The 286,096-nt window shown below is 47.3% G+C and overlaps 6 protein-coding genes across 8 annotated transcripts in view; 3 read left to right on the top strand and 3 right to left on the bottom strand.

Moving 5' to 3' along the window:
- Positions 1-18,490, bottom strand: part of SOCS4 (suppressor of cytokine signaling 4) — a 19,276-nt gene extending 786 nt beyond the window's left edge. The window contains exons 1-2 of the mRNA XM_033166535.1: positions 18,463-18,490; positions 1-896 (exon numbers count right to left, since the gene is read on the bottom strand). The exon at positions 1-896 is cut by the window's left edge and continues 786 nt beyond it. Of these exons, the coding sequence (XP_033022426.1) occupies positions 1-786 (786 nt within the window). The 5' untranslated portion in view covers positions 787-896; positions 18,463-18,490. The remainder of the gene's footprint in view (positions 897-18,462) is intronic.
- Positions 18,491-22,477: 3,987 nt separating this feature from the next.
- WDHD1 (WD repeat and HMG-box DNA binding protein 1) lies at positions 22,478-48,807 on the top strand. Its single transcript, XM_033166413.1, has 24 exons — positions 22,478-22,563; positions 23,855-23,966; positions 25,716-25,867; positions 26,601-26,712; positions 27,587-27,637; positions 28,514-28,609; positions 29,590-29,682; positions 30,580-30,686; positions 31,495-31,636; positions 31,794-31,998; positions 32,196-32,383; positions 33,778-33,962; positions 34,406-34,647; positions 35,774-35,911; positions 37,681-37,837; positions 39,672-39,786; positions 40,736-40,867; positions 42,239-42,468; positions 43,778-43,911; positions 45,382-45,434; positions 45,546-45,704; positions 47,204-47,337; positions 47,478-47,613; positions 48,495-48,807. Exons 1-24 carry the CDS (start codon positions 22,487-22,489, stop codon positions 48,696-48,698), a joined length of 3,354 nt encoding a protein of 1,117 aa, XP_033022304.1. The 5' UTR covers positions 22,478-22,486; the 3' UTR covers positions 48,699-48,807.
- Positions 48,808-59,969: 11,162 nt separating this feature from the next.
- Positions 59,970-97,430, top strand: GCH1 (GTP cyclohydrolase 1). Its single transcript, XM_033166313.1, has 6 exons — positions 59,970-60,430; positions 78,279-78,388; positions 82,636-82,691; positions 93,030-93,061; positions 95,405-95,489; positions 97,132-97,430. The coding sequence occupies exons 1-6, from the start codon at positions 60,085-60,087 to the stop codon at positions 97,256-97,258; spliced, it is 756 nt and encodes a 251-aa protein (XP_033022204.1). The 5' UTR covers positions 59,970-60,084; the 3' UTR covers positions 97,259-97,430.
- A 23,985-nt stretch (positions 97,431-121,415) lies between these two features.
- On the bottom strand, positions 121,416-234,342 carry SAMD4A (sterile alpha motif domain containing 4A). Of its 2 annotated transcripts, XM_033164868.1 has the most exons (12): positions 234,033-234,325; positions 171,646-172,167; positions 152,961-153,224; positions 146,602-146,711; positions 145,409-145,495; positions 141,086-141,380; positions 138,323-138,408; positions 135,901-136,019; positions 133,876-134,077; positions 130,200-130,326; positions 129,174-129,257; positions 121,416-122,032 (listed from the first exon to the last, which is right to left on the bottom strand). In XM_033164868.1, exons 1-12 carry the CDS (start codon positions 234,226-234,228, stop codon positions 122,004-122,006), a joined length of 2,121 nt encoding a protein of 706 aa, XP_033020759.1. In that variant the 5' UTR covers positions 234,229-234,325; the 3' UTR covers positions 121,416-122,003. The 2 variants fall into 2 exon arrangements, with proteins under 2 accessions (XP_033020759.1, XP_033020843.1); XM_033164952.1 differs by lacking the exon at positions 152,961-153,224 and having other exon boundaries at positions 234,033-234,342.
- Positions 234,343-248,178: 13,836 nt separating this feature from the next.
- Positions 248,179-258,960, bottom strand: CGRRF1 (cell growth regulator with ring finger domain 1). Its single transcript, XM_033165328.1, has 6 exons — positions 258,823-258,960; positions 256,488-256,627; positions 254,262-254,439; positions 250,501-250,648; positions 248,954-249,061; positions 248,179-248,486 (listed from the first exon to the last, which is right to left on the bottom strand). Exons 1-6 carry the CDS (start codon positions 258,924-258,926, stop codon positions 248,193-248,195), a joined length of 972 nt encoding a protein of 323 aa, XP_033021219.1. The 5' UTR covers positions 258,927-258,960; the 3' UTR covers positions 248,179-248,192.
- Positions 258,961-261,904: 2,944 nt separating this feature from the next.
- On the top strand, positions 261,905-280,663 carry GMFB (glia maturation factor beta). 2 transcript variants are annotated; one of them, XM_033165964.1, is made up of 7 exons: positions 261,905-262,006; positions 268,106-268,202; positions 272,347-272,396; positions 274,082-274,131; positions 274,858-274,940; positions 276,641-276,714; positions 280,275-280,663. In XM_033165964.1, the coding sequence occupies exons 1-7, from the start codon at positions 262,004-262,006 to the stop codon at positions 280,344-280,346; spliced, it is 429 nt and encodes a 142-aa protein (XP_033021855.1). In that variant the 5' UTR covers positions 261,905-262,003; the 3' UTR covers positions 280,347-280,663. The 2 variants fall into 2 exon arrangements, with proteins under 2 accessions (XP_033021855.1, XP_033021943.1); XM_033166052.1 differs by lacking the exon at positions 261,905-262,006 and adding an exon at positions 262,026-262,093.
- The last annotated feature ends 5,433 nt before the right edge of the window (positions 280,664-286,096 follow it).

The raw sequence follows: 286,096 nt of genomic DNA, 5'->3' as shown, positions 1-286,096 counted from the left end.
GGTGTGGTATTTAGGAGGCGTTTCCAGCTGCAGCAGCTCGTCATCTGTTTCCCACCGTGGCTTGTTTCTCTTCCTAGAGCTAGTGCATAGTGTCACCACTTCATCGTCGGAGTCCATGTCACTTTCCTCTCTGCTGTTCCTTAGCTGCTTGCCTGCGGCAGAGTCACCTTGAGGGTCGCACCTGCAGGCTGCAACGTCAGGAATGCTGCATGCCTGCAAAACCGCTGACTCTCCTCCTTCTGCACTCTCAACGCCCCTGAGCTCCCCGGTCCTCCCTTCACCTTGTGATGACTCCATACTTAACCAACTTTCGGATGCCTGTTTTACAGGGGCAGTGTGCCGTTTGATTAAATGCCACCGGAAGGCTAGTTCGGATCGTGGCGGGAAAGGACACTTGTCCAGCATGAGCTCACTGATATGTATCTTTCTCTTGGATGGAAGCACTGAAGAATGTCGACTGCTGCAGTTCTTTATGGGAAAGCACTGGCCCACAGCATCCTGCAGTTTCTGCTTAAGGGAGCGGCCTAGGAGTCTGTGGCCGCAGGAACGCTCCAAGTCCAGCTCAGTAGAGGAACAGCTGTGTTTCCCTTCCTGGTTCCTTAAACTAAACATGGATTTCCCTGAGGTGCTGGCCGTTTCAGCGTCAGAACTGCCTTCACTCCTTTTTGACCAGGAAAGCTTCTTTCCGCTCCACACATAGCCGTCCTTTCTGTCTGCACTTCTACTCCGGCTGGTTTTAGGTCTCACATCTGGATTTTTAGAACTCCTTTCTTTATTTTCTGCCATTTCCCCACAAACGCAACCAGACTCACAAACGTTCCAAGGCTACCGTTGCCAAATCCTCTGGTCCCAGTTTCTACCTCAGAAAGCTTCCATCAGGTGCTTTTCGGGTGTACCTACGAAAACAAAAGAGACAGTCCTCAGCTTACGTTATGAGTACATGTGTAATAAACCCAAGCATACACTCAGGTTTCCTTTGCCCAGGCCTTTCTGCACCTTCCCTAGGAATATCTGGTGGCTTGTCCTTCCCCAGGCTTTGAACTACTTCCAGGAAAAGCAGCAGGGCTGTAAACAAGGAGCAAGGATAGTGCACACTGCTGTATGTTCCTAGGGGAGGTTTTGAAGAGCATCTTGAAATAAAGGGCCCGGCCACAGTGCTTGTGTGCCCAGCAGCAGAACAGAAGCTGTAGTCAAAACAAAATCGAAAATTCTTTCTAGTAGCACCTTAGAGACCAACTGAGTTTGTTCCTGGTATGAGCTTTCGTGTGCATGCACACTTCTTCAGATACACTGAAACAGAAGTCACCAGATCCTTAAATATAGTGGGGGAGTGGGGAGGGGTATTACTCAGAAGGGTGGTGGGAATGGGTGATAGGCTGATAAGAAGCTGTAGTGGAAAGGAAAGGACTATACTGGTTTCTGTGGGGTGATTAGAATTGCACTTGATCCGTTAAGTTCATACTGAGACAAGCACTCAATATATTCTTCCTCTTTTGTTATCCCACACTTCCTTCAGGAGCTCAATGTGGCAGACATTGCGTGGAGACATTCTACTGCTTTAAAAACCCTGTATGTGGTGTGGTTTGGGAATTAAGGGGTTAACTTGTTTCCAAGTATCAAGCCTTGGCTGGCAGATATCCACTTAGGAAAGCGTTACTAATTAATTGGAGGGAGAGGTTGAATCAGATAATCTATATCTGCCACAGGATCAGGACAATTGTATTTTATTTGATACAGTATTTTGAAACGTTTGTGGGTGGAAATGCAAACCAAAGCTAAACTCCAAGTTATATCTTGCTAACTTATTCCATTGATACTGAGATCAAGGCGATTAGCTCACATTGACACCATATTCATGCAAGATCCTTTTCACCTGTGGAGCTATAAATATTAGCATTTGTGCCCGCTAACACTGGAATACCCATAGCTACTTGCTTAATGTTGTTCTTTTTATTAAAAACAAAAACAGGCTACCAGAGTTCCAAATCCTTTATTATTTTATATCTGTGTTTCTCAAACTTGGGTCCCTAGCTGTTGCTGGACTACAACTCTCATCATCCCTGATCGCTGGTCCTGCTAGCTAGGGATGATGGGAGTTGTAGTCTAACAACAGCCGGGGAAACAATTACAAATAATAGAGTAACAAAGGGTCCTAAAAATGTACAACTCAAGTGCAAAAGGCCATGGTAAATAGGTGTGACTTCCAGTGCTTCCAGGCAAATGGAACTGTGGCTGGTGGACCTCTGTATCACCTGAAGCACAATCCTAACTTAATTAGCTTTCAAGGACTTCCTCCGTGATCATGTTATGAGAGATAAACTGCAGAGAGGGCTTAACGTCATTGCTGCAAGTGGGCATTCTTCCAGCACCACCACCACTCTGTTGGGACAAGTGCTGTACAGTAAACCTGCAACTTACACGGGCCAAAATCACACAAAGTCAAAACACATTGGGTTCAATGGCTGGTGGGATTGCCAAAGTCTTTCCCCCCAGATGTCCGCCCCCTTCATAGTGGCTGGTGGTAATGGGAATTGTGGTCAAAAACATCTGGAGGGCATCAGGTAGCTGAAAGTTGTTGCAGAGGATTTTGCTTTGCCCGTCCTTTTTAGACAAATGCTATATATATTCATGCCAGTGAGTCATTCAAGAGCAAAAACCCCCGAAGAGAGGCAAAGTAGGCCAAGAAATCTTACATGCTCAAAAGATTCACGTTATGCTTGTTCAATATTAGTTCACATAAGTGTGATGTTAAGAGATGTTATTCTATACTGACACTTTCAGGTCACAGTCAAGACAGAAATTAATTAAAAATACATAAGTTACATACTGGGAATCTCTTGGTACTCTTGTCACTTGCTTTTCAAGATGAAGGGTTTTCTCTTTTTCTTTTTAAAGGACACCCCCAAGGCACTTGAAGTATCTAGGGCTTTACATATTGAAGAGGATTATATAAAACCCGGTTCCTTTCATGAAAGCAATTTTGAAAGACCATGATGGTGATGGATGGCTTTTTTTTTTTACGGGATTGCAAGGGGGGGGGGAAATGACACTACCAAAATTAAGCCTTCTTCAAGATTCAACTCATGCACAACACATGCCTTTGTCTGCCTCTCCTACAGTTTAATGTTTATCTAAACACATTGCTGGTCGCAGGGAATAAGAAATGTGCAAGTGGAACATAGTATATTTATAATGTGGAGCAAGGGCACTTGAACCTCTGAGGCATTTTTAAACGAGTATTTTAATATTATTTATTATTAAGCCACATACAAGCTACCTTTAAGGCAAATATTTTAACTCAATGTGGGTTACACACAAATAAAACAAAGTACTCTATCAAAACTACAAGATGTTTTAACCTCTCTTAAAAGATGGTAGCACTTAGCTTAGGGGAGTGGGTGGCTCTGTGGTCTAAACCACAAAGCCTATTGGACTTGCCGATTGGAAAGTCGGTGGTTCGAATCCGCGTGACAGTGTGAGCTCCCATTGCTCTGTCCCAGCTTCTGCCAACCTAGCAGTTCGAAAGCACACCAGTGCTAGTAAATAAATGGGTACCATTGTGGCGGGAAGAACCCGGAAAGCTGTCTGTGGACAAACGCTGACTCCCTCGGCCTGAAAAGCAAGATGGGCACCGCAACCCCATAGTCGCCTTTGATTGGACTTAACTAATATCCAGGGGTCCTTTACCTTCTACCTTTTTACAATGCTTAGATTCCCTAGAGGGGCTGCAATTGAAAAGGCCACAGCCCTGTGCTACAGATTAAGAGGACAGTCTCTTCCACAGGTCTCAAGAGGAAAACACGCTCCAAGGGGTTTTAAGAGTCAAAACCAGCTCTTTGCGTGAGGTCTGGAAACCAACAAGAAGCCAGTGTAGTTTAGAACAGGCGCAGTGTCACACGATTTTGGTGACTAGCCTTCACAAAAAGCCAGGCTCCTGCATTGCAAACCAACTAATGTTTCCAAATACTTTTTGGGGTGTGGGGTGGGGTGGGGCTTCTCTGTGCCTCTCAGAGTGCATCAGAGAGTCTAGCCTGGAAGTTACTAAAGAAGAATGTATGGCACGATAAAGTGAGACTGCCGTCCAAATGACCAGTTGGTGGAACCTGCCCTTAGCCACCGCTCTGCTTCAGCTCTGCTTCTAATGGCAGACCAGAAGTGGGGAACCTTTGGCCCTCCAGCTGTTGCTGAAATACAGTTCACATCAGCACTAGCAAACCTGGCCAATGGCCAGAGATGATGGGAGTTGTAGTTCAACTACATCTACAGGGCCCAAAGGTTTCTCCACACCTGCAGTAGATGCTGGAGCACAGCAAGACCATGAACTTGGTTCACCAAAAGAGAAATATTATTATTCATCAAGTGGAAACTGACCTCTGGAGAAAAGGGACTACTAGCTGGCATTGGTAGCATTTTGTAAATCCATCTAATTATGGTCTCCACAAGCTTGTTTACAGCTGAAGCTGCTGCCTTTGAGTCTGTTCTAAAGGAAAAATGGAGTCAGACATCATCCGCACACCAAATGATTTCAGTCGGTGATTTTATACAGATATTATACAGACAGAAAGAGAGCTATGAAACTTTACAGAACAGCTCACAGGTGTCCATAAAGGAGTAAACCCTCAACTGCCTGGAGAGCATCAGAACCAGCATAAAGCTGCCCTGCTTATTCCTATTGACTCCAGCAGGAGGTCCAAAAGAAGTCACAATTAACATAATGTGTTCTACACCAAGCTTCTTCTGAAATGTCTTCAGAAATTTCAAGTGATTTCTATGCATGTTTACTCAAAAGTTGTGCTCCCCTATTTCATGTCTTGCCAAAGGTCTAGTTTTGATAATACATAGCCGCATATTTACATGGCCTGGGAACAAGGTACCGGTACTTTCTTTCTCCTGGACAGATGAGATAGTGACTGGAGGCCTTCTTCAGGCAACCCCATAGTCTGACGTTAAGCAGCTGGCCCCTGAAAATGGAAATGCCACCACTGGAGATAGAAAGCTTTGATTACAGAATTCCCTCTAGATGGATGTTCACCTGGAGCTGTCATTATCTTTTAGGCATCAGGCAAAGCCTGTCTTTGTTTATGTGACAGGTGGGTAGCCGTGTTGGTCTGCCATAGTCGAAACAAAATAGAAAATTCTTTTCAGTAGCCCCTTAGAGACCAACTGTGTTTGTTCTTGGTATGAGCTTTCGTGTGCATGCACACTTCTTCAGATACCACTTTGTTTGTTTATGTGAGCCTTTGGTGACTGGTAACACTGTGCTCACTAGAAGGACAGATCCTGAAGTTGAGGCTCCAGTACTTTGGCCACCTCATGAGAAGAGAAGACTCCCTAGAAAAGACCCTGATGTTGGGAAAGATGGAGGGCACGAGGAGAAGGGGACAACAGAGGATGAGATGGTTGGACAGTGTTCTTGAAGCTACTAGCATGAGTTTGGCCAAACTGCAAGAGGCAGTGAAGGATAGGGGTGCCTGGCGTGCTCTGGTCTATGGGGTCACGAAGAGTCAGACACGACTGAACGACTGAACAACAACAACAACACTGTTCTAATGGTGACCAGTGGGTTTTTTTCTGCTAGCTTGAGTGCTTTTGTTTGTTAACTGTTTGAGGTTATGTCTTTGGGACTTCAATCTCTTGCTTTTAAACTGCTTGAATCTGCTGTTAATTAAAATACAGTATTTTATGTTATGATGCTTACGGTTGTTTCAAGACTTGAATGCCATTTTTGGAAGAAAGTCAGGGCACTTAAAAAAAACACACCCATTAAGCTTTTTTATGTCATCTCAAAAGCCACTGAGAGGTCAAGAGTAGAAAAACCTCAACAGAGAAATGTTTTCTCTGATGATAGACTAAGCCAGGCATCCCCAACCTGCGGCCCTCCAGATGTTTTGGCCTACAACTCCCATGATCCCTAGCTAACAGAACCAGTGGTCAGGGATGACAGGAATTGTAGTCCAAAACATCTGGCGGGCCGAAGGTTGGGGATGCCTGGACTAAGCAATCCTATGCAGGCTTACTCTGAGGTAAGTCCCACTGTGCTCAGTGGGGCTTACTCCCTAGTGGTCACATTGCAGCCCGAGACACAAATCTGGTGCCTCATCTGTAAATGGTATGAACAACAGTGTCCCTTCCACTGCTGATAAAGATTTATTTAAACAAACATAATGTTTATCACCTTGAGCAGTTGGGATATGTTGGACTTTCTAAATCAAAAGCAATAAACCCTCTTTCTCAACAATAAACATTATTCTGCAGAGAAATATTATCTTACACATGCCATAACCTTTGGAGAAATCTAAGCGCACACACATACATTCTTCTCAATGTTTATAACTCAAAGCATATTTCCCCTGCCCAGCTGAAGATAAACGAGGAAGGAGATCATCTGTACACAATGAGGTGAGGCACAGAAACAGGGCTTTCCATTGGACCTTTGGAGCAACCACTTTACATCATGCTTATATTTCTACTTTTTCCAGCTCAGCCTGTCCACCTCTTCTTGTTAAATTGACTGAGATGACTGAAAAAAGCAGCTCTCGGGTCTTCTCTCCATTTAATTAATCTATTCCCTTCATTATATTTACCCTCACAATGTTGCTACTGAGAGACACCCAGTGTCTGTGTCCTATTCCCCGAGGGTAGATACCACTGATTTCTCAGACATTATCTCCTCCTTTTCAGTCAGCAGATGAGCAAGAGAAAGGGGCTATTTATTAAATGTTATGTTTAGCCAGCATCATTCTGAAGGCTAGAGGAACCTAATTGTACATTAACACGGAAAGCAGGTCCAAAAAACCAGAACAAGGTCTTATGCAAACACAAAATTCTAAATGTGCACGATCGCCAGAGTAACCTCAGTAACTTAACATTTTAACAACACAGCAAGACAACAGAAAATTCCCGATCATCCGTGGTTTAGAGGAACACTCACACAAATTGGATTCATGCCAGCTGCACAGACTTGCTTAATATCATGCCTTAACTTGTTCTCCTTCCCCTAAGTCTCCATCCCAACCCCCCACAAATCAGGCTCTAATGACATCTTCATAACCCAAGGATATTTGAACCAAATAAATGCATATAGCTTTATGTTCACTAATGCCAGCAACACAGATAAGAACAAAAGACCAGATACCGTAGATATTAAGTATATTTTCACCCAGAGGGCAACATTGATGGAATGGGCCATTTGATAAGCCACGTTACGAGCATCTGCTTTGTAGGCTTTATTTTCACTAAGAAACAGAGCGGATGTGACAGAGGTCTCAGCAGAAAGGATGCTCACGTCTTCCATGTACAATTTGCTTGTTAGTGGGCACACACAGAAAGCCTTTTAAAAGCATTCTGCCTTTGACAAAACACTTAAGCACGCAGCTAGCTCCCACACACACACACACAGAGACAATAAAATAAAGGCTTCCTTTTGGACCATATGATTCCGCCACAGGGAAGTAATCAGAGCATGAAAAATACTGTGGAGGAGTTTGATTCATTGTTCTTTGACACAGGACTGTCTCTTTTGTTGGTTACAATCTCAATGGACTCTTATCTCAGGGAGAGCATGGAAGCCAACATTGTTCCTTTTCACTTCTCTCATACAGCTACTGGCTGTCCGTTATGGGGGTATAATCCAGCCCGATGGTCGGTCTAATCCAGCCCTCACAGGCAGTTCCCCCGTGGTTCTAAAAAAAGGTCAACAACTTTGGTCGGCCCTCATGCATGTTCACTTCATCAAATCTATTTTTGAGCACCTAGGAGAAATTTGACTGATCTTCACAACAGGAAGGACAGCAGAAGATTGGAGAAGTCTGAAACCAGTTACTTTGGACCCTGCATCATGTGTGGACAGATATAAGAGGCCCAGAATAACACTCTTCTTCCGAGACTAAGGGCATATCCAGACTTGCCCTTGCCCCACTGCTTTCCCCTGGGAAAATCCAATATTTACTGCTGAATCAGAGCAAATGTCAATTGGGTTCTCTCCAGATTGACGTTTGCTCTGATTTATTGCCAAAGAGCGGGTTTTCCATGGGAAAGTAGCAGGGCAAGGGCAAAACCACTAAGATTCCTGTACTCCAGGGGGTTGGACTAGATGAACCTTAGGGGTCCCTTCCAACTCTACAATTCTGTGATTTTATGACCCTTGCCTAAAAAGAATGGGACATGCGGAAAACTGCCCGGACCCATGCTTACTAGGCACAGCGCAAGTGGAAGTATGGATAACCTCCAAGTGGCTGATAGTTAAAGACCAGGGAATCCATAAGCCTGCATTTCCCTAAAGAGAGAAATTCTATCTCCAGTAATAAATCCATAGGAGCAATGAATATGTTATAACCGCATACATGCAGGCTGCAAACAAATAGTATTTGCTATCCCAGTGTAATTTAAACTGCAATCTTAGTTCCATTTGTTCAAGGTTGACTTCAACTGCTAGGTTGGCAGAAGCTAGGACAGAGCAATGGTCGGCAAACTCAAGAGGCTCAGTGGTCAGGGGTCAGCAAACTTTTTCAGCAGAGGGCCAGTCCACTGTCCCTCAGATCTTGTGGGGGGCCAGACTATATTTTGATTTTTTTTTTAAAAAAATGAACGAATTCCTATGCCCCACAAATAACCCAGAGATACGTTTTAAATAAAAGCACACATTCTACTCATGTAAAAACACCAGGCAGGCCCCACAAATAACCCAGAGATGCATTTTCAATAAAAGGACACATTCTACTCATGTAAAAACACGCTGATTCCCAGACCGTCCGCGGGCCTGATTTAGAAGGCCATTGAGCCAGATCCCGCCCCCGGGCCTTAGTTTGCCTACCCATGGTTTTGACCACAGCACCACTGCATCCCTTCACTTCAACAGGATTTACATTTGAGTAGACATGGTTAAGGTTGAGCTGTTGGTAAGAAGCCAGACAGATACCAAAAGCTGCTGCCCCTTCAGCACTCTTCTGTTCTTAAGGGCAATTCGTTCCTCCCTCCCACCACTCAAGGGACGGCTCTCTCAGATTAACTCAAAATAGGCATCAGAAGGAAACCTACTAGAGCGCCATTTAGTCTATAAAGCCTATCAAGGACATACATTCTATGAAAGTTACCATACACTATAAGCAAATACGTTGTGAAAACTGCTTGCAAGTTTGTTTTGTTTTTAAAAAGATTTCTGCCTGGGAGTGATTACTGTTGTTGGTTGTTTTGGATAGTGTTGATATTGGGTCATAAAAACTTTGACCCAAGTAGTGCTGCTGGCCGGCACTGCAATCAATCACCTTTACGATCGTCTCCGACATCAATGGCGCCCAGGCACACTTCTGCTTCGCCCTTAGCGTTCTCCAGTTGCAGAGTTAAGCACAGCGTCACGATGGCTTTTTAGGTCTGCTTCTCCGTGGCGTCGTGAAATAACTTGACAGACGCCAGTGCTACTAAACTAAACTAGACTTTATTTAGTAGCACACACACACAAGTCCTCCAGACTTGAGCTGCATGCTTGCAGCAAACTAACATTCAGCAGTAACACAAAGCAATAAGGCAGAATGAATGCAGAGAAGGGGAAAGTGAAACCAAACCTCCCCTTTTCTAGACAAAGGAAAAGTGCCCGTATTACAGTGGGCAAGGCTAAACTCCCAGGATCAGAACGCCTCTTGCATCATTAACTCTAAGATGCCCAGAAAACCTGACACCCCCTCTCGTTCGCAATCCTGGGTAAACATATATGCATTTCATTCAACATTTAACCCATCACAGAAACCTTCGTGTTTCTGGAAACTCAAGGGCTTTGTGAATCCATCGGCAAGATTCATTTCGCTAGGACAGTATTTCAGCTTGACCACATTTGTTCTAACGCTCTCATGCACATTTTTGAACCGAATATCCAGGTGTTTGGTTCGAGCGTTGAATTGGCCGGATTCAGCCAGCTTCAGGCATGGCTGGTTATCCTCCCATATGGTGATGGGTAGGTAACACTTCTCACACACTTCTTGCACTAGGCACCTGTAGAATTCAAGCTCTCGACACATTTCTGAAAGAGCACTGAACTCTGCCTCAGTGGATGACAGAGCAATTAAACTCTGCTTTTTTGACCTCCAGCCAATTACCGAACCTCCAAATTTTACCACCATTCCAGAAATTGACTTCCTGTCTGAGCCGCAAGCCCAATCAGCATCCACCCAACATTGGAGCTGTTCATCACACTGGGCTTTGCTGCCTCTCGGCTCAGCAGATTTACCAGACCTGACCTGTCGCCCTCAAAACCCGGAGGAGGTAGCATATAGATTTCCTCCTGCAGCGGTGCGCTTAAGTAGGCGACATCAATGTCAAAATGAGCAGCTTCTGCGCCTCTCTGCGCTGCTACAGCAAGAAGCAATCTCATTGTTTCACTACGGGACGTGGGTGCATAGACTTGTGAGTAATGCACTCCTGGCCTCTGGCTGAAACCTCTTGCCACCAATCTAGCCTTATATTGTGGCTCTCCACTTGCAGTGGGTTTCAATCTATAGACCCAGCGACAGCTCACAGCTTGCTGTCCAGCTGGCAGAGTTGTCAGCGTGAAAACTCCAAGAGATTTCATGGCACTAAGTTCTTTCTCCATTGCTTGTTGCCACTTGCTGGATTCTGCCTGAGGTAATCTCTGCACCTCAGCGAAACTTTCCGGTTCGCAGTGAGCAAAACCAGCCCAAACATTAGTGGCTTGGAACCTGTCAGGAGGTTTCCCCTTTGTAGTGCGCTTGGAACGCCGTGGCACCACCGGTGACTCGCCCCCTGACCCAGACGTGCTAGACTCAGCCTGGGAGTCCCTGGCGTCTGGTGAACCACCAAGCGACCTACTGCGCTTGCTATGTCCCCCTGGACTGGGTTTCCCTGTTGGGGACCTTGGAGACCTACCTCGCTTGCCTCTCCTAGCTGCTTCTGGAGATGTGGGTGCACTCCTTGTTTCTGTCTTCATCTGTCTCTTTGGGATTGCCCCCTCTGACACTACACCCTGGTCGTGTTCGGGAATGCGGCCCGAAACACCAGCAGGTTGACCACCTTCTGCACGACTAGCTGATGTAACTGGCTGATCTTCATAGTCAAGATCGCTGAACGGATCTGTGAGCACCTCAGGATTTCCGTGAATCCTTTTCCAGCCTTGCTGCTCACAAAACTCAGCGCTCCTGCTGATTATGACTCGTGAACGATCGCCATCTGGGAAAGCAAATCTCCAGGCTTTCGAACCTGTCTCGTAGCCACAGAAAATCAACTTTTGCGATCTTGGACTGCCCTTTCTACGTAAATGTCTGGGGATAAGAACCCAAGCTTCTGCCCCGAAAGTCCGAAAATAGTGGACCTTGGGCTTCTTTCCATAAAGTAGAAAGTAGGGCGTGGTCCCTATCACGGAACTGTATGTCCTGTTAAGAGTGTGGCAGACAGTTCTCCAGGCTTCAGCCCAATAGCATCTTGGCAAGCCTGAATCAAACAAGAGAGCATCTACTGCCTCCTGCATTGTTCTATTCCTCCTCTCAGAAACACCATTCTCTTGAGGAGAATAAGGAGCAGTTTTTCTATGCTTGATACCTTTGGCACGAAAGAAATCCTGCAGCTTAGATGCAGTAAATTCTGTGCCTCGGTTTGTCTGAAACGCTTTCACGCGGGTTCCAAATTCCACCTCTACTGCTTTCACCCATTCTATAATCTCCTTCGCTGTTTGCCCCTTGTCTTTGAGCGTGAAAATCCAACCTGCTCGACTAAAATCATCAGTGAGACAAAGAACATAACGAGAATTACCCATGCTTGGCACCCCCATCGGACCACAGAGATCCGCATGCACAAGCTCGAAAGCTTGCTTGGTCACCCTATCAGACGATGGGTAGCTGCAAGAATGCACTTTGGCTCTTTTACAAGCTCTACAGTCTAGAAACTTGGAGCATTCCTTCATTTTACAACCATCAGTGCACTCTACCTGCTTGCGCACGTATTTCCAATTCACGTGCGAGAATCTGCGATGCCATAAATGCAAACACTGATCATGCGTGGGTAAGTTGGCATACTGAGCTTGAGTCTCCTCAGAGATGCCATTACTTGTTTCAGCACCCTGCGCCCTCTCTGTGGCGCTGTTGTCAGTTTCCAGCATATACACCCCATCATGGCCTTTCACCTGGACCAATTGTTTCCCATCTTTGGAGATGGTGCATACCTGGTTCCCAAAGCTGACCAGATAACCTGCATTGTCTAAAGCTGAAACAGAAAGTAAACCAAATTTCATACCATCTAAAACATACACATCAATATCATCATTAAGACAAGGCATGAACATAACACCAGTTTTGGTAACAGGTCTTGTGGTTGAATCAGCCAGAGTGACTGCAGTTGCATCTTGGATCGGCCTGCAGTTCCGCAACTGGCTGCTAGGTGGCGCTAGATGTCTCCCCGCACCACTGTCTATTAACCAACGCAGCTTGGGGGTAGCAACTGTCTTTCCAACCAAAGCATATGCAGCTGCTTTGCAGTGGGCTCCAGCCCCTCCTCTGCTTGCTCTGGAAGGTCCTCTTCTCCCACGACGTGGTCTTCCTTTCATCTCCCGGTTGCCATGGAAACCATCTTTGAAGTCAGCCTGATCGCAGTCTGCCTGAAGATGGTTATCAGAATTGCACAGATAACAACGCTTAGCTGCAAAAGCTTTAACAGAGCTCTCAGCGTTTTCTCCACTCCTGGGCTTAGGCAAAAAGCAACCCCCCTTAACAGCTTTCCCTTTCTCTCTCTGCCTCCGGTCCTGTTCGTCCTGCAGCCTCCCAGTAACATAGTCCAGATTCAACTGGCTTGCAGGCATGGACTCCAGCGTTAGGGAAAGAGTCTCATAACTGGGGTCTAGTGAGCTCAAAAGGATATAGACCTTTTGTTCCTCTGAGAAAGGAACATTCAGCTGTCTCAACTTGTTGAAGAGTGCCAGCATTTTGGCCACATGTTGACGCACACAGCCTCCTTCTTGCAAACGTAACTCAAACAGCTGTCTAGTTGTATGAAGTTTGGCACCAGCTGACGTTCTTTGAAACACACGCTTAAGACACTCCCAAATTTGGTGGGCGTTAGTGGCAGCGTCTATGTGCACCATCAGCTCTTCCTCTATGCCCATGACTATGTGAGCAGTAGCCCTCTGGTCTTTCTTAAGTGCTGCAGCAGCTTCAGCAGCAGGGGCTTGAACTGGTGGGCTCTGAGTACAAGTCCAAAGATCTTTAGCAATCAGAAATATCTCCATTTTCTTGGCCCAATCTTGCCAATTCCTCCCATCCAACCTTGGAAAGGGTGGCACGAAACTCTCATGGGACTGCGCCATCTCCCCCCTGGGGCTTGAGGTAACTCACGTGGCTGCAAACTCAGCACTCGCCTCTCAGCTCCCAGCTCCGGAAAACGGCTTCTCTTCACCAGCGAGGTTTCCCTGCTTTGTGCCTCAAAAGCATGGCACAAAACAGTCCTCCAGCTGGGCTATCGGCTGCCGGCCCCACAGACATGCAGACCTCCCGTCCTGGCAATCAATCTCCTCAGGACGCCTCGCCATCAAAGCGTAGCTTCTTGGCAATAAAGCAATTAAGCCATTAAGCCATAACCTGTTTTGGATAGTGTTGATATTGGGTCATAAAAACTTTGACCCAAGTAGTGCTGCTGGCCGGCACTGCAATCAATCACCTTTACGATCGTCTCCGACATCAATGGCGCCCAGGCACACTTCTGCTTCGCCCTTAGCGTTCTCCAGTTGCAGAGTTAAGCACAGCGTCACGATGGCTTTTTAGGTCTGCTTCTCCGTGGCGTCGTGAAATAACTTGACAGACGCCAGTGCTACTAAACTAAACTAGACTTTATTTAGTAGCACACACACACAAGTCCTCCAGACTTGAGCTGCATGCTTGCAGCAAACTAACATTCAGCAGTAACACAAAGCAATAAGGCAGAATGAATGCAGAGAAGGGGAAAGTGAAACCAAACCTCCCCTTTTCTAGACAAAGGAAAAGTGCCCGTATTACAGTGGGCAAGGCTAAACTCCCAGGATCAGAACGCCTCTTGCATCATTAACTCTAAGATGCCCAGAAAACCTGACATTGGTCTAGTAGTGAAATTAAAAGCTAGCTTCAGCTGCAGAAATGTTAAGAGGAAATTCTGTTTTCAGTTCAGGTATTTTGTAACCTGTGTGCCAAAGACATTTTCTCTTTAAAAACATTATGTATAAAATATTGTTTCAAAGATTGGTTGTATTTTTAAAGCAGGTACTCATTGAATCACAACTGACTACAATTGTACTTATAGTAGCCCCAATTCTGCAGGTGTTAACATGTACTAAAAATGTAGTACTGTAAATATATTGGGCCTGAACTACAAAGTGCTGAGAAAACAGGCTGTCAGCTCGTCAGCAGACTTAAGATGGGACTGTGTATTTTTTGACATTTGGAGACTCACAGTGCAATCCTATATATGTGTACTCAAAGGAAGCCCTATTTGAGTACTCCCAGAATGCAAGACCAGCAAAATCCAACCCATTGTTTCAATAAAGAGGTATTAGGTACCATTATTTGTGTGCCTGGTCACATGGGCAGATGAGTTGTGAGAATCATAGAATCTTAAGAGTTGGAAGGGACCTCGAGGGTCATCTAGTCCAATGTCCTGCAATTCAAGAATCTCAGCTAAAGCATCCATGACAGCTGCTTAGAAATCTCCAAGGAAGGAGAGTCCACCACCTCCTGTGGGAGTATCTTCCACTGCTGAACAGCTCTTACTGTCAGAAAGTTTTTTTTGAATGTTTAGTCAGAATCTCCTTTCTTGCAACATGAAGCCATTGGTTCAAGTCCATTGGTTCAAGTCCTGCCCTCCAGAGCAGGAAAAAACAAGCGTGCTCCCTCCTCCACGTGACAGCCCTTAAGATATTTGAAGATGGCTCTCCTATCTCCTCTCAGTCTCCTCTTTTCCAGGCTAAACATACCCAGCTCCTTCAAGAGCTCCTCATAAGGCTTCGTTTCCAGACCTTTGATCATCTTGGTTGCCCTCCTCTGCACACCTTCCTGTTTGTCAACATCCTTCTTAAAATTGTGGTGCCCAGAATTGGACACAGTATTCCAAGTGTGGTATGACTATGGCAGAATAGAGTGGGAATCTTACTTCCCTTGATCCAGACACTATACTTCTGTTGATGCAGCCTAGAATAACATTAGGGTTTTTTTTTTTTTTGCTGCTGCATCGCACTGTGATAGTGAGATAGTGCCATGGGGTGGGGAAATCACTTCATGCAAAAACTTGGTTTTATCAGTGCTGTTTTTGGCAAATGTTTCTCAGTCATCAGCATGTAAGGTACGGTATAAGAAGTGTGGAGAGTACTAAACTGTGCAAGACCTTTGTTTTGGTGCCAGAGGCAGAAAATTCAAATTGCATCCTTCCATATCCATACGTTAATCAATATTACTTAATTATATATGGCATTCCTCTGGGTGGTGAACTGAAGAACCTCATTTTTAGGTGTAATACATAAATATTGCTAAAATTCAGCAATACAAAGTACAAATCTCTTTATTTTTTTATCCCCCCTTTCTTTCTTAGTACAAATCCCTTAAAAAACACATAGTGCCAGAGAAAAATCAATAAAATTGGTACCTTAAAAGCCAAAACCTCCCTCAGAGTCCTGGAAGGATAAAAATGTATTCATCTGGCACCAGGGAAAAAAAAACATAACAGGGGTCAGGTGAGGCTCTCTGGGGAGGGCATTACACAACCAGGGTGATATTACTGAGAAGGCCTTATCACTACTAGTTGGATCACACCTGGTGGTAGTACTCAGAGATCATGGACTCAAGGTCTGGGTATATGTGGGAGGAGGAAATCCTTCAGGTAACCTGGCCCAAAACTGTCTGGAAATCAACAAGAAGCCAGAATAGCTGATAACGTACTAGCATAATATGTTTCAGTTGCCTAGTCCTGGTCAACAACCTTACTGCCCCATTTTGGACTAACAAGGTAATGGTTTTCAAAGGCAGCTACATACATAACACAATCTAAGGGGAGGCTATCAGAGCATGGATGACCGTACCATAGCCAAGCTATCTTTGTCCAAGACTCCAAGTAAGATTGTAGCCGATTTCTCTTCAGAAGACGCTAAAAGGCAGGACATTTTCAGCCCCTGAGGACACCTGTGCCTCTAGTCTAGTGACAATATTTGATCGCTGAGTACCTCTAAACTGCAAACGGGTTCACTTAGGGGGAGTGCAACCCCATCCAGAATAGGCTGTTGTTGTTGTTGTTGTTGTTGTTGTTGTTATTTTAAATTTTGTATACCGCCTATACCCGCAGATCTCAGGGCAGTTCACAAGTTAAAATCACAATATAAAACCACAAAATACATAATCAAAACAAAAACAAAAAACCACCCACTCAACTTGGCAGACAAACCACCAACTAACTGCCTTTCTGTCTTATCTGGATTAAGCCTCAGTTTATTCAATCCATTGCCATCTCCAGGCATGAATGGGGACAGAATGCCTTGGGTTCTCCTGTGCACAGCTCATTCAAATGAATGGAAACTGAAGAAAAATATTACCGGTACTCTTGTGCAGCTCCCATTTAAATATCCACAATTTGTTTCTCCCCCGACACAGAAATATATTTACCGGTAGCTTAATTACTGTTCTGCAATTCAACCAGAATTGAGATCCTCAATAGGTATTTATCATAATTCCATTTTTAAAAATAAGTCCTATTAACACTCCAAAAAATAAAAGAGTAAAATGAAAACACCAATTCTATTTAAAATGTTCCCTTAAATACAACAAAGTGGATATTTAGTTTTTTCTTTTTAATTGTAATCTCGTAAAAACTATATTGCCATATCCTGAAACATCTAGTGAGGCAGAGGGCCTTCTCGGTAGTCGCACCCTCCCGTCAGATGTCAAGGAAATAAACAACTATCTAACTTTTAGAAGACATCTGAAGGCAGTCCTGTTCGGGTAAGTTTTTAATGTTTGATGTGGTATTGTGTTTTAATTTGCTGGAACCCAGTCAGACGGGCAGCATATACATTAATAATAGTACACACACGCGTGTCAATATGAGACCAGAAATATTCATACATGTAAACAGGGCCAAACAAACAATCCAGAGCTATTTCATGTATGTTGTCAGCCTAGATCTCAATAGCTACCAAGCCACCATTAAAAGGCAATAACAAGCATTTTTGTTCCTTGTGGTTTCTCCGTAAGACACACACAACTAGTGTTACTGCTATATTTGTATAACCATCATTATCTATTATTATAATTATTATTATAATAAAGGACACACACCTTAAGACCTAGGTTTGGCTTTGAACAAATGGCTTCTGGAATATTTCCAGAATAGAAGGTGGCAGTGAATCAGACCTGAATTTTAGTCATTCTTAAGTGGTATTTCCATGCATGTTTCAAGACATGAGATGTAAAATGTGTGCCATGTATTAAGTAGAGCTAGAAGCAGCTACACTTGGAAATGTCATTTGAAAGAGAAGAAAGCAACACTTTTTAACTTTTGAAAAGTGTGATGGGCATATCAAAGTTTTTTTTAAAATAAGTGCAGTGCTTGGTTTTAGATGGTAATACTCCAGAATAAAGGGAAATCCTTTGAAATAAGGATGGCCTGTCAGCTGAGTATCACTTTCTGCCGTGGGTGGATATAAGATACTGAAGTGACCCGTAACACAGTCAAAATGCTTGGTTAGTCACTAGTAGATGCTGTCCACAAAAGCCTTCAGCAAAGTACCGGTAGTCAAGGATCCTAAATATTTATTTGCCTATCCATTTTTTAATACACATCCCTAGAGCGGGTTAAAACTGGGAACTTCTTGAATCAAGATTCATTACTGAGCACTAATTCCAACCTTAAAGGTAAAGGTAAAGGGACCCCTGACCATTAGGTCCAGTCGCTGGACAACTCTGGGGTTGTGGCGCTCATCTCCTTAAAGGTACAGAGTCATTAAAAAGTTTTGCCTTCAGCTGTTTTCTAAAAAAAAAAAAAGTTACATTTCTGCGACAGCAGTTATGAAACCAACAGCGAGCCAGATTTTGTCAGAATACAGTCTACTCCTCTTCCCACCAAAAAGATACCCGGCCAATGCAAATAACAGACCCCCAACTCCAGTTCCAATAACCCTCCAGATACAATTTCCCCCATAATGTTAAGCAGTACTTTTCCCCCTTAAAAAATGTTTAGGGGTACGCTCATTTTCCTACTCATATTGAAATACTGCTTCTCAATGAGGCCAAACTTAAGATTCACAAAATGTTTAGGGGCATGCGCAACCCTGCGTCCCCCCAGAAAAACAGCACTGATGTTAAGGAAGAATATTACGGTTCATTAAATTTCCCAGAATGTTAAGAAACACGCCACGAGGATGTGAACTGATGGCAATCGGAAAGCCTTTAGCAGTAAAAAAGAAGCAATTTCCATAAAGAAGGGGATGCTGCCCCCACCCCTAGTGAGCATGCTTACCTGCTGCTTACCAGAAGAGACATGTTGGTGGGGGGGCGGCGGCGGAGGTCTCGCACCCAAAATAAGGGGCCCAAGAGGGGTTTCACAAGGACAGGCACATCCGCTCCCCATCAGACACAAAGCCAGACTGGATTAACTGCACAGCTGTAACTGGGGGGGTGGGGATGGGGTGGGCTGAAGCGGCAGGAGATGGCCAGGAAGGAAGGAAGGAAGGAAGGAAGGAAAGAAAGAAAGAAAGAAAGAAAGAAAGAAAGTGGGGGGCGAAGGAAGGAGAGTTTAAAAGGAAAGAGGAGGAAGGAAAAGGGAATGGGGAAGGTTGAGAGAGGAAAAGCATCGGGAAAGGGGGAAGGATGGAGGCAGCAGCAGGAAAGGGAAGGTGGGCAGAATTGAGCGCAGGGGAAATTTAATTGCCGTATTTTTCCATGTACAAGACGCCCCCATGTATAAGACGACCCCTATTTTTGGAGCCCCAAATTAAGAAATAATTAATCGAAACATTCAGTGTATACGGCGACCCCCAGTTTTAAACTTTAAAAAAAATGGGGGGGGGGAATATAGTAGTCTTATACACCGAAAGTAAATAGGGAGATACTTTGGGGGGGGGTGTGCCGTCCTAAAATTTACTCCCTAAGAAGAAAAGAAGGAAGGAAGCTCCCCTCCCCAATGGGGAAAGGGTTATTTGACAAAAAAGCCAATGGGGAAGGGGTTATTTGAGGAAGGGAAGGCGGGAAGAAATGAGAAATAAACGCAGGGTTAAAAAAAAAAGAATAGAAGAGGGGGGGTGGGAGCTCCGAAATAAAGAGATTATTGGGGAGGGGGCGGGGAGAGAGGAAACAACCGTGAGGCAGAAAGTGCTGAAAAAGAGGAAAGCGTAGTATATCCTCTAAACCTCCACAGAGAGATGTCCTTTTAACACCACAGTGTGGAGAGAAGAAGAAGGGAAGAGGAGCAGCCGAGAGGCCCGGCCAGCTGCCCGCCGCCCTCCTCGTCCGTCTCCCGGCCGGGCAGAGGCGCTTCTCCTCCCGCTCCGCCGCCTCTTCTTCTTCTTCGTCTTCTCCTGCTTCTCCTCCTCCTCCTCCTCCTCCTCCCTCGCTCGGTGCCAGGCGGCCCGGTCACCTCAGGCGCCTCCTCCTCCTCCTCCTCAGCCCCCCCATCATGGTCTCGGGCGGCAGGAGGCAGGATCCGGCCGGCCCGGGAAGGAGGAGGAGGAGGAGGAGGAGGAGGGAGGGACGGACTCTGGCGCCGCCTGCCCGCCTGCCCGCCCGCCCTCCGCCACACGCCGGCTCCGCCTCAGGCCCAGAGCGCGGGAAGAAGGAGAGGAAGGACGGCGAGGAGGAGGAGGAGGAGGAGGAGGAGAGGCCGGGGGGCCTCAGTGTCGCGGTGAGGAGGGGGGGGGGTTGTTGGGAGCCGCGCTGTGTTTGTGGGGGGGGGGGCGCCTGCCTCGGCCCTCTTTCTCTCCTCAGCCCCCCCCCAAAAGAGAAGCCGAGGAGGAGGAGGAGGAGGAGGAAGGAAAGGGGGGGGGAAGAAGCGCCCCCTCGCCCTTCGCAAAACGGGGGAGGGCGATTTTTTACCTCAGGCTGCCCCCATAGGCGGCGCCACGAGGGGGTCGGGGGTGAGGGGCAAGAGACCCCTCCCTACTACTACTACTAGTAGTAGTATTACTATTTGTGGAGAGGGGCAAGCGACCCCCCCAAACCAGGACCTGATATTAATTATTATTATTATTATTACTATTTTATTATTTTGCAGAGAGGGGCAATCAACCCCCCCCCAAAACAAGTACTTGCTATTATTATTATTATTATTATTATTATTTGGTGAGGGGCAAGCAACACCCCAAACAAGGACTAGCTATTATTATTATTATTATTATTATTATTATTATTATTTTGCAGAGAGGGGCAAGCAACCCACCCAAACAAGGACCTGCTATTATTATTATTATTATTTGGTGAGGGGCAAGCAACCCCCCCAAACAAGGACTTGCTATTATTATTATTATTATTATTATTATTATTATTATTTTGTGGTGAGGGGCAAGCAACCCCCCCCAAAAAACAAGGACCTGCTGTTATTATTAAAGTCCTCCCTCTTGTTACATCCGCTGCAGACTTTTCAGGGTGCAAACAGCACCCCGGAATGGATCGTGTCTGCAACCCGAGGTACCACTGTATTATTATTATTATTATTATTATTATTTTATTTGGTTGTTACCCCAGACAGGGACTCAAGACGGCTTACAGATAAAGAGAAGAGCAGCTACCCCCACATGCCCCTCTCCCCCCTCTATTTCTGAACTCCTGGCATTGACATATCATAGAATCGTAGAGTTGGAAGAGACCCCAAGGGCCATCCAGTCCAACCCCTTGCCAAGCAGGAAACACCATCAAAGCATTCCTGTCAGATGGCTGTCAAGCCTCTGCTTAAAGATCTCCAAAGAGGGAGACTCCACCACACTCCTTGGTAGCAAATTCCATTGTCAAACAGCTCTCACTGTCAGGAAGTTCTTCCTGATGTTTAGGTGGAATCTTCTTTCTTGTAAAAGTGTGCTGCTATTTTCCTTTCTTGCCTGCCTAGAAGTGGGCTGCCACCCCACCCCTATTTCTTGGTGTCTACACTGCCTCCCCGTTGCTCCTTTTCCCTTTTTTGTGCTTTTGTTGTTCAGTCGTTCAGTCGTGTCCGACTCTTCGTGACCCCAAGGACCATCCATCTTTCCCAACATCAGGGTCTTTTCCAGGGAGTCTTCCCTTCTCATGAGGTGGCCAAAGTACTGGAGCCTCAACTTCAGGATCTGGCCTTCCAGGGAGCACTCAGGGCTGATTTCTTTAAGGATGGATAGGTTTGATCTTTTTGCAGTCCATGGGACTCTCAAGAGTCTCCTCCAGCACCAGAATTCAAAAGCATCAATTCTTCGGCGATCAGCCTTCTTGATGGTCCAGCTCTCACTTCCGTACATTACTACTGGGAAAACCATAGCTTTAACTATACGGACCTTTGTCGGCAAGGTGATGTCCCTTCTTTTTAAGATGCTGTCTAGGTTTGTCATTGCTTTTTGTGCTACAGCAAAAAAAAGGGGGGGGGAGATGAGATGACTGCTCTCTCTCTCTCTGACTTCCTTTCTCTCTCTCCATTCTTCACCTCTCCAAATAGTGGCAGCCAAGCTGGGATCCCAGGAATTTGGTGCCCTCCTAAGAGAGAGTAAGCAGGAGTCTGGCAGCTCCTTGAGTGAAGAGTCACCTGTATGGCTGATACCTTTTGCAAAAGGTGTGCTTCTAAACGGTGTAATCCAAAGTATTTGCACTACCCAAGTCACTGCTTCTTATCTTCGTTGTGAAATAATGTTCTGTTTGATGATGATTTATCACATGTACGTCCCACTGTGGTTTTTGCATTTACAGAACTATACGTTTTCACTGCAGGTCACTGAATCTGGAATTGCACTGCTTTTACCTCTACCTCAAATCACTGGTGCAGATTAGAAAACCACCTGTTTGGGGATTTCATCGAGGGGCTGCAGACGGAAGAAAACGCAAGCATAACAAGACAAAGGAAGGAAAGGAGTTGGTGAAACAGCCAGTCTAATAATAGCCAAGGCTTCTTAACATACGAAGTAAGGTATTTACTGTGTCTGTGGCAAAATGATGAAAAAGGACTAATACAGTTGTCCATAGTATAGTAACTGAAATTCTTTATAATGACATTGCAGTCTGTACTCTCTTTCTGGACATAAAATGGCATTTTTGATTACCGGTATATATTACCTACTACTATTGCCTCTCCACTTCCCCATGCCCCCCCGCCCCCCGGCCTAAAATTAGGTAGTGAGCTTCTACAGGCAATGTTTTGGCTGTGTTACACTGTAAAATTTCATGCAGGTTAATGACGTTATATTAAAAAATAAATAAAAATAGTTTGAACGTAATTGTAGATTTGGTGATTTTTGAACTCAAAAACAAGACCTGTCAAATCACTTGTAATTGTTTTGCTTGAAGCCCTTTTTAACTTTGTAATCTAGATAAAGAATATGCCTTTGTCACAAAACCCAATGAGATACGGCCACACAGAAGGTCACACAGATGTGTGCTTTGATGACATTGGGAGGTAAGTGACTGAGGGCCTTGGGTGTGGGTTAAAAGTTGCACTAATTTTGCAACCCAGTTGCATGTGATTAATGTATATATATACACACACACACACATACACAATGTGTATGTTGGCGATGGGTAACCTGTGGCCCCCCGGATGACTCACAACATCACTAGCCATATAAAAATAAAATAAAATAAATTGTATAGTAGCACCTTAGAGACCAACTAAGTTTGTTCTTGGTATGAGCTTTCGTGTGCATGCAAAACAGATGCACGTAGCCAGGGTGCTGTCCTTTTTCAGAGTGATGCAGTTTGAACTCCGCAAAAATGGATTTCATTGGTGCCAAATGTAAAAGAACTGCCCCCCTGGATCAGGCTCATGGCTCATTTAGTTCAGCATCCTGTTCTCAGAGTGACTGACCAGGTGACTAGGAAATCCGCAAGCAGGACCCGAGCACAACAGCTTCCCCTTTGTAGTTTCCAGCAGCTATTATTTGGAAGCATACTGACTCAGACTATGGAGGCAGCACATACCCATTGTGGCTAGTAACCACTGATAGTTAAATTCATGAGGGAGGAAGCAATTTGCCTACTATGCACCATTCATTTAAACCACATGACTTCAGCTAAAGAATCCTGGGGACTGTGGTTTGTTGGGAATTGTAGTTCTGTGAGGGTTTCCCAGGATCCTTTGGGGGGAAGTCATGTGGTTTAATTGTATGGCCTTGCTGCCCAAGGTTGGGTTTTTTGCGTGTATTCAAGAGATTGTTTCTTTCCTTATGCCTTGTTTTATCACCGTAAACTATAAGGTTGAGATGTGAAGTAGTCACCTGAAATTTAGTAGGACACCTCATCTTTTTACGGTGTCATCCATAGTCACTGTTGACAACAAAGCTAGCACCTTCTGCTTGTGATCAATTTACAGTCGTACTTTGGATCCCGAACGCCTTGCGTGTCAAATGTTTTGGCTCCCAAACAACGCAAACCTGGAAGTGAGTGCTCTGGTTTGTGAGTGTTCTTTGGAACCCGAACGTCCCAACGCGGCTTCTGCAGCTTCCCGTTGGCTGCAGGAGCTTCCCTGCAGCCAATCAGAAGCCGTGCCTTGGTTTCCGAACATTTTGGAAGTCAAACGGACTTCCAGAACGGATTCCGTTCGACTTCCGAGGTACCACTGTATATTGTTTCTGAGGAATGGAAGCATTTGCAAAGAGACTTCCACCACTGTTTTACTTTAGTGAAAACTGAAGAATATTGATACAGTTTCGTACATGTTTGTGTAAGATTGATCTTGTTTCTTTGAATAGCTGCATTGTAACTTGCGGCAGTGATGGAGATGTCAGGATTTGGGAAGGTCTGGATGACAATGACCCCAAGTCAATTAACGTGGGAGAAAAGGCCTACTCGTTTGCTCTCAAGGTACTGCAGTTATGAACTATACGGCGGGGACTTGGAGATACTCTGGTTCTTCCAGTATGTGAGCCTTTGTAAAAGTAGTGTCATCAAATAGGCCTTGTGCATTAGGCAAATACCTACAGTGAGGTTGTCATTTTCACAGCTGTGCTTTTTGCTGATTGGAAGTCAGCAACATTTGAACAACCTGTTGCTTCTGCTATACAGTCTTATTATGTCAGGATTGAATATAGTCACTGACTTGATTACCTGTGACAAGTAAGAATTATGACTAGGCACAAAAGCTTTTGTAAATTGGAACAACTGGTTCTCTTCATTCACCTAGACTGTCTGTGCTACAAATTGTTTCCGTGAACTCGTTAGACAAGTAAAAACTTCTGGTGTAGCAACTTTCTTTTCAGCGTTGTGCAAGGTGTTCAAAACTGCTAACTTAATTGAAAGAGGTATCACTTATCATTTGTATCGCCTTCTGTTTTAACGCCAGCAGATAGTAGATGTATTTAGAGTTGGGTGGAATGTTTCTTTAAACAAAGTAATTATTTTATGTTTCCTGTTTTGATGGAAAAATAGAAAAAGATGAGTAAAACATTAGCAATACAAATCCACATGTTCGGCATCAGCAACTCCTTTCTGAAACAATATTTGAACTACATTTTATTTTGCTAATTTAAGTTGGGCTCTTGTTTCAGAGTTTAACAAGACTTTCTTCATTGCAATATTATCACTTTGTTAAATTTGATACTCGGACTGCAGTTTTTAATAACAGTATTTTATTTGTGAAACCTTGCCCAAGTCTGCCCTCTTGTGAATACAGCAAGTTAAAGCAACTCAATTGATACTTATAATTGAGATTATTATTATTATAAGCCTGAAACAAGACTGCTATTATAAGAAAATCACCCCCTAAATATTTCAAATCTTTATCTTTTATTAAAGGTTGGTTATGCCGTGCTTGCGAATTTACCTGGCTACTTGTAACGCCGTCAGCATTAAAGTTATTGTGCTGTTGTTTGTTTGCTGTGACCATTTTACCATTTCCCTCTTACCATTTTGGCCCTGGGACTCATGTTTGCTGCCCCCACCCCATGTCGTTACTGAATCTGTGCTTCAGTGGCTAATTTGCTACAGCATCCAATTATAGTACGTACTAGACCAGGCATAGACAAACTCCAGGTGTTTTTGGACTACAATTCCCATCATCCCTGACTACTGGTTTGTTAGCTAGGGATGATGGGAGTTGTAGTCCCAAAATATCTGGAGGGCCGAGTTTGGGGTGAATGTACTAGACTGTTCCTTGCTATTGTTATGTGGAAAGTATTTTGAAGATGTAATTTTACAATGGTTGTTAATTTTACAATTGTGCGTGTGTGTGTGTGTGTGTGTGTGTATATATATATATATATATATATATATATATATATATATGGATTTCCCCAGAAATATATTTATTTGTAATTTGTAATCCATGCAAGGACGTTCCCAAGCCCATATTTGCCAAGGGAACATAAATGGGGGAGGAGGCATGGCCCCTCCCCAGTCTCTACCCTGGCCAGTCTTTGAGCCCAGCTGAGTAATATGTATATTCGGCCTGAAGTGTATTGACAACTTTATTAGTACTGAAAAGGCAGTTTTCCCAATCCTTTTTTGGATTTCAGTCTAACATTTTAAAATTACAAAGAAGAGTGGAATGAACTGCTCCTGGTGTCAGTGGATGTTTATTTAAATCACCTGACCCTTCCATTGCTTTATTTGTAGAATGGAAAATTGATTACGGCAGTCTCTAACAATACTGTCCAGATCCATACATTCCCAGAGGGTGCTCCAGATGGTATCCTGACACGCTTCACAATGAATGCAAACCATGTAGTTTTCAGTGCTGATGGGACCAAAGTAGCTGCTGGATCCAGGTAATTTGACTCTGAAGTAGAAGGGAAAGACACACAAACTGCTTTCCCTATGAATTTTGAATACCAGCAACCTTGGATAGAAGACATTTTAATATTCTGTTTATGCGGATGGCACAGGGATGCTGGTGGCGCTGTGGTCTAAATCACAGAGCCTAGGGCTTACCGATCACAAGGTTGGCGGTTCGAATCCCTGCGACGGGGTGAGCTCCCGTTGCTCGGTCCCTGCTCCTGCCAACCTAGCCAACCAGCCAACTTTTACTGCCATTTTTCTACCTCTTGCTCTTGTTACAAGCATTTGTAGGTGATATTTGTGGAGGTGGTTCTCAGAGTCCCTAATTGTCATTTTAAATTAGATCAATTTGTTGTAATTGCCTTGAAGGGCTCATGGCAGGAAGGCAATTTGGCAGAGTTAGTAATTCATTATAATCAACAGTTTAATTATGCATTATGAAAATGGTTTTTATGTCTATAATGTTTGATAACACAAATGAATCTCTGAATTGCAGAGATTCAACAGAGGTTAACTTTTTCTGTGGTAGAGTAATTGTGTTAAGTGTGCCCACACTTGCGTAGAAACATGCAGTGCCTTTTAAAAAGTATATCTGAACTGTAATTGTAATTGAATCATTTTTAAATGGAACAAATACTGGTTCATTTATTCCAATAAAAGTTAGATTTTCAGTTTTTCATTATATAGCACAACTCCTAATAGTAGTATTATGATTATCCCTAGTGACTTCCTGGTGAAGATTGTGGAAGTAACTGACAGCAGCCAGCAAAAGACATTTCGAGGACATGACGCGCCTGTTTTAAGTGTGTCATTCGACCCAAAGAACACTTTTCTGGTAACAACTTTTCCAGTGGACTTTCTCTAATCTTGTCTCTTAAAAGTGGAGCACACATTTTAATTAAGGTGGTTTATGTAAAACATGCTTCATGAAATAAATTAATAATTTAAAAATTCAAAACTAAAATTACTTCGTGACATATATAGAGCACAGAATAACCTGCAAAGCTATATAACTATGACTCTCAGGATTCTTTGGGGGAGAGACACGACAGTCAGATGCTAATATAAAGTTTATAGTGTTCATTATCACTTTTTAAAAATGAGATTTTGTCTTGACTTTGTAAATACACAACCATTTCTTTTAAGAGTGCCTTCAAACAAAATATTTCTCATACAGTGTGTGTGTGTGTGTGTGTTTGATATGGCACTGGCGAAGTGACTCCATGAAAAAGTAACTATGCCAAAATGAAAATCAAATTCAGGCTTGATTTGTTCAACTATTTATTCCAACACTTGATAGGAAAACATCAAGGGCACCTTAAAGGCTAATACAGTGTTTTTCAACCACTGTTCCGCGGCACACTTGTGTGCCGCGAGATGTTGCCTGGTGTGCCATGGGAGAAATGGAAAAATTCAAGAGAATTACTTTATATATAGTCAATATAGGCACAGAGTTAAATTTTTTAACATTTTCTAATGGTGGTGTGCCTCGTGATTTTTTTCATGAAACAAGTGTGCCTTTGCCCAAAAAAGGTTGAAAAACACTGGGCTAATACATTTGAAGACCAGTATGTCCATGAACGTTTGATTGCATAATATGCTTATGAAACTGTTTGCTGTGCTGCTGTTTTAAATGTAAACCTTAATGCAGTAGTACTTTGCTGGTTGGTCAGAGGCTAATGACTCTCTAAAAATGTTTCCTTGCACAGGCATCAGCAAGCTGTGACGGGTCGGTCAGAGTGTGGAAAATTTCAGAGCAGGTAAAATGCCACTTCTTGGAGTTAAACCAGGAATTTTACCACAAGAGATGCTTAAGTAGGTTTTTAAATTTTATTTCTCTCATGTCTGCATTGACCTCATACCAACTCCCATTGTCTGTGTTCAGATATTTACGTTTTCGTGCTCTTAGAAAAACCACCCCCTTCTTTGTTTAGTGCAAGGGGGCCATGCCTTCTGGAAGAGAGTGTTTCTTTGCAGGAAAAATGGTCACAGGCTACTCAGGCAACCAGGAACATATACTGTGAAGGCAGCAGGTTCATAAGAGTACATATTTACCAAACCATTCAAATTTATGGCTTGTCCTACATATCATTTTCCACACCAACCCTGTTCAGACATTTTAAAGAAACATTCCAGTTAAGGGATGCAGTTAAGGGATGCATTTCATTTCTCGAAGTTCCTAATGATCTCAAAGTTTGGGTAGCACTATGTAGCAGGAGGTGGCTGAATCTCAGCAGAAGACATTCTGCAGAGATACTTAACTGGCATAGTTGAAGAACTTTTTCCCCGATTCCCCCAGGCTGTGGATCCACAGTGGCTATCTGTCCTTCCTTGGGTGGGGACTTGATGGCACCCCGCTTCATCTAAAACTCATCATATTTAAATAATAATTTAAAAAAAATGTCCAGTAGCACCTTAGAGACCAACTAAGTATCTGAAGAAGTGTGCATGCACATGAGAGCTTATACCCAGAACAAACTTAGTTGGTCTCTAAGGTGCTACTGGACATTTTTTTTATTTTAATTTTATTTATTTAGACTGTGTCAGACCAACACGGCTACCTACCTGAATCTCATCATATTTAGGAAGAGTTCATCTCAAGATGGATAACCACTATTAACTTACTTTGTTTACAGAGTTGTGAGACAAACTGGCCATTGCTGCAGAAGTGTAATGATGTGGTGAATGCAAAAACAATATGTAGACACGCATGGCAACCCAAAACAGGAAAGGTAACAAGTTGTCTTTATGTGTTTTAATCCGTGTGTGTGCGCGCGCAAATTTGGAAAAGCAATGGGTAGGAAAATGTTTTAGAATCTCTTCAAATTGTTGTTCCTCTGAAAATCAACCTGCCCTGATGCCACTGTGCAGTGGAGATGTATCAGCTGAGTGTTTAGAAATCCAACATGTGCAACAATGGCACAGCCCTGCTCGGGATTAAGAATGGAGAGTGTTGGTGAAGGTGCTGCTGTCGTTATCATCAATGCTGTGTCTTCTAAGTAATGCAGATGCAGAAAGTGGGCAACTTAGGAAATGGCACAAGAACCTCTTCCCATACAATAGATGATCACGATTAATTACATTTATTGGTTGCTCTTTACACAAAGCAAAAAGGGCAACCAAAAGTAACTTATATTCTTGCTAATCTTTTGCTCAGAAGAATCTCTGGCCACCTCCAAAGCTTCAAATTTGGAAGGAAGGGTAGCCACTTGTCATGTTTGCCAGAGGGCAGTGCCACGCTTCTCATGGCAAGCAGCATTGTGGAAGACTGGTACTCGGTATATCTGCTGTAGCATGCATGTGCTTGGCTGATATCAGACATTTGTTGGATCAATCTCCATTGCTCCTGCTTTTTCTGACTCAGATTGTTGCCACAGGCTAGCCTCTCAGCTTTGTTGGAATAGGACGGAACCCATACAATATATTCTGTGTTCTGTGTACAACGCTCTGTGTCTTGTGAGTCCCTTCCAAAATGAATGAAGCATCAGTGCTTGCTTATCAAACACTGTATTATTTTTAATTTGTTCTTTTATTGTTTTACACTGCCTTGATATTTTATGATACCGTGGCATAAAAATATTTTTATAACTAAAGCAACAAAACCAGAACTCGTTTTGCAATTGAGATTTGCAAGGAAACCTAGTCAGATGGGCGGGGTATAAAAAATAAAACTATTATTATTAAAAACAAAACATTTCCCCCCTCTGAATAGTTGCTTGCTGTTCCAGTAGAGAAAGTGGTTAAACTATACAGACGAGAAACCTGGGATCATCAACTAGATCTGTTGGATGAGTCCGTCACACAGGTTGGTATCCTCCAGGTGCTTGCTATTCAATCTCTACATATTGTAAGAAGAAGGCTTTCCTGACACATGAAGGAAGTGCTGGCTATCCATCGCTAAACTGATCGCTCACTGGTGGCTATGATATGTTTTTTCTAAATGAACAGTCTACCTGCAGGGAATCCTGTATCTCCTTACCTGGCAGATTAGGCCTCATTGAATTCAGTGAAACTTACTTCTGTGCAGACCTGTATAATATTGTGCTGCAAACATCCTTGGGATCTAGCAGCTCCTCTTTGGAAATCTGATACAGTATTAGTGGTTGTACCGCTTGCTGAAAAGAGTCTACTTGCTCTCAGTATCCTACGCATATGTATAAACAGTTCATTGCAAAGGTACTGTTCAGTTTCAAGTGCACTCAGGCATTGACTCTTAACCAAAGGAAACTAGGCCCAATAGTCCTTCCTATAGATAGATGCATCATTGCTCAGGTAAGCACAGAGTGCATAGCAGAACAATGGAATGTGTTACCTGTGGGATATTAATTTTCCTTCCAAATGTTAGAATTGTAAAAATTGAACCTGAAATTTCATAGTACTGGGCAATGGTTGTGGCAACTGGAAATAGTTTCTCAACTTTCATATTTATATAAGATACAGGGTTCCCCCCACTTAAATACAAGGCTCCTCATCCCTCACAAGGATGATAAATAAAAAGTTAAAATGAGTGCCCAGTATCTTCATACATCTGTTTTGTCTTTCAGTTTGCTCAGAAAATCCCAATATAGATGCTTTCTTTTCCCACAAAGAATTAATAATCGGCACGGTTGCTTGGTGCCCAAAATGAAAGCGAGATTGTTCAACGTGTTCTGCAGTTAATGACGCATCCTTTTTTTCTTCCTCTTCCCCCACTCCCCACCAGCCCTTCAATGTTGTAGCCTGGTCTCCGTGTGGACAGTATCTGGCAGCAGGAAGTGTTGGTGGCTGGATAGTCATTTGGAATGTGGACACCCAGGAGTGCTTGGAGAGGTGCCTGTAGTTTTCATAATGTGCCTTGTAAAGATGAGCTTCCACAAAGTAGAACAATTCTTAAGAGAGCAATTGGGAGCCACAGGTCTATGAAATGATCTTAATGGCTTTTGCTTACCTTGAGTTTAATCTAGAGATGAAGCAGCTTATGACAGGACAGACGCCTTGCCTTGTTTTCTTGGTCCATCTCTGTCCATTCCATGCAGTCATAACTGTCAGCCTCTTTGTGCTGCAGTGCTGAGTGGTGTGGATTTTCTGGAAAATTTTGAATTGGGAGAGTTTCTGGGAGAAAAAAAATCCTATGTAAATTATGGCGACTTGCATTGGGTGAAAAATCCCGATGCCCTAGAGCAGGGGTGTGGAATTTCAGGCCCATGGACCTAAGACATTCCTCTGTGTATACCAGCTGTGCAAACTGCAAACAGCCCACATTAATTTTTAGCTGGGTGTTGGGCCTGCCTGGGCATAGTGGTGTGGGTTGCACAGACCACATGTGATTTATCTGTCTTAGTAAGAACCAATTAGAATTGTTCTTAACTACATATGATTCAGAAAGATGTAGCACATTGAGAAGGTTTGATGAGCTCAGGAGGACTAGCGTGTTTGTTTCTCACTTCATTGATTAAAATTACAGTATTAGGACTGGTACATGGCACAGGGTTTCTTCACAGGGTTCTTGTGTTCTGCTGTAGTGATCTTTGCTAAGCCAAGAATGATTTGTCCAAATCCTGTGAGCTAAACAATTTTTTTTCTTAACAGATCGTGATTTTAAACCTGCACAGAACACTGGTTTTTCATTCTTTTTTAGGGTGAAGCATGACAAAGGTTATACCATCTGTGGTCTGGCTTGGCACCCAAAAGACAGGCAGGTTGCTTATACGGACATGGAAGGCAATCTGGGACTACTTGAGAATGTCTGTGATGTAGATGGAAAGAAATCAAACTGCAAGGTAATACAAACCAGAAGCTTTCTTGGCTTTTTCGGTATCCTTTCCCCTTATCCACTCATGTAAATCTGTAGTTTGGCAGGCTTGAGGATAAAACGTGATGTTTTCTTCATGGCGCTATGTGGATTTTATGACAGTAACTTTTAAACCATGGCTTTAGGCATCTGCTCCTGGTGTCAAAGATTACGACGAACTTTTTGATGAGGATGGCACCGAGGACTTCCTGAACGGAGACTTGGTTGGGGACGACTGGGGTTCCAAAGCAGCGAGGAACGATGAAGATGACGACGATGACGACCCCATGATGGCATCGGGCCGTCCCAGGAACCGAGGGGCAATAATAGAGGATGATGAGAACTCCCTAGGTTTGAATTTCCCAAAGCATGGTGTGTGGAGCATGGGTGGGGGGACAAACAATGCAGGAACTGCAGACACATTGGGGATACTGCCAACTTGGCTCACAATATCCTTTGGTTGCGGGGTGGGTGTTGCAAGATTATTATTTTTTTAAAAAGCCCTTGCTTTCCTAAGCCACTGATACAAAGCCGTCTATCTTGCATAGATACTGGATTGCTGAAAGCTAACTCTGCCCTTGATAAGGAGGAACAAGAGGATGACCAGGAAAGCCTTGCCCCGCTGCTGCCACTGTCATCAACCCAGAGGCCTTTCTACGATGGGCCAGTGCCAACTCCTCGGCAAAAGCCCTTCCAGACTGGCTCCACTCCGGTTCATCTCACTCACCGCTTCATGGCGAGTTTCGTTTCTTTGGCTGATTAATAATAAATAAATAAATAAAGTTGGGGAAAGGCACTCTTGACCTTCCGTCCCACCGTCCAAGAGTGATACTGAACCGAGAAGTACCCCCAGGCTATGCAACTGATCCTTCAAGGGAGTATGATGCCACCCAAAACAGTACCAGTTCCCAGATCAATTGGTCCCTTCATCAATCGTCTCCTTTTTTGGGGGTGGGGGAGCAGGCTGAGTTCTTTTTTCTCTTCTTTTTTACAGCAGTGCATATCTACATAGGCTGCTGTTGCACAAAAAAAAAAACCAAATCGAAAATTCTTTCTAGTAGCACCTTAGAGACCAACTGAGTTTGTTCCTGGTATGAGCTTTCGTGTGCATGCACACTTCTTCAGATTGGTATCTGAAGAAGTGTGCATGCACACGAAAGCTCATACCAGGAACAAACTCAGTTGGTCTCTAAGGTGCTACTAGAAAGAATTTTTGATTTGGTTTTGACTATGGCAGACCAACACGGCTACCCACCTGTAAAAAAAACCAAACACCTTCCTTCCATAAAGGGTATGTGTACGTACCTCACAATGCCTGAATGGAGGTGAAAACTAGGTTAAGATTTCTATGTGAGTAGGAGTGACACTTCCCTGCAAATTTCAATAAATAAAGTGCCATCTTTACAAGTAGAGAAACAAAAGGAGAAATGTCACAGGAGCAAGCAACTTGCCTAGTCTCTCAAACATTGCCCCTGTCTTTTGCTGTTTGGAGTAATAAACCACAGTAGAATATAAGTCTGCACTGCAGCCTAAACTCTCCTCTGTGGTCTAATATTGGCCAGCATTTATCAGATCATTTCACAGCAGACATTGGAGTCCTCTCTTGGGCATGTGGTATTGTCACCCCCCTTTGCTTTTTGAAATTTCTTCTGCCCTCAGCCCATTAAACCAAACATGTCAACATAATCAGCCAGTTGTCCCCATCAAATTAAGGGGGAAATGGAGAGTTAATAATTTTCATTTAAGTTGTTGTATCTTGCTTTTCAAGAAAAGGATTGGAAAGTGGTTTCCAGAAATCCCGCAATAATGTTTAACAATAATAACAGGAATATTTTATTATTTATACCCTGCCTGTCTGATATTTGTGTAAACATGTATCAGTATAAAAACATTATAAGTCTGCTTTACTTACAACATGTCCATCCACAGAGTGCATCTCTTCAGGACTTTGTGAAAGGGGTGGATCCTACCGTGCAGCCCTTGTGCTTTTCCACTTAATGCAGATACAGATCCCACGGGGGCCTCTACTAGACCAGGTGACCTGGGATCCATCCAGAGTAGAAAGCAGGCATTTGAAGGCTATATGTTGCTTTTCTGAAAGTAGTGTTACTATTGACGTTCCTCCCATAGGTGTGGAACTCTATTGGTATTATTCGCTGCTATAATGATGAGCAGGACAATGCCATTGATGTGGAATTCCATGACACGGCCATCCATCACGCAATTCACTTGCCAAATTCTTTGAATCACACAATGGCAGACCTTTCCAGTGAAGCTATTTTGCTAGCCTGCGAGAGCACAGAGGAGCTAGCGAGGTAACACTTATTTTAATGTTTCTGTGAAGAACACAACTTGTTAAAAACAACAACTACCAAACCTATTTTTGGCATGCCATGGGTTTACCTGTAGTGGTTACGATCAGGATGAATGGATCTCAGAGCTGTTGTTAGTGCAACATACCTTTGAGATACTGTTACCATTTGTTTCGTGCAAAACCTCAAGGGGGCATCTGAGGAATGAAGAAAAGGTGGAGCTGATAAATGAAAGAACACTTACTAATTAATAAATTGGTGATCAGTTTTCCTAGCGTGTTTTCAACTTGTAACAGTACAAACCAGCAATTTAGTCTCCAACAAAACTGCTACTTTTGGGTGAAGATCCCCCCACCCCAAGAAATATGTTCAGCAGAAAGACTGTAGTTTGAACATTCCTAATCACTTGTTTTTTGTTCCCTCTTGGCCCCCCCCCCCATTTTTAGCAAGCTTCACTGCATACATTTTAACTCTTGGGATTCCAACAAGGAGTGGACAGTTGACATGCTGCGGAATGAAGAGATTGAAGCGGTTTGTTTGGGTCAGGGCTGGGCCGCGTGTGCCACAAGCACCCTTCTCCTCCGCCTTTTCACGAATGGGGGAGTTCAGAAAGACATCTTCAGCCTCCCTGGCCCTGTGGTGTCCATGGCGGGACACGGAGAGCAGTTGTTGGTGGCTTTTCACAAAGGTGATTTCCCTGGCAGGCTTCTTTCCCCTGTTTAAATATGTTTCAGGGTTAGTTATGTTTCCTCCTAAACCTCCTTTTCCGCTGCAACTTCTGTTTCAAAAAATGTTGTAGAAGCATCATGCTTTGATTTTGAATGGGAAAATGTTGAGTATGTTAATTTAGTTGCATTTCTAAAGTGAGCCGTCATCACATACCCAACAACTTCCATTTGTTTTTAATTTTACCACTGGCTTTCCGCCACCCGTCTCTCTGACACCCCTGTCTTGCCACAATGAAGTTTAGGCTTCATTGGAATTGTTTTAGGATAATTGAGGGTGAAAGCTGACAGTATCCACCTGCTAGCAGAACAGACACGGTTGACAGGATGGATTCTCTTCTCCCTCACAGACCCCCACACTTCAGGTTCGGGAACCTTCCTTAGCAGACTTGGGGGAGGATGGGGTGGGAGGATGGAAGGCTGTGGTGTTGAGGGGAAGAGAAGAGAGGAAGGAGATACTGCATAACAAAACAATACATAAGAATAATAAAAGAAAGACAAAAGAAATTAGAAAAGAAATAAGAAAGAAATAAAAAGTAAAAGAATAAAGAAGCAAAGAAGATCCATCAATTTCATTAATATCTGTTTTACATAGATGACTGACTTCCACCAATCTCACAACACTTCCTTTTTTACTTAACCTACCTATCTGTATTTCAATATTCTCGTCTTAATATGCAAGTTTCTTCACGAGATTATTCTAGACACAGCCAAATTTTAACCCTTGAGCCTTGTCTTTCAAAGCATTTGTTGAAACAGTCCCATTCCTTCTTAACTATATTTATTGGTTTTTGTCTTATTATGCCTGTCAACTTAGCAAGTTCCAGATATTCACAAAGTTTGCACAACCATTCTTCCTTGGTGGGTATTTGATTGCCCTTCCAATACTTAGCCACCAGAGAGCCAGCATGGTGTGGTGGTTAAGAGCAGTGGACTAGGGGATAGAAATTCAGCCAGCTCCTTCAGGTGCCCAGAAAACGGCACACTGACAGAGCAACTTCCAGCTATCTTCACCCACCATAAGCAGCTCCTATTCTGCAACTTCCTTCGGTCTAGAATTAATCGCCCCCACCCCTTTTGCATTTATAGGTACTGGCTTTGAAGGAGATCAGTGTCTTGGGGTGCAGCTGCTAGAGCTGGGAAGGAAGAAGAGGCAGCTTTTGCATGGTGACCCACTTCCTCTTTCCAGGAAATCCTATCTCACATGGCTAGGATTCTCAGCAGAAGGTAAGATGGTTCGTTTCTCTCCTTTATTCTGAGATGTGTCAATATCATTTTCCCGGGGAGAAATGTGCAGCATTGTGTGACAGACTTCCCATTCCTCTACTCCAGGGGTCAGCAGACTTTTCCAGCAGGGGGCCAGTCCACTGCCCCTCAGACCTTGCAGGGGGCTGGACTATATTTGGGGGGAAATGAGCGAATTCCTATGCCCCACAAATAACCCGGAGATGCATTTTAAATAAAACGACACATTCTACTCATGTAAAAACACACTGATTCCCAGACTGTCCACAGGCCAGATTTAGAAAGCGATTGGGCTGAATCCGGGCCCCGGGCCTTAGTTTGCCTACCCATGCTCTACTCTCCCCTGCAGCCCTCTCATGCCCCATCAATTCTATTCTAGAAGTTCCCATGATCCTTTATATTGAGGGGTGGGTGGGTACAAGGGGGTCTACAAGCAGAAGAGCAAGTCCCATTGCACAAGTGAAAGTTTGTTCTGTTAGTGGATGGACACAATTGGATATTGCTCACCAGCTTGGATCCTAAGTTTCTCTTCATGAAAGTGAGGGGAGCCAGTTTCCACCACCTCCCCTGCAGCCATCTGCACTATATTCCAAATAATTCCCAAAGGCTCCCCAGCCCCCAGGACAAGTGGGAAGGGCGTGGGGGACGGGGAGGGAAAGCCCTGGTCCATGAATGTGAACTCCTTAGGTTCAGACCCTATTTCTGCAACTGTAATTTGTTATAGCAGTTTTTAATACTCAGTTTTGAATGATTGCAGCCCTTGGACCTGATGGTGAAGGGCAGCTAAAAATCTGAATACAGTGGTACCTCAGGTTACAGACGCTTCAGGTTACAGACTCCGCTAACCCAGAAATAACGCTTCAGGTTAAGAACTTTGCTTCAGGATAAGAACAGAAACCGTGCTCTGGCGGCGCAGCGGCAGCGGGAGGCCCCATTAGCTAATGTGGTGCTTCAGGTTAAGAACGGTTTCAGGTTAAGAACAGACCTCCGGGACGAATTAAGTACGTGACCTGAGGTACCACTGTAAAATAATGATGAGTGGAAGGGAAGTTAGGGTGCAAGCCGTTATCCCTAAGGGCTGGTTGACAAGCTAAATTGGCCGCTGGTGTTGTTGAAGATGCCCGCAGCCTCCTAAGAGGTAGAGATGCCTGCAACGTCCTAAGCTGGGAAGTTCAGCATTATTAGTGAACACCCAGATCTGTGGTAGATGGATCAGGGCAAGGAGCTTTTCAAGAGCAAAACTTAGCATCTCTAAGCTTGAGGAAGATACCAGGGTGGTTGGGGGGGAGAGCACTGCTCCTTTGTGAATGACAGGTGGCTATCCTGCAAGAGTAACATTGTCGCTGTCGAAACAATATAAAAAAAAAATTCCTTCCAGTAGCACCTTAGAGACCAACTAAGTTTGTTATTGGTATGAGCTTTCGTGTGCATGCACACATCTTCAGATTGTTGCTGTCGTCTACCAGCTTAAGAGAGTCACTGATGCTTACTTGTACTCTTGCTTGCTCTTGGAGATTACAAGACATGGCTGTTAAAACCGAATTTCAACAACTTAGTTACTACAGACTACCAGAAGGTGGTGCCATTTCCAAAGTTAACAGACCCTGATTCTCTTCCAAATATGCCACACTTTTTTTTATTCAGTAAGGCAGAGAGGAGTGCTGCACTTAACATCCTACCTGTAGCTCATGCGTCTGTGTCAGAGAGAACCCTCAAAACAACACTGTGTGTGTGTGTTCCTGATTTTGTAGGTACCCCTTGTTACGCGGATTCAGAGGGCGTCGTGCGCATGCTGAACCGAGGACTTGGTAATACCTGGACCCCAGTCTGTGACACAAGGGAGCACTGTAAAGGGAAGTCAGATCACTACTGGATTGTGGGCATTCATGAAAACCCACAGCAGCTCAGGTGGGAAGTTAAGGTTTGCATGGTTATACAACTGAAAAGCACGTGAATATTCAGGTGGTTTTGTCCAAAGCCACCTGTCCGTTTATCCTCTGCTGCTGTCTGTCTACGACTTCCCCACTGTTGCCTGTTTAGTCCAGGCCCCTCCAGCTTAAATTTCTTGGGTGGGAAGAGGTCTGTGTGGAGCTGCTAGCAATGAAAGCATCTCTTCCCCTTTAAACAGCCCGCTGTGCAACTAAGCTGCTCTTAATTGACTTGACAAAATTAAAAATTAAAAAATTCCTTCCAGTAGCACCTTAGTTGGTCTCCTAAGGTGCTACTGGAAGGAATTTTTTAATTTTTAATTTTGTTTTGACTATGGCAGACCAACACAGCTACCTACCTGTTAATTGACTTGCTTTGGTTTATTTTTTGCCACCTTTCCACAGCGAGCTGTCCCCAGAGCAGCTTCTAACAGCAGCTAGCTAACAAAGCAGGTTAATAAGTTTAAGTAAAACAAAAACCGCAACAGTTTGGTGGGTGGAACAAATTCACTATTACAGAAGAAATAATCGAGACTTACGTACCTTCAAAGTGGAAATACAGTTAACAAAAAAAGCTCCAGTTGCTGGAGAAACAGGTCTTATTGCAATGCACCAGGCTGCTCTTGCCTTCAGTGATGGTATTGCCACAACTACCATCACTTTAGGGCTGCCCTGAATCTCCTCTTTTACAGCAGACACCCTGCAGATAGAGAGCGCAGCCGTACATGGTCACTTTACTTTTATCTTTCTCTTCCAATGGTTCAGTTATTTCCCCCTGATAAAGCTCAGCTTGGGCTCACTGCAGCCACTCAGGGAGGCATCTTGCTGTTATCTGTGGACTTGGCCAACTGTACAGAAACGGCATGTTCTTCTGCTTCCCCCATTGAATCATTCATTTCTAGGGAAACAAATGAAAAGCCCCAGGATACGTCTGGGTTGATGAATGCAAGTCACAGTCATTGTGGTTTTCCTTCCTCTTCCAAGAAAGAAAAAAGGCAGAAAGTGTGTTATTTAAATATAGGGTTTCTCTTTATATTTTTGTTTTTTAAATATGTCACCCATGAGAATGGGTGAATGAAGGATTTGATTGTAATAGTGTAATTGAATGGGGCTAAAAAATTTAGATTTGTTCTACTTTCTGTAATACTTTACTTTTTAAAAATGAAAACTAATGTGTGCCATTTTTCTCCCCTCTAATGTGGGAGAGTACGGAAACTGCCCCTCCCTGACCTTTGGTCAAAGGCCTGGAAACGATGCCTTATGAGGAACGGCTTAGGGAGCTGGGTATGTTTAACCTGGAGAAGAGAAGGTTAAGGGGCGATATGATAGCCATGTTCAAATATATCAAAGGATGTCATATAGAAGAGGGAGAAAGGTTGTTTTCTGCTGCTCCAGAGAAGCGGACACAGGGCAATGGATTCAAACTACAAGAAAGAAGATTCCACCTAAACATTAGGAAGAACTTCCTGACAGTAAGAGCTGTTTGACAGTGGGATTTGCTGCCAAGGAGTGTGGTGGAGTCTCCTTCTTTGGAGGTCTTTAAGCGGAGGCTTGACAGCCATCTGTCAGGAATGCTTTGATGGTGTTTCCTGCTTGGCAGGGGGTTGGACTGGATGGCCCTTGGGGTCTCTTCCAACTCTATGATTCTATGACCTGCAGACTGAAGTGGTAAAATGCAAGAAAAGCTGTACCTTTTTATTGTGCTGTGAGTGCATGAATTGGTCCTTTAGACAGAGCCTACTCAGGGTGGGGGTGGGGCGGGAGAGACACTGCTTTTAGGTGTGCATCTTAGTTCTGCGCTTCCCTCCTTGCAGATGCATCCCTTGTAAAGGAGCCCGTTTCCCCCCTACGCTTCCCCGTCCTGCAGTAGCAGTGCTGCCATTCAAGCTTCCTTTTTGTCAGACAGCAACAGATAAGGGCCAGATGGAGGTAGGGAAAGTCAACATTGGTTTGGTTTGCTGGCTATCTTGCATCCGTGCCCTCTTGACATGTGTGTCCAGATTATTAAAGCAGCCCTTGAAACGTGTACGTAGTCAGAACTTGTGATTTCGTCCGTAGATCCATATTGGAAATGGGTGTTGTTAACAACGCCAGTGTCATTAATGAAAGCAACATTATGGTTGTTGTTATTTATTGCACTTTTCACCCTTCCTATGTTTGGATCCCAGGTGAAAAACAATAACCGCATAAAACACATACGTCACATGATAAATATTAATATAATAAAAAATATATCAAAACCGATTGCAGTCATAGACAAATTCCTTGCTGCAGCAGCAACACATAGCAAAATAATACCAAGTACCAAAAACTGAAGGGAAAACAATATATCTTTATCTGGGGCCAGAAGACTGAAGACCTAAATAAGGGGTTGCAGTTTGCTTCCTTTTCTCAGACCCATTTTGTATGATTTTTGCTTTGTCTGTATTGCATGGAAGTGGAGCACGTGAGTTCCTTGAGTAGTTTATCTGACACGTCATTTAATGTAAAATACATCTGATGCAAATTATCTCTGTTGTGAAGAAACCACTGCAGAAACCCCTGTTCTTATCTGTGGGGCTGGTCAGAAATGTTTGTTGAATTCATGTTTAAATTCTATGTATTGAACAGAAAACATACAGAAGCTATGTCCGTAGTTGTATATGTGTGTTTGCATTCATTCATCCATTCATTCATTTAATACACCACTGGGTTGTAAAAACCCTCAAAGTGGTTGCGCATGTGGACACATCACATTGTGTGTTTGTTTATTGTAAGTACTAGAGCAATCTCAGGACCTTGTTAAATTCCTGCAAATATCGAGACCTACAAATGGTCCTGATTAAACAGCAATGTGTTGAACTATGTTTCCTCCCTTTCTTTTTCCTGCATGCTTTAGGAGCAATTTTGGCGCTCTGTCTTGTTTCACCGCTACCTGGACTACTTATCCCAAAATGGATATGAACACGATGAAAGTGTGAAAAGCCAGGCAACCCAAGAACAGCAGAATCTCTTGATGAAAATGTTTGCAGTAAGTGTGGGAGGTTCTCAATTCAAAAAGCAACTAAAGTTCTTGATCCAGTGTGGTGTAGTGGTTAAGAGCAGTGGACTCGTAATCTGGTGAACCGGTTTGCTTCCCCGCTCCTCCACATGCAGCTGCTGGGTGACCTTGGGCTAGTCACACTTCTCTGAAGTCTCTCAGCCCCATTCACCTCACAGAGTCTTTGTTGTGGGGGAGGAAGGGAAAGGAGAATGTTAGCTGCTTTGAGACTCCTTCGGGTAGTGATAAAGCGGGATATCAAATCCAACTCTTCTTCTTCTCCTTGAAGCATTTTGGTGTCGCACTGCTTAGCAAAATAGCATTATTTCTTTGCAGCTTGGGAATTTGGTTGTGACCCTTTATTAACCCCAGAAACATACAAAGGGTGTTTAGGCTTGAGCTCTCACTATTGGAATATCTAGCTTGCCAACACACATCGTGTGGTCTGAGTGTGGATAGATAACGCAGATAGATCTGCTCAATCAACACACAAATCTTGTGGCTGGGCATTGCCAACCCTTCTCCTATCCCCAGGCTGCTGAGAAGTCCCAGGTGGGCTGGCTGTGACTGTAGCCAGGGCCGCTGCAGTGGGAGGAGCCAGAGGTATCAGGGATGGAGGCAAGGCAAACTATGTGGAATGGGGCAGAATGGAGAATGGAGAAGGGTGAGGAGGAGGGGCTGGATAAGAGAGGAGGAATGTACCCGGGGGCTTAATGCATGAGTAGCTAATGCCTAAGAGGAGGCTCTTAGGCCTTGCTGAGCCAGGAGAAAGCTATGCCAAGAGAGGAAAGTGATGTGGCCACTGCCCCCCCGCCCCCCCCCCCCCCCCCCCCGCTGGTGAAGCCTCAGTAAACTAGCCCTAATACACCATAGTTCCTTGGTCTGCCATGTCATCACCCCAAAACTTTGCACTGACCATTACTGTCTTGTCTCCGGTATGGTTTTAAAATTTTGAGGTCCACTTCTTAAATTACAGTTTTCAAAGGCAGTGTAACTCCAGTAGCAGGCTGGTTCCCACCGAAGTTACTGCTTTTTAAAAGAATGACCACAGGCAGGTGGCTTTCCAAATGACAGGAGGATGAGTACAGTAGTACCTCTGGTTGCGGACGCGATCCGTTCCGGAGGTCTGGTCGGATCCCGAGGCTTCCGCAACCTGAGGACCACTTCCGTGCATGCATGCGTGGCAGAACCTGGTAAAATACTTCCGGGTTTGCCGCTTTCGCATCCCGAAGTTTACATAACCAGAGGGTTATGTAACTGGAGGTACTACTGTATAGCTTTTGTTCTCTTGATTTTACAAGAGAACCTTCCCTTGCTAAACACACGGGACTTTGTTTCTCTTTTTCCCTTTTGTATGAATAGCTTTCCTGTACCCTAGAACGCGAGTTTCGCTGCATGGAGCTTGCTGAGCTTATGACTCAGAATGCCAGGAGCTTAGCTATCAAGTACGCCTCTCGCTCTCGAAGGCTGAATCTCGCCCAGCGGCTCAGTGAACTGGCAGCAGAGAGAGCAGCAGAGTTGGCAGCTGCTGAAGAGCACGGCATGCAAGAGGAGGAGGAGGAGGAGGATTTCCGAAACCATCTGAACGCTGGGTAAAAAGAAATTCCAGAGTGACACTACAGTTGGCAGACTTTTGCAGTGAAGGAGTTGCAGGGACCTCATTCATCACGCAGGCGTGTACTATCGACAGGTAGTGAGTGTGGGTATTTGTGTGGCTTGCTGTCCCATATTCTATCTGCCAGTGCCTGAGGTTTGGTGGTGTTCCTTCCCTGTCAGTAGCGTGGATAATGGGGAGCCTTTTTACTGGTGCTCAACCCCTGGACTTGAAACAATGCTTAAAAAGGGAACAGGCACCATTTGAGAGCCAGTGTGGTGTAGTGGTTAAGAGCGGCAGACTTGTAATCTGGTGAACCGGGTTCGCTTCCCCGCTCCTCCACATGCAGCTGCTGGGTGACCTTGGGTTAGTCACACTTCTCTGAAATCTCTCAGCCCCACTCACCTCACAGAGTGTTTGTTGTGGGGCAGGAAGGGAAAGGAAAGGAGATTGTTAGCCGCTTAGGGTAGTGATAAAGTGGGATATCAAATCCAAACTCCCCTTCTTCTTCTTCTTCTTCTTCTTCTTCTTCTTCTTCTTCTTCTTCTTCTTCTTCAATGAAGAACAAATTTTCTATAAAAAGTGAGATACGGCCATCTTTTTATGGCTTGAAGTTGATTCTTGTGGGGACTGGGATGTTTCACAGACTGGGGATGTTCTGGAAAGCAAGAGTTAAGCTTATCATTCGCTCCTAGGACAGAATAGCATTTTGAGTGTAAAGGTTTGAAGACAGGAGATACACACACACACACACACACACAGGGCCTGTGTGAATATAACTGTTAACCCATTGTCTGCACTCTTTCTTCACTATTCACCACTGTCCTTAATTGTAGATAAGGGTTGTGTGTTGGCAGTGACCTTCGCTAGAGTGTGCTTTTAACCAGACTTGATGTTAGCTCTAGGACAGTCCGTTAAGGAGCTGTGCAACATATGTTACTGCTCTTTATATTTTCCCTGTATCCTCTCCTTCCTTTTAGAAACCTCAGAGTGATTGATACCTTCTTCCAGCCACACACACTTAGTTCCATCAGTGGTACAGCACTGTCTATTCCTAGCCCTTCACTGAGTTTAACAGAAGTTTGGTGATGTGATTTATTTTGGTGCCAGGGTGTGTAGTTATCTTCTTCTTTTTACCTAGGTATGCAGTTTTAAGATATTTTCTAGCCTGTGACCTAAATCAGTTGTTGTTTTAATCTTACTAATGGCTCAGTGTGTTACATATGTGGCAGCTGCCTCTTATCTATCTGTTTATCTAAATATCTAACTAAATGAGTAGGCTGCTGAGTTCCTTTATCTGCTTTCAGTTACAGTAGCACCCCCACAGAATGGGGTCAGGCCCAGATCAGAAACCTTCAACGTCAGCAAAGTGTGGAGACCCACGAGGAAGAGAAGGAGGAGGAGGAGGAGGAGGAAGGCACATCTGAAGTGACAAAACCTAGTAAGACTGACAGATCCACACAAGTATTCAGGGCAGAAGGCTGTATAGTTGTCATATTTCTCAGATCCTGAGGATGGGTTGTTGATAAGAGCAGACAAATAATGCATGACAGGCTCCGCAAAGAAGAACTGCTTTCTGGGGTTTATTTTTCTTGTTCCAGTTTCCTTTTCAAGGAAGGAAAAGCTTGCTTCTCCTTTCCCTCAGTAATCAAAGTAGCAAGTAGGGTCTGTCTTCTGTGTTTTCTAGCTTTTAACATTTTGTAGCTCGCTTACCATCTATTTTGCTTAGCTGGTGTTCTTCACTAGGACTATAAAACAGCATTCATGTTTAACCTGGAAGATGCCTCAAATTTCACTCCTCTTCTACTGTTTGCACTTATATATACACCATTTGTCATTTCTCCTCCAGTCTCTGAAAAGGTGTCTACTCCCAAATCTGGTGAGTCAAAATGATTATTATTTTCTAGGCAAGGAAAAAATATTCATGCTTGTGCCTGTTTGTGCAACTTTTGGTGTCAGCTGCCCAATTGCAGTTCCTCTCCTTTTGTCAAACAGCATGCTTGCATCACTTTAATTCTGATGTAATAAATTGGAACACTTCCTCTCCAGCTCCCGGTGTGCCCCCAAAATCAGCTATGAGGAGTTGGGGGATTGTGGGGGGCATGGGGAGAGGTGGCTACAGACAAACCTTATTTTATTGTGTTTTGCTTTATTGTGGTTCGTGGATATTGCTCCTTACCAGGACATGGGTGCCACTTCAGGCAGCCCAGCCAGGGGAAGGAAGCTCCCCGCTGCTGCCCCTCTTCTGGCCATAGGAGTAGACTATGACTGGAGCTGGGTTTTATTGCAATATTAGCTTTATTGCCATGGTCTAGAACCGAACCTGCAATATCTCTGAGGTATGCCTATGCGGGTGGCGCTGTGGGTTAAACCACAGAGCTTAGGGCTTGCCGATCAGAAGGTTGGCGGTTCAAATCTCCGTGACGGGATGAGCTCCCGTTGCTCGGTCCCTGCTCCTGCCCACCTAGCAGTTCGAAAGCATGTCAAAGTGCAAGCAGATAAATAGGTACCGCTCCGGCGGGAAGGTAAACGGCGTTTCCGTGCGCTGCTCTGGTTCGCCAGAAGCGGCTTAGTCATGCTGGCCACATGACCCGGAAGCTGTACGCCGGCTCCCTTGGCCAGTAAAGTGAGATGAGCGCCACAACCCCAGAGTCGTCCACGACTGGACTTAACGGTCAGGGGTCCCTTTACCCTTACCTTTATGCCTATAAATGGAATTCCATGTATACAGCATTGAATACAACCCTAAAAGTAAAGAACACATAAGATTAATTAATAAAGCACTTCTGCATACGTAGGCCCACTTAACTATTGTAAATGGAAAAAATTAGTTCCTTATCCCAAAAGGCACACACAGTGTTTTCTAAAGGTTTTCATTGGTGTTCTTCTCCCCTATCTCTTTTTTCTCCAGTAACCAAAGCTGCAGTTGTGTCCAGCAGTCAAAAGCGAGTCAATCCCTTCAAGGTGAGAATTTGGTGATTTTAGTTCACTTCAAATTTTAAGTAAAATGTGTGAAGATTGTCAGAAATCCTGAGCGATGGAAAGTAAGGTTTTTTAAATGTTTTGCTCCTCTAGGTATCCAGTAGCCAAAAGGATCAACTGGTTCAACTGGCTAATATCATAGACAACATTACCAAACAGGGCAAGAAAAATTCCATGCCAAACAGCCGAGTTGCTCCAAACAAGAAGAGTCCAGTTATAAAACCACTGGTTCCTAAGCCGAAGTCAAAGCAGGTGAGGATCTTGAGCTTCATGTTTACTTACAGTCGTAACTTGGAAGTCGAACGGAATCCATTCCGGATGTCCGTTCGACTTCCAAAACAATCCAGAACCAAAGCACGGCTTCTGATTGGCTGCAGTAAGCTCCTGCAGCCAATCAGAAGTTGCGGAAGCCCCGTCGTATGTTCAGGTTCCAAAGAATGTTCACAAACCGGGACACTCACTTCGGGTTTGCGGCGTTTGGGAGCGAAAATGTCCAGTACCAAGGCATTCGGGTTCCAAGGTACGATTGTATTGGGGTAGAGCTCATCTAATTCACTGTTGTCAGCTCATATCAAGTGCAAGAAATGTTGTACCCTAAGTGAGGGCTGTAAGATCAAGCTTGAAGGTCAGTTTGTGAGATGAAGAAGGGAAGAGAAACACAGAGTGAGCGCCACTGAAGGGCAGGGCCGTCTTAAGCATATGCAGTGCTGTGGTGCAAAACTCCCTCCGCCACCCGTTTCCCAGAGTTGTCCACCTTTTTTTAGGGAGGGCGGCGGGGCTGGAGGAGGTGGGGAGGAAGCGGAGGCTGGACGCTTCGTGCCACAATGGCCACAGCAGACAGAGGCTCCAGGTGCAGCATGGCAGAGGCAGGTGAGGGCGGCGAGCTGATGCTGGGAGGCACCTTGTCCAGTCTCCGCCTTCTTCCCTGGCGCCCTCCAGAACTTGGTGCCCCACTCCACTAGCCTCTATGGGAAAGACGCCCCTGTTGAAGGGCCGCAAAACAGATCAACCTCCACCTCCTCTTTTGTTTCCTTTATCAGGCTTGTAAGATCTTTAATACTTGTAAGATCTTTAATAGCATACTCGTGATTTTATTGGGAATACTGGGTGATGCACAAAGACTAATTGCATTTTCTCTCAAGGGCACACATTTTACTTGTTTTGCTTCTGAATCGTTGCTAGGTGTTGCTTGTTGGCACTGAAGAAGATTTTCATATCTGAAATTTGTTGGGCTCATCTCAAAAAACTTTTCCAGTTACTTGTTGAGGGTTAGGTTTATAGTTGTGGTGCACCATTCATAAATAACAATATGCACATGATAGAAAAGTGAACACTGAACAGTCAAGGGTTGTTACTTTATCTCAAGATGTATACAATTTTTCATTGGTTGTTTGAAAGTGGTTTTTTTAAGTGGGTAAAAAACGAAGTTGCGTGGTCAAAAGGTAAGACCCTGGAATGCCTGTTGTTTTTCAATACAAAGAAGCAGGAAGTAGGTGAAGATAAAATACATACAAACAAACAAACAAATGCACACACACGCGCAAAGCAAAAGAAATGCTGTCTCACTTCTGTTGTAGTTAATAATGCATTTAAAACTGTTGACTGGGAGAAAAAAAAATATCTATAAAGACACCCTTTCAAGGGAAATGTTTTAACATCAAGAGATGGGCTCCCAGAGTACTTTATGGTCTGAAATGCATAAATAATACATGTTCACTGTGAATTTTAGAAACCTGTATCCAATTGTATAGGCTGCAGCAGCTGCATTTTTCCAACCCCGAACACCTAGTACTGAAAAGAAGAACTTGGAGGAGAGAGGAGGGAGAGCTGAAGCACCCCCACCTGAACCACCTCAGACTCTGACTGAGAGCAGTGACAATAAAAGGTCAGTGTCCCAGGGGGAGGGGTCTTTCCCATTGCCATTGTGGGGTGGCAAATCCAGAAAGCTCCCCGGGCATTTCAAAAGTTCCGCTGCAGAATATTTCAGAATCCCTTTCTATTCTTCTTCTTCTTCCTTTTTCCAAGGCCAAAGACCGGATTCCAGATGTGGCTAGAAGAGAACAGAAGCTGCATTGGGGCAGATAATCCTCATTTTGAAGAAACAGAGATAATAAAAGAAGGCATGAGTCGATTCAGAAACCTGTCTGCTGAAGAGAGGATGGTAATGGAGTTCCCTCATGGAATGTTTTGCTTCTGTTCATTTGCTTCTTCTATAGAAATCCTTTTTCCTCTGTTTCCTTTCCCCGTTCCTGGGTTCTGCTGCTTTTCCATTGTCTGTTCCAGCATTGTTACCATGCCCCAGAATGAATGAGGTAGCTGCATGAAGCATTAATCTGCACGTTTGGCACAGTGTGGCCTATGCTGTGCCACGTCAGGTGTGTAGAAGCTCAGGCCCTCCAGGTGTTGCTGAACTACAACTCCCATCAGCCCCAGCAGGCATGGGGGGGGTATAGCTAATGTTGCAGAAGACGTAATCGGGATTCAAGATGACTAACAGAATGGAGAACTGGGCCTAAATTAACCCAGTGAATTTCAGTAGGAACAACTGTAAGGCACGAAGAACCAGCTACACAAATAAAAGATGGGGGACACCTGGCTTGCCACTAGTAAATGTGAAAAGGATCTCGGGGTCTTAGCAGACCACAAGCTTAACATGAGTCAACAGTGTGAAATCACCCAGTGAGCTTTCATGACTTAGTAGAGATTTGAACCTGTGTCTCTCCAGGTCTAATTCAATGCTAATCACTACAACATGCTAACTATAATATTTGCACTGCACCCCCTGCTCAACATCTCCCCATCTTTGCTGCAGTTGGAAATCTGGTCTAGGGGTGATGCCATGAGAGAAGCCAGGATGCTGGGCTACAGATGGGATTTAGGTTTAATGCAGCAGCCAGGCTCTTCTGATCTTGTTATGTTAGGATTCCCTAGCTGAGCAGTATCATTCAGTGACACTGTTTCGCTCCTGCACTTTACCTCTGAATAGCTGAAGAATGGCAAATCCCTGCTACGTTAGTTAATTGGTTTCCTCCCCTGCCCTAGGTTTGGACCGAAAAAGCCAAAGGAAAAGAAGCTGGCGATTCCTCGGAAGCGAAAAAGCGGAAGCGCTTGGAAGGTCTTAACAGTGATGGGCAAGAAAGCCAAGGGAAAAAATCAAAGGAGGACACAAGCTCGGTCACAAAACCCAGTTCCATTGAACAGTCTGCCATCGCAAAGCTATCAGCATTTGCCTTCAAGCAGAGATAAACCAGCCTGTGCTCTCCTAAAGGGTACCTTGTGGGCTAACTTTAACCTGTTGTTTGAACCAGCCTCCAAACAGGTGTTGCCCTTTTTTATGTTGTGCCACACATTTAGTTGGTCCCAGTAAACCTGCTTCAGTGAGTCAAATCCAGATATTCCTGGCATGAGACCTGTTATTTCACTAGCGCAACGTGTTTCCTTTGGGACTGCACCATGGCAGTAGAAAGCGGATATGGCCAAGGAGAAAAGGCAGAGAGTCCGTTCCATAGATGTCCACTGTTCCCGCTTGACACTGTTCTTCTGTCCTTCTGTTTTCCACTACTTCTTTGTTGCTTTTTCTTTTTAAATTACAGAATGCGTGAAAGCCTGTTAAGCTCTGGCGCTGGTTTGCCTGTCTTGCAACGACAGCCTTGTGAGCTTTTGACTTGACTCACTGTGTGCTGATAGGTGAGCGGAGAACAGTGGAGCCATCATGCAACCCACTTCCCACCCAGCCATGTTGAAGAAGAATCATTCACCCCACACCCGTCTGGCTTGTGTAACTTTCCCCCTGATCTACGTAGGAAAGGAATGTAGGAGAGACTTGTCTCTTAAGCCAGGGGTAGCTAATGCAGTGCCCTCAAAATGTTGCTGGACTCCCCACTGGCCCCATCCAGCCTAGTCAGTGACCGTGGATGATGGGTGTTGTAGTCCAACAACTTCTGGAGAGCATCACATTAAATACTCCTGCCTTAGGCATGTGGGCACCATCAGGTATGTCTTGAGTTTTGCATAGCAAATGTTTTCCCGCCCCAAATGCTGGAATTTTGGTATTTTTATGTAATGGTTCTACTAAATAAAGTGGTGACATTTGTATATCGTAGTTGATGAATACTTTCAGCACTTTTATGTGATGTAGCTCCAGGTCACTCGGATGCTAGTTTTATATTTGGGTAGGTCTGTTTTGTCCCCTCCAACTTGACTGATGAGAGAGGAAATCCTTCTCCCCTCCCCTCATATGTCAGTTTAGCTCCCAGTACTTTCGAGCCCTGGAGAGGAAGGGCTTTGAGACTACAGAACAGGAATGGGGAGCTTGTGCCCCTCTATTTAGTATGGTAGCTGGTAGTATGGTAGCTGGGGCTGCTGGGAGTAGGCATCTAACAACATCTGGAAGGACATGGGCTTCCCATCCCTGTGCAGTAAGGCATAACCACTTTTAACCTTGCTGCAGCCAAGTTGATGATATCCAAAGAAGCAGTTATCACAGCCGTTGTTATAGAAAACTCTGTTGGACTGCATAAATTCACTAATTCATTGGAAGGATACTGTGATCTAAGTATGAAATTGAATAATCGATCCAAGGATAACAGTGCCCTGAGGTAAATGAGCAAAGAGATGCAGGAGCACGGCTGTCCTGAATTGCAAATCCAAAGTTTGTCCTTCCCCATCCCACTTTCATTCAAAGTCATTTGGAGAGGGCTGCAGCTTTAAGAAAGCAAGGGGACGGTTTGCTAGTCTTAACGGACTGGATAAGAATGGACTGTGAGCCAGGGATTTCCAGTTTGGAGCTCAGGCATTCAGCAAACGTCTTGCCTAAGGCTGCCAATCTCTGCATCTGTAGCCCTTTCATTTTGGAATTAAAAAATATGCTGAACTGCCTTGCAGGGCTACCCCAAAGATTACCAAGGCAGTTTATGTAGAAAATCTCTTAAGGTGCTTCTTCATACAGGTTGTGCATCAAAAGCAGTGACCAGAGGAGGAATGACCAAGCCCCTATTGCTTGTCCTCAGCATCTGATAACCCAAGATATGCTGCTTCTGAGTGTGGGAGTTCTGTTTATTGTTCAGGTCTATTCTTGGATATTAGCCATATCATCCATGAAGCCAAGCTCTATGCAGAAATTCAGCATTCACTCTGACCCAGGTTTCAGGGGTGAAGATTCTCTGACCCACACCCTCTCCATAGCTGCACTTTTAGTTTTTAAACCACTGGGGTTGCTTCCATGTTAACTTTTTTTCCTGGAATCTGTCGTCATTTGTTCAGTTGGTTTTTATGAAGCACCCAGACGATGCTGTCTTGTCTGTTCCACTCTGGGGTTTGCATTCCTTATCTGGACCTATGATTAAATGCTGATGCTCTTCTGTAAGCATTGAGATTTCGTTCTTCTGTATCTGTACCTGTGATTAAACAAACACTAAAAGCAGGAATTCCAGATATATGCAACTTGGCTAATTGACTCCTTCCACCTCTGCTAGCAAAGCGTTTCTTAGGCTCTTCTGTCAAGAAATAGTACCAAGCATTGTGGGTTGCATCTGGGGGATAAGTGAAGAATTTCACAATAACCAGCCTCTTTTAATTACCCCAGTGCTCCTTTCTTCTTCCATGAGGGAGGCTTTAATGATTGCTTAATTAAAGCACCCCACCCCAGACAAATCGACAGGCAGCATTAAAACAGGCTGAACCTGCAAACAAGATTTCAATTAATTCTAGTGAGGAAGGTAAAGGTAAAGGACCCCTGACAGTTAAGTCCAGTTGCGAACGACTGGGGTTCCGGCGCTCATCTCGCTTTACTGGCCAAGGGAGCCGGCGTTAGTCCGCAGACAGCTTCCAGGTCATGTGGCCAGCATGACTAAGCCGCTTCTGGCGAAACCAGAGGGGCACACGGAACCGCCGTTTACCTTCCCGCCGGAGCAGTACCTATTTATCTACTTCAGGGCCGTCTTAAAGGGATCGGCCGCCCTGGCGCGACGATCCCTCGGCGCCCCCGGTAGGCCACCTCTCCGCCCACCTCCCTCCCGTGCTGGCCGCCCCTCGGGAGGGGGGGTGGGCGAGCGGGGGGTGAGGGGCGTGGCGCTGCAAGCCGGCCGCCCTCCGGAGCCCCAGCTGGAGCAACGGGAGCTCACCCCATCACGGGGATTCGAACCACCGACCTTCTGATCAGCAAGCCCTAGGCTCTGTGGTTTAACCCAGAGCGCCACCCGCGTCCCAAGGAACTTAGCTGCATGCAATTTACATAATTGTGAGCAACTATTATGGAAGGATCTTGGCCATGGGGAAGTACATAAAAATGTATTGCGTTTAGTGGTGTGTAGAAGTCCTGTTTTAATTCAACTTTCAGCTAATTGCTGATAAGCAATACCCCTGCAGAGAATATTGTAGTTGATGGGATCTCAAAAGGTCATCCATCCGAAGCAGAAAGGCCTCTGCTGCAACATTCCTGAAAGGTGGCATCCCATTCTGGAAGGAGAGTCCACTTCTTTCCAAGTTTGCTGCATTGTCTAGCTGACACCCCTTCAAATATCTGAGGATGTTTATCCTTTCACTTTTAAATTGCACTTTCTCTTGGCTAAACAACTCTCTTTCCTCCCAGGAAGCTCCCTTACCACATTCTTCTCTGGATGCTAGAGGATTCCAGTGTGCAAATAAACCTAAGCTTTTTCATGCAGGGCAGGGGGGTGGGGCAGGGACTTTGCATTATCTAAAGCTCACTGTTTGGTTTTGCAGATGTGTTGAAATCTGGGGACACGGCCTTCTGTTTATTGATTAAACAAAATGTAATACCTGGCCTTAGGGCAACCTTTACCCTGACCCTAGGCTCAATAGTTTATCTGTTACAACATACCATCCTCCCCATGAATCACAAAGCTGGAGAAATTCATTACACTCACTGAAAAATAAAGTTAGATGTAAAGAATGTGGAGACTCGCGTCAAGCAGCATAATGTACAGCAATTTTAGCAAACAGGTGATGCGCAGTGTTCTGGGTGTCTTCTACGGAAAGGTCCTTCTTGGTGGTAGCAGCGTGTCTATGAAATAGCCTCCCGAGAAAGACTCACCTGGTGTCTTCTCTAAGGTCTTCTCAGCCCTGGAGAAGTTCACCTGGTGTCTTCTCTATGGTCTTCTCAGCCCTGGAGAAGATCATTGACCCAGGCCTTTTTACTTGTTTTACACTTACGAAGGAGGAGTGACCGCTGGGAGGAGCACAGGGAGAAGAAATGCGGTGGTGCAGCTGCATCAGCCCAACTGGACACCATCTGCCCCAGCTGCAACAAAACATGTCTCTCCCGTATCGGTCTCTACAGCCACAGCAGGCGTTGTAACTCTTCAGTGGTTTGACTTTCCCCCCAAAGGTGCACTCCTGCACTGTCTCCCGAGAGAGACGGATACCAACCAGCAGTTACGAAGCACTTAACAGTTTCTATATTTTGGAAAGCTATCTGTCTCCACACTGCATTCAGATACCTTTTAAGGTACTGTAGCCAAATTTGGAGATTGCGGAGCAGGTTTTGGTCTATGGATGCCATTGGGTGCCATTTTGAACCAAGATGGCAGACCGAACCTTTCAAAACAACACTGATTTTGGACACCTAAAATATTGTAACTGTCATGTCCCTGAGTCACACCACTGGCCCATCTATTCCGAAGCAGATGTTCTGCCACTGAGATATATTCCTACCCCACAGTTGTGGGTGAGGGTGGCATCCATAATTTCTGCAACCATTTTGCTACACAAAATTATCTTCAGCTCATCGTGAGGCTAGGAGAGTTGGACCGGTGGCCATGTATGCAGAACTGGATTAGGTACACAAAAGGGACTCCTGAAATTATTGGGGAGAGAGTCCTCAGCAGAATAGGTTTATAAAAATTCAGAGACTCTTCACTTTGGGAGGGGGGGATGATGATGGAGAGAGGCTACAAACCTCACTGAATTACTTGCGCATGTCATCATTTCATCCTTTGCACCACGTACACTCCATACAGATCTCTTGTTTTGAGTAAAAATGCATTTAAAGTAGTTGAAATGTTGCAATATTTATGTTGTTTTCCTTCTCTGGCTTCTGTAGAAATCTTCTAAAATATTTTCAAAATGTTCTTTGCAACCATCCTCTGGAGTAGAACTCTTTTCACCATGGTGATGATGATTAAAAGAAGACTTTATAATAGTTTATAATTAACAAGGAAGCAAAGATTCCTCAGGCTAAGGAAATGGGCTTCATCTTGTGTTGAAAGCTGCGTGTGTCATTTTGCTGTTACAGCCCTGCTAGGGATGGTGCTACCCCTGCTCTCCATTGGATCTTTGTTCTCTCTATCTGGGATTCTGAAAACACCACCTCTGAGCACTAAGCTGCCTGTTCTGCTTTCTCTTTTGTTTTGAATGATCTTCTTTGGCGATCACTCATAGCCAAGTAAGATTGTCTTCCATGAACACAGTCTTAGCGGTGTCTGTAAGAGTGTGGAGGTCAATTTTGGATCCACACATCCTTCCACAGTGGGGACATAGGTGTCCGGGCGGGAGTTGATCACGGTGAGGGTTTGCCAAGCGTGCCATCCTGTTAGCGCATTTCTCCCTTGTGTCCTGAGTTCGAGCGTCTTCAAAGCCCACGACACCTTTGGTCAAGGCTGTTCTCCAGTTGGAGCTCTCGCAGGCAAGTGTTTCCCAATTGTTGGTGTTTATACTACATTTTTAAAGATTTGCCTTGAGAGAGTCTTTAAACCTCTTTTGTTGACCACCAGCATTACGCTTTCCATTTTTAAGTCCGGAATAGAGTCGTTGCTTTGGAAGACGATCATCAGGCATCCGCACAACATGACCAGTCCAACGAACTTGATGTTGAAGAATCATTGCTTCAACACTGGTGATCTTTGCTTCGTCCAGTACACTGGCTTCGCTCACAAGGATCATAGGAACTTGCAAGCCCATTCACCACGACAAGGTGATGATTCAGCGAGTGAGGTTCTGAATGATACGTGGGTGGCGCTGTGGGTTAAACCACAGAGCCTAGGGCTTGCTAATCAGAAGGTCGGCGGTTCGAATCCCCGCGATGGGATGAGCTCCCGTTGCTTGGTCCCAGCTCCTGCCAACCTAGCAGTTTGAAAGCATGTCAAAGTGCAAATAGAGAAATAGGTACCGCTCCAGCAGGAAGGTAAATGGTGTTTCCGTACGCTGCTCTGGTTTGCCAGAAGTGGCTTTGTCATGCTGGCCACATGACCCGGAAGCTGTACGCCGGCTCCCTCGGCCAGTAACGCGAGATGAGCGCCACAACCCAAGAGTCGGCCACGACTGGACCTAATGGTCAGGGGTCCCTTTACCTTTACCATTTAGGTGCCCAAAAGGGACAAAGAGGAAATGAGTCACCAAAGCGTATTTATGACATATTTTCCTAAAGGGTAAAGGGACCCCTGACCATTAGGTCCAGTCGCAGACGATTCTGGGGTTGCGGCACTCATCTCGCTTTATTGGCCGAGGGAGCCGGCGTACAGCTTCCGGGTCATGTGGGCAGCATGACTAAGCCGCTTCTGGTGAACCAGAGCAGCGCATGGAAATGCTGTTTACCCTCCCGCTGGAGGGGTACCTATTTATCTATTTGCATTTTGAAGTGCTTTCGAATTGCTAGGTTGGCAGGAGCTGGGACCAAGCAGCGGGAGCTCACCCCATCGCGGGGATTTGAACCGCCGACCTTCACAAGGATCATAAGAACTTGCAAGCCCATTCACCACGACAAGGTGATGATTCAGCAAGTGAGGTTTTGAATGATACCAGGTGCCCAAAAGGGACAGGGAGAAAATGAGTCACCAAAGCGTACTTATGACATATTTTCCTTACCCAGGCCCTTATCTCCTCGACAACTAACAATTTCCTCCTTTCCATTTGGCAGCAGGAATACTGACCACTGAGCTAACAGAGTTCTGCAGGGAAGAGGCAAAAAAGCAGTGGGAAAACAAAACGAAACAAAAAAACAAACAAAGCAAAGACTGGGCTTGCAAGATCAATGTCTTAAAACGTAGTGGAGCTATCGGGTGCAATTTTCCTTCCTATTACATTGCTGGAATGGGTTGAGAGGGTTAAACCTCACTCCCAAAGGAAGCAGTGACAGCTACCAACCTAGATACGGCTGAGGAGGGACATTGTGTGCCTGTCTCCATGGGAGAGAAAGTGTGTCTGCATCTATATCTGCACTTTGTGGCCTTATCAATCACTGGCATGGAGCTCTCGGGAGGGTTGGCGATGAGGAAATGGCAGGTTTTCAGGGTCAAGAAGGTTGCCTGTGCCCAAGGCCAGCTCAAAACATTTTGCTTCCTGAGTTGACTAATAATAATAATAATAATAATAATAATAATTTATTATTTATACCCCGCCCATCCGGCTGGGCCTCCCCAGCCACTCTGGGCGGCTTCTAACAGAATGTTAAAATACAATAATCTATTAAACATTAAAAGCTTCCCTAAACAGGGCTGCCTTCAGATGTCTTCTAAAAGTCTGGTAGTTGTTTATCTCTTTGACATCTGGTGGGAGGGTGTTCCACAGGGCGGGTGCCACTACCGAGAAGGCCCTCTGCCTGGTTCCCTGTAACTTGGCTTCTCGCAGGTAGGGAACCGCCAGAAGGCCCTCGGAGCTGGACCTCAGTGTCCGGGCAGAACGATGGGAGTGGAGATGCTCCTTCAGGTATACTGGACCAAGGCCATTTAGGGCTTTAAAGGTCAGCACCAACACTTTGAATTGTGCTCGGAAACATACTGTTCATACCACTGAGCAGCAGCCAGGCGCGGGACAGGCCACACGATGTACACAGTGTTGTGTAGTGGTTAGAGTTTTGGACTAGGACCTGGGAGACCAGGGTTCAAATCCCCACTCAGCCACGAAGCTCACTGGGTAACTTAGAGCCAGCCAATGCCTCTCGAAGAATCATAGAATTGTATGGAGAAAAACAGGATACAAACAAAATTTAACAAACAAATAAAACAATACAAACATACAAATACAAAAAGTATACATACTACAAAAAATAAAACAAAGAAAAAACTAATGCAATACATCAAAGATTACATAAAACACCTAATTAATTATCTTAACCTTATTTTGAATCTTAATTGGGGCGACTTCCTCACGCCCTCTCTTCTGCGTTCATTTCAAATATAATTTAGTAACTTTGTAACTACTTTAAATCCTCTTTACAAATTATCTTAAACCTTAACTAACAACTTATATATAATACCTTATTCTTACCAAAATATAGAAAAAATTCAAATATATCACTAACTTAACTTCTTATACACTCTATTAAACTAACATTATAATGCTATTGCCTATATTATCCACTGATTTCAATATCAAATATCTAACTGTTCACGTTGTTTCAAATATTCTTTAATTTTCTTCCAGTCTTCTTGCACCTTCTCCTCCCTCTGATCTCGGAGTTTCGCGGTCAGTTCAGCGAGTTCCATATAGTCAATCAACTTCATCTGCCATTCTTCCACTGTAGGTAGTTCTTCTGCTTTCCAGTTTTTAGCTATTAAAATTCTAGCAGCTGTTGTGGCATACATTAAAAAAGTTCTGTCTTTATTGGGAATATGATTGGTCATGCCCAATAGGAAGGCCTCTGGTTTCTTACAAAATGTGTATTTAAACATTTTTTTAAGCTCATTGTAGATATTCTCCCAGAAGACCTTAACCTTTGGGCACGTCCACCACATATGATAGAAGGTACCTTCTACTTGTTCTGATTCATTCCTATCATTCCATGTCTCCTTTCCTCTAAAAAGACTGCAGGCCATTTTGCACATGCTACATTTCTTATTTGTGCTGTTTCCTGCTAGAATTTGCCAGGTACGAAGCATCACGTGAGCTGCAGTGCATGCCTTTCTTCACATCAACCGTTTGATGTGATATAAATGCAATCCTTTGCAAGGAAGCGGCGTCTCTAGCGCCCGATATTACCCCAGCTGAAACAGACACGGCTTAAGTGAGCCTGTGGTTCACTCCCACTTGTATCTCCTTACAAGTTTTCAGGAAACATTTAGCATGTGCAGAAATAAACGTCTTCCTGAGAGCTTCCTCCAGTCAGAGGGTAGAGGACTCAGTAGCCAATATTATGCATGCATGTAATAATATGCATTGTACATATATTAAAAGCTGAGAAACTCCCTGCCCGCGGGTTCATTCTCTGGAGTATTTTAATCTGTTTTCCATTTGTTTTATATGATGTTGTTGTTCAGTCGTTCAGTCGTGTCCGACTCTTCGTGACCCCATGGACCAGAGCAGGCCAGGCACGCCTATCCTCCACTGCCTCCCGCAGTTTGGCCAAACTCATGCCAGTCACTTCGAGAACACTGTCCAACCATCTCATCCTCTGTCGTTCCCCTTCTCCTTGTGCCCTACATCTTTCCCAACACCAGAGTCTTTTCCAGGGAGTCTTCTCTTCTCATGAGGTGGCCAAAGTACTGGAGCCTCAACTTCAGGATCTGTCCTTCCAGTGAGCACTCAGGGCTGATTTCTTTAAGGTTGGATAGGTTTGATCTCCTTGCAGTCCATGGGACTCTCAAGAGTCTTCTCCAGCACTATAATTCAAAAGCATCAATTCTTTGGCGATCAGCCTTCTTTATGGTCCAGCTCTCACTTCCATACATCACTACTGGGAAAACCATAGCTTTAACTATACGGACCTTTGTCGGCAAGGTGATGTCTCTGCTTTTTAAGATGCTGTCTAGGTTTGTCATTGCTTTCCTCCCAAGAAGCAGGCCTCTTTTAATTTCGTGACTGCTGTCACCATCTGCAGTGATCATGGAACCCAAGAAAGTAAAATCTCTCACTGCCTCCTTGTTTTATATGTCTTGTTTTTGTATGCCTGGTTAGTGTGCAAAGTGTGCAAAGGAGGTTATCTCACTTTGCCATTGCAAAGACCTGGGGCTCATGAATAGGAGTTTGAACCCTTTTCTCGTCTGTGCACTAAGCCTTCTTGGAACCACCCTCAAGGCACTTCATATGCATTATTCACTAAGCCACACAACAATCCTGCAAGGCAGGCCATTGTAATTATTCAACGTCTTTCTTTTCCCAGCTCTTTCGCTGTTATACTCACCCTCACTCCTCTGAGCAGGGAAAAAGCTCCTGGGGCACAAGACTCACTCAGTTTGGGTTCCTCTAGAAGGAGGATGCTGCTTATTTACTTACTTACACTGAGAGTCGGTGTGGCGTAGTGATTAAGAGCGGTAGACTCGTAATCTGGTGAACCGGGTTCGCATCTCCGCTCCTCCACATGCAGCTGCTGGATGACCTTGGGCTAGTCACACTTCTTTGAAGTCTCTCAGCCCCACTCACCTCACAGAGTGTTAGTTGTGGGGGAGGAAGGGAAAGGAGAATGTTAGCCACTTTGAGACTCCTTCAGGTAGTGATAAAGTGGGATATCAAATCCAAACTCCTCCTCCTCCTCCTCCTCTTCTTCTTCTTCTACCTTCCCCCAATGGGAACTTTTGAGGAATTGAGTACAGTCAAGAATAAAGATTATTAATAGCTGATTGTGCTGGAAAGTGTTTTCATATCTGACTCGATTTAACAATGGGTAATATTGGTACATTATTTAATGATGAACATTGGCAATTTTGCAATGTATTAATGTGTAACAACTGTAATGTTGCAAGACTCCTCCTTTAGAGGAGGAGGTTGGAGAGGTTGGATAGCCATCTGTCCTGGATGCTTTAGCTGAGATTATTGCATGGGGGGCTGGACTAGATGACCCTCAGGGTCCCTTAGAACTCTACAATTCTGAGATTCCAAGAACATTACAGCGACATTAAAAAGAGAACGAAAGAGAATTGGATTCTACGCTGGTCATTTGGGTTTTTGCGATTTCATATTGCTTTGATGTTTTCATGATTTTATCGTACCCGTCGGCCAGGATATTATTATTTTTTAAGAGTTGGCGGTGCGCAAAGATCCTTATGAACCAAATAAAAGCCATCAGGCAGCCTCCTGCGACGACCCGGGCTTCTCCTGCGCTCCCCACGGCGACCCAGCCTCTCCCACTTCGACAGAAGCCCCTCCGCGTCCCCGCTTGGCCCAGCCTGGGCTCCCCCGGGCGGCCGCCGCTACTCCCGTTTCCGCCCGTGGAGCTCAGCTCGCCGGCCGCCTGATCCTCTTACAGGCTGCCAGGGCGGGTGACGCACGGGCAGGGGAGCCCAATAGGAGCTGCGCCGAAGCCTGGCGCGCTATAAAGTGGGGCGAGCCGGCCGGGGGAAAGTCCGAGGGTGGAGCCGGGGAAAAGCCAGGGCCGGATCCTGACATCGGTGTTCTTTTCCCTCCTCCGTCGAGGCGCGCCACGCTTTTCCCTGCCGGAACACGCGCCCCCAGGAACTTCCCAACCTCTCCAGCGCCAAGGCGCACGGGTCACCCGTTTTAGCGCACGGTCTCCAGCGCTGGAGACGACGCTGCGCTGCGGATCCCTGCGCTCCTCGTGGGTAGAAAGACTCGCCCGCTAAGTCTGAGACTGGGCACAGTCCTTGGGGTGTTGGTCCTTTGAGGGCGCGCGTCCTTTTGCGCGCAAAGTCGCCAGATCGGTTGCAGAGCTGCTCGGGGATCCCCAGCCCAGATCTCCAGGGTTTTCCCTATCCGCACGGTCAAGTCTCCCGGTTCCGGAGCGATGGAGAAAGTGAAGGCGCGGGCGCTGCTGGAGCAGCCTCTGCGACCCGCCAGCTACAACGGCTACGCGCTGGCGGAGAAGCCGCCGCAGGCGCTGCCCGGCCGCTCCTCCGCGGACGCGCCGCGCTGCCCGAAGGCTGCAGCCAGCTCTTTCGAGAGCTGGAGAGAGGAGCGCACCCGCAGCGAGGAAGACAACGAGATGAACCTGCCCGGCTTGGCCGCCGCCTACAGCACCATCCTACGCGCCCTGGGCGAGGACCCCGAGCGCCAGGGGCTGCTCAAGACCCCCTGGAGGGCGGCCACCGCCATGCAATTCTTCACCAAAGGCTACCAAGAGACCATCACAGGTGAGTAGGGCTCCGGTGCACGAGGGTACACCTGGAGAATAGATCCCCGCCAAACTGAAAACAAAACAAAACGCCCAGTGCTTTGCATTGTTCCTGTTCCCAACAGCCCTGTGAGGTAGGCAGGCTGCTCATCTCAAATTGGGGGCAATTTGAGCTGGCTGTAGTGTTCTGGTTCCAATAAATGAATGTGCCTAAAGGGCTCCTTGTAGGTCCTTTCAGGCACCCTCACTGTTCCCAAGGGGTAGATTATAGCAGACTCAGTGCCTTCCAGCTGTTTTGGACTGCAGTGCCCACTAGGCGGTGCTGCCCAGGGCTGGTGGCCTTGTATTAGTCCAAAGTAGCCAGAGGGCACCGGAATGGAGAAAGGTTGGGAAAGAGACATGCCTACGGCCCTTTGAGGAGTTGGGATGAGGGCATCCGTGGGTCACCCTGCAGAAGATTACAAAAGTGGGGAAGTGAATTTCCAGTGAAATGATTGTTACTTTGGAAACACACAGGAATTTAAGAAGCTGGCTTGTACAGAGTCAAGCTGTCTAGCTCAGTATGCCCACACTGACTGGCAGCAGCAGCTCTTCAGGATTTCAGACAAGGAGTGTTTCCCAGCTATAACTGGAGATAATCATAGTCATAATACAATAATTTTTTATACCCTCCCCATCTAGCTGGGTTTCCACAGCCATTCCGGGTGGCTCTGAACAGAATATTAATATTAATAAGAATAAAGCGATAAAACATCAAACATTAAAAACTTCCCTAAACAGGGCTGCCTTCAGATGCCTTCTAAAAGTCAGACAGTTGTTTATCTCCTTGACATCTGGTGGGAGGGAGTTCCACAGGGCGGGCGCCACCACCAGGAAGATCCTCTGCCTGGTTCCCTGTAACTTCGCTTCTCACAGCGAGGGAACTTCCAGAAGGCCCTCGGAGCTGGACCTCAGTGTCCGGGCAGAATGATGGGGGTGGAGACGCTCCTTCAGGAATACTGGGCCGAGGCCATTTAGGGCTTTAAAGGTGCTTCCAAGGATTGGACCAGGGGCCTTCTACAGGCTCCTCCCATTTTAAGATGACTTTAAAAGTTAATACTAAACTTCAATTTTAATGAATGAAACAATTTTAAACTGCTGGGTCACTTTGTATGGCGCCAGCGTAGCAAAGTAGCTAAGAAACCCGAGGCCCTGTTTACACTCCTGTTTACTAGCTGTGTTTCTAGTGCTGGGTTTTTAATCCCTGCTCACGGGACACCATCCAGAATGCAAGCATATACTGTACTTTGTTGTGAAATAGTACTGTCTGGGGCATCGTTTCTTCAACCAGCTTCACACAAGTCTGAGTCCCTAAGGCTAAACCATTCCTAATCTCTAGAGACAAGGTGTGAACTCCTTTGCATAGGGTAAAGACATCCCTTCCCCTGGTATGAACACACCCTCGGGTTGTGAATTAGAAACTCCTGGGTATGAATCTTAGCTCTTGGAAGACACAAGAAGTACCTAGTACAGTATACAGGAATGGCAAGAAAAATTATTTAGCTTCCTGGATTTGGCAAAATTAACAGAAGTGATAAGAGGTAATTTTAAGTAATTAAAAATTTAATCAAAGATGGGAGAAATTTGGAATATATATGAAAAACCAGTGCCCGAATATAAAAACTTGGATCCATTTCTAACATTCTGTATTGGTAAAAAAGGGAAGGAAAGATAAAAAGTTGATAAATTCACATGAATTTTGGTTAAATGATTGGAAAACGCAGTAACGAGTAAATTAAGCAACCCGGGAGGAGGGCAGGCGGAAGCCTAAGTCAAGTTTACAACTAGGTATCATGATTTATGATTAACTTGGATCAGTTATGATTTATTTATTTAAGTAGTGAATTTTGATATTTTATTAATAGATAGCATGAATGAATGAATGAATATGTATGATTTGTTTTGTTCAAATTTCTTTTTGATGTATTATGGTTATGTGTGTGTGTGATGTTTGTTTTGTTGTGTATTGTTTTTAATGTATGAATGTTATAATTCTCAATAAAGATTTATTTTTTAAAAAAATTAAAAAGAAAAAAAAGAATCTTAGCTCTTCCCTGAACTAGCATCTGCGGATGGTCTGGTCTCAGAGCAGGCTTCCCTTCCTCGCTCTCTCTTCCCCTCTCCTCTCCCTCTGACTAGTGGCTCTCCAGGATTTCAAACAGGACTGTTGTGTTTGGCCAATAAATATATATAAATAATAACATTATTATTAGCATTATTATTAGTACTATGTACACCAGGGTTTCCCAAACTTGGGTCTTCAGCTGTTTTCAGGTTGCAATTCCCATCGACCCTGACGGGGCTGCTTCTTCTCCAGGAACACCCCCCCTCCCCCAGCAGGCGGGAGCGACATGTTTTGGTGTGTCCCTGGTCCTTCTCCCCCCCTTCCACCTCCGCCTCGCTAGCTGGGGATGATGGGAGTTGTAGTCCAAAAAAAGCCGAAGACCCAAGTTTGGGAAACATCGGTATGTACACCAACTAGCAGGGTTTCAGGATGGGGTCTCTCTTTCAGCTGTGAGGATTGAATCTCTGAAATTTTCTGCATAAAATGGTAATGCCTGTCCCTGACTCTTGACCCATTCCCTAAAAATAAATGATGGCTTAGAGCAGGCTTGTCCAAAGTCTGTTTCGGGGGCCTAATCCGGACCGCCTGTCGGATTACAACTTTGGTCGGCCCTCACGCATGTTCACTTCATCAAATCTGGCCCTGTTTGAAAAACGTTTGGACACCCTTGGCTTAGAGTTACATGCCACTATAGCAAGTGCCTGTTGTCTTTGTCCATGGCTGATCGCCAAAGAATGGATGCTTTTGAATTATGGTGCTGGAGGAGACTCTTGAGAGTCCCATGGACTGCAAGAAGATCAAACCTATCCATTCTGAAGGAAATCAGCCCTGAGTGCCCACTGGAAGGACAGATCCTGAAGCTGAGGCTCCAGTACTTTGGCCACCTCATGAGAAGAGAAGACTCCCTGGAAAAGACCCTGATGTTGGGAAAGATGGAGGGCACAAGGAGAAGGGGACGACAGAGGACGAGATGGTTGGACAGTGTTCTCGAAGCTACTAACATGAGTCTGACCAAACTGTGGGAGGCAGTGGAAGACAGGAGTGCCTGGTGTGCTCTGGTCCATGAGGTCACGAAGAGTCGGACACGACTAAACAACAGCAATTGTGATCTTGGTAGTTTTATTCTGGATCTTTTCCCCAACGATCCCTAGCATGGATTTCTCCTTTTTCACAGCTGGATCAGAATCTTAGTGGGTGGTGTCCTCTCGGGGCTGTGCTGTCCCCATCCCCTCCTTCCAGCTGCGTCACTGGGAGGGTCAAGGTGGAGGGGAGTTCAGAGCAGAAATTAGCCAGGCACCAGGCACATTTTGCTACTGACAGAGGTCCAATGGCGACTACGTGGAGACCAGGTTGGCAACCTGTTATAAAAATTAGGTTCAACCCCAGAAGGGAGTCCATGAACCCGGGGGAGAGCCTTCGTAGGGCTCCCCTCCTCTCAGGAGCAGTTATGAATAAATAGAGACATTACAAAATCTCCCAAAGCAAGGCGGTAGCCCTTTATTTTTTTACTGCTGGAGCAGGGTGTTTTTGCAAGCATGAACAAAGGCACACAAGCTCCTATATAGATTTTTGAAATTGCCCCCCCCTCCAGCTCAAGACCACCCCTTCATACATTACATCACAAATTGGGAGGGTCTGGTACGTAACAGTGATCTGAGCATCTTGGACCCTGCCCCCATGTCTCCTCTCGCCCTCCACCAAAAACCCATCAGGTGAAACAAAAGATATTTACATTTCCCTATATCCCAGCCAAGTTAATCACACCCTTTTGTCTGACACTCAGATATCAGGATGCCAGAGGTTATCACTCAGGCAGAGGGCTGCTGAGTAGCTGGAGGGGCAACCCCCCCCCTTTGTTCCCGAGACAAAGAAATACTTGGTCAGTTGGGAGTGAGGCCTGTCTTCCTGTGCTGGTTTTCAGACATGTGGCCTTATTTGTTTTGGTACATTAATAACAATTATTATATATAAATAAAATACCTTAAAATTCTTACAACACAACCACAGCTTAAAAACCTCCACCTTAGTCCCTAGTTAATTCCGTTTCCATTTCCGCTGTGTGCGTTCCTCCTCCTTGCATACTGGGACGAGTGAATTGTGGTAAGAGCAAGCTGCAGTCGAGCAATGGACTCGTAGAATTGTAGAGCCGGAAGGGACCACGAGGGTCCTCTACTCAAAACCCCTGCAATGCAGGAATGTTTTGTCCCATGTGGGGCTTGAACCCATGAGCCTGAGGTTAAGAGTCTCATGCTGTACCGACTGAGCTATCCCAGCAGATTGTAGTTAAGATAATAGAATCTTAGCATTGTAGCCTGTTGTCTATGTCCATGGAGTTTTCTTGGCAGGGATACTGGAGTGGCTTGCCAGTTCCTCCTCCAGGTGGATCACGTTTGGTCCAAACTCTCCACTATGACCTGTCCATCTTGACCTGTCCATAGCTTCCCTGAGTAATTCAAGCCCCTTCGCCACGACAAGGCAGTGATCCATGAAGAGGAGACTCTTGAGAGTCCCATGGACTGCAAGAAGATCAAACCTATCCATTCTTAAAGAAATCAGCCCTGAGTGCTCACTAGAAGGACAGATCCTGAAGTTGAGGCTCCAGTACTTTGGCCACCTCATGAGAAGGGAAGACTCCCTGGAAAAAACCCTGATGTTGGGAAAGATGGAGGGCACAAGGAGAAGGGGGTGACAGAGGACGAGATGGTTGGACAGTGTTCTCGAAGCTACTAACATGAGTTTGGCCAAACTGCGAGAGGCAGTGAAGGATAGGTGTGCCTGGCGTGCTCTGGTCCATGGGGTCACGAAGAGTCGGACACGACTGAACGACTGAAGAACAACAACAAGCATTGTAGGAAGGGGTCATCAGACCCAACCCCCTGGCGATTGGACATGCCATTGTGGAGACTGTAACCCAGGTTTAAGGTGCAATTTGGCACCTACCTTATATATCTGGGTTTCTAGCACTGCTTGCACAACACCAAACTTGTTGCTGCCTTGTTAGGTTAGCAGTGCGGATGAGGTCAGGTGAGTGCCGTAATCCCATTGTTCATCAGGCCACCCACTCCGATAACTCTTTTTCATGGTCAGTGACCACCAGTACAGTGGGACCTCGGGTTACATACGCTTCAGGTTACAGACTCCGCTAACCCAGAAATAGCGCTTCAGGTTAAGAACTTTGCTTCAGGATAAGAACAGAAATCGTGCTCTGGCAGCGCAGCGGCAGCGGGAGGCCCCATTAGCTAAAGTGGTGCTTCAGGTTAAGAACGGACCTCCGGAACGATTTAGGTACTTAACCAGAGGTACCACTGTACAGACCACATGAGCATACATGCAAAGTTGGGATGCAGGTGGCGCTGTGGTCTAAAACACCGAGCCTCTTGGGCTTGCCGATCAGAAGGTCGGCGGTTCAAATCCCTGCAACGGAGTGATCTCCCATTTCTCTGTCCCAGCTCCTGCCAACCTAGCAGTTCGAAAGCACGCCAGTGCAAGTAGATAAATAGGTACCGCTGCGGTGGGAAGGTAAACGGCGTTTCTGTACGCTCTGGTTTCTGTTGTGGTGTCCTGTTGCGTCAGAAGTGGTTTAGGCCTGCTGGCCACATGACCCGGAAAACTATCTGTGGACAAACGCCAGCTCCCTCGACATGAAAAGTGATATGAGTGTTCGGAAACGTCCTGCGGGGGCAAGTTGTGAGACTGACCCCCAGGTAGGGACGAAGCCTGCGTGCACTCCTGGCTACTCGAGTCCAGGGGCACATTCATATGCGATTGTTCCCCAGCATGAAGAACAACGCACACAAGCCATTAAGGCTAAATTACTTTATTATAGATAAGATGCAGAGTATGCCTCTGCTTTCCAGCTCAGTAAGACAGAGCTGTGCATTAGCATGTCCGGCATCTCTCAAGCCAGAAACGAAAGTAAAATACAATAGTAAAGTACAAAAACATCACGTGTGTGAGATAACTGGTAGGACTGGTAGCTTTGCCACAGGATAAAAACAGACACATAGTCATGCTGGCCTAGCTGCTGCAGCTTTTGCAGCTCGGCTTGTAATAATATCATGACAATGAGTGTCCCAACCCCATAGTCTTTGACTGGACTTAACCGTCCAGGGGTCCTTTGCATGTTTTTTTGAAACATGTAAAGTGAGTTGGGTATTTTGTCCCAATCACTTTGCCCTTGCTTGCATTTTTGTCCGTCCTGGACAGGAGCCACACCCAGGACAAATTCAGAACTGCTTCCGCCAAAGGGGCAGCAAGCCAAATGCTTCAAAATTCTTGCTCTGCATTAAACTGCTATACAGGGTTTGGAGTTAGCGCTGCAGCTGCCTGCCACTTGTCTGTTTGTTTGCTTTTTTGTGTTGTAAGGTCTAGCCGTGTGCACTTAGCTGCTGAGCAACCATCACGAACCAATAAAGCGGCAATGGCAACAGCTTACTGACTTCTGCCTGTTGAACCACCTGGAAGTGCATTGCAGATCACTCTTTTGAGAATCACTTGCGATTTTTAGGGAAGTTTTTAATCTGTGACATTTTAATGCATTTTAATATTTGTTGGAAGCCTTCCAGAGTGGCTGGGGAGACCCAGCCAGATGGGCGAAGTACAAATAATAAATTATTATTATTAATAATAATATTATTAATCAGTGGTTCAGCTCACTTGGTGTACCACTTTCCATTTTCTTGATGCGATACTTGAGAACAGTAGATCATGGATCTGGACACAGGTGAAGTAATCTTAAGGGACTCTCAGGATCTGGTGCCAGATGTAAATGTTGTTGAACCAAATGCGGATAGTGGCCATAGTGCTATCAAATTCAATATATATGTAAAAGGGCAATTGCCAAGAAAGTGCAGCATATTTCCATTTCACTTCAAAGGAAGAAACACCCGAGGAATTTGGGAAACTGGTAAAAGAGGAGGTCGAAAAGAGGAGTCAAATGTGGTTAAATCTCTCCAGAATGCTTGCGGTTCTTCAAAGCCACAATATTAGAAGCTTGGCTAGAATATACGCTGTATATCGTTTGTTTGCTGCCTTTCCAAAGTTCAGAAACGTGCTCAGGACAGGACTGGTTCCAACCTGAAAATACACATAACTGCAAACATAACGAAACCACTCATAAGCAAAATAGAAGACATTCAAAAATACAAAACCGAACCGGACAATTTCCACAGTGGATAGTTTTGTGCCAAAGGATTTGTGCAAAAGAGACAAGTGTGTCTGTCTGCCTTGAGAGTGGCAGAATAAATCCTGACTCTGCCCTCCTGTTTCCACTTGCACTGTGTACAGTCACAAATGTGAATTAAATTAGACCTCTTTTCTCGGCTGCCAATGTTGATGGAGGAACTAGCAGATGCTTTCCGAACAATTGATTCCATTTGGGGCTCGGCGCATGATTCCAGACCTCATTAGAGACACTGATGGCAGAAGCAAACCCTGTTGCCTCTTTTACGTCACCCTTCTTGGAAATACCGTTTTGGCAGGAAAGTGGAGTGAAGAAAGACTGCAATTTCGACCAGGTGTCTCTTAAAGCCTTTTATTGTCTCTGAACGATCTGCCGTGTCTTCAGCTTGTTTAAACTGTCAATGCATTTGGGGAAAGTGCCTTAATTTGACTCTCATGAAAAGTAAACTTACCAAAGCTCTTTTTTTTATTTTTCAGAATTTTTTGTTGTGTTGGCATAATTTTTTACTTTCTTTTTTACAGTTAAGCTGTAAAAAAAAATATGGGGGGGGGGATAAGAAAGGAGTAAAACTTTGTAACCAGTAATATTTTCTTCTGAAGGCAAGTTTTGTTCTATGGTGTTTATGTTTAGAACTATAAGACTTCCTTGCAAGCACTGTTGATGAAGCAGAGATGGGGAAAATTCAGGGTGCCCCCCCCCCTTTGATGGGAAATTACTTTGATGGGAATAGTCACAGTACCGTGGTCAGACCCCACCTGGAATACTGTGTCCCGTTCTGGGCGCCACAATTTAAGAAGGATGTTGACAAGGCTGGAATATGTGCAGAGGTGGGAGTGTTGTAAGAATTTTAAGGTATTTTATTTTTATATATAATAATTGTTATTAATGTACCAAAACAAATAAGGCCACGTGTCTGAAAAACAGCACAGACAGGCCTCACTCCATTTTGACTCCCAACTGACCAAGTATTTCTTTGTCTCTAGCTACTCAACTTGGCTGGGATATAGGGAAATGTAAATATCTTTTGTTTCACTTGATGGGTTTTTGGTGGAGGGCAAGAGGAGACATGGGAGCAGGGTCCAAGATGCTCAGATCATTGCTACCAGACCCTCCCAATTTGTGATGTAATTCTGATGTATGGAGGGGTGGTCTTGAGCTGGAGGGGGCCAATTTCAAAGGTCTATATAGGAGCTTGCGTGCCTTTGTTAGGGGTCTTTTGCTTGCAAGACACCCTGCTGCAGCAGTTCTAATAAAGGGCTACCGCCTTGCTTTGGGAGATTTTGTATTGTCTCTATTTATTCATAAGTGCTCCTGAGAGGAGGGGAGCCCTACTAAGGCTCTCCCCCGGGTTCGTGGACTCCCTTCTGGTGTTGAACCTAATTTTTATAACAGGAGGCCAAGATGATCAAGGGTCTGGAAACCATGTTTTATGAGGAGCACTTGGAGGAGTTGGGGATGTTTAGCCTGGAAAAGAGGAGATGGAGAGGAGACAGGACATCTTGTTTAGTCATTTAGTCGTGTCCGACTCTTCGTGACCCCATGGACCAGAGCACGCCAGGCACCCCTATCCTCCACTGCCTCCCACAGTTTGGCCAAACTCATGTTAGTAGCTTCAAGAACACTGTCCAACCATCTCGTCCTCTGTTGTCCCCTTCTCCTTGTGCCCTCCATCTTTCCCAGCATCAGGGTCTTTTCCAGGGAGTCTTCTCTTCTCATGAGGTGGCCAAAGTACTGGAGCCTCAGCTTCAGGATCTGTCCTTCCAGTCAGCACTCAGGGCTGATTTCTTTAAGGATGGATAGGTGTGATAAAGGGGAGCCATACCGGGGTGAAGGCATCTTCTTCTATTTGTCCCCGTGTCAGCTTCAGTTTATTGGTTAATTTTTCTCGTAAGGCTGTTTCCCGTACTATTTGGTACCATTGGCCCATGCTTACTAATGACTGGTTTCTCCAGTGTATCACATGTCTGTGTTTATGTTTATGTGTGTGTTTATGTTTATGTGTTCACTGTCAAAGTAGCTGTCTTACTACAAAGGAATTTCAGAAATAGACTGGAAAGAGAAGTTGCTGAATTGCAACTAATTACCAAACTTAAAACCATGGAGAGACTTGGTCTGAATAGAGACACTGGATTCTTATCTCATTATACATGACAAAGCTATTTTTAGCCACCTCACCCTTTGCTTTTTCCTGTAAGACCAATTGCAGTCGTTAACAGTCGTCAACAGGTTTTCCACACCCATCAGCCAATCACCCATTCCCACCACCCTTCTGAGTAATACCCCTCCTCACTCTCTCACTATATATAAGAGTCTGGTGACTTCTGTTTCAGTGTATCTGAAGAAGTGTGCATGCACACGAAAGCTCATACCAAGAACAAACTTAGTTGGTCTCTAAGGTGCTACTGGAAGGAATTTTTATATTTTTATATTTTGTTTTGTTTTGACATGTCTGTGTTGACATTCCATACTGTCGGAGTCATGAGAACGGAAGTTCAGTTACACTGTTCCGTTATGTTGTACTGTTGGTTTTCTGTTCTCTCTCGGAGATGAAGAAGGAGAGAGGAGCCATGATTTCTTTTCTTCTGTTTTGTACATAATAAAGTTGCTTAGAAATCCACACCTCCAATGCCTAGCTTCTGTTTGAGCTCTGCTATTGCATTGTGCGCACATATCTTCGGATATGTGTCCCTGGAGCGCATCGGGAAAGGAGTGATGAATCATCCCGAGAGTCGCTTGTGGGGGAGAACGTTGCCGCCTGGCGTTCTCTAGTTGGTGCAAGAAGCCCAGTGAGGTCCAGCTCCATGTACCCATTCACCAACAGTGCCCAGAACTAGATACCGGCAAGATGGGCCAGCAGCCTCTTTTATAATGTTCTTAAGAGACCAAACTGGACGCGGGTGGCGCTGTGGGTAAAACCACAGAGCCTAGGGCTTGCTGATCAGAAGGTCGGCGGTTCGAATCCCCGCGACGGGGTCAGCTCCCGTTGCTTGGTCCCAGCTCCTGCCCACCTAGCAGTTTGAAAGCACGTCAAAGTGCAAGTAGATAAATAGGTACCGCTCCGGCGGGAAGGTAAACGGCGTTTCCGTGCGCTGCTCTGGTTCGCCAGAAGCGGCTTTGTCATGCTGGCCACATGACCCGGAAGCTGTACGCTGGCTCCCTCGGCCATTAACGCGAGATGAGCGCCGCAACCCCAGAATCGGACACGACTGGACCTAATGGTCAGGGGTCCCTTTACCTTTTAAGAGTCCAAAGGATGCGGTGCCTGTGGCACTTGCTTGAAAATCTTATGCTCCCACCGGCATTGAAAGGTTGAGGACCCCCACTGTAGCACAGTACAACTCTTGCCAGTTACGTGGATGTTCCACCCACCCATTCATTGTACTTCTGAACTGGCCTTTGTCCAAGTCAGGGAAACTTAAGGAGTCCCATCCACAGAGGGCAGAGATGATGGGAGGTGTAAGGACAAGAGCCAGGAGTTTTGAGGAGAGCCCTCTTTGGCGCATGGGTTTGCGCACATGCAACCTAGCCTGAGCCCCGATAAGCATTGCTGGCTGATGTTTCGGCTCCAGCGTTTGAGGCAACTTCATAAACGTCTCGTGGTTTTGGTTATTCCTGCTGCGGCTGGAGAATGCAAATGCACCCGAGAGCCTTCCGTCCTAGCCATTTTGTGTCTTCCCTTAACCTGCCCTGAAGGCTGTAAATGCAGCCTCTTCAGCCCCATTATGGCTGTCAAGACTTTTCCTTTTCGCTCGCCTCCCGAGCGACATTAAAGCCATGCAAATAGTTCCTATAGCAACAGGCTCTTTTACCTCTGACGCAAAGGCTCCAAATCATGGGCGATTCTCTTCCCTTCCTATTCAGGTTTTATCTTCTCCCAACTGTTGCGGATCCTCTCTTTCATCCAACGTCACTTCTGCCGATGGGGAGTTTGCACTCCGCACATGCTCTAAATACCCTAGCTGCGGATGCTCTGTTTGTTGTAGGCAAAGGCATTTCAGGGGGTTGGATTGGATGACCCCTGGGGTCCCGTCCAAAACATCACACAGAAGTTAAATTCTATTGAGTTCGGTGCGGCCTTGCTGTGGTTTTAGCTGGGAGTAAGTCCTGTTGGACTCGATAAGACTTAACAACATCTGTGTAGACTGGGTTAGGATCACATTCCTGTTCGCGTTTGATTTCAGTAGGACTTAAAAGCATTTCAATTTTGCAGGAAGTCCAGTTTCCTTCGCTTGTTTACTCTGGTTCCTAAGCGGCACCTTCTTAATAGCAGGCGTAACAACCGCTGCTAATACGATGGTGGTGTTTCCGTCCGTTATTTCTGCACCAGGGTATAAAAATCATGATTGAGTTCATTCGCACAACGGCCTTGTGAGGTAGGCAGTTTTGTAGCCATTTTACAGAGAGTGAGTGGCCTTCCCCGACCTGCTGTGCTCATGAGAACATAAACAGAGCCCGCTGGATCAGGCCAATGGCCCATCTGGTCCAGCACCCCATTCTCCCAAGGCCACAGCCAGGTGCCTGTGGGAAACCAGCGAGTAGGATTCATGCATAAAAAACCCTCTCCCCTCCTGCGGCTTCCAGTGTTACGGAAATTATGGGGGGGGGGTCACCCAAGCAAAGTCTCCTCCCTAGCAAACTCATTGGGGTATGGAGTGATGCCCTTAAGGGAACCCATCTCTCTGCCACGATCCAGTAGGCGAGAGACCACGTGCACAGGGAAATGCCTCAGCAGGTAATCTCTGGGTGCTTCAGGAATCCGCTGGGCTAATATCCCTCAACCGGAATCCCATTGTTCTCTCCCAGATAAGTGCTCAAGGTATCCTTGCCAATACTTAACAACCATTCACATTGGCCCAGGGCTATCTCCCTGATATTGCTCTGTTTCCCCCATATGCTAATCTTGTTTTTCCTATATGTTAATCATGTATAACCCTCCCCTTTTCGTGATGTAAGTGATGATGTTTCCAAACTGTATTCTGGGATATGATAGGAGTTTTTAAAAGTTCTTGTAACGCTGCTCTGGGTGTGCAGTTTTGACTGTGACCTATTGCGCAATAAACCCTGTCTTGTCCTTGCTCCAGTGGCTGGACTTCTTTTATTTAACTCCGCAGAAACCAGTGGGCTTATCCCTAAGGGCCAGGTGCCTGGGCAGTTCCACACCTGGGATTTTCTGTTTACACCAGCAACGGGTGCGAAGTTTTTAATGTTTGATTGGGCATCTTCTAGCAAAATATAAAAAACACAGAGTGGCTGGGGCAAGCCAGTCAAATGGATGACTAACAACAACAACAACAACTTTTTTATTATTTATACTCAGGGTAGTTTCCCACACATATAAAAACACAATAAAGTGTCAAACTTTAAAAACCTCCTGATACAGGGCTGTCTTCAGATGTCTTGTAAAAGTTGTGTAGTTCTGTATCTCCTTGGCATCTGATGGGAGGGCATTCCACAGGGAGGGCACCACTGCCGAGAAGGCTCTCTGCCTGTTAGAATCCTAGAATCCTAGAGTTGGAAGAGACCCCAAGGGCCATCCAGTCCAACCCCCTGCCAAGCAGGAAACACCATCAAAGCATTCCTGTCAAGCCTCTGCTTAAAGACCTCCACAGAAGGAGACTCCACCACATTCCTTGGTAGCAAATTCCACTGTCCAACAGCTCTTACTGTCAGGAAGTTCTTCCTCATGTTTAGGTGGAATCTTCTTTCTTGGAGTTTGAATCCATTGCCCCATGTCCGCTTCTCTGGAGCAGCAGAAAACAACCTTTCACCCTCCTCTAGATGACATCCTTTGATACATTTGAACATGGCTATCATATCACCCCTTAACCTTCTCTTCTCCGGGCTAAACATACCCAGCTCCCTAAGCCGTTCCTCATAAGGCATCGTTTCCAGGCCTTGGACCATTTTGGTTGCCCTCCTCTGGACACGTTCCAGCTTGTCAGTATCCTTCTTGAACTGTGGTGCCCAGAACTGGACACAGTATTCCAGGTGAGGTCTGACCAGAGCGGAATACAGTGGTAATAATAATAATAATAATAATAATAATAATAATATTACTGCTTCCAACTGTGGAGGCAGAGCATAGCCAAAACGGCTAGTGCCCACCGATTACCCCTCCTTCCTGAATTTGTCCAGTCCTCTCCTAAAGCCATTCAAGTTGGCAACCATCATTGCCTCCTGCGGAAGAGAGTTCCACAGATGTAACTCTGCACACTGCACGAAGGCACCCTTTATTTATCTGTCCTGAATCTTCCAACATCCCACTTCATTTGCTCTCCTGGTGTTAGGAGAGAAACTTTTCTCCATACACTTGCCCTGGAGGCCTTTGAAGTCCCCATCAGTCACGCAGCCGGAGCTGATTGACGGGAGCTGTGACGCACAACATTTGGAGGGCACCAGGCTGGCAAAGCTTGCCTTACGGGAAGGCAGTTGGCCAGAGGCAAACGTAATCGCGGCTGCCCTTTGTACTCGCTTGGAAGGGCCCCCCGCCTTCTCCAGACACTTCCTGGTGATGGACATGACAGAGGAGCCGACAGCGGCTCCATCCCTGGTCGCCAGGGTTACCTGCCTCCGTCTGGCTGCGCACAGGAAATTAAAACCGCCCGCGATAGCATATCACCATCAGCCCCAAATGGCAGCTCAATAGGCATCGGTGGCCGTGTTTGCGAGGGGTATCTGTGCGTCTGTGTTTGTGTCAGAGGAAGCTGTAAAAGAAAAGGCGTCTAGCACAGCTGTAGGTTGTTTTATATTAGCTTTTGAGTCACTTGGAGAAAGGGGCAGGGAGCTTTTGATGGTCTCCGAGGGTGGGGACCGCTGCCCGAAAGCCCTTTTGTTCTTATTCAGATTGGCTCTTGCACAGGAACTGTGTAAAAAAAAAGTACAAAACGAAATCCGGCTACACATTTATGCATTGACTTCCTTCCTTCCCCTCCCTCCCTCCTGAGGGCAGGTAACCCAGAGTGGAAAAATTCCAGACGGCAGAAAACGTGCGGTTCTGCTGCCGCCTCTTCCGACTTTCCCCATCTGCTTTACAGTTTGCGAGGGAGGCAGCTGCTGTACCCATTTTACAGATGGAGAACTGAGACAAAGCTGTTGCTCGGTGAGGTCATGGCAGCCTCGTTGCAAAAGGGGATGAGGGCCAGCTTCAGAACATCTACCTCTGCATGCTTGGTTGCAGGTTCAATTGCTGCCATTTCCCAGGAAGGACTTAGGAGAGTGCCCTGTCTGTAGTAATAATAATAATAATAATAATAATAATAATAATAATAATAATAATTTTAGTTACAGGTGGGTAGCCGTGTTGGTCTGCCATAGTCAAAACAAAATCGAAAATTCTTTCTAGTAGCACCTTAGAGACCAACTGAGTTTGTTCCTGGTATGAGCTTTCGTGTGCATGCACACTTCTTCAGATTTTATTATTTATACCCATGCCCATCTGGCTGGGTTTCCCTAGCCACTCTGGGCGGCTTCCAGCAAAATATTAAAATACAGTAATTCATCAAATATTAAAAGCTTTCCTAAACAGGTCTGCCTTCAGATGCCTTCTAAAAGTCAGATAGGTGTTTATTTCTTTGACATTTGATGGGAGGGCGTTCCACAGGGTGGGCGCCACCACCGAGAAGACCCTCTGCCTGGTTCCCTGTAACCTCGCAGTGAGGGAACCACCAGAAGGCCCTCGGTGCTGGACCTCAGTGTCTGGGCAGAACGATGGGGGGTGAAGATGCTCCTTCAGGTATAGTGGGCATGGTTGCGTCCAGTCAGGGTCGATAATACTGACCTAGGTGGGTCTGTGGTCTGACTCTGTATAAGCTCCCTAAGCTGAGACACAAACTAAAAGCTCTCAGATCTAAGTCTAACAGGGCCCCTGGATCCTTTGCTGTCACTCGAGGCTCAGGTGTCTTCCGTCAGCTTCGGCTGGTGGCCCAGCTATGCCCCTATCTGGACAGGGATAGCCTAACTACTGTTGTCTGTGCTGTGGTAACCTCAAGGTTAGATTACTGCAATGCGTTAAACGTAGGGCCGCCCCTGAAGACTGCTTGGAAATTTTGGTTGATGCAGAATTTGGCAGCCAGGTTGCTCACCGGCAGGGGCGTAGCAAGGGGGGGCATAGGGGGCGGGTCACCCCTCATTCCATAATGGAGGGGGTGACAAATTATCAAGGAACAATTACTGCCCTACTAGGGCGGTTCATAAAAAACTTTTTTTTAAATGCCTGCTCTAAAGGTCTTATCTTACTATACTAGGGATTATATAGCTATATATGAAATTTCATGCATATCGGTTAATATCTTGACCCTCCTCCACCAAAATAGCTGTTCACTTGGCTGTTTTCCTATGTCGTGAAGGCTGAAATTTCAGTTCAGTGGAGCACTTACTGTTCCCAACCCTAACCCTGTGGAAAGCCATCTAATTAGACTTTAATTTGATTTTGAGATCTTTTTAGGAGGTAATTTAATTATTGTTTGCTTTTATACCAATGTTATGTATCTGATGTTAGCCACCCTGAGCCCGACTTCGGCCGGGGAGGGCGGGATATAAATAAAAGTTTATTATTATTATTACTTGTTATTATTCCTTTGTAAGAAAATATGAAATAACATAAAACCATTTTTGCAGGGGGGGGAATCAATGGGGGTGGTGGCAAGAAATTTTCCGCACCGGGTACCACCTGACCTTCCTATGCCTCTGCTCACCGGTGCAAGATGGTGTGAGGATTTATCACCGATCCTGGCCTGACTGCACTGGCTGCCAATTAGTTTCTGGGCCCAGTTCAAAGTGCTGGTTATAAAGCCTCAGGACCTCAATTCCTCAAGGACCACCTCTCCAAATAGGAATAGATCCAGACCCTGCAATTATCATCTCAGGCCTTTCTTTGTGCGCCTCTTCCTCGAGAACTCCGGAGGTTTGCAGCACAAGACAGAGCCTTTTCTGTGATGGCCCCCCTCATTGTGGAATGCTGTCCCCAGAGAGCCTCACCTGGTGCTAACATTACATGTCTTTAGGTGCCAGGTGAAAGCATTCCTCTTTATTTATGGCCTTTGGTCATTAAATAATCTATGGCCTGTTAAATGGGGGCAGTGGTGGGGGAGGCCTGTTATTATTTAAGCTGTTTTTTTAAGCTGTATTTTAATTAACTGTTTTTGTTTTTTTCTATTACGTTTTATTGTAATTTATATTTGTTGTTAGCCGCCCTGAGCCATGCCCTGGCTGGGGAGGACGGGGTATAAGGAAAAAATATATTATTATCATTATTAGCATTATGTTCTTAATGTTGTGCACTGCTGCGGGATCTTTGGATAAAGGGCAGTCTATAAATTAAGCAGATAATAACTAAATAATTCTGTAGCCACAGGCCCATGTTGCCAGAGGTAATTTAGCTCTATGAGGACTAGACGCTTGTTTTAAAAGGGACGGGGATTGTTGTGTCAGTGCAAGCACCTTAGCTTGCCAGGCAGAACAACCTCACTTCTCTTCCCTTTGTAACGGAAAAATCCCAGGTGTGGAACTGCCCAGCCACCTGGCCCTTGGGGGATAAGCCCACTGGTTTCTGCGGAGTTAAATAAAAGAAGTCCAGCCACTGGAGCAAAGGACAAGACAGGGTTTATTGCGCAATAGGTTACATTCAAAACTGCAGAATATCATATCCCAGAATACAGTTTGGAAACATCATTACTACATCATCACTACATCACGAAAGGGAAGGGTTATACATGATTTACATATAGGAAAAACAAGATTAGCATATGGGGGAAACAGAGCAATATCAGGGAGATAGCCCTGGGCCAATGTGAATGGGTGTTAAGTATTGGCAAGGATACCTTGAGCACTTATCTGGGAGAGAACAATGGGATTCCAGCTGAGGGATATTAGCCCAGTGGCTTCCTGAAGCACCCAGAGATTACCTACTGAGGCATCTCCCTGTGCACGTGGTCTCTCGCCTACTGGATCATGGCGGAGAGATGGGTCCCCTTAAGGGCATCACTCCATACCCCAAATGAGTTTACTCAGGAGGAGACTTTGCTTAGGTGAAACCCCCCCCCCCCATAATTTCCGTAACACCTTGCACACTGTTCTGCAGGGTCTTAACCAGTTCTGGGGGGCATTGTGTGTGTGGGGGGGGGAGTGGAAACGGAAAGCTCCATTTGCAAACAGAAGTCATTGCCCAGGGCTTCTGATGATGAGACTTATTAGATGAATAAGCCAGCCAGATGAAGAAATCTGTGCCTGCGTCACAGACGTACAAATGTGCAGAAATACGATATATAATTGGGCCAAACAAGAATCGAGACCAGATATTTGCTGCCAAGGAGTGTGGTGGAGTCTCCTTCTTTGGAGGTCTTGAAGCGGAGGCTTGACAGCCATCTGTCAGGAATGCTTTGATGGTGTTTCCTGCTTGGCAGGGGGTTGGACTGGATGGCCCTTGGGGTCTCTTCCAACTCTAGGATTCTAGGATTCTATGATTTGGTTTGGCAACGACCCAGCTGGGAACAGTGAGGGCGGAAGCAGTCAAAACGCAACGTTCTTCCTTCACCGTAATCAGTAGCAACTTGGTCACTACTAATGTGATTTGCTTAATTTCAGATGTACTAAACGATGCCATATTTGATGAAGATCACGACGAAATGGTGATCGTGAAGGACATAGACATGTTTTCGATGTGCGAGCACCACCTGGTTCCATTTGTGGGAAAGGTAATTTTTGACTTCCATTCCCATTTTTCGCTTTTTTTAAAAAACACAAACCACACACACAGAATGAGCAGGCGTGTTAATAATAATAATAATAATAATAATAATAATAATAATAATTTATTGTTTGTACCCCGCCCATCCGGCTGGGTTTCCCCAGCCACTTTGGGTGGCTTCCAACAACGATTAAAATACATTAAAATGTCACTTCTTCTTCTTCTTCTTCTTCTTCTTCTTATTATTATTATTATTATTATTATTAAAGTGATAAAACATTGAAAACTTCCCTAAACAGGGTTGTCTTCAGGTGTCTTCTAAAAGTCAGGTAGTTGTTTATCTCTTAGACATCTGATGGGTGGCCGTTCCACAGGGCAGGTGCCACTACCGAGAAGGCCCTGTGCCTGGTTCCCTGTAACCTCACTTCTCACAGGGAGGGAACCGCCAGAAGGCCCTCAGAGCTAGACCTCAGTGTCTGGGCAGAACGATGGGGGTGGAGACGCTCCTTTGGGTATCCTGGGCCGAGGCCATTTAGGGCTTTAAAGATCAGCACCAACACTGTGAATTGTGCTTGAAAACGTACTGGGAGCCAACGTAGGTCTTTCAAGACCGGTGTTGTGTGGTCTCGGCGACCACTCTAGCTGCCGCATTCTGGAATAGTTGTTGTTTCCGGGTCACCTTCAAAGGTAGCCCCACGTAGAGCGCATTGCAGTCGTCCAAGCAGGAGATAACCAGAGCATGCACCACTCTGGCGAGACAGTCTGCGGGCAGGTAGGGTCTCATCCTGCGTACCAGATGGAGCTGGTAGACAGTAATTAAACTATAATAATGCTAGAAGGCGCAAGGCCTCGCCAGAGATTTGGGGCACTATCCTGCTTCCTCTCTGCCTGTCTTTTATCCTTCCACAGCGATGGGGGAAGAGTCCTTTTGCTGCCCCAGCTCTTTCCTTATTGTGTAGTAGTAGTAGTAGTAGTAGTACACAATAAGGAAAAAGCTGGGAGAGCAAAAGGACTAACAACAACAACAACAACAACAACAACAACAACAACAACAACAGTAATAAATCTGAGCACAGATTAGACTTTGAACTTCCATCATCCAGAACTTTTGAATGTTTTGGAAAAAGCTTCTCTTTGTTAAAAATATATATTAAAAAAATATGGGGCGGGGGGCGGGGACAGAATAAAGCTTATTGCTCACAGCCGGTTCTGTGCTCCTGCGATGCTGCCTTTTTAACTGACGGTTCGTGTGACCTGGAAGAGATCAGAGCTTATGTCCAGGGCAATCAGGTTTAATGCACAGACGCCTGCCCTCGAGGAAGGCTGCTGGTACAAAGAAAGGCTTTGAAATGAAATGTCAGGAGCTATGATGAAGGAGGCGAGAGAGTGGGGCGACCTTTCCAGAGGGAAGCCGGCAAAGACTTCGGCAAGAAAAGGTCTCCAGAAACCACATTCGGAGGATTTGCAGGGAGACATCAGAGAGACTCTCTTTCTCTCCACCCGTTCTCTAAAAACCTGGATCTTGAAAGCGCAGCAAGCAAGTGACGCTTTCACGTCCTGGAAACAACTCGTTCGAGCCCTCTACTTGTTGTTGTTTTTTTCCCCGGTGTGAAAATGAGAATTTACTGTATATTCTGACGTATAACACTACAGCTCCAAGGGCCTTCTGGTGGTTCCCTCCCTGCGAGAAGTGAGGTTACAAGGAAGCAGGCACAGGGCCTTCTCGGTGGTGGCGCCCGCCCTGTGGAACTCCCTGCCACCAGACGTCAAGGAGATAAAGAACTACCTGGCTTTTAGAAGACATCTGAAGGCAGCCCTGTTTAGGGAAGTTTTTAATGTTTGATGTTTTATCGTGCTTTTAATATTCTGTTGGGAGCAGCCCAGAGTGGCTCAAAATAAATTATTATTATTATTATTATTATTATTATTATTACTTACAAGACATGCTCAGTATACATTGTAGCCAATACGCGGGGCAGGTCCATGCCTCAATGAACTTGAACAATCCAAAATGAAACACTCTGGAAACGAGGCAGAGATAAACAGGGAATCAACATGCTGGTAGACATATATATAATCATTTTTGTGCATAGGCTTAGTTATGGTCAGGCGTGAGAAACGAGGGTGGGGGCTGTATCTGGCCCCATCTGCATTACACATTTGAGGCAGTTTAGTACCACTTTAAACAGTCGTGGCTTCCCCCAAAGTCTGAAAATCCAGAGAGCTGCTGCTGGTCAGTGCAGACAATACTGAGGAAGATGGGCCAGTGGTCTGACTCTGTCTAAGGCAGCTTCTTGCATTGCTCAGGCTACAGCCAGGAAGTCATCAACGGCAACCACGATTGTGGATTTCTTTCTGGGGCCTGGCAGCAGCTGACTTCTGCTCTGGAGAAGAAGAGTTTTTTTGGGGGGGGTATTTACTTTCTGCTCTCCAGCCAGAAAAGCCCCCAAACGTGGGCTCTGACGATTGTTCTTCGCTCTTTTCCTCCCTCGTAAAACGATGGCACGGCGGCGCCCGTAAGATTATTCTCTCTCCAGAGAAAGTACATTCTGTGGCTTTCCTAATTGTTATTTTTTTCTTTCTAAGCAGTTCCAGCTAATTTGACAGGGGACAATTTGTCCGTTCTCGTAGCTCCATGTTCATGATGCTTTGATCATGCAGATACAACCACTGTCTGTGCGCCCCCCCCCCTTGGAGGCAGTGTGCCTCTGGGTACCAGTTACTGGGAGCCATCGCAAGTAGAGGGAGCATCTTTTGAACTCAGACCCTGCTTGTCAGGGCATCTGACTGGCCACTGTGAGAACCCTGAATGAGACGGCCTTTGGGCCTGATCCAGCAGCCCAACTCTTCTTAGAGCCGTGAAGAAGCCTTGGCCTTTACATTTGGAAATAAAAGAACATTAATAATAATAATAATCTAATTTAATAGCTCTTCTCTCTCTCCAGGAAACATAGGGGAAACAATTTACGTAATGGCGAAACTTACCTGAAGCATCAGAAATCAAGATAACAAACTTTTTTTTTATTTTATAAAAGAATGGAAATGGTTTATTGAATATTGACAGATAAATTGTAAACAGATTGAAAACATTAGCAGGATTAATGTAATAACCTGCAGTTTTGTAAGAGTATATATTTATAGTAGATATATAAGTGAGCAAGTTAAATGAACTTGGATGTGCAGAAGACCTTAAAAAAATAATTTAAGGAACTGCAGAAAGGGGGGGTGGAAGTCAAAATTTGGAAATGTTAAATTGATTGTAAAACTAATGAATTGTATAAAGTTGAAAAATATAAATAAAAAACTAAAAAAAATAGAAAGGAAGGAAGGAAGGAAGGAAGGAAGGAAGGAAGGAAGGAAGGAAGGATTTATGTAGTTCTGTGTAGGTATGATATTTACAGAGATTTTTTTTTTGAAAAATCATTTTTTATTAAAGGTTTTCTTGCGTAACATTTACAGAGAATCTGCACACCTTTGGGAAGTAGGTTCTTGCAGTCCTTTGCGGTAAGCTGTGCCTGTCCAGCAGAAGCACAGAAAGGCACAGAACGTTCTGTGAGCGATAACCTTCTGCCTTATTTTTTAAAAAAGAGAAACTTTTTCCAAATGATGCAAAAGTTCTGGAGGCTGGGACTATCAATGGCTCTGGGCCATGATGGCTAGGATCTGCCCTCCGGAACTGGAGGCAGCAATGATTCTGAATACCAGCTTCTGAAGGAGGGGAGAGACGGTCTTGTGTTCAAATCCTGATTGCAGGTGTCCCACGGGCATCTGGGTAGCCACTGTGAGAACAGGATTCCGGACTAGGTGGGCCGCTGGCCTGATCCAGCAGTCTTTTATGTTCTTATGACCCATTGAAGTCCTCGGCTTTAAAAAAAATCAGCTCCGTGTTACCAGCGTGTCAAATGGTTTTGTGTTGCTGTTCTTAGACCTCCAAGTAATATTCTCAACTTTTTTGGAAGCCCACCTTGAATGGTTTCTGATTGCCCCTTCCCTTCTTTACAGGAAGGAGAGACAAACGGGAAGTGAGTTTGCAGAGCATGTTGACTTTTCCGTTCTTTCTCGGCCTCTTAAGGCAACTTGCATGGCCATTACTGTACTGTATTTGCCCTTCCCTGCACAGGCTAAAAAGCGCACTCCTGGGTCATGTTTGATCCGGCATGGATGCACATGCATGAACCCCTCAGGTCTTGCCTGACAGCCGCACACCTGTGTGATCTGTTTCATGACTTTCCCCCCCAATCCTCCCTCTCTTAGGTGCACATAGGCTACCTCCCTAACAAACAGGTGCTGGGACTCAGCAAGCTGGCAAGGTAAGAACGTCCAGGTAATTAAAGTAATGCTGTTTGCTAAATTGGATTCCCTTGAGCGGAGTGTGTTTAGCTGCGTAATCCGACCCTTTTCTAAGTGCCAGGAAGCTGTGCTGTTGTGGGTAAGCCTCCTAGTCTGGGGCAAGACTCACCTGCGAAAAGGATGCTTGTGAGTCTCTGTGCAGAGCACATTCAGTTCATGCAGGATGACGGACGGATGCCCTGACAGACCGATTGCCTTAGTGCTACATTGAATTCCTCCCTGTGCAATTTTGATAGCTGTACGTTGGCCAACATTACAGCCCTTTTGCCACTTAGTTGAAACAGCTTTCAGTGCTATTTAGTTTAATGTCCTTTCTTTGCCTTCCATCTTTTTCCTGCTGGTTGTTCCATATCCCTAAGTTGTGCGGATAGTTTTATTTTTGTGAATTGCCCTGGAATTTTCTGATACAAATTCAATTATTAAAAAATCATTAAAAATAGCAAGCCACATGCTAACTTCTTTAAACAGTAAACCCTCCGTTCACAATTTGGACTGATATGGGACTCAGCTACATTAGTAAAAAGAAAAGAAAAATAACCCAACGTTTCAAATGCGTTATAAACCCCCCTTCATCACACACACAGCACAACAAGATAATGACAAAAATCTACCGACAGCATACAAATCAATATGGCTAACCTGATCCAAAACACCCACCCACCCCACTCACACAGGAAACCAAAGACCACCAGAGCCAACCACAAAGGAACAAGCACACCCTACGCCAATCGCGACCTCTCACCGCCAAAGAAACACAAGCGAACAACAGAGAACCAACACAAACGATGCTGACACCAAATCCTACATACACTAAGGAAAATAGAAACATCGCCTCCCCACCCCACCCTCCCCCCCATCCCACCCACCTCCTTCCCCCTTTTCCGCCTAATGTCTCAACAACTAAAATTGATCTGTAAAAATGTTACATGGAAAAATGCGAGAGACATTTTGTAAACCAAGAAAATCTTTAATAAAAATTTAAAAAGCGTTATAAACCTGCAACACCAGATGGCGCCAGAGAGCAAAACAAATTTGATGTGATTTTTGCATAGCGTTCTTTTTTTTGTTGTTGTAACGATTAAATTTCTCTCTTATTTATAGTGTTTCCCGCCGTGTGTGTAGATCCACCCATGGGCTGTACTGCTTATGTTGATTCTCCTGCTTTAATCAGCACCTCAATTAAATCTGACCTTTCACATTTCTTTACAGCCACTGTTTGCCCGTTTGATTTGATTTCTATACCACCCAATATATTAGAAATACTCTAAGCAGTGTATAAAAAAAAACCAAAGCAGCAACAAGCAACTCAAAAAAATTTTGCTTACAAAAATACACATGTAAATATAGAACTGTAACATTAATACAAAGTTACTAATATGTGAAAATCAGTATCAATTCATTTTCCTTCTAACCCACCCTCTGGGTTCTCACCGAGGGTCCAAACAGCCTGTCAGCTCGCCCACAAAAATCTCACCATGAGAAAAGTTCCTGGAAACAGTGGACAATCACCCCAGACTTGCATTTTATGGGCAGGCCATAAAAGGTAGATTGTTCTTACTGCCCATAGCTGCCATTCAGCGCAATCCCCACATGCAGTTCCAGGGGCAGCAGAGTGGGAGAGGGGCTGTTGTGCTATTGGCCTGGTTGTGGGTTCCCCAGAGGCGAATGCAGGTGGCGCTGGGGTCTAAACCACTGAGCCTCTTGGGCTTGCCGATCAGAAGGTTGGCAGTTCGAATCCCCACGGCGGGGTGAGCTCCTGTCTCTCTGTCCCAGCTCCTGCCAACCTAGCAGTTCGAAAGCACACCACTGCTAGTAGATAAATAGGTACCATTGCTGCAGGAAGGTAAACGGTGTTTCCATGCACTCTGGTTTCCGTCACAGTGTCCCGTTGCGCCAGAAGCGGTTTAGTCCTGCTGGCCACATGACCCGGAAAGCTGTCTGCGGACAAATGCCGGCTCCCTCGGCCTGAAAGCGAGATGAGCGCCGCAACCCCAGAGTCGCCTTTGACTGGACTTAACCATCCAGGGGTCCTTTATCTTTATCTTTACCCTCGATATACGCGATTGGCCATGTTGGAGCATCACAAGAGACCCGCTGGATCAGGCCAGTAGCCCATCCGTTCCAGCATCCTGTTCTCACAGTGGCCACCCAGGTGCCCGTGGGAAACCAGGGAGCAGGATTCAAGCACAAGAGCCCCTCCCCTCCAGTGGTTTCCAGCAAGTTGAGTTCAGAAGCACTGCTGCCTCTGGGCATGGAGGGAGAGCATAGCCCTTGCTAGCTCCATGAAACAGGATGCAGTGCTGCTCTTTGGTTCCTCAAACCCTGTGGCAGCCTCTCGCCTCTTGTTGTTTAGTCGTGTCCGACTCTTCGTGACCCCATGGACCAGAGCACACCAGGCACTCCTGTCTTCCACTGCCTCCCGCAGTTTGGTCAGACTCATGTTGGTAGCTTTGAGAACACTGTCCAACCATCTCTTCCTCTGTCGTCCCCTTCTCCTTGTGCCCTCCATCTTTATCAAAATCAGGGTCTTTTCCAGGGAGTCTTCTCTTCTCATGAGGTGGCTAAAGTACTGGAGCCTCAACTTCAGGATCTGTCCTTCCAGTGAGCACTCAGGGCTGATTTCTTTGAGAATGGATAGGTTTGATCTTTTTGCAGTCCATGGGACTCTCAAGGGTCTCCTCCAGCACCACAATTCAAAAGCATCCATTATTCGGCGATCAGCCTTCTTGATGGTCCAGCTCTCACTTCCGTACATTACTACTGGGAAAACCATAGCTTTAACTATACGGACCTTTGTCGGCAAGGTGATGTCTCTGCTTTTTGAGATGCTGTCTAGGTTTGTCATTGCTTTCCTCCCAAGAAGCAGGCGTCTTCTAATTTCGTGACTGCTGTCGCCATCTGCAGTGATCACGGATCCCAAGAAAGTGAAATCTCTCACTGCCTCCATTTCTTCCCCTTCTATTTGCCAGGAGGTGATGGGACCAGTGGCCATGATCTTAGTTTTTTTGATTTTGAGCTTCAGGCCATATTTTGCGCTCTCCTCTTTCACCCTCATTAAAAGGTTCTTTAATTCCTCCTCGCTTTCTGACATCAAGGTTCTTGCCGCTTACTAGCCACAATTTCTTTACTTTTTTTAGCTCGCTACTGACATCAGTGTGGTCTTTCTGGCCTTGTGGCATTTGGTGATTCACTTGCCTCTTGGCTTTCTGGGCACGGGAACTCTGGAGGGCGGCCTGCGTAATTGCTGCGTAATTTTGTCTGTCTCCGGGTGAGCAAGTGCTGAAATTACCCTCCAGCATCTCCGCCCACCTTGAGGCACTTGTCTTCATCCTCAAGGGTAGGGAGAGATTCGCTTCAGATGCATTTATCGGCCCTCTGCTCCAGGCCGATCGATGAGTTTGCATCACTCCGCAATTATCCCCAAATTGCACAAGCACAGAAAGGGCTTTTTGGCGAGAACGGTCTCTCGCGTCTGATGCTAATAAAGGGCACTGGAAACATGTCATTTCCTGCACGTCTCCCAGCAGTCAATAAATCGCTAAACAATGCTCACCGGCTTGATTCCTGGCCGGTTTCAGTGATGTCGTGACATGACTGAGCTTCAGGGGCAGAGTTTAAATCTCGCTCCAGCCATTTACAAACTGGGTGGCCTTTTGGGAAACTGCTATGCTGTTCCCCAAATCTGTAATATGTGGAGGAAACAACCCGACACACAACAGCTTAGAGCAGTGGTTTTCAAAGCGTGTGGCATGCCACACTGGTATGGCAGGAGAGAATGGTGGGACAGTTCAGGCACAATCAAATACACATTTAAACATTTCGGTATGGTATCAAAATATTTTTTTATTTTATTTGCAGACTCTGGATAAATATATTTTCAAAACAAAAGCAAGAGCGATACCGAGGGCAGTCCTAGTTGCATTTTCCAATATATTTCAATTTTAAAATTGGTGTAGTGCAAACAAATTTTTATTTTCAAAGTGTGGCCCAGGAAAAAAAAAGTTTGGCAAACACTGGCTCAGATGAACTGGCCTGAATACTCGCAATGTTTTGTGGCTTGGCAGGGACTTGAACCCAGGTGTCCCCATTTTATTATTATTTTTAATTTTAAAAAAACTTTATTGTACATAAACTTCAACAGTACAATACAATAGGTACATACAGGTAAGGTTCTCAGTTAGTTGCTCATGAGTAAGCAGCCAGGACTCCTCTGTTTCCTTTAAAGATTTTATTGTGCAAACTATGTACAGTGCAGAGCTAAAAAGTTCATGTCTGTATCAAGCGGTGTCAGAATCCGGGAATGGCTCCTTCCGGTTCTGAACCCAACAAAAGGGTTTCGGTATACGAAAACCCCGCCTTCCATCCTTTCTTTTCACCCCAAGACATCTTTGGGGCGACGGAAATTGCGTTCCCCCTGTATCGCCCTCGGGACCTGTGGAGTGCTGGGTCTCTCTTACACCCCCAGAGCCTCTACTCCCTCTGCCCTGAGAACCATGTCCCTCCTCGCTAGAAGTCTCGCCGCTCTTTTCGCTGCCAGAGGAGGTGCTGCTGGCCAGGTGAGACTGTAGCATCCAGAGAGACCTTCCACCACCTTGCGCTTCATTGGGGACAGTTCCCTGACAATACCATATCGTACATAAAAGGTAAAGGGACCCCTGACCATCAGGTCCAGTCGTGTCCAACTCTGGGGTTGCAGCGCTCATCTCGCTCTATAGGCCGAGGGAGCCGGCGTTTTTCCGCAGACAGCTTCCGGGTCATCTGGCCAGCATGACAAAGCCGCTTCTGGCAAACCAGAGCAGCGCACGGAAACGCCATTTACCTTCCCGCTGGAGCGGTCCCTATTTATCTACTCGCACTTTGACGTGCTTTCAAACTGCTAGGTGGGCAGGAGCTGGGACCGAGCAATGGGAGCTCACCCTGTGGCAGGGATTCGAACTGCCGACCTTCTGATCAGCAAGCCCTAGGCTCTGTGGTTTAACCCACAGCGCCACCTGGGTCCTGCAAAACATACATTACCTATATACAAACCCAACGTAAACACACCATCAGTATTTGACTTCCAACTCTTCTCATTGTGCTTTTTTTACAATTTATTAATCTGTACACATTTCATTTTTTATTTTTCTGTTTTCCCAGTTCTTTTTCCAGACGAGTTTTGCTATACATTTTCTTTTCTTGATTGATTCTGTGTCTGTCAGGAGATCCACCTTATCCGTATAATTGTTAAGATATTCTTCGAAAAGCATCCGTTCCCTATTAACTTTTTTGTATAGCACTTCCTCTTACTCTCCCTGTTAACTTTGCAATATGTAAATATTCAATCATTTTCGCTAACCGGTCTGTTAGCTGGTTATTTTAACTCGGACACCGCTTGGCTGCTGGGGGCATGCGCACGGAGCGACGCCTCAACCCGGGGCAGCAAGGAGGGGCGTCACACTTGTGTCACCCCTCCTCGCTGGCCCGCCCCTCTCCATGTCCCGGCTCCGCTCAGGGAGCCCAGCCAGCGGCGAAAAAAGCCGCTGAAAGGGGGAAAGCCCCCTTTCAGCGGCTCCCCCCCCGCTGGCTGGAGGAGCTGGTCGTGGGGGGGGGCCGCCCCGAGTGTCACCCCCTGGGGCAGCCCGCCCCCCTTGCTATGCCCCTGAACACATGTATGGACCTCATGAATGAACTGATTTGAGAATGAACTGATCTACTGGGTCGTCTGCTTCCTCCGTTGAACTTTATGAGTTATTTCTGTTGAACTCTATAAGTCGATATGATACAGTGAATAGTATATTTCATTTATGCAAGAGCACAGCCTGTTACATCTCGTGTGTTTATTGAGCATATATATCTTGATCTGATCCAGCAGGCCTCTTGTTCTGCTTTTCTGCTCATTCACGCAGTGCACTGATATTAACTATTCCTCAGTGGGCACGTGAATGGCAGATGCCGGGCTCTGCGATGTGGCTGGACGCTTGTGCCGACAGCTGCCCTTTGGGGCTTTCTCCTTTTCCTTGGAAACCGAACTGCATTAATTCGTGGATGTGCTCCTCGTGCGCCACAGCCCCACCCACGCACCCACCGCCGTTCCCTTCGTACGCATGCAACACACAACTCGGTCTTGCTATTGAGAGCTGCTTCTTTTCGTTTGCTCTGCCAAACTCTGTCTGATCCCTAGCCTGGTGTCATTAAAAAAAAACAACCAAGGGAAAAAAACCGAGCAATTAGAATACCCCAGTCTTCAACAACCTGGTGCCCTGCGCTACAGCTCCCATCTGCCCCAGCCAGCAGGGCTGTATGATGCTGAAGCTGGCGGGAGTTGTAGTTTTGCAGGGCGCCAGCTTGGCAAAGGCTGGAATATTGCATGGTGCCTCTGGAGTGGAAGCAATGCTTAGGAACGCTTTGTTGTGTGAACCCCAATCTCTGAGTGGCAGGAGACTCTCGGGGTTCTGGCACTTATCCATCTTTTGCTTTCCTTGGAATGAAGGTCAATGGAGACTGAAGTGCTTTTAGGATATATGGTTTTATTTAAACATCTGTGTAACCTAAGCATAGGGTGGAAAGGTACGTAGCATTAGCATGCCAAGATATCTTGGAGTCATAGAATATTTGAGTTGGAAGGGACCCCAAGGGTCATCTAGTCCAACCCCCTGCAATGCAGGAATCTCAGATAAAGCATCCATGACAGATGGCCATCCAACCTCTAAGCCTCCAAGGAAGGAGAGTCCACCGCTTTCTGAGGGAGACCGTTCTACTGCTGAACAGCTCTTACTGTTGGAAAGTTTTTTCCAAATCTTTAGTTGGAATCTTCTTTCTTGTAACTCAAAGCCCTTGGTTCGAGTCCTACCCTCCAGAACAGGAGAAAACAAGCTTGCTCCATCTTCCCTCCCCATTAGGTTTCTCAAGGCACAGTTTGGTTTCAGCACAGATCAAGACATGTCTCTGTTGCTCCTGCTTCCAGCATTAGCCAAAACCCTCCTCCCTCCACATTTTCCCTCACACACAGCTGTCCTCTTCTGCCTATTTTTCTTAATCTCTGCCAGGTGAGGTGGGAAAAGTCTCACCCATTTGTCTCCATGGCAACAAAGCAACCTCTTTGGATATGTAAATGGAAGTCCTTAACTGGCCAGCTAGGGCCTTAACAAAGGAACGGATTGGTAGAATTGTAGAGTTGGAGAGGGATCTGAGGGTCATCTAGTCCAACCCCCTGCAATGCAGGAATCTCAGCTAAAGGATCCCATTACAGATGGCCTTTCCTCTAGCTTCACAGAAACAGGATCACAGGTGTGAACCTGGTTTTCACCCAGAACGACATTCCCCAAACCTATAACACTACCGTGAGGCCGGTATTCTTGAAGTCAGTAGCTATGGAGGTTTCCAAGACTGCAGCCTGCATTGACCTTGAAGCTTTGGGGGAGACGGCAAATTTGAGAAGTCCGTACAGTCATACCTCTAGATACGATCGCTGCGGGTTATGAAAGGGCCAAACCCGGAAGTAGCGGAACGGGTTACTTCTGGGTTTGGCGGTTTGTGCATGCACAGATGTGCCGAATCGCGACCCGCACGTGTGCAGAGAGTTGCGTTCTGCTCAGGATGCGAACGGGGCTCCGGAACGGATAGCATTCGCATCCAGAAGTACCACTGTACTTTGGTTTTGCTACTTCATTTGTAAGTGCTGCAGCTGATTATCCAAAGCTGGCTTTCGCTTCACCCACCTTGCTGGCAAGGGAGCCCAGATAACTTTGCACAAAAAAACCCCACACCTTCTCTTTGTCCTATTTCATTTAAAGCCGCTTGTGGCTCCAAATCAGGTTTGTCAACAGGAGAAGAATAATCTCTCCTAATAGGATTTCTCAGGCTAATGTGAGAAATCTCAGTACACTTGGGGGTGTGACCCTGGAACAGTAAACAACCCCTTTTTAATTTTACTTTGCATTTTCATGCGGATTAAGTTTTGGAGCTGTAATTGGATCAATGGACATTTTCCTAAATGCTTTGCCTGGCATTCTCATTGAAGTGCCTGGGACAGATTTTTCTGGCAGGGAAAACTGTATCGGTGTGATCTCTCTTTCTGTGTGTGCTGTTTCTCACCACCAAGCAACTAGACCAGGGGTCAGCAACCTTTTTCAGACGTGGGCCAGTCCACCGTCCCTCAGACCATGTGGTGGGCCGGACTATATTTTGACAAAAATATATGAACGAATTCCTGTGCCCCACAGATAACTCAGAGATGCATCTTAAATAAAAGGACACATTCTACTCATGTAAAAACACCAGGCAGGCCCCACAAATAACCCAGAGATGCATTTTAAATAAAAGGACACATTCTACTCATGTAAAAACACCAGGCAGGCCCCACAAATAACCCAGAGATGCATTTTAAATAAAAGCACACATTCTACTCATGTAAAAACATGCTGATTCCCGGACCATCCGTGGGCCGGATTGAGAAGGCGATTGGGCCGCATCTGGCCCACAGGCCTTAGGTTGCCCACCCCTGAACTAGACCAAGAAGGATTCAGCCTGGAACTGAGAGCAGAGCCTTCTGCTCCCCGCTCCCAAACTGATTGGTCAGGTGGGACCCACATCTGAATACGCTGCTTTAAGAACTGGAAGCCAAAAGGTGTCTCAGGAGACACGTACGTCTGGATTGACAAGCAGGCTAGGAGAGATTGCTCCAGTAACTTGTTGTAAGAATATTAGGTAAAGGTAAAGGGACCCCTGACCATCAGGTCCAGTCGTGTCCGACTCTGGGGTTGCGGCGCTCATCTCGCTCTATTGGCCGAGGGAGCCGGCGTTTGTCCGCAGACAGCTTCCGGGTCATGTGGCCAGCATGACAAAGCTGCTTCTGGCGAACCAGAGCAGCGCACGGAAACGCCGTTTACCTTCCCGCTGGAGCGGTACCTATTTATCTACTTGCACTTTGACGTCCTTTCAAACTGCTAGGTGGGCAGGAGCTGGGACCGAGAAACCAGAGCTCACCCCGTGGCAGGGATTCGAACTGCCGACCTTCTGATCAGCAAGCCCTAGATTCTGCGGTTTAACCCACAGCGCCACCTGGGTCCCTACTGTAAGAATATTGAGGTCTTATATATATATTATAATTGTTCATAAGTGTACCAAGCAAACATGTACTTGAATGTATGGGCCACATGTCTGAAGCAGCACCATTTTGACTCCCAGCTGACCAAGTATTTCTCTGCGAGGAGAGAAGACAATAGGAAAAGCTTCCCAATTCTCTTTGGCACTTACACCTCCCTGTAAATACAGTCTGGCAAGTATCTTTTAAGCTGAGCACACCATCAATATGCGTAAGAGATTCAGGAACTAAGTATTTACCATTTCAAAGGAATGGCCACACATACCAGGAAAGGCAATCATATAAGTCATTATCATATAAACTGGCAGGCAGGAGAAAAACAACCTGTTGAAGACCCCCTTTTTCTGTGATGTAGGTATGATGCATGGGGGGGTGGTGGTCTTGGGTTACACCCCTTCTGTGATGTATGGATGATGTTTCCGGGGGGTGGTCTTGAACAGCAGCGTGGGCAGTTTCAAATTTCTATATAAGGCAGCAGGCGCTCCTTTGTTCTGGGTCCCTCCCTTGATCTCTTGTGTGTGAGGGGAGTCACCCTATTGCAACAGCGAGAATAAAGACTTTGCTTCTCAATCTTCTTTGGTTGGCCTCTGTTATATTCTCCTACCGACGGAGAACCTACAAAGGACTCTTGTGTACCCCATAAGGGAATAAGGGCAGATTATTGTTTACAACAAACTTTTTGACTTCGCCAGTTGGTATGCTCTGCCCCTGCCCACCTCCAAGCTCCAGGCACTTTGCAAATCCCTTTGCGTGGTCCAGGTTGGTGGGTCTGTCTCTACCCAACCCAAGCTAAAAATGTTTGAAGCCCTTCTCTTTTTCATGGGAGCCAACGAAAGTGTGCCCATAATTCTTCTATTAAAATTAAGGTGCCTTGAAAGAGATTAGCATGGGAGGGAGTGTCCCAATCCGGGGAATTTACCTGGTCTGGTCTACCTTGATTTCTTCGGATGGTTTACACAGGTGGGACCATAACAGGAAATTTGTGTGATTTATGATGGGGGTGGATACCAAAAAATGGGGATTAAGTGTGTTTTGGGGAGGGAGTCCCGTTTGTTTTTATTGTTTATCAGTTAATTTATATTCTGTCAATTTAATGCCCAAAACTTGTTTTTTTGTGTTCGTAAGTTTGACCTCTGCTTTCACATCTACAATTTGAAAGTGCCATTGTAACAGAACGCTGCCTTCTCTTTTTCTCCCTTTTTTTTTAAAAAAAAAGGATTGTTGAAATCTACAGCAGAAGATTACAAGGTGAGTAATCCTTTGTGCTCTACCTAATGATATCTCTCCCTATAATAAAAATGAAACAGTTTCATCGCACAGCCCTGCCATTAGAGGATTGGTAATGCCTCATAAAAAAGGTAAAGGGACCCCTGCCTGTTAGGTCCAGTCGTGGACAACTCTGGGGTTGCGGCGCTTATCTCGCTTTATTGCCCGATGGAGCCGCCGTTTGTCCGCAGACAGCTTCATGTGGCCAGCATGACAAAGCCGCTTCTTGGCGAACCAGAGCAGTGCACGGAAACGCTGTTTACCTTCCCGCCAGAGTGATACCTATTTATCTACTTGCACTTTGACGTGCTTTCGAACTGCTAGGTGGGCAGGAGCAGGGACCAAGCAACGGGAGCTCACCCCGTTGCGGGGATTCGAACCGCCGACCTTCTGATCGGCAAGCCCTAGGCTCTGTGGTTTAGACCACAGCGCCACCTTGTAATGCCTCATACTATACAACAAATGCAAAATGTTGCTATGCCCCCCCCCTTGAACCTACGAAGAGAACTCTAAATAAGACTGTGCTCTAACTACATGAAAATGATCTACAGGTGGTATTTAACTCTGAGCAGACCTGCTAAAACGTATAAGTCTGAATCAGATAAATGCTGGAGATTTAACGAGGTTGAGGGTACGTTTTATCATACGTGGTGAACTTGTAAAAGGGTAAAAGAGTATTGGGAAATGATATATAATGAATCGGGGAGGGCGGGAATGTTTAGAAGTACCTATCCAAAAAACCAGAGTCCTTTTTGTTGGGGATAATTCAGAAGGAAATTCCCAGGTGTCAAAAAAAACCTATTTATACCATATATACTTGAGTATAAGCCTAGTTTTTCAGCACATTTTTTGTGCTGAAAAAGCTGCCCTCGGCTTATACTTGAGTGAGGCGGGCGGTGGGGGGCGGCGAGAAAGAAGCCCTTTCTCTCCGCTTGTGCTGCCACCCACTCTCCCCAGTCAACCATTCCTTAAGAAGCATACAAGAACAGCGGTTCTTTACTCTCCCCAGGCAGCTTGTTCCATTCCTGAACTGCTTGCATAAATGCAAACTTGCCAAAGGAGGAAGAGGAAGGAGCAGCCCAAAGGGCTGCTTTCGGGCTGCTCGTTCCTCCTCCTCCTCCACAGCAGCAAAGGAGAACCGGCTTATACTCGAGTCAATAAGCTTTCCCAGGTTTTTGTGGGAAAATTAGGTGCCTCGGTTTATATTCGGGTCGGCTTATATTCGGGTATATACGGTATATGATCCAACGGTGGCCTGTGTTTTGTTAGCCCCCAAATGAAAAAGGAGCGAGGTCCCAAACAAAGAAAATGGCAACTTAATCTGATGAAATATGCACAGCTTGCAGATTTAACATATCGAATAAGGGAACAAAAAGAATGTACGTTTAAAGGAGACTTGGAAAATGTTTACTGAGTATATGGGTGAAAATTGTGTTCATTGAAAAACACTGGTAGCATTGAAGATAAATTCAACACTGAAAGTAAGTTCTGATGGTTGTAACAATGGATTACTGAATGGTTTCGTTCAGGGGTCAGCAACCTTTTCCAGCTGTGGGCCAGTCCACCAGCCCTCAGACCATGTGGGGGGCCGGACTATATTTTGGAAAAAAAATATGAACAAATTCCTATGTCCTTCAAATGCATTTTAAATAAAAGCGCACATTCTACTCATGTAAAAACACCAGGCAGGCCCCACAAATAACCCAGAGATGTATTTTAAATAAAAGCGCACATTGTAAAAATGTGCTGATTCCTGGACTGTCTGCGGGCCGCATTGAGAAGGTGATTGGGCCGCATCCGGCCCATGGGCCTTGGTTGCCTAACCATGGTTTGTTACAGGTAGGTTGCCGTGTTGGTTTGCCATAGTCAAAACAAAATAAAAAAATAAAGAAATTCCTTCCAGTAGCACCTTAGAGACCAACTAAGTTTGTTCTTGGTATGAGCTTTCGTGTGCATGCACACTTCTTCAGATACACGAAAGCTCACACCAAGAACAAACTTAGTTGGTCTCTAAGGTGCTACTGGAAGGAATTTTTTTTATTTTTTATTTTTTATTTTGTTTTAACCCTGGTTTAGTTCATGTAAAAGATGCAGGGGTGTGTGGTATGCAAAATGAACCACGGAAAGAGAAGAAGGGAAGTCATTGAATTAAGGTTGTTTAAATGAATATTTTGAAATGTAAACTCTTACCACCCAGTGCTGTGAAGCATTGCTGCTCTCCCAAGCAACCCTTTCTTTCCTATTGGATGTAAATTGCACAGACATCCCGGAAGAGTTACAGAGCTGTATCTCTCCCCCCCACCCTGTTTTCTTTCCTCGCTGCAGTTCAGGAGCGCCTCACGAAACAGATTGCCATCGCCATCACAGAAGCCTTGCAGCCGGCGGGTGTCGGGGTGGTGGTTGAAGCGACGTAAGTATGCGCAGAGCTCTGCTGAGTTTCTCAAGAGGGGAGAGGGCTCCCTCTCTCCCGGACGGCCAGTGGTTAAATGGGGTGGGTGGGAGGGGCATGGCTCAGTGGTTTAGCATCTGATTTGGATGCAGAAGGTTCCGGGGTCAATCCCAAAAACATCCCCAGGTGCAGCCGGGGGAGAGACTCCTGACTGAAACACACACACCCCGACAGCTGCTGCCACCCAGTGCAGACAGTACTGAGGTAGATGGACCAATGGTCCGATTCAGAATAAGGCAGATTTTTGTGTTTCTATGACAAGCCTTTTTTAAAAATAAAAATAAAAATGAGAAAATATTGTCCCCAGCCAATGTCCACCAACCAATCTGGTAAGGCCCAGAGGGGACGCGGGTGGCGCTGTGGTCTAAACCACTGAGCACATTTTTATTCTTATTTATGCATGGTTATTACCGGTACTTTGTTAAGGACGCGGGTGGCGCTGTGAGTTAAACCACATAGCCTAGGGCTTGCCGATCGGAAGGTCGGCATTTCGAATCCCCGTGACGGGGTGAGCTCCTGTTTCTCGGTCCCAGCTGCCCACCTAGCAGTTCGAAAGCACGTCAGAGTGCAAGTAGATAAATAGGTACCGCTCCGGCGGGAAGGTAAACGGCGTTTCTGTGTGCTGCTCTGGTTTCGCCAGAAGCGGCTTAGTCATGCTGGCCACATGACCCAGAAGCTTGGGCCAGTAACCCAAGATGAGCGCAACAACCCCAGATTCATCCGCGACTGGACCTAACGGTCAGCGGTCCCTTTACGTTTTATTACTTTGTTAAAAAAAGAAAAGAAAAAGAAAAAAAAGAGGAAAGGGAAGCTGCAGAAAGAATGCAGTTGGTCAAGGGAGCTGGGGACTCAAAAAGGTGGAAAAACTCTGACCTATAGGATGTCTTTGAAAGAGGATTAGCAACTGTTATAGAGGAGAGACCTATCAATGGCTACTAGGCACAATGCCTTCACAGTTGGAGGCAGCAATGCTTTTAAATACCAGTGGCTGGAAACCACACAAGGGGAGAGTTGCTCTCCTGCTCGGATCCTGCACAGGGGTCAGGGCTATCTTAAGCATATGCAGCGCCGGAGTGCAAAGATCAGCCCCCCCCCCAGGTTGCCCATTCCCAGGTGCTCAGGGGGGCAGTGCCGGCTGGCTGCCTCAGTGTCTTGCTTCCTCAGTCGCCCCTGAACTCGCGGCGCAGAGCTGCCCGCAGCAAAAGAGCCCGCCACGGCGCTCCGACCGATGGGCGGGCTCTTCCTCGGACTCAACTCTTAGGCCTCGGACTCTCTGCCTGGCGCCCCAATAGCACGGTGCCTGGGTTTCCCCACAGGCAGATATCTGGTTGGCCGCTGTGAGAACAGGCTTCTGGACCAAGATGGGCCATTGGCCTGATCCTGCAAGTTCTTCTCATGCTCTTATCTCTGAAACATTTAATTAGTTTTTGTTTTTTTTGTTTTGCTGGGGATGTGACCGACCCCAAGGTCTCCCATTGAGCTGAATGGCCGCACGAGGATTTGAACCCTGCTCCCCCAGTTCCTAGCCCGGCACTCTAACCAGATTTCGCCGTGCTGCTTCTTGCCTGATGAAGCATCTCTCCCCTCTTCCTTTTCCCCGCAGGCACATGTGCATGGTGATGCGAGGGGTTCAGAAAATGAACAGTAAGACTGTAACCAGCACGATGCTCGGAGTATTCCGGGAAGACCCCAAAACCCGGGAAGAGTTTTTGACGCTCATCCGCAGCTAAAACTGTGCCATCTTCCTCCGGACTGTCTTGTCTGCTGTTGGTTATTTTGCTGCTTTGGTCCCTACTCCCTCTCTCTCTCTCTCTCTCTCTCTCTCTTTCCTTAGAGTAACTGTCCATTTAAATTCCCTTGTTTTTTCTTATTATTGGTTCTGTAAAAGATTCTTTATGGTAAGTCCATTGTGACCTTTCATTCGCTCAAGGCAAGCTGACCCCCATCTGGGCGGTTCCAAATAGTCTTGAAAAATGTTTTTTTTCCGGTCAATATCCTGGGCAGGCCCTCTCACATCACTGTCTGCTGATTTGGGTGGTTGGTTCGAGTGGGATTTTACAAAATTTGTCCTGCTTCTTGAGATCGTTTTAAGGAAAATGCTCCTGCAGAGCGAGGGAAAGCAAAACCCCTTCTTTCCAAACAACTCACAAAACGCATCCTTCCTTCAAGGGGTGGAGCAGTGGCAGGGAACCAAAGGGCCGCATTCCTTCACAGGCCAACCGCACAGGGGGCCGCATCCCAGCTGTGATCCCTGCATTCCCGGGGGTTGGACTAGATGACCCCTGGGGGTCCCTTGCAATAATTCTGTGATCCTATGAAAGCCCTTCTCCCCAGACTGAGAACGACTCCCTGGTTTCCAACACATGGCCAGCCGCTGTCCTCTCACGGGAACGTTTTTCTGTGCACGTCAAAGAGCGAGCCCCGTCCCCTTCCTCTTAGGTAACCGAAATGCCACCATCGTCAGAAGTGGCTTGCTGCAGTCTGCACGGAAAATTTATTAAAGGGATGTTTTGTAAACCTCTTTAATTAAGGAAAGATGGTGCAGTAACTGGAAGCAAGTGTTGAGCAGACTTTTAAGACCCTCCCTCCCTAAGCCTGTCTTACCCACTTACTGAAAACATGGGAAATACATCATTTGCCAGAGCTTGGATCGGTAAGTCAGGAAACCGGGGACCCCTGCGCCTCTAGAAGTTGTTGGACCCCCAATTTCCACCCTCCCCAGCCAGCTTGTCCAAAGATCCCAGGGATGATGACAGTTGTCAGAAAGCTGTCAGGAAAGGGGACTCCCTTCCAAGGAAAGGTTGCAGCATTTGGGACTAAACTGGAAAAAGCGAGTAAGGCGGAAGTTAGCTATGGAACTCGCTGCCACAAGAGACAGCGATGACCACCCATCATGGATGGTTTGAAAAAGGATTAGACAAATTTGTGGAGGAGAGGGCTGTGGGTGGCTGCTAGCCAGTGTGGTGCAGTGGTTAAGAGTGGTAGTTCCGTAATCTGGTGAACCGGGTTCGATTCCCCGCTCCTCCGCATGCAGCTGCTGGGTGACCTTGGGCTAGTCACACTTCTCTGAAGTCTCTCAGCCCCACTCACCTCACAAGAGTGTTTGTTGTGGGGGAGGAAGGGAAAAGGAGAACGTTAGCCGTTTTGAGATTCCTTTGGGTAGTGAAAAGCAGGATATCAAATCCAAACTCTTCTAGCCACAATGGCTTCTCTCTGCCCTCTACTTTTGGTGGAGAGGGGAGAGAGCCCGTCTCAATTTTTCACATACGCTCACCTTCAAAATGGCAACCTGGCCTTTTCCAACCTGTTCTTTGGCCTTGAAAATCCCATCAGTGCCAGCCAGTATGCCCAGTGGTCAGGGGCGATGGGCGTTGGTGGTCCAACAACATCTGGGAAGCCCTGGGATGAGGAAAGTGGTGACCCTCAGCCTCATGCTAATGTGGTGTAGTGGTTAAGAGCGGTGGACTTGTAATCTGGTGAACCAGGTTCGCTTCCCTGCTCTTCCACATACAGCTGCTGGGTGACCTTGGGCTAGTCACACTTCTCTGAAGTCTCTCAGCCCCACTCACCTCACAGAGTGTTTGTTGTGAGGGAGGAAGGGGAAGGAGAACGTTAGCCGCTTTGGGACTCCTTCGGGTAGTGATAAAGCGGGATATCAAATCCAAACTCTTCCTCTTTTTCTTCTTCTTCATGCAACGAGGAAAGAGGCAGGAGAGGAGCTGCCTCACTTTCCCCTTGGGGACGGAGCCGGCGTCGTTCCTGTCCAAACTCTGCTTTCTTGTTTCGCCACAGAGTCCTCCCAATATACCTCTTAACTGGACTTTTGGAAAACTTCTCCGCTGTCTCCATAAAGGAAAGCTGGTGCAAGGGAGCGATTTATTCCTTCTCCCCCCCCCCCCCGTACCACAAGAAAAAGGACATTCCAAGCGTCTCGCACCCTTTGTGGCCTTAGAATTTGTTGAACTTCCAGCTTGGCGAATTTGTTATTTATGGGAAGCTTTGCTCCCCTTGGCCTCATCCAGATGTTTGGGACCACAGTCTGGGATGGATGGGAGTCAAAGTCCCCAAACAGCTGGATGATGCCAGGGTGAGGAAGGCTTGATTATGCCTCTTATTTTGTGGGGGGAAAGTGACCCTTAGTCAACGTTTTCCGTGCCCAGTCTGTACATAAATAAATGTGAGCCATGCGCCTGCCGTCGTTGTGTTCCCCTTCTGTCCAACTCTGTTCTATTTAAAAATATTAAAAGATAAATACAGCCTTGGTCATTTATTGGAGACTCTCCGCTTTGTGATTTGTGAGTTCAGCCTGCAACCTCGCACATTGCAACCCAGGGGTTAAGCTGCTTGAGAATCGCATGCATACCTGCGATTTCTACCTGTGCTTTTGGGAGACATGGGCCAGGGTGTTGCCGCTACCATGTGTATCTATGGCAGAGCTTTCCAAACTTGTGTGCTGCGGCATGTTAGTGTATCGGTTGCAGAGTCAAAACGAAGTAAAAATAAATTTTAAAAAATTCCTTCCAGTAGCACCTTAGAGACCAACTAAGTTTGTTCTTGGTATGAGCTTTCGTGTGCATGCACACTTCTTCAGATACACTGGACACAGGTGCTACTGGAAGGATTTTTAAAATTTTGTTTCGACTATGGCAGACCAACACGGCTACCTACCTGTAACTAGAGGAATAGCAACTAATTGTTGTTGTTGTTCAGTCGTTCAGTCGTGTCCGACTCTTCGTGACCCCATGGACCAGAGCACGCCAGGCACGCCTATCCTTCACTGCCTCCCGCAGTTTGGCCAAACTCATGTTAGTAGCTTCGAGAATACTGTCCAACCATCTCATCCTCTGTCGTCCCCTTCTCCTTGTGCCCTCAATCTTTCCCAACATCAGGGTCTTTTCTAAGGAGTCTTCTCTTCTCATGAGGTGGCCAAAGTACTGGAGCCTCAACTTCAGGATCTGTCCTTCTAGTGAGCACTCAGGGCCGATTTCCTTGAGAATGGATAGGTTTGATCTTCTTGCAGTCCATGGGACTCTCAAGAGTCTCCTCCAGCACCATAATTCAAAAGCATCAATTCTTCGGCGATCAGCCTTCTTGATGGTCCAGCTCTCACTTCCGTACATTACTACTGGAAAAACCATAGCTTTAACTATACGGACCTTTGTCGGCAAGGTGATGTCTTTGCTTTTTAAGATGCTGTCTAGGTTTGTCATTGCTTTTCTCCCAAGAAGCAGGCGTCTTCTAATTTCGTGACTGCTGTCACCATCTGCAGTGATCATGGAACCCAAGAAAGTGAAATCTCTCACTGCCCCTTCATGGATCACTGCCTTGTCGTGGCGAAGGGGCTTGAATTACTCAGGGAAGCTATGAGCTATGCCGTGCAGGTCCACCCAAGATGGACAGGTCATAGTGGAGAGTTTGGACCAAACGTGATCCACCTGGAGGAGGAACTGGCAACCCACTCCAGTATCCCTGCCAAGAAAACTCCATGGACAAAGACAACAGCAACTAATTACCAAACTTAAAACCATGGAGAGACCTGGCCTGAACAAAGACATCGGATTCTTATCTCATTATACATGACAAAGCTATCTTTAGCCATCTCACCCCTTGCTTTTCCCTGTAAGACCAATTGCAGTCGTTAACAGTCGTCAACAGGTTTTCCACACCTATCGGCCAATCCCCCATTCCCACCACCCTTCTGAGTAATACCCCTCCTCACTCTCTCACTATATATAAGGGTCTGGTGACTTCTGTTTCAGTGTATCTGAAGAAGTGTACATGCACACGAAAGCTCATACCAAGAACAAACTTAGTTGGTCTCTAAGGTGCTGCTGGAAGGATTTTTTTTAATTTTTTATTTTGTTCAAACACCTCTGTTTGGCTTTGCCGATGCATCTGATACGCTTGAGATTACCCTCTGCCTCCCTGCTTCTGTTCTTTGTTCAGCTTTCTTGAATCCACAAACTAACTGAAATGCTGACCTTTAATTCCCCGAAGAGCCTGGATTTTGTAGCAGGTGAATGCAAGCTGGGCAGCTTTTTTCGTGAGCGAAGGAAAAGCAAAACTTTACATTCCCACCTCCTGACATACACATGCACCTTGACTTTCAGTCCACAATTTCCCCAAATTTACCTTCACACCAACCCTGCAAGGAAGGCTTGGGGGAGGAACATTTGGCCCTCCAGATGTGGCAGGACTCTGTTTCCGATCAGTCCTAGACAGCATGGCCCAATGTCATAGAATCAAAGAGTTGGAAGGCTCTATTTTGGACCAAGATCTGTTGTTCTTAATCGTTTCTGCTCTGCAGTTTTTCGGATTCAGCACCTGGGAAAGCTGGATTCTACAACCGGCATAAATCCTGCAAGTTAAACAAACCAGCTATGCCGGGTTTGGGAGCCCTCCTGCACAGTTTTCCGGGTAGAATCATAGAATCCTAGAGTTGGATGAGACCACAAGGGCCATCCAGTCCAACCCCCTGCCAAGCAGGAAACTCCATCAAAGCATTCCTGACAGATGGCTGTCAAGCCTCCGCTTAAAGACCTCCAAAGAAGGAGACTGCACCATACTCCTTGGTAGCAAACTCCACTGTCAAACAGCTCTCACTGTCAGGAAGTTCTTCCTCATGTTTAGGTGGAATCTTCTTTCTTGTAGTTTGAATCCATTGCCCCGTGTCCGCTTCTCTGGAGCAGCAGAAAACAACCTTTCTCCCTCTTCTATACGACATCCTTTTATATATTTGAACATGGCTATCATATCACCACTTAACCTTCTCTTCTCCAGGCTAAACATACCCAGCTCCCTAAGCCGTTCCTCATAAGGCATCGTTTCCAGGCCTTTGACCATTTTGGTTGCTCTCCTCTGGACACGTTCCAGCTTGTCAGTATCCTTCTTGAACTGTGGTGCCCAGAACTGGACACAGTATTCCAGGTGAGGTCTGACCAGAGCGGAATATAGTGGTACTATTACCTCCCTTGATCTAGATGCTATACTCCTATTGTTGCAGCCCAGAATTGCATTGGCTTTTTTAGCTGCTGCATCACACTGTTGACTCATGTCAAGTTTATGGTCTACCAAGACTCCTAGATCCTTTTCACATGTGCTGCTCTCAAGCCAGGTGTCACCCATCCTGTATTTGTGCCTTTCATTATTTTTGCCCAAGTGTAGTACTTTACATTTCTCCCTGTTAAAATTCATCTTGTATATTTGCTGTTAGCTGACCTGAGCCCGGTTTTTAAATCAGGAAGGGCAGGGTATAAATAAATTATTATTATTATTATTATTATTATTATTATTATTATTATTATTATTCTGCCTCCACAATTAGAAGCCGCAATGCTTCTGAATCCCAGTCGCTGGAAACCACAGGAGGGGAGCGGTGCTCTTGTGGTCGAATCCTGCTTGTGGGTTTCCCACAGGCATCTGGTCGGCCACTGTGAGAACAGGCACCTGTGGGCGGGGGCGATCTGCCCACGGAGCTGATTGGCACGGCCGCGCGATCCTCCCCGGGGGCCGATCTCGGCGCAGGGGGTGGTGGGAGCCGAATTTCACCCCCATTAAGGCTGACTCCCAAGCCTACAGTGAGCTGAGGGAAGGGGGAGAGCCATGCCAAATGTAACCCCCCTTCAGGATGACCCCCACACCCCCCTTCCTACACCCCCAGCTGGACTAGATGGGCCATTGGCCTGATCCAGGAAGCTCTTCTTATGATCTTATTGGCTATCAGCTATCAGCCATTAATCCTCAAAGCAACTCCACTGCAAGGAACGCAGTAATTTTTGCTCCACATATTACAGATTTGGGGAACGGCAGAGGAATAGCATAAAAAAATCCCTTCCAGTAGCACCTTAGAGACCAACTAAGTTTGATATTGGTATGAGCTTTCGTGTGCATGCACACTTCTTCAGATACTCTGGATACAGATACACTGGACACACGTGCTACTGGAAGGATTTATAAATTTTTGTTTCAGCTATGGCAGACCAACACGGCTACCTACCTGTAACTAGAGGAATAGCAGTTTCCCAAAAGGCCACCCAGTGAGTAAATGGCTGGAGCAAGATTTAAACTCTGGCCCTGAAGCTCAGTCATGTCACGACATCACCGACACCGGCCAGGAATCAAGCCGGTGAGCATTGTCTAGCGATTTATTGACTGGTGGGAGACGTGCAGGAAATGACGTGTTTTCAGTGCCATTATTAGTATCAGACGCGAGAGACCGTTCTCTCCGGCAGCCTCTTACACCGAAAGGGAGAAAGCAACGTGACTGTTGGGTGGAGCAGGCATGGATTGCTCACCTGGGGATAGCTATGCCAGTGGCCCCATCAGGGCAGGACTTCAAGGCAGAAGGGCCCTAGCTTGTAGGGTAGGACTCGAACCCATGGCTTCAAGTTACAAGCAGATTCCGACTCAACATCAGGAAAAACTTTCTGACAGTAAAGAGCTGTTTGACAGTGGAATGGTCTCCAACAGGAGCTGGTGGACTCTCCTTTCTTGGAGGTTTTTAAGCAGAGGTTGGGTGGCCATGTGTCATGGATGCTTCAGTTGAGATTCCTGCATTGCAGGGGGTTGGACTAGATGACCCTAAGGTCCCTTCCAAGATTCTAATGATTCTACCCAGAAAACTGTGCAGGAGGGCTCCCAAACCCAGCATAGCTGGTTTCTTTAACTTGCAGGATTTATGCCGGTTGCAGAATCCAGCTTTCCCAGGTACTGAATCTGAAAAACTGCAGAGCAGAAACGATTAAGAGAAACAGATCTTGGTCCAAAACAGAGCCTTCCAAAGGACAGGTGTGTGTGTGTGTGTTTACCTTTTTCGCTTCTCAAACCCCAGCGCTGCCCTGGTACGAAGCAGTTAATTATTATCAGTAAAACTATTGATGAGCTGTTGTTCTTCTGGACAATGGTGTAACTCTGGAAAGATGTACATTCGGCCGGCAGTACAGGAGGCAGAAAAGGGGTCAATTTGTCACTGGCTCTGTCATTCGTTGGGTGGGCTGGTTCAGCCCCTTGCTCTGCATATTTGCCACTAGGCTGTGCGATCTTTCTCCCCCCACCCCATCCATTTGCTCTTTTGCGAAAGCTTTGACGTTACGAGGTCATAGCGAGGAGCTATTTCGAAAGCTTCGTGCCCTTATTCAAACACTAGAAACTTTCTGCCCTCGCTAGTTAAAACTGCTTGTAAGTTTCCACTGAGTACAAACCGAAAGGATGGCACAGCCGTTGGCATGCTGTGGTTTGCTTGGGAAGACCTGCGTGTTGTTGTTGTTCAGTCGTTCAGTCGTGTCCGACTCTTCGTGACCCCATGGACCAGAGTACGCCAGGCACGCCTATCCTTCACTGCCTCTCGCAGTTTGGCCAAACTCATGTTAGTAGCTTCAAGAACACTGTCCAACCATCTCATCCTCTGTCGTCCCCTTCTCCTTGTGCCCTCCATCTTTCCCAACATCAGGGTCTTTTCTAGGGAGTCTTCTCTTCTCATGAGGTGGCCAAAGTACTGGAGCCTCAACTTCAGGATCTGTCCTTCTAGTGAGCACTCAGGGGTGATTTCTTTGAGAATGGATAGGTTTGATCTTCTTGCAGTCCATGGGACTCTCAAGAGTCTCCTCCAGCACCATAATTCAAAAGCATCAATTCTTCGGCGATCAGCCTTCTTTATGGTCCAGCTCTCACTTCCGTACATTACTACTGGGAAAACCATAGCTTTAACTATACGGACCTTTGTCGGCCTGCGTGAACATAGCGCAATTAGCTAATTAAGTTCATTAATTGCTACCCTTCTTCTTTCTCCATGTGTGTAATTGAGTTAACAGGTTATTTTTTAAAATATAATGATTAAATTTTATAAAAACATTACAAACACACTAATACAAAACAATACAACTATAATAAACAAAAAACAGAACTACAATAAAAACAAACAAACAAACAAACAAAAACCTTATACTATCCTTAACATCTATCCTTAACATTCTGTCCTGACTTCCTCCTATCTCCACTTCCTTCGTTTCTTGTCAATCATCTTTAGTAATTTCTTACCATCTTAAAATTTCTTACTTTATTATAAAAAATCATTAAACTTATTTAATATCTCAACTCATACCTTCACAATTCCTACATCATAACCAAACTCTAAATCTACAGTCTAGCTTTTCTTCCAAATTTTATCAAATTTTCTATCATACAATGATTTTTTAAGTATAATTTGAATTTCTTCCACTCTTCTTCCGGTCACGAAGTTTCCCGGTCATCTCAGCGAGCTCCATATAGTCCATCATTTTCATCTGCCATTCTTCAATCATTGGTATCTCTTCTGTCTTCCAGTTTCTAGCTCGCAAAATTCTAGAGTTAACAGGTTAATTAGGGTTGTCACGTTCCCAAAAGTGAAAATCTGGACAAAATTATTGGGATTTATTTATTTATTTATTTATTTGTTTGTTTGCTTGTAAAGCTTTTTTTTTTTTTTTAATCGCCCTACACCTGGGTTTTCCTTGATATTTTGCCGATTCAGTGAAAATCAACCCGGAAGCCGTTTTGACAGCCCGATTCACAGACGTATGGCAGCCCCTTGGTTGATGTTGCTGTTGTTGTTGTTAACAAGAAGAAGAGGACGAAAATTTATATTCTGCTCATCATCATAACATCTCAGGGCAGTTCACAGAATAAAATACAGGATAAAAACAAGTAGATTGAAATGAGACAGGAATGTAATAAACCCCCCTCCTTCCTGCAGACACATATAAAAGTTTGTAGAATATTAATCAGCCAAAGGCTTGGTGCTTAAACTATATATAATGAAGGTGCCATGTGAAGCTCCCTGGGGAGAGCTTTCCACAAAAGGGGAGCCACTTCAGAGAAGGCCCCGTTCTCATGTTGCCACCCTCTCGAGGAGGAGGCACACGAAAAAGGGCCTCAGATGACTATCGCAGGGTCCCATAGCAAACTAGTTCCCAGGATTCTTTGGGGGGAAACCAGAACTGTTTAAAGTGACATGATACTGGGAGCGGCCACCGGGACCACATAACACTGGTCTTGAAAGACCTACATTGGCTCCCAGGACGTTTCCGAGTACAATTCACAGTGTTGGTGCTGACCTTTAAAGCCCTAAACGGCCTCGGTCCAGTATACCTGAAGGAGCATCTCCACCCCCATTGTCCAGCCCAGACACTGAGGTCCAGCTCTGAGGGCCTTCTGGTGGTTCCCTCATTGCAAGAAGCGAGGTTACAGGGAACCAGGCAGAGGGCCTTCTCGGTGGTGGCACCCACCCTGTGGAACGTCCTCCCAGCAGATGTCAAAGAGAAAAATCAACTACTAGACTTTTAGGAGACATCTGAAGGCAGCCCTGTTTAGGGAAGCTTTTAATGTTTGATGGATTATTGTATTTTGATATTTTGTTGGAGGCTGCCCAGAGTGGCTGGGGTATAAATAAATTAATAATAATAATAATAATAATAATAATAATAATAATAATAATAATAATAATTGCACAGTGCAGATGGGGTCCGAGACAGAAAACTGGTCAGTACTGTCAAATCCTGTAGCAGAATAAAATCATTGATGGGGGACCAAAGTCCTTGCCATCAGAGCTGAATGACCCATTTGCAACATAAAACCCCTAACCCTCGATGTTGTAAGACTCAGGACCCGACAAAGGAAAGGACTTATTCACTTAGTTGGCTTATTTTTTAAAAGAGGGTTAGACAAATTCATGGATGAGAAGGCTATCAATGTTTGCTAGCCACAATGGCTATACAGTAATCTCCCTTTATAATCTCCCTCTACTGTTGGAGCCAGTAAATGCCTCCGAATACGAGTTGCTGGAAACAGCAGGAGCAGCGAGTGCTGCTGTCCTTCAGCTGAGCTGTCATAAATTAGTCTGCATCGCCATCTGCAGGCAGAAGCACCATCAGCAGCAAAGTAAATGTAAAGGAATAGGGACCCCTGACCGTTAGGTCCAGTCGCAGACGACTCTGGGGTTGCGCTGCTTATCTCGCTTTACTGGCCAAGGGAGCCGGCGTACAGCTTCCGGGTCATGTGGCCAGCATGACTAAGCCGCTTCTGGCGAACCAGAGCAGCGCACGGAAACGCCGTTTACCTTCCCGCCAGAGCGGTACCTATTGATCTACTTGCACTTTGACGTGCTTTCGAACTGCTAGGTGGGCAGGAGCAGGGACCGAGCAACGGGAGCTCACCCCGTCGCGGGGATTCGAACCACCGACCTTCTGATCAGCAAGTCCCAGGCTGTGTGGTTTAACCCACAGCGCCACCCGCGTCCCTATCGTCAGCAAAGGGAGGCGTTATTTTCCCAGAAACAAAAGCCCAAAAGTCTCTTTCGAGGCCACACCACCTTCTGACAACCCTCTGGGTTGTGGCTAATGATTTATAATATGCATTCTGAACCAGGCCATTAGTGCGCATGGTTCTCTACAAAGGAGGAGATCAGGTCCCTGCCCTGAGGAGGTTGGCACAAATCCTGCCGTCCTGAAACGATGCCAAAAACCAGCCTGGCTTTCTCTCCAAATGTGACTGCAGCTACAGAAGCACAGTCTCTCCAAGACCACTGGACAACAGGGCCTCCTCTCTTGCCTCAATGGTATGATATGGGGAAAGCGAGTGCGAGAGGCAGTCCCAGGGGGGCAGTTATCATTTGCAATATTAGTTATCATGATGTGGGGGGTTCTTGTTCCGTTCCCGCCCCCTCCCACCCACGATGTGCATGAAGGCTCCCTTTTGTGGCAGACCTGCTTGCCCGGCCTCGAAGGCTGATAAGGGCTCCGATAAGGCTCCTGTTTCCGGGAGAGATTTTAATAAAGGAGATTTTAATAAAGATTTCGCTTGGTCCGGGAGAAGCTCAGCTGTTTTGTGTCCTGTTTAGCTGCGAATGGATAGCGGGCGGGGGAACAGGTTGCAGTTTGGCCATGAATAAAACACAGAGCCTAGGGATTACCGATCGGAAGGTCGGCGGTTCGAATCCCTGCGACAGGGTGAGCTCCCGTTGCTCGGTCCCAGCTCCTGCCCACCTAGCAGTTCGAAAGCACGTCAAAGTGCAATCAGATAAATAGGGACCGCTCCGGGGGGAAGGTAAACGGCATTTCCGTGCGCTGCTCTGGGCTTTTGTTTCTGGGAAAATAACACCTCCCTTTGCTGACGATAGGGTGGCGCTGTGCGTTAAACCATACAGCCTAGGGCTTGCCAATCAAAAGGTCGGCAGTTCAAATCGCCGCGATGGGGTGAGCTCCCGTTGAGGGCATCCTGATCAAGTTTGCAGATGACACCAAATTGGGAGGGGTGGCTAATACCCCAGAGGACAGGATAACACTTCAAAATGACCTTAACAGATTAGAGAACTGGGCCAGAGCAAACAAGATGAATTTTAACAGGGAGAAATGCAAAGTACTACACTTGGGCAAAAAAAATGAAAGGCACAAATACAGGATGGGTGACACCTGGCTTGAGAGCAGTACATGTGAAAAGGATCTAGGATTCTTGGTAGACCACAAACTTGACATGAGTCAACAGTGTGATGCAGCAGCTAAAAAAGCCAATGCAATTCTGGGCTGCATCAATAAAAGTATAGCGTCTAGATCAAGGGAGGTAATAGTACCACTATATTCCGCTCTGGTCAGACCTCACCTGGAGTACTGAGTCCAGTTCTGGGCACCACAGTTCAAGAAAGATACTGACAAGCTGGAATGTGTCCAGAAGAGGAGGGAGAAAGGTTGTTTTCTGCTGCTCCAGAGAAGCGGACACGGAGCAATGGATTCAAACGACAAGAAAGAAGATTCCACCTAAACATTAGGAAGAACTTCCTGACAGTAAGAGCTGTTTGACAGTGAGATTTGCTGCCAAGGAGTGTGGTGGAGTCTCCTTCTTTGGAGGTCTTGAAGCAGAGGCTTGACAGCCATCTGTCAGGAATGCTTTGATGGTGTTTCCTGCTTGGCAGGGGGTTGGACTGGATGGCCCTTGTGGTCTCTTCCAACTCTAGGATTCCATGATTCTATGCTCGGTCCCAGCTCCTGCCCACCTAGCAGTTCGAAAGCACAGCAAAGTGCAAGTAGATAAATAGGTACCGCTCCGGTGTAGTCCTCCTGCACGGGAGGCTAGTTATCTCTCAACAGAGATGTATTGGCACCCTTGCCATGCTTCTTTTTGGGGGAAGCTCAATAGTTATCCTGCCCTAAAACAGGCACAAACTCAGTCTTTATATATATTCCATCTTCCACTGCTCCATTGTCAACATCGGAAGGGTCACATTAAATTTTTTATCTGAATTTTTATTGAAGTGTTACATATACTGAATGCTCTATTAGTCATTTGCCACTATTGGTAAAACTGGGCTTAACAACTGATGTTTTGTTAATGGCACATTTTCCTTTTCCAGGGGAAAAGTACTCTTACAAGACCATTGATATGGAGGGATTTTTCTTTTATTTTCTTTTTACTGCCGTTGAACAAGCAGCTGCAGTTTCTCATAAAATATGTATGTGTGTGTGTGTGTGTGTGTGTGTGTGTGTACACACACACACACACACATACAGAAAAGAAAAATCAGAAAGAAAAAAAGGTTCTCTCGAGCCTTTCAACTTCCCTGCATGGGTTCCATTTCTAAAATTTGTTCCTGCATCTTTTACTGTAATCTATCTATAGGTAGGTAGCCGTGTTGGTCTGCCGTAGTCAAAACAAAATAAAAATTAAAAAATTCCTTCCAGTAGCACCTTAGAGACCAACTAAGTTTGTTCTTCAAACTTAGTTGGTCTCTAAGGTGCTACTGGAAGGATTTTTTTAAAAATTATTTTGTAATCTATCTGTTATATTTCCATAGTGTCCAAAGTTTGCGTTACTTTACAAGTGTCGTTGTATTCCTGCCAATAAGCACGCTGCAGTTTCAAGCACTAGCTCTGAGCATGCATGTTTAGGGTCAGGCTTCCCAGTTAACAGGAGATGCAGACATTTAGAAAAATACAGTGACACAAAGAGTCGCTTGAAGAAAAGGAAGTTACCTAATCACTCAGATGTACAATCCAATGTTTGTGGGGTTCTAGTTGCGGTTGGTGACATGGAAACACACTCTCCCCCCCCCCCAAGGGCCTCCGCGTGCCATTTGGAGCATGATTCCCCCACCAAACCTGGAACGCTTTACTCCAGTTTTCCACCAAGGTGGCTAAACACACACACGCACGCTCCGACTTAGGGCATCAAAATGGCATTTGAAATCCAAACAGCAGGCCCACGTCCATGGAAAAACCTGACTTGTTGGAAGGGGAACTTTCTCCAGCATTTGGAAAGCTGTTTGCATAGCGACTCTTGAAGCAAATGAGCGACAGCGGATATTTACCTGCAGCAGCTGTCTCCAACCTGGTGCCCTCCTGATGTTTTTTTGACTACCACTACAGGGCAGCTGGCATCAGGCTGGCAAAGGGCTGCCCTAGAAGCTGAACCAACCTGGGAGTTTGGGGTCCAAATCCAGCTGGTTTAGCTACTTGTACACAGTGGTATAGTGTGTGTGTGTGGGGGGGGGGGTGGAGTAGTTGCCCTGGGTACAAAATTTGTTAGGGGTGCAAGATTTCAACACCCAGCGCTGCCTCGACACAGCTGCGTGCTTTTGTTGCAGGTCTCTGTTGAGAAGTTTCTCCAGGTGAGCCAGGAAGTGACTTCTCCAGACAACAGAGCGACTCTTCTTGTCTTATCTCTGCGGCTGCGATCGCTTCTTGTCTTATCTCTGCGGCTGCGGTGACGCAGATGCCCGTTAGGTAGTTGATTGCGCATGCGTACTCTGCCCATTTCCCTCCCGCACGGCCCCGGGCTCTGGCAACCCACGCTATGCCACTGCTTGTACAACCCAAGGGGCCAAGGAAAAGCTGAGGGCACAGTTAATCTTTATAGGGTACATTGATGCCACTGGGCTGCTTTGCTTCCCTGCCTATCCCCAGTGGTGCCTATTGAAGGAATGTGTGGCACAATAGGACGTGCTGAATTTTTTTTCAAATTCCCCAAATGAGGGGTGCTAAAAAGTTGTTGCATAACTTAGGAATTCAAAAGCCAGTTTGGTTCAGTTGATATAATTCTAGTTACAGGTGGGTAGCAGTGTTGGTCTGCCATAGTCGAAACAAAATAGAAAATTCTTTCCAGTAGCACCTTAGAGACCAACTGAGTTTGTTCTTGGTATGAGCTTTCGTGTGCATGCACACTTCTTCAGATACACTGAAACAGAAGTCACCAGATCCTTAAATATAGTGAGGGAGTGGGGAGGGGTATTACTCAGAAGGGTGGTGGGAATGGGTGATCAGCTGATAGGTGTGGAAAACCTGTTGACGACTCTTAACGGCTGCAATTAGTCTTGCAGGGAAAGGCAAGGGGTGAGATGGCTAAAGATAGCTTTGTTATGTATAATGAGATAAGAATCCAATGTCTTTGTTCAGACCAGGTTTCTCCATGGTTTTAAGTTTGGTGATTAGTTGCAATTCAGCCACTTCTCTTTCCAGTCTATTTCTGAAATTTCTTTGTATTAAGACAGCTACTTTGAGATCTTTCACAGAATGTCCTGGGAGATTGAAGTGTTCTCCTACTGGTTTCTCTGTCTTGTGATTCCTGATAGCAGATTTATGTCCATTTATCTTTTGGCGTAGGGTCAGCTGATCAGCTGATCACCCATTCCCACCACCCTTCTGAGTAATACCCCTCCCCACTCCCTCACTATATTTAAGGATCTGGTGACTTCTGTTTCAGTGTATCTGAAGAAGTGTGCATGCACACGAAAGCTCATACCAAGAACAAACTCAGTTGGTCTCTAAGGTGCTACTGGAAAGAATTTTCTATTTTGTTTTGATATAATTCTCTTTGACTTGGTAAGTAAAGTGTGTGCGAAGATTGCGTAGAAATAATTAAAAACCATTGCCAAGTACTTTCAGTTAGATTATTCTGTTCACTTCCAAGGGGTTTGTGCAGGGGAATGTCCCAGCAGATAATGACGAGAAAAGTTAACTTTCCTCCCCGCTCTAAATCACAACAAAACCCCAAGTGCCCACATACAGAGGCGACACTCACCAGTGCTACAAAATCTTGTATTAATCATCTCCCTTCACTTCCAATATAACGTTGATATGAAACATAGGCATGATTCGTAGTTACATGGGAGGAGGACGAATAATAAATATATATCGTAGCAAGTTGAAACCATGAGGGTGTTTCACCAGTAATAACAACGAATTGAAAACTGTACACTTGCAAAGAAATTACAGCGTCCCCGAACATTTATAGTGTGTTTTGTTCTCCCCCCCTCCCTTCTTCTTCTTTTTCTTCTTCTGTATAATCAGGAAGCTGAAACGTGTAAACAAACATGCTACTTCCATATATGACAAATTTCCTTTCTTAAAAAATATGCATTGCTTGGCAACATTAACTAGGCAAAAATATTTCTTTGTGCACTAATTTTATACAGGGGAAATACATCCTTCCCCCCGCCAAATAAAAAGAAGAGTTCAAGACTAAAATGCATGCATGAACAACAACAGAAGGTGTGTTTCAGTGCCAAGAGCAGGCATGCAGCAGAACAGAAACCCAAGCGTTCTTGTTTTCGTTTTCATTTGGTTACAGGAGACATAAATACACAAGAGTTATATATTAATAAGGGAGGAAGGTATTTTGCTTTTTTTGTTTCTCTTCTTCTTCAACATTTATTAACATTCCCGTTTTCTTGCAATTCCTCCCAGAGGAATACACATTCACCGTTTATTTTTTATTTTATTTTTTTTAAGTAAAGATTAAAGGAATACAAAAAATAAAACTCACTTTGCAAACTCTGATGACTTGTATAAAATCAACTGTAGTGTTATCATAGCTTGTGTGCAAATTATACTTTCTACAAGGTCCACTCTTTCCTTCCTACTTCAAATCAGGCACATCCAGAAAATTAAAAAGAAAAAAACCTCAAAGACCGGGGAGTTTGGGGCGGGAAGGGGGGGGACGGCAAGAGGGCTCTGCGGACAGGCTTCACCAGATGTTACGGGACATGGGAGTTGCAGCTGTTCTGGGGGTACCTTCGCCCCCCCTTCTTCCCGCGAAGGTCCCTGCCAGTCTTTGCCAACCTGTTGCTTTCTGGGCGGATGTGCCAGCTGGAGCTGACGGAAGCTGGAGTCCAAACGCAAGTGGGGAGGTTTGCCAGGTTGGCAAAGACTGATCTGGGGGAAATACCACATGCCACACACTGCCTGCCTTCGGTGAAGAAAGAGGAGGGAGAAGGTGACATCCAGATCAGCCCTGAGAAAGAGAGAGAGAGAGGGGGGGGGGATGCTGATGAGAGGGAATAGCCAAGCGCTGACTTTAAACTTGGCATCCTGGTGCCATATGCAGAGTGCTGATTCTGCAGCAATCCGAACTGCCTGCAGGTCTCCACATCTATCATCATAAGCGTTGGTTTTGGGGAGCAGGGCTGTGAAACCCCCTCTTCCCTCTGCGATCTCAGGACAACAAGGGGAAGATGCCTAGGATTGCGTCCGAGGAAGCTGCACGGAAAGGGAGCATGGAATGACGCCTCAAAAGAAAGGCTCGGTTTCCTCAGCGTCATCCGTCCTCTTGGCCCCACCCGGGAAAAATAAAAGGGGGGGGGGAGAGAGAGAGAGAGAAAAAGGCACTGCCGTGGCCCAGAATTTGGGGAGTCTAAGGAGGCTGCGGCTTGTGTGTGTGTGTGTCTCTCGCTGCGGTAAAAGCAAACTGCTTGACAACAGCTGTGCAGGTGGCCATTTCGGACACCCAGGGGGAGTTATGGGCGATTGCAAGGCTTGTATTCAGCAGGCAAGCTTGCCATGGGGCAAGGGGGAAGGGGGGGAAGATGTATTTCTGGGCCTTGTTTTGCCAGGCCCACAGCACTGTCCCAAACCTCACCAAATCCAGGCCCCAAATCTAGGTTGGCGTCCGGTGGGTTTGTCCTTAACGCAGCAAAAGGCCGCCCCGTTTGTTTGGTGCCTGAGGTGGCTGGGAGACTTCCCTTCCGCAGGTCTCCTGGGAACGAACGGGGACCTTGTCGTGCAAAGGTCACAGAGGCGCCTCGAACCGCTGCAGCCTCGCCTCCCCTCGCAGACGGGCTCTTTCCCTTCCAGCTGATGGAATGGTGCAGAGACCTGCGTCACCCTGCGGCCTACGCAGTCTGTTTCTGCAGCGCGGAACGCAGCCAAGGGCACTTGGAGGTATACTAGGGTTGGTTCACGTTGCAGTGTAGACGGTATCACAGTGCAGGAAGTAAAAGCGACGGCGCTGCACCCCAAAAAAACGCCCCAGTTGCTTCATTCCTCTCGGTTCCAACCCCCGCCAGCTACTGCCCCCCCAAATGAATTCTGCGGCAGGTGTTTGTGTGGGGAGCCAGGGAAGCCCCTTCCCAGAAACCCCCGCAGCCGCAGTCTATGATACGTGAAATCTCCTTTGCATTTCCCCGCCCGGCAATTAAGTCGCAAACCGCTAAAAGGAAAAGCAGCGATATAAGTTTCATAGGTGATAAAATCGCATAGTAACAAGTTCTCTCTGGGAGAGGCGGCCGACATAACCAGCTTAATAATACACTCTTGTAATGAGAGCAAGGAGAAGGGGGGAGGACAAAATAATAACAACAGCAACAACAACACAACAACAACAACAACAGAACTCCACACATTTCTACATAGTGAAATATTTCACAATTTCCGACGCTATCCTATAATTGCTTATTATAAAACGGTTGCATTTGGTGATCAATGGGTAAATAGAAAAATGAAAGGCACTGCCACTTTTTTTTAAATTTTGTTTTAAAATACTAAACATCTGACTTCCATGGCCTTTTGCATGCAACTTCCCCACTTTTTTATAAATAGATTTAATTTTTAGTTTAGATACATATGGGGTGGTATCCCCCACCCCACCCCCTTTTACCTGCAGTCAATACAGGAACGGAGAGGGAACCGGTGGGGAAGGGGGGGCTTCTTGGAAACATATCTGAAGCCTCTTTTGATTAAAGAAGAAACACACAAACACGCACACACACACACACACACACACACACACAAAACCTAAGACAATGTCTCAACACACTGCCAATGGAAAAGAAGCTCTCTAATTCCGAGAGAAAGAAAGAAAGAAAGAAAGAAAGAAAGAAAGAAAGAAAGCAAGCAAGCAAGCAAGCAAGCATATGGTTATTCTCAGAATTTCTATCATGGTTACCAGCCATAGCGAGTTATAATTCATATATTTATCCAAAATAATATATCTTAATAATCAGATAACCTCTGTTTTCCTATATTCAGCAAAGGAATAAATAAAAGCCCCCCCCCTAGATTTCTAAATACTTTTCAGGAACTTCTTCCTTTTCTACCCAACCCCGTTTCCTCGCACAAGCAACGCCACTCAAGTTTTGTAGACCCCCCAAAATACCTCTCCACACTCAGAACAGTCATTCTGTCCCCCTTCGGTGTCCAATCTGCTTTCCCCACTCTCCGATGCCCCCCCCCCCCGCTTCTCCCTCGCCCCTTGCAATTGATAACCTGAGCAAAATTGGTCAGGCCGGCCTCCAGAGAAACTTGCACCCTGCGGCGACGAGGATGCAAACCTCGTTCCCAACAAGGCAGGCCGCGAGGGAGTGGACCCCCCTTCCCGAGTGCCTTGAAATAAACCACTTTCTAAAACCTTCCCCTCCAGGACTGCGTTCCTTCTTTGCTGCGATCAAAACATTAACACACCCACACTTTAGCATCACACGTCCCGCTAGAAACACAGAAGCGAAAACTCTATTTTGGCACCTTTTGTTTTAAGGAGGAGGAAAATTGAAAACAACAACGCATGCCTTTGAAATATGGCACATCGGATGCATTTACGGAGATCTCTCTGCCCAGAGGAACAAAACAGACGCAGAGGCGCAGCTCTGACCCTTCCTCTCTCCTCCGTTGATTGGAAAAGGAAGTCGCAGCAAGTGTTTGGCACTAAGTTAAACCTCAATCGGGAATAAAACTGGGCCATGAGAGACGCTCCGGAGGAAAAGTCAATAGACTCACACGGGACAGGGGCTTCCTGTACCACTTCTTGGGCTCAACCACATGTCAACCTCGAAACAAAATTAAAAAGTTCTTTCCAGTAGCACCTTAGAGACGAACTAAGTTTGTTCTTGGTATGAGCTTTCATGTGCATGCACAGGTACCTAAAGAAGTGTGCATGCACACGAAAGTGTTGTGATATTATTACAAGCCGAGCTGCGAAAAGCCTCAGCAGCGAGGTCACCTGACTATGAGTCATGTTTCATCCTGTGGGAAAGCCACTGGTCATACCAGCCTTCCCACACATGTGATGTTATTGTAATGTACTGTTGTATCCTTACTTTCTGTTCCGGCTCAAGAGATGCTGGACGTATTACAGACAGCTCTGAATATATGAGCTGGCTACGCAGATACATACTCTGCACTTTATCTACAATAAAGTAGGTTTTAGCCTTAAAGGCTTGTGTGTGTTGTTCTTCAAGCTGGGGAACAATCACATATTACTAATGTGCCCTGGACTCGAGTAGCCGGGAAGGCACAGAGGCTTCGTTCCGCCCTGGGGGTCAGTCTAACAACTTGCTCCCCCCCCGGGAAGTCTCATAACAGAAAGCTCATACCAAGAACAAACTTAGTTCGTCTCTAAGGTGCTACTGGATTTTTTAAAATTTTGTTTCGACTATGGCAGACCAACGCGGCTACCTTACCTGTAACATGCCAACCTGTTTCATATTGGTGTAAACCAGGAGTGGGGGAACTTTGGCTCGCCGGATGATGCTGAACTTCCACCTCCATCAGCTGCAGAAAGCAATGCCAGGGGCGAAGGATAATGAGAATTTTAAGTTCAGCAGCATCTGGAGGGCCAAAGGCAGTGCACACCTGGTTTAAATGATGATGTCTTCCACCTGGGGGCCCTGCCAGCTGCAGTTCTGTGATGGAGCTGAGGATATGCAGCAGAGGACGCCCAGGATCTCCCTGCAAGTTAAGTAAGGGGGTTAAGGGGACCACATCCTGAGAGCAAAACTACATTTCCCAAGGCGAGCTGGTAGGGGATTCCCTGCATTGCAGGGGGCTGGACTGGATGGCCACCTGGGTTCCCTTTCCACTCTACAGTTCTATGATTCTATGGAGGTTTTTTTTCCAAGGGGAGCCATGACGAAGAAACTGGTTTCAAATCAATTTATGATCCGCAGCGTGGAGATGCCCATTGCTTGGCACTGTGGCACACATCTGAGAACGGAAGAAGCGTCCCAGGGGGAGAAGACACAGAGGTGTCTGCTTTCCCCCCTACTGAAGCCAGCGTGGCAGGAACAGGAACGAGGAGGTGCAGAAACTACACCCCTGCCACCGCTGCCGCCAGCCCTGAGGGGTCGGCTAGTGCCAGCGTGGCTGAAGTGGGCTGCGCTCCTGCCCAGCCCAGAAACGATGCACCAATCTGCATGGTGCGCAGACCCTCAAAACAAGTGCTGCCTAGGTGAGCCCTTAGAATCAGGCATTACACAATATGCTGGTATGATGTGATGCACCGAAACGTGACGTATATTTATTATTTTTAAAGCTATTATCTTCCTGCAGGTGGCAACAGCACGCCATCGCAAAGACAAGGGAGGAAGATTGGGCGTTTGGGGAGTCTGCGAGTCACACTCCTTCTCCAGCAGCCAAGTTTCCTGGGGGGGAGGAGGAGGAGGAGGATGGCACGCAGAGGAACTGTGCGCTGCCTTTTTCCGGACGCCGCCAAGCAGGGGCGTTCCTAGCCCCTTGGCTGCCCGGGGCGGGAAGCCAAGAGGCACCCCTGGGGGCGGGGTGCCGGGCGGGGGCTTTTGGAGTGTTTTTGGGCTGCAAAGAGTCCTGAAGCCGCTGCTGTAGCACAAAGGGGGTGCTACAGCAGCGGCTTCAGGACTCTTTGCAGCCCAAAAACGCTCCCCAAGCTCCCGCCCGGCATCCCCGGGGGCGGGGCATCGCGGCGTGTGCGTCATGACGCACGCACACACGGCGACGCCCCGCCCCCGGGGGGTGCCGGGCGCAGGCTTTTGGAGCCTCTGCAGCCCGCGAAAAGCCCGCTGGAGGGCGGGGGCTATTTTGGGTGCTGCCGGGGCAGAGCCGCAGGAGCGGCCAGCGAGGGGGGGGGTGACACCCCGACTCGCTGGCGGCCCCTGCGGCTCCACCCCGGCAGTGCCGAAAATAGCCTAAAAAGAATTTTTTTAAAAAAAAATTGTAGGAAAAAAGCCCAGTGGGCGGGGCAGCCCCCCATGTGTCACCCCCAGCAGGGGTGCTGCCCGGGCCCCCCCCGCCCCCCCGCCCCCCCTGCGACGCCCCTGCCGCCAAGTCGCCACAAGAAACGGGGAAATCACACTTGCAGACGGTGCGGCTCTTGTTTGGGCAGAGCAAACCGTATCGATGCCACGCAAACCAAGTTTTCGAGGTGACCTCACATCTCTCGCAGGTTTGGACAGAGGGTGCCTTCAAAGGCTCCCTGGATCTGCTTGTATTAAATCTGGCCAGGTCTGAGATGGGAGCGTCAGTGGAAAAAGTAGGCGCATGAGAGGACCCACTTTTCTGGGAAGCTGTGCTTGGCCGGAGCTGTTTTCTTTTGAAGACTTGTTTCCCCTTCGACCCATCCATGCACTGACCTTGCCTGCCTGCCTGCCTGCGCTCAACGAGGGGAGCCAGGCCTTTCCCTGCTTCCTTCCCCCTCCTGGCCTTGCGCACGGACCCCCGTTCGCCAGGCCCGGAGAAAGGCGTCAGTGTCTGCCTTCCAGCACAAACACGCCGGGGAACAGATGCCCCATTTAGACGGGGAGCCTGCCGCCTCCAGCCGCTCTGTTTACCCTTCCCTCCTGCGCAGATCTTCGGCACAGGAAAGGCACGTTCCTGCCCTCCCGAGAAGACGCCTTAGCACCCTCTCCTCCGATTACCTCACAGGCCGGGAAAAGAAAGTGGGATTATTTGGCTCGCAGGCACTCTGGCTGAAGAAACAGCACTCCGGCCCCCCCAAACATGTCGGTGTGGAAAATCAGGCCCTGCTGCTATTTCTAAGGGTCTTCCAAGGGTACCCAGATTGGAAGTAGGCTTACTCGGAAGTCAGGGCTACCTTCTAAAGTTATGTCAGGGGCATGGGAGCTGCGGCAGAGCAGCTCTTTGCTTGGCCAGGTAGGAACTCTGATGCCATGTGGGAGGCTGCCTATGCCATCTCTTGACAATCTGGGGTTCCCCAGATGTTTTGCGGCCCCCAACTCCTACCAGCAGGGCAGTGCTGCCGGCCAAAACATCTGGGTGGCACCAGGTTGGCAAAGGGCTGCGCCAACTGTTCCCTGCCACCAATGGAGGCTAGTCCATTTGGTGCGGAGGGGGCACCGCATTGCCAGCCTCAGTCAGCCGCCACCTGCCTGCCTTCATGCGTACAACCTATCCAGGGGGTGGCACTGTCTGCTAACTCCCCCCATAGCTCAGTGTTGCCCGCGGAGAACTCTGCAGGGAGTAGATGGGGACATCTCTCGCTGGCTCTGGCGCCACCTGCTGTTGGGTTCCATGATGTCCGCCCTGTCATTCCCAGCGGGCACCGGTCGCTAACGCTGCAATGTAGGATTTGACCCAGGTCTCGAAGCTAGTTATATGACTTCCTTGGGGAGAAATCTGATGTACTATACCGATCTCATGAATGGTACCCCCAACCTTCGGCCCTCCAGATGTTTTGGACTACAATTCCCATCATCTCTGACCGCTGGTCCTGTTAGCTAGGGATCATGGGAGTTGTAGGCCAAAACATCTGGAGGCTGGGGGTGCCTGGTTTAGGCGACCTGACCCTTCCCCACACCAACACTTCTGGTTCCCAACTGGACCCGTCCACTTGAGTGGCAAGCAATGGCAAGCAAACAGGGCTTGGGCCCTAGAAATAGGGTGGCCCAAATGGACTCCACACTCTCATGGCTGCTGCCACCCAACCAGCAGCTTTCGGTCTGACACAAGATGGTCATGCCTGGGTTGCTCTATGCGCCGAGGGCTTCCAAGGGACACGGGGGGCCCATTGCCACCCTACACTTCAGGTACCAAGCCGAAAGCAAGATGAGTCTCTGAGTGGACGTGGTTCTCCCAGAGAAGCATCTCTGAGATGTTCTCTTCCTCCTAGGAAGTCCATATGCAACGTCCTTTCTATTTTCTCTCCCGCATGCACCTACAAATATATGTACACAGACACAATCTAAGGAGCGGAGGCTTCTCTGCGGCACCTTCAGACGCAGCTCCTCCTGCCTGCCCTGCGACAAATCTCATCCCTTCCTTTGGCGCCCTGCTCCGCCCCCAGCTCGGAAAGCCAAGAAAAAAGTCACACAAGTGCCCTCCCCGCGGCCCCCCCCCTCTATAGAAGCAATAGCTTGGCAGTTGTTTTCAAAGGCAAACCTGCTGCTATAAGACACACACACACACACACACACACAAAATGCCATGCAAAAGATCCTTTACGACACCGAGACGGAGTCCTTGCAGGAGGCGGCAAAATTCTTTTGGCAAGACCAAAAGGCCTTGTTCCGCTTCCCTCTCTCGCCGTGCCTGCCGTTTCCCTGCTCTGCCTGGTGGTAGCACCCTTGATCCTGGAGAGAACGTTGGCAGGCGAGATTGGGGCGCTGGCAAGGGCACGGAGCAGTAGGAGTCTGGGCCACACGAGACGTCCCCCCCCCCAAGCGGCAGGCCAAGGGGTTGGGACTGGCCCACCCCAGTCAGCTCATCAACTTAACACTGTGAGAGGAGGAGGAAGAGGCGTTTGGGGGGGGGGCGCCCCACAACCTGCCGCGCGCTTTCCTGCCCGCTTTCGTGTAAACAATGCGCAGAACCCAAAGCCGCTCTTTGGGACGCCAACGGAGGGAAATTAGTTTGGCCTTGTTAATTTCCTTTCCGCCGCTGCCGCCGCCGCACCCCGACTGCAGCTCAAAACAGTGAATGTCAGTGAAACACAGCTCCTATTTACAGATGGCCGACATGTCGCTCTCTGCGTCGTCGTCTTCATGCTTCGGTGACGTTATTTCAGAAAGTCTCTTTCTTCGCGAGGAGCGGTTCCATCTGCCACCCCCGCTGCCCGTTCCCAACGGATGCTCCACGCGTATTATTTGGCTGCTAAGATACTTGCCCTTAGCCACGGTTGGGGAGGCCTGCCCCTCTGAGGAAGCCCTCTTGACATCTTTCGCTCCCCACCCAAATGTTATTTCTCTGTTTTGTGCATAATAATAAACCTGGCAGATCCCAGTCCTGTTTCTTGACGATGCGTAACAGCAATAGAAGTGACCCTTTTACAAAATGTAAACAGAGATGGAGAGGAGGAGGAGACAAGAGACAGACAGACAGAGAGACAGACAGAGGGAGAAGAAAAACAGCAACGGAAAGGTTGCAAATTATCTCCAGGGATCCTTGACAAGTCTGGGGGCTCGCTGCCAACTTTGCCGCTGGTCCAGCAGCCCAATCTGCCGACGGCCAGCGTTCTCACTGCAGACACCTCCGTCTTCTAGATCGTCGAGGTTCTGTCGACACCATCTGAAAGGGTGAGGTTCACTGTTAGGTTCACTGAAGGCTGGCCGAGATGGAAATTCCTATGCAGGAGAAATTTCAGTGCCAGGCAAACGATTCCTCTCCTCCAACACCCCAAGGAAACTGAGCAATTTAAGAGCGCAAGAACAGGAGGCGAGACTGCTGGATCGGGCCAATGGTCCACCTAGTCCAGCATCCTTTTCTCACAGTGGCCAGCCAGATGCCCGTGAGAAACTGGCAAGCGGGATCCGGGCACAAGAGCCCTCTCCCCCTCCTGTTCCAGGGCTGGTCCAGCAGCAGTTCAGCACAGAAAACCAGAGATGAGCAGTGAGCTTGATATTTTTACTCGCAGAGACAAAAGAGAACTACACGGGAAGAACCAGCCCCCGTTAAGAACTGAGGATCTGGGCTCCCTACTTCCTCCTAAGGCTCCTCCCCAGATGGCTGCCTTCCCAATGGTCATAAACTCCTCCTCCGAGGGGCTCTCCATGTATAATATGTATATGTAATGCCCTCCTCGTTCTTGGGGACAGAGGAGGACGGGAGAAGGAAACAGGGGAGCTGGCAGGTGGCTGGCGATCTGTTGCAGCTTCAGCTCCTCCTCCTCAGTCTCGCCTAAACCTGTTGCTTGCTCAGCCTCCAACCTGCCTGCAACCCCATCTTCCTCTGGTCTACCTCCTGCATCCCACCATCATTCTCCTGGCTCGAAGCTTTGCCCCCTCTGATGCTTCCCTGGGGGGTGGGGTTTTCCCCCACCATTCCTCCTCATCTAGCCAGTCTCTGACCTCCTGCCGTTGCCAGCTACTGGTATTCAGAAGCATGACAGCAGGAAGCAGAGCACAGAAATAATGTGCCATGCAAATAATAATAACAACAACAACAACAACAACAACAACAACAACAACAACAACAACAATACCCCGCCCATCTGACTGGGTTGCCCCAGCCACTCTGGGCTGCTTGCAAAATATACAAAAACATTACAATACAGCAAACAACAAAAACTCCCCTATACAGTACGTTTCCGAGCACAATTCAAAGTGCTGGTGCTGACCTTTAAAGCCCTAAACGGCCTCGGCCCAGTATACCTGAAGGAGCGTCTCCACACCCATCGTTCTGCCCAGACACTGAGGTCCAGCTCCGAGGGCCTTCTGGCGGTTGCCTCACTGTAGGAAGTGAGGTTACAGGGAACCAGGCAGAGGGCCTTCTTGGTGGTGGTGCCTGCCCCGTGGAACGCCCTCCCACTACATGTCAAGGAAATAAGCAACTATCTGACTTTTAGAAGACATAGAATCATAGAATCGGAAGAGACCACAAGGGCCATCCAGTCCAACCCCCTGCCAAGCAGGAAACACCACCAAAGCATTCCTGACAGATGGCTGTCAAGCCTCCGCTTAAAGACCTCCAAAGAAGGAGACTCCACCACACTCCTTGGCAGCAAATTCCACTGCCAAACAGCTCTTACTGTCAGGAAGTTCTTCCTAATGTTTAGGTGGAATCTTCTTTCTTGTAGCTTGAATCCATTGCCCCGTGTCTGCTTCTCTGGAGCAGCAGAAAACAACCTTTCTCCCTCCTCTAGATGACATCCTTTGATATATTTGAACATGGCTATCATATCACCCCTTAACCTTCTCTTCTCCAGGCTAAACATACCCAGCTCCCTAAGCCGTTCCTCATAAGGCATCGTTTGCAGGCCTTGGACCATTTTGGTTGCCCTCCTCTGGAGGTATGCTTCTTGAACTGTGGTGCCCAGGCAGCCCTGTTCAGGGAAGTTTTTTTAATGTTTGATGTTTTATGGCATTTTTTGTTGTTATTAATATTCTGCTGGGAGCTGCCCAGAGTGGCTGGGGGAACCCAGCCAGATGGACAGGGTATAAATAATAAATCTATTATTATTATTATTATTATTATTATTATTATTATTATTATTATTATTATTATTATACAGGGCTGCCTTCGGATGTCTTCTAAAGGTTGCAGAGTTACCTATCTCCTTGGCATCTGATGGGAGGGCCTGCCACAGGGCTGGCGCCACAAGAAGAAGAGTTTGGATTTGATACCCCACTTTATCACTACCCGAAGGAGTCTCAAAGCGGCTCACATTCTCCTTTCCCTTCCTCCCCGACAACAAACACTCTGTGAGGTGAGTGGGGCTGAGAGACTTCAGAGAAGTGTGACTAGCCCAAGGTCACCCACCAGCTGCATGTGGAGGAGCGGAGACGCGAACCCGGTTCCCCGGATTACGAGTCTACAGCTCTTAACCACTACACCACACTGGCTCTCGAGAAGGTCCTCTGCCTGGTTGTACACTTCGGCCGCATCTCCTCCTCTTACTTGCTGGTTTCTAAGCTAAGACGTCTCGTACAGGAGTCTCCCCATCTCTTCGGCTGCTTGTGTTGCCCTTTTGCGAACCTTTTGTGGCCCTGCAGTCTTTCCTCTCCGAACGAGGCAGACCAGGAGGAGGGCACAGGTAGATGGGGTAGGAGCAAGGGTGAAGATCCTGCCCTTTCAAACTTCAGCCCCCAAGGATGCTCTCCATTTAGCACATGAGCGAGACGGAGGAAACGTCTCCGGGGAGGGGGGGCTGCGGTGCCACGGCTGCGGCTTCCAAGTTGCACCCGGGCACAGATGGGGGAAGGAGGGAGACCGATTCATCCCCCTGGGGGCTTTCAGACTTACGGGGGGGGGGGAGGAAAAAGATGAAAGAAGAACAGAGCTTGCTCAGGTCTCCTTTCAGAAAAGCAAACAAACAGCAAAACCACCCGAGCTTAAAACTCAACGACCCCTTTCTTTAAAACGTTATTTATAGCGCCGCTCGAAGGGCCCTCCCCGGTCTAGCATTGCTGAATGAAAACAACCAGCAAGGAACAAGATCCCGCCTTGGAATGTCTCGGCGAGATTCCTTTCAAAGCAGCTGCAGGAAAAAAATAGGAACCCCCCCCCCCCGCCTGCCCCGGTCCCTTACTAACGCAGCTGATCCACTTTCAGTAGCCAGGAAGATCTCAGGCTTTAGTTGGTGTGTAATGCAAGCGGAAAACTTGGCCTTTCCCCTTCCTCTTTGCCCTCTCAGCTAGAATTTTTATTTTATCCCGAGACCTGTGGGTATAGGGCTGTAGAAAAACAATGATTTTAGTGACTGCTGCATCCCATGACTAACAGTGCAATTGGTTTGTGGCAGGGGTTGGGAACTTCGGGGGGCCAAATGCGGCCCCCAGCTCTCTCTTTGTGGCCCTTGGGATCCTTCTCAGGCCTCCCGCCCTTCCCAAGCTTGCTCTTCCTGCTTCTCAAGTGCTTTCGTCCTTGGATCTCGCTTGCCTGGACAGTGGACAGAGAGATTTGTGCATCTAGAACCCACAGCCTTCTGCATGGTTGGCACCTAGCCAGGTCTACAAGGCCAAGACTTTTGCTTCTGGACAAACCCATCATTAGCCTTCAAGCCCTGGAAAGTTGCCTCATCAGGGATATGTGCCCCCCCCCCCGAGGCAAAGAAGTTCCCCATCTTTGGCCTATTTGAAGGTGCTTCGGCCATGAAAAAAAGAGCCACTTCGTCTAATTCCTCAAAATCTCTGTTTTTGCTTCTCGGTGGTGGCACCCTCTGTGTGGAACGCCCTCCCATCAGATGGCAAGAAAATAAATACCGTATTTTTCGCTCCGTAAGACACACTTTTTTCCTCCTAAAAAGTAAGGGGAAATACCTGTGCGTCTTATGGAGCGAATGGCGGTCCCTGGAGCTGAATTGCCCAGGGGCCAAAAGAGGATCATGCTTTTTTTTTACAAGGAGAAAAGGGGGTGTTGAAAGGACCCCGCTCAGCAGCTGACCAGCAAGAGATCGGGAGAGAGATAAGAGGCCCTGGCTCCCTTTCTGCCCTGCCCTCTTGCCCAGGCTTCCATTGTTGAATGTGCTGCAGAGGGAGGTTGTTTGTTTCCCCAGCAACATGTGACTGGCTGATTAGATTATCTGTCTGGAAACTGTAGAAAAGGCTCCCTTTCCTTTAGAAGCTGCAGAAATGTGAGTTGAACCCCATAAAAAGGGAGCTTTTCCTCTTTGCTTTCCCCCCTTTGCAAAAGGAGCTTTGCTTTTCCCCCTTTGCCAAAAAAGCTGCAAAGCTTTTAGCTGATCCTCAAAAAACCAGGGCTTTTCCCTTTGCAAAAAAGCTGCAAAACTTTTAGCTGGTCCTCAAAAAAACCAAGGCTTTTCTCTTTGCAAAAAATTCTGCAAAACTTTTAGCTGATCCTCAAAAAACCAGGGCTTTTCCCTTTGCAAAAAAAGCTCCAAAACTTTTAGCTGATCCTAAAAAAAACAGGGCTTTTAGAGGAGGAAAACCAGAAAAAATATTTTTTTATCTTGCTTCCTCCTCTAAAAACGAGGTGCGTCCTCTGGTCCGGTGCGCCCTATGGAGCGAAAAATGCGGCAACTACCTGAGTTTTAGAAGACATTTGAAGGCAGCTCTGTTTAGGGAAGTTTTTTTTTTTTTTTTAAATGTTTGTTCTCTTACTGTTTTAATTTATGGGAAGCCGCCCAGAGTGTCTGGGTAACCCAGTCAGATGGGCGGCATACGAATAATAAAAGTAAAAATCATTTCCCACCCCCCACCCCCGGCGGTAAGTTTGGCTGAATATTTTTACACTAAACCTTCCAGACGTCCAATGAAAATGAATGTTCATTCAGGCCAGATGAAAGGAAGCAAGTCTTCATGCAACGATGTTAATCTATGGAACTCCATCCTGCGGGAGGCAGCAATGGCCGCCAATTGGGATGGCTTTGAAAGGGGAATGGACAAATGAACAAAGAGGACTATGGATGGTTAAAAGTCACAAGGCCTATGCTCAACCTCCACTGTAAAGCTTCTGAAAACCAGTTGCGAGAACCCACAGGTTGCGCTTGGATTCTGCTTGCGGGCTTCTCACTATTAATAATAATAATAATAATAATAATAATAATAATAATAATAATAATAAATTATTTATACCCTGCCCATCTGGCTGGGTCTCCCCAGCCACTCTGGGAGGCTTCCAACAGAATGGTACAATAATCTATTAAACATTAAAGCTTCCCCAAACAGGGCTGCCTTCAGATGTCTTCTAAAAGTCTGGTAGTTGTTTTTCTCTTTGACATCTGGTGGGAGGGCTTCCACAGGGTAGGTGCCACTACCGAGAAGGCCCTCTGCCTGGTTCCCTGTAACTTGGCTTCTCGCAGCGAGTGAACCGCCAGAAGGCCCTCGGAGCTGGACCTCAGTGTCCGGGCAGAACGATGGGGGTGGAGATGCTCCTGTTCTCCCCAGTGGCAACTGGTTGGCGACTGGGGAGAACAGGATGCTGGGACTATAGGGGCCATTGGCTTGACCCAGAAGACTCTTCTTATGTTCCTCAGAAACAATGGCATACACTTCGTATTTATCAACCCCCCCCCACCCGTTTAAATTTAAGTATAAAGGTAAAGGGACCCCTGACCGTTAGGTCCAGTCGTGTCCGACTCTGGGGTTGCGGCGCTCCTCTTGCTTTATTGGCCGAGGGAGCCAGCGTACAGTTTCCGGGTCATGTGGCCAGCATGACTAAGCCGCTTCTGGCGAACCAGAGCAGCGCACGGAAACGCCGTTTACCTTCCCGCCGGAGCGGTACCTATTTATCTACTTGCACTTTGACGTGCTTTCGAACTGCTAGGTTGGCAGGAGCAGGGACCGAGCAACGGGAGCTCACACCGTCGTGGGGATTCGAACTGCCGACCTTCTGATCAGCAAGCCCTAGGCTCTGTGGTTTAACCCACAGCACCACCCGCTTCCCGCTTTAAGTGTAGAACTGCATATTATCTGTTGCAGGGCTCCAAACTCTCCCCCCACAACCCGCCAATCACTTGAAAATTGCTGAGGATCCCGGTGGACCTCTTAAGGTCTTTTCTGCCTGTTTTCCAGCAGTTGCGATTCCAGAGAATTCTAAATGCAGCTCAGCAAAATGCAGTGTTTTATAAGAAATGAAACAAGCAATAAAAATACAATTAAGAACTGATGTGGTTTCATGAGAATACTGTGTGATGTCTCACATCTTCAGCCACAAATCCACAGCTACACTACAGACCATGTAGATGGAGCTCGTGAACCGGCGGTGGTCCACGGGCTACAGCTTGGGAACTCCAGAGCTGTTTGTTAACACTAGAACTGCGCTATTCTGATTTTGCAGCTGAGAGCCTACAGCTCATAGCAAGGGTAGCCAGCATGGTGGGCTCCAGGTGTTCTTGACGCACAACACCAGCAGGGTCACAGGTCAGGGAGTGATGGGAGATGTAGTCTAACAGCATCTAGAGGGCCCCACCGTGGCTGGCTACTCTTGTTCAATCCCAACAAACCGATCTGACACATAATAATTCCCCTGAACCAAGAAGTAGGAACAGCCAAGAGATGAAATTTAGCAAGACAACACATTGATCTTACAAGAGTTCATAGAATCATACAAACTTCAGATATTTGAAAATGGCTATTCTATCTCTTCCCAGAGAGCCAGTGTGGTGTAGTGGTTAAGAGCAGTAGACTCGTAATCTGGTGAACCGGGTTCGCGTCTCTGCTCCTCCACATGCAGCTGCTGGGTGACCTTGGGCTAGTGACACTTCTCTGAAGTCTCTCAGCCCCACACACCTCACAGAGTGTTTGTTGTGGGGGAGGAAGGGAAAGGAGAGTGTTAGCCGCTTTGAGACTCCTTCGGGTAGTGAAAAGCGGGATATCAAATCCAAATCCAAACTCTCCTTCCCAGTCTTCTCTTGTCCAGGCTAAGCATACCCAACTCCTTCAACCGTTCCTCATAAGGCTTGGTCGGCTTGCCCTACATAATTCACTATGGTAACTTTGGCTACAGTGGCAAAATGGTTTTAGCAGAAACCGAACTGTAGCTGAATGGAAACGGTGTGCATTGCAACGAAAGCAGGACGGGCAGAAATTGCTGTCTCCTTGTATCCCAAGCTCTGGCCCTTCCCAAAAAGGCTTCTGTCTCTCTGTGTGTGCCTTTCTCTCTCTCCACCCCCCCAAATCTCAATCCCTTAAGCTGCAGCTTCTACATGGCTCAGTCCAGAATTCTACCGTCTTCCTCTGTGTCATGTGTGGATGGGATCTCAGGACATTTCTGACACAGATAAGAGGTTGGAGACAAGAGAAGCGCTTACCTCCAAGTGCATGTTCTGTCATACTGAGGCACAACGACTCCAGCCTGTTATTGATGTCAGGTTCTGTCACTGGTACCTGGAACTCTGCAGAAAAAAAACCAGAGAGTGTATTTCAATGCGAATAGGAAATATCTGCAGCGTGGCTGGAGGCACTTCCTGCTTGTGGAAGGAAAATCTGGTTAAGACAATAGTTTTTCCTTCTGGAGAATAATAATTATTATTATTCTTCTCCATTCTGAGCCGAGTGGGGAACTTGCCCACCTCTTTTCGTCTGGGAGATTGCAGTCAAAAACAACTAGTTAGTGCATGAAGGGGTAAAGGGCCACAGAGTTGTATTGCTAGACAGTCTCAGCCAGGCTACACCATAGTCTACTCTGCAAAGGAAGTGAAGCCTTTCTGCTTCCTTTCTCTTTCTCTCTGTAACCAAGGAGGACGTGTGTAAGCTTGCTCCGGAGCTCCTGAGCTCAAAGCACATATTTGGAACTACATTCTGTATTTTCTACCCAATAGTATTGTGCCTGTATTTATCCTTGCTGCTGCATGCAGCAATGCATGACTGAGACCTTGAATCTGTAAGTAAAGCATTTTAAACTTACTTGACAGTGTGTGGCCTGCTCATTTCAAGAGCGGTAGAAAGAGGTCACCTGCTGTGAGCAGCTGAATGGGATATAAATGTTTAAGAACCTATATTCCTAACGCTTTACTGTTGCTTAACTTTTGCGAGTTTAATCTCTGCTACTGGGGCTCTCTCCCTACGGTAGCATGGCGTTTTGAATCCAGGCACCCAGCTGTTTTCTTTCGCTGCTCACCCACACACCTGGGTCCACAGGGACCCATATATTTAATCCCCCACATTTCCCTTCTAACCTGATGATTTAAAAGCACCACCTTAAAAGACTTTGGAGTGGGGTGGCATCGGTGGAGCGGAGGCGGCAAGCTTGCCAAATGTCCACTGTCTCGCTTCGGCAGGCAGGGAGATAAGAAGAGGGTGAGGACTGGCAAAGGAGCAAGACGTCTTTGGCCTACCTGGCTGCTGAAACATAAGCATGGTTTGCGGAGAGGTGTGGACCGGCAGTGAGCGCGTCCTCTGCACAGAGCTGTGAGTCCGGCTGGGCATGCTGTTGCTCCCTCCGGGGTTTGCAAACCAAAGGTTCTGTAAGGCAGAAGGACATGCACCGTCAAGCTGCAAATGCAGAGGGCAACGGGAGGCGAAGCTACAAGATGCCCTACCCCACGCTGGCTGTGTACACTCTAGGACCTACAGGGACGCGGGCGGCGCTGTGGTCTAAACCACTGAGCCTCTTGGGCTTGCCGATCGGAAGGTCGGCGGTTCGAATCCCCACAACGGAGTGATCTCCCGTTGCTCTGTCCCGACTCCTACCAACCTAGCAGTTCGAAAGCACGCCAGTGCAAGTAGATAAATAGGTACTGCTGTGGCGGGAAGGTAAACAGAATTCCCATGCGCCCTGGCTTCCGTCACGGTGTCCCGTTGCACCAGAAGCAGTTTAGTCCTGCTGGCCACATGACACGGAAAGCTGTCTGTGGACAAACGCCGGCTCTCTCGGCCTGAAAGCGAGATGAACGCCGCAACTCCAAAGTCGCCTTTGACTGGACTTAACTGTCCAGGGGTCCTTTACCTTTTACCTTACACTCTAAGACCTATCATGCTGCAGAAGCAGGAAGGCACAAGGGAAATGGTCAGAACGGCACGACACACTGGGAAGATTTTGGATGCGTTGCATACAGTGGGAAGCAGCAATTCCAACTCCCGAGCCCCCGAGTTTTGTTAAACGGCCAGAGCCACTCCAAGGCAGGGCTTCTCGTCAGATTCTTTTCGTAGCTGACTCACAGGGTCTTGATCCTACTGGTGTAGGAGTGGACCAAGAATGTAAGAATAGCCGGCCGGATCAGGCCGTGGTGCACCCAGTCCAGCACCCTGTACTCACAGAGGCCAGCCCTATGGGAAACCAGCACGCAGGATCCGAGCACAAGAGCCCTCTCACCCCTCCTGCGGTTTCCAGCAACTGGCATTCCAGAAGCATTTGTCCAATTCTCTTTTAAAGCCGCCCACCCCTGCCTCCTGTGGCAGTGAGTTCCGCAGGTAAACAAGGCACTGTGTGAAGAAAATACCTCCCCCCCCCCCAATCCTGGCTCTCCCAGCATTCAGCTTCACTGGATCTGCACGAGTTCAGGGGTTACAAGACAGGGAGAATAACTTCTCTCGCCATGCTCAATTGCATAAATTTCTATCGTGTTGCCCCCCCTCTCCTCTCCTCTCCTCTCCTCTCCTCCAACCTAAACGACTCCAGACCCTGCTCACAATTTCCCCTCACATCGTTGCTTAAATCTTGTGCAAGGTTTTATTTTAACTTTCCAAATGCCGCACTTGTTTTTATTTTAAGAAGGCGTACATGTGCCTGAATATGCAACTTCCCCCCACCCCAGGCCTTTCCTCAAAGCATTCCCTCCCCCCGCCTGATCTCCTCTTTCTCCCCTTTACAGGACCTCTTTTTGCAGCAAGGAAGAGAGTGAAAACAGGAAATGCCAACAGATCATTCTGGCTCCCTTTCTTTTAAATCAACCCCCCGCCCAAGAAGGCCCTAGTTTCAGTCCAACGAACGAAACTGGTGACAAAGAAACCTTTTCCAACTAAACAACTTGACTTCTACTCCTGCATCGAGAAGTGGGCTATTGGGCTTGGAGAAGATCTCTTTCCAGGATAGGAATGCTGCACAGGGGCGTAGCAAGGGGGGGCGAGGGGGGCGGTCCACCCCAGGTTCCATAATGGAGGGGGTGACAAATTATCAAGGAACATTTTTTTAAAAAAATATAGTCCGGCCCCCGACAAGGTCTGAGGGACAGTGGACCAGCCCCCTGCTGAAAAAGTTTGCTGACCCCTGGTTCAGATCAAGACCCATCTGGTTTTTCAGCAACAGCCAGCAAGATGCTCCTGGGAGGCCAAGGGACGTCTTTGCTGTCTGCAGGAGAGTTTCTCCTGCAAATATCAAATTTCTCCTGTTGTGCAGTAACTCAGACCAGGGCTTTTAGTGGGGCGGCTTCCGCCCTGTGGAATAGCATCCCTGTTGAGATGCGACAGGTGCCTGTTACCTGCACTTTCTGGAAACAGCTGAAGACGGTTTCGTTCCTAGAGGTTTTCTCAGCTGGCAAAGTGGGTCTTTACGAGAAAGTGCCCACTCGTTAGGGTTAGTTACAGGTAGGTAGCCGTGTTGGTCTGCCATAATCGAAACAAATTTTTAAAAAATCCTTCCAGTAGCACCTAAGCAACTAAAGTTTGTTAGTGGTATGAGCTTTCGTGTATCTGAAGAAGTGTGCATGCACACAAAAGCTCACACCAACAACAAACTTAGTTGGTCTCTTAAGGTGCTACTGGAAGGAAATTTTTTTCACTCGTTAGGGTATCGGTCTTCGTTAAATGCATTTTTCGTTTCCGGGTTCTTAACTTTTTTTAAAATTATCTTTGTATAGATCGCCTTGCGACGGTGGTTTAAAAGGCAACTCATCCATCAAAGACGATAATGATAATAATAAACAATTTTAATGGTCCCTTCCTTCCTTATTTATTTATAACAGCTATCTCAGATAGTGTTTCCATATCGTATCTACGTTATTGGGCTCGTCCACCTGGGAGAAGAAAAACTCTGATCCTAAATCTTTGCTGCCTTGCAGGAGATGTTCGGGAGAAGAAAGGGCTGATGGGTAAACCCAAATCTGGAGTGGGGTTCCTGAGGTGGCTGCATGATGCCAGATGGGCGGGGAATGAATGAATGAAGGAAGGATTGAATGAATAATAATTGTACGCCTCCTTCCAAGATCTCCTGCAGCCAAGCTACTGCCAAACGCATCATTCTGCTTACCAATGGACCACTTCAGTGAGGCCGAGGAAGAGGGTCTTGTTTTCTAGGCTGCCTAGGACCTCCAGTTGTGTGTCCCCCCCGGGGGGGTTGTCACTTGGTTGCTGCTAACACAGCCTTTTAACTTCACCCTCACAGGTTTACTCCATTCTCTCTCTCTCTCTCTCTCTCTCTCTCAACACCAACAACCCACCCTGGGACCTCAATCATAACCACAATAGCAGAAATTGAGGGTTATCCCCTAATAGCTGTCAACCTGTCCCTTTTTTTGCAGGAAATTCCCTTATTATAGAAGAAGAAGAAGACGAAGAGTTTGGATTTGATATCCCGCTTTATCACTACCCGAAGGAGTCTCAAAGCGGCTCACATTCTCCTTTCCCTTCCTCCCCCACAATTGCGGCTGAGAGACTTCAGAGAAGTGTGACTAGCCCAAGGTCACCCAGCAGCTGCATGTGGAGGAGAGGGGAAGCGAACCCGGTTCCCCAGATTGCGAGTCTACCGCTCTTAACCACTACACCACACTGGCATTGGGAAAGAGCAGGGAGGGTTGACAGCTATGTAAACAGCAGTGGGGAACAGCAGGGGGGGTTGACAGCTATGTTAATCCCCTGCTGTTTGCTTGCAGAGCTCTTGAGATAGACTGCCCTTGGGTGTGGAGGCTCCACTGAGCTAATAAGCCATCGACTGGTTTCTCGTCTTCCCTCGTTTTGCACCTTTCTCTTTCGGAGATATCTGAACTGACGGCCGTCCTTGACATCTGGGTAAGCTATCTAGATGGGACACTTCTCTTATGTTCTTAAGGAGCTGGCTGCCATGGGGCAGATACGCACCTGCCTCCCTTGCTTGAGGATGGTGGGGTTGGCGGCCGTGCTGCGCTGGCTGGCTCCCAGAAGGCCGCTGGAGCCCAGGAGGCCCAGCCGCGTGGTAGGCAGGTTCCGGGAGGGGATCTGGAACTGGCGCGGGTTCCGGCGTCCCATTCCTGCACCTACAGATCCAGCTGTTGGCAGGGAGTTCGACTGGCCGAAACCTCGGCTGGGAAAAGAACAAACACACCTGCTTACCTCTGCTACCCCAGGGGCGTTATTTTGAACCAAAGATTTAGCTGCCCGGTGCCGCTACTTAAAACGAAGGATCATGCAGGCGCCCCTTAATTCCAAACATACCGTATTTTTCTCTCAATAAGATGCACTGTTTTCCCTCCTAAAAGGTAAGGGGAAATATCTGTGCGTCTTATGGAGCGAATTGCCCAGGTCCCTGGAGCCAATGTTCCCAGGGGCCAAAAGAGGATCATGCTTTTTATTTTACAAAGAGAAAAGGGGGTGTTGAAAGGACCCCGCTCAGCAGTTGATCAGCAAGAGATCGGGAGAGAGATAAGAGTCCCTGGCTCCCTTTCAGCCCTGCCCTCCTTTGTTGAATTTGCTGCAGAGGGAGGTTGTTTGTTTCCCCAGCGACATGTGACTGGCTGATTAGATTATCTGTCTGGAAACTGTAGAAAAGGTTCCCTTTCCTTTAGAAGCTGCAGAAATGTGAGTTGAACCCCATAAAAACGGGGCTTTTCCTCTTTGCTTTTCCCCCTTTGCAAAAGGAGCTTTGCTTTTCCTCCTTTGCAAAAAAAGCTGCAAGACTTTTAGCTGATCCTCAAAAAACCAGGGCTTTTCCCTTTGCAAAAAAAGCTGCAAAACTTTTAGCTGATTCTCAAAAAAACCAGGGCTTTTCTCTTTGCAAAAACCTGCAAAACTTTTAGCTGATCCTCAACCCCCCCCCCAAAAAAACCAGGGCTTTTCCCTTTGCAAAAAAAGCTGCAAAACTTTTAGCTGATCCTCAAAAAAAAAAAAAAAAACAGGGTTTTTCTCTTTGCAAAAAAAGCTGCAAAACTTTTAGCTGATCCTCAAAAAAACAGGGCTCTTAGAGGAGGAAAACCAGAAAAATAGTTTTTTTTCTTGTTTCCTCCTCTAAAAACGAGGTGTGCCCTATGGTGCGGTGCGCCCTATGGAGTGAAAAATACGGTAGATTGCGGTGATTTCTGGTTTAACGGCCTTACGTCTGCGCTTTCTGTTCCTCATCGGACAGCGGTGTTTCCACCTGCCTTGCCCCACCCAGCCTTTCCCAGGCTATGATTTGTATGTTCTGTGGTATTTTATGCAATGTGATTTGCTGTTACTTTTACTGATTATATATGTTGGTAATTCTTTGTTGTGGTCAGTGGTGGAGGAAGCCCTGCCTCCTCCAAGGTGACTCCGCTCATTGGCTCCCCCTGAACCTAGTGGCACCCTAAAGACTCCTGGTTCAGGCTGGCCTGGAATTTTCCCAGGGTGGCACTCAAGCCTTGACTTCCTGCCTCCCACCCCACTGGGCACATGCAGCGGCATCAAAACATCAGTGCGGTTGAGTCAACTGTGAACATATCCTTTTGACCTGCCCATTTTATGCAGATCTTTGACAAAAACTTACAGCTCCACTCCTAGGCCAACTTAGCCTAGTAGACAGAGAAAGACAGGTTTTGTTTTCGTTGAACAATTTTACTGGTACCACAACTTTCTTGGTGGCCAAATTTCTTTTTTTGGGGCCCTTAAATGCCGTAAGGTTAAAATCGACAGTATTGACGTGGGTCTAAATGCATAATCTACTTCTCATTGTATGTTTTAGTGTTAAGCTCTTTGAGATGTTTAGACCGTTTTAATTTTTGTACGGATAATGATTGTGTAGTGACTGGCGGTCTAATAAATTCTATTGATTGATTGATTGATTGATTGAAAACATCAGTGTGGCTCCCCGCGCCGCAGAAGTGACAAAGCCCAGCACCCCAGCCACCCTCCCAGGCCCCGTATTCAGGAGAGAAAAGGCCCCAAACGTACGTTCTCTGCTGCCGGTACCCCGAGAGATCGAGGATGGATTTCCGAGGGAAAGCCCTGAAGAGTTTTTGCACCTGCTGTTTCCATGACAACAACCTTTTCTTCTGCGTCTCCGTAAACGCCTGCCCAAAAGAAAGAGGGGTGAGGAGAGGAGAGGAGGCAACATCAGAAATATAATAATAATAATAATAATAATAATAATAATATGCACCGAGTTGTTAATAAAAAACATCTTAGCAAATACTGAATTCTAAAATGGCGAACCTTTCCCTGGCACCTGTTGGGGAAGGGCTGGCAATAAAAAAAAAAAAAATACAGTAATGAAAGGGGATCTTTATGATTTAAATTCCCTATAGGCTTGACGCAACCGGTTGCCCTTTGGAACAAGAAGGTTTGATCGCCAGGCACTTTCTTGCATGTGAGTCATTTGGAGGGGACAACACAGAGCAAGGTTTTGAACAATGTCCACTGTGTGGATATTGCGGCCCTGGTGACAAATCTCTTGGGGCGGAAGCAGCCTCTCTGGAGATCCTGAACCAACGATCGCTCCTTCGACGTGCAACTGGCTAGGCAGCAGTCGTCTTCTCTGCTCGTCTTGCAGTAAAGGTAAAGGGACCCCTGACCATTAGGTCCAGTGGTGTCCGACTCTGGGGTTGCAGCGCTCATCTCGCGTTACTGGCTGAGGGAGCCGGCGTACAGCTTCCGGGTCATGTGGCCAGCATGACTAAGCCGCTTCTGGTGAACCACAGCAGTGCACGGAAACGCCGTTTACCTTCCCGCTGGAGCGGTACCTATTTATCTACTTGCACTTTGACGTGCTTTCGAACTGCTAGGAGGGCAGGAGCAGGGACCGAGCAACGGGAGCTCACTCCGTGGCGGGGATTCGAACCGCCGACCTTCTGCGGAGCAGAACGTAAATCTCATGGCGAGTGGTAAAACTCATCAAAGCCCAATGGTCTTCCAATGAACACCCAATGGTCTTCCAATGGTAAGAGTTACAGGCTTGTAAATTCTAACAGAAAAAACAGCTTTAAAGTTACATACGTATAATTCGTTACAATGTAACTCTTACCAGAATATATATACCTTTATTTGACTGCAACTCATGAGTAGGATTTATTTCTAGTATTGAAATTTCTGGCCAGAGTTCTTGGTGTGTGTGTTTTTTGGTATATCAATAACAAGAACTCCAATTTATCTAATTTTAATTTTTAACATCTACAATACTGTCTTATTTATTTTATAGTACAGTACATTGATTACTGCTTTCATTTTATGGATCAATAGTCTCGTTAGACAGTAAAATTCATGTTAAACTGCTGTTTTAGGGGTTGTTTTTAAAAGTCGGGAACGGATTAATCCGTTTTGCCTCCCTTCCTATGGGAAAGTGTGCCTTGGTTTTGGAATGTACTTCTGGAACGGATTAAGTTTGTTTCCCCAGCGACATGTGACTGGCTGATTAGATTATCTGTCTGGAAACTGTAGAAAAGGCTCCCTTTCCTTTAGAAGCTGCAGAAATGTGAGTTGAACCCCATTAAAGACGGGGCTTTTCCTCTTTGCTTTTCCCCCTTTGCAAAAGGAGCTTTGCTTTTCAAAGAAGTCAACTTCTCAAAGAAGTCAACTTGTAGGGGCCGATGTCCCTTCAGTCTCTCCCCCCCACCCATAAAATATTTGAGGGACAGGGTGCTCCTCAAAGTTGATGGGGCACTGCCATTCAAATGGTGTGCGTGCATCAAGCCATGTGATCGATTATACAGGGTGGGGCTTACCTGCTCCCCTATTTTATTCAAGTTGGTACCCATGCAACCCACGGACGTGGGTGGCGCTGTGGTCTAAACCACTGAGCCTAGGGCTTGCTGATCAGAAGGTCAGTGGTTCGAATCCCCGCGACGGGGTGAGCTCCCGTTGCTCTGTCCCAGCTCCTGCCCACCTAGCAGTTCGAAAGCACGTCAAAGTGCAAGTAGATAAATAGATACCACTCCGGTGGGAAGGTAAACGGCGTTTCCGTGCGCTGCTCTGGTCTGCCAGAAGCGGCTTAGTCATGCTGACCACATGACTCGGAAGCTGTCTGCGGATAAACGCCAGCTCCCTCAGTCAGTAAAGCGAGATGAGCACGCAACCCCAGAGTCGTCTGCGACTGGACGTAATGATTAGGGGTCCCTTTACCTTTACCCATGCAATGCACTTCTGCTCCTGCCATGAATAGCATGAGGCCCCTGGGAGATTCCTGTAGGGCAGCGGAATCCCCTTGGGAAGAAAACGGTTCCCTACCGCTGCAATACCAGGCGTTTTGGCCTACAACTCCCAGCAGTCCCAGGGAGTTGTAGTCCAAGATGCCTGAGCTGGTATCCAGCTGAAGACCAGTTTCCCCTGCGTCCCTAGTAAAGAGCAAAAGCTAAGCAAAGACCCACTGGGCGGCACTCACCTCGTGAATTAGGCATTTGTCGATCAGCTGGAGATAGGAGCTGATATTCTCCTCATCCGGCCTGGAGACAAGGAGCTGGGTGCACACTGCAAAGTGATAAATATATATATATTTATATATATTAAGTGTGGGAAGGGAGGGAGAGAGGCAGAAGGAAGCCTATACTCCGCTTGGAGAAATTTGCACCTGCTTTAACAGTAAGTTTCCGAGCACAATTCAAAGTGTCGGTGCTGACCTTGAAAGAAGAGAAGAAGAAGAAGAAGAGTTTGGATTTGATATCCCGCTTTATCACTACCCGAAGGAGTCTCAAAGCGGCTCACATTCTCCTTTTCCCTTCCTCCCCCACAACAAACACTCTGTGAGGTGAGTGGGGCTGAGAGACTTCAGAGAAGTGTGACTAGCCCAAGGTCACCCAGCAGCTGCATGTGGAGGAGCAGAGACACGAACCCGGTTCCCCAGATTACGAGTCTACCGCTCTTAACCACTACACCACACTGGCTCTCCCTAAAGGGCCTCGGCCCAGTAGACCTGAAGGATCATCTCCACCCCCATTGTTCTGCCCGGACACTAAGATCCAGCGCCGAGGGCCTTCTGGCGGTTCCCTCCCTGCGAGAAGCAAGGTTACAGGGAACCAGGCAGAGGGCCTTCTCGGTGGTGGCGCCCGCCCTGTGGAACGCCCTCCCAGCAGATGTGAAGGCAATAAGCAACTATTTTACTTTTAAAAGACAACTGAAGGTGGCGGCCCTGTTTAGGGAAGTTTTTAATGTTTGATGCCGTGTTGTTCTTAATATTCGGTTGAAAGCCGCCCAGAGTGGCTGTGGAAACCCAGCCAGATGTGCGGGGTATAAACAAACAAACCAGCCCTGTTTCAGAGACCTGCGTGGAATAGCGAAGAGCCCTCCACGAAGAATGTTTTCACACACACACACAGATTCCATTAATGCCTTTCTCCCTTTAGCTCCTTATTTTGCTCCGCGTTACTATGGCGTCCATCTGCAATTACTCCATTCAAGTCTATTTATAAAAAAGGGAGAAGCAGCTGGGGTCCTCTGCCTGAGCGGACAGGTCAGATGCAGAGCCTCGAGGAGGGAAGGCTCTCACTTGCCACAAGGGGGGCACAAACGGACGTTCGGCAATGCAGACCACGGGACCCGTTGTTATCTTTGGCAGGTGGGCGCTTCCGCAGAAGAGGTCTCCTCCTCCAGGGTCTCCTCTAGACAGTTTGCGTTTACTGAGCAATCGCCCCGATTTGCTTGCACAAAGCTAGCGCAGGGGGGCCATTCCATTGTCACGGGTGGGACACTTTGACCATGTTTTTTGGTATTCACACATGTGTAACAATGTAAATACACATAAAAATTAACAACCAAAATTTAAACTATGTTCTTAATAAGATACTGAACATTTTACTAATTTTTTATTGTTTTTATGGATATTTTTGACAATTTTATTAAATGTTAAAAGTGTTGTCACGGGTGGGACAAAAAAAGGACATGGAGCTTGAGATAAGTTTGATTTATGGAAAAACTCTGTGAGTTGGGAGGTGAATCAATGATAAACTCAGCATATCTGTTTAAATCAATGTTTATTGGTTACAACTATGCAATCAGGAATTAAGTTTAAGAAATTTAACGATACAAAATTAAGGAAAAAATGCTGTCACGGGTGGGACAATCATCAGAAAACTTTTAACTTGAACACTTCTGTGAAGACTACGTGGGTGGACTTTTGAAAAGAAGGTCCATAAAATAAACTTCTTTTGTCTTTAGCTTTTAAAAAAATGGTTAGACTGCACGTTTGGAATCTTCCTCACCAAAGTCCAGCGCTCATCTAGCATTCTTATCAGGCTCATTTTTCACGGAATGGCCCAGGGGTTAGACCCTGGCTGCATCCAGATGTTGGGGGGGGGGGTTATTGTTAATTCTACCGGTTATAACGCCAGTGTTTCCGTTCTGATTTCTAATGCTCCTTTCAGGCTGCAGCACCTACTGCGTGGCTTTCGGGCCGATATACCGCCATGCCACATACTAAATTTCAAACAGCAGAAAAGAACTGTATGCCTGGATACCTCCCCAAATATTGCCACCTGAAAGTGCAACACAAAACTCTCATTTATGAGTCAAGGAGGTTGCACAAATGGGATGTTTTCTGGAAACAATTAGCACAGAATTGAGCTATAAACTTTCACACATTTCCAGCATTATTATTATTATTATTATTATTATTATTAACTGTGCCTTCAGGATGGGTAAAGGCGGGTAGGGTGATGTACAGTTTGTCGCTTCCCTGCTTTTCAATATATAACTTTAAATTGATGTTATTGTTTTATTATATTATTAAATTAACATTTAATATAAAAAAACATGGTCAGAGAGAATTGAGGAGGAAAAGAAACAGCAGAGTACAGATCTAAAAAGACACATAGACACGGGCACATGGAATATGCCTGAACGTTATACACAAGACAAACTTTTTCTTGAAAATGGAGAGGAAAGATGTACTTTTCATATCCCGCTTTTCACTACCCGAAGGAGTCTCAAAGTGGCTCACATTCTCCTTCGCCTTCGTCTCCCACAACAAACACTCTTTGAGGTGAGTGGGGCTGAGAGACTTCAGAGAAGTGTGACTAGCCCAAGGTCACCCAGCAGCTGCATGTGGAGGAGAGGGGACGCGAACCCGGTTCCCCAGATTACGAGTCTACCGCTCTTAACCACTACACCACACTGGCTCGCAGCAAGACCTTCCCCGATCACGGCTCCTTACCTTTGCCCATGACCTTAGTAAACTGCCCTGGGATGTCCCCTTCGGGCAAGGGAGCCCCTCCAGATTCCCCCTCGCAGCCTGGCAGTTGGTGGTGGGGCATCCCCCCCGCGGCAGAGCCCTTGCAGTCGGGCCCCTGTCCGTCGGAGCCAATCAGAGAAGCCGTGCGATGGGGCTCAGGATCCCGTCCGCGGTCGTCCGCCGTCAGGTTCCGGGAGGAGTAAGCTTTGATGGGGGTGAGGATCATTTGGTGAAGCTCCTGCAGGGGCACACGCAGGTTGCCCCCTTCGAGGATGTCCTGCGGGAAACAGCACCCCCTGGACATTAATGTCTTGGCTTCTTAGCCTCACCTAAGCAATGCTCACCCTGTGCTTAACCTACTGCTTTGGTTTAGCCACTCGCAGAGTTGGAACCACTTTCTTGGGTTCCATGATCACTGCAGATGGTGACAGCAGTCACAAAATTAGAAGACACCTGCTTCTTGAGAGAAAAGCAATGACAAACCTAGACAGCATCTTAAAAAGCAAAGACATCACCTTGCCGACAAAGGTCCGTATAGTTAAAGCTATGGTTTTCCCAGTAGTAATGTACGGAAGTGAGAGCTGGACCATCAAGAAGGCTGATCGCCGAAGAATTGATGCTTTTGAATTATGACAAAATCGAAAATTCTTTCTAGTAGCACCTTAGAGACCAACTGAGTTTGTTCCTGGTATGAGCTTTCGTGTGCATGCACACTTCTTCAGATACACTGAAACAGGAGTCACCAGATCCTTAAATATAGTGGGGGAGTGGGGAGGGGTATTACTCAGAAGGGTGGTGGGAATGGGTGATAGGCTGATAAGTGTGGAAAACCTGTTGACGACTCTAAATCAAGGGTCTTTTGAATTATGGTGCTGGAGGAGACTCTTGAGAGTCCCATGGACTGCAAGAAGATCAAACCTCTCCATTCTGAAGGAAATCAGCCCTGAGTGCTCACTAGAAGGACAGATCCTGAAGTTGAGGCTCCAGTACTTTGGCCACCTCATGAGAAGAGAAGACTCCCTGGAAAAGACCCTGATGTTGGGAAAGATGGAGGGCACAAGGAGAAGGGGACGACAGAGGATGAGATGGTTGGACAGTTTTCTCGAAGCTACTAACATGAGTTTGGCCAAACTGTGGGAGGCAGTGAAGGATAGGCGTGCCTGGCGTGCTCTGGTCCATGGGGTCACGAAGAGTCGGACATGACTGAACGACTGAACAACAACAACATCTTCTCTCTTATCTGCTTTCTAGACGAAAGAGAAATCGCCTTTCCCCGCAGCAAATGCACACATTCTGCAAATTAATTTCATGCCAGATTTCTCTCCCAACAACCTTGGTGTGTGCCCTGAAAGGTTTTCTAAAAACTGGCTTTCTCATTGTGCACCGATATATAAAAGCAACTTGTTAAACTTGTTAACATCCTCCTCAGAAAGTCTTCTTGCTCTCTAGGCAGACCCTGCTCATGCCGCTTCCAGACGACCCTGTTTCTTGCTTCTTCTTTTTTGCGGGTAGTGGTTAAAGGTAAAGGTAAAGGGACCCCTGACCATTAGGTCCAGTCGCGGACAACTCTGGGATTGTGGCACTCATCCTGCTTTACTGGCTGAGGGAGCCAGCGTACAGCTTCCGGGTCATGTGGCCAGCATGACTAAGCCGCTTCTGGCGAACCAGAGCTACACACGGAAACGCCGTTTACCTTCCCGCTGGAGCGGTACCTATTTATCTACTTGCACTGGTGTGCTTTCAAACTGCTAGGTTGGCAGGAGCAGGGACCGAGCAACGGGAGCTCACCCTGTCGTGGGGTTAGTTAGATGATATTGTGTTATCTCACACTTTCCAGTGGATTTTCCTGTTGCTTTCCTTATCACCAAAAAGTCCCAAATTCCCCAGGTGGCATGTGATTGAATCCCACTCAAAAGAGCAACAACTCCCTTGAACAATTGATTACTCTCGTTACGTTCCTTGGAGCTTGTTCACTAGTAAATACATTTTAGGATTGCAGCCTCGGAGGAAAAACGCCGACAACTCAGCTTTGATTCATCGCCTTCTGTTTTACAGAGAACGCAGCGGCAAGACCGTGGTTGGGTTTGCGTATTCATGACAGCCTAATCAATATATCAATATTTCAGACGCAACAGGGGCAGGCAAGCAGCGGGAGAAAAGAGACCCATGAAACTGCTCAGAAATCACACATGAATCATGCAGGCTTTTCCTCCCTCTTCTTGGCCTTTAAGAGCCTGTATTAACTCGGAGAGGGATCTATCACAGCTTCATTATCTTCTGCAGGATTCCTAAATAAGTTGTGTACTATAAACAAGGGGAGCAGAGGCGTGAGCTAACCCAACGCAGACAAGACACCCTGCAGAGCTACTGAAATGGTCCAAACACAGCTGGGTGGTGAGCTAACTATAGACCAGGCATCCCCAAACTGCAGCCCTCCAGATGTTTTGGCCTACAACTCCCATGATCCTTAGCTAACAGGACCAGTGGTCAGGGATGATGGGAATTGTAGTCTAAAACATCTGGATGGCCAAATTTTGGGGATGCCTGCTATAGACCTAACATACTCCCTCAATATTATTTACTAGCAGCCTTGTGCCCGGCACTCCTAAGGAATTCAATGAAAACAAACTATTAGTGCAGTTTTGAAACCAGCGGTTATAGTCAAGGTTTCGAAAGGTTCGGTCCGCCATCTTGACTCAAAATGGCACCCAGCTGTATCAAAACAGACAAAAGCTTGCCGATCAGAAGGTTGGCGGTTCGAATCCCCGCGACGGTGTGAGCTCCCGTTGCTCGGTCCCTGCTCCTGCCCACCTAGCAGTTTGAAAGCACGTCAAAGTGCAAGTAGATAAATAGGTACCGCTCTGGCGGGAAGATAAATGGCATTTCCGTGCGCTGCTCTGGTTCGCCAGAAGCGGCTTAGTCATGCTGGCCACATGACCCGGAAGCTGAGCGCCACAACCCCAGAGTCATCCACGACTGGACCTAATGGTCAGGGGCCCCTTTACCTTTACCTTTTGACTTAAGAAGTGTCTGAATGCATAGTAAACAGGCAAGCTGGAAGCTTTACGAAATTTATAATGGGATGGAACGTTTAATAAGACTTCATAGAAAGACTTGCATTGCAATAATCTCTCCAATGTTCTTTTTTTTTTCCTTTTCTCCTTCTTTCTTTACTCATGAGGTCCATTCTCCCTTCTAGTCCTTGTTTATAGACACTTTCCTGTACAGCATCCTTTGCTAGCCTGGTGCATAGCTGTCAACCTTCCAATTTTTGTGGGAAATTCCCCTATCAGTACTATAGTACTAGACAGCATCTTAAAAAGCAGAGACATCACCCTGCTGACAAAGGTCCGTATAGTTAAAGCTATGGTTTTCCCAGTAGTAATGTACGGAAGTGAGAGCTGGACCATCAAGAAGGCTGATCGCTGAAGAATTGATGCTTTTGAATTTTGGTGCTGGAGGAGACTCTTGAGAGTCCCATGGATTGCAAGAAGATCATACCTATCCATCCTTAAAGAAATCAGCCCTGAGTGCTCACTGGAAGGACAGATCCTGAAGTTGAGGCTCCAGTACTTTGGCCACCTCATGAGAAGAGAAGACTCCCTAGAAAAGACCCTGATGTTGGGAAAGATGGAGGGCACAAGGAGAAGGGGGCGACCGAGGACGAGATGGTTGGACAGTGTTCTCGAAGCGACTGGCATGAGTTTGGTCAAACTGCGGGAGGCAGTGGAAGATAGGAATGCCTGGCTTGCTCTGGTCCATGGGGTCACGAAGAGTCGGACACGACTGAACGACTGAACAACAACAACTGATAGGGGAATTTCCCACAAAAAAGGAAAGGTTGACAGCTATGGCCTGGTGCCCTCCACAACCTTTGGACTACAAGTCCCATCATGTAGCCTGAGGCTGCTGGGAGTTGTAGTCCAAAACATCTGCAGAGTCCCAGATTGGCAGAGTCCTCAGCATCAGACCTCTTCCTCTTCCTTCCTTGCCCAACCCCTCAGGTCTAAACTCTTTGTTTTCTACTTGACTTCTGGCCCATTTCTCCGTATGTCCCCTGCGGGATTAGAACACACTGTGACATCAGAGCAGCTTAGCCAACTGTAACGCAGGTGGGCGGGGAGGGAGCAAAAAATGTTTCAAGGCAGCTCATACAGGAAATCATTGGCACACAGGACAGAGAGGAGACATATCTAGGAGCAAAACAAAAGGGCGGGGGATTGAGAACCTTTATTATTAACACACTTAATTGATGTTAACGGCCGAAACCTCATCAGTTTTGAGGGATAAGCTGAGTCAACTCACCCTTTCCAGGGACTTGAGAAGGTTCTGCCTTTCCTTTAGCTTTTGGATGCTGATCACAATTTTGTGCCTTGCACCTTTGGTAACGTTCTGGAACAACAACGTAGATCTCTGTGTTAATATATGCACACACACACACATGTGGGCCACCGACAGCAAGGCAGACAGGGGGCTACAACATGGTGGTGCTCAGCAACATGTAGGAGACCCCGAGAGAACTTGAAACCTTCCGCCCATTAATCAGATCGGTGGTTCCCCAAGTTTTTGGGGCCACCGTCCCCTTGGTTCTGTAAAACTCATCCCCAGTGGCCCCCTACCCGATTAAAAAGCATTATTCAAAATAGCAGTTTGCACAACCCGGTAAGGAAGATATAAAAACTCAACAAAATCCAAAACAGTAACTGTTAATTGTATTCATAATACAATTGCAACTATTTAATTTTAATTGTACGTTTCCGAGCACAATTCAAAGTGTTGGTGCTGACCTTTAAAGCCCTAAACTGCCCAGTATACCCGAAGGAGCGTCTCCACCCCCATTGTTCAGCCCGGACACTGAGGTCCAGCTCCGAGGGCCTTCTGGTGGTTCCCTCACTGCAAGAAGCGAGGTTACAGGGAACCAGGCAGAGGGCCTTCTCGGTGGTGGCACCTGCCCTGTGGAACGCCCTCCCATCAGGTGTCAAAGAGATAAACAACTAACTGACTTTTAGAAGACACCTGAAGACAACCCTGTTTAGGGAAGTTTTCAATGTTTTATCACTATAATAATAATAATAATAATAATAATAATAATAATAATAATACAGTCACACCTCTAGATATGAACGCTGTATGTTGCGTTCATCATGCGCTACCAACGTGCTGAACCCGGAAGTACCGTAACGGGTTACCTCTGGGTTTGGCGGTTCACGCATGCACAGAAGCGCCGAATCGCGTCGCGCACATGCGCAGACGCGGCATTTCAGGTTGCGCGCTGCTTATGTTGCAAACGGGGCTCCGGAATGGATCCTGTTCGCAACCAGATATATGACTGTAATAATATCCTGTTGGAAGCTGCCCAGAGTGGCTGGGAAACCCAGTTATTATTATAAATAAATATTATTATTATTATTATTATTATTATTATTATTATTATTATTATTATTATTATCATCATTATTATTATTATTTCCATTAATTTTCTGGGTGACCTCACATACTTGTGCCTCCAGCTGACACTCGGTCAGTGACATCATCTCGTCATACGTCATCTGGGAGAAAAGGGCGGCGTACTTGTGGAGGCGGAGACTCTTCAGCCAGGCAGGAACATCTGCAAGTCGGGGACGGAGAAAAATGCACAAGTTAGATCTTGTGGGCTTGAATAACAAAGCACGAAAACTGTAGCACAGAGGGCTATTTGTTCGAGGCGTTACTTTTCGTATATAAACCCCTTAACAACTTTATATGGGGAAACCCAGCCAGGTGGGCGGGGTATAAACAAATTATTATCATTCCGTGGGACTAGTCTCCTTGCAAGATTGTGTGCCCTTCTCGGCCGCAGTGACCTGCGAAACCAGCACTGCTACGAATGCCAAATCATAATACATGTTCTGCTGTTGTACGAAACCGATCTTTTCAGTAAACTTTGGAACTTCCTGCCTATGGACATCACTTCACTACACGCTTTTCAATGTCTGCTAAAAGCATTTTTGCTGTTGTTGTTCAGACAAAATTCAGACATGTAGAATGTTGGTGTGTGTTCTGCTTTCAATTTATCGCCGATTTTAATCTTTTGAATGTTTCAGATAGTTGCTTTCACGGATAATTTTGTTGTTTTATTCTTTTTGTAAACCGCTTTGAGGGTGATTTAAAAAAACCCAACAACAATCAAGCAGTGTATTCTGTAGGAAATCGATTACTTTGTGTGGCGGTAACACTTTGGAACTCCCTGCTTATTGATACCAGACAGGCGCCTTCACTGCAACTCTTTTCGGCGTCTGCTGAAAACATTGTTATTTAGACGAGTCTACCCAGGTGTTTAGAAGTTTGTTTGAGTTTTAATTAGTTTTGGTCTATTCTGTTGTGGTTTTAACTTTCCGCACGTTTTAAGTTAGGGTTGCGAATTTTTCAGCGGTATTTTTTGTAAAAAAGCTCGGAGGGTTTTCTTTTCTACAATTCAGTGGTGCTCAAAGTTAATAAAATAAAGGAAGAAATACAAATATTATGGAATGAATGAATGAATGAATAACTAAATGCTCACAAAATGAATAAATATGACTGTTAGGAAACAAATGAATAAATAGAATGTTTTAGCTGATTTAAGTTCGAGATTTTGGATTGATACAAACCATCCTGGGATCTGCTGGTGGAGGGGGGGGTGGATAATAATAAATTTAATACTGTTCCTATTCCTGCTACTTAGCATTGCTCGTTGAACACCCAGTGTGTAGCTGAAGGCTTTCTGTCCTCATCCAATCAGAACCCAAATACAGTTGTTCCTTGGAAGTCAAACGGAATCCGTTCCGGAAGTCCATTCGACTTCCAAAATGTTTGGAAACCAAAGCGCTGCTTCTGATTGGCTGCAGGAAGCTCCTGTAGCCAATCGGGAGCTGCGGAAGCCTCGTCGGACGCTTGTCTTCCGACGAACGTTCGCAAACCGGAACACTCACTTCCAGGTTTGCGGCATTCGGGAGCCAAAACGTCTGAGTATACCAAAGTGTTTGGGATCCAAGGTACGACTGTATAGGGCAGAGGTCAGCCACCATGGGACAGCAAGGAAGAAGAGCCCAGGGGGAAAGAATAATAGATCTGTAGAGTTGGAAGGGACCCCAAGGGTCATCTAGTCCAACCCCCTGCAATGCAGGAATCTCAACTAAAGCATCCATGTCAGATGGGCATCCAACCACTGCTTAAAAACCTCCAGTCCACAACCTCCTGAGAGAGACCGTTCCACTGTTGAACAGCTCTTGCTGTCAGAAAGTTCTTCCTTGTGTTTAGTCGGAATCTCCTTTCTTGTGACTTGAAGTCATTGGTTCGAGTCCTACCGCCCAGAGCAGGAGAAAACAAGCTTGTTCCCTTTTCCATGTGACAGCCCTTGTGATATCTGAAATGGCTCTAAAATCACCTCTCAGTCTCCTTTTCCAGACTAAACATTCCCAGCTCCCTCAACCGTTCCTCATAAGGACCCTTGATCATCCTGGTCGCCCTCCTCTGCGCACCTTCCAGCTTCTCAATATCCTTCTTAATTGTGATGCCCAGATCTGGACACAGAACTCCAAGTGGGGTCTCACACCAAGGCAGAATAGAATGGGACTTTTACTTCCCTTGACCTGGACACTATACTTCTGTTGATGCAGCCTAGAATAGCATTAGATTTTTTTGCTGCTGCGTCACACTGCGGCCTCGTGTTCAGGTTGCGTTCCACCAAGACCCCTAGATCCTTTCCCCATATAAGCCAGGTCTCCTCCATCTTATATGGGTGCAGCTGGTTCTTCCTGCCTAAGTGCAGAACCTGACATTTGTCCCTATTAAAATTCATTTTGTTAGTCTTGACTCTGTGGTGTTAGTCCCCCCTCCTAGTTTTATGTATTTTAATATATATTAAATGTATTTTAATATTTGATGGATGCCGCCCAGAGTGGCTGGGGAGACCCAGCCAGATGGGCGGGGTACAAATAAATTATTATCATCATCATCATCATCATCATCATCATCATTATTATTATTATTTCTGAAAATTTGATGAGCATCCCCTCAATTCCTCCATCCAAGTCGTTTATATAGATGCTGAACAACAATGGGCCCAGAAGCAGTGGGGCACCCCACTTGTCACTTTTTTCCCAGGATGCTGAGGAACCGTCTTTGGGTTCAGTCAGCCAACCAGCTGCACATCCAACTAACAGTAACCTTGTTTAAATCAACTGGGTACGTCCTCCTGTACTGCACATTGTATCGAGACAACGAGGAAGGAGTTAATTGAACACCTTCTAAAGAATTTACCAGGTTGTTCAACTGAAACATACATCAGATCCTTACTAGCGGACTCTAATCCAGAGATCACTAGGAGTGTAGCTAAATTCTCAAGATTAAGACATGCCGTGACGTCAGCAAATATTAGAGATAAAGTCCACTTAATCCCCTTAGGAATGATTTTAAAGTGACAGATTGGTGAGATATCTCACCAATTTTTAAAGTCTAAATGTGCTGATTATAAAATTTAGATGTGATTTTAGTATATAGATGCTATTTATGAAACAAATTGTTTTATTGATTTTCTGGTCTCTGACCGTAATAAAGACTATTCATTCATTCATTCATTCATTCATTCATACCTTGTTTAACCCACAATTTACTAACTTCTTCGCAAGAATATAATGGGGGACTTTGTCAAAGAAATCAAGATACACTATGTCCACTGCATTCCCCGGATCCACCAAGAGGGTTTCATTGCATCTGGTGAGATCTAGGTACTGCAGGACCTGGGACAGCTCCCAGGAACAACAGGAGATGCTATGGAGCAAGCCAAAGGGCTCCGGAAGAGAATCTGCACTGTGCTGACCTCCCTGCTGCCTGTGGTCTCTCCCTGCTGGTAAACAGCAGCGACCCAGATGTTAGGAGGGCAGTTGATAATTAAAATGTAAAGGTAGCAGTGTGATTGACAGACAGACAGGAAGAAGGCAGAGAGGTCCGAAAGAAACTAAAGATGTCCGCTTCGTGCTGTAAGAACCACTGCCTGAATTTGTGAGAATTTGACTCCGAAGTACGGGAAGGACACACTCTGGGTTAGACGAATTCCAGCTCAGCCACAATGCTAACTAGATGCCCCAGAGCTAGTCACTCCCACAGCAGCCTAACTCCCCTCATATGTTCTAGGTAGCCGTGTTGGTCTGCCGTAGCAGAAACAAAATTAAAAAAATTCCTTCCAGTAGCACTTTAGAGACCAACTAAGTTTGGGAAGCGGGTGGCGCTGTGGGTTAAACCACAGAGCCTAGGGCTTGCCGATCAGAAGGTCGGAGGTTCGAATCCCCGCAATGATGGGGTGAGCTCCCGTTGCTCGGTCCCTGCTCCTGCCCACCTAGCAGTTCGAAAGCACGTCAAAGTGCAAGTAGATAAATAGGTACCGCTCTGGCGGGAAGGTAAATGGCATTTCTGTGTGCTGCTCTGGTTTGCCAGAAGTGGCTTTGTCATGGGGGCCACATGACCCGGAAGCTGTATGCCGGCTCCCTCGGCCAATAAAGCGAGATGAGTGCCACAATCCCAGAGTCGTTCGCGACTGGACCTAATGGTCAGGAGTCCCTTTACCTTTAAGTTTGTTATTGGTATGAGCTTTTGTGTGCAATAAAAAACTTAAAGGTAAAGGTAAAGGGACCCCTGACTGCTAGGTCCAGTCGTATCCCGACTCTGGGGTTGCGGCGCTCATCTCGCTCTATAGGCCGTGGGAGCTGGCGTTTGTCCACTGACAGCTTCTGGGTCATGTGGCCAGCATGACAAAGCCGCTTCTGGCGAACCAGAGCAGCACAAGGAAACGCCGTTTAGCTTCCCGCCGGAGCGGTCCCTATTTATCTACTTGCACTGGTGTGCTTTCGAACTGCTAGGTTGGCAGGAGCTGGGACCGAGCAACAGGAGCTCACCCTGTCTCAGGGATTCGAACCGCCGACCTTCAGATCGGCAAGCCCTAGACTCTGTGGTTTAACCCACAGCATTACCTGGGTCCCTATAACAAACTTAGTTGGTCTCTAAGGTGCTCCTGGAAGGAATTTTTTAAATTTTGTTTCCCCTCATATGGTTTCTCGAAGGATAAAACGGTGGGGTTAAAAATAATAATAAAGAACAAATTAATGAATTTAACTAGTTAATAACAATTAACAAATTAATGAATTTAACTAGTTAATAACAATTGGCCCTGCTCCTTCTTAGTAGGGGCCATCATGGGCACAAGGCATCCTGGGATAGAGTCCACAAGCACTCTTCGTTGGCATCAACTCTGCTAATTATAACATGCAAATGAGCAGCTGTCCACTGATTGGTTTATGAGGCCTGCTGTGTCGTCTTCGGTACTGAACATCCCCTTTCTAGTGCCTTTCTCAAAAGGAGTCTCTGGTCCACGCTGGCATTGGTCAGTTGAAATTAAACAGAGAGAAGCCACATGCAGCTAGCTTCCAAGGGGAATTAATTTAATCCACTTTTAAACGACGGCACGAGGGAAAAAAGCGCAAGTACAAAAAAAGCCGCTTCTCTCGCGAAAACACAAAACAACAGACTGGAAGGGAGAGTGTCCGTTTCAAGCTAGGCTGGTGACAAGAGGCGGCAGATGGGAATGGTTAAAACCTCCAACTGAGCGTGCCATCGAGGCAGCACAGATTGATGAACACATGGAAGGCCGTTGAGAAAGCCTGTAAGTATTTCTAACAGAGGGAGGCCTATTCATATGCGTATGCCAAGGGAAAAAAAAAATCTGCACCCTTGCAAGTTATGCAGACAAATCACATGAGGGAGGTGTGCTGGACCAGACCAAAGGCCCAGCTTCTCATCATCCTGGAGCAGCCAATCAGATGCTGGTCCTGAGAGATCTACATTGGCTCCCAGTAAGTTTCCGAGCACAATTCAAAGTGTTGGTGCTGACCTTTAGAGCCCTAAATGGCCCAGTATACCTAAAGGAGCGTCTCCACCCCCATCGTTCAGCCCGGACACTGAGATCCAGCGCCAAGGGTCTTCTGGCGGTTCCCTCGCTGCGAGAAGCAAAGCTACAGGGAACAAGGCAGAGGGCCTTCTCAGTAGTGGCACCCGCCCTGTTGGTATGCCCTCCCATCAGATGTCAAGGAGATAAACAACTACCTGACTTTTAGAAGACATCTGAAGGCAGCCCTGTTCAGGGAAGTTTTTGACGGTGCTTTATTGTGTTTTTAATATTCTGTTGGGAGCTACCCAGAGTGGCTGGGGAAACCCAGCCAGATGGGCAGGGTATAAATAGATCATTAACATTCTCCATACCGGGATTTCTCAAACTGGGGGTCCTCAGCTGTTTTTTGGACTACAATACCCATCATCTGGATGTTAGGCAACCCTAACGTCAAGAAAGATTAACTTGCAAACCACCTGGTCTATAGAAAAACAGCATACAAATTAAAATAAAATAAAAAATTCTTTCCAGTAGCTACCTACCTGTAACCACAAATTAAAAGTGAAACGAGTTGAAACCGGAGGGGCAAAACTCACACCTCTCCTGCCGACTTTCTTTTTGGTGATTACACTTTAGCAAAATTTTGCTGTTCAAGGCTGTGCACGGCTATGAGCCCTGATGGCTGTGCCCTGCCTCCACAGTCGGAGGAAGTAAATAGTAATAATAATAACAATTTCATATTATTTATACCCCGCCCACATGGCTGAGTTCTGAATACCAGTTTCTGGGAACCGCAGGAGGGGGAGAGCGAGAGAGCGCTTGGGGTCCTGCTTGCGGGTGCTGCGGCTCCACGGGCCTCTGGCCTGATCCAGTACGCTCTGCTTTATGTTGTTACGTGAACAGGAGGAGGAGGAGGAGGAGGAGGAGGAGGACGGGGAACCTAGTTTTCTTGCCACTCACCTTTCATACCACTCCCTTCTTCCTGGAATGTGTTACGAGCAGAATTCTGATCTTCTAAGTGTTCGCTCCCACCACTTCCTGAAGAGGCTACACTGCTTTGAGGAGACAGGGGGGCGTGATCGGAAGGGATGCCTTGGGGTCCTCTGGCTCGCAAGTCCTCATGAGACAGCCAACCGTGTCCCAGGGGCTGGTTGGGGACGGTCATGGGCGGGGTAAGGGACACAGACCGTTTCAAAGGGCTGTGGTGGGTCTGGCTCGAGAGAACTGAAACAAACAAACAAAAAGCAGGGAACAGAAAATTAAAACAAGGTATTTCACGACCGCGACCCCCTCCGCCCCAAACGCTTTTTGCCGTTCGGAAGTTTCGGTTGCTCTGCCAGACCCAGAGGCGCAAGATGGAGCAGCTGGTGAACCGTCGTGAATTCGCCCAATGGAATCCTGGGAAGTGTAGTTTGAGGTGTTAGGAGACGCCCGCTGTTCCCACCACGGAGCTACAATTACCAGAGTGGTTTAACAACCAGAGCCTCTTCTGAGGGATTTGCAGCTCACTGAGGGGAACAGAGGTCTCCGCAACCTTAAGGAACTCCTATTCCTTTGCCCTCGCAGACTTACGGTTCCCAAAGTAACCCCTCTTCCCAGGGAACTCTGGGAATTGTAGCTTTCTCCTAACGAGTCTCGGCACCTTTAGCAAACTACAGTTCCCAGGATTCTTGTGCTGGTGGGAGAAGAGCCATTGCCATTGAAAACAGAATTAATAGGGCTTTCGGTGTCTGGTGTGGAATCTGTCTCTGGATTGAAAGGAAAAACGGGTCATTGAATTGGCTTACATAGGGCGCACCTCGTTTTTAGAGGAGGAAACAAGAAAAAAAAATATTTCACTGGTTTTCCTCCTCTAAAAGCCCTGTTTTTTTGAGGATCAGCTAAAAGTTTTGCAGCTTTTTTTGCAAAGGGAAAAGCCCTGGTTTTTTTGAGGATCAGCTAAAAGTTTTGTAGCTTTTTTTGCAAAGGGGGAAAAGGAAAGCTCCTTTTGCAAAGGGGGAAAAGCAAAGAGGAAAAGCCCCGTTTTTATGGGGTTCAACTCACATTTCTGAAAAAAAAAACTTAAGGAAAGGGAGCCGTTTCTACTGTTTCCAGACAGATAATCTAATCAGCCAGTCACATGTTGCTGGGGAAACAAACAACCTCCCTCTGCAGCACATTCAACAATGGAGGGCGGGGCAGAAAGGGAGCCGGGACTCTTATCTCTCTCCCGATCTCTTGCTGATCAGCTGCTGAGCGGGGTCCTTTCAAACCCCCTTTTGTCTTTGTAAAATAAAAAGCATGATCCTCTTTTGGCCCCTGTGCAATTCGGCTCCAGGGACCACCATTCGCTCCATAAGACGCACAGATATTTCTCCTTACTTTTTAGGAGGGAAAAAGTGCGTCTTATGGAGCGAAAAATACGGTACTCATTTTGTCTGAGGAGGATTTCCGTTAAACTCAAAAGCTTGCTGTACTGATAGGCACTTTGAAGAGGAGATGGAAATACCTGTATAACCTGTAAATGAGCAGGTGATTGAGTGGCCCCGCTCCACTTCCCTTGCCCCTGGTTTCCTCCACCACCTGCTCTCTTGGGGTCTTCGCCTCAGCCCCCGACCCCATCTGCGTCCTTGCCTCGGCCCATCCCTGTCCGTAAGATCCTCGCCCAATCCTTATGAGGAACGGTTGAGGGAGACGACGAAAGAGAAGACTGAGAGGCGACGTGAGAGTCGTCTTCAAGTATCTGAAGCAGGCACCCCCAAACTCGGCCCTCCAGATGTTTTGAGACTACAATTCCCATCACCCCTGACCACTGGCCCTGTTAGCTAGGGATGATGGGAGTTGTAGTCCCAAAACATCTGGAGGGCCGAGTTTGCCTATGCCTGATCTAAAGGGCTGTCTCGTGGAAGACGATGAAGCAAATTGCTCTGGAGGCCAGGACCCAAAACGATGGGTTCGAAGAAGAAGAAGAAGAAGAGTTTGGATTTGATATCCCGCTTTATCACTACCGGAAGGAGTCTCAGAGCGGCTAACATTCTCCTTTCCCTTCCTCCCCCACAACAAACACTCTGTGAGGTGAGTGGGGCTGAGAGACTTCAGAGAAGTGTGACTAGCCCAAGGTCACCCAGCAGCTGCATGTGGAGGAGTGGAGACGCGAACCCGGTTCACCAGATAACGAGTCTACCGCTCTTAACCACTACACCACACTGGCTCTCTTGAAAGGAAGGAGATTCCGACTCAACATCAGGAAGAACTCCCTTGCGGCAAGAGCCGTTCCGGCAGTGCAACTCTTTGCACGGAAGATGTAAAACTCCCAGAGTACAGACAGATGGCTGCTGCCACGGCAGTTGCTAAAATAAAAATGATGGGGAATGATAGAAAAGAGCAATCATGCAGGTGCAAAAACCCAGCACTTGCTAACCATCCCCTGCAACTGAAATCAACAAGGCGGCCCTCGAAGCCTCTCTATATGGCCCTGGGGTCTCTCCCCACGCCATGAGAGCCAGTGTGGTGTAGTGGTTAAGAGAGGTAGACTCGTAATCCGGGGAACCGGGTTCGCTTCCCCACTCCTCCACATGCAGCTGCTGGGTGACCTTGGGCTAGTTAGACTTCTCTGAAGTTTCTCAGCCCCACTCACCTCACAGTTTGTTGTGTGGGAGAAAGGAGAATGTGAGCCACTTTGAGACTCCTTTGGGTAGTGATAAAACGGGGTATCAAATCCAAACTCTTCATCTATCTATCTATCTATCTATCGATGAGAGCCAGTGTGGTGTAGTGGTTAAGAGTGGTAGACTCGTAATCTGGTGAACCGGGTTCGCGTCTCCGCTCCTCCACATGCAGCTGCTGAGTGACCTTGGGCTAGTCACACTTCTCTGAAGTCTCTCAGCCCCGCTCACCTCACAGAGTATTTGTTGTGGGGGAGGAAGGGAAAGGAGAATGTGAGCCGCTTTGAGACTCCTTAGGGTAGTGATAAAGCAGGATATCAAATCCAAACTCTTCTTCTTCTTCTTCTTCTTCTTCTTCTTCTTCTTCTTCTTCTTCTTCATGCCCCTGTCCTGGCCACCCACCTCTGCCCGGCCCCGATCCACATCTTCCTCAAGTGCTTTTCCCTGCCTGGGACCTGTCTTTGGGGTGCGAGAATGCCTCTCGCGTATGGATGCAACACCGCCTACAGTGCAAAAGTCAGGATTACCTTTGGGAGAGAACGGAAGCCCCTCTCGGGCTATTTAAGGGAATGTTATAGTATGGTGAACTCGCGAGCAGGATTTGAAATAGGAGCAACAGAAGGAATGAGAGAATAGGCTAGTCTTGGTGTGATGGCATAAGAGAGAGAGAAGGTATTGTTCATTGGAGGGAGGGGGGAATAAAAACGCCATGGGAAATGGGGTGGGAAGTTTGGAAAGGACAAATTTATTATGTATTGAAAGGCCAATTTTTTCATAAATCATTTTTAAAAAACAACACAGAAGGATTACACCCACTTTTGCCTGTGGCCCCCCAAAGGGAAGGCAGTGCTTGGCCTACTGACTTCGAAGACAGCCCCATCAAGCAGTGTGTGTGTGTGTGTGTGTGTGTGTATGTATATGTATATATAAAATTAAAGTGCCATATTTTTCCGTCTATAAGATGCCCCCATGTATAAGATGCCCCCTATTTTGGGGGACTCAGATTTAAGAAAATGGGAGAGATGTATCCGTGTTATGAGACGCCCCCTAAATTTTGACATTATTTTTAAGGGGGGGGGAACCTAGTCTTATACACGGAAAAATACGGTTTAAGTGGTTTGACTTATATCTCAGGGCTGCTGATAAGATTTTCCGGGTCTGATCATTTATTATAATTTTTAGGAAAAAGGTTCCCCGTTTTTGCTGAGATGCCAGCAGCGCCCCCCCCCCCAAGAGAGAAACTGTTAAATCGATCATGTCTTGGAAGTTGCGTGAAGACATCAGCCTGTGTTTTAATTGTAGGCAAATGGCAGGTTTCATGCATAGCTTTTTAGAACTGGGAAACTGGGGTGTGTGAGTGTGTACAACACTTCCTGGCTTTGTGGCAGCCCCTCTGAGCAAGCCCCCCCCCCCGCCATCCACACGCAATGGGGGGGGGGCCCTCGCCTGTCCCTCCCTATTGGCAACCTTGAAACAACCAGGCTGGCAAATGCCACCCCACCCCGTCTCTTCCCAGCCTTTAAAACCCCTGTTTTGGCTGATACATTATTCAAGCGGAATCAAATATGCAAATTCCAACCTCTCCAAAATACACATGCCAACAGTAGGAAATGTGTGAATGTGTGTGTGTGTATTTGGAGTGGGGGGTAGGGGGGGAGCGGTTCCTCAGTTAAAATTATCGTTCTGCAGCTGTGTACCCTAAAAGGGAAAAATAAATAAAACCAAAAGGACAATATTGCTTTTGAACTGAGTAATTGGGGAGGAAACGCCGGTTGCCAAGAAAACGCAGCAGGCAATTTTAGAAACCGTTGTTTTAATACGCAACGGGTTTCATGCATGGATTTGTGGCGATACCGCCAGTTACGGTGGGGGGGGGGGTTACAGCAGTAGGTTTCACAAACCACAGGTTGTCCTACAAACTGCGACTCCTCTCTCCCGAGTTTGTTGTGTTTTCTAGCTGCTCTTGCCTTTGTAGCCCGGCGAGCATCTGGGTTGGAGTGGCCAAACAAACCATAGTTTAAGGAAAGCGGCTAGGTTCCCACGGAACGCCAAGCCATAGTTGAAACAAACCAAGGTTTGTAAGCAAACAACGTACCGTAGCGTCACACACAACAATAAGCCATGGTTTATAATAAACCATGGTTTGTCGATATGTGCAAACCAGGCAATGAGAATCAGCTGCCAGATTTGGATTGCTGAGTACCTGTGGCCTGATTCTGGTCCTTGCTGCTGTCTAGGTATCTGAAAAAAATCTTCAAAAGGCTGCAGCACCGTATTTTTCGCCCCATAAGACGCACTTTTTTCCTCCTAAAAAGTAAGGGGCAATATCTGTGCATCTTATGGAGCGAATGGTGGTCCCTGGAGCTGAATTGCCCAGGGGCCAAAAGAGGATCATGCTTTTTATTTTACAAAGAGAAAAGGGGGTGTTGAAAGGACCCTGCTCAGCAGCTGATCAGCAAGAGATCGGGAGAGAGATAAGAGTCCCGGCTCCCTTTCAGCCCCGCCCTCTTGCCCAGGCCTCCATTGTTGAATGTGCTGCAGAGGGAGGTTGTTTGTTTCCCCAGCGACATGTGACTGGCTGATTAGATTATCTGTCTGGAAACTGTAGGAAAGGCTCCCTTTCCTTTAGAAGCTGCAGAAATGTGAGTTGACCCCCATAAAAACGGGGCTTTTCCTCTTTGCTTTTCCCCCTTTGCCAAAAAAGCTGCAAAACTTTTAGCTGATCCTCAAAAAAACAGGGTTTTCCCTTTGCAAAATAAGCTGTAAAAGTTTTAGCTGATCCTCAAAAACAGGGCTTTTCCCTTTGCAAAAAAGCTGCAAAACTTTTAGCTGATCCTCAAAAAACAGGGCTTTTCCCTTTGCAAAAAAGCCGCAAAACTTTTAGCTGATCCTCAAAAAAACAGGGCTTTTAGAAGAACAAAACCAGAAAAATATTGTTTTCCTTGTTTTCTCCTCTTAAAACGAGGTGCGCCCTATGGATCGAAAAATACCGTATTTTGGGGCGGGGCTTCTAGGCCTTGCCATTCATTCCCCTGTAATATGAAGCCACCCTCGCAGATGGAGAAGGCATGCTGGAATCAGCACTAATTTCTGGCGAGATCTCGCTGGAATCTTGCCGAAATCTTGTGAGATCTCGCCGGACCCTGTGCCGAAGTGAGACCCACCATCCCTGCATATAGGACTACCACCCATTCCCTACCAAGACTTATCTCTCCTAACCATCACATCATTCCACAAAGGGAAATAGGTTAGTAGTGTATTGCGGAAAATATAGCTAACTGTTCAGGAGTAATCGGCTGACCGTAGCAGGAGCTGTGGTTGAGAACCAGACCACTTTCAGAAGTCGTATAGCACCGTTGCTTTGGGTGCAGAAAGCTAAGGTTTCTAAGCAAAAATCTGGACCATTTGCCAGAAATCCTAGGTCATCTGCAATTTTTTTTTAAAAAAATGATAATAACAGTAGCTCAGCCTTTGTCAAACCTCCAGCATTCCCACCTACAATGGGTTTCCCAATTGTGGGGCAGCCTTAGAAAACGATTCTCTCTCAACAGGAACTTAGTGTGCATATCAGTGTTGCAAGAAATACAGGCGAACTTGAAAAATTAGAATATCGTGGAAAGGTTCATTTCTTTCAGTAATTCAACTTAAAAGGTGAAACTAATATGTGAGATAGACTCATGACATGCAAAGCGAGATATGTCAAGCCTTTATTTGTTATAATTGTGATGATTATGGCGTACAGCTGATGAGAACCCCAAATTAACAATTACAGGTATGTAGCCGTGTTGGTCTGCCATAGTAAAAAAAAAAAAAAAGGATTTTTTTTAAATCCTTCCTGTAGCACCTTAGAGACCAACTAAGTTTGTTCTTGGTATCAGCTTTCGTGTGCATGCACACTTCTTCAGATACCTGTGCATGCACACGAAAGCTCATACCAAGAATAAACTTAGTTGGTCTCTAAGGTGCTACTGGAAGGAATTTTTTAATTCCAAATTAACAATTTCAACTTTGGGGTTTTCATCATCTGCACACCATAATCATCACAATTATAACAAGCAAAGGCTTGACATATCTGGCTTTGCATGTCATGAGTCTATCTCATATATTAAACTCCAGTAGCTAATGAAAACAATTGCTTACATAAATGGACTTTTCCACGATATTCTATTTCACCTGTAAATCTGTGTGGTGGTGGTGGTTGTTAGAATTTATATACCGCCCGATCCAACAGAATATTAAAATACAATAGTCTATTAAACATTAAAAGCTTCCCTAAACAGGGCTGCCTGTTTAGTTTTGAGATGGCGGTAAGAATATTGCATGCTAGAGCTGCCTTTTAGATGTTTTGGACTACAACTCCCATGAGCACCAGCCAGCCGGCACCCCTTCCCCCTCACCGAGCTAAAATTCCCACAGTTCCCTGGGAAGAAGGATCAGTTGTTAACCCACTCTGGGAAGTGTAGCTCCGTGAGTGGAACGGGAGTCTGTTAAGATTGCTGAGAGTTGTTAGGAGATGCCTATTGCCCCCAGAGAGCTACAATTCCCAGAATTCCCAGGGAAGAGGGATTAGCTGTTAATCGATTCCGGGAACTCTAGCTCTGGGAGGGGAATGGAGGATATCCTCACAACCCTCAGCGCCTGTAGCAAACTACAGTTCCCAGAATCCTTCGGGGGGGGGGGAAGCCCTGGCAGTCAAAATGATGTGATAGTGTTTTAAACGCATGGTAGGAAAGTGGCCTTAGTTTCATCTAGAGAAGGGACACCAAACCTCTCCGTGGCACAAAACAAGAGAACGACGTTTCCGCAAAACGCTCTCCAACTGCTGGCTAGCCGTGTGTTTGCTTGCGAACGAGCGACTGAAGCATCTGACAGAGCTAGGCAAAAAAAGGAAAAACAACGACAGCCCCCTAACCCACCCCAAGCTGAACTGCTCAGTTACTGCTCCATATGTGTACCCAACAGCTCTCTCTCTCTCTCTCTCCTTTGGACGCGATTTAAGAACAGCAGCTTACAGCATGGGAGGGAAAAGGCCGCTTTCATGGCAATCTGCTTATCGCTCTCTGCAGGAGATAAATGGATATCAGAATCGGGTTGGCAAGGCGGCTTCCTGCGGGACTGGTAAAATCTTAAATGGAAAGGGCGAAGCGCTAGGGAACCCAAGAAATTCCTTTTGAAAGCCAGGTGGGCTGGAAGTTGGCAGGAGCGAGCCAAACCTTCGGCTAGGGTAGGAAATAGCAAGCTGATGATTCTCGTTTTAATTACTCTGATTGCTTTGCCGATGCAGTTATTATGCACGCAGCTCCGAGAGCTCGTTGATTAAGTGGTTCACAAATGGTTCTAAATTGACAATTTCCATTGCTGCTGTTCTGCCATTCTTAAAGTTATAATGCTGCTCTGACGCCATTCTTAACTTTTTCTATTTTCCAAGTGCTACATTATGCAGCATCTTCTCAGGGACTGCCTCCCTCCCATATGAACCGGCCCAGACCCTGCGATCATTATTCGAGCTCTGGAAGGTGGCAACACGAGAACAGGCCTTTTCCGTGGTGGCTCCCCGCTTGTGGAACGTGCTCCCCGGTGTGGCTCGCCTGGCCCCACTCTTACATATCTTTAGGCTCCCAGCAAAAACACGCAGGAGCTGAGCATAATTGCGCCTCTTCCTATTTGTGATCTTCCAGCTCCAGCATTAGTTCTACAGTTAGAACTGGATATGGAACAACTGATTGGTTCAAAATTGGGAAAGGAGTACGACAAGGCTGTATATTGTCTCCCTGCTTATTTAACTTATATGCAGAACTCATCATGCGAAAGGCTGGGCTGGATGAATCCCAAACCGGAATTAAAATTGCTGGAAAAAATATCAACAACCTCAGATATGCTGATGATACAACCTTGATGGCAGAAAGTGAGGAGGAATTAAAGAACCTTTTAATGAGGGTGAAAGAGGAGAGCGCAAAATATGGTCTGAAGCTCAACATCAAAAAAACTAAGTTCATGGCCACTGGTCCCATCACCTCCTGGCAAATAGAAGGGGAAGAAATGGAGGCAGTGAGAGATTTCACTTTCTTGGGTTCCATGATCACTGCAGATGGTGACAGCAGTCACGAAATTAGAAGACGCCTGCTTCTTGGGAGAAAAGCAATGACAAACCTAGACAGCATCTTAAAAAGCAGAGACATCACCTTGCCGACAAAGGTCCGTATAGTTAAAGCTATGGTTTTCCCAGTAGTAATGTATGGAAGTGAGAACTGGACCATAAAGAAGGCTGATCGTCGAATAATTGATGCTTTTGAATTATGGTGCTGGAGGAGACTCTTGGGAGTCCCATGGACTGCAAGAAGATCAAACCTATCCATTCTTAAAGAAATCAGCCCTGAGTGCTCACGGGAAGGACAGATCCTGAAGTTGAGGCTCCAGTACTTTGGCCACCTCATGAGAAGAGAAGACTCCCTGGAAAAAGACCCTGATGTTGGGAAAGATGGAGGGCACAAGGAGAAGGGGGCGACAGAGGATGAGATGGTTGGACAGTGTTCTCGAAGCTACTGACATGAGTTTGGCCAAACTGCGAGAGGCAGTGAAGGATAGGGGTGCCTGGCGTGCTCTGGTCCATGGGGTCACGAAGAGTCGGACACGACTGAACAACAACAACAACAACAGCTCCAGCATTTACTGACTCCAACAGTAAAGAGGTAGAAAACAGCTGTTGTGGCTAGTAGCCTTATCCTGCATGAACTTACCTAGCGTGAGAGACGTACAGTCATGCCTCATGTCGCAAACGCTGAGGGTTACGCGTTTTCGGGTTGCGCTCCACGTCGAACCCGGAAGTACCGGAATGGGTTACTTCCAGGTTTCTGTGCTCGCGCATGCGCAGAATCACTAAATCGTGCTTTGCGCATGCGCAGAAGTGCCGAATCACGACCCGCACGTGCGCAGACTCAGCACTGCAGGTTGCGAACGCGCCTCCCGCACCGATTGCGTTCGCAACCCGCAGCGTCCTCTGTATTTATGAAAATCAAGGAATCCAAAATTACATTTTTGCTCTAGTGCAAACAGGCTTGATGGAGAGACTCCCTGCTGTTTGCTTTTCCTTTTAAATGGGGCTTTTGTAACCAGCTCTGCCTTTCAGCCAAGCTGAATCCAGTGAGATGCACAATAAGGAAACAACCTTTCTGCTTGCCTGACCTCTTTTAAATTTCCTTTTTTATTAATGAGAAGGGGGCGCACCCAGAAGTCTCGGTCTGGCCTGAGATTCCTGGGGGGTTCGTTCTAAGTTGAGCATTTTGACAAGATGCCAGCTCTGATTTTACAAGATCCGTGGAGGAGGACCACACCTTCCAACGAGGAGCTGATCGTCACCACATCTTCACTTGACAAATGACGATGTAGTAACGATCCCAGGAACATCAAGATATTTTCCGAAGAGAACCATTTATCTATGGAATGGAGGAGACTGAGAGAGAGAGAGAGAAAATGAATATATAATAAACTGGTGGTCTGAAACGTTTTGCTTCCTTCTCTCCTCTGCTGTGCAGCAGATCACAACAGGAAGAGCCAAAGATTTATGCTGGCTTTATTGGAATTCAGTTTCAAAAATACTCTCTCTCTCTCTCTCTCTCTCTCATCCCACTGCCTCGCGCTGGGCGAAATACTGAAACAATGTATTAATAGCTTCGAAAGAAACTGTGTTCCTGCAGGCAGGGAGAGAGAGAGAGAGAGAAGAGGTGGCCTTTGTGAAAGTAGGAAGCCACAGTCAAAACATACTAAATATGTCTGGTTCTAAGCTGGAGCGCAATAGGGATGCTTCCTGTGAAAGGGTTTTCTGTGCGCTGCTCTGGGGACAAGTCGGCAAATCCTGCATTTTGCCACCAGGTTTCCACTACTAAGTTAACACTAGAACTCAGGGGAACCCAGTGAAGCTGAATGTTGCGAGATTCAGGCCAGACTGGTTTGCAAAAGTATGTGCAATGTCTCTCTCTCGTATTTTTCCCATGCATCGTTTTTACAAATCAGTTTCATTTGTTGAGACGTTTCTATTTTACTTAATATATGTAGGGTTTGGTGTCAGCATTGCTTGTGAAGGTTCTCTGTTCGGTTGTTCCTTTGGTGGTGAGAGGTTGGGGTTGGCGTAGGGTGTGGTTGTTCATTTGTGGTTGTCTTTGTTTTCATGTGTGAATGGGATGGGTGGGTGTTTTGGATCAGGTTAGCCATATTGATTCGTATGCAGGGGCTTTGCTGGGGGGGGCAGGGGGCCTGCCCCGGGTTCGAGGGGAGGGGGGGTGACTCTCAGCATGCCCACCCCACAACTCATAAGTTGCTCAGTGCAGCAGCTGGCTTACACAGCACACACTTTGCTTTTTCCTTCCTGCTGGGAAGAGCCACAGAAGCACAGCTCTGCCCAGCCAGGGCTCCACCCAGCAGCCTGGCACATTTCACCAGGGCACTGCCCTCTCAGGGGGCACAAAGGTGCCATCTTCAAGGGGTGACATTTGGCACCTCCACCTAGAGCCTCAAGCACAAGCCAGAGCAAATCCAGCGGCTTTGGGCTTAGGACTTACCACAGCACGGCAAAAGCATTAGCCCACAACCCTTGCACAACATGCAAATGAGGTGCCGCAAAGCATTGTGGGGGGAAAACGCAAAACGCTCACTGTGACTTGAAGGGGTGTGAGCGGCTGTGGGGGGGGAGATAAAAAAAAATCCACACCGGGTACCACTTGGGCTTGCTACGCCTCTGTTCGTATGCTGTTTTTGTCATTGTCTCATTGGGCTGTGTGTGTGATAAAGGGGAGCCATACCGGGGTGAAGGCGTCTTCTTCTATTTGTCCCCGTGTCATTTTCAGCTTATTGGTTAATTTTTCTAGTAAGGCTGTTTCCCATACTACTTGGTACCATTGGTCCATGCTTACTCCTGACAGGTCTCTCCAGTGTCTGACAATGATGTTTCTGGCTGCTGAAAGATTCAGGCCAGATATATACACATAAAAGTACATATTCACACAGTGCATAGTCTGACTGTGGAACTCATTCCCACAGGAAGCAGGGGTGGCCACAAACCTAAGGTAAAGGTAAAGGACCCCTGACAGTTAAGTCCAGTCGCAGATGACTCTGGGGTTGTGGCGTTCACCTCGCTTTCAAGCCGAGGGAGCCGGCGTTTGTCCACAGATAGCTTTCCGGGTCATGTGGCCAGCAGGACTAAACTGCTTCTGGCGCAACGGGACACTGTGAAGGAAACCAGAGCATTTACCTTCCCGCCGCAGTGGTACCTATTTATCTACTTGCACTGGCATGCTTTCAAACTGCTAGGTTGGCAGGAGCGGGGACAGAACAACGAGAGCACACCCTGTCGCGGGGATTCGAACTGCCGACCTTCCGATCGGCAAGCCCAAGAGGCTCAGTGGTTTACTAATACTAACACCAATATAGGCAACTCCTGTTTCAGGTGCGATCGCACACAGGTCTGCAGCACCGAACCCGGAAATGACTCGGAAATGCCATAAAGATGTCACTGAAAGGTCACTTAAAGGGTAGAACGGGAGGTGTTTGCAGGCTTTTTTTGATGGGTGTCCGATTTCACGCGATTTCAAGCAGGTGCACCAGGACCTGGCGCAGCACAGCCCCCGTGAAAATGGGGAGCTGCTTGCACGCTTCTGAACACCCTCGATGGGTGTCGCAGGCAGGTGGGGCGAGCGCTGCTCCCCTCGGATCCTGCTCGCGGACTCCCCATGGGCGTCTGTTTGGCCTCTGCGAGAACAGAGCGCCGGACTAGCTGGGTCCTTGGGTCCGATCCGGCAGAGCTCTTCCGGTGAACCTCTCGGCGCCGCTTGCACATTTCTACCTAAACATTAGGAAGAACTTCCTGACAGTGAGAGCTGTTCGACAGTAGAATTGTGGTGGAGTCTCCTTCTTTGGAGGTCTTTAAGCAGAGGCTTGACAGCCATCTGTCAGGAATGCTTTGATGGTGTTTCCTGCTTGGCAGGGGGTTGGACTGGATGGCCCTTGGGGTCTCTTCCAACTCTAGGATTCTAGGATTCCATCGCTTGGAAGTAAACAAAAGCTCAGTGAGATTCAGGGAACGAGCCTTGCCTTCCGCAGGCCCTCCCCACGAGCCAAGCGTGCAGAAAAACACCTTTTCCAGAGGCGCTTCCTTCCTTAAGCGCATGCTTCATGCCACAAATCCCTGCTCGGAAAAGTCCCGGCGAGGGAGAGGGGGAGACTCTGCAAAAACCCTCTGTGGGACTGAGAGCTGCGTGTTGGCCGGAGCGAACCGGGCCGGGAGCAGAACGCCCTCATTGTACGGAGCCAGGAAGTGCCTCGGGGCTGGGATAAGGGCTGTTTGTGCAGGAGAGGCGGCCTGGAGGGAACACGGAGCGAAAGAGGAAAGTCTCACACAGCAGGCTCCTTCGGTGGGAAAGGCTGCCCCGTGCCAGGAGAGAGGCTTAACAGAAGGACGTTTGTGCAGGGGTGGGGGGTGGGGAGGAGAGAGGCAGGCTCAGATGGGGCGGGGGGCACCCGAAAGGAACCCGGATGACAATGACGAACTTCATGACCTGCCCTTCGGCAGCAGGTCCCAGGGTGGATTGTGAACATTTGAATTTCAGAACGAAAAAACCGTCCAGAACATCATGGCTTCCCCTAGAGAATCCAGTTTGCAAAGGGTACAAAGAGTTGTTGTTGATATTATTATTATTATTGAAAATTCTTTCCAGTAGCACCTTAGAGACCAACTGAGTTTGTTCTTGGTATGAGCTTTCGTGTGCATGCACACTTCTTCAGATACCATGCATGCACACGAAAGCTCATACCAAGAACAAACCCAGTTGGTCTCTAAGGTGCTACTGGAAAGAATTTTCTATTTTGTTTCGACTATGGCAGACCAACACGGCTACCCACCTGTAACCATTATTATTATTATTATTATTATTATTATTATTATTATTGAATTTATATAACGGCCTATACCTGGAGGTCTCGGGGCAGTTCACAGAAAATATCACAATATATAAAATAAAAATAGCAATAACACTCCCCCCAAAAGGAGTCACATTTTAAAAGGATGTTGATCAGGTCAACCAAAGACCTGGTTAAAAAGGAACATTTTTGCCTGGCGCCTAAAGGTGTATAATGAAGGCGCCAGGTGAACTTCCCTGGGGAGAGCATCCCACAGATGGGGAGCCACTGCTGAGAAGGCCCCGCTCTCATGTTGCCGCCCTCTGGATCCGTCAAAGAGGAGGGACACAAAGAAGGGCCTCAGAAGATGATCTCAGGGTCCGGGTAGGTTCATATGGAAAGAGGGCAATCCTTGAGGTATTGGGGTCCTGAGCTGTATAAGGCTTTCTAGGTCAAAACCAGCACTTTGAATTGGGCCTGGAAACTAATCAGTAGCCAGTGGAGTCGGACCAGAATCAGTGTAATAGGCTCAGGATGCCTTGCTCCGGTGAGCAACCTGGCCGCTGAATTCTGCACCAGCTGAAGTTCCCGAACCGTTTTCAGAGGCAGCCCTATGTATAAAGAGTTGTTAAGAGTCACATTTCTGACAGCCAGTCCCTCTTCCCAGGGAACTCCGGGGACTGTAGATGTGTGAGGGGTGCAGATGGCACCCTAGGGGTCCCGCAACCCTTCCCTTCACCCTGACAGATCCACCTGGCAGAAAACACGCCTGATTTCCCAAGCCCCTCTGCTGCACTTCTCCTGAAGTCGGCCAAGCTAAGGACAGGGTTTTTAAAAAATTGTGTGCCCTTTAAAGTTTCAGTCATCTGTGGAGCAGCTTGGGTGTGACGTCCTAGGATTTTAATTCAAAACAACAACCCAGAAGGGGATTCAAACCCTGGTCTGACTTGAGAATTTGGGTCAATGCACTACATGAGCACTTCGAACCCATTCCTGGTTCAAAGGCACTCTAAAAGAGCCCCTTTAAAAAGATATTGGCACCCACCCTTGGTCACTACCCAAGGCCAGATATGGATACAGGTTGCTTTTGTGGGGGGCGGGAAGGGGAATGAGAAAGTCCAGATTGGAAAATAGCTTTATGGAGTTTTCAGCTCACCTCGACCCAAAGTGCCATCTCAACTTCCTGCTCAGTTTAATCGGCATCAATATTAATTATCAAAACAAAATAAATAAAAAATTAAAAAATTCCTTCCAGTAGCACCTTAGAGACCAACTAAGTTTGTTCTTGGTAGAGAACCACACCAGGGTCAGGTATGGAAAAAAAACACACCCACCAACGTAGGTGAAAGTAACATACGTACATTTGTTAGGGGAGATTGCGTACAAAAGTGTGTATATTGGGAGAAATTCGCTGGTGGTCTTTTGTTTGAATCACAAACTGATGTGGAGAGGTGGACAACTGAACTGAACATTGGAAAAATGAGAAACTGAGGAACTGAAACGGATAGATTCAACCATCCTTTAAATAAAACTCTCATCAGCCCCCAGCTCGTCATTGTCAAATGATGGTCCACAGTGTCTGGCTGAGGTTCTCCAGGGATTCAGGAAGGGGACATTATCTTACCTGGAGATGCCAGGGATCAAACCTGCAACCTTCTGCATGCAAAGCCGGTGTGATGGCCCTTCTTCAAAGGAAGGAAAGAGGGACGCTAACCCACAGATCTGCTCGTAGACGACTGCTTCTGCCCGACCTTAACACCCTACAGCCACTGGCTGTAAGGGCTACTCTGTTATCCCCCAATATACTCCTGTTATTTTATGCGGTGATAACGATGCCTGCCATTTATTAACTGGGCTGTTATTTTATTTTTAAATAAATCTGAAAGTTCCCCGTTGAAACCAGGAGGGCACCTGGATTTCTTTCTCTCTCTCTCTTTTTTTTTTTTTCAATGAGCGAAGGTTAAAAAATCATAATCATAATCGAGTTCCTATCCAGCCGCAGTAAAGACGAACTACGAGCCTCGAATCGGCATCCTGGTTGACGAAACAGCGCTGGTTTCGAGACTTAGGAAGGAGGGATCAGAAGTCGGAAGCAGCTGCCAAGAGCAACTGCAATTTTCACACACCGTTTCACTGTGCGTTCCCCACATGTTGATATGGTGTGTGTGTGTCAGAGAGGGTCTCACCACAAGAAAGGTTTCCCCTGTGCGCTTGCATACAAGCCACTGGCTTCGCTGTGCTGCAGACGGTTGCAACTGCTGCGCCTCCTTGCCTCCACGTATGTGCGCATGAAGTGGGATCCCCTCTTGCCTCCCTCAATATGTGCCTTTGCAACAGTCAAAGATGGAAAATAAGCAGTGCGCGTACAGAGGTGAGTTTGTTTTAACAGGGAACGCCCGTGGTGCGTGTGTGTTTTTGAGCTGCCACGGGAAGACGTGGGGACGTTGGATAAACATTCTATCGTTGAACACATAGTGGAGGGGAACCCGTTGTGGGGTGCAACAGTCATAGTAACTAACATCCGCTTGTGTTACAAGCTAGAGAAGGGGGAACGGGATTGTGTAGTCACCTGCATTGCACAGAGGAGAAGAAGAAGAAGAAGAAGAAGAAGAAGAAGAAGAAGAAGAAGAAGAAGAAGAAGAAGAGTTTGGATTTGATATGCCACTTTCTCACTACCCGAAGGAGTCTCAAAGCGGCTAACATTCTCCTTTTCCCTTCCTCCCCCACAACAAACACTCTGGGAGGTGAGTGGGGCTGAGAGACTTCAGAGAAGTGTGACTAGCTCAAGGTCACCCAGCAGCTGCATGTGAAGGAGCGGAGACGCGAACCCGGTTCACCAGATTACAAGTCCACCACTCTTAACCACTACACCACACTGGCTCTCATAGATAGATAGATGGATAGATGGATAGATAGATAGATGGATAGATAGATAGATAGATGATAGATAGATAGATAGATAGATAGATAGATAGATAGATGATAGATAGATGAAGAGTTTGGATTTGATATCCCGCTTTATCACTACCCGAAGGAGTCTCAAAGCAGCTAACATTCTCCTTTCCCTTCCTCCCCCCAGAACAAACCCTCTGCGAGGTGAGTGGGGCTGAGAGACTTCAGAGAAGTGGGACTAGCCCAAGGTCACCCAGCAGCTGCATGTGGAGGAGCGGAGACGCGAACCCGGTTCACCAGATTACAAGTCCACCACTCTTAACCACTACACCACACTGGCTCTCATAGATAGATAGATGGATAGATGGATAGATGGATAGATAGATAGATAGATAGATAGATAGATGATAGATGATAGATAGATAGATGATAGAGATAGATAGATAGATAGATAGATAGATAGATAGATAGATAGATGAAGAGTTTGGATTTGATATCCCGCTTTATCACTACCCGAAGGAGTCTCAAAGCAGCTAACATTCTCCTTTCCCTTCATCCCCCCACAACAAACCCTCTGTGAGGTGAGTGGGGCTGAGAGACTTCAGAAAAGTGTGACTAGCCCATGGTCACCCAGCAGCTGCATGTGGAGGAGCGGAGACGCGAACCCGGTTCACCAGATTACAAGTCTACCGCTCTTAATCACTACACCACACTGGCTCTCACACTGGAGAGGGGTGGATTTGGACTAGATCACCCCAGGAGGCCCCCTCTAACTGAAATCCTGCGATTCTATGAAATTTATTCATTCATTATAAAGTTGCAAGAAAGGAGGTTCAAACTAAACAGCAGGAAGAACGTTCTGACAGTAAGAGCTGCTCGACAGTGGGACGGTCCCGCTCGGGAGGTTGTGGACTCTCCTTCCTGGGAGGTTTTTAAGCTGAAGTTGGAAGGCCATCTGTCATGGATGCTTTAGCCGAGATTCCTGCATGGCAGGAGGTTGGACTAGATGACCCTTTGGAGTCCCTCCCAACTCTATGATTCTATGATTATGCCATGCAAACAACAAAACAAAAAGCCACTGGATTGGAAATATACACCACAATGAACAATATTCCTTTGTTTTTGTTGCAGTCGACAGACATGGCTACTCCTCTGGAAGCAGCACAAACAGTATTAATTTAAATAAGGAGTGGGGCAGCTGTGGGTCTCTGATTGTTGTTGAACGCCAGCTCCCATGCCTAACCATTGGGTAGGTAAAAGGTAAAGGCAAAAGACCCCTGGACGGTTAAGTCCAGTCAAAGGCGACTATGGGGTTGCGGTGCTCATCTCGCTTTTCAGGCTGAGGGAGACGTTGTTTGTCCACAGACAGCTTTCCGGGTCATGTGGCCAGAAGGACTAAACCGCTTCTGGCACAACGGGACACTGTGATGAGTGCCAGAACGCATGGAAATGCTGTTTACCTTCCCGCCAGAGCAGTACCTATTTATCTACTTGCACTGGCGTGCTTTTGAACTGCTATGTTGGCAAGAGCTGGGCAAGAGCAACAGGGGATTTGAACTGCTGACCTTCTGATCGGCAAGCCCCAGAGGCTCAGTGGTTTTAGACCACAGCGCCACCCGCATCCCCACTGAAATGAATGCGCACCCTGGAGTCCTCAGACAACTCTCACGTATTTCAACTAGGCTTCTCCAGGAGAAGTCGCTGCTGCGTTTAGATCTTTGCAGCAACTCGGTGCAACCCAGGAGACCTACACAATTCCACTCCCTCTTTCCTGGCTTGGAACCCTAACGGATGTTTGTTACCCTGGCTGTTGCCATGTTTTGAAAACCTTCGAATAACAATATTTATTTAGGAATAGGAAGTGGGGCAGGATATGCAAACCTGCCGGAAGGGCCGCAGCAGGGATCATTCGGCTTGTAACTCGAAGGGTTAATACAGTGCTCGTAGCCAAGGGGAGGTGGTGGAGGGGTTGCTTAGCAACCAGGGATGCTTGACAGAGGCAGCACGTGCTCTGATTGGCTGCGTAGCTGTGACACTCCTCTGGCTGCCTAACTGAACCTGACTCTGTTCTCAACCATCCCTGGCCCTAATTTAGGCATGGCTTCTTTCCCCTCGAGTTATACGCTGTTTTCTTCAAGTTTGCTCGGTGCGGTGCTACCGGGTGGGGGAAAAGGAAAGAGCCCTCCCGCGCCCCCCCCCGGAGACCGCCAGCCGCGACTTACTTGTGCCCGTGCCCGTTCCGATCGTGTTGATGGTTGCGGGGACGGAAGAGGAGGAATAGAGAGGGAGGTGGCCGTTTTCGCAGCCCAGGTTCTTATCCTGCCAGCTGGAGGCGCTGACGCAGATGCCGGAGTCCCGCGAGCTCTGCCACCCGTTGAGCTTATCGTCCGAGTTCTGTCTTTGGTGATAGTAGTGCGACGGCCCGTAATCGACCGAGTCGGACCGGCCCCTGCTCTGGCTCCCGTAGGTGCCCAGCGATGTGCGGTCCTCCAGGTGGTTAAGCCACATCGCCAGGGCGCTCCTGTCCTCCAGGGACGTGGCGGGGTGGATCAGGGCGTAAGACAGGAGCTGCCTGCTCTCCTCTATGTGCTGGTTGTGCTCGATGGAGTGAGCCAGGATTTTGGGGAGGAGCTTCATGTACTCCACCTTCGCCTCGATGTTCCCCGGCTTCAGCAGAGGCAGGTGCGTCAGCAAGAGGGAAATCACTTTGTCCTTCGATTCCTGCTGCCACTGGTTAATGATTCCTGTTGGGGCGGGAGAAAGAGAGTTGTGAAATCAGCAAACTGCCCGAGATTCAGGCGGCTTTTGCGAGGCCGATCCACGGAGAACAAGGAACGACGCAGTCTGGTTCCCCCCCCCTCCTCCCACGAAGAAGAAGAAGAAGAAGAAGAAGAAGAAGAAGAAGAAGAAGAAGAAGAAGAAGAAGAAAAGGGAGTGCGAAACCAAACCGAACAGGTGACTTGATCTCTCTGCTGGAAGTGTGCAGACTTCTGAGTCACACAGAACACCCAGGCGGGGAAAAGACGCCATGCGCCGATTTTCTCAGCCTGTTATTGCAATCAGGAAGACTAAAGAAATTTAATAGAGGACATAAAATTTTAATAAATAGAAATAATATGTTATGGGAAGGGGGATTATTGGGTTGTTTTTGGTTTTTTTATTACGTATTCTGCGTTTTTTATGTTGCAGTTTTGTGCTGCGGACCGGCCCGAGATCTACGGGCATAGGAGAGTATGCAAAATTAATAAGTAAAATAAAAACAACGAATAAAATAAAGAAATCACACCTGTGTCAGCTGCCCTGTTGCCACCGGCAGAAGATACAGTCAGGAAAGATATGCGAGGGTCACTGATTCACACAGACCTGTACTGATCATTTGTGAACCAGGGGAAGAAAACAAATACTTACCTGTTACACGGGGATTCGAACCGCCGACCTTCTGATCGGCAAGCCCTACGCTCTGAGGTTTAGACCACAGCGCCACCCACATCCCATATCCTAACATTGTGCAAATTCCACTTGGAAAGCTGACACAGAGAGAGCCAAATGTCTCCGCGTGTGGGTTATGGCAGGTTTACAGATAAAAGTGGGGGCAGAAAGGCAGGAGCTGCTGCAGAAGGAAGGAAGGAACGAAGGAAGCGGAAAGCCGTGTAGGAGAAAAAGAATGACAAACATCTCGGTCCAAGAGGCACATTTGTGCTCAGATCGCCCAAACCCACACAGCCCTATGGCGGTCATAGAACCGCCTCCGACATCACACGCATGCCTGAAATACACAGAGCTCTCTCCTTGTGTTTCATGGCCGACAATCCCCCCCACCCCACCCGCACAAAACACCACCAGCTGGAAATCCAACTGGACAGTTCAGGGTAGTTTCTAATCAGATCTAATACACACACACACACACACGCGTAGTGTTCAAGAAGCCTTTCAGACAGTGGTTCCTGAATTTCATAGAATCATAGAATCCTAGAGTTGGAAGAGACTCCAAGGGCCATCCAGTCCAACCCCTTGCCAAGCAGGAAACACCATCAAAGCATTCCTGACAGATGGCTGTCAAGCCTCCGCTTAAAGACCTCCAAAGAAGGAGACTCCACCACACTCCTTGGTAGCAAATTCCACTGTCCTACAGCTCTTACTGTCAGGAAGTTCTTCCTAATGTTTAGGTGGAATCTTCTTTCTTGTAGTTTGAATCCATTGCCCCGTGTCCGCTTCTCTGGAGCAGCAGAAAACAACCTTTCACCCTCCTCTATATGACATCCTTTGATATATTTGAACAGGGCTATCATATCACCCCTTAACCTTCTCTTCTTTTGGGGCACCGCTCCCTTGGTCCCGTAAACTCACGTCAGTGCCCCCCCTGCCCTAGAAAAAAGCATTATTCATAAACAGCTGTTTGCATGGCCCACCCAGGAAGATATAAGCACAATTAACAGCAACGGCGCGTTTATTCAAAATCCAATTAAGGCCATGTAGTTTAATTAATTCAACAAAACCGATGAACTTGATGATCCAGTGATACCAGCTTTTCAAGGTCTAATAGCTCTTTGCACCTACCTACCCCTGCAGCCCCCTTGCCTCTTGGCACCTCCTCCCCCCCAGGTGATCCCACTGCCCCCCAGGGGGTGTTACTGCTCACGTTGGAAACCACACTGATTTAGGACTTCTTAGGTTTTTGATACTTGAGAATGGTGCTTTCTAGATTAAAGCTGGAGGCACACTTCAAAATGCAATGTTACCTGCAGCCTTGACCACTCCAGAAGATAGAATCATAGAGTTGGAAGAGACCACAAGGGCCATCCACACCAAGCCCCTCTTACAATAATATATTCACTCATTTCTCAACACCTCCTTTCTCTCACTTGGCCCAGTCAAGTCAAGGCTCAGGGATGGATCTCGGCTTTCAGGCCAATGGCGAAACTTCTGAGATTCCTCTCCACTAATCAGCTGCATCTCAGAAGCCTCGGATGCCCACAGATACTAACCTGAACTTTACCATTCATCGTACTCTTTCCCAACCTGGTGCCCACCAGATGCTGATGGAGCCCAACTTCCATCTCACCTGACCTTTGACCCTGTTTGGTGCAGGTGATCTACCTGAACAGCAGCCGGTTGGTCACTGTGCTTTCGGCAGACTTCACATACAGTTCTGGTGGAAGCCCAGCAGATATTTCCTCTCGATATAAAGGCAATTCCTGTCAGCTGTATATTCTCGACACCTTCGGCTTTTACGTCCAAGCATCTCAACAGGGTCAGCAAAATTCCAGCACTTAAGTGATCTACACGATTACAGGTAGGTAGCCGTGTTGGTCTGCCATAGTAAAAAAATAAAATCCTTCCAGTAGCACCTTAGAGACCAACTAAGTTTGTTCTTGGTACGAGCTTTCGTGTGCATGGACACTTCTTCAGATCTACACAAATCACTTATAGGCAGAGTGGGTGCAGGTTATGGCATAAGCTGAACATTGTTTTCTGTAAGCACGGCTATGAGTGTGTTCACAACCAGACGCTTTCACACTCAGGTGCAAGACACAAGCTGAAGCCACTCTGACCAAGGGAACCACAGTGTAAAGCCACAATATCAGCTTGCTCCCTGAGTAAAGCCACATTAATACCATACATTTAAAAGCACCATGAAACCACTTTAAACAGTCATGGCTTCTTCCCCCAGAGTATTCTGGGAGCTGTAGTTTGCTAAGGGTGCAGAGAGCTGTTAGGACACCCCCGTTTCCCGTCACAGAGCTGCAACTCTCAGAGTTCCTGGTGAACTGGGGCTGATTGTTGAACCACTCTGTGAAAGAGTAGCTTAGCAATGTTATCAAGCTCTCTCTCTCTCTTTGAATGCAGAACTAAAATTCAGGAAAGCGGGTGTGCTCCAGGTACTGAACATTTGGGGAACACTGATCAAAAGACACCCCATATCGGTGGGACGATCTCTTGGAGCCAGATGCTCCAAAATAACCAAAACGCCGCCACCACTGCCTTGAGAGTTGGAAGTTTCACAGGAAGGAGGAGGCTCTGAGGCGCTTTCGTAAGAATGTAAATGAGCAATGCAAAGAAATCTGGCGGGTGGGAGAATCAATGAGCAAATCCCCCCCCCAGTGATTTCTTCTTCTTTTTTACCATTTGTAAACAAGACATCAATTTATAACAAGGAGCCAGGAGTATAATTAAAGACCACTAGGATTATTAAAAGACGCCTGCTTCTTGGGAGGAAAGCAATGACAAACCTAGACAGCATCTTAAAAAGCAGAGACATCACCTTGCAGACAAAGGTCCGTATAGTTAAAGCTATGGTTTTCCCAGTAGTAATGTACAGAAGTGAGAGCTGGACCATAAAGAAGGCTGATCGCCGAAGAATTGATGCTTTTGAATTCTGGTGCTGGAGGAGACTCTTGAGAGTCCCATGGACTGCAAGAGGATCAAACCTATCCATCCTTAAAGAAATCAGCCCTGAGTGGAAGGACAGATCCTGAAGTTGAGGCTCCAGTACTTTGGCCACCTCATGAGAAGAGAAGACTCCCTGGAAAAGACCCTGATGTTGGGAAAGATGGAGGGCACAAGGAGAAGGGGACGGCAGAGGATGAGATGGTTGGACAGTGTTCTCGAAGCGACTGGCATGAGTTTGGCCAAACTGCGGGAGGCAGTGAAAAACAGGCATGCCTGGTGTGCTCTGGTTCATGGGGTCATGAAGAGTCGGACACGACTGAACGACTGAACAACAACAACAAAGGATTATTTTGGTAAAAATGAAGAAGGAAAACACAGCCCTAGGAATCCAAGAATAACGCAGCGGCAAATGAGGTCTTATTCCTACGCAGCGTTACCGAGGTGCATTTAAGAGCTCTGCTTGTTACTAGACCGGTCTTAAAATTGCTGTTCTATTACGCTCTTGTTTTCAGTTTCGGAGGTGCGGTCCCAACACATCTGGAAGGGCACCAGGTTGGGGAAGGCTGGAAGGCGATGGTAGTCTAAGAAGGGGCAGTTTAAGGGAGAAAAGGGGGAAATAACACACATACAGTTTCTGGAAAACATAGCCCCAGCAAACTAAACCATCTCGGTCGCTCATCTTCAAATCCTGTTGAAGAGAAGTCAACAAAAATGAAGAGGGAGTCAGACCGATGGTCCGTCTAGAGATAAATCGGCAGCATCTCTCCAGGATGCCTTTTTTAGCCATCCTAACCGGAGAGTAAATTGTGCAACATCTCAGGGCTAGTGGAGGGGATGCGAAGACACCATCCTTGCTTTCCAAGGCACACAGAGAAGTTTCTATACTGGAGCTAAGAATAACCCTGCAGACTTTTGACACAGCTCAATCTGAACTGGGTAAAAGATGACAGCAGAGGGTCCCTTATTGGCTGTGCCTGTAATCACGCATCACACAGTCATGGAGGAAAGGGCTACATCACTAGCCATGATGAGCAGATTTTGCAGGAGGAAAATATGAATCCCTGTGACCCACATGTGCTGGGTAAATAATGAAAGAACTGGCTGGTTGTCTGGATTCAAAATGCAGGCTTTGCACACTTTACAGCAGGAGAAAGCTCCCAATAGCAGCAGTATAGCCTTAGGAATATTGGTTGTTAAACTCTTTTGTCCCGTTTAATCCACTTGCAAACAGTGCTCCTCTCTTTCTACCTCTCTTGCAATGAACAGATCACACACTGTTAAGTAAGTTTGAAATGCTTTACTTACAAAACATTCCAAAGGTTGGGTTCATGCATTGATTGAAGCAGCAGCAAGGAGAACACAAGCGGAATACTCTTGGGTAGAAAATACAGAGAGAGAGCTTCAAACATGTACTCTAAACTTGGAGCAAAGCTTAGACCCACCTTCCTTGGTCAGTTGCATGACATGGAAAGAGAGGGAACAGGAAGAGAAGGCTTCACTTCTTCACTCATCGAATAGAGTAGAGGTGACCCGAGTCTAGGAACACAGCTCTATCATCTTAACCCCTTCATGAGCTAACTAGCACTCATGCATAGTTATGTTTGACTTCAATTTCCCACAGATTCTGCAGCTCTTTTTGAAAATGCTTGTGAATTTGGAGCAGGGCAGGATTAAGGTGAAGGATGAATGTGTTGCCACTTAAAAAGGCGGTGAGAGACAGGTGGACTATATGATGCACATGAGAAGGGGAAGTACTGAAGGCTGGCATAGGAAGCAAGCCACTCACTGAAATGCCATGCATGTCTCAGATATTGCAAAGTGCTGCACCCAGACCAGAGGCTCCCACTCCAAGCCGGGAGCATGATGTAAGGGGGCTCTACGTCACGGGCAGAGCCAGCCCATGTTTGGCACTCAGAAGGTCCCAGGTTCAAATCCTGGCATCTCCACTTAAAAGGATTGGTGTGTGTGAGAGAGTGGGAAGAAGTCTCTCTGACTGAGTTCCCAGAGAGCGACTGTTGGCCAGAGCAGGCAACACCAGGCTGGATGGGCAAATAGTATCACCTGGGGTTGGCTATATAGGGTATATTTTTTCAAAAAATGTTGTTAGTAGCAGTGACTACATAATTGCACGAGCACTGTTCCAGAGTATTTTTCATTTTCATGTATATTATATCTATTCAAATAAAGATTGGGTATGTAACTTCTTTATATTACAGTTTATAATTTCTACGCTATTTGAAGTTGTTGTTATGCATGTGCAGGTCATCGTTTGAAAATTTTATTTTCAGTTTATGAAGAAATTACATATCTTTCTACTAACGAGTGTTGAACTAATTCGCTGATGAAGAATTCAACGAAACAGTAGCTGTTATCCGGAAACACTGTTCAGAGTTGGACATAAGAATTGGACATTTGCTTGTTCACATCTTGTTCTCCGCCGGGTAAAGTCTGGCACCGTGATTCATTTAAGGACTTTCAGAGACTTCAGTTTGTTAGTTTGGATGTTTTGAATCATTCCATAAAGATTTTCATATTGTATTTGTTTCTGGTCATCGTGTTGATTTTGATATTGCTGACTCACATTTTGCAATACAGTGGTTTGCTTGTTTACTTACTGGATGGGCAAATGGCCTGACCTGGTGTGATGCATGGGGAAGGACCATTTGCACCCGGTCCCAAGAAATGACAGCTTTGCCATCATGCCAACAGCTGCTCTCTGGTCTGGTGAGCCAGACAATAGAGAAAAATTGGAAAGCATTCAAAAATTATATAGGAAATAATCCCAAAATGTGATAGAACTGTATTCATGTATGCCACAACAGCAGCTAGAATTTTGATAGTGGTGGTGGTGGTGACGGTGAGGTGCTGCAAGGAAGGAAACACTAAAGCAGGGGTCAGCAACCTTTTTCAGCCGTGGGCCAGTCCACGGTCCCTCAAACCATGTGTTGCGGGCCAGTCTATATATTTTTTTTGGGTGGGGGAATGAACGAAGCACACAATCTACTCATGTTAAAAACACCAGGCAGGCCCCACAAATAACCCAGAGATGCATTTTAAACTGTTACAGAAATTATGGGGGGGGGGGTCACCTAAGCAAAGTCTCCTCCTGAGTAAACTCATTTGGGGTGTGGAGTGATGCCCTTAAGGGGACCCATCTCTCTGCCATGATCCAGTAGGCGAGAGACCACGTACACAGGGAAATGCCTCAGCAGGTAATCTCTGGGTGCTTCAGGCTAATATCCCTCAACCAGAATCCCATTGTTCTCTCCCAGATAAGTGCTCAAGGTATCCTTGCCAGTACTTAACACCCATTCACACTTCTCAGGGCTATCTCCCTGATATTGCTCTGTTTCCCCCATATGCTAATCTTGTCTTTCCTGTTTTTCCTATATGTAAATCATGTATAACCCTTCCCTTTCGTGATGTAGTGATGATGTAGTAATGATGTTTTCAAACTGTATTCTGGGATATGATAGGGGTTTTAAAAAGTTCTTGTAACACTGCTCTGGGTGTGCAGTTTTGACTGTAACCTATTGCGCAATAAACCCTGTCTTGTCCTTGCTCCAGTGGCTGGACTTCTTTTATTTAACTCCGCAGAAACCAGTGGGCCTATCCCTAAGGGCCAGGTGGCTGGGCAGTTCCACACCTGGGATTTTTTTCCGTAACAAAACAAAAGGACACATTCTACTCATGTTAAAACACGCTGATTCCCGGACTGTCCGCGGGCCGGATTGAGAAGGCGATTGGGCCGCATCCAGCCCACGGGCCTTCGGTTGCCTACCCTTGCGCTAAAGCGACGCATTGCTTTTCGCTTTGTTTTGTCAAAGCGGGGCGCACAAACTATTTTAGTGCTCTCGACCAAACTGAAAACAAAACGGATCGTCCCTTGCGCAAGCCTTCTCCTCATGTGATGCTTCCATGTGACACTGTCATGTGACCGCCAGTCTTCTCCCCCCCCCCGCCCCCCGTTTCCCAATTTTATTTTTGCAGGTTCCGCGTGTGACCGGCCACAAGGCTTGAGCTCCAAGCTGGCTCTCTTGTGACCTGTAATAACACCAGTCTAAATTTAGACGGCACACGCTTTCACTCCGTCCCTTTTCCGCCCCTGCCAAGCGGAACGCGAGGAGTTTTCTGTCCCATGCCTGTCCATGCTGCAGGTGGCGCTCTGGAGCAATGGCTTCCCCATAGTCAGCTTTCAGAGTCTCCCGCATAAGCATCTGGTCGGCCACTGTGAGAACAGGATGCTAGACAAGGTGGGCCAATGGCCTGATCCAGCAGACTTTCCTCATGTTCTTATGATTTAGCAATGACCGGAGATGCACTCTGTTATTTCAGGTCCATCCAACAAATTAGGGGGAAGAAAAACTCTCCGGATAGAATTGTAAAGAACACTTCGCAGATCTATTTATTTATCTGGTCTAGTTCCGATTCCAAGCAGATTTGGGTGTTTTTAACCCTCGGGCTGCTCTGTTTACTGAGCATTCACCCTGAATTGCTTGCAGAAAGCGGAGGCAGAGATTAGGTTGCATCGGGTCTCTATATTAAGCATTTGTTCTGATCTATTTAACGAGGGTGCTAATTTTATTATTTGCACCCCGCCCATCTGACTGGGTGGCCCCAGCCTCTCTGGGCAGCTTGCAACATATATAAAAACATAATAAATCACCAATAATTAAAAACCCTCCCTATACAGGGCTGCCTTCAGATGTCTCCTGAAACTTATATAGTTATTTATCTCTGATGTGAGTGAGTTCCACAGGGCGGATGGATAGATAAATAGATAGATAGATAGATAGATACAGGTGAAACTTGAAAAATTAGAATATCGTGGAAAAGTCCATTTATGTAAGCAATTGTTTTCATTAGCTACTGGAGTTTAATATATGAGATAGACTCATGACATGCAAAGCGAGGTATGTCAAGCCTTTGCTTGTTATAATTGTGATGATTATGGCGTTCAGCTGATGAAAACCCCAAAGTTGAAATTGTTAATTTGGGGTTCTCATCAGCTGTACGCCATAACCATCACAATCGTAACAAATAAAGGCTTGACATATCTCACTTTGAATGTCGTGAGTCTATCTCATATATTAGTTTCACCTTCTAATTTGAATTACTGGAAGAAATGAACCTCTCCACGATATTCTAATTTTTCGAGTTTCACCTGTAGATAGATAGATGGATAATTTATACCCCTCCCATCTGGCTAGGTTTCCCCAGACACTCTGGGCGGCCTCCAGCAAAATATTAAAATACGATGTACGTTCGTCCAGCATTCATTCTGATTTGCTTGTGGGGAGCTAATATGCCTTACCGTTCAATCATTCATTCGTCCGCCAGACGTTTCCAGAGTGGCAAGCAATTAACACTGATAGAAACTTAGAGCAAAATAAACGGAACGACATCTTGTAAGATTTATAACTATCACAAATAAAATAGGCCGTAGAAGCTAAAATAAGGTATCACCAGGATTTCAGCCCTCCCCAGAAACCTGGGCAGAGGGGCTGCATCTGTACCTGAATGAAAGCATTGTCACCTGAATGTATCACCTGGGGGCGGGGAGACTGTCAAAGCTTCCTGGATACTCTCCCCAACACAAACACACCTCAAATATGGGTTTGTGTGAAGGTGGTCTCTCCAATTAAAAGGATGGAAATGTAATTGATGGTGTGTGTGTGTGTGTGAAACTTTTAATCCTAATTAGGAATATTTGAGGATTCCATTCAATCCAGATTTTTCAGCAAACTGGCTTGATTTGCCCTTTTCTCGGGCTAATGCACAGGTCGCAGCGCCCCTTCTGCTTCACGCTGAATTTCGCCACAGAGTTTTCAAACCCCAAAAGTGTACTTATATGTACATGAATATGTAAAATACGCAAAATGGTTTTTAATCGTGAAAAATATAAAGCAAATTTCCATTTGTGAAGTAAATAAATCACAGCGACTTGCGGGAATGGGACAAAAAATACAAGCCTTCGGCAACCTGGAATCCTCCAGGTGTTTTGAACTATAACTCTTATACAGCCATGGCTGGCACCCTCCAGATGTTTTGAACTACAACTCCCCTGCAGCCGCGGCTGGCACCCTCCAGATGTTTTGAACTACAACTCCACTGCAGCCGCGGCTGGCACCCTCCAGATGTTTTGAACTACAACTCCCCTCCAGATGTTTTGAACTACAACTACCCTGCAGCCGCGGCTGGCACCCTCCAGATGTTTTGAACTACAACTGCCCTGCAGCCGCGGCTGGCCCCTCCAGATGTTTTGAACTACAACTCCCCTGCAGCTGTGGCTGGCACCCTCCAGATGTTTTGAACTACAATTCCCATACAGCCGCGGCAACAGGTTGGTGAAGGCTGGAACAGATTTATGAATGAACACATTGGCTCAGACCGGAAACAGTTTGATTCTCCCATCCCTAACCCTAAACCCTGAATTTGCCTTTGGTCTCATTTTTCTCTTGGGACCAAAAGAGGAGGAGGAGGAGGACTGGAAACCACACTAAGAGATAAATGGGCAAAGCAAAGAAGTGTCATTGACAAAAAGGGGGGGGGAGAATAAAGCCAGAACAAACAGAGCAGAGGGGGAAACGATCAAACACAAATTCCAAGCGACTGACACAGAAGCTGGACAGGCAACAATGACTCATGGAGGCCAATAAAAATGTGCCTGGGTCCCCTGCCATATGACGCAAAGCGTGATGACTTCCACATTTAAGGAAGAGGGGGCGGGTGGGAGAAGAGGGTGAAATCATTGCAGCGCAGGAGCCAGACTGGAAAGGCGGCCGGCCAAATGGAACACCACCGGCTGCAATCTCCATGGCCAACTGGAAATTTAAAAAGGAAAGGAAAGGAAAGGAAAGGAAGGAGAGCGCAAGAGACTCTTGGAAGGGAACACGGAAGCAAGGCTTAGGACATCCGAATTTCCTCTCTGCCTCTCCCCTGGGCTGCATCTCTCTCTGCCCCCATTTTGAACAGCCAGAAGTCTTCCTCGGCAGAAGGATGGAGGGTTTGCGGCATGCCGGAGATCAACGCTGGCATTTCCAGGTTGCTTGTTTTCATACCGAGGTGGGGAGACACTGGGGAGTTGTGGTTAGAGCAGAGCTAAGCATCCCCAACTCGCTCAACCGTTCCTCATAAGGCTTGGTTTCCAGACCCTTGGTCATCTGGGCTGCCTTCCCCTAAACACCTTCCAGCTTGTCAGTATCCTTCTTAAACTGTGGTGCCCAGAACTGGACACAGTATTCCAGGTGGGGTCTGACTAAGGCAGAATTTTGTTGTTGTTCACTCGTTCAGTCGTGTCAACTCTTTGTGACCCAATGGACCAGAGGCACCCCTATCCTCCACTGCCTCCCGCAGTTTGGCCAAACTCATGCCAGTCGCTTCGAAGACACTGTCCAACCATCTCATCCTCTGTCATCCCCTTCTCCTTGTGCCAGTTCCTTCTCCAGGTGGATCACATTTAGTGTAAACTCTCTGCTATGACCAGTCCGTCTTGGGTGACCCTGCACAGCACAGCTCATGGCTTCTTGGAGTTATTCAAGCCCCTTCGCCACGACAAGGCAGTGTGATCCATGAAGGAGTATCCATGTATGGAAGTGAGAGCTGGACCATAAAGAAGGCTGATCGCCGAAGAATTGATGCTTTTGAATTATGGTGCTGGAGGAGACTCTGGAGAGTCCCATGGACTGCAAGAAGATCAAACATATCCATCCTTAAAGAAATCAGCCCTGAGTGCTCACTAGAAGGACAGATCCTGAAGTTGAGGCTCCAATCCTTTGGCCACCTCATGAGAAGAGAAGACTCCCTGGAAAAGACCCTGATGTTGGGAAAGATGGAGGGCACAAGGAGAAGGGGACGACAGAGGATGAGATGGTTGGACCGTGTTCTCGAAGCGACTGGCATGAGTCTGATCAAACTGTGGGAGGCAGTGGAAGACAGGAGTGCCTGGCGTGCTCTGGCCCATGGGGTCACCAAAAGTCGGACACGACTAACCGACTAAACAACAACAATGCAGCTACAGTTTAAATGCTAAGAAGATGAGTGGAGGCTGGCATCTGAGCTGCATCACCTGGCCTGGATTTCTGAAAAGAGCTTTTCAAAACTCTGGGTGGAAAAGCGCAGGTGAACTACACAAGGCACAGTGCCTGAGCTATAACTGTTGCTCGCATAGCAATCTCCCAAACTGAGTAAGGTTATCCCGCAGGAGTACTTTCCTGGAGTAAACTCTGGGCAAAATGAATTCTTGCAGCCCTTGGCCATTACTATGTGTTCTTATAGAATCAGAGGATTGTAGGGTTGGGAGGGAGACCCTGGAGATCATCCAGTCCAACCCCAGGAATACGCAGCTGTCCCATACAGGGATCGAACCCGCAACCTTGGCATTAGCAGCGCCAGGCAAGTGTGGAATGGATATCATGTATATTATGTGGCACCCGTATTTTGGGGAAACGAGAAAGTGAGAAAAACTGAACTTGGTAGATTCGCCCGTTCCTAGCTTAGGTCTTCCCCAAACATACTAAGAGTGCCCCACACACCTACTGCTAATGCATCTGATACCATATGCGAAAATATTGCTTAAGCACCGCTAGGTGTACATCTATGCCTCCGTGGGAACATGGCAGTGGGGGGGTTGGCAGACAGTGTACATATTGGAGGTGAAATCTTAGCTCCCCGTCTGAGTTGGCTTTAGAAGCTGCTGCCCTTGCTTTCTGCGTCTGGCAATTAACAAACAGCCTTCCCACCATTTGCCATTTCAGAAGAGAGACTCTTGCCCTCCGCCACCAAACGATTGCTTTTCGTTTCACGGCGGAGCCACCTGGCAAAACGTCCAAAACGGCGCAGCAGACGGGCTAAACCCGGCAGTGACTCTTTGAACCCGAGGCGTCAGGAGTTGAATATAAAAATAGCCGCATGATGCCTGCAGAAGCTCTGAGCTGCCAATCACATCGTGGAACGTCCAGGACTCCGTTGCAATTCCCAGGCTTATACAGTTGCCCCTCTGGGTTAACTTATAAATACTTTGCAGGTAGGTAGCCGTGTTGGTCTGCCATAGCCAAAACAAAATAATAATAATAATAATAATAATAATAATAATAATAATAATAATAATAATTCCTTCCAGTAGCACCTTAGAGACCAACTAAGTTTGTTCTTGGTATGAGCTTTCGTGTGCATGCATTTCGTATCTGAAGAAGTGTGCATGCACACGAAAGCTCATACCAAGAACAAACTTAGTTGGTCTCTAAGGTGCTACTGAAAGGAATTTTTTTTAAATTTTTATTTTGTTTTAAATACTTTGCGTTTAAGTTGAGGGTGGGATATGCAAGTTCCAAGGAGGTGCAAGGGGATATTTGCTTCCCCCCCCAGGGTATCCACCTTGTTTCCTCCAAGGAAATTAGGGTGGTTCACCGGGGGGGGGGCAGGTTTGCCCCATTATTCACAACAATCCTGCAGTCACATGAGGGAGCCTGGTTGGACCAGACCAAAGGTCCTGCTGTCCATCATCCTGTAGCAGCCTATCAGATGCCTTCATGAAACATAGAAGCAGTGCAAGGAGGCAATTTTCTCTAAACCACGGTTTCCCGAACAGGGGTCTCCAGCTGTTTTGGGACTACAATGCCCATCATCCCTGACCACCGGTCCTGCTAGCTAGGGATGATGGGAGTTGTAGTCCAAGACCCGAGTTTAGGAAACACTGCTTCAGGGGAATGGTTATTTGCTTGGGAAATAGAACAATAGAGATAGGTTCTGGGAAACCCCGGTTTCTGAAGGAATAATGGCTAGCTAGCTGGACAAATTTGTTGGGAGTTAATCAGCGGGACACAGTTTGTGGGGCTAAAAGAACAAAACATGTCTTTTGCTGCCTCAGCTCCAGCGTGATATTCCCAAGAAATAGATGCTTCTCCCCTGCCCTGAGTTAAAAGCAGCCGGTAGAAATACCAATTTAGAAACTCGCTGCTATTAAGAGGATGTAGCAAGACTACAAAATATGGTCTGAAGCTCAACATCAAAAAAACTAAGATCATAGCCACTGGTCCCATCACCTCCTGGCAAATAGAAGGGGAAGAAATGGAGGCAGTGAGAGATTTTACTTTCTTGGGCTCCATGATCACTGCAGATGGCGACAGCAGTCACGAAATTAAGACGCCTGCTTCTTGGGAGGAAAGCAATGACAAACCTAGACAGCATCTTAAAAAGCAGAGACATCACCTTGCCGACAAAGGTCCGTATAATTAAAGCTATGGTTTTCCCAGTAGTAATGTACAGAAGTGAGAGCTGGACCATAAAGAAGGCTGATCACCGAAGAATTGATGCTTTTGAATTATGGTGCTGGAGGAGACTCTTGAGAGTCCCATGGACTGCAAGGAGATCAAACCTATTCATTCTGAAGGAAATTAGCCCTGAGTGCTCACCGGAAGGACAAATCCTGAAGTTGAGGCTCCAGTACTTTGGCCACCTCATGAGAAGAGAAGACTCCCTGATGTTGGGAAAGATGGAGGGCACAAGGAGAAGGGGACGACAGAGGATGAGATGGTTGGACAGTGTTCTCGAAGCTACTAACATGAGTTTGGCCAAACTGCGAGAGGCAGTGAAGGATAGGCGTGCCTGGCGCGCTCTGGTCCATGGGGTCACGAAGAGTCGGACACGACTAAACAACTGAACAATAAAAAGCAAGACTTTTGTTTTATCCTGCGCCTTATTCCCAAGCAAACATTACAGAGCCATCTATGTGACGAGGGCATCTAGAGACTCCTGCGTAAGGCAGCTGTTTTTGGAATATGAGTTATTCTCAAGTGATTAATGAACGATTTCCCATCAGTGGGTGCGCAGCTACAATCTGTTTTATGCTGCACTTATTGACATGTTCTGCTTGCAATAGCTAGCTGCTTTTCTGCAAAGGCTCCGTTCTCTGAAGGGAATGCAGCAGCCTTCGGGTTTTTAAATTGTTACCAGCCTCAATCTTGCGAGATTTGTATGTGTGCGTGTGTTTTACCACTTAAGAGGAGGAAAACTCCTCTCTCTCTCTCTCTCTCTCTCTCTCTCTCTCTCTCTCTCTAACAGTAAATCTTGTTCTGTTACAGCTTTTTCTTGCTTTGTTTTTCAGCCATGGAAACACCGCAGGGAGGGGAGCTGGGAATTCTGCACCCGGTGGGAGACAGGGGAAAGACAGAGCGCAAGTCAAGATTCAATATGAGCGGAAATGGCAAGGGCCAAATTCTCTTCTGCGCAACGTTCCAGGGGCCACATGGCCCTGACAGGCATGGCCAGAGGCAAAGTGGTGAATGCGAATTTGACCTTTCGTACAGTGGGCACACACTCACATCCAGTGTCAGAAATTCCCCAGGCGCATTTTGCGATTGGTGCGGGTCCAATTGCAACCACTTGGGAGATCTCTGGAGGCCAGGTTGGTGACGGACATCTCCGCATGGCTGGCCCCTCCAGCTTTCTTAAGCAGAAGAGCCTATTTGTTGCAATTATCTCCCACTTTTTCCTCCAAGGAGTACGTGGTTCATCCCCCTCCTCAGTTAATCCCTACGACGACCCTGTGAGGTAGGCTAAGAGGTTGTGATTGACTCCAAGGTAGGGATTTGAACCCTGATCTCCCAGTCACTAATCCGGGCCTCAAACCACTACACCCCACTGGCTTCTTAGAGTGCATCTCTATAAATTTAGGTGAATAAATACGGGGAAAGCAAAATGTCACTTAGAAAAGGACCTGAAATATTTCCCTTGAAGCTTGAATCTGTTTTCTTCTGGTCTGTTTTATTTGATGTTTTCATGCATTTTAAACCACTTTGAGATTCCCCCCCTTTAAAATAAAATGAAATGAAAGCAGCAGCAAAAAAATTACACCGGGGGGGGGGATGGTGCCTGGACGTTCTGTTGTGATGACTGCAGGGCCATCTTTACCTGGGGGTGCGGGGCACCCGGGCGGCGAATTGTGCTGGGTGCCCAATATATTCTGGGGGGCGCCAAATGTATACCCACCGGATACCGGTCCCTCTTGATCGGCGGCAGTGAAAAGCAATGGAGCAAAAGTCCCCCCCCCGCCACTCTGTTATTCCGTAGCGACAAATATTCCCGATGAGTCAGGAAACAAAAGCAGTTATTTCCGCTGCATGTTGTTACAGGTGAGTAATTTTCCTTCCCAACAACTTTGGCATCCCCCCTCCCAAAAAAGCTCAACAACTTTGAGTCCCCCCCCACTAAATTTGGGGGGGGGTTCGGGTCGATCTTTGCACCCCGGCAGCGTATATGCTAAAGATGGCCCTGGGCGACCGTTTAAGGTGCCATTTGGCGATTATAGCTCATATATCTGAGTTTCTAACACGGCTAGCGCCCCTCTCTCTTTTCCATCCATACAAGCATCCATTATAGCCAGGAAAAAAACATATTTTGGGTGTGTGTGTTTGTGCGCATGCACAAAGCTTCTTCTTCTTCTTTGGCGATCACTTGTAGCCGAGTAAGATTGTCTTCCATGAACACGGTTTTAACAGTGAGTCCGGAAGTGACTGCGGAGGCCAGTTCCGGATCCACACGTACTTCCATGCTGGGAGGGGTGTGGTTTGGGAGGGGACAGGGAGGTGAACCTGAGATTCCCCATCCCTGGGTTTGTTGTTGTTGTTCAGTCGTTCAGTCGTGTCCGACTCTTCGTGACCCCATGGACCAGAGCACGCCAGGCACGCCTATCCTTCACTGCCTCCCACAGTTTGGCCAAACTCATGTTAGTAACTTCGAGAACACTGTCCAACCATCTTGTCCTCTGTCGTCCCCTTCTCCTTGTGCCCTCCATCTTTCCCAACATCAGGGTCTTTTCTAGGGAGTCTTCTCTTTTCATGAGGTGGCCAAATTACTGGAGCCTCAGCGTCAGGATCTGTCCTTCCTGTGAGCACTCAGGGCTGATTTCTTTAAGAATGGATAGGTTTGATCTTATTGCAGTCCATGGGACTCTCAAGAGTCTCCTCCAGCACCATAATTCAAAAGCATCAATTCTTCGACGATCAGCCTTCTTTATGGTCCAGCTCTCACTTCCGTACATCACTACTGGGAAAACCATAGCTTTAACTATACGGACCTTTGTCGGCAAGGTGATGTCTTTGCTTTTTAAGATGCTGTCTAGGTTTGTCGCTGCTTTTCTACCAAGAAGATCCCTGGGTTAGATAGTGGGAAAGGCTCTTCTATACTGGAGGTACTTAACTGGGTGGCTGGGGAAACCCAGCCAAATGGGTGGGGCATAAATAATAAAATTTTGATGATACTTATTATGTTAACTGGAGGCTGGTGACCTTTCATTGCGCAAGAGGTCATGTTGTTCGGATGCCTGATTATCCAGACCCTCTGGATACGAATTAAATTAGTTCTGGGGGTCCATCCGCAACCTGCAAAGTCCATAGGCAGAGGTATACACTTCCGGGTTTGCCGCGTTCATCACCCGAAAGTTACGTATCCAGAGCGGTACATAACTAGAGAGTCCATTGTACTCTATTCCAAACTTAAAAATGGAAAGCGTAATGCCGGTGGTCAACAAAAGAGGTTTAAAGATTCTCAAGGCAAATCTAAAAAGAATGTAGAATAAACACCAACAGCTGGGAAACACTGGCCTGCGAGAGCTCCAACTGGGGAACAGCTTTTACCAAAGGTGTTATGGACTTTGAAGATGCTCGAACTCAGGACAAACGGGAGAAACGTGCTAAGAGGAAGGTGCGTTTGGCAAACCCTCACCGCGATCAACCAGATGCCTCCAAGACCCTCCCCAACTCTTTGCGATGCCATAATTCAGTGCCACATTCTGTGCCCGGGTTTTCTGAGAAATATCAAACGACTCTATCCAGAGATGAACGAGCACAGTTCCACTCATGCAACAAGGCTTCCTCCCCGCAAATCTGCTCTGGAGTGCCCCCCCAGCCCCTCTTGATCAAGAATGCGAAGGGGGTTTTAAGGAAAGAGGAGAGGGAAGTTTCACTGAGCACGCAGAAGACTTTTACAAGAGCTGAAGAGCAGCGCGGGATACAACACAATGTCTGAAAGTCAAGGCATCAATATAATATCCTAGGCTTGGGAACTCCAAATGGATTCTGCAACCTGTAGCGGTTGCAGAATAATTTACAAACAACCGGAAGGAATACAACATCTTCTCCAGCTTTACAAGATGTTTCTGTAGATTGCAACCAGAAGGAAATTCCAATAGATGGTACCTTTGGTCAGAGGATGAGGGCTTTGCACCTAATGAACATACAATTCTGGCCTCTGGGTGGTGGTGGTTCTGTGTTTGTGGACGGCCTTCCCAATAATGAGATGGACCTTTCTTTCTCATTACTACTTTTCAGAAGGAGTTTAAAAGCAGCAATTGATGGCTGAAAGATACTGTTCCGGGCAACCTTGAAAATACGGTATTAGCAGTGAGGTTATATAACAGGTTTTTAACGTTCTTAACGATTTAAAATGTTTTTAAATCACTGCACTTGCTTTTTTTAAAAAAGTTTATTTTTAATGGCGTTGCTCTGCTGTTTCAGCGTTTGGTTCCCTGGGAACGTTTGGGAAGAAGGAGGGGATAGAAATTCAAATCATAATCGTGGCAGCACTGTGCTAAATATTAACCGAAAGTGATGCGGCCGTTGCCGTTTTTAGCAGTTGGGTGGTTCATCTTTTTTAATTGGCTCATTGAAAAAACAACAACCCGGGGATGTCATATCCCTTTATGGGGCAGCCTCCAAGAACTGACGTTTTAAATACATTAGCAAAACGATCCATAAGAACGGCTATCTAGTAAAGGAGGCCACAACCCTCTTGAGTAGATGGGAGAAAAAGTACAGACACACGCCAGTTATAGCAAACATATGACTGCGTTTCTAAAAATATACTTGCGGTCTCACCAAGAGCCAGGAATAAACCGGGGCACACCAGCTCCTTTGTAACTACCGGCTCTGTTTCTACCATTTAATACTTCACTAGGGCTTGCGATTCTCAGAAAGCAAGCTTACAACAACTGCATCACTTGTGGCAGTGGAGCCCCTGGAAAAAAAAACCCAAAAAAACCAGCCCAAACTGGAGGAATGGCACAGAACATTCAGAAACGTCCCAAACTGGAAAGCGCAGCTGTCAGAATATTTGCAGGCCAGCTTCTGTGAGAGACGGGGAAATTGTCAGTTTGGCTGGGAGTGAAGCCTTCGCAGAAGACAACTCAAAACCTTTGTTTTGGGGGAACCTGAAGGAGGAAGCCACCGTATTTCGTTTTAATTTTTGCTGGAGGCGTGTGAATCAGTTGTCAACCTGGTGTTCTCCTGTTGGACCTACAACTCCTATCAGTACCGGCCGACAAAGCTGTCCTAAGCAGGAGCTGATGGGAGTTGTGTGGTCCACAACATCCAGAGAGTATCAGGTTGTGGAAGGCTGGCTCCAAGAATGCAGAACTTTACAAGACTCAAAAGCAAACAATTCCTTGGAGAAAATGCACACAGGTTCCTATCTGTCACGTATCTAATAAGTGAAGCTGCCTAATACAGGATCAGACCAATGGTCCATGTAGCTCAGTACTGTCTACTCTGACTGGCAGTTGGCTCTCCGGGTGTTCAGACAGTTAGCTGGGAATCTGCTTCCTGTCGAACACGAGTCTCTGATGGAGGTAAGCCCGAAGTGTTCTGCTTTTACTGAAAGCTTACAGAAATAAATAATATAAATCATTTGGCAAGTGCCACCCAAAAGTGCTGTTAAAAGAAGCCTTCTACAGTCTTGATATTAGATGCCTGCCACCTATGACTAAATGAGCTGGAACCAGGCAACAGAAATGAACCAGTTATGCATTGGGCATTTGTATAGGGCAGGGATGTCCAACCGGTCGACCGCGATTGACAGGTCGACCCCTGGATGACGGTAGTAGATCGCAGGTTCTCTTTCCTCTGTGGGGGAAAAAGAGCATCCGGCCCGCCCCCCTCTTTCTCCCCTTCATTCGTGCATAATTTGAAAAACGGAAGATGGATTTATCGCTGCTGTGGTTACTAGTTGGTAAGTGATTTGGGCTCCATGATCACTGCAGATGGTGACAGCAGTCACGAAATTAAAAGACGTCTGCTTCTTGGGAGAAAAGCAATGACAAACCTAGACAGCATCTTAAAAAGCAGAGACATCACCTTGCCGACAAAGGTCCATATAGTTAAAGCTATGGTTTTCCCAGTAGTGATGTATGGAAGTGAGAGATGGACCATAAAGAAGACTGATCACTGAAGAATTGATGCTTTTGAATTGTGGTGCTGGAGGAAACTCTTGAGAGTCCCATGGACTGCAAAAAGATCAAACATATCCATCCTTAAGGAAATCAGCCCTGAGTGCTCACTGGAAGGGCAGATCCTGAAGTTGAGGCTCCAGTACTTTGGCCACCTCATGAGAAGAGAAGACTCCCTGGAAAAGACCCTGGTGTTGGGAAAGATGGAGGGCACAAGGAGAAGGGGACGACAGAGGATGAGATGGTTGGACAGTGTTCACGAAGCGACTGGCATGAGTTTGGCCAAACTGCGGGAGGCAGTGAAGGATAGGGGTGCCTGGCGTGTTCTGGTCCATGGGTCACGAAGAGTCGGACACGACTGAACGACCGAACAACAACAACAAGTGATTTACACATTTTGGGTCTCCCCAAAGATCACTGCTACATTTTTTTATCCGGGAGTAGATCGCAGTCTCTTGGGAGTTCAACGTCCCTGATATAGGGTATTTGAGGTCTTTGCATAAGATGTGAATTGAAGACCTGACAAAAAGCAGCAGTGTTTGTTTGTTTGTTTGTTTTTACTTATATCAGCTGCGATTCCTGCATTGCAAGAGGTTATCGACTCAATGACCATTAATCCCCTCCCAATTCTAAAATTCTAGGGTTCTAAGTCCAAAGGAGAGCAGCGGACAGGGAATCGATTCCCTGGGGGAGGGGTTTCCCCCCAAGGCGGTGAGTGGGGAACCTAAACCCCACCAGGAGAAGAGAAGAGAAGAGAGCTTGCCGCTGGCTGTTCCTTTTCTTCCTTATAAAGTCTAAAAATAAAGAGTGTCCCGGGAGCAAGGTTTTGAAAGGGGGGGGGGGGAGGAGAAAGAGGCCAGCAAGATTACGTCCTCATCTAAAAATTAAAACAAGAGAATCACCGCCTTCGTAACGAGCTAAAAATGGTTCTGAAACTCTCTTGCAGAGAAAGAATAGAATTTGGAGGGTTTCCTTTTCCTTTTTAACTTAAAAGAGAGAAAGAGAGAGAATCACATTCCCTCCCTCCGCCCCAGCGTGTCCAGATCCCATCGGCCACTTATTCCCTTCCACCTCAGAGGAGTGGAATGTGCTGGCACACCACAAGTGAGCGCGAAGAATGCGGCGTTTCCGTAGCGCGCAGCTTCAGAGGATCCCAAAAAACGACAGCAGTTAGCTGCATTCTTTCGCCCCGAGATCACCGATCCCCATTTAGAAAAGCACGGCAGTGGAAACAAGGGATGGAGGAGGGAGCGGAGGCAGAAGGATCTCAACATCTTCGGGCCTTGAAAAGCCACACGGCAAGAAGAAGAAGAAGAAGAAGAAGAAGAAGAAGAAGAAGAAGAAGAAGAAGAAGAAGAAGAGTTTGGATTTTATATCCCGCTTTTCACTACCCGAAGGAGTCTCAAAGCGGCTCACATTCTCCTTTCCCTTCCTCACCCACAACAAAGACTCTGTGAGGTGAGTGAGGCTGAGAGACTTCAGAGAAGTGTGACTAGCCCAAGGTCACCCAGCAGCTGCATGTGGAGGAGAGGGGAAGCGAACCCAGTTCACCAGATTACAAGTCTGCCGCTCTTAACCACTACACCACACTGGCTCTCAAGAAGAAGAAGAAGAAGAAGAAGAAGAAGAAGAAGAAGAAGAAGAAGAAGAAGAAGAAGGGAAAAGAACAGCTGCAGCTGGACAGGAACGTGCGCAGAGAAGGGACAGACCAAGATGATCAAGGGTCTGGAGACCAAGCCTGATGAGGAACAGTTGAAGGAGCTCAGCATGCTTAGCCTGGAAAAGTGGAGACCGAGAGGAGATAGGAGAGCCATCTTCAGATATCTCAAGGGCTGTCGCATGGAAGAAGGAACAAGCTTGTGTTCTGGAGGGTAGGACTCGAACAAATGGCTTCAAATTACAAGAAAGGAAGAACTTCCCGACAGCAGGAGGTGTTTGGCAGTGGAACACGACTCCCACGAGAGGCGGTGAACTCTCCTTCCTTGGAGGTTTTTAAGCAAAGTTTGGATGGCCGTCTGTCCTGGATGGTTTAGTTGAGATTCCCGCATTGCAGGGGGTTGGACCAGATGATCCTTGGGGTTCCTTCTAACTCTACGAGTCTATGATTCTGTGATGAAAGTGTGCAGGGCATATTATCCTCTCCATGGGACATTAGGACAGATGCTAAAATATTTGTTTAATATTTAATATTTGTTGGAAGCCGCCCAGAGCGGCTGGGGAGACCCAGCCAGATGGGCGGGGTACAAATAATAAATTATTATTATTATTATTAAATGCAATGCAATACAATAAAGAATAATAAAACGCAGTTGGTGGAAATGAGGTTGTGTGGTCCTGGACTGTGTAAACCAGCAATGTCCTGGAGTACAACCCCCTCTGCTGGTTGGGGCTGACAGGCAGCTCAAACATCTGGAGGGCACCAAGTTGGGGGAGGCTGGTTTATACAGTCACCCCAAACATTTGCTTACTTGGGATTACAAAACACCACAAGGTGGTGTAGTGGTTAGAGTACTGGACTAGGATCCGGTAGAGACCATGGTTTAAACCCTCACTCGGCCATGAAGCACATTGGGGTACATTGGGACGGTCAGAGCCTCTCAGTCCAACCTACCTCGCAGGTTTGTTGTAAGGATAAAAACAGAGAGGAGAACCATGTATGCCATGGGTAGGCAAACTAAGGCCCTGGGGCCGGATCCAACCCAATCGCCTTCTGAATTCGGCCTGCGGGCGGTCCGGGAATCAGTATGAGTAGAATGTGTGCTTTTATTTAAAATGCATCTCTGGATTATAATTGGGGCATAGGAATTTGTTCATCCCCCCCCAAAAAAAATATAGTCTAGCCCCCCACAAAGTCTGATGGACGGTGGACCGGCCCCCTGCTGAAAAAGTTTGCTGACCACTGCCTCAGAGAAAAGCTCTACTCTTTTCGGCGCCTGCTAAAACCATTCTTGCTTAAGTAAGTCTACCCAGATACTTAGAGAGTTGATGAGAGTTTTAATGGGTTTTTTTAAAAATCTTTTTTTATAAACCGCTTTGAGGCTGTTTTTTTTTGTTTTTACAGTCATGTGGTGCACAAATTTTATGAAATAAAAATGAATAAACAGAATTAAGAAGTAGGGTTGACTCTTAAATGGCTCACCATTCTCTCTCTCTTTCTCTCTCCTTCCTTTATGCCAATTTACAACAGAAGCATGTCGACAGCAAACATATAAACTGGGCCCAAGTCTAATTAAACGCTTTTAAGAAAAGAACATTTTCAGCGCTCTATGCTAAGGAATGCAAAAATGGGAAGAGAGAAAGATCTCAAACCATACTGCATTTAAAAAATAATAATGAATGAATGAAATTGAGCTGCACCAGTCATTTTAAAGGAACACACAGCTAGGATGCGCCATGGATGTTTTTTTGGAAGGAGCCCACAATGGAACCACAGTGTGGGGAATTAGAAAGGACTTCCTTCCTTTTATCATCTCTGCGTGCAGATGTTACCATTTTCTGCTCTGGCAGCCGAAACCAAAACAGAGACGTCTCAACTGGCCCCATCCAAAACAACTCGTCGGAGAAGAAAGCCCACTGCAATCGTAGATGCCTTTTCTGGAAGCCTTGGCCACAAAGCCTAAGGGGGGATGGGATTGTGAAGCATCCCTCCCTCCCCCCCAAAAGAGGGTGCTATTTCTACGGCACTGAGGACACAGCCAGTTCGGACACTGGGAGGTGGAATTGTCCATGCCTATTTATTGGGTATGATTCGCCACTGCCACAAACCTGGTGACACACCAATGGAGTTGGCTGGTGGAGACTGATCTCCATCGTCAGGGAAAAAAGGAATCACCTTGCTCAATCACACCAAAAGGTCGGTCTCGTCCATCTCCTACATCCCATGTACTCTACTAGGGACATGGTTCCCAAACTTCTGGGGGCCACTGCCCAGCATTCGGAATTAGTCGGGCACCAAAATGCAACTGGCAACCGGCCTTTTGCAACCGGATAGAGATGTCCAGGTGTCTTCCTTGATGCCTAGCATCTTCACCTGCCAGGCTGCAGTCAGCTGGTCTGCCGGGCACCATGGCAGCAAAAGATGTGTGTCTTTTGTTGCCACGCTACCCCACAAAACAACTGATTTGCCTGGCAGCGCAGCAGCAAAAGACACGTCTTCTTCTTCTTCTTCTTCTTCTTCTTCTTCTTCTTCTTCTTCTTCTGTGCTGCCGGGTGAATTAGGGGTTCTGCGTGGTAGCAAAAGACACGCACTCCTCTGCAGACCCTGATTCACCCTGCAGCAATGTTGTTGCTGCTGCTGCTGCAGGGCTCTCTGGTCTTGTTGCAGGACCGGGGGGGGGAGGCGCCTAGACATTTTGTTTTGGTGCCCACAACCGAGGTCCCAGGAGCCACATGGCTCCTAGCAGTCCGACCCATAAACTCATCCCTAGTACCCCCTACCCTATAGAAAGCATTATCCAAACCCACTAAGGAAAGCAATAACGCAATAAAGTTCAGAGCAGGAACAGATAGTTGCACATTAATTCAAAATCCAACTACAGTAAGCCCACAACTTACACGGGGGTTGCGTTTGGAGATTGCACCTAAAGCCAAAATACCGCAAAGTCAAAACACGTTGGGTTCAATGGCGGGTGGGATGGCCAGTCTTTTTCCCCAGACAGAAACTCCCTTTCCGCCCCCTATTTAAATCTTTTATCTTGTTTTCTGCCAAAAAGTGTAACGCTGAAGGCATACAAGTTAAATTTGTGCAAACTTCGGGCTTGCCGTGCAACTGTTTAGTTTAGTTATTGTTGTTTAGTCGTTTAGTCGTGTCCGACTCTTCATGACCCCATGGACCAGAGCATGCCAGGCACTCCTGTCTTCCACTGTCTTCCGCAGTTTGGTCAGACTCATGTTGGTAGCCTTGAGAACACTGTCCAACCATCTCATCCTCTGTCGTCCCCTTCTCCTTGTGCCCTCCATCTTTCCCAACATCAGGGTCTTTTCCAGGGAGCCTTCTCTTCTCATGAGGTGGCCAAAGTACTGGAGCCTCAACTTCAGGATCTGTCCTTCCAGTGAGCACTCAGGGCTGATTACTATAAGGATGGATAGGTTTGATCTCCTTGCAGTCCATGGGACTCTCAAGAGTCTCCTCCAGCACCATAATTCAAAAGCATCAATTCTTCAGCAATCAGCCTTATTTATGGTCCAGCTCTCACTTCCATCCATCACTACTGGGAAAACCATCGCTTTAACTATACGGACCTTTGTCGGCAAGGTGATGTCTCTGTTTCTTAAGATGCTGTCTAGGTTTGTTTAGTAAATTCAACAAAACTGATGAACTTGATTCAGTGATGCCAGCTTTTCCATTTCTGAAAGTCATTTACACTTCCAGTCCCCCCTGCCACCACCCCTTGCTTCTTAGTGCCCCCCTAGGTAATCCCACTGTCTCCCGGGGGGGGGGGGGTCACATCCACTTTGGGAACCACTGCACTAGGACCTAGAAGTTTATGCCATAATAGCATCTGCTTGGCATCCAGAACGTCCCAGGTTCAATCCCGAACGCCATATCCAAGTAGTTTCTGGGAATGTCCCCTGCCTGAAACCCAAGAAAGTCGCTGCCAGTGCGTGTAGACAATATTGAGCTAGGTGGGCCAATATTCTGAGCCCTCATAAGGCAGCTTCCTAGGGTACTAGGAGACTCTGATGAGAGGGATGTTCAAGCATGTGCAGAAACTAGTTTGCGCTGGTCAAGGGACCCACACCGGCCTGACCCAGCTGTTCTGCCACCCATCCTGCTGAGACCCCGGGTGTCTGTTTTAGTTTTGTGTGCGTGGCTGCACCGCTTCAGAATTGGGACCCAAGCGAGGCTCACATGCGTAGAAGAAGAAGAAGAAGAAGAAGAAGAAGAAGAAGAAGAAGAAGAAGAAGAAGCGTTTGGATTTGATATCCCGCTTTATCACTACCCGAAGGAGTCTCAAAGCGGCTAACATCCTCCTTTCCCTTCCTCCCCCACAACAAACACTCTGTGAGGTGAGTGGGGCTGGGAGACTTCAGAGAAGTGTGACTAGCCCAAGGTCACCCAGCAGCTGCATGTGGAGGAGCGGGGAAGTGAACCCAGTTCACCAGATTACGAGTCTACCGCTCTTAACCACTACACCACACTGGCTCTCACACTGGTAGGGGCTGACCGCCATCTTAATTTGCCCCAAATGCAATGGCCTTGCTGATAGTTCTATAGATCTATAGGCTGGGTCAGATCAGTGAAATCTTTGGGTTTGCTGGTGGAAATAAGGACTCCCACAGGTGGTGGTGGACTCTCCTTCCTTGGGGTTTCTTAAGCAGAGGTTGGATGGCCATCTGTCATGGATGTTTTAGCTGCGATTCCTGCACTGCGGGGGGGGGGGGGGGTTGGACTAGATGACCCTTGGGGGTCCCTGCCAACTATGATTTTATGAAAACCTCCGGAGGATACCAGCCTGGGGAAAGCTGGTTTACTCTGACTGGCAGGAGAGCCTTAGATGTGTGTATGGAGGGCCCTCTCTCTCTCTCTCTCTCTCTCTCTCTCTATCTCCTTCCTTCCTTCCTTCCTTCCTTCCTTCCTCAGAAGAGCTCCTTCACTGAGTCTTTGTCATTTAATCACCCTACTGAAAGCTGGCCAGAGGTGGGAAAATATTGAAATTCGCTCCTCCCTTGGATTAGAAGACCCTCCCAACCCTGCAATTCTATGATTCCACAAAAAAAAACGGGCTTTAAAATATATATCACTGTATGTTAACTAATGGAGCATTGTGAAGGCTAACAACCTGCTGCTGAAACGGTTGCATTTGGAAAATATGAATCAGAGGCAGCACAAAACGTGAACTTTTCCGTCCTGCCGTATAAACAGTGGCTGTGTGGTGTTTCGAGGCCTTTGAGAGGGGCAGGCCGGGGGGGGGGGGCAGGAAGAGAATTAGCTCTCGGAGCAACAGAAGCAGCAGCAAAACCCAAAAACCTTGGCAAGCAAAGTGAGTTTCCATTATTTAAATAGCGGGGGATGATTTTAAGCGTGGAAAACAGTTAAGCGGAGCTAAGATGCAGCTGAAGATATATCGCCGCCGCCACGACATTCAACCCCGTTAACCTTTGCCAAGGCGATGCCCTCCAGGGTCTTTGGACTACAAATTCCCATCAGCCTCTGCTGCCACTCCCCTGCACTTGCCAAGGCTTATGGGAGTTGTAGTCCAGAAGTCCTGGAGGGCACCAGGTTGGGGGAAAGCTGGATCGGACGGCGCGTCGCCATGACCACAGGAAATGCGCGCATAGGCTGGGGTCATCCGAGCACAGCTGTCCATCGGTGGCGCATGATTGGCATGTGGCAAATGTGGATCTCGTAGGCCAGGCATGTCCAACAGGTTGACCGCGATTGACAGGTCGATCACCGGGGTGCTCCAGGTCGATCGTGGGAGTTAAGAAAGGGATCGGCTTGTTGCTCCTCACCGATCGCGATGCGCCCCACCCCTGGCGCTATGTCCCATCGGTGCTGCTTTGATAGGTTGTATTTCCTGCATCGGCGGCAGAGTGGGGGAAGGAGGGGGGCAGCTGACGGCTGGGCAAGTGATTTAATACAGGGGTCAGCAAGCTTTTTCAGCTGTGGGCCGGTCCACCGTCCCTCAAACCATGTGGTAAGCCGGACTGTATTTTTTTTGGGGGGGGGGGGAATGAACAAATTCCTATGCCCCACAAACAAACCAGAGATGCATTTTAAATAAAAAGCACACCTTCTACTCATGTAAAAACATGCTGATTCCCAGACTGTCCGCTGGCCAGATTGGAAAGGCGATTGGGCCAGATACGGCGCCCGGGCCTTAGGTTGCCTACCCCTGATTTAATGCATTTCTTCCCCAAAAAAGCTCAACAACTGTTGAGCAACTTTGGCCAACCCTCCCCTAAAAAAAAAAAGCTGGCAGTGACAATGGGTAGATCAAAGCCGGTCTTTATTTTTTACTGTGAGAAGATCGCAGTCTCTTGGGAGTTGGACGTGCCAGTCATGGGCAATTCTATGAATGGGACTCCTGCGTTCCACTTTGAACACAGAACTTTCCCAAGGAGCCCCTTCACACGGTCAGCCGCGCATCGTCCAGAGTCGAGCCACATGCCACAGGGCATTGGAGCACCCTTAAATAAAATTTATTTTTTAAAAAAAGACAGACTACAGTACCCAGAATTCTTTGAGGGAATGAATGTGCTTTAAGGGCATAGCAATCTATTAGATTGCAAACTGCCCTGTGATCCTCAAGTGAAGGGCATTACAGAAACTTAATAAATAATATTGACGACAGTATCAGCATTTACAGAGCCACAGAACGCCTCCTGTAACTGAGGGCGTTTGTCAGGGTTACCGATCAGTTGGTGGGTTCTACTTGAATTGAAGTGAACACAGGTAGAAGACCCACCCACCCACGCAAGACCTCCCCTGCTCGACACAAGGAAGCTCAGAGACGGATTGGGACACACACACACACATTTCAGGACTTGCATGCTGAAGGAAAACACCTGAGCTTCTGGAATACTGTGTAAAATATTCTGGTAAAATATTGCAGAGCTGGAAAAGGTTCAGAAAAGGACAGGGAAAACTATGAAGGGGCTGCTAAACCTACCCAGGGACGCGGGTGGCGCTGTGGGTTAAACCACAGAGCCTAGGGCTTGCCGATCAGAAGGTCGGCGGTTCGAATCCCTGCGACGGGGTGAGCTCCCGTTGCTCGTTCCCAGCTCCTGCCCACCTAGCAGTTTGAAAGCAAGTCAAAGTGCAAGTAGATAAATAGGTACCGCTCCGGCGGGAAGGTAAATGGCGTTTCCGTGCGCTGCTCTGGTTCGGCAGAGGCGGCTTAGTCATGCTAGCCACATGACCCGGAAGCTGTATGCTGGCTCCCTTGGCCAGTAAAGCAAGATGAGCGTCGCAACCCCAGAGTCGTTCACAACCGGACCTAATGGTCAGGGGTCCCTTTACCTAAACCTACCCAGCTCCTTCAACTGTTCCTCACAAGGCTTGGTTTCCAGACCCTTGATCATCTTGGTTGCCCACATGTTCCGGCTGGTCAACATCCTTCTGGGAGCCAGTGTGGTGTAGTGCTTAAGAGCGGTAGACTCATAATCTGGGGAACCGGGTTCGCTTCCCCGCTCTTCCACATGCAGCTGCTGGGTGACCTTGGGCTAGTCACACTTCTCTGAAGTCTCTCAGCCCCACTCACCTCACAGAGTGTTTGTTATGGGGGAGGAAGGGAAAGGAGATTGTTAGCCGCTTTGAGACTCCTTAGGATAGTGATAAAGCGGGATATCAAATCCCAACTCTTCTTCTTCTTCCTCTTCTTAAATTGTGGCACCCAGAACTGGACACAGGACTCCAGGTGTGGCCTGACCAAGGCAGAACAGAGCGGAGAACAAAGCAGTCACTGGCCACGAGCCATGACGCCAGGGTAGGAGGCAGTACGATTTGGAGGGGAGAGTTCTGCTGTGCTCATGGACCTTGGCCTGATCCTGCAGGGCTCGTCTTGAGTCCTTAAATGTGTGTGTGTTTTTTTAATGCACCAGCCACATTGGGCCAACCGCTTTGCCCCTTTGCCAGCTGGACCACTGGAAGGAATAGAGGGGAAGATTACAACATTCAAATCGGCTCCAAGCATCAAGCGAGCAAACGCCCCCTCACACCGACACCATGGTTTTCCCAACGTTCGACAAGCTGCTTCATTCTTTCGTTGGAACTCTCTCATTCCAGTTGCCTTTTCCAAGGAGGGGAAGTGTTTCCGTTACGACTCCGGAGTGCAGCTTGGTTTTTTAAAAAGACGCTCCTTGCACCAACGGCTACGCCGCAGAGAAGGCAAGTCCCTCCTCTCGACTTTAAAAAAGGGTTTGAGTCTCCTTCAGGGAATCATCAGAGGAGGGAACATTCCTTCAGAACCACCGTGAGCCACCCCTTTTTAAAAGGGACGGTTTCCCCCCTGCCCAAAACATGCAAAGCGAAAAAGAGCAGAGATTCCCTGGGGGGTTCAGGGGTGGCTATGGAAAGGAAGACAAGCCCAGATTCATTATTATCTTTGGATGGGGAGAGGAGCGAGTGAGCAAGAAATAAGAGGCACTTCAGGCCTGCCAAAGCAAGTGATGCTTTTCTTTCGGCCTCCAAACGGAGAAATTGAAACAGAAAACACCACTTGAAACTCTGCATGGGGCTTTAAAAAAAAATAAAAAATTCAAAGAGGCTGGGCTGGTTTTATTATTGGCTCTCAGGAGCCAGCGTAGAGATGTCCACCCTGCGATTATCTAGCTCAAGTGTTGCTATTTAAAAATCCAAACAGGAAATCTAAGAGCTGGAAAGCACTGGACTTCTTTGCCTGGAGGTCGCAGCGCCTTCAAAATAAGTCTCAACTCTCAAATATTCTCTGGACTCAAATGACTCCCCTCCTATTCCCTTTTTGCAATTTGGTCCTAGAGTCAAACCAAAGCAGAAGGATCACCAAGCATTTGCAGAAACAGGGAGAGAGGAGGGAACGGTGGTCTTTGCTAATAATAATAATAATAATAATAATAATAATAATAATAATAGTAGTAGTATGCTGCCCATCTGGCCTGGATGCCCCCAATGGCTGGCCTGGGAGGGTGCGCCGACATTAGGACTTAACAGCTGTTAACTGGTTTGTATACTGATGTATATTTGTGTAGCTGAACAATACAAAAAGGTAAAGGGACCCCTGACCGTTAAGCCCAGTCGTGGATGACTCCTTCAGAACGGAGAGGTTTGATCTTCTTGCAGCCCATGGGACTCTCAAGAGTCTCCTCCAGCACCATAATTCAAAAGCATCAATTCTTTGGCGATCAGCCTTCTTTATGGTCCAGCTCTCACTTCCATACATCACTACTGGGAAAACCATAGCTTTAACTATACGGACCTTTGTCGGCCAGGTGATGTCTCTGCTTTTTAAGATGCTGTCTAGGTTTGTCATTGCATTTAAAAAAAAAAAAAACAAAGGTAAAAGTATCACGATTATCAACTAAGTAAAACCATTCCAAATGGATCAGGACAGTAAAAATTCTGGAATCTTTACCCTGTGGATTTACCTGCCAAGAACAACTATGGCAAGTGGCTTGAATCACACTGTCTTGGGAGCAGCAGGTGCTGTTGTTCTATCTCTCCTGCATCTGTCTTCAGGAGAAGAAAAAGCTAAGGAGTAAAGCCTACACAAATCCAGAAAGGAGTCCCTAAGGCGGTTGGATTGTGCCTTGTATGCCTCTTTCCAGCAACTCCTGCAGCCAAGCTGGTGCCAAACGTCTTGCTCTGCTTTCCTTTGGACCACATCAGCGAGGCCGAGGTGGGGCGGGGGGTCCTTGTCGCCTGAGTCAGCCCAGGACCTCCACTGCCCAGGCTTGCACCCTGGAGGGGTCACTTCAGCGTTGCAAACGCAGCGTTGACCGCTGGGAGGAGCGCAGAGACAATAAACGCCATGGTGCATCTGCAGCAGCAGCAGCACCGGCTGCAACAAAACATGTCTCTCCCCTATCGGTCTCTACAGCCACAGCAGGTGCTATAATTCTCCAGCGATTTAACTTCAACCCCGAAGGCGCGCTCCTCCATTGTCTCCCGAGACAGATGGATGCCAAGAACAGCAGCTTGTGTACATTTCTACAGAATTTCTGGTTGGTGGAGGAAGCTTGTCTCCTGAGCTCTAGCCAGAAAGAGGAGGAGGAGGAGGAATCATAGAATCATAGAGTTGGAAGAGACCACAAGGGCCATCCAGTCCAACCCCCTGCCAAGCAGGAAACACCAGGAGGAGGAGGAGGAGGAGGAGGAGGAGGAGGAGGAGGAAGAGAAGAAGAAGAAGAAGAAGAAGAAGAAGAAGAAGAAGAAGAAGAAGAAGAAGAAGAAGAAGAGTTTGGATTTGATATCCTGCTTTATCACTACCCGAAGGAGTCTCAAAGCGGCTAACATTCTCCTTTCCCTTCCTCCCCCACAACAAACCCTCTGTGAGGTGAGTGGGGCTGAGAGACTTCAGAGAAGTGTGACTAGCCCAAGGTCACCCAGCAGCTGCATGTGGAGGAGCGGGGAAGCGAACCCGGTTCACCGGATTACAAGTCTACCGCTCTTAACCACTACACCACACTGGCTCTCAGGGGCTTCTAGATGCAAAAAAAAATTGCACCTGGAGAGTCAAATCCATGAACTTTCTGGATCTCCGTGACCTTTGGTTCATCCAGATCTATGAGACTCCGCTGCTTGAACAGACAGGACGTAAGCATTTACTTGAGCCTGTGATGGAAATCTGGGACGCGGTTGTCGACAGAGCTCAGCCCTAACTAGAAGCAAGGTACCGTAATTCCTAAGGTCAAAAGATGGACATTCCGATTCTGTTCCAGAGCAAGGCCAGATAAGAGACAAGGGAGTGAGCTGCCTGCTGAATTCAAAACAGCTGAGACACAGAAGCTTTGAAGCAGATGCCAGAAATCTCAACTTTAAACAAATGCCAGTGGAGGGATGGGCTGAATCGGAGCTCTTTCTCTTGTTTCTTTTCACAGTGGGGCGCACAGAGCTACATTTGGACTACAACTCCCATCAGGCCAAGCGCTTCCAACTGTGTTGGGCGGGGCTGATGGGAGTTGTAGTCCAAAACATTTGGAGGGTGCCATGTTGGCTCAGCATAATGAAAACCACATCGCCTGTCACACTTCCACCTACGGCACCTTTTTATCGCAGCATGGGGAACGTTATTGCTAAATAACTGCTTAGGAAGTGGTCGCGAGGCGCTACCCAATGGCAGCAAAGTAAGATGGAAATGAGAGACAGGCTGCCGGCCCATTGCTTGCCTCCCACGCAGATGGGCCCGAGTTCAAATCCTTGGCACCTGCACCTTAAGAAAAGGTGACGGGAACGGCTCTTCTCTGCCTGAAACCTTGGGAGTGCCACTGCCAGTCAGAGTAGGCAACACCGGCCTAGATCAGGGACGTGCATTTTCTTCTATGCAGCCTTTTGAAGGCCACGTTTTGGGGTGGGCGTGGCCAAAGGTAAAAGTGGGTGGAGCAACATATTTAAATGATACCTGCTTCAGAAAAGGGCAACCAAAGGTTGCAGCCAGGAATATTTTTCAAACACAGCTTTAGGCTTCCTTCCAGTAGCACCTTAGAGACCAACTAAGTTTGTTCTTGGTATGAGCTTTCGTGTGCATGCACACTTCTTCAGATACATTTTCGTGCATGCACATGAAAGCTCATACCAAGAACAAACTTAGTTGGTCTCTAAGGTGCTACTGGAAGGAATTTTTATTTTATTTTGTTTTGACTATGGCAGACCAACACGGCTACCTACCTGTAACTGGAGCTTTAGGCTTGTTTGTACTCTACAAGTAGGATTAAGAAACTTCTATTTAACCTAATATTTGATCTACTACAGGCATCCCCAACCTGCGGCCCTCCTGATGTTTTGGCCTACAACTCCCATGATTCCTAGCTAACAGGATCAGTGGTCAGGGATTATGGGAATTGTAGTCCAAAACCCCTGGAGGGCCAAAGGTTGGGGATGCCTGCTATAGATGTTTGCTTTATCAACCCTTCCTCCCCTAACCCGATGATTCTGTTCATTTATAGCTCAGATCGTAGAGCACAAGACTCTTAATCTCGGGGTCGTGGGTTCGAGTCCCACACTGGGCAAAAGATTTCTGCATCGCAAGAGAGTTGGACTAGATGACCCTCGTGGTCCCTTCCAAGTCTACGATTCCATGACTCTAAATACTTTTGTTGTGTGGCAAGGGAAGAGGAGGGGAGACCCTTTGGAGATTCAGGTATCAATCAATTTAAAGCCCCGAGGGGGAGGAATTTTCCGGACAACCCACAGCCATGAACATCCACCTCTCGCTTCCTTTCTTCCCATGAGGAGAAAGCATGGGGAGTGGTTGGCTTTTGTTGTTGTTGTTGTGGTTGTTCAGTCGTGTCCGACTCTTCGTGACCCCATGGACCAGAGCATGCCAGGTACGCCTATCTTTCACTGCCTATCTTTCAGTGCCTATCTTTTCACTGCCTCTTTCACAGTTTGGCCAAACTCATGCCAGTCGCTTCGAGAACACTGTCCAACCATCTCCTCCTCGGTCGCCCCCTTCTCCTTGTGCTCTCCATCTTTCCCAACATCAGGGTCTTTCCTAGGGAGTTTTCTCTTCTCATGAGGTGGCCAAAGAAATTAGAAGAGAAACAATACATGTGTATAAAATTATACATGGCAAAATTATACATCCCTTTTTCCGAACACTAGAACATGTAGACGCTAGGACATGAAGCTGAATTCTAGAATGGCTTTGCTCTGCCTTCCCAGTCGGGGCAGCAATGCTTCCGAGTCCCAGTTGCTGGAAACCACAGCAGGGGAGGCGGCTCCTGTGTTCGAATCCTGCTTGCAGGTTCCCCGCAGGCATCCGTGTGGCGCCTGGGAGAAGAGGATGCTGGACCTGGTGGGCGGCTGGCCTGACCCAGAAGAGCCTTTTCTTTATGTTCACGGCAGGACAGGAAGGACTGTGCTGGGGCAGCTCTCCCGTTGCCCGTTGCCTGCCTTCGCCCGCTAACTTCCCACTGCCATGACGTTTCTGCGAAGGGCAGGGGGGAAGGCAGGGAAACCCCAGCTGGGAGGCAGAGGAGCAGGATCAGAGGAGGAGGGAGAAAACCTCTGCAGTTTGCCAACCAATTGCAGAAGGCTAAACGCGGAGTGCCTTTCATCTGCAGTCTGTGCACCATGTAAACACTTCCAATTAAGCAACAAGTGTGCCTACAGAGTTGCAGCTGCTGGAGCAGGAAGAGGTAATCTTCCCGTTTTTCAAGTCTCCTCGTTTTGTTGGTTTGTCTGTCCCTCTGAAGGCAGGTAAAGGTAAAGGGACCCCTGACCATTAGGTCCAGTCGCAGACAACTCTGGGGTTGCGGCGCTCATCTCGCGTTACTGGCTGAGGGAGCCGGCGTCCAGCTTCCGGGTCATGTGGCCAGCATGGCTAAGCCGCTTCTGGCGAAACCAGAGCAGCGCACGGAAACGCCGTTTACCTTCCCGTCGGAGCGGTACCTATTTATCTACTTGCACTTTGACGTGCTTTCGAACTGCTAGGCTGGCAGGAGCAGGGACCGAGCAACGGGAGCTCACCCCGCGTCGCGGGGATTCGAACCGCCGACCTTCTGATCGGCAAGCCCTAGGCTCTGTGGTTTAACCCAGCAAACAGGGGCCAATGTGGAGTTGCTTCCGTGGGGCCTGCATGCCTTCCCCCAAAGGGAGGAGCCCCCCACTGAAATAGAGGAGGGTCCCCTCCGGTGGTAGGTTCGAGGCATTCTCCTTGGAGATACACTTGGTCAATTGCTCTCAGGTTTCACCATTGTAAAAGAAAAATCCCAGGTGCGGAACTGCCCAGCCACCTGGCCCTTAGGGATAAGCCCACTGGTTTCTGCGGAGTTAAATAAAAGAAGTCCAGCCACTGGAGCAAGGACAAGACACGGTTTATTGCGCAATAGGTTACAGTCAAACTGCACACCCAGAGCAGCGTTACAAGAACTTTTAAAAACTCCTATCATATCCCAGAATACAGTTTGGAAACATCATTACTAAAGGGAAGGGTTATACATGATTGACATATAGGAAAGACAAGATTAGCATATGGGGGAAACAGAGCAATATCAGGGAGATAACCCTGGGCCAATGTGAATGGGTGTTAAGTATTGGCAAGGATACCTTGAGCACTTATCTGGGAGAGAACAATGGGATTCCGGTTGAGGGATATTAGCCCAGCGGATTCCTGAAGCACCCAGAGATTACCTGCTGAGGCATTTCCCTGTGCAGTGGTCTCTCGCCTACTGGATCATGGCAGAGAGATGGGTCCCCTTAAGGCGGGGGTCAGCAACCTGCGGCTCCGGAGCCGCATGCGGCTCTCTGACAGGTCTCCCGCGGCTCCGGCATGCCCCCTTTCAATGCCCTTTCAATAATAATTAAATGGTTATCGGCAAAAAAGGGCCAAAAAAACCATGAATAATCCGCATCAACGTTGAACAGCTGGGCGGTCTTTCTCAGCCCTCTCGGGGTTCCCGAGGACAGACCCAAGATTGATGTCCACCTTGACCACTCCCAGAGAGAGGAAGTGACTTCTTCACACCAATAGCGTGTGGGGAGGGCTGAGCTTTTACCACCTCGGCGTGCCAATTGGCAGGACAGATCGCCCGCCCTGGCGCATAGGCTCGGAGCCGGGGCCTTACCGCCGAGGTAGCCACTGAGGATGAAGGCAGGAGGCGGGCACGGGAGAGCGATGCTTCGTCCGGCCAATGAGCCGCCGGGATGCCTGTTCCTGTTTGAGGGGAACATGCCAATGAGGGTGGCGTTAGGGTGGGGAGAAGAAGGAGCTGGGCTTTGCGAGTTATCGAGAGAGAGAGAGAGAGAGAAAAGAGTCGGGATAATAAAGGCGGCGGGAGGTGGCGGCGGCGATTGGAGCGGCCCCTGTTCTGAGCAGCCCCTGTCGGGCGGAATCCTTTTCAAAGCGGCCGCGCGGAGGGCGGAGCAGGCGGGCCAGGCGTCGCCGTGACGGGAGGGCGGTGATGGTCGCCGACAGGATGAAGTAGAGCTGCTTTGGGGCGGCGGCGGCGAAAACGTCCGGGCTGCTTCTGAAACCTCCGCCAACCGGTGCTTCGCCAGCGTTCGCTGCGGGCGGTGTACATGCTCAAGACGGCCCCAAGGGCGGCTCGGGGGCCCGGAGCCCTGAGGCCGGCGCGCTGCAGTGCCTGGCGTGATTTCCCCCCCAAAAAAACCTGTTTTTTGCTTTTTGGCTTTTTGCCTTGCTCTCCCACCCCCCTCTCTTTTTCTTCCTCCCCTCCTTTTTTAATCCAAGGGGAGAAATCCCATTTTTAAAACAAACAAACAAACGAAAAACAAACAAACACCCCCCACAGCTGCTGCTGCCACTCTATTTGAATTTTTATTATTACCCTTTTCTCCCTCTATCCCCCCTTTTTCTTTTCTCTTCCCCTTTTGTTTTTGTTTTCAAAAAAAGGAAAAAGAAGAAAAAGATTTCCCCCCTTTATTTTTATTTTTTAAACTACTACATATTTTTCATAGATATTCTCCCCACCCCACCCCACCCCCAATTTATATTTTTCCACCCCACTTTTCCATTCCCACCCCCCCCTTTTTCTTTCTTTATTAGTTCGCTTGCCAACCTATCTTAGAGGGGGAAGCCCTCTCTGCCACCCACCACACCCCCCCAAAACAACTTTGAGCTGAACCCCAAAAAACGGGGGTAGATCACTGCTGAAAGTAGATCACAGTTTCTTGGGAGTTGGCCACCCCTGGTATAAGACATGTAACTAGAATAATAATGTAAAAAAACCAAGCAAATAATTGTAATAACTACTGTAATAAAGCACTGCTATAATTATATATAATTTCCCTAAAATTTTGGTTTCATTCGCCCTTCCGTGCTGAAATGTCACAACCTGAACGACCATGGCTTGCCCCCCCCCCCCCGTTTTGATCCTGGGTACGCCCCTGAGTCAATGCAAAAAAGTAAGAACTTATTCTTGTTGTTTTTACTAATTATACTTTGCATTGGCTCCTATACGTTATTTATTATTATTGCATTAAGGTAAGAAACAATATATGCAGCGTTATATTTGTTTTAAATGTCGCAATGGTTTGCAGCTCCCAGTTGTTGTTTTTTCCTTTGGAAATGGGTCCAAGTGGCTCTTTGTGTCTTAAAGGTTGCAGACCCCTGTTTTAAGCCATAAAATTGCAGAGTTGGAAGGGACCCCCAAGAATCATCTAGTCCAACCCCCTGCAAGGCAGGGATCACACCTTAAGAATTCCTGGCAGATGGCCATCCAGCTTAAATTAAATTAGAAACCTCCAGCAAAGGAGAGCCCACCACTTCCCGAGGGAGTCTTTTTTGCCATTGAATCCATCAGTTCACAAATACAGGATGGGTGACACCTGGCTTGAGAGCAGCACATGTGAAAAGGATCTAGGAGTCTTGGTAGACCACAAACTTGACAAGAGTCAACAGTGTGATGCAGCAGCTAAAAAAGCCAATGCAATTCTGGGCTGCATCAATAGGAGTATAGCGTCTAGATCAAGGGAGGTAATAGTACCACTGTATTCCGCTCTGGTCAGACCTCACCTGGAATACTGTGTCCAGTTCTGGGCACCACAGTTCAAGAAGGATACTGACAAGCTGGAACGTGTCCAGAAGAGGGCAACCAAAATGGTCAGAGGCCTGGAAACGATGCCTTATGAGGAACGGCTTAGGGAGCTGGGTATGTTTAGCCTGGAGAAGAGAAGGTTAAGGGGTGATATGATAGCCATGTTCAAATATATCAAAGGATGTCATGTAGAGGAGGGAGAAAGGTTGTTTTCTGCTGCTCCAGAGAAGCGGACACGGGGCAATGGATTCAAACTACAAGAAAGAAGGGCATCACTCCATACCCCAAATGAGTTTACTCAGGAGGAGACTTTGCTTAGGTGACACCCCCCCCCATAATTTCCGTAACACCGTATCTTGGCAAGCAGGATTTGAACACAAGAGCGCTCTCTCCCCTTCTCAGTGCAAAATCTGGGTCACCTTGAAATATATTAGTATATAGGAGCTCGGGCACAAACAGCCATAGGCAAATGTAAAGACCCTTCAGCAGAATGTGCTTATGCCACCTTAAGGTCAGAAAGGGTAAGCGCCACAGGTTGAGAAGTGATCAAGTGTAGCCCAGCAAGCTTGCATAGTGCAAGAGCCCCTGAACCACGATGTCTCAGCAAAGTTTACAACCAGGAATATTTTTCAAACACAGCTTTAGGCTTGTTTGTACTCTATAGATCAGGCACCCCCAACCTGCGGCCCTCCAGATGTTTTGGGACTACAAATCCCATGATCCCTAGCCAACAAGACCAGTGGTCAGGGATGATGGGAATTGTAGTCCAAAACCCCTGGAGGGCCGAAGGTTGGGGGTGCCTGCTATAGATGTTTGCTTTATCAACCCTTCCTCCCCTAACCCAATGTTTCTGTGCGTTTATAGCTCAGTCCGTAGAGCGCGAGACTCTTAATCTCAGGGTCGTGGGTTCGAGTCCCACACTGGGCAAAAGATTCCTGCATCGCAAGAGAGTTGGAAGAGGGAGAGGTGGATCCAAGAGAACTTTCGACCCAGAGAAACAGAGACTCTACACAGCTTGGAATCCACAATCGTTACAGACGCATCGACTGCAGGGATCGGATGTTGGACTGTGTCATCCAGCAGAAGAAGACAACTTGCATCCCATCACGTGTGGCAGAGAAAAGACTGGTGCCCAGAGAAAAACACTTCTTGTGGCGGTTAAGGACAATAAGGAGCGTAAAAGGGACCTTAAACATCATGGCTGATACTTTGTCCAGGAGACCAGAGGAAGAAGACTGATGGCGCATTAATAAAATTGTTTATTAAAAGTATGCTTATTTAATGCATTTAACAGAGGTATGTATATAATTAATGTGGCGGGGAGGTAGTAAGGAGAATGTGAAATGGGTTAAAAAAAAGGTAAACAGGGGATACAGAATATGTAAACGTTATAAATGTTATGTATTTTGAGCTGTTGCTGTTTGAACAGGAGAGTAACTGTATTAAGTTAACCCTCCTGATTCAAACTTTATTAAGGGGGGAGGAGATGTGGCGTTCACCCCTAAAGGTTCTCCAAGGGTTAACTTGGCAGGGAGGAGCTTGACCAATGGGAGCTCTCCAGGCAATTAGAGTGTGGAAGGATGGCAGTTAGAGAGGATAGAAAAGGCAGTTAGAGGTTAGAAGTCAGACAGATGAGTTGAGTTGAGTTGAGTTAAGGAAGGATAGAGAGAGGGGGATAGAGCCAATGAGCAGAGCTAGAGCAGAGTGAATAATAAACAGGAGGCATTAGGGATAGTTATTGGTATACTAGGTAGAGAGTTGAAATATACTTATCTGAATAACCATACAGTTATATTAAACGTTTTACCAAGAGGAGTAAAAGAGGAGAAAGCTTAAAAGAGTTTCTCCAAGAGGAGAAAGCTCGTCGTGGAGGTTTTCCTTGTTTCGTGGGTCTGCTCCCTTCTCGCGGCTTCGCCATGCTCCCAGCCCTAAGCAAAGGAATGCACACATTCTTCTGGAGAGGCCCTGACTAGCCGCTGGAAAAGGAATTTTCCCTCTCCAACGTCTGGCCCTATTGTTCATGGACATAAATAGATCTGCTTGCGGTACATGCCAGAATCTTTCTGTGTAACCGAGGGAATGCACCCCCCAGTTCCCCCTCGGCCGGGAAAAGGAAAATTTTGCCTGCTCAAAACTAACCAACTAACTAGGGTGGCACAGCCATTGCCATCTCTGAGAAGGGAAGGGGCAAGAAACATGGGTTTGTTTGTTTTTTGCTGACTCAGAGGCAGAGCAGGGGGTCCCAGGTCCAATACACCGCCACTAGGGCTGCCATATTTAAAAAAGCAGGGATTTGGGTGGTGCTGGGGTCTAAACCACTGGGCCTCTTGGGCTTGCTGATCGGAAGGCCGGTGGTCTGAATCCCCAAGACGGGTTGAGCTCCTGTTGCTCTGCCCCAGCTTCTGCCAACCTAGCAGTTTGAAAGCACACCAGTGCAAGTAGATAAATAGATACAGCCTCAACAAACTATACCTCCACAACTATACCTCCATATATACTAGAAGATGAGACAAAACAATGGGCACACCTGGAGAGGGACACAAAAAATTGAAATTACTGCACCACAGCATACCCATTCCTCCCAAACAAACTAAGGAAAATTCCCACAACACTAAACAGGTAGACACAGACCATGCTTAAAGCATGGAAAACAGAAACAGGCAAACTATCCCCAACCCTATCCCCACTAATTCTCCTGGCTTGCCACCTATTATTCCATCAGTATACAATCAGCAGCACAGAAACGGCGCACACAAATCTACTAAACCATTCCACGTATAGAATTCTATATTGGTATTCCAATCAACAGGAAAGCAATGCAAAAAGTCAAACAAAGAAGCCACAAACAGAAAACTCATTCAAGTTGGTACAACAGGACAATTTCAGTCTTTAAATGTTTTTAGCCAGGCTCCTGTAGACAGTGGCGTCGCTAGCCTCTGCGCTGCTGGGGGCGGCGGCAGCGCAGAGGCACCCCCTGGGGGAGGGGCACGACGCGCGCGCCGTGACGTCATCATGACGTCACGACGCACGTGTATACAGAAAGGGGGGATTTCCCCCTTTCCGAGGCTTTTTTTCGGCGGGGGGGGGTGGTGACCAGCGAGGAGGGGGTGACGGGTGACCCCCACCTCGCTGGTCGCCCCCCCCCCGCCGAAAAAAAGCGGTGGAAAGCGGAAAAAGAAGCAGAGCGGCGCTTAAACGCGCCTGCTCTGCTTCCTTTCCAGGCTTTCCCCGCCCCCCCCGCGGTTTTTTTCGGCGGGGGGGGTGGTGACCAGCGAGGAGGGGGTGACGGGTGACCCCCACCTCGCTGGTCGCCCCCCCCCCGCCGAAAAAAAGCGGCGGAAAGCGGAAAAAGAAGCAGAGCGGCGCTTAAACGCGCCTGCTCTGCTTCCTTTCCAGGCTTTCCCCGCCCCCCCCGCGGTTTTTTTCGGCGGGGGGGTGGTGACCAGCGAGGAGGGGGTGACGGGTGACCCCCACCTCGCTGGTCGCCCCCCCCCGCCGAAAAAAAAGCGGTGGAAAGCGGAAAAAGAAGCAGAGCGGCGCTTAAACGCGCCTGCTCTGCTTCCTTTCCAGGCTTTCCCCGCCCCCCCCCCCCGCGGTTTTTTCGGCGGGGGGGTGGTGACCAGCGAGGAGGGAGTGACGGGTGACCCCCACCTCGCTGGTCGGCCCCCCCCCGCCGAAAAAAGCGGCGGAAAGCGGAAAAAGAAGCAGAGCGGCGCTTAAACGCGCCTGCTCTGCTTCCTTTCCAGGCTTTCCCCGGCCCCCCCCGCGGTTTTTTTCGGCGGGGGGGTGGTGGTGACCAGCGAGGAGGGGGTGACAAGGGTGACCCCCACCTCGCTGGTCGCCCCCCCGCCGAAAAAAAAGCGGTGGAAAGCGGAAAAAGAAGCAGAGCGGCGCTTAAACGTGCCTGCTCTGCTTCCTTTCCAGGCTTTCCCCGCCCCCCCCCGCGGTTTTTTTCGGCGGGGGGGGTGGTGACCAGCGAGGAGGGGGTGACGGGTGACCCCCACCTCGCTGGTCGCCCCCCACCGCCGAAAAAAAGCGGCGGAAAGCGGAAAAAGAAGCAGAGCGGCGCTTAAACGCGCCTGCTCTGCTTCCTTTCCAGGCTTTCCCCGCCCGCCCTCCCGCGGTTTTTTTCGGCGCGGAGTGGGGGTGACCAGCGAGGAGGGGGTGACAACCCCCCTCGCGGGTCGCCCCCCCCCGCCGAAAAAAAGCGGCAGAAGCACCCCATCCATGTGCTGCTGCTCCGGGGGTGACGGAGGGAGCGGCGGCGCGTGGGAGTGGCGGGAGGGGCCGCCGCTTGACACCCCCACCCGCCGCTGCTCACCCTGTCACTGGGGGCGTCCCGCCCCCACCGCCCCTCCCCAGCGACGCCCCTGCCTGTAGATATTGACGAAAATAGATCCAGTCAGATGATATGTACAGATGTTAATAGATGAAAGTAAGTCCAATCAGAGGGAATATTGACAATGTGACGCACAATAATTAGACAGGGTGCCGGCGTTTGTCCCCTGTTTCGCCCACGGACAATTTTGGGCTTCTTCAGTAAACTTTGGATTTACTGTATATTCATACATACACTGGTGGAAAAAGTCAAACCTTATTAGTATTAAAACATACAATGCAAAGGGTTTGCTGCTGATTGTATACTGATTTACCAAGAGTATTGGCAGCATAGGCTTATTTTTTCAGCTTTTGCCTTACCTATTATTCCATCAGCACAAAACCTCCAGCTAAAAACCTGGCAAACAAAAGGCTTATATCGCCTAACAGACTTCCACAAAAATAACAAACCCTTATCAATACAAGAAAAACATGGTGCCGCCAGGATGCTGGGAGTCCACCCCTCTCATCAAGCTGGATGTTGCATCAAGGAGAGCAACTGACAGGTTCTTCTTCTCCTGATAGCTGGGCACCTCTCTCCAGCCTTTGGAATGCGATACCCACCTGTGTTTGGAGAAGGAGAAGCCCCTCCGGCCAAGGGGAGGGGGAGAGAAACAGCTGTTGGGATTTTGAGCTGGGTGGCAGAGACGCAGCTGTGAGGCGCGGCCGGCGTTTTCCGCGGGACGCAGTTGCTCTCCTCGGGAAACCGGCGCAGGGTCGGTAGTTTTGGCTCTCTGCTTACGGGAGCACATTTGCCTCCGCGAATCGCGAGGCAGGCACGAGCAAAAACGCCGCGAATCCCTCGGTCAAAGGAGCTGCAATCTTCGCCCCCCTAGAACTTCCCACCACCGGCAACAATGGAACAAGGTTGCTTTTCAAGTCCCGAGGACTTCTGGAGCGCCTTTTGCCGTTTAGCTCTTTTAAAGAAGTTTATTAAATATTCTTTTCAGCAGCTGGGGGCCGACTGAGAAAAATGGAGAAAGCTCCATGCAGCTTAAGTAGCAATTAATTTTCCCATGGGGAAACTTGAGGTTTATCAAGCACTGAAGCATTGGAAAGCAAAAAAAAATAAAATAACTTGTTGGATGCTATAATAAATAATGTAATAATAATAATGCTAATGCAGTAAAACAGGCACACAGCCCTTGCAAACCACTGCCAGGAACCCTGAATCATCAGTTTTGAAATTCTGTATATTAGGATGTTCATTCATGCCCAATTTACACATGCTGTTCATTGCCTGCTGAGTTTAATGTGCTCCTCTAGGAAGCGGGGAGTAGTAGTACTGCTTCCCCACAGAAAGGAACTACAGGTCCAGGATTATTTTTTTTAAACAGCAGACCAATCCCATTAAATCCTCCGTGCTGGGGACGGGTTTTAATTCATGCGTTCGACATCCATGTAAGGAACTGGCACATCAGTTTCTTACAATGCAGAGCAGACACAGGTCTACTCTGAAGCAATCCCCACTGAGGGGATTGAGTTTAGGAATACAGGAGAGCAGCAAAACGAGGTCCCTTCTCCAGACGTTCTTTTGGGGTGTGCCTTCAGGACGATTTGTGCTCAAGATGCTATCGGGGCAGTTATATGAAATGTTAACAATACCGTGCGAACCGGGCCACTGTAACCACAGTTATGGCCATGGTTAAGCACTACTGCTTGGTAAACCATGGTTAAGCCTGGGGAGAGCAAGGAGAGTAGGGAGGAGCTTCGACTAGACAACATCCCGTGCTGTAATTAGATCCAGAACATTTTACTTCTTCATAAATGCGCAATATCGTGCAAACCGGGCCACTATAACCACGGTTATGGCCATGGTTAAGCACTACTGCTTGGTAAACCACGGTTAAGCCTGGGGAGAACAAGGAGAGTAGGGAGGAGCTTTGACTAGACTACATCCCATGCTGTAATTATATCCAGAACATTTTACTTCTTCATAAATGTGCAATATCGTGCGAACAGGCCACTATAACCATGGTTATGGCCATGGTTAAACACCATGGCTTGGTAAACCATGGTTAAGCATGGGGAGAGCAAGGAGAGTGGGGAGGGAGGAGCTTCCACCAGACCACATCCCATACCGCAATTATATCCAGAACATGAGCCTAGGGCTTGCCAATCAGAAGGTCTGCGGTTCGAATCCCCGCAACGGGGTGAGCTCCCGTTGCTCAATCCCAGCTCCTGCCAACCTAGCAGTTTGAAAGCACGTCAAAGTGCAAGTAGATAAATAGGTACCGCTCCGGTGGGAAGGTAAACACCGTTTTCGTGCACTGCTCTGGTTCGCCAGAAGCAGCTTAGTCATGCTGGCCACATGACCCAGAAGCTGTATGCCGGCTCCCTCGGCCAATAAAGCGAGATGAGCGCTGCAACTCCAAAGTCGTCCGCGACTGGACCTAACGGTCAGGGGTCCCTTTACCTTTACCTAAAGGTGCAATATTTACAAAAGACCCAGTAATTAACGGGAAGGTGTGTTGTCCCCCTACACTTATGGGGAAGATTTCATTCACTTCCCCCTTCTCTATGTTTAATTTTGGATGCAGCAGAGAAAAGGTTAATCCAGTTCTCAAACCAAGCACATAGCAGAGCGGAACAATGGCCCCTCTGTGATAAAATTCCACCGAGAAAGCCAGTTCCTTCAGCTGCTGTGCACTAGCCTCATGGGAGACCACTCGGGACCACCCCACACCCCACGGTTCCCCTGTGTGCTCCTCACTCCTCGAGGAAACCGGGGATAACCCAGTTGGAAGAGACAGGGGGAGAGAAGAAAGCCACCTTTTAAAAGTACCAGGAGCAGGCATTATTTTCTTTCCGTGCCCTCGCCTCCAAATGCTGCGTTGATGCTTTCCGGGGAACAGCGGCCGGCCTCTTCCCCACCGGCCACCTGTTCCTGGGGCACAGAGCGGACTTTGAGAAGCCCCTGGACAGAGCGGCCCTTTAAGCTGCCCTGTGAATGCTGTCCTTCGCACAACCTACAACTGGCGAACTAGGTTAAGCCTCCCTGGCCGAGGGACGGATCCTTCACCACCCTCTCGCGGAATGAGGAGGCAACAAGGGCGGTCTTTGAAAACGCGACAGCTGCACGGCACAGTCGGACCAGGGAACCAGCGGCAGATTTTTTTGTGTGGGGTGGGGGTGGAGAATTGTTTCCCTGCTTGGATGTGGCATTAAGGTGCATGATGATTTCTTACAATGACTTTTAGTTCTGACTGTATTAAGGTTTTTGTTTTTAAAACACGCACATGTGAAAACACAGCGTACAATTACCCACTGATCTGTGTTTGGCTTCCTGAAGGTTTATTGGGTTGTTTTTGTTTATATTTTCATTATGTATTTTGTGATTTCATGTTGTAACGGCCCTGAGACCTGCAGGTATAGGGCGGTGTACAAATTTCAATAATAATAATAATAATAATAATAATAATAATAGGAAAGCGCGAAACTCCTAAGGTATCTTTGGAATATTGCTTTACTTTCAAATAAAGAGGCAGATCATCAGAGGAGGAGAACCAGGGTGTTAGACCAGATAAGCCAATGGCCTGATCCAGCCTGCTGGTCATATGATCTTAAAGTGTAATCCTCAAGCTCATATAACCAACAGTAATTCTGAGAAGCCAAGCTCTTGCGAACAGCAATAATATACTGAGAACTCATTTCAGCCCACTAGGGTTATTCCACAGTGGGCGACATAACGAATCTTAATGGTGTCACCAAAGGTGAATCGTCTGATTGATCTGCATGGATAATATTAACCGACCTCTCTTATCCATAGAATACTTGTGCATATAGAAGTCTGGAGATATATAGGTGTCCGTGAATTGGTCATGTCCCCAAAATGGAAGATGGCTGGATCCCCAAGGACGGGCTCTGCAGGCAGCTGGCTTCAGGCACCAGGCCCATTATCAGACCAAGTCTGCATTATAAAGATGCCTACAAACCAGGGCAAATTTGATTTAAATCACGATTTAAATCACTAGTCAGTAAGGCTCAGGGCCGATTTAAATCAAAAAAATCCGATTTAAATAAAAAAAATAATCCGATTTTTCTGATTTAAATCAGCCCTGAGCCTTACTGACTAGTGATTTAAATCAGTTTGATTTAAATCAAATCCACCCTGCTACAAACATGACATGAAGGCTGGCAACCTCAACCCCGCCGTGCGGGAATCCCTTGCAGGGGACCGCAGTACCTGGAGACAGACAATCAGGTTGTGCATCCACAGCAGTGACCAGAGGAGGAATGACCGCTGGGAGGAGAGCAGAAAGAAGAAATGTCTTGGTGCATCTGCAGCAGCACAACCAGACGCCTTCCACTGCCCCAGCTGCAACAAAGCATGTCTCTCCCATATCAGTCTCTACAGCCACAGCAGGCACCATAATTCTCCAACGGTTTGAGCTTCACTCCTCCATTGTCTCCCGAGACAGACAGATGCCAGGAATCACAGTTTGCAAACTCGCTTCAAAAATCTAGGGGGGGGGGGAACCCCTGATTAGCGTCTTCTTATGTGTAGCCAAAACATCCTTGGCTGACGAAATGGAACTCAACCCAGGCTGATAAATTTGAGAACTTCTATCGTTCTGCCCTCTTGAGCCGACAGCCCTCACCTACTGCCACATCATGGCCCAGTTCTAATTAAGAGGAGCGTGGAAAAATTTAAAAGGACAAAAGACATCAGCTCTGAAACATTTGGGCTCACAACCACAACAGTTTATGTAAGTGTCCAGAAAATGCCTTCTCTCTTAAGAGCTTGTCAGAGCTCTGGAATTTGGCATCGGGGATATTCGGTGATCTAATCAATTATGACATAAAAAGGAAACGAACGCAACTGCAGATTCTTGCTCCCCCTGCACCAGAAGATGCTTTCCTAGGTACTCTGACAAGATGAGGCTTGGAAATTGCCGTGCTACTGGGGGTGGGGGCAGGAAGGGTCAGAGAAAACGAAGTCAAAAGCCCTAATGAATGAACTGTGTTTGGTAGGACAGCAAATCTACATGAGTGGGTTTTTTCCTCTCTCCAAATGTACAGAGGCATCTCCTGGCAATCAAGCAACACATTTTTTTTTTTAAAGTACATTAACAGAACAACTTATTAAAAACTGCGGACGTCAGGCACCATCGAAGCATTCTCCTGCCCACCCACTTCACTCACACAAATGCCTCTTCCGTAACACAGCCTGCTGCAACCCTGCATAACTCCCTAAAACTAAAAAGGGATTGGTATTTTTAACGTGGATTTCCCCCCCACTCATATGCAAATTCATGCAGAGACTTGATGTTATTAAAATCTAAGTTGATTAATCAAATCAGTTTCAGTCTGGTGACAGTTCTAATATTTTGCTGTTTTTTCAGAGAGAGAGAGAGAACGAACTATTCCCCACTATTCAAAGCACTGTTGCAGATGGGAGAACTGAGGCACTGAGACAAGGGTTATTATTAAGCTTGGTTTATCTCGGTAGCTAGGGACGCGGGTGGCGCTGTAGGTTAAACCACAGAGCCTAGGGCTTGCCGATCAGATGGTTGGCGGTTCGAATCCCTGCCACGGGGTGAGCTCCCATTGCTCGGTCCCTGCTCCTCTCCACCTAGCAGTTTGAAAGCACGTCAAAGTGCAAGTAGATAAATACAGTGGTGCCCCGCTAGACGAATGCCTCGCTAGACGAAAAACTCGCTAGACGAACGACATTCGTCTAGCGGAAGCTGCCCCGCAAGATGAAAAAGTCTATGGGGCTGCTTCGCAAGACGAAAAATTTTCATCTTTTTTTCCCCCGTTTAGCGGAGCGCGGCTGTCATTGCCACTTTGCTAGACGAAAAAACCGCTAGACGAAAAAATTCGTAGAACGAATTATTTTCGTCTAGCGGGGCACCACTGTAGGTACCGCTCCGGCGGGAAGGCGAACGGCATTTCCATGCACTGCTCGGGTTTCGCCAGAAGCGGCTTAGTCATGCTGGCCACATGACCCGGAAGCTGGACGCCGGCCATTAACGCGAGATAAGCGCCGCAACCCCAGAGTCATCCGTGACTGGACTTAATGGTCAGGGGTCCCTTTACCTTTATATTGGTAGCTTCCGAACTTTTTCAGGCAACCTACCCCTCGGTTCCATAAACTCTTCCTCCTTAGTGCCCCCCTACCCCTATCGTATCTTGATCTGTAGAAAGCATCATTCAGAACAGCGCTTTGCACGTTCCACTAAGGAAGGTAACGGCACAATAAAATTCAAAACAGCAACAATTAACTGCACACTTATTCAAAATCCAATTTAAGCTACTCAGTTTAATTAGTGCAACAAAGCTTGTGAACGTGATCCAGTGATACCAGCTTTTTGAAGTCTGAGAGCCACTTACACCCCTGCCGCCCCCTTGCCTTGTAGTGCCTTCCCCCATCCCCCAGGTGTGTTGCCACCCACTTTCGGAACCACAGATTTATACCATGGCCTGAATTCAGTGTTCTTTGACCTCCAGGGCAAGAGCTGCTGTAAAGGTGAGAATAATGGCCATTCTGAAGCAGGAGAAAACAAGCTTGCTCCTTCCTCCCTATGACAGCCCTTGAGATATCTGAAGATGGCTCTCCTATCTCCTCTCAGTCTCCTCTTTTCCAGGCTAAGCATACCCAGCTCCTTCAAGCGCTGCTCATCAGGCTTGGTCTCCAGAGCCTTGATCACCTTGGTCTCCCTCCTCTGCCCACATTCCTGACCTCTCCTTGCCTTACCTCCATCCCACTTTAAGATGCTTGGGGCCATCACATTCCCTTGGTGATGGGCATGAATCAGGACACCTTCCCAGCTAGCCAGCCCGGAAGGATATAATATCCTGAAAGGTGTTCAGAAGCACAGGAGAATCAAGAGGGCTGCATCCCCCCCAGTCCATTTCAGAAGCGAGCCTTGAAAACATCTATACCAGTATTTTTCACCATGCTGTGGCCCATCAGTGGATGATTCTATTCAGGGTGGATTTGATTTAAATCAAACTGATTTAAATCACGATTTAAATCACTAGACAGTAAGGCTCAGAGTGGATTTAAATAAAAAAAATCTGGTTTAAATAAAAAAAATTGATTTAAATAAAAAAACTGATTTTTTAAAAAAATCAGATTTTTTTTATTTAAATCCACCCTGAGCCTTACTGACTAGTGATTTATATAGTGATTTAAATTTGTGATTTAAATTCACAAATTTATATAGTGATTTATAATTTATATTTAAATTTATATAGTGATTTATATAGTGATTTAAATTCAGTTTGATTTAAATCCAATCCACCCTGATTCTGTTGGCAGAGCATGAGTCTCTTATTCTCAAAGAGCCATGGGTTCGAGTCCTACATTGGGCAAAATATTTTTCATTGTGGGGGGTTGGGCCACATGACCCTCATGGCCCTTCCAACTCTATGATTTTCTTTGCCTGTTGCAACAACTACAATTCCCCAGAATTCAAATGCAGCATAAGGAATAAAAGCAGCAATAAAAACACAATTAAAAACCAGTACGAATATTCAGTGCGATGGAAGTGATGACTCCTTCCACCTTCAAATCCACAGGCAACCTGTGAGCCACATGAAAGCAAAAATGGCTTAACCACTGGTGATGCATGGATTTCAGAACCGCTGGTCTATTCAATCGCTTTCATCTGGGGGTTCTTGTAAGCAGCTTACGTTCAAGGGGTGTATAAATTTTGCTAAGCAAATAAATAAAATCAATGCATCCAGCGTGATCTGGAGTCACCTTGTCAACAAGCAGTCAAAACACCTTGCCTCCTAAAATGTAGCATTTATGCAACTCAACAAACACCCGCTCCCCAAAGAGTAAACTCATTGCAGCCTCCTTTGGGGGCTGAATCATCATTCCTTAATGAAGCAGTTGTATTCTGCAAGACCCCCAAGCCTTTGCCCCGATTCAAGGAGCCGGACGGACCAAGGAGCAAACGCAGGGAAGGATCTCACCTCTGCAGCGATCTTGCCCGCATCCCCAGGTTACAAAACCTGATGCATCCGTAAAACAACCACAAACGACGACTGTAGGAGGTCCGGTTCTTAAGGAACTACAGCAGGGGTCAGCAAACTTTTTCAGCAGGGGGCCGGCCCACTGTCCCTCAGACCTTGTGGGGGGCTGGATTATATTTTGGAAAAAAATATGAGCGAATTCCCATGCCCCACAAATAACCCAGAGATGCATTTTAAATAAAAGGACACATTCTACTCATGTAAAAACACGCTGATTCCCGGACCATCCGTGGGCCGCATTTAGAAGGAGATTGGACCGCATCCGGCCCCCTGGGCCTTAGTTTGGGGACCCCTGGACTACAGTGTCTGAATCCAAACAGGTAAAGGCCACAAGAGGAGATTGTGGCCCAGGTGAGATGTGAATTGTGGGGCTGGTCCGAACGCCCTGCAGGGCGATAAACGCCACCCCTTCGGAACAGAAATGTTTCAGCCGGCAAGTGCAATTCAGGAGAAGCAAAAGCGCTGACTAACGGGGCCTATAAATAGAGCAAAGCATTCAGACTAATTATTATTTCAGTTACTCAGGCTGATTGGAAGACGCAATGCAATTCTTGGCGGGAAGCAAATGTCAAATTCACCTTGGCGGACCACAAAACATAGCAGGGAGGGAGGCAGTGGAAGGTGGCAGTGAATTTGGGGGGTGGGATTAGGGCAGAGTTTGTTACCAGGAGGCAGGAAACACAGTAGAAGTCCCAGCCAATGGTCCAGCTAGACCAAAATAGTTGAGGAAAGAGCCTTTTTTTCACAGGAACACAACACAGCCCTGGTATATCAATGGGCCACCTGGTCCAGCCTCCTGTTCTCACAAGGGCCGACCGCAAGCCTGCAGGAAACCCACAAAAAGGACCTGAGCACAAGAGGCCTCTACCCACTGTGGTTTCCAGCAGAGAGTATTCAGAGGCATTGCTCCCTCCAGCTGTGAAGGCAGAGCATAGCCATTGGGGCTTGTAGCCAGGGTTAGAAACTCAAGATATCTATAATGGCTCCTCAAACCACGGTTACAGTGGCCAAAAACAGAATGCCTGCTTGCCGTCTTTGGGCCAGGCGGCTCGGACGTCATCTTTTCCCAATACGACCTTTCAGTTCCTGAAATTCGCTCCGATTGCGCAGGTAAAATGTAGCAGGAAGAATTCTGCATGGCGTGTCGCTGTTGCGTGAAAACTGTCACGATCCAAGGATCGCCAGGCATGCAACTCCAGATGGTGGAGACATCAGGCACCGAGACTTGGACATCTCCACTTGGTCGCAAGCGGCAGACAGCCAGGGGCAAAATTTGCCCGGCGCCTGGATAATTTCGAACACCGCTAGTTGCCACTGATGGCTTTTAAAGTCATCCTATAGACAGATAGACAGCCGAAGAATTGATGCTTTTGAATTATGGTGCTGGAGGAGACTCTTGAGAGTCCCATGGACTGCAAGAAGATCAAACCTCTCCATTCTTAAAGAAATCAGCCCTGAGTGCTCACTAGAAGGACAGATCCTGAAGTTGAGGCTCCAGTACTTTGGCCACCTCATGAGAAGAGAAGACTCCCTGGAAAAGACCCTGATGTTGGGAAAGATGGAGGGCACAAGGAGAAGGGGACCACAGAGGATGAGATGGTTGGACAGTGTTCTCAAAGCTACCAACATGAGTTTGGCCAAACTGCAAGAGGCAGTAAAGGATAGGTGTGCCTGGCGTGCTCTGGTCCATGGGGTCACGAAGAGTCGGACACGACTGAATGACTGAACAACAACATAGACAGATATAGCTAGGTTCCAACCAGTGTTTAACTCCTTTTTAATTATTGAGGTTTTTATTCTCTATGTTTTTAGCTGTTCCTATTCTATCTGAAAGTTGCCTTAACTCTCTGTCTGGGGAAAAGGCCAGGATATGAATGAATATAATAATAGAAACAAAATAAAAAATAAAAAAATCCCTTCCAGTAGCACCTCAGAGACCAACTGAGTTTGTTCTTGGTATGAGCTTTCGTGTGCATGCACACTTCTTCAGATACACTGAAGCATGCTAGCTTGCTAGTCATCACTGCCGTCTGTGCACTGCATAAAGAAGTTCTTCCTTCAATGTGTCCTGAATTTTCCCACAGCAGGTTCAAGCTGGGGCAGACTATATCACTCCAGGGACCCTGGCTGGATGGCAGCTTTCTTCTGAAGGACATGTCAGCTCCCAGTGGAAAACTGCAGCATAGCCTCACACTTCAAAAGACAAGCAATTAATTGTAGCGGAAACTCTTCTGATCCAAAGCCCAAAATGAATGTGTTATCTTCACTTGGTGGGTTCTTAAAGATATATATTCACCAGCCAACCCCAAACTCGGCCCTCCAGATCTTTTGGGACTACAACTCCCATCATCCCTAGCTAGCAGGACCAGTGGTCAGGGATGATGGGAATTGTAGTCCCCAAGCATCTGGAGGGCCGAGTTTGGGGATGCCCGATATTCACGATACACATGCACGAGGATGCACAGGCAGCCATAGCGAGGCTCAGCAAGGCAAGAGTTAATGACGCAAACCGTTGCACCGCAGGTGAGGAATCTCTGGTCCTCCAGATGCTGCTGAACTACAACTCCCATCAGCCCCAGCAAGCAGGGCCAGTGATGATGATGTAGTCCAGCAATCATCAAGAGGCCTGAAAAGGTTACCCACACTTGCATTGGCGTCCGGCACAGACATGGTCCAAGAAAATGCCACGGGAACCAAGCCCAGAGTGTGCAATGCATTCCCAATCTGGGACAGAACAGACAAATTAAGAATGAAGGTTGTGCACCTACACTACACATGGACAAAAGAAGAACGCTTTCCCCACGGAGCAAGCCAGCCTCCCTGTGTGTCACATCTTCCTAGGAAACCCAACTTCGTTCCTGGTTCAGTCTACTAGACAGTGCAATGCTATACATTTGTACCTCGGCTCCTGAACCCCTTGGGTGTTGAACGTTCTGGCTCCCGATCAAAAACCAGAAGTGAGTGTTCCAGTTTTCAAACATTCTTTTGGAAGCCAAACGTCCGATGGGGCTTCTGCGGCTTCCGATGGGCTGCAGGATCTTCCTGCAGCCCATCAGGAGCTACGCTTTGGAAGTCGAGCGTTTCGGAATTCGAAAGGACTTCCGGAACGGATTCTGTTTGACTTCTGAGGTAGGACTGTACCTGCAAGTCTCCCTCAGCAAAATGGGACAAAACCCAGGCAGGCACGAACTGGGTCGCAGCCTCAGCCGGGACGCTACCCTACAGGGCATGCCTGCGACGGTCAGATGTTCAATTGATTGACAGGATATATATTCCACCCTTTGGAGCGAAGGAGCCCAGGGCGACAAAGATGTCCACAATTTCTTGTTTTCTTTTTAAGAAAGCAGGTTACCATTAAAAGCATTATTTCATCCAGTGATCTCAGGGTTGCCAGGTCGGTATTCTTCAGCCAAACGGGGAGATTTGCCCATGAGAAGACAGCCAACCGTCCTATCGCCAAAACTCTTACCTGTGGTTAAAGACAGCTGCCAGCTTTATTCGTGAAACAGCTAAGGCCACATCCACCCTATTCATTTAAACATACTAAAAGCACATGGCTTCTCCCGGGGAATCCTGGGAAGTGTAGTTTACCCCCAGAGAGCTGCAATTCCCAGCATCCTCTAACTACAGTTCTCAGGATTATTTGGCGGCGGCACGGAAAGAGACCATGTGCTTTAAAATGTGCATCCAGTGTGCCTCATGGCATGGGAGGAGGAGGCCCTACACAGATCTGGAGCGGAGTCCCTGAGGCGGTTAGATGGCGCCTTGAACGCCTCCTTCCGGCAACTCCGGCTGCCAAACTGGTGCCAAACGTCTTGCTCTGCTTTCCTTTGGACCCCATCAGCGAGACCGGGGCGGGGGTCGTGTCGTCTGGGCAGCCCAGGACCCTCCAGACACGCTGCCCCCGCTTACACCCCGAGGAGGTCACTTTGATGCAGCGGTTTGACTTCATTGTCTCTCAAGACCATGGGTTGGCAAATTGGGTCCGGCCCAATTGCCTTCTGGATCTGGCCTGCAGACGGTTCAGGAATCGCCGCGTGGATCGGCGTGGGGATTCCGATCATTCGGGCTGCACCATTACCCCCCCCCTGTGGCAGCACCTCCTCCCTCCCTCCTCCTGGCTTCTCCCCGCCCTGCCTACAGGAGGAAGGGGGCTGGGCAGAGCCCTTTTGCACCACCCATCGTCCCTCCACCGCCGCTGCCAGCCCCTGCCGCATGCAAGGCACAGGTAAGCAACCACCGGGGCTTGTCCGGTGCTGTGGAGAAGGGAGGGGAGAGTTGCTGGGGGGATTCCCCCCCCCAAAAAATAAGATCTGGAGGACAGTGGACTGGCCCCCTGCGGAAAAAAAAGTTTGCTGAACCCTGCTCAAGACAGACAGATGCCCGCCGCCCCGCCAAAAGGAAACACACCCAGTCCCCCCCCCCAACTGCTTCTCCTGGGTGACCCACCGGATAGGTTTCGGAGACACAAACTTCAGCACAGCCTCTGAGCAGCCAACCGGCTGGAAGCTGCTCTCCGAGGGCAGGAGGGAACAGCTGCCAAAGGAACTTTGCAAGTTCCGTGTTCCAACGCGAACTGGAAGGACACACAGAGTTCTTCCCTCTGCGTAAACACTGGAGGCTCTGTTCGGGATCCTGCTGCAGCTGGGCCTCCTGCGAAAGGAGGACAGAAAGAAAGCAGCCTCCCCCAAAACGGGGACCGGCCCATGCATTTCCTCCACCCATCCTGCCTCGCCTCTCCCCACCCCCCCCACCCCGGACAAGCCATGTGCAAGCCGCAGGGTGCAAAATTTCATCCGCAGCCACCATCAACCCGGATCCTTCTCCTTCAACAAACAGCAAAGGTAGGGAAAGAGCTGGAGAGAGAGGGTTCCCCTCCCTCCTGCAAATAATACAAAGCCGAAACAGCGTGCAACCCCCCCATTAACAAGGAATTTTTTTGGGGGGAGACCTCCTTCCAGAGAGTTTTTTTTAGCGTAAACACATACCAGAAACAAAGCACATCTCATTCATACGCCAGGGTTGGCATGCTGGTCTGCTGCCTGCCTATTATTTGACCGCATTAAAATATTCTAAGGATACCACAGCATTGATGACGGCTTTTTTTAAAAAAAAAAAAAGAAAGAAAAAATCCCAATAGCGTCACCTGTGTGAAGAAGGGCGGGAACGAGATTAGATTGCGCCACTCACCTCGCAGCAGTCAGGAGGGAACCTATGTTTGCTCCCCTCAACACTGTTTCTCCCAACACACACAGAGCAAGCGCTCTGGTCCCCTGGAGAGTTGGTTATCAAAGGCTCCAACTGGTAGAACCAGTCTCAGAGAGTTCCAAGGATGGAACTAAGACAACAGATTCATACTGTGTATATGATAACTGTTTGTTTACTTCTTTTAATGATGCCTTAACTTTTGCCGCTCTTTCATTGTCTAATATCGGGGGAGGATGTTGTGATATTATTACAAGCCGAGCTGCAAGAAGCGAGGTCACTTGACTGATGGTTCATGTATTCACACTGTGGGAATCACGGCAGCGATACCAGCCCTCACACATGTGATGTCATTGTAATTTACTGTTGTATTCCTTACTTTCTGTTTTGCATCGGAGATGCAAGACGCTTTAATAGACAGCTCTGAAGTATGAGCTGCTACGCAGAGACATTCTGCTCTTTATCTACAATAAAGTAGGTTTTAGCCAAAAGGCTTGTGTGTGTTGTTTTCAAGCTGGGAACAACCGCATATTACATTGTGCCCCTGGACTCCAGAAGCCAGAGGGCACAGAAGCTTCGTCCGCCTTGGGGGTCAGTCTCTCAACTTGCCCCCGCGGGAAGTTTTCATAACAAATACCTGCAAGGAATCTCCAAACAGGAACAGGCAGCGGGTGCAACAGCCTCCGTCAACCTGGCGCCCTCCAGATGTTTTGGACTACAACTCCCATCAGCCTCACGCAGCAACTCCCGGAGCTGATAGAAACTGCAATGGTCTTTGACAGAGCATCTATTCGTATCAGGGCTGTTCCTGGAACGCAGTTAAAAGGCAGGCAGATTCCTGTGATATGATGAAGAAGAGTGCCTCTGAGTAAATGCAGAGAGCCCTTGCCTCCAGCGCAAATAAACAGCCACACACTTAGGATTGAGTCAGGGAGGAGAGCTGCCAGGCAGGCTCAAATCCAGACACTTCCCTGCCCAAGTGGGCCCTGCAGAAAATTTTTGTTGTACTGTATAAAGGTAAAGGGTAAAGGGACCCCTGACCATTAGGTCCAGTCGTGTCCGACTCTGGGGTTGCGACGCTCATCTCGCTCTATAGGCCAAGGGAGCCGGCGTACAGCTTCCTGGTCATGTGGCCAGCATGACTAAGCCGCTTCTGGCGAACCAGAGCAGCGCACGGAAATGCCGTTTACCTTCCCGCTGGAGTGGTACCTATTTATCTACTTGCACTTTGACGTGCTTTCGAAATGCTAGGCTGGTGGGAGCTGGGACCGAGCAACGGGAGCTCACCCCGTCATGGGGATTCGAACCGCCGACCCTCTGATCAGCAATCCCTAGGCTCTGTGGTTTAACCCACAGCGCCACCAACGTTCTGTTGTACTGTATACAGTGTTTCTATTCAGTGGTCTTTCCAGCCAGCCAGCCCTTCCTCTGGGATACTCCATTCCACCACCACTCCAATCCTCTCCTGGTTTTCCACCCCCTGCACTCCGCTTAAACAGACATTCGGCATTCTGCGGTCCCTGAGCATGCTCAGTCCTCCTTTGAGTTGTTTTCCACTTCTGCAAGCAGCTTCAGACATCATCATGTGGAATAAGGCAGCATCACCACCCCCACGTTGCAGTACATGAGCATGTCAAGATGTGAGCTTGCATGCCACTTAGGGCTGGCCTAGCAAGTTCGCGGCACAGATATTTTGCAAATTGGGCACTTCCCAGTTTAAGGTCGCACAACGGCTCTTACTTCTGCACTAACCTCTCAGCATACGTAGAATGTGCATACCTCGCGGGTCAGGAATTTGAAAGCAAGGATCAAATACACGAAGCTGGATTGTTTTTAATCATCTGGCGAGTGTTATTTTCCCCCTTTTTAAAAAAATAAAATACACAGCAGCTTCTGACTGTAACTGCAGAATTTTAAAAAGGAATAGAAAATCGTTGAGAATAAATATTGGACAGTGTTATGATCTATGTTCAAGGCAACTAAGATCAAAGCATTTCTTCCCCCACCCCCCCAAGACACATTTAATTTGCAACACAGGAACCTGAAGATGCAAACACACACACACACACTCCAAAGCTGCAGTTACAGGTGGGTAGCCGTGTTGGTCTGCCATAGTCGAAACAAAATAGAAAATTCTTTCCAGTAGCACCTTAGAGACCAACTGAGTTTGTTCTTGGTATGAGCTTTCGTGTGCATGCACACTTCTTCAGATACATGCATGCACACGAAAGCATGCACACGAAAGCTCATACCAAGAACAAATTCAGTTGGTCTCTAAGGTGCTACTGGAAAGAATTTTCTATTTTACTCCAAAGCTGGATAGAGTTCGACCTAAGTACAGATCAATGAACAAAGAGCCTCTGAGCAGAAGCAGAGAGCCCCTTTCCCCAACAGCTACACACTTCTAATATTAGATGGGAAACTTAGCAAGTGACATACAAAAGCATCTCCAAAAAGACAGCTTGTCACTCATTTTCACCATTTGGTTCCAGCTGACTGCTAGCCATGGCTCCTTAGATCTGGGAGAGGAGCTAAATTAACTGTGTGGATAGCTCAGCTGGTCAAGAGTACGGGGCTGATAACACCAAGGTTACAGGTTTGATCCCTATATGGGACGCCTACATATTCCTGCATTGCAGGGGGCTGGACTTAAGACGGCCCTCAGGGTCTGTTCCAACTCTACAATTCTGTGATTCAGCTCCAAAACCAAGATCAAGCGTGCACAACGAAGGGTCCCTAGAGAAGCCGGAACAAATATTGGAAGGGGCGCTCCCAAAATGTGGAATGCCCTCCCTTCCAAGGTCCACCCAGCCTCATTTTGACATCAATTCAAAATGCATCTTTTTAGGATAGGATAGGACAAGAAAGGATAGGATAGGATAGGATAATCTTTATTGTCATTGTCCAATGCTGAACAACAAAATTGAACATCTACATCAAACTTGCAACAACTACCAACCTGCTATCCCACCCATCCCACCTCTGCATAATAAAATCTCTGACACCTCCCCTAATTTACCCCTAAAACTCTGATACCCCACATCTGAGTACAGACCCTCCCTCACAGACTGCCTTTCGTTGCATTCAGAACAGAAATCGCTCTTGGGTAGAAGCTATTTGCATAGACCTTTGGGGATGGAAGATCTTGCATGGCTTAAACTCAGGGGTCAGCAACCTTTTTCAGCCGTGGGCCGGTCCACCGTCCCTCAGACCATGTGGTGGGCCGGACTATATTTTTGGGGGGAAATATGAACAAATTCCTATGCCCCACAAATAACCCAGAGATGCATTTTAAATAAAAGGACACATTCTACTCATGTAAAAACACACTGATTCCCAGACCATTCACGGGCCGGATTGAGAAGGCGACTGGGCTGCATCCGGCCCCTGGGCCTTAGGTTGCCTACCCCTGGCTTAACTGGGTGGAGCTGTATGCAACCTGCCCTCAGATTGCAATGTGAAGGGCGGGTTATAAATGCCCACAAACAAACAAACAGAACAGCAAGTGGACCTGGGCCTGCATTTGCAAAACCAGCACAGCGCCAAAGCAGAGAGCACAAGCCCACAAGCCCTCCTCCCCGCTCAAGAGACTCCTTTGCATTTTGCATTCCTGTGACGTGACTACTCATGAGCAGCTGTTACGCACCATGTTCGGCTGGATTTTTTTTTTTAAAGGGCTACTATGAGACATTCTGAAAACCAGCAGCTGCTTGGGAGGGTCCAAAGCCATGCCCTTTTCTGGTGGCTAATACCACTGAGCATTTATAGAACACTTTCCAGTGTTCAAAGCGCCTTGCATACATTATTATCTCCATACATTACAACAACGACCCGGTAAGGTAGGCCACTAGGCTGAGGCTGACTTGTCTAAGGGCATCTGATGAGTTCACGGCAGATGCAGCATTTGAAGCAGACTGTTATGATGATGATTATTTTACTACAGTAGTATCTTGGTCCTCAAACGCCTTGGTACTCAAACAACTTGCAACCCAAACACTGCAAACCCGGAAGTAGGTGTTCCAGTTTGCAAACTTTTCTTGGAAACTGAATGTGCTCCGTTTTGAGTGTTACGCTTCCGATTTGAGTGTTACGCTGAGGTCTGCCTGTTTTTGCTACTTATTTTGCGTTTCTGTTTTTGAAGCTCTTTTTAGCTTTGTTTTTGTGACTGTGTGGAACCCAGTTCAGCTGCTGCTTGCTTGCTTGTGTGAATGCAGTACATTGCGTATTGCTTTCATTTTATGGATCAATGGTCTCGTTGGATAGCAAAATTCATGTTAAATTAATGTTTTAGGGATTGTTTTTAAAAGTCTGGAACGGATTAATCCATTTTGCATTACTTACTGTGGGAAAGAGCACCTTGGTTTTAGAACGCTTTGGTTTGGGAATGGACTTCCAGAACGGATTAAATTTGAGAACCAAATTACCACCGTATTAAACTGTCTGCCAGAATGCTTTCTACTGTGTTTTTATCACTGATGTTTTGTAATGTGCTTTAATGTTGTACACCACCCTGAGATCTTTTGATAAAGGGTGGTATATAAATTGAATAAATCATCATCACTGGTCCCATCACCTCCTGGCAAATAGAAGGGGAAGAAATGGAGGCAGTGAGAGATTTTACTTTCTTGGGTTCCATGATCACTGCAGATGGTGACAGCAGTCATGAAATTAAAAGATGCCTGCTTCTTGGGAGAAAAGCAATGACAAACCTAGACAGCATCTTAAAAAGCAGAGACATCACCTTGCTGGAAAAGGTCCGTATAGTTAAAGCTATGGTTTTCCCAGTATGGAAGTCACAGCTGGACCATAAAGAAGACTGATCACCGAAGAATTGATGCTTTTGAATTATGGTGCTGGAGGAGACTCTTGAGAGTCCCATGGACTGCAAGGAGATCAAACCTACCCATCCTTAAAGAAATCAGCCCTAAGTGCTCACTGGAAGGACAGATCCTGAAGCTGAGGCTCCAGTACTTTGGCCACCTCATGAGAAGAGAAGACTCCCTGGAAAAGACCCTGATGTTGGGAAAGATGGAGGACACAAGGAGAAGGGGACGACAGAGGATGAGATGGTTGGACAGTGTTCTTGAAGCTACCAACATGAGTCTGACCAAACTGCGGGAGGCAGTGGAAGACAGGAGTGCCTGGCGTGCTCTGGTCCATGGGGTCACGAAGAGTCGGACACAACTAAACAACAACAAATCTCAATTTTGTTGCTACAGTGCAATCTGATGCACTCTCAAAAGCTAGCCTCGCAACATCAGAAGTTGTAACAGACACTGAGCATTTGTTCCCTACTTTTTTTCTGCCAGAAGCATGTTGATCTTCAAAGATCAACCCCATGCAACGAGAAAGAAACGCGCAATAAAGTCTCTATCTGCCGGCAGCAAACCAGGTGCCTGGAATTTCTCTTTCTCTAACCCAAGCAATGAGCGAATCTTTGCCCTCATTTCCTTCATGCCACTGCCAGTTTACCACTGACACCGAGGGAGTTGCTACTATGTAGCACACAAGGGAGAATACTAAAATTAAAACCAAGCCTGCCCATTTAAACTTGCATCTAATTTTATGAGGCAAAACACAGCACTTTCCAACGATATGACATATTTCCTCGCTGAAACGTTTCCAGTAAAGATTTCTTGCAAAGCGGCGCGAACTGCTAAAATTGACCTATATTGGGAATACTGCATATATGCAAACAGCAATTGCCATTAACACACACACACACACAAACACACAGACGAAATTAAGATTTCTCTCACTGGCTCCCGGATCCTCCAAAATTGGAAGTGGGTGGGTGCGGAGAATTATCTAGCAACCTGCACAAGGCCACACTCGATTGCTTCTGCTGCCGGAGAGGCAGAGCAAGAAGCAACGTTGGCCAAAAGGAGCCTAGGAAATCCAGACTCTACGTGACCTGAGTTACTTATGTGACAGGAAGTTCCGTGCGAGGGAGGGAGAAGGCGTATCAATCATTCATGCTACCGGAGTTACACCAAAGCTTTTTTTTCTGCTTGCAGCAAAAGAGAGGACAGATAAAAGGGAGGGGGAGAGAAAATCCCAGCAGCAGCAAACTGCTCGTTTTTTGCTGCTGTACCTTGTGTGAATCCAGGGTGGTTTCTAAGGGGTGCCCCCCACAACTCTCTCCAAGTACCAGCGTTGTGCACCAGCCCTTTCTAGCCGTCACTCATGAGAACAATGTGGCATTCAAGGCGGATTGGATGCACCAAGAGGCGAAAGGGGAGGGGAGGGCGGAGAGGGAGGGACAGAGAAAGAGAGAGAGAAGGATCTTACCAGGATTGTTGGCCTCATTCTCAAGGATGTGGAGTTCGGTGCAGTCCGCCAGGGAATGCTCCAGGCAAAGCTGCAGGAAGCGGGCCTGACTCCGGCTCACCCTCTTCAGCAAGGAGAGCAACGCAACAGTTTGCTCGCACTCGTTCCAGCCCTTGAACCAGCCTGCCAACACTCCGACCTGGTCTCGAAACATCATGGTTGGCGTGTTTGTGTGTGTGCGTGCGTGCGAATGCGCTCGTGTGCGTGCAACGCTAAGAGGAAGGGGGAAAACGTGTGCAAATACAGTGGCGGAAAAACTGCAGGAAGAAAACCCTCCTTAGGAGTCTTTTCTTCTCCTTCTTCTTCTTCTTCTTCTTCTTCTTCTTCTTCTTCTTCTTCTTCTTCTTCTTCTTCCCACCCGCCCACCCCCTCCTGAAGTCTACTTTACGATGGTGTTGTTATTGCAGAAATAAGACAGATGTTTGCAGACGGATCTTTACGTCCGATTGCTTTCTCTCTCTCTCTCTCTTTCCAGGCCGAGATGCCGGTGGCTGCCTCTTAATTCTTCCAAAGACGACGACATGCAGCGCAGAAACAAAACGGGACACGATAAGTCGACTTATCTAGCTCTACTTCCCAACAAGGCACAGCAATGTGTGGAGATCGTGCAGGTTCCTGCGTCGCACAGCCGCCGCGGCTCGTCACTCTCCCTTTCCCAGTCTGGTTATTTTAGCCCAGTCGTCTCTGGCTCCTCGCTCCTTCCTCGGGAAGCGTTCTGGACCATCCACAGCCGCAGCATTCCTTGTCGAGGAGGGGTAAAAAAAAGAGAGAGAGGAGGAGGAGGAGAAGCAGCATTCACAACTGTTGGAGAGAGAGGGAGGGAGGGAGAGAAAGAAGAATTTTGCTGTGATGACACACTTTGCGAGGCAGTGCTATGATTCAGCATGACAGAAGCCTCGGCTCACTTCGTAATATGACAGAGGGAAAATTTGGGCTCTGCGATGACAAGGAGGGAGGGGGAGCTTGGTTCTTCTTTATTTTACGGGGGAAAGCAGCAGTGTGATGTTTTGCAAGCTTTTTTATTTTTTTAAACCCTCCCCCCCAAAAAAAATAACAGGTCAGGCAATTGAGGGTGCGGGGAGAAGGGGAGAGACAGGAGACACTAAATATGCAGCCCACACACAGCGGCAGGTGTGGGTTTTGCATCCTCCAGGGGTTTAGAAGGAACCTCCCTCCCACACAGTGCGGAGGAGGAGGAGGAGGAGGAGGAGGAGGAGGAGGAGGAGGAGGAAGCAGGGAGCTCCCCCTGTTGCTTCCATAGCCCACCAGCAGATTCTCCCAAGGTAGGAGGAATGTTACCTGGATTGGGCCAGAGGGGAAAGAGGAGCAAGGGACTGCAATCCCGCTGCTCAAGACAGGGAGGGCAGAAGAGGGGAAAGTGGAAGGGTGTGTGTGTGTGTGTGTGGAAGGAAAGCACACACACTTTTAACACTGCGGCTACAGAGGGCTGATGCAAACCAGCCCCCAAACCCTGGTGCTCAGCTCTGGACCAGGAAGCAGTGGCAGAATCACTGCAGCTCTCCCTACAGGATCCAAGCATCCTCCCCTCCCTCCCCACTCCTGGATTTAGGCCCCACTGGCAGCTCCAGCAGGCAGGCAGGCAGGCAGGCAGGCAGGAGACAAAAATAAACTCTGCCAGTCGGTGTGCGCCCCCCCCCTTCCCCAAGACCACAGGCGCGCACAGTTCAACAGAGGAGGCGGCGCTCTGCTTGGATCCCTTTTCCAGGCTGCTAAAATAAAATTCGAAAAAAAAGCAGGCTCCGGTCGCCGTGCCCCCCCCTTCCTTCTCCAATCAGCTGTTCGAGCCCACAGGGGGCCACCCCGCGTGTGCGTCCACAAGCGCAACTCTCACTTCGCACAAACTGAACGCGCGCGCGGGACTATTGGGGGGGGGGGGGTCTGTCTGCCTGCCCAAGCTCTCTCGCGGAAGGGTTTCACACGAAACGAAACAGCCCACTTTTATCTCCCGAACCCCCCTAGACGGGCGAGGGGGGAGCCTTTAATCCAAGGACCTTCTGTGGGTGCTGGGAAAGGGGAGGAAAAGTTTCCCAAAGGCAGGTGGGATTCCTGAACTGAACCTGGATTATAAAGGGGGCAAAGGGAGGGGGAGAAGGGTTTTCTGTCCCGACCCCCCAACCCCGCCGGAGAAACCGCAGCGACTCGACGTGCTGCGCCCACCCGCCCCTCTGCGGTCGACGAAGCAGCCGGTCGATTGCTTGGGTGGGGGGCGCGCCTGGGGATCTGAGATGGGGATCCCAGCAAAGGAAACAGCTCCTTGGGGCTGAGGGCCTTTTAGGGGCCCCAATAAAATATTTGAGGGCCGCCAAGATGATGGGCATTGGCATTGAAATGATGTGCGCGCGCCACGTCTTGTGATCGATTACAACCCCCCCACCACCACCACCAAAAAAATACCCCACACAATTTATGCGAGTTGGCACCCTTGAATCCCAGGAAAAGTGGAGCCCGGGACCTCCTTTCGATGCCCCCCCCACTAGTTCCCACAACCCCCGCGCCCTCGGAAGGGTCCCGACTCCCGAGGCAGGGCTTGGACCCTCCCCCCCAAAAAGTCTCCCCCACTTCAGGAGACCCTCTCCAAAGGAACTCCGGGGAAGACGTCGGGCTACACTCTCGGGACGCCCTCCGACGCCGCCCGCACCCCTCGCGGCACGGGCGCCCCTTCCCAGCCCTGCCCTGCCCGCGATGCCCACCTGGCTGCGGTCCGCTCTTGGCTCCCGCTGGACGGGAGGGGGGGCCGCTGCTGCTGGTGGCGTCGGCGGCGCCTGGCGGTGCCCGGGCTGGGCCATGGCGTGCAGCCCGCGCAGCGCCCCCGGCAGCGCCCCCAGCCCACCCTCCCCGGCTCCGGCTCCGGCTGCTGCGCTGCGTCCCCTCGTGGCGCCCGCTTCGCCTCCTCGGCGCGACTGAGCAGCTCGCCCCGCGGAGCCCCCGCTCCCCACCGGAGGGTCATTTGCATAGGCCATGACGTCATGGCCGCGGAGAGGCGCAACGCCCCCTCCCCCGAGGAAGGGCCGAGCGGGGGGGGGCGGCGCCTCCTGCTCGCCCTCCCCCTCGCATTCCTCCGCCGCTGACTCAGCCGCAGGCGAGGCGGGCGCACGGGGCGCGCTGCAAGGATGTCTGCCTGCGCGTGCAATGGAGTGGTTGGGGCGGGGGGGCTCGTGCAAAAATACCATTAAACAAGACAGCAAGGCGGACCCTTTGCAGCATCTCCGCCCTGCCTGCGTGCCTACAGGTTGGGGGTGTCTGAGCTGGAAACGGGTGGGGTGTTCCTTTTTTTTTTTGCAACCGACCTGGCCTTGAAGGAAGCGCGACCTGGCGGCCGGAGTCTGTTGCGCGTCCGCGGAAAGGCGCCGGGGGAGCCTTGCACGCGCGCACACACACACCCGCCGCCCGTTTTAACGCTGCTGCATTGCAGATCGAGGCTTCTCGGCGGCGTCGGGTAGGTGGGAATGGCGTTGAAACCGAGCCCCCCCCCCAGCCTGCGCGCCCCGGGGGGCAAACGCCGTCCAGGTTCTTGGCACAGCGCACCAGGCATTCTGTCAACGAGAAGCTCCTGTGGAGGGCCGTCCCCCCCCCCACTTCTCCGATCAAGGGGAACTTCGTGAACACCTCCCCTTTCTAATAGCTGCTAAAACCCAGATGGCTTCATTGAATGGCACTACAGCACCCCAGGATGCTTTCCCCTTCAGCCTAGCTCTCGGGGTCTCTCCACGTCCCCAGATGCATACTCCCTGCAAACTTTTCCCTTTTTGCCCCTCCCACTAGCTTTGATGAGGGTCGCATTCCAAAGGCGGAGAGAGAGAGATTCCAGGCCATTAAGGGATGCTCTTTGCCTCATCCATGGGGATCCTCCAGAGGTGGTTAGAAGGCAACCATCAGCGCCAGCCAGCCTAGCCAGTGGTGAGGGACAGTGGGGGTTGGAATCCATCAACATCTGGAGGGCCGCAGGGTTCTTCAACTCCTCTGATAGATCAAAACAAAATAAAAAATAAATCTTTCCAGTAGCACCTTAGAGACCAACTAAGTTTAGTGGGTCTCTAAGGTGCTACTGGAATGATTTATTTTTTATTTTTTATTTTATTTTTACTATGGCAGACCCAACATGGCTACCTACCTGTAACTGGTCCTGTGATAGATGCCTTCAAATACAGGTGAAACTCGAAAAATAAGAATATCATGGAAAGGTTCATTTTTTTCAGTAATTCAACTTAAAAGGTGAAACTAATATATGAGATAGACTCATGACATGCAAAGCGAGATATGTCAAGCCTTTATTTGTTACAATTGTGATGATTATGGCATACAGCTGATGAGAACCCCAAATTAACAATCTCAACTTTGGGGTTTTCATCAGCTGCACGCCATAATCATCACAAATATAACAAAGGCTTGACACATCTCGCTTTGCATGTCATGAGTCGTATCTCATATATTAAACTCCAGTAGCTAATGAAGACAATTGCTTACATAAATGGACTTTTCCATGATGTTGTAATTTTTCGAGTTTCACCTGTAATTATACATTAATTACCCCCTCCCCCATGAACGGTATTTTACGATTCAGAATGCATTTCTTTAAAACACAATATATTCTACAAATTGGATTAACAGTAAATGATTGGAAAAGGAAATTATTGGAATATTCAGAAGTGGCGAAATTAACTGGGAAAATAAGAGAGCAAAAAGATCAATGGTTTCAAATGGAATGGGGTAAATTTTTGGACTCTATGAGAGACTGTAAAGATGTATAAGCACTTACAGGTTTGACGGAATTCTTGCAGCAGGATAAAAATGTATAGTTAGAAATGATAACAATAAGATAACAAAACATGTGAGAAAGAAGACAAAGCGTGGGAATGATGGAAAATTAGAAAACCAGAGAAGGGAGGGAAGGAAGTCAAAAAACTCGGCGGAGTTTGGGTAATATTGTAAAACTTTATTTGATGAATATGTTTGTATTTTGTTTGTTGATGAAAAATAAAAACATATTTGCAAAAAAACAAAAAACAAGTTGGATTAAGAAACTTCTATTTAACCTAATATTTGACCTACTACAGGCTTCCTCATATGCAAGCTGCTGGTGAGAGACAAAGAGATCCCTGAATGAGGAGGCTATAAGTCAGGCATAGGCAAACTCAGCCCTCTAGATGTTTTTGGCCTACAACTCCCATGATCCCTAGCTAGCAGGACCAGTGGTCAGGGATGATGGGAATTGTAGTCCCCAAGCATCTAGAGGGCCGAAGTTGAGGAAGCTTGATCTACTATAATTCCCCACTCCCCACTTACTTCCTTTACGGTGCCCATCAATCATCCCACCCTAATTCTGCCTTGGTCGGACCCCACCTGGAATACTGTGTCCAGTTCTGGGCACCACAATGTAAGAAGGATGTTGACAAGCAGGAAGGTGTGCAGAGGAGGGCAACCAAGATGATCAAGGGACTGGAAATGAAGCCTTATGAGGAGCGCTTGAAGGAGCTGGGTATGTTTAGCCTGGAAAAGAGGAGACTGAGAGGAGATAGGAGAGCCATCTTCAAATATCTCAAGGGCTGTCACATGGAAGAGGGAACAAGCTTGTTTTCTCCTGCTCTGGAAGGTCGGACCCAAAACAATGACTTTAAGTTACCGTACAAGAAAGGAGATTCCGAATTAACATATGGAGAGGGAAGAAAATGGCAGTAAGAGCTGTTTGACAGTGAAACAGTCTCCCCTCGACATAGCCGCCGTCAACTTTCCCTCTTTCGCGGGAAATCCCCTTATTTCCCATTGCAAAAAAAGGGAAAGTTGACAGCTATGGCCGTTTGCCAATGCAAGAAAAAGGAAGGTTGACAGCTCTGCCTCGGGAGGTGGCGGACTCTCCTTCCTTGGAGGTTTTCAAGCAGAGGTTGGATGGCCACCTTTCATGGGTGCTTTAGCTGAGTTTCCTGCATTACCGGGGGTTGGACTAGATGACCCCTGGGTCCCTTCCAACTCTACGATTCTGTGATTCCATGACTCCATTGATTAGGTGGACATTTCATTTTTCACAATTCCCAGAACTGCAGAGTTGGATTCCTCTAACTCTTATTCATATTTTTTCCCTTTAAAAGGTCCAGACCAGTAGGCTAGCTATTCCTTATCCTCGTTGCTTTGCAGACAGAAGGTCCCAGATTCAATCCACGGCATTTCCGGGTAGAGCTGGGAATGTCCCCCCTTGCCAGAAACCCTGGAGAGCTGCTGCCAGTCAGTGCAGACAGTATTGAGCAAGATGGAGCAATGGTTGGCATCACTATGCAGCCTTCAGTTCCTTGAATGAGAGCTGCGGTTAAGTGTGACCCGATTGTAGCAGTTGCGCTGATTCTTCAAAAGCAGGCATCCTGCATAAAAGGTAAAGGTAAAGGGGCCCCTGACCATTAGGTCCAGTCGTGTCCGACTCTGGGGTTGCGGCTCTATAGGCCAAGGGAGCCGGCGTTTGTCCGCAGACAGCTTCCGGGTCATGTGGTCTGCATGACAAAGCCACTTCTGGCAAACCAGAGAAGTGCAGGGAAACACCGTTTACCTTCCCACTGGAGCGGTACCTATTTATCTACTTGCACTTTGACGTGCTTTCGAACTGCTAGGTGGGCAGGAGCTGGGACCGAGCAACGGGAGCTCACCCCATTGCGGGGATTCGAACCGCTGACCTTCTGATCAGCAAGCCCTAGGCTCAGTGGTTTAACCCACAGCGCCACCTGGGCCACCGGCATCCTGCATACTCGGTGCCAATGTCCCAATACCAAGGTGAAGGTCTACCACGCTTGCACGTTGAGAACACTGCTTTATGGAAGTGGGTCATGGGCAACTCACAGATGCCAGGAGCGACGCCTCAAGGCCTTCCACATGCGCTGCGCAAGGACGATTTGGGGCAACACATGGCAGGAGAGTCTCAAAAGACGTGCTCTTCCAAGCCCACATTCCCAGCAAGTTCGCGCTTCTGTCTCAGCGACGTCTGCACTGGCTTGCTTGGTCCACAGAATGGAAGATGGCAGGATCCCCCAAGGACGTGCTCTGCGGGGAGCTGGCTTCAGGCACCAGGCCCACTGGCAGACCAACCCTGTGTTACAAAGATGTCTGCAAACTTGACATGAAGGCTGGCAACATTAACCCCGCTGTGTGGGAATCCCTTGCAGATGACCGCAGTGCCTGGAGATGGACAGTCAGGTCGTGCATCCACAGCAGTGACCAGAGGAGGAATGACTGCTGGGAGGAGAGCACAGAGAATAAACTCTATGGTACATCTGCAGCAGCCCAACAGGATGCCTTCATCTGCCCCGGCTGCAACAAAGCATGTCTCTCCTGTATCGATCTCTACAGCCACAGCAGGTGCTATAACTCTCCAGCAGTTTGACTTCACCCCTAAAGGCTTCACCCTCCATTGTCTCCCGAGACAGGATGATGCCAGCAACTAAATGGGATGGGAGGTGGCTGCAAGGTGGGGGAAAGGCTAGACTAGAGGAACCTCACAAGGCGAAGCAGACAGATCGAGCTCTTTTGAAACTTTGTGCCCTTTTGTTTGCAGATGTCAAGTGATGAGCAGTTTGGAAAAAAACATGCACAATTGAAACTATGGCTACTCTCCTAAGAGGAAAGTGCCATCTAGTGGGCAACTATCAGAATCACAGTGCCGTATTTGAGAATTCCTGCAGGATAGCTCAGGCTGCGTGCATTAACTCAGTGTTTTTCAACCACTGTTCCGCGGCACACTGGTGTGCCGCAAGATGTTGCCTGGTGTGCCGTGGGAAAAATTGAAAAATTACTTTATATATAGTCAATATAGGCACAGAGTTAATTTTTTTTAACATTTTCTAATGGTGGTGTGCCTCGTGGTTTTTTTCATGAAACAAGTGTGCCTTTGCCCAAAAAAGGTTGAAAAACACTGCATTAACTGACTTCCTCTAGCTCACCTGCCAAATTCTATGGCCAAGTTGGGATTTGAACCTGGGCCACTCATTATATATATACTGTATATTCTGGAGTATAAGACTGCTTTTTAATACAGGAAAATCTTCTCAAAAGTTAGGGGTCGTCTTATATGCCGGGTGGAGAATCTGCGGTTGAGTATATCTCAAACTCTATATTTTAAGTGGAAAAGTTGGGGGTCGTCTTATATGCCCAGTTGTCTTATACGCCGGAAAATACGGTGTATGTGTGTGTGTGTATATATATATGAATTTTATTTTAAAAAATTGACAAGACATCCATCTTACATATAATATATAAAGGCCATCTTGGTCTGAGACTTCCCTCCTCCTCAACTAATGGTTTTCCTAAATATGCTCTGATATCGCATTTTGTTATTATTATTATTACCCTTAAATCCAAATCTTAAATACAACATTTAAACATCATATTGAAAATAACTGATATCTCTAACCTTACAAAATGTCTTATAGCCCTACTGATGATGTCAATTTTTTACAATTGTTTCTCAAATACAATGTAAATTTAATCCAGTCTTTCAAAAAGGTCTGGTCCTACTGGTTCCAAATATTCCCGGTTAGTTTTGCCAACTCGGCATTGCCCGTTAACTTCACCTGCCACTCTTCTTTTGTTGGGATCTCTTTCTTTTGTTTCCATTATTGGGCCAATAATATTCTTGCTGCAGTTGTTGCGTACAAAAGCAATGTTTTATCTTGCTTATGTATTTTTCTACCTACAATGCCCAACAGGAAGGCTTCTGGTTTCTTGAACCTGGGTCACTCTTGACCTTGTATGGCACTCTTGGCCCTTGCTAAGAGGAAGGCAGACTTGGCAAACCCTCACTGTGCTCAACTCCCCCCCCCCATTGGAAACCTATGTCCCCACTGTGGAAGGACTTGTGGATCCAGAATAGGCCTCCACAATCACCTACAGACATACTGCTAAGACTGTGTTCATGAAGAAGAAGAAGAGTTGGATCTGATATCCCGCTTTTCACTACCCGAAGGAGTCTCAAAGCGGCTAACATTCTCCTTTTCCTTCCCTCCCCAACAACAAACACTCTGTGAGGTGAGTGGGGCTGAGAGACTTCAGAGAAGTGTGACTAGCCCAAGGTCACCCAGCAGCTGCATGTGGAAGAGCGGGGAAGCGAACCCGGTTCACCAGATTATGAGTCTACCGCTCTTAACCTCTACACCACACTGGCTCATGGAAGACAATCTTTTACGAATGATCGCCGAAAAAGAAACTGAACCAATGGTCTGCCTTGGCATACAGTTGTACCTTGGTTCTCGAATGCCTTGGTACTTGTATGTTTTGGCTTCCGAACGCTGAAAACCCGGAAGTGTTCCAGTTTTCGAACTTCTTTTTTGGAAGCCGCATGCCCAACACAGTTTCCGCTTGAGTGCAGGAAGGTCCTGCAGCCAAATGGAAGCCGTGCTTTGGTTTCTGAATGGTTTTGGGAGTTGAACAGACCACCATAACGAATTAAGTGTAATGCTGCTTTCTATGCAGGCAGGCACTGTATGCCCAAATCCTGTTTCTCCTGCAAAGGAAGACTGCATTCGGCCCCCTATCCCACCCCACCTGAATGTTGTAGTCTGGTCCATTTATTGAATTCACACCTCCCCTCCCAGGGACCCATATAAAAGTGGAAAGGTAGCGGAAGCTGCTTCGGATTGGGGGTGCCAACTCTTTCACTGCCACCACCCCACAGGGAAGGTGCTGCAGATGTATGTACCAGGTGCACACATTGCTGAAACTGGATTTAACACTTTGCCTAATATTTTGGGACAGAACAAAATAAAATAAAAAATTCCTTCCAGTAGCACCTTAGAGACCAACTAAGTTTGTTCTTGGTATGAGCTTTCGTGTGCATGCACACTTCTTCTGAAACAGAAGTCACCAGACCCTTACATATAGTGACATTCTATACAAGATCTCAAAGTAGCTGTCTTACTACAAAGGAATTTCAGAAATAGACTGGAAAGAGAAGTTGCTGAATTGCAACTCATTACCAAACTTAAAACCACGGAGGGACCTGGTCTGAACAAAGACATTGGATTCTTATCTCATTATACATGACAAAGCTATCCTTAGCCATTATACATGACAAAGCTATCCTTAGCCATCTCACCCCTTGCTTTTTCCTGTAAGACCAATTGCAGTCATTAACAGTCGTCAACAGGTTTTCCACACCTATCAGCCAATCCCGCATTCCCACCACCCTTCTGAGTCATACCCCTCCCCACTCCCTCACTATATATAAGGGTCTGGTGACTTCTGTTTCAGTGTATCTGAAGAAGTGTGCATGCACACGAAAGCTCATACCAAGAACAAACTTAGTTGGTCTCTAAGGTGCTACTGGAAGGAATTTTTTTTATTTTGTTTTGACTATGGCAGACCAATACGGCTACCTACCTGTATTTTGCGACAGATAAGGGAGCTTTGGCGGCATATCTCAGAAAGAGGTGCCGGAACTCCACATGAGATGCCTCTCTCTTTTCTCTTAGAATGGCGACGGTGCCCACCCAAGAGGTGCTGGCAGTAAGAAGTCTTCTGCTTGACTCTTTTAACTGGAGATCCGACGGACTCGACCTGGGATACTGCACCTGGAAAGCATGTGCTCTGCCACTGAGCCGCGTCCCCAAGTGCTGTCTTATTCCGAGGGGACGGCAAGGTGTCATTGGAAGCCTATCATGTAAGCCTCCATGATAGGAGCGGCTGACAACTTCTTGCCACCTCATTTCCTGAAGGCAGCCCTGTTTAGGGAAGTTTTTAATGAATGATGTTTTAATTGTATTTTTAATCTTTTGTTGGAAGCCGCCCAGAGTGGCTGGGGAAACCCAGCCAAATGGGCGGGGTATCCATGTATGTATGTACAGGTGAAACTCGAAAGATTAGAATATCGTGGAAAAGTCCATTTATGTAAGCAATTGTTTTCATTAGCTACTGGAGTTTAATATATGAGATAGACTCATGACCTGCAAAGCAAGATATGTCAAGCATTTGTCTGTTATAATTGTCATGATTATGGCCTCCAGCTGATGAAAACCCCAAAGCTGAGATTGTGAATTTGGGGTTCTCATCAGCTGTATGCCATAATCATCACAATTAAAACAAATAAAGGCTTGACATATCTCGCTTTGCATGTCATGAGTCTATCGCATATACTAGTTTCACCTTTGAAATGAACCTTTCTAGGATATTCTAATTTTTTGAGTTTCACATGTATGTATGTATGTATGTATGTATGTATGTATGTATGTATGTATGTATAAATAAATAAATAAATAATACTAATTATTAGCCCTGTTGACATTTGTTTGAAGAGGAACTGGAAAGAGGCCGCATTTCCCCCAGACAAGTTTGCCTCTTAACTCCAAGAACCATGCGAAGGCTGAGCCCTCTCTCGCATGCAAACAGGCCTTCGCTTTCAATATGACATGCGACTAATTACGCAAACATGAAACCTTGCCTTGCCAACATGACGGGAGCCATCTGTTGGAGGAGCTGCGGCTCAGTCTCTCATGCCATGTTGCAAGCAAGGAGCCGTTTCCTGAGCCTAGACGCCGGCAGCTCAGGTGCAGCCCCAAGAGGCTGCTGAAACAGCAGGCGGATGGGGCTGTATCAGCAGGTGGCCACACCGACATGCGGGCATGCTACCAGGGGCAAGGAACTACAAGCCAAACACACATACACACTCACTGATGATGATGATGATTTCTGCCTCACCGAGGAATCATAATAACAGATTTGTACGCCTTGCAGTTTTATGTCCAATATGGTGATTGTCTCCCAGTTCAGTCTCTGCAGGTGTGGGGAGCCTTTTCTGCCAGATTTCCTCGTGGGAAATCTTCCAGCTACCCACATACTGGGGAGGTGGGCAGTGGCACAATACAAAAGAAAGAAAGAAAGAAAGAAAGGAATAATTTATACCCCGCCCATCTGGCTGGGTTTCCCCAGCCACTCTGGGCGGCTCCCAACCGAATGTTAAAAACACAATACAGCATTAAACATTAAAAACTTCCCTAAACAGGGCTGCCTTCAGATGTCTTTTAAAAGTAAGATAGTTGCTTATTTCCTTGACATCTGGTGGGAGGGCGTTCCACAGGACGGGCGCCACTACTGAGAAGCCCCTCTGCCTGGTTCCCTGTAACCTCACTTCCTACAGTGAGGGAACCACCAGAAGGCCAACTCCTGAAGCCAAGCTGCGCCAAATGTCTTGCTCTGCTTTCCTTTAGACCACATCAGCAAGGCCGGGAGGGGAATCTCGCTGTCTGGCCAGCCCAGGACTTCCAGACCCACTGCCCAGGCTTGCTCCCCAAAGGAGGTCACTTCAGTGCTACCACAGCTGTTTGACTTCACTCCCAGAGATACATTCCACAGTCTCTCGAAGGCAGACGGATGCCCACAATAACTCGGCTTAAAGTAGAAATAGAAGTCTTGGATAAAGTGTAGAGCAAGCAGCCCTGGACTGAAGGATACAAAAAGCCCCCGGAAGCACATCGTTTTAGGTTCTAAGGGACCTGGTAGTGTGGTTAAAGGATGTTTTGCAATGTCCCGGTTTTATTACTTTAAAGCAGAGGTGAAGAATTGCAAGCATGGGGGCTAAATGCGCCCCTATTTAGCGTTTGGGACTAAGGTCTCAGGGCAGCTTACGACGATTTGAAATGCATTAAAAATGGTGGGCGGCCAAACTGCAAAAAGGACACTTGCAAGGAAGATGGAAAGGGGGCACATGGGTGGAAACTGCCAACTTCTTCATGGCTAGACCGTAACCCACTATATGCAAAGGCTGGAGTCACATCTATGGGGCTCTGCAAACAATAGCATTGTGCCAGTGCCCCCACCCTCAGTATGTGGTACCAAGAATATGGCCAAGGAGGGAACACGGCCCTTTTGGGAAAGAAAGTCTCCCACACTGGCCTTAAAGACCTATACAGGGACTGTGACTTGGGAAACAATAATCGCATTGGACAGGAAATCCATTAGATATTTAATCTTTGAAGCAGAACTGATCTGCAGTTGTCCAGGCATCCTAATGTTCTGTGCTCAAAAACAAACAAAAACAGGATCCCATCTTCAACCAATGTCATCTTTGTGCATTTACTGCCCTTTAGAGACTTCCAGTGTGGTGAGAGCCAGTGTGGTGTAGTGGTGAAGAGCGGTAGACTCGTAATCTGGTGAACTGGGTTCGCGTCTCCGCTCCTCCACATGCAGCTGCTGGGTGACCTTGGGCTAGTCACACTTCTCTGAAGTCTCTCAGCCCCACTCACCTCACAGAGTGTTTGTTATGGGGGAGGAAGGGAAAGGAGAATGTGAGCCGCTTTGAGACTCCTTCGGGTAGTGATAAAGCGGGATATCAAATCCAAACGCTTTTCTTCTTCTTCTTCCGTCCCTGTTGGGACAACTCACATTTGGCACTGCACAAGCATGCATTAACAAATCTCTGCACATGAAGTCTTGCATGCTCCCAAACATTATGGATTCCTGCGAGTGACTCCCGAGTCTTTAATGCCCAGCTTACGCCAGACCCAAGGAGATAAAGTACACAAAATATATGCGGACCTGCTGAAGAGTTGCAAGAAAAACTCTATATTTTATTTCTTTGCTTCTGCCCCACTCCCACCCCCCGCTGCAACTGAAAAGAGCAGCATTGCTATCAAGCAGAAACCGAGGCTGACAGCACTTTAAAACACACACACACACACACACACACACACACAAATACAAATTAAGCGTTCTCAGGGGATGTTTCCTCTTTCTCCACATCAGTCTGTCGAGAGAAACTTCTCGGTGAAAAGTGCCATGAAAATAACCCAATAAATTTATGTGCACATACAAAGAGATATCCTTCATACGGAGTTCAAAGCACTGTTTCTGCCTGTAATGCACACACTTTTGCACTGTTGCGGGAGGCAGGGGCAGCAGTGCAAACCGCGCCTTAACATCGCCGTTGCTTCCAAATCAAATGGGAAGATGCCAACCTTGCTTGAGAGCTGGCCGGACGACCAGCCACCAAAGTTCAAGTGGAAGGGAAGGTCTCAGGTACTAGTCCAGAAGGTCCAAACTCATCTTGTCAACTCTTGGCATGAATTTCTCCTCTCTCTCTCTCTCTGCCCGGATAAAAGTACACACCGCTCTGTCCTCCCCCCCCCCCCCAGTTCTTCACTCTCTTTGGCCGCACAGGGGAAAGGACTCCCCAACAAACTGCCGGCACATTGGGCACTGCTTGAAATACTTCACGCATTCGTCGCACAGGCAGGTGTGCCGGCAAGGGAGGAGGACCCAGTTGACAGCCCTGTTCTGGCAGACGATGCAGTCCTTGCTGTTTTCATCTGGCAGCTCCGCCTCGTCCTCAGCCAGCCCGGCTTTCTCGAGGAGGGCGTGATCCTCTGTCCGGCCAACCGAGGGAGGGCTGCTTAGAGATGAGGCGCCGCTGTTGGCAGACATGAAAAGTTGCTGGGGGTGGGGTGGGAACGAGAAGAGGCAGGGAGAAAAGAGACAAACTTTTTCAGCAGGGGGCCGGTCCACTGTCCCTCAGACCTTGTGGGGGGCCGGACTGTATTTTGAAGGGGAAGAAAAATGAACGAATTCCTATGCCCCACAAATAACCCAGAGATGTATTTTAAATAAAATCATGCATTCTATACTGATGTAAAAACACCAGGCAGGCCCCACAAATAACCCAGAGATCCATTTTAACTAAATCACACATTCTATACTGATGTAAAAACACCAGGCAGGCCCCACAAATAACCCAGAGATGCATTTTAAATAAAAGGACGCATTCTACTCATGTAAAAACACCAGGCAGGCCCCACAAATATCCCAGAGATCCATTTTAAATAAAAGGACACATGCAAACCGAGGCAGTTATTTCTAGCCACTTTTGAGATGTAAAACAAACCACAAATCCCAAACCTTACCTTTAGATCGTGAAATTGACCTTGGGCCATGAGGAGATACTGATACAGTATTCGACAGGAAAGCCTATAACTGTCATCAGTAACGTGAATTATAGACACCATAGAAATCTATGAAAAGAAAAGAAAAGATCTGAATTCTATGCTGCTTGTTGTTCAAACAACATCCAACCTGACTCTGAAGAACTGAAAAACAAGGCATTTGTGGATGGTGAAATAATTGAACACTCCTTAATCGTCATTTCCAAGGAGCCAATGCCCCTATCTTGTATAGAATTGCTTTGATCACTTTGGGTTCAGATTCCAATATTCGTCCCCTTATGCCACACAGCCATCATTTTTTACAAATATATTACACAGCACATACATGCCCACCCCGAAACAGAGCATTGAAATTTATACGTGGGTCTTTCATATGACATCATTTTAAGCGGAGCGGCAAAATTCCTTCCTCAATTTTAATGGCTGGTTTTAATTATTGATTTTATTTGCTGCTTCTGGTCTTTTATTAGGTTGCCTGTTTTTATGGGCTAGTGATAAATCTCAAATATTTTAAAAAAATATCAGTAAGATTTTAACACAAAGTCCCAGAAGAGGTTAGAATGATATACTATAGTTAGGGAAACGAATAAAATCATTACAATTATAATAAAACAAGTAAAAGCGTTCCAAATAGAACACAAATGTATGCAAAGGTTTAATCTGTTTTTAAAGCACCTTGGATTGGATGCTTTTAAAAGTGAACCACGTAGCCTTCATTTTATTTCTTCATATAGAAATCATTGCAGTCATCAGGTTTCCTACCCTGAGTCTAGTGAAATCCCCGATGGTAGTGATTCTGCCTTATATTAAGGCCAATTATGTAAACCAGTTCAACTTCATTAATTGCCTACCCAAATTTCAGATCCACCCAGGTAAAATTTAAGCATGTGAAGTGATAGGAAATGCACATTATGACTACAGGTATTTCCAGCAGACTGGAAATGCTCAAATATATAAAAGGATGTCATGTAGAGGAGGGAGAAAGGTTGTTTTCTGCTGCTCCAGAAAAGCAGACACGGAGCAATGGATTCAAACTACAAGAAAGAAGATTCCACCTAAACATTAGGAAGAACTTCCTGACAGTAAGAGCTGTTTGACAGTGGAATTTGCTGCCAAGGAGTGTGGTGGAGTCTCCTTCTTTGGAGGTCTTTAAGGGGAGGCTTGACAGCCATCTGTCAGGAATGCTTTGATGGTGTTTCCTGCTTGGCAGGGGGTTGGACTGGATGGCCCTTGGGGTCTCTTCCAATTCTAGGATTCTATGAAACAGATCTGGCTTCTCAATCTGTGGGATGTGGCAAGCTCTCTAATAATTATTTTTTCCCTTACCTAACCCAAGGATCCAGGATGGGATGTCATTTTAAATAAGGAATAATATTAGCAAACACCAATAGCTATTACAAAAAACAAAAGCAAGCACCCTGCCTACTCTGTTCAATGGTAATTTTTTCACAGACAAATGAAAGCAAACTCCCGTCCCAGTTCCTTTTCTCAAGAAAGAGATTACCTACAATGTCATATATTTCTCTGTTGCCTTCATCCGCTAGCGTTAGCAGTGCAACTAGCGGGTACCGAGATCTGGGCACGGGGCCAAAGTCAATGATTTGTGCCTCTTCGGGTACCTGGCAGTGCTTCCCCGCTTTGTCAGATGTCTCGATGCTTTGTTTGTGTCAAGGAACAGGACTGCAAATAAAGACAAATGCAATGTTTGTGCCACAGATGTTCTTGGATGTGGCGCACAGGCGGAGGCTCAAGATGCACCAGGGTGGATAAAAATTTAAATCGGATTTTTAAAAATAAAATGCTTTTTGGGGAAAATATATTACCACCCAAAGGTTATTCAATCATGAAATAAAGATTAGTTTTTTAATTATGTAGAATAAGGCTGTATATGTGCAATGCCAGGTCAATGTTGAATAAAACCACTGCCATCCACGACTTGATTGTGGATGGTGGACTTGACCTGGCATGTGTAACAGAGACTTGGTTGGATGAAGCGGATGGGCCTGTCCTTGCCGCTGCTTGTCCACCAGGTTTCTCTTACGCACAGCAACCCAGGCCATCTGGGCGGGGAGGGGGGGGGGTTGCAGTGATTTTTAGGAAGTCATTAGTTTGCACCAGGCGTCCTATTGGGAAGACCCAGTTCTCTGAGTGCATGTTCTGGAAGTTGGGCAATAGGGGCAGTACAGGATTCCTTTTGGTGTACCGACCTCCCCGCTGCACCAAGGATTCCCTGCCCGAGCTGCTTCAGGTCGTGGCGGATGTTCTCCTGGAGTCACCTAGTTTGGTCGTCCTAGGGGATTTTAACATCCATGCCGACACGACCTTACAAGGGGCCGCTCGGGACTTCGTGGAAAGCATGGCCTCCATGGGGCTGTCCCTGAATAAGTCTGGTCCAACTCATAGCCGAGGACATGCCTTAGACCTGGTATTCACCTCTATGGATGTTGGTGATCTGACATTAAAAAAAAGTGAAACTAAAGAAGTGCCATGGTCAGATCACTTCCTGGTACAACTGGACTTCTCCGCAACCCTTCCCCTCTGCAGGGAGGTGGGACCAATTCGGATGGTCCGCCCCCGCCACTTAATGGATCCAAATGGTTTCCAGAGAGTGGTAGGGGATACTTTATCCCATGTTGATGGCCTTTCAGCCGATTCCCTGGTGGCCCGCTGGAATGTGGAGCTAACCAGGGCTATTGACTGTTTGGCTCCGAAGCGCCCTCTCCGGTTGCATGGAGCCCGGACAGCCCTGTGGTTTTCCCCGGAGCTGAGGGCGATGAAACAATCGTTGAGACGGCTAGAGCGCCGGTGGCAGAAAACCCATTCTGAATCCGACCGAACACAGGTTAGAGCTCAACGTCGAGCCTACCAAGTGGCGATAGCGACGGCGAAGAAGACTTTCTTCACCGCCTCTATTGCATCTGCGGAAAATAGCAGCAGGAGACTCTTTCAGGTGGTTCGGAATCTATCGGAGCCACCTTCGTCATCGGGGCCTGGTAGGGACCCCAAGATCTCCTGCAATGCGTTTGCAAAGTTTTTTGCAGATAAAATCGCTCAGATTCGGAAAGAGATAGACTCCACCGTGGGAGCAGGGCCAGGGCGGGAGAGTGCCAGAGTCCTGTCTAGTCCAGTTGCGTGGGATCAATTTCAGTCTGTTACCTCCGAGGATGTGGACAGGCTGCTTGGACGAGTGAAACCAACCACCTGTCTCCTTGATCCTTGCCCATCCTGGCTTATAAAAGCTAGCCGGGAGGGGCTGGGCGATGGGCTGCGCGGGGTGGTGAATGCTTCCCTCTGTGAGGGAGCCTTCCCAGCCCCGCTGAAAGAGGCGGTCATTAAACCGCTTCTTAAAAAAACATCTTTAGACCCGGCCAATATGGCCAACTATCGCCCAGTCTCAAATCTACCATTCTTGGGCAAGGTGATTGAGAGGGTGGTTGCTGAACAACTCCAGGCACGCCTGGAAGAAGCGGACCATTTGGATCCCTTCCAATCGGGATTCAGGCCTCACCATGGGACTGAAACCGCCTTGGTCGCGCTGGTCGATGATCTCCGGCGGGCTAGGGACAAAGGTGAGAGCTGTTTCCTAGTTCTGCTGGATCTCTCAGCGGCCTTTGACACCATCGACCATAACATCCTTCTAGACCGGCTAGAGGGGTTGGGAGCTGGAGGCACTGTTATACAGTGGTTCCGCTCCTTCCTCCTGGGCCGTGTTCAGAAAGTGGTGGTAGGGGATGAGTGTTCAGACCCCTGGGCTCTCACTTGTGGGGTGCCTCAGGGTTCTGTCCTCTCCCCCATGCTTTTTAATATCTATATGAAGCCGCTGGGAGAGATCATCAGGGGGTTTGGGCTGGGTGTTCATCAGTATGCGGATGATACCCAGCTCTACCTCTCTTTCAAATCAGAACCAGTGAAGGCCGTGAAGGTCCTGTGTGAGTGCCTGGAGGCGGTTGGAGGATGGATGGCGGCTAACAGATTGAGGTTGAATCCTGACAAGACAGAAGTACTGTTCTTGGGGGACAGGAGGAGGGCAGGTGTGGAGGATTCCCTGGTCCTGAATGGGGTAACTGTGCCCCTGAAGGACCAGGTGCGCAGCCTGGGAGTCATTTTGGACTCACAGCTGTCCATGGAAGCGCAGGTTAATTCTGTATCCAGGGCAGCTGTCTACCAGCTCTACCTGGTACGCAGGCTGAGACCCTACCTGCCCGCGGACTGTCTCACCAAAGTGGTGCATGCTCTGGTTATCTCCCGCTTGGACTACTGCAATGCGCTCTATGTGGGGCTGCCTTTGAAGGTGACCCGGAAACTGCAATTAATCCAAAATGCGGCAGCTAGACTGGTGACTGGGAGTGGCCGCCGAGACCACATAACACCGGTCCTGAGAGATCTGCATTGGCTCCCAGTACGTTTCCGAGCACAATTCAAAGTGTTGGTGCTGACCTTTAAAGCCCTAAACGGCCTCGGTCCTGTATACCTGAAGGAGCGTCTCCACCCCCATCATTCAGCCCGGACACTGAGATCCAGCGCCGAGGGCCTTCTGTCTGTTCCCTCACTGCGAGAAGCAAAACTACAGGGAACCAGGCAGAGGGCCTTCTCGGTAGTGGCGCCCGCCCTGTGGAACGCCCTCCCATCACAGGTCAGGGAAATAAACAACTACCTGACATTCAGAAAAAACCTGAAGGCAGCCCTTTTTAGGGAAGTTTTTAATGTTTGATATTGTTGTATTTGGTTTCTGTTGGAAGCCGCCCAGAGTGGCTGGGGAAATCCAGCCAGATGGGCGGGGTACAAATAATAAATATTATTATTATTATATGTTTATTTTTTTTTTTTTGGTAAATAAATTCCATTAATCCATTCACAATGTCATTTATGCTCTTCCAGAGGTTTTTGTATGATTATTGGGCAGTTTCTCTGCCTACAAAATATTATCACAGATGCTTGGTTTAAGGAAGGCGTCCAAGCTGCAGCCCACTCTTGTCCTCACCTTGTACAGAGATGAAAGGAGAAGCGAACCTCAAAACCTTTCAATAATGAGGTTTATATTCTAAATAATGAGGCTGCTGATTTTAAATAGACTAAGTACAGGGAAGACTGATAGGCAGTAAGCGCACTAGGCACCCATTCTCTGGTATCTTCTCCCCTGGCTTTCCCAACTTTTTGCTAAATCCATTGGGGCTAGAAACTTGCTTTAGATTATTTGCTGAGAAGCGTAACTGTTCAAGGTTCTGCACCTCTACAAAACCAAAGAAACGCAACTCTGATCAAAGGATACCAATACTGCTGGCGGTAGAGATACTCGTTGTACACTGCATCCTCAAAGGCCTGCGGAGTTTTTATTCGAAAGCAATAAGCATGTTTCTGCAGAGCTTCGTGGATCTTCTGCACGCTGCAACCCCAGTAGCAGGTAAGGAGGCAGTCTTCCAGGCAATCGGGCACCAGCGTTATGCCATCTTATGAGGAGGGAGGAAAGAAAAGAACATGGAGTCACAAACAGGAGTTTTGAAAACTGAAAGGTCCAAAGGTGGTGGGGGGGAACCCATTATGTCAATTCCAAATAACTATGTAGTAGGGAAAGCATCGTTCTTGATGAAAATCACCAAGTCCCTAAATCTTTCATGCTTCCAGTTACAGGTAGGTGGCCGTGTTGGTCTGCCATAGTAAATAAATAAATAAAATAAAAATAAAAAATTCCTTCCAGTAGCACCTTAGAGACCAACTAAGTTTGTTCTTGGTATGAGCTTTCGTGGGCATGCACACTTCTTCAGATACCGTGTGCATGCACACAACAGCTCATACCAAGAACAAACGAAAGCTCATACCAAGAACAAACTTAGATGGTCTCTAAGGTGCTACTGGAAGGAATTTTTATTATTATTTTCTTTCATGCTTGACAGCTCTTCTTCACGCGATGTAAGGGCTTTTCCAGACAGGATGAATTTGCCACCAGGTTTTTGTAATGTAACACACAAGTCATGGTCAATGGATTTTTTTTTAAAATTTTTTTTACTGGATTTCCCCCGTAAACAGTAAATACAGATTAGATGGGGAAAATAAACAGTCTGCCATTTGGATGCCAGCGACTTGGTGAGGCCACCACAGAAAACTTGCATGTGTGAGGAGCACCCAAAATCTTATTTCATAGAGACTAACATAATAAAGAGGAACCCAGGTGGCACTGTGGGTTACACCACAGAGTCTAGGACTTGCTGATCAGAAGGTCGGTGGTTCGAATCCCTGCCACGGGGTGAGCTCCTGTTGCTCGGTCCCTGCTCCTGCCAACCCAGCAGTTCAAAAGCACGTCAAAGTGCAAGTAGATAAATAGGGACTGCTCCAGCTGGAAGGTAAACGGCGTTTCCGTGCACTGCCCTGGTTCGCTAGAAGCAGCTTAGTCATGCTGGCCACATGACCTGGAAGCTGTCTGCGGACAAACGCTGGCTCCCTTGGCCTATAGAGTGAGATGAGCGCTGCAACCCCAGAGTCGGACACGACTGGACCTGATGGTCAGGGGCCCCTTTACCTTTACCTTAACTTCATAAAGGGGGACGTGGGTGGCGCTGTGGTCTAAACCACAGAGCCTAGGGCTTGCCGATCAGAAGGTCAGCGGTTTGAATCCACGCGACAGGATGAGCTCCCGTTGCTCGGTCCCTGCTCCTGCCAACCTAGCACGTCGAAAGCACGTCAGAGTGCAAGTAGATAAATAGGTACCGCTCTGGCGGGAAGGTAAACGGCATTTCTGTGCGCTGCTCTGGTTCGCCAGAAGCGGCTTAGTCATGCTGGCCACATGACCCGGAAGCTGTACGTCGGCTCCCTCGGCCAATAAAGCGAGATGAGCGCCGCAACCCCAAAGTCGTCCGTGACTGGAACTAACAGTCAGGGGTCCCTTTACCTTTTTAACTTCATAAAACATGCAACGTCTTTGAGCGAGACTAAGTTCAAAGCACATTTAGATTTCTTGTCTCCTGGAGAAGAACTATCAAGCCCAAAATGCGTTGCTATTGTCACCACCTGGTGGCTGCCTAATAATTCACTAGGGAAGCACCTCTGCACAGCTGTGACACTCAGACCCTGGCTGGACACTATGAGAACAGGACGCTGGAATAAATGGGTATTTGCTCTGATCCAGCAGGGCAGCCCCTATGGTTCCCTGTTAATGTGTTTGCATCCTGTCATCCCTCTGGCACAGAGCACAGCTATCCATGAGATCAGTGGGGTTTTCATGCTGTCACGTTCAAATTGACAGTGTAAAACCTACATTAGCAAGAATGCCAGTTCACAGTACACAGTATCTCTCCTCTGCGTGACCATAAATATAGTCAAGCAGATCAAGGAAGCAATCATCTCTTTGCAGGGGCCAGCTTAAACTGTGCCAGCTCATTTCTGTTAAAAGGGTCTAACAGGGATAGTTGTTACAGTTAAATCGATAGCCAGCGTTTGGCATAGCAGGGAGGGAGTGGGGGAGGAAAATTTGAACAGCAACCAAAACACACAATCTACTGACTTGCAACTGAAGCCGCTTCCAGGTTTTTTATTTCCAAGCTGAATGGGTTTTTCACCTGCCGCATCTGTTTCTGGGACACTTTCACAGTCGATTCAGCTTCGTCTGAATTTCTCAGAATCACGGGAACGTCCCACCCAAACCTAAGCAGCACGAAATAAAATCAACAGAAACGCTTAATATTGACAACAGTCAAATCTGGTTAAGGTACAGCCAAACGCAACAACTATCTTAAAACAAAATAAGAAGACGAGTTTGCATTTGATATCCCGCTTTATCACTACCCGAAGGAGTCTCAAAGCGGCTCACATTCTCCTTTCCCTTCCTCCCCCACAACAAACACTCTGTGAGGTGTGTGGGGCTGAGAGACTTCAGAGAAGTGTGACTAGCCCAAGGTCACCCAGCAGCTGCAGGTGGAGGAGCGGGGACGTGAACCCGGTTCACCAGATTACGAGTCTACCGCTCTTAACCACGACACCACTGCACCTCCATGTTCTGCGCACATCCCTTCCACTTACCCCCAGCCTCCTTGCTTTGAGCAGCTCCTATCCCTCCTAAACTCTACTCCCCTAACACCCATTTAGAGGGCTCTTCCTCACCCAACCCTGCAGACAGGTATGTGGGTCTCAATATTATCCTACCCACATGATCGTTATTAAGCTTGACTGGGGTAGCATATTGTGGGCTAGGGTCAAGGTCCCGGACACTTCGGGTGGGGTTCATGTTAAATGTTATGGTATGCCCTTCCGTCTGCACTAGATGTATGGCTTTAATAGATTTATATACAGGTGAAACTTGAAAAATTAGAGTATTGTGGAAAGGTTCATTTCTTACAGTAATTCAACTTAAAAGGTGAAACTAATATATGAGATAGACTCATGACATGCAAAGCGAGATATGTCAAGACTTTATTTGTTATAATTGTGAGGATTATGGCGTACAGCTGATGAGAACCCCAAATTAACAATTTCAAGTTTGGGGTTTTCATCAGCTGCACGCCATAATCATCACAATTATAACAAAGGCTTGACAAAGGCTTAACAAAGGCCCTTTGCATGTCATGAGTCTATCTCATATATTAAACTCCAGTAGCTAATGAAAACAATTGCTTACATAAATGGACTTTTCCACGATATTCTAATTTTTCGAGTTTCACCTGTATATTTGTGTCAAGAGTGTAGATATATTCCATCATTTTAAAATTGCTTTTAAATTATTGTTCGCCCCTATCATGTTTTCAGTTGTTCTTTTACTTCTAAGCTGCTTCGAGTCCCTGTCATGGGGAAAGGCAGGGTATAAATATGTATTTATGTGTTTTTATATTGTAAACCACCCCGTGATCCTCAGCTAAAGGGAGGTATCGGAACAATAAATAATCATCATGATCATCATCCCTACTACCACAATCTAGCATCCTCTCCCCACTTTCCCAGATGTAGCAACCCCTCACCCCCTTAGAGCTTTATTACATTTCTAATGATTTTCTATATGTTTTATGGCTTTCCCCATTTTAGCTGTGTTTGTTTTCAATTTGTGAAAGCCGCCTTGAGTCTCTGTCTGGGAGGAGAGAAATAATAATAATGATAGTATCCCTGAAGGAGCATCCCCACCCCCATCGTCCAACCCGGACACTAAGGTCCAGTCCTGAGGGCCTTCTGGCAGTTCCCTCACTGTGAGAAGCCAAGTTGCAGGGAACCAAGCAGAGGGCCTTCTCGGTGGTGGCGCCCGCCATGTGGAACGCCCTCCCCATCAGATGTCAGGGAAATAAGCAACTATCTTACTTTTAAAAGACACCTGAATGCAGCTCTGTTCAGGGAAGTTTTTAATGACTGATGTTTTAATGTATTTTTAATCTTTTGTTGGAAGCCGCCCGGAGTGGCTGGGGAAACCCAGCCAGATGGGCGGGGTATAAATAATAAATTATTATTATTATTATTATTATTATTATTATTATTATTATAGCATCCTCCCCCCACTTTCCCAGATGCAGCACCCCCTCACCCCCTTAGAGCTTTATTACGTCTCTAGTCGCAATCTTTTTATACGTTTTATGGCTTTCCCCATTTTATCTGTGTTTTGTTTTCAATTTGTGAAAGCCGCCTTGAGTCTGGGAGGAGAGAGATATATATGAAATAAATAAATAAATATAATAAATAAATAAATATAATTATAATATGCCTCCCTCCCGGCACAGCTCCCCATTTTCCGCTCCCCCCCCCCAATTCACTGGAATAAATTTCTCTTTCCGCCCCCCCAGCCAAGCCCCCTCCCCTCCCTGGACCCCCCTCCTTGCTTCCCCCTCCTCCCGTGACCTCTGACCCTCCCGCTCCCCACTGACCAGCCCATGACCAGGCCGCTGGTGACCAGGAAGCAGATGAAGACGACGGAGATGTAGAAGAGCGGCGAGTACTCGTACAGCGCCACCAGGAACGCGGCAGCCATCGGGGAGAAAGAGACGACAACAACGCCGCCGCCTCAGTCCCTTTGTTGTGGGCCCAGAGCGCCTGCGCGAACGAACCCTGCGCATGCTCGCCAGGAGCCAACGAAGCCTCCGCAGCTGCCCTTTCTTCCCTTCCTCTTTGCCCTTCCTTTTCCGCCCCGCCCCGCCCCCCGTCAAACGCAGCGGGAAAAGTGAGGGGGCGGAGCCTCAGCCCCTTCACAAACTACAGCTCCCAGGATTCCACGGGGGAAGCCGGGGCATCATATAGCGCTTGAAATGCATAGCGCAGGTGAAATGTGTGTGGTCGTATCTGGACACATCAAAGAAGCGTTTCACTTTAAGACGCTGTCAATTTGAACAGAGAAAACAGGCATAGAAAAACCCGGGACTCCCCGTCGCCATCTGGTGGCACAATGTTATATCGCATATACAAGGCATATAAATCGCTTTTTCTTTAGCAGTCTAGCTGGGTCCTGTGTATGAAAGAAAGAAAGAAAGAGAAAATAATAGAATCATAGAATGGTAGAGTTAGAAGGGACCCCGAGCATCATCCAGTCCAACCCTCTGCCATGCAGGAATATGCAGCTGTCCCATGTGGGAGAGACTTCATTTCCTTAGGGTCTTGCGAAAGAACGATGTTAGACAACAACTGATGGTTTCCTTCTATCGGTCCATGGTAGAAAGTGTTCTCTCATACTGTGTTACGGTGTGGCGCGCTGGTTTGACCGCCATGGACAGAAAGTCCCTACAGAGGGTGGTGAAGACAGCACAAGACATCATGGGCTGTCCCCTGAGTCCGCTAGACGTCATCGCAGGAGACCGTTGCCTCAAAAGAGCGGGGAACATTCTCAGGGATGACTCACACCCTGGCCATCACCCTTTTAATCTCCTGCTATAGAAGCATGATAAGCCGCACCAAGAGGTTAAAGAACAGTTTCTACCTGTGGGCCGTGAGGCTGCTGAATGGAAGACAGCAAAACTGCAGCTGATGCTCAGGGTTGGAGGTTCTCCGACAGTACATGGAGTGTAACAAGAACTGAGAGGTTGTGGGGAGGGGGCTGGTTTAATCTCACTGTAAAGTATTTCTATTTCTATTTCTAACCTGCAACCTTGGAATTACCAGCACCAGCCTCTAACATAACCAGTATTATCAACTGTCATTTTGGGGGGAAGTGTATGCATATGTGTGTGTCAGGGGAAGAGGAGTGATGTAAATATAATGGTAATTATTGTTATTAGCTGCTGCTTCTTTGGCGATCACTTGTAGCCAACTAAGATTGTCTTCCATAAACACGGGTTTTAAATGTGAGTCTGTAAGTGACTGTGGAGGCCAATTCTGGATCCACATGTCCTTCCACAGTGGGGACATTGGTTTCCAGGCGCGAGTTGATCACGGTGTGGATTTGCCAAGCGTGCCTTCCTCTTAGCATGTTTCTCCCTTTTGTCCTGAGTTTGTGTGTCTTCAAAGCCCATGACACCTTTGGTAAAGGCTGTTCTCCAGTTGAAGCGATAACAGGCCAGTGATTCCCAGTTGTTGGTGTTTATACTACTTTTTTTGTTTAGATTTTCCTTTGAGACAGTGTTTAAACCTCTTTTGTTGGCCACCTGCATTACACTTTAGTAATAAGAAAAAAATCTGCCCTTATTCCCTTATGGGGTACACAAGAGCCCTTGCAAAGTCCTTTGCAGGTTCTCCATTGGCAGGAGTAAAAAACAGAGGCCAACCAGAGAAGATTGAGAAGCAAAGCAGCTAGTCAGCTTGATCTTTATTGAAGCTGTTGCAACAGCGGTGATTTTCAGGGGGAAAGACCCAGAACAAAGCAGGCTTTCCATTTTTAAGTTTGGAGTAGAGTGGTTGCTTTGGAAGACGATCATCAGGCATCCGCACAACATGACCAGTCCAACAAAGTTGATGTTGAAGAATCGTTGCTTCCACGCAGGCGATCTTTGCTTCTTCCAGCACACTGGCATTAGTTCTCCTGTCTTCCCAAGTGATGTGTAAAATTAACATGTGTGCTTGTGGGAGATGAGCGCCACAGCCCCATAGTTTCCTTTGACTGAACTTCACCGTCCAGGGGTTCTTTTGACTTTTCACCCGGGGGAGGTGGGTTATAGGTGTATTTTATTATTGTTTTTATTATGTGTTTTAGGTTTTCATCTTGCATTTTTATGTTGCAATCCTCCCTGAGATTTATGGGTGAAGGGTGGTATGTATTTATTTATGTATGTATAAATAAAATAAAATAAAGTAAAATAAAATTTCATAGAATCCTAGAGTTGGAAGAGACCGCAAGGGCCATCCAGTCCAACCCCCTGCCAAGCAGGAAACACCATCAAAGCATTCCTGACAGGAATTGCTCAAAATGCCACGCATAGCTGTCAACTTTTCCCTTTTCTTGTGGGGAATCCTATTCGGAATAAGGGAATTTCCCTTTAAAAAAGGGAAAAGTTGACAGCTATGATGCCACGTCTTCCTCCCCCAGCCGCCTTCTCACATGGCATTTTGTTTGTTCGACTGCAGCAAACCTGCTGCCAATAAACACGCGGCTGTCGCTTTTCCAATTTCTCATGCCTTTTATTATTTGCCAGCCACCTGGGCGTTTTAAATTTATCAACGTCTCTCCCCCCCTTTGGTTGCCATGGCAACGCCGCTTCCTGCCGGGCGAGGCGGGGGAGGGGGCAGGAAGTAGAATCCCCGCCCGCCCCCGCCCCCCGGGCTATCGAGAGAGGCCGGGGACACCGCGGGGGGCGCCTTCAGTCTCGGGCCTCTCTAGGCGTGGGCGGCTGGACGGATGCCTGCCTTGGAGGAGGATAATCACATGAGCGAGGGCGGTGGGGCAGGGGGGAGGGGGGAGAAAAAGAAAACGCTGACAGGAATGGCACTTTCCGCTAGCCGTAGCTCAGGCGACGCCTCCGGCCGTGCCCAGCTTCGCCTCTGATTGGCTCGGGGGCCGGGACGGACATGCGCGCCGAGCGGGGCTGAGGCCGGATTGAAAGTGATCCGGGGAGGGCGCTCGGGGGCTCTTAAAGGGGCCGCGCTGCTGAAGGGACTTGAGGGGAAGGCTGTTGCTGGAGCAAGATGGTGAGTGCGGGGGGATCGCTGGGTCGGAGAGGGGAGGCCCGGGCTGGGCTGGGCTGGCTCCTTCGCCGCTTCCACATTCCCGGGAAGGTTTGTGCCCTTAAGAGTTCCGAGGTGGGGTGTCTAAAACCCCCCATGTCCCTGTGAGAAGGCGGCTGGGGGAGGAAGACAGGGCATTTTGAGCAATAAATGTGACTTGTGACAAAAAAATATATATAGATGTTGCGATGGCCTCCCGCTGCAGGGGTGGTTTGGTATTTGTTTAAACCGTGTATGTTCCTGTGCGTATCGGGGGGGGGGGAGCGTTTTGTTATAGGTTTGTTTTTGTTTTTGTTCCTGTTCTCACTATGTATCTTTATTTTGTGCTGTATTTTTTTTTTATGCTGCGAACTGCCCTGAGATCTTTGGAGGAAGGGCGGTATGCAAATTTAATAAATAAAAGCAACACACACAAGAACTTAAAACTCAAAACAGTGCATTTTCCCAGACCTTCTGGGAAGGCTAGAGAAGACCCCTGTCCCTCAAAGGAAAAAACAAAACTACTGTAAACAGAAACTGTGATGCTTCATTGCAAGACAAGGGCCAGATTGGACATTCTTTACCCACTTTGCATTTAGTGGGACTGTGCTTGGGGAAAAGGCGCTGGCGAGGCTGCCTCCCTGCCCCGCACCCTCTTTTGTCTTATTTTTACTGCCCCACCCTGATCCACTCGCCCTCTGGAAATGCCAGGATTGGGGGTGATTGGTGTGGATATGTTTCTCTTTGCCACACTTAAGTGCCGTGCACAGGTGTGTTTTCCTGTACTCCTTAATCCAGGACAAGTATACTTTATGTCTGTACTCACACCAGGAATGTGGATTAAATTTCCCCTCTTCACTCACTGCAAGCATGAATGGAGAGGGTGTGGAGATGAGTGGCTGAAAAATGCTTTTCACCACTGATAAATCCACATTCTGTGATGTGGAAAGTGCAGTCCTGCGTGTGCCGACTTGGAAATAAAGCCTCCTGAACTCACTCTCACATAGGTCTGTCCAGGATTGAGTCCTTGTCCTTGTGATGGGAGGGGTTGATGGTAGGACTCTTCCCCCTTAATACATGTTTATTCCTAAAGTGGAGGATGGAATCTGTATTGTCCCAGAATACTTCAACCCTGCTCCCACTAATGGACTCACAGCTGTCCATGGAGGCGCAGGTCAATTCTGTGCCCAGGGCGGCTGTCTACCAGCTCCATCTGGTACGCAGGCTGAGACCCTACCTGGCCACAGACTGTCTTGCCAGAGTGGTGCATGCTTTGGTTATCTTCCGCTTGGACTACTGCAATGTGCTGTACTTGGGGCTACCTTTGAAGGTGACGCGGAAACTACAACTAATCCAGAATGTGGCTGCTAGGCTGGTGACTGGGAGCGGCCGCTGAGACCATATAACACCGGTCTTAAAAGACCTCCATTGGCTCCCAGTACGTTTCCGGGCACATTTCAAAGTGTTGGTGCTGACCTTTAAAGCCCTAAACGGCCAGTATACCTGAAGAAGCGTCTCCAACCCCATCTTTCCACCAGGACACTGAGGTCCAGCTCCAAGGGCCTTCTGGCGGTTCCCTTGCTGCGAGAAGCGAAGTTACAGGGAATCAGGCAGAGGTTCAAATAAATAAACAACTATCTGACTTTTAGAAGACGTCTGAAGGCAGCCCTGTTTAGGGAAGCTTTTAATGTTTGATGAATCATTGTATTTTAATATTCTGCTGGAAGCCGCCCAGAGTGGCTGGGGAAGCCCAGTCAGATGGGCGGGGTAGAAATAATAAATTATTATTATTATTTCTTGCTGTCAATGGGACTCCTTCATTTTATGTACAATCTGGATCAACACCAATAGCGATTTTTGTGTGTGTGTCATTATGCACTTTAGCCACCCTGGATAATAATAACATAAAGAGCTGTGAGAGGATGGAATTTTTACTTGGTATCTCTTCCAAGGCACACCCTTGCCTAGTCATTCTAATCTGCTTCTGTTAATGGTAAATTTAGAAGCGGGCTGGCTGTTGTGTTTGGCTAATCTAGTGTAAAAGGTTGTGGTGTGTATGCATACATCTTAAGTTCCCTTTTGGCTCCTTCTGTCCATCTAATTGATCTCTCGGAGAAAGCTAAAGTAGAACAGTTGCACTGTTCCAAAATGGGATGCCTTCGCTTTGGGAAATCATTGAGGTAAGAGTGCCCACTCCACCCACGACTGCCTTCTCTCCCCTCTTCCCCAAAACCCACTCATGGAGCCCAGAAAGGGCTGAATCTGCTATCTGTCTCTAGTCTCTTGGGTTCCAGTTACAGGTAGGTAGCCGTGTTGGTCTGCCATAGTCAAAACAAAATAAAAAATAAAAAAATCCTTCCAGTAGCACTTTAGTTGGTCTCTAAGGTGCTACTGGAATGATTTTTTATTTTTTATTTTGTTTAGTCTCTTGGGGAAGTTCACGCCAGTATAAACATCCTCTTCTTCCTCTTCTGCCCACCCACCACTGCTGCTCATGTGTAACTCTCTGCTCACCCTCCAACCATCATTACGTCTTCTGACAGCGAACGCTCGTGGTGCAGCCACATTTCTAGCCAAAATGGAGTCCACAGAGCATCTGCTTTACATGAAGAAGGTCCCAGGTTCATTTCCAAGTAATAATAATAATAATAATAATAATAATAATAATAATTTATTTATACCCTGCACATCTGGCTGGGTTTCCCCAGCCACTTTGGGCAGTTCCCAGCAGAAACTAAAAACATGATAAAAGATCAAACATTAAAAACTTTCCTAAACAGGGTTTGCCTTCAGATGTCTACTAAAAGTCAGATAGTTGTTTATTTCCTTAACATCTGATGGGAGGGCGTTCCACAGGGCGGTGCCACTACTCAGGGTGCCACTACTGAGAAGCCCCTCTGCCTGGTTGTGCTGGGAGAGGCTTCCTGTTTGAAACTCCGGAAAGTTGCTGCCAGTCAGTGTAGACAGTACTAAGGAGATGGACCGCAGGCAGTGACTGCAGGCATTTTGGAGCAGGGCAGCTACTTACCCTATCCTATCTTAAGAACGGTATTAGTATTCTCGGGAGAAGCCTGGGGCTTGCAACAATCTTTTTAAAACACCTCAAGGGTGCCAAGAACGAACCATGGAAGTCCAAGCATGCTCAATGGACAAGGAATGTAGAGTGGGAGGAGGGGAAGAGAGTAAAATGCCCCCCCAAGAGGAACACCCCCTTGAAGAAAAGAGGCTACTCTGCATTTTCTTGCAGGTTCTTTTATATAGAGTATTTTTTGCCCTAATGATACTGTTCCTCTACCGACCCAGCATGGTGGATCAACTTGAGAAGAACTCTGTCTGGAGTGGGGAATCATTGGCCATGCAGATTTTGTTGGATTCAGATTCTCATGATCCCTGACCATTAGCCATGCTTGCAGGGGCTGAGGGGAACAGGAGTCCTGTAAACCCCCCCCCCCCCCCAAGAAAGGGCCCCAGGTTCCTTATCGCTGCTAGAGGAGAGTTTGTGTTCCCTTGGCTTGGCTTGCTGTTGTGAGCTTATTTGCTTTCTGAAAACAAACTGCAACCACTTGTGGGTTGGAGGGAGGATGTATAAGCTTTGTTACTGTTCTTATTACGAATTTTGTGTTTGTATTTTGCATTTTTATGGTGTGAACTGCCCTGAGATCTGTGACTGAAGGGCAGTATACACATTTAAGTAAATTAATAATAATAATAATAATGGCCATTCTTTGCATGCAACCAGTGTCAGCTGGTGGGAAGGGGCTGGTGCTTGTGTAGGGAGAGCAGTTCGGTTAGATCATGGGTAGGCAAACTAAGGCCCGGGGGCCGGATCCGGCCCAATCGCCTTCTAAATCCGGCCCGCTGATGGTCCGGGAATCAGCATGTTTTTACATGAATAGAATGTGTCCTTTTAGTTAAAATGCATCTCTGGGTTATTTGTGGGGCCTGCCTGGTGTTTTTACATGAGTAGAATGTGTCCTTTTATTTAAAATGCATCTCTGGGTTATTTGTGGGGCATAGGAATTTGTTCATTTTTTCCCTTCAAAATATAATCTGGCCCCTCACAAGGTCTGAGGGACAGTGGACCGGCCCCCTGCTGAAAAGGTTTGCTGATCCCTGGGTTAGATGGCCTTGGGTCTTTGGAAGCAAAGGAATCTGCTTTCTCCTGCGTCAGGGCATTGCTCCATCCAGCTCAGCATTGTCTACACTGACTGGCAGCAGCTCTCCAGGGTTTCAGGCAGGGTCTCTCCCAGCTACACCTGGATGTGCTGGGGATTGGACCTGGTTTCTTCTGTGTGCAAATCAGATGCTTTGCCATCTGAACCATGACCACATCCCCTTTGAAAGTTTGTGCGCTCGCCCTGCCCAATTTCTCTTAAATTCTTAACTACCTGTACTTGCGATGGTCAAAAGGCTAGTTCTCAAGGAAATTGGCTTGTGTGCCAAAGGCCTGTTGATGTAAAACTCTTTCAACAGGCTTCGGTTAGACTTTAGAGGCCTTGAGCTGTTTTGTTTGTGAGAGCCTTAAGTCAGGCTGTGAGTAAAAAAAAAAAAAAATACACAGACAGAAATGTAGGGCATGTCTGTCTTGCAAAACCTAATCCAGTTTTACTGTCAAGATTTCTGTCTCCTCCCCACCCCAGGAATTATGTGCTTCGTAGGTTTGCACAGGAGCTTCACTCCTTTGAAGAAAAAATATTTTTAGTTCCAGCAAAAGAAACAATGAGATGGTCCCTGCCCCACGCAGCTTACAATTGAAACAGCAGCAGCAGAAGTGGACTCCCTCTGCTCCCCTCTAAAAAAAAAAAAAACCCTCTGGCATTTAAACAGGTTTAAACCATTGCACATAAGTCGTTCCAAATCCCCACACGGCAGGGAGATGCGAGCTGGAGACTCGCAGATGCCTTTCCTTCTCTTTTCCTTGGCAACAGGGCTGCAGTAAGCTGTTTCTGATGCTTGCGGGTGCCTTGTCGGCTCAGGGCCTCCTATGATGAGGAAATGATTTCTGGGTGGTCCACGTACCTGGAGGCAGCCTATTCAGGGAACTGGGCTGTGCCTCCACTTGACACAATCGCTGAGCTGCATTTATTTGTGAGTGTAACCGCCAGGAATACGTTTCCACAAAGCTACGTGCTTGTAGGAGCAGAGAACCTCAAGCTGGAATAACGAAGGACGTCTTTTGCGACGACGCTTTGTCTCTTCTCTCCCGTTTCTGCTCTTTGCAGTCCTTCCACTTGCATCAGCTTGGCCCTTCCATGCGGGAAATGACTATCTTGAGATGCATTTCACTGCAGAGAGCAAAGGAATTTGTAGGGTGGGTTGTTTTGTCTTGGCTGTAAGATGAACATTGAGGCAGTGATGTATATATCCAGAAACTCTGGTGTGGGCTAATTCCTGGCGGGGAGATGACTTCATCTTGTCCCTTTATTTGCTTATTTTTATATGCCAACTTTCATCCATGGAGGCATACACGATTCTCCCCTTCTCATTTTATCCTTTTAGAAACCCTGTGAGTTGTAGTTCAGCAACAATGTTCCGTATACCTGGCCTATCTCATCCAGCATCAGTGATCAACCAGATCTCCTCTATTTCTGGACTTCCCCAGTGGCATGAGCAGAAAAGTCCTTCCTCAAGTTCTCCGCTTGCAGCAGGGAATAGGGAGGTGTGCCTGGAATTCCCGACTCCCACCAACCAGCATGACCAATGGTTAGGGGAAAAGGGAGCTGCAGCCAGCCTAGCAATATCTAGAGAGGGCTCAGGTTCCCTATCCCTGGTCTGCAGTAACCTTCCTCATAATGGGGCTACAACTCTCCACGTTGGGGAAGGCTGGTGTTGGCAGTACTGAGCCAGACAGACCAATGGTCGGACTTTGTGCAGGGCCGCTTCCCCTGTTCCCACTGCAGGATCACACAGCTACGTCCCCACAAAGCATTTCGGAATAGTTACTTGTTTCCTCTTACTAGTTTCTGGGGCTTTGCGCCTGCTCCAGACCTTCCAACAGCCGGGGATCGGAGAGCTGCGGCTGACTGAAATGAAGAATGTCTTATTCATCTCCCTCCTCGTCTCTCCTTCCCTGCCCCCTTGCAGAGTGAATCCCTCGTGGTTTGTGACGTGGCCGAAGACCTTGTGGAGAAGCTGAGAAAATTCCGTTTCCGCAAAGAGACGAACAATGCTGCGATTATCAGTAAGACGGTCTCCCCACCAGGGTTTCAAGGCCTTGTGCTGGGTTGGGGTGGAGAAGGGATCTGCTGAGTAAGAGCAGAGGGCATTGTGGACTCTGCGTTTGGCCTGAGACTTCCTTGCACTTTGCTTTCTGAGAGCAGAGCTGAAATAACTTTTGCATTTTGATGTCAGGAAAAAAAAACCGAACAAAACCCCCCATGTCCTAGACAATTTGGAGAGCTGGTTCAGTGGCAACCTTTGTGTCTGCCACAGGTTACCAGTTGCTGGAAACCGCTGGATAGGAGAGAACTCTTGTGCTCGAATCCTGCTTGCTAGTTTCCCGCAGGCCACTGTGAGAACAGGGTGATGGACTAGAGGGGCCATTGGCCTGATCCAGCAGAGCTCTCCTTGTGGATTTGTGAGTCCGCTGAGTGGCCGGAGGCAAGATGCGGGCACTCAGTCCCAACTTTGCATAGTGGGAGATATGTTGTTGGAATGTAGTGAGCAGTGTTAGAAATTCAGATACCGGTATATAAACTAGGCGGTAAATGGCTTCTTAAACCAATGTTACGGTTGCCAAAGCGGAATGCCTAGTTGCTATTTTGGGGCCAGGCGGCTCGAAATTGGTCCCTGAAATTCAATTTGATTGTGCAGATAAAATAAAAAAATTATACAGGACGTGGTATTAGTGTGTGAAAGCAGCCAAGATCCAAGGACCCCCCAGGCAGGCGCTTTCAGGTGGTGGAGATATCAGGCGCTGTATTGGCACCCGGTCATCTTCACTTGGTCGCAAGTGGCCAGGTGCAAAATGCGCCCGGCGCCTGCCTAATTTCGAATGCTGGCAGTGAGAAGCATTGAGATGGGGGCGGGGCCCACAAGCCAGTGGGGGGGGGCTAGAGGCAGAAGTGGGCGGAGCAATGGGCATTACGATTGCCTTTATTCAGTCGGCCAGATTCCAGCCGTTCAAAGATAAGGGGGCTCTCTCACATTTTGTCTGCACACAAACACGCATTGTGTATATATAAGCCTCATTCCATGCAAGCAAAAGGTATTCATGGTTGGAGGACACAAGCCAGCCAAATAGGTTTGGGGACAGGGGGTGGGGCTTGAGGAGAAGGGATGTGGCTTAGAGGGAGGCCTGAGAGTTGCCTCTGGCCCTTGGGATCCCCACTCCTGGTGTAGCAAAACAGTAGGGTATTAAATGGCCAGCAGAGTCTTGGAGGCGGCTTCTCCAAGATGTCCCAAATTATGTCAACACCGTAATTAAGCTTCGGGTCTGTCGGTCCAGAGCTGACCTTGTTGGCTTCAGTGACTCCTCCGTGGAGCCTCTTTTATCATCCTGACGATCCCTTTAAAAAGAAGAAGTATAAAGAGATTACTGCCCTCATGGTTACAAAGATAAGTGGATTTATCTCGGCTTACGTTCTTTTCCAAATGTTTCTTCTTTCTCCTGTCTCTCCTTCCCTGCCCTGGTTGAGCAAACGTCTCTTAACTACAAAAATCTGCTGTCTTGGCATTTGCTATGGGTGGCTTGGAGAGGTTGGGCAGTATTTATGTTTGCGTGCATGTGGTTGAACTATTTTTATCCCACCATAATAAAACACAAATTAAAAGCTAGCTAGCAAAAAATAAAATAAAATAAAATTGCTCAACAGCCACCAGGCAAAAAAATAAAATAAAATCTAAAAGCACAATTTTCATCTGGTTCCAAACAGCAAAAATATCTTCCTGGGGGGAAAAGCAAGTTCTGTAGCTTGGGTGCTGTGGCTGAGAAGGTCTTGTCCCTGCTGAGGTGTCCCCCATCTTAAATTTATGCATCCAGTTCTTCCTGCCTAAGTGCAGAACCTTACATTTGTTCCTATTTAAATTCATTTTGTTACCTTGGGCCCAGTTCTCCAATCCGTTAAGGTCATATTGAATCCCGATTCTATCTTCTGTGGCATTAGCTACCCCTCCCAGTTTGGTGTCACCTGCAAATTTGATGAGCACCCCCTCTTTTCCTTCGTCCAAGTCATTTATAAAGCTGTTGAACAATGGGCCCAGGTGGCACCCCACTTGTCAGTGTTGCCTGGTAAAGGAGTGTCTTTGTGGCAGAGGGTGATGCTCAACAGCAGGGGTGGGACCATGTTCAGCCCTCTAGACCCTTGCAACTCTTCCCTGGGCCTCATCCCCCGTCAACCTTGCTTTGCGCCCTCCTTGAGTGTTTTTGCCTGGCTGGGATTTGCCCTTGAACTTTGACAATTTCCCTTGCTTGTCTGCATGGAAGACAGAGAAGGGTTTCCAAATGGGTGTGGAAAATAGCCTCTCGTACAAAAGAAAACCTGTCGCTCCTCGTCCTCTTGCCTCTGGCCCTGCCAACTTCTGGCATTTTGCCCTTGGAACAGTGTCCAGAATCCTCTTGGTGGGTCAAGTGAGAGTTGCTCCGAAGGCTGGCCTGTTAATTGTGCCACAGCCCATGGTTGTTGGCTGCAGCCAGAGAGTAGGGCAGGGCGAGCAGCCCTGAACAAAAGGAAGCAGTAGACCCATGGACACCAGTGGACCTAGCTTATTGTTTAGTCGTGTCCGACTCTTCGTGACCCCATGGACCAGAGCACTCCAGGCACTCCTGTCTGCACTGCCTCCTGCAGTTTGGTCAGACTCATGTTGGTCGCTTCAAGAACACTGTCCAACCATCTCATCCTCTGTCATCCCCTTCTCCTTGTGCCCTCCATCTTTCCCAACATCAGGGTCTTTTCCAGGGAGTCTTCTCTTCTCATGAGGTGGCCAAAGTACAGTGGTACCCCGCAAGACGAATGCCTCGCTAGACGAAAAACTCGCAAAACGAAAGGGTTTTGCGAGTTTTTAGTTGACCCGCAAGACGAATTCGTCTATGCCTGTTTTTCGCAAGACGAATTCGTCTGGCGAGGTACCACTGTAAGCTGGCTTACCTTTTCGCTCTGGTCGGGAGGGGTGATGTCCGCGTCCGCCATTTTGGATCGACTGTGCATGCGCAGTCGATCCAAAATGGCAGACGCGGACAACATCCCTCCCGACCGCAGCGAAAAGGTAAGCTCCACTGCCGGTCGGGAGGGGGCCGTGGGATCGTGCCCGATGTCGGGCATGATCCCACGGCCCTCTCCCTCCTTCCCGGAGCCCCGCCGCTGCGTTTTAAGACTGCAACGATCGTTGCAGTCTTAAAACTCGGCGGCGCGGAGCTCCGGTGCCGGTCGGGAGGGGGCCGTGGGATCGTGCCCAATGTCGGGCAGGATCCCACGGCCCCCTCCCTCCCTCCCGGAGCCGCGGAGCTGCGTTTTAAGACTGCAGCGATTGCTGCAGTCTTAAAACACAGCACCGCGGAGGTCCGGTGCCGGTCGGGAGGGGGCCGTGGGATCATGCCCGATGTCGGGCATCATCCCACGGCCCCCTCCCTCCCTCCCGGAGCCGCGGAGCTGCGTTTTAAGACTGCAGCGAGCGAACAGCAGCGCTGCTGTTCGCTCACTGCAGTCTTAAAACGCGGCTTGGCTTGGCTCCGGTGCCGGTCGGGAGGGGCCCCCGGACTTTTTTTCCCATAGGAACGCATTAATTAAATTTTAATGCGTTCCTATGGGAAAAGGTGCCTCGCAAGACGAAATTTCCGCAAGACGAAGAGTCTTGCGGAACGAATTAATTTCGTCTTGCGAGGCACCACTGTACTGGAGCCTCATTATCAGGATCTGTCCTTCCAGTGAACACTCAGGGCTGATTTCCTTCAGAATGGATAGGTTTGATCTTTTTGCAGTCCATGGGTCTCTCCAGAGTCTCCTCCAGCACCAGAATTCAAAAGCATCCATTCTTCAGCGATCAGCCTTCTTGATGGTCCAGCTCTCACTTCCAAACATCACCACTGGGAAAACCATAGCTTTAACTATACGGACCTTTGTCGGCAAGGTGATGTGTCTGCTTTTGAAGATGCTGTCTAGGTTTGTCATTGCTTTTCTCCCAAGAAGCAGGCGTCTTTTAATTTCGTGACTGCTGTCACCATCCACAGTGATCATGGAACCCATGACCTAGCTTAGTCGTGTTCATTAATTTCCATGGGTTCATTTCAATTTCTGCTCTTGAGTTGCACACCGCCCGGGGCTAGTAGTAGTGTTGCCCTCTGTAAACACAAACTTCACCTCTGTTCCTCTTTCTCCCTTTTATTATAGTGAAGATCGACAAGGATAAGCAGCTGGTGGTTCTGGATGAGGAACATGAGGTTTGTGGATGGTTCTATTTATATAGTGTGGATTTTGTGTCTCATGCCTTGAGCTACAAACTGCTTCAAAGCTGGGGCTGCAGCTTCTCACAGCATAGATTTTCCTTTTGCTGGATTTCGAAAGTGAACTGCTGGACCATTTGGAAAATGGTTTCTTTGTCTGCAGTACTGGTTCCTGCAGGATGCTCTGAAACCATGCCCAGGTGGTCTTGGCAGAAGTAGCAACATCGCGCTTGGCATGTCTGTTTTGAAACAAACCCCACTGGGCTTAGTGGGCCTTATTTCCTAGCTTTGGGCAACCTGGTGCTGTTCAAATGTTTTGGACTACAACTCCCATCAACCTCAGTGTGATTCGTCCCTTCTGAGTGGAGCTGATGTGAGTTGTATTCCAAAGCTTCTGGAGGGCACCAGATGATGATGATAAGATATCAAGATGGAGCTCAGAAATCAAGACAACGGCAAATACAAAAAAGAATGGGAAATGTTTATTATGTATTTACAAAATTTACATTAGTAGGATTTTAGGAACACTTGCAATTTAAGGAGGATTTAGAAATAATGTGGGTTGTGAAAAACTGGAATACAGGTGAAACTCGAAAAATTAGAATATCGTGGAAAGGTTCATTTCTTTCAGTAATTCAACTTAAAAGGTGAAACTAATATATGAGATAGACTCATGACATGCAAAGCGAGATATGTCAAGCCTTTATTTGTTATAATTGTGATGATTATGGCGTACAGCTGACGAGAACCCCAAATTAACAATTTCAACTTTGGGGTTTTCATCAGCTGTGCACCATAATCATCACAATTATAACAAATAAAGGCTTGACATATCTCGCTTTGCATGTCATGAGTCTATCTCGTATATTAAACTTCAGTAGCTAATGAAAACAATTGCTTACATAAATGGACTTTTCCACAACATTCTAATTTTTCGAGTTTCTCCTATATACCACCCATCACCTCAGGGCAGTTCACAGAATAAAACACAGCAAATAAGTAAATAACTTAGTTACTGTTACATGCTGTATTTTTTGCTCCATAAGACGCACTTTTTTCCTCCTAAAAAGTAAGGGGAAATGTCTGTGCATCTTATGGAGCGAATGCATGGTCCCTGGAGCCGAATTGCCTAGGGGCCAAAAGCAGATCGTGCTCTTTTTTTTTTACAAAGAGAGAAGGGGGTGTTGAAAGGAAGCAGCTGAACAGCTGTTCAGCAAGTGATGGGATAAGGCTCCCTTTCCAGCCCCGCCCCCTTGCCCAGGCCTTCATTGTTGAATGTTCTGCAGACGGAGGCTGTTTGTTTCCCCAGCTACATGTGACTGGCTGATTAGATTATCTGTCTGGAAATTGTAGAAATGGCTGTAGGACTAGAAGCTGCAGAACTGTGAGTTGAACCCCATAAAAACAGGGCTTTTCCTCTTTGAAAAAGAAGCTGCACCACTTTCAGTTGATCCTCAAAAAAGGGCTTTTCTCTTTGCAGAAAAAAAGCTGCACCACTTTGAGCTGATCCTCAAAAAAACAGGGCTTTCCCCCTTTCCTCCTCTAAAAACTAGGTGTGTCTTATGTTCAGGTGCGTCTTATGGAGCGAAAAATACGGTGTGCCATTTTGTACAGCTGTTGGATATATCTGTGGATTCCTGTGTGCACAACCCTGTCTCTTGTTTTATTTTTAATGCAACCAGGGCATTTCTCCGGATGAGCTAAAAGACGAGCTGCCCGAGAGGCAACCCCGATATCCTTTTTTTGACGGCAGCAATATTTTGCTTTAGAAGAACCCATTTCCGGTCTGCATATTGGTGCTTGCAAAAGCCTCAAGCTAGCGCACCTGGCTTTGCCTGGGCAAGTGGTGTGGGCCACGAAACAGGTGTACAAATCGATGGGTCAGTGGTGGCGATTCCAGGTTCAATCCCCAGCATGGGAACAGCTGAAAACCTTTTAGCTGAACAGCCTGAAACCTTGCCAGACAGTGTAGATAGTGCTCCATGGACTACTGGTGCCCCACAAGCTTCATTCAGGTGGTCTGCGGCATGTCTGTTAAAGTGCAATTAGGTAAAGGTAAAGGACCCCTGGATTGTTAAGTCCAGTCAAAGGCGACTATGGGGTTGCAGTGCTCATCTCGCTTTCAGGCCGAGGGAGCCGGCGTTTGTCCACAGACAGCTTTTAAAAGTGGAGTGATCCTGCTTTAAATGCATAGTGCGGATGGGACCTCAGGATGGAAGGGGGGGGCGCTGCTCAGACCAAACAAGGGCCCCAAGGAAGTGCTTCCAACTGTCTTGATAGTGTCATGGCCTTCCTTAGTCCATTTCAGCGTTTCATTGATTTGAACGTAGCAGCCCCAGGTATAAACTGCCCCCTCGCCTGCAAACTCTGCTTAAAAACTCAGCACTTTGTCACAGGCAGGTTTCAAGATCCTCTCTTGCCCACCCCTCCCACTTCCATTTTCCTTAACTGAGAAAACGTTCATCGTCTACAGCTACAAGTACCAGCACGACGACGGGAGAGTCTCTTACCCGCTCTGCTTCATCTTCTCCAGCCCTGTCGGTAAGTCAAGCTCCGGCTGGCTGATGGGGGGGGGAGTTTTCTTCCGTACAAATTCCTGCTCTGCAGGGGGTTGAACTGGATGACCTTTTGAGGACCCTTCCAGCTCTCTACAGTTCTGCAAAGCAAAACGCAGTTGCCTGATGGGCTTCAAGATGGAAACGGCTGGTTGCCATAAGGACAGCAAGTTCCGCTGGGAGCCATGTTTTGATCGGACGGGACAAACACACGTCTTAGGATAGCCCTAAGAACAGCCCACACGTGATCTGGGGGGAGGTGGTGTTGGTGAAGCTTGTGAATTGCCCTTTTCAGGACCCCCATGCTCTCAAATTGAAGTGTTTACACCCGCCTTTGTTCGCCCGGCATCCTCCAGAAGTTGTTGGACTAGAACTCCCATTGTGCACTGGCAGGGGCTGATGGGAGTTGTAGTCCAACACCCTCTGGAGGGCGCCAGGCCGACAAAGGCTGGCTTAGATTTTGGAGCCCATGCAGTGCAATTTTTCATCATCAAAATTTTATTCGACCGTCAGTCAGAAAACAAAGATTTATCCATACAAAAATTAAAATGACTAAGCATCTAAAAGAACATGACACTTAAGCCAGCAATAAAAGTAGATTATACATTTAGACCCATGTCAATGCTGTCAATTTTAACCTTACGGCGCTTAAGGGCCAAAAAAAGGAATTTGGTACCAAGGATGCTGTTGCTCCAGTAAAGTTATTCTGCAAAAACAAAACCTGTTTTTCTCTGTCTACAGGACTAGGTTGGGATAGCAGTGGAGCTATAAATTTTTGTCTAAGGTCTACGTAAAATGGGCAGATCAGAAGATTATGTTCAGTTGACACAACCGCTCCCAAGGCACAGGGACAAAATCTCTGGGCATATGGGACTCCCCTGTACCTTCCCAACAAAACCGCCGATTCCAGCACATTTAACCTGGCAGCTGTGAAAAGCCTACGGGACTCCACGTAGTGGATTCCCGCCAGATAAGGGGCTGGTGAAATCTGAAATATCTGGTCCCCCCAAAACACCCCAGGTTTCACAAGAACAGTGTCCTCTTGTCTTGCAATGTCCCTCAATCTTTGAGAGATCTAGCTTGTCATAGATTCCAGGTAAAGATGCGACAATACGCAAGCCTGTACTTCATTTATAATCTCCTTTTCCCATGATGATTGGAAGTCATCCCTCAGTATCAAGGGGTGTGCAATTTTTAAGAGTGTCAAGCTAGGACCTAGCAGAGACCAGGGTTCAAATCCCCACTGGCCATGAAGCTCAATGAGTGTGACCTTAGGCCAGTCATTTCCTTCTGTTAGCCCAGCCTACCTTGCAGTGTTGTTGTAGGGATTAAATGAGGGGGAGAACGGCGTACACCACTTTGAGCTCCTAGGAGGAAAAGGTGGGATATAAATGCAACCAATTAATAAATAAAAAGGGCCACTTGCAAGGGACGAAAATCTGGTAGAGCGGCTTTTGCTTGGCCAGGTGCCCTCCAGAACTACAGTTCCCATCGCCCCAGTGGGAGTTGCAGTCCAGAGCATCTGACGGGTGACAGGTTGGCGAAGCCTTTAGCAGAGCAAGGAGCCGATAGCGAGTGGGGAGAAGCGGCCTATTCCGTCTGTACCCCTGCCCCACTCATCCTGAACGGACTGCCTTAATGCTGGTCTTGCTTTGCCCCGATCTGATTCCCTCCTGATAATTGCAGGGTGCAAGCCTGAGCAACAGATGATGTACGCCGGCAGCAAAAATAAGCTCGTACAGACAGCGGAACTCACAAAGGTAAGAGTGGAATGTGCCCAGAATTTGCCAGGTATGAACTTACTGCATTGTGGGGAAGGGTAGTGGTTTAATAGAAGGGGGGGGGAGCCCTGACTGACTTCAGCTGCAAAAGCTGAGGCTGCTGAACAGAATCTTGAGCTGGGGTGTTGTTTTGGGTTCTTTCTTGGGTGTGGGTGTTGTTGTTTTGTATCGTTTTCGATCCTGTTGTGATATCCTGTTCTCAGTACTGGCCCCGACTTGGTGGAACAGTCTGGCACAAGAGACCAGGGCCCTGCGGGATTTGGCATCTTTCCACAGGGCCTGCAAGACGGAGCTGTTCCACCTGGCCTTTGGGTTGGTTTCTGTTTGATACTTATGCTTCATTCTTCTATTGGTGGGCTATTTGAAAATGAGACTGCAGTTTTAATTTTGAATTTTGAATTTGTATTTTAATCTGTATTTTAAATTGATTGTTTTTATGTTTTTGCTGTGATTTTAATTAGTGTTAGCCGCCCTGAGCCCGGTTTTTGGCTGGGAAGGGCGGGGTATAAATAAAATTTTATTATTATTATTATTATTATTATTTTATTATTATATATACAGTGATACCCCGGGTTACGTAAGCGATCTGTTCCGGGTTGCGGTACGTAACGTAAGTTTCAGATGTGTTGGGCAAGAGAGGGGCACCTGCCTTCCCGCCTGCTCAGGGCTGACTGGGACCAGCACAAGCTGTCTGGCTTAGTCTTGCAGAGCAAATCTGGTGTGGAGAACTGGATTTCTAGCTGTGTGCTCCAGCTTACAAGGGAGACAAGAATTAGATCAGTCTTCTCTAACCTGGTGCCCTCTACATAGTTTGGAGCCCAGCTCCCCTCTTCCCCAGGCATCTAGGGCAGGGTGAACTAGACTTCCAGCTTATTATACCCTTCAGCTTCCTACTGTGCCCTTAATCCTCTGAGCAAGGAGCGGCACTTCCTAGCTGGCCTGTCTCGAGCAGGGGTTGTGTTCTGCTGCCTGGTCCTTCCATCGCTCCCCTGAGGAGACTCTTCCTTCCACCCCACCATGTTTTCCACAATTGTCCTACTGTGGTTTTGAATGCAGTAACTAATCTGCACTTTGTGATTGAGCTTCGGGGGGCCCCCTCCCATCTTTCCGTTTTACATCAATGCATGAATCAATAGCGTAAAATGCAGTCTGAGCTGACATCTCTGCCTGGATTCAGAGGAAGCATTAAATAACACCGCGGTGGCTAATGCACGCCTCTTCTCCTCCCCTGTTCCTCAGGCAATTCCTGGGGCAGCAGCTGCTGCTCTTCTTCTGCCCCTCTAAGAGATCCTGCAGAGCAGGGGTTGGTGACTCTCAGGCCAGCGGACCAGTCTTGACCCACCCACAGGGTCTAATAATAATAATAAATAATTTATTTATTATTTATACCCTGCCCATCTGGCTGGGTTTCCCCAGCTACTCTGGGCGGCCTCCAACAGAATATTAAAATGCAACAATCTATTAAACATTAAAAGCTTCCCTAAACTGGGCTGCCTTCAGATGTCTTCTAAAAGTCTGGTAGTTGTTTTTCTCTTTGACATCTGGTGGGAGGGCGTTCCACAGGGCGGGTGCCACTACCGAGAAGGCCCTCTGTCCAGTTCCCTGTAGCTTGGCTTCTTGTAATGAGGGAACAGCCCTCGGCGCTGGACCTCAGTGTCTGGGCAGAACAATGGGGGTGGAGACGCTCCTTCAGGTATACTGGACCGAGACCGTTTAGGGCTTTAAAGGTCAGCACCAACACTTTGAATTGTGCTCGGAAACGTACTGGGAGCCAGTGGAGGTCTTTCAAGACCAGTCTAGCTGCCGCATTCTGGATTAGTTGTAGTTTCCAGGTCACCTTCAAAGGCAGCCCCACGTAGAGCGCATTGCAGTAATCCAAGTGAGAGATAACTGAGCATGCACCACTCTGGCGAACAGGTAGGGTCTCAGCCTGCGTACCAGATGGAGCTGGTAGATGGCTGCCCTGGACACAGAATTAACCTGCGCCTCCATGGGCAGCTGTAAGTCCAAAATGACTCCCAGGCTGCGCACCTGGTCCTTCAGGGGCACAGTTAACCCATTCAGGACCTTCACACCTGCCTGCCTCCTGTCCCCCCGAAACGGTACTTCCGTCTTGTCAGGATTCAGCCTCAATCTGTTAGCCGCCATCCATCCTCCAACCGCCTCCAGACACTCACACAAGACCTTCACCGCCTTCACTGGTGAAGTTGGCCTGGGAGGCTGTATCCTCCAAACCACACTGCCCAACAGCAGACGTCTCTGGATTAAGTATCAGGGATGTAGTCAGTGTTTGTCGTTGGCCTCCCTCCGTCTCCCTCCGAGGGTGAAGTCGAACTTCTGTGTTAGCAGCACCGAAGTGACGTCCCTGGGGCACAAGCCTGGGCAGGGTGTATGGAGGTCCTGGGCTGGTCCAGATTAAGAGGCCTCACTGATGGGGTCCAAAGGAAAGCAGAGCAAGGCATTTGGCACCAGCTTGGCTGCAGGAGTTGCCGGGAGGAGGCACTTTCATCCGCTCAATCCTCTGGAGTTCGCATGCAGGGGAAGTCCTAGGTCACTAAGGGTTTGAGACCCATCGGCTACACTTACCTGGTTTAGCTGGCCGTCAAATCTGTCCCTGGGGTGTGTCGCTGCATGCTGACAGCTTACCAAAGCGTTCTGTCTGTGCAAAGGTTTCTCTGTTAGGAAAACATTATTTAAGACAGGAGGAGGAGGAGGAGTTTGGATTTGATATCCTGCTTTTCACTACCCGAAGGAGTCTCAAAGCGGCTAACATTCTCCTTTCCCTTCCTCCCCCACAACAAACACTCTGTGAGGTGAGTGGGGCTGAGAGACTTCAGAGAAGTGTGACTAGCCCAAGGTCACCCAGCAGCTGCATGTGGAGGAGTGGAGACACGAACCCGATTCCCCAGATTACAAGTCTACCACTCTTAACCACTACACCACACTGGCTCTCAACGCCCTCCCACACAGATAAAAGTTCCTTTAAAGAGGGTTCCAGAATTTTTCTTTAGTGTGTAGGAGTGGCACTCTAGGCTTGATTGGTGTCAGCCGGAGGTGAAATAAAGGGTGGAAGTTGCAGGCTGCAATTTCCGCACGAGGAAAGCACACACACACATACACACCATTAGCACACACGCTGACAACAAGGTTGGAAGTAAGACAATGTGTGCTGCCGATACTGTGAGTTTTGCTGTGTCAGGATTGTTAATTACTGCACTGAGATTATACCATGCTGGAGAGATAAAAAAGGAATGTAAATAACTTGTATATAACAGTAACAGAAATGCTTGTGCAGCCAGTCAAGCAATACAGAAGCTCTTGACTGTGAATTTGAGTGTGACTCCTGTTCTTGTCCTCTGCCTCCGGGGAAAACTCTGCTACAAACAGTAAGAAGTGCTTTTACCGAGGGGCCATCACACAAGCAGAAAAACACAGCAGAAGTGTGTGGGTGGCAACCTCTAATATGTTATATCGGCCAAGACCATAGTTGCTAACACAATACTTTTCTTTTTCTCCCCCCCCCTTTTTTTTTACTAAAGGTATTTGAAATCAGGAATACAGAAGACCTCACTGAGGAGTGGCTGCATGAGAAGCTTGGCTTCTTCCATTGAAAGACTCTTAAGCATTCCAGCCTGGTGTGAACTGGAACCAGACACGACTCCTCCTCCTCCTCCTCTTTAGACCCACAAAGAATGCACTGTATAGTCGTTTCCTGCAGTGTGTGTATGTATGTACATATATATTTTTGTGCGTGCAAAGTTTCTACAAGCGTGGGGAGAAGTGGCAGTTCCTGCGTAACCAAACTTTGCCCAAGAGGTCCTTTTTCCTTCCCTCTCTTTATAACTGTTTTAAAAGGGAACAGCTCTCCTGCAGGGACAATTCCACCTCCCCTCCCTCTTGTGACTAACATTTCTATATGGCTTAATCTGGAACTCGTAACTGTGGCAGGTATGTGGCACAGTCTTGGGGCCCTCTGTATCGCTCTTGCTTGTGCCGTGGGCTCTGTTTGCAGGATGTTCCCAGTCAAATATGTAGCCTTTTCTCTCCCCCCCCCCCACCTTGCCTGAGCTGCAGAGGCATCCTTGTTTGACAGAGACTGGACACTTAATGGCTTGTATGTGAAAACAGCATTTTCTTAAGTGACTTGAATCTTCTAGACATCAAAGGGTTTAGAACCAATCTCAAATGCAATTTTTCTGAAGTATTAATCACACCCTCGCTTCTTCAGTTTTCAGAATGGACTGCTTCCTTTCCTCTTTAAAATTCCAGCGATATTCTCAGTTGATCTTGTGTCAACGTAATTCCATTTCGGGTCAAAAGTTTGACCCATCTATTTTTCTTCTCTGTGTGTGTAGTAGATAGTCCCCTTTTTTCTTTTTTCTTTTACTAGTCCAAAGGGAAGTAGATTTCTAAAATAATAATAATAATAATAATAATCCGTAAGGGCTCAGTAACACTCTGGTGAACATCCATTCCTTAAGTCTTTATACACAGTTTTTATTAACTGTTCTCTTGTCTTTTTTATACAAGCACTTCTCTGTGTGCCTTTCTTTTCTTTATTACATTTCTTTGTCTCTCCGTTGATTGTAAGAATCTTACGCTGCCAGTTTTTAAACACTAGTCTTGATACACACAGGCCGACTCTGCCTAAAAGAAGAGGCCACACGGTGTCTGATCAGTTTCACCTGCAGGGGGCAGATTCTGTGGCTGCTATCGCCACGATTTAAAGCAAGATGCTTTGCCTGGTGAAAACCCAAAAAGATCCACGAAAACAAACCCTTCTCCTTAGTATTTGAATGTCCAGCACAGCTCCGCTCTGGGCTCTGTGACCCACGGACAGGACTGTGCACATGCTGTGATTCTGCAGGTAGCACACATTCAGAATTCCGCTTGCAGAATTCCTGACCACTTTGGCTGTCTTGTTCCTCTTTCAAGCTAGTCTCTAGCCCACCTTGGTACTCTCCAAATGTTTTGGCCTATTGCTCCCCTTAAGCCTGATACGGCGGTCAGGGATGATGGGAGTGGCAGTCCCAACAGCACTCGGAGGGGGAGGAATGCCCTAGCTCCTTGCAGCTGCAAAGGCGAGCATGTCGGAAGCATGTGGAAGCATGTGGAGCGAGGGAGAGGCACGGTACCGGCGCCCTGCATATTTGCTTCCTTTCCTCCTGGGGTTGGGTCAATTGTGTGCAGGCCGCAGCATCCCACCTTCCTCGGCGCACAACTTGAATTGCCTGGGTGCAGATCTTTGCGCCTGAACTTTTAATCGCCCCGCCCGCAGGAGGGGTTGGCGACAGAGAACACCGGCCTGGACTGCCAGGCCATTTTCCCTGTCTGTGCTGTGCGGCCTTGACCTGCTCTTCTTAATCTCTGGGATGAGCAACCATTCTCAGGCCCCTCACTGGAGTTGTGTTAGGGCTCACCTCCCTCCCAGCTGGTCCAGCTCTATAGCTGGGGGCAGGTGTTGCTGAACGCAAAACAGCATCTGCTTTAAGGCTATTCCTGCTCTCCTGCCTGCGCTTGGGGACTATCTTAAAGTGCTTCCCTTTGAAGCAAGCAATGGGTGGGTAGGAGGTGAAAGAGTCCACATTGTACAGGTTCCTTTAACCTTCTTTCCTCTTGCTCGCTTAAAGGAGAAGGACCTGCCCGTCAGCTGACATCACCAGCTATGACATCAGATGGGTAAATCGGGCACTCTTCGGGGAAAATGAGCTCATCAGCCAGTGTCACCCTGCCGGTTGGAGGTTCCCCCGACCCTCAACTACAATGCCCATCACCCCCTGCCCGTTGGCCGCATTGGCTGGGGCCGAGTCCCGACAACACCTGCAGGGCCACAGGTTTGCCACCTCTGTTCCACTCAGTGCCACGCCGCTGCAAGCGCTTTGCATCATTTCTGGAGCAACGTTCTCTTGCATGGCAGAGGCAGAGCTGTCAACCTTCCTTTTTTTTGCATTTGGAAACGGCCATAGCTTTCAACTTTCCCTTTTTTTTTGCAATGGGAAACGGCGCTGGAATAAGGGAATTTCCTGCAAAAAAAGGGAAAGTCTGCAGCTATGCAGAAGGCGTCTGTAGATCTCTCTCGGTGACACAAAAATGTGAAATCTCTCGTCGACTTCTGGGAGCAAACTGGCTTTTCACCTTTGGATTGAGACTGCAGGAAACTGTTTTGCCTAGCGTTGCTTAAAACTAGGCAGGGCCACGAGTGGATGGATCTGGGTTGGGGGTTGCCAGGCAGCAATCTCCTCTGTTTCCTGCGGTAGCAGGAAACTCAATACTCCTGGATTTAGCCCACGGGCCATAAAACCGCTTGCCCCTGCCTTGGAGAATGGAGGGAGGAGGTGCCCATCTCTTGTAGCTTCCTGGAACCTTGCCCAGCTTGGCAAGATAATCAGGAAGTTAAGTTGCTGTTGGGTTGAGCACCTTCTGGGCTGCCCAATCCTACAAGTTTTTGAGCTTGTGCAGCAGCTAATTATACATCTGGGCTGTTAAAACACTTAAGAGAGCAGTTGACACTGGTGATAAAAACGAAGCTTGGTATTTTCCTTTCTCTTAACGTTTAGGAGACCCTATTGTCCTTTTTGTAAGTGGCATTATTGTAAAATGTTGTGCTGAACATCTTTCTTTCCTTTTTTTTACTTTTAGACTAAATGACAATTGTCTAACTTTGTTCAATTTGGAATATTCATTCCATCCTTGGATTTTTAGTTTCTGCATACCTATTATCAACCATGTTAAGAAAGACCAACACAAAAACACACAATTGGAGCTGGGCGGGGGGAAACAGTCGACATTCCCGTAAGAAAACTATAATTTTTCTAACGAAGTAAATAAATTAACCTTTCTATTGACAGTGTGCCCTTTTTAATACTGTAGTAGTTTAGGATTCCTCTTTGCTAGAGATTAACAGAGTCTGCAAAAATTACACTTTTTAATAGTATTTCGATTTATAACTTGGAAAAGATTTATTGAGGAAGCATTGCCTAAAGCTGCCCTGAGTTCCCCTGGTGGAAGAGCGTAGTATAAATGCATAGAAACAATAAAGAGCAATTTCCACGGGGGGAAAACAAAACGTGCCGCGGAAGTTCTCATTCTCAAATTGGAAAGCAGGCTGTAAATACCTGAAATAAATCTTGTATGCTCTGAAGGAGTGAAAGGCTGGTGCTCTTTATTTGATCACGTGAAGCCAACACGAAGGATGGATAAGCTCATATTTGTAGAATGCAGAAGTCCTCTGCAAAATTATTGGAGGGTCAGTCGGGCCCTCGTGTGGGTCTTCCGCTCGAGGGAATTTGCAAAAGAGGCGTCCTCAGCAGACCGAGGTTGGGGGCTTCACACAAGCACATTTAGTACCAGAAACTTGGGAGCTACACTGGCCATTTCCAAGTAGATCCTGCCTTTTGGCCTGGTGAGGCAGCCGGCCTCTGATCGTCCTGGGTCTCCACAGTCCATGTCCTCACTGCTCATTTTAATCTACCATTTAGATTTCCTGCCTTGGACGCCAATCTCTCGGGAGTCCTCTATGCAAGAAAGGCTGGTCATTTGTTCTTTGCTTAACTGGAGAATCCGTTCTCTGATAATCCTTCGTCCAATTCCTTCCACCCACCCACCCCTTCGGTTTTTTGCTAGGTAGCAAGGAGTACCGTATTTTTCTGTGTATAAGACTGTATTTCCCCCCAGTTTTTTCTAGTTTAAAATTGTGGGTCATCTTACTGTGTAATGTGGGGGGGGATTTCTTTATTTGGAGTCCCAAAAAATAGGGGTCGTTTTATACATGGAAAATATGGTACATCTTGTTACTGGTGCCCAGTCTTGGGTTTAGTTTGCAGTGACTTTATCATGGGGCAACAACCCTAGTTCTTCCTTAAACCTTGGGCTGTTTTCTGTCATTCAGAAAAGCGTCTGTAAAAAGAAATGGAAAAAAAAAATCTTCCAATTGCCTGAGAAAGGTTGGCAAGAAGAGGTGTGTGTTGTGTTGCTGAAAGCTCCTTGGATCCACCTTTTTTGTGGAATAGGGTTGTTTTGGGAAGTAACTGAGGGATGCTGTAGACTTTATCTTAACCCCATTTCTAAGATCAGGAGTAAAGTGGAGGATTGCAGTCTTCTCCTGGCCACCTTTTCTTTCCCTTAAATTAATTTCTTTCCATCCATTCCCAGTGCAACCTTAACCATTGTTTGAAAGGTGTGAGGTTTTTTTTTTGTTGTTTTGTTTTTGCTATGATAAGAAACCATAGAATCATAGACTTGTAGAGTTGGAAGGGGCCCCCAAGGGTCATCTAGTCCAACCCCCTGAGATGCAGGAATCTCAACTAGATCATCCATGACAGGTGGGCATCCAACTTCTGCCCGCAAAACCTCCAAGGGAGTCTGCCACCTCAGACTTGTCAAACAGCTCTTAACGCCAGAAAGTTCTTCCTGATGTTTAGTCGGAATCTCCTTCTAACTCGAAGCCACTGGTTCGAGTCCTACCCTCCAGAGCCTAGTTAAGGCTAAGTGGAATTCTTGACCTGGATTTGAATCTGTGAAATCCTACTTAAATTGCTGTTTTCCATTGCTTCCCCCGCCTCCCGTTCCCTGACCCCGTTTGCCTTGCTTCCCACCCTGCTCAGAAAATGTTTCGACCTAGAAACGTTAAAGTTGGCTCTCGCATGTGATGCAGATCAATAGACAGCATCGAACTACTGGCATGTTGCAAATGAAGTGTGATGCGCAAACTGGCTGCTTGCAATGCGGTTGTGCTAGTTTTCGAAAGCCTGTTCAGGGCAGGCTTTTGAGTTCATATACTAGGGATGTTGCAGAGCATTTTTTTTAGGGTTTGGCAGAAGTGTGTACATAAAAGGGGTGGGGTGCCTCTCCCAGAGGGGTTATTCAATTTATACATTGCTCCCCTCTTAAAAAAAAAAAGTCCCAAAGGTGATCAAGCGAGTGGTTGCTGAACAACTCCAGGCACGCCTGGAGGATGCGGACCATTTGGATCCCTTCCAGTTGGGATTCAGGCCTCACCATGGGACTGAAACTGCCTTGGTTGCGCTGGTCGATGATCTCCGGCGGGCTAGGGACAAAGGTGAGAGCTGTTTCCTAGTTCTGCTGGATCTCTCAGCGGCCTTTGACACCATCGACCATAACATCCTTCTGGACCATCTAGAGGGGTTGGGAGCTGGGGGCACTGTTATACAGTGGTTCCTCTCCTTCCTCCTGGGCCGTGTTCAGAAAGTGGTGGTGGGGGATGAGTGTTCAGACCCCTGGGCTCTCACTTGTGGGGTGCCTCAGGGTTCTGTCCTCTCCCCATGCTTTTTAACATCTATATGAAGCCGCTGGGAGAGATCATCAGGCGGTTTGGGCTGGGTGTTCATCAGTATGCGGATGA

Source organism: Lacerta agilis, chromosome 1, assembly GCF_009819535.1.
Source record: "Lacerta agilis isolate rLacAgi1 chromosome 1, rLacAgi1.pri, whole genome shotgun sequence".
Taxonomy (NCBI): domain Eukaryota; kingdom Metazoa; phylum Chordata; class Lepidosauria; order Squamata; family Lacertidae; genus Lacerta; species Lacerta agilis.
Note: the sequence above shows the minus strand (reverse complement) of the source record. Positions and strands in the feature narration are given on the sequence as shown.

What these genes read in the sequence shown, in the direction of transcription:
- WDHD1 (XM_033166413.1), top strand. Translation starts at nt 22,487, where the DNA reads ATGCCTTTGTCACAAAACCCAATGAGATACGGCCACACAGAAGGTCAC. An exon ending in GGCAACCCAAAACAGGAAAG is followed by an intron (nt 28,610 to 29,589) that starts GTAACAAGTTGT and finishes CCCTCTGAATAG; the next exon opens with TTGCTTGCTGTTCCAGTAGA. An exon ending in ATCTGAAGTGACAAAACCTA is followed by an intron (nt 43,912 to 45,381) that starts GTAAGACTGACA and finishes TTTTTTCTCCAG; the next exon opens with TAACCAAAGCTGCAGTTGTG.
- GCH1 (XM_033166313.1), top strand. Translation starts at nt 60,085, where the DNA reads ATGGAGAAAGTGAAGGCGCGGGCGCTGCTGGAGCAGCCTCTGCGACCC. An exon ending in CTACCAAGAGACCATCACAG is followed by an intron (nt 60,431 to 78,278) that starts GTGAGTAGGGCT and finishes GCTTAATTTCAG; the next exon opens with ATGTACTAAACGATGCCATA. An exon ending in GGGGTGGTGGTTGAAGCGAC is followed by an intron (nt 95,490 to 97,131) that starts GTAAGTATGCGC and finishes TTTTCCCCGCAG; the next exon opens with GCACATGTGCATGGTGATGC.
- SAMD4A (XM_033164868.1), bottom strand. Translation starts at nt 234,228, where the DNA reads ATGATGTTTCGAGACCAGGTCGGAGTGTTGGCAGGCTGGTTCAAGGGC. An exon ending in CGGAACGGGCACGGGCACAA is followed by an intron (nt 153,225 to 171,645) that starts GTAAGTCGCGGC and finishes TGTTTGTTTCAG; the next exon opens with TTCTCTCGAGCCAGACCCAC. An exon ending in ACAAATGCCTAATTCACGAG is followed by an intron (nt 136,020 to 138,322) that starts GTGAGTGCCGCC and finishes TCTTTTGGGCAG; the next exon opens with GCGTTTACGGAGACGCAGAA.
- CGRRF1 (XM_033165328.1), bottom strand. Translation starts at nt 258,926, where the DNA reads ATGGCTGCCGCGTTCCTGGTGGCGCTGTACGAGTACTCGCCGCTCTTC. An exon ending in GGAAGCGGCTTCAGTTGCAA is followed by an intron (nt 254,440 to 256,487) that starts GTCAGTAGATTG and finishes CCTCCTCATAAG; the next exon opens with ATGGCATAACGCTGGTGCCC. An exon ending in GTCAATTTCACGATCTAAAG is followed by an intron (nt 248,487 to 248,953) that starts GTAAGGTTTGGG and finishes CCCCACCCCCAG; the next exon opens with CAACTTTTCATGTCTGCCAA.
- GMFB (XM_033165964.1), top strand. An exon ending in CTGCCCGAGAGGCAACCCCG is followed by an intron (nt 274,132 to 274,857) that starts ATATCCTTTTTT and finishes AACTGAGAAAAC; the next exon opens with GTTCATCGTCTACAGCTACA. An exon ending in CATCTTCTCCAGCCCTGTCG is followed by an intron (nt 274,941 to 276,640) that starts GTAAGTCAAGCT and finishes TGATAATTGCAG; the next exon opens with GGTGCAAGCCTGAGCAACAG.